The sequence below is a fragment of the Haliotis cracherodii genome, unplaced genomic scaffold (assembly GCF_022045235.1).
Source record: "Haliotis cracherodii isolate W230 unplaced genomic scaffold, xgHalCrac1.p SCAF_15, whole genome shotgun sequence".
NCBI lineage: Eukaryota > Metazoa > Mollusca > Gastropoda > Lepetellida > Haliotidae > Haliotis > Haliotis cracherodii.
Genome location: NW_027266270.1, coordinates 33,364,760 through 33,652,005, shown reverse-complemented (window position 1 = coordinate 33,652,005; position 287,246 = coordinate 33,364,760). Strand labels below are relative to the sequence as shown.

General features: G+C 40.5%; 6 protein-coding genes and 1 pseudogene across 14 annotated transcripts; 2 read left to right on the top strand and 5 right to left on the bottom strand.

Annotated features, from left to right (window-relative positions):
- Positions 1-6,598: 6,598 nt before the first annotated feature.
- On the bottom strand, positions 6,599-37,060 carry LOC139462068 (voltage-gated potassium channel KCNC1-like). Its single transcript, XM_071243570.1, has 4 exons — positions 36,485-37,060; positions 17,271-18,225; positions 7,284-7,445; positions 6,599-6,675 (listed from the first exon to the last, which is right to left on the bottom strand). Exons 1-4 carry the CDS (start codon positions 37,058-37,060, stop codon positions 6,599-6,601), a joined length of 1,770 nt encoding a protein of 589 aa, XP_071099671.1.
- Positions 37,061-55,493: 18,433 nt separating this feature from the next.
- On the bottom strand, positions 55,494-56,571 carry LOC139462067 (mitochondrial import inner membrane translocase subunit Tim17-A-like). The gene has a single exon (XM_071243569.1). The coding sequence runs from the start codon at positions 56,507-56,509 to the stop codon at positions 55,997-55,999; it is 513 nt and encodes a 170-aa protein (XP_071099670.1). The 5' UTR covers positions 56,510-56,571; the 3' UTR covers positions 55,494-55,996.
- A 96-nt stretch (positions 56,572-56,667) lies between these two features.
- LOC139462535 (uncharacterized protein KIAA0930 homolog) lies at positions 56,668-71,903 on the top strand. 2 transcript variants are annotated; one of them, XM_071244332.1, is made up of 10 exons: positions 56,668-57,026; positions 57,655-57,815; positions 59,122-59,226; positions 60,128-60,205; positions 61,430-61,531; positions 63,926-64,066; positions 66,617-66,808; positions 67,921-68,080; positions 69,425-69,577; positions 70,247-71,903. In XM_071244332.1, exons 1-10 carry the CDS (start codon positions 56,894-56,896, stop codon positions 70,285-70,287), a joined length of 1,266 nt encoding a protein of 421 aa, XP_071100433.1. In that variant the 5' UTR covers positions 56,668-56,893; the 3' UTR covers positions 70,288-71,903. The 2 variants fall into 2 exon arrangements, with proteins under 2 accessions (XP_071100433.1, XP_071100432.1); XM_071244331.1 differs by having other exon boundaries at positions 67,921-68,095.
- An 11,224-nt stretch (positions 71,904-83,127) lies between these two features.
- On the bottom strand, positions 83,128-86,216 carry LOC139462066 (uncharacterized; annotated as a pseudogene).
- Positions 86,217-94,827: 8,611 nt separating this feature from the next.
- Positions 94,828-239,585, bottom strand: LOC139462534 (B-cell CLL/lymphoma 9 protein-like). 8 transcript variants are annotated; one of them, XM_071244326.1, is made up of 12 exons: positions 239,495-239,584; positions 225,181-225,204; positions 190,478-190,584; positions 161,530-161,624; positions 153,804-153,918; positions 153,005-153,100; positions 138,205-138,259; positions 110,845-111,032; positions 109,598-109,856; positions 107,676-107,756; positions 106,742-107,010; positions 94,828-103,954 (listed from the first exon to the last, which is right to left on the bottom strand). In XM_071244326.1, the coding sequence occupies exons 3-12, from the start codon at positions 190,553-190,555 to the stop codon at positions 100,559-100,561; spliced, it is 4,632 nt and encodes a 1,543-aa protein (XP_071100427.1). In that variant the 5' UTR covers positions 190,556-190,584; positions 225,181-225,204; positions 239,495-239,584; the 3' UTR covers positions 94,828-100,558. The 8 variants fall into 8 exon arrangements, with proteins under 8 accessions (XP_071100427.1, XP_071100429.1, XP_071100423.1 ...); XM_071244328.1 differs by lacking the exon at positions 239,495-239,584 and adding an exon at positions 227,632-227,675; XM_071244322.1 differs by lacking the exon at positions 225,181-225,204 and having other exon boundaries at positions 239,495-239,585.
- Positions 239,586-246,018: 6,433 nt separating this feature from the next.
- On the top strand, positions 246,019-254,514 carry LOC139462533 (microtubule-associated protein 1 light chain 3 beta-like). Its single transcript, XM_071244321.1, has 4 exons — positions 246,019-246,132; positions 249,650-249,705; positions 251,593-251,699; positions 252,962-254,514. Exons 1-4 carry the CDS (start codon positions 246,090-246,092, stop codon positions 253,125-253,127), a joined length of 372 nt encoding a protein of 123 aa, XP_071100422.1. The 5' UTR covers positions 246,019-246,089; the 3' UTR covers positions 253,128-254,514.
- Positions 254,515-265,944: 11,430 nt separating this feature from the next.
- Positions 265,945-273,621, bottom strand: LOC139462065 (di-N-acetylchitobiase-like). The gene is made up of 7 exons (XM_071243568.1): positions 273,448-273,621; positions 273,009-273,153; positions 272,202-272,413; positions 270,430-270,601; positions 269,014-269,114; positions 267,594-267,755; positions 265,945-266,246 (listed from the first exon to the last, which is right to left on the bottom strand). Exons 1-7 carry the CDS (start codon positions 273,565-273,567, stop codon positions 266,046-266,048), a joined length of 1,113 nt encoding a protein of 370 aa, XP_071099669.1. The 5' UTR covers positions 273,568-273,621; the 3' UTR covers positions 265,945-266,045.
- Positions 273,622-287,246: the final 13,625 nt, after the last annotated feature.

Below are 287,246 nucleotides of genomic sequence, written 5' to 3'. Positions count from 1 at the left end.
CGAACTAAATTGCTCCTACCAGAAGGTGAGCTTCAGAACCTATATATCCACGTTGCGCCTGTCCACGTGTGGTACCCTTAATCGTATAACCTCCCATGTGGTGATACTTGATATGTCGATGTAGTTGTTGAGTGTTTATATGAAACCGATATGTTCAATCAGCTTGATGAATCAATAAATGTGTTTTGATAACATGCTCTTTGGATTTCGTGGCGTTGCCTTGCTGGGATCAAATGACGTCCATCTTGTACATATTTAATAAGAAGGATATCCGCGATAAAGTTTTACTGCTGTTGAAACTACCCTGAAGGCTCAGGTACCTTAATATACTGAGGAGCAAAAGAAACTATACCTCTCAGATGGTATTATTATGTGTTTCATTTGTTAAAGTTAATATCTTTTATTATATACTTACGTGTGAAAGACTGAGTTTTCTGGAGTTGAGAAAAGTTATATTTCATTGCAGTGAACATGGCACTTGATATTTCACTGCAATGAAAATAACACTTAATATTTCACTGCAGTGAACTCAACACTTTGAAGGAACTATTATCTTACAAGAGTTACCTCCCCGAGAATTATCTCCCCCCTTATCGATGATGTCTAGCCCGTGCACAAAATGACAATGACAGAAAGCGATTTGTGGAGTTAATATCGCATCTTGCCGTTTGTTATTCCGGTGAAAATGTTTCGTTATAATCTGTAAATTTCTCTATTAAAGAAGTTGTTATCCATAAAAAATTGTGTCTATCTGGTCAATTGAGACTCTTCGTCGTCCATTTTTGTTACTTGACCAGTGTGTATTCTTTCGCTCCCAACAAATGTCTTGTTGATTTGAAGAAGAAAAAACTTAAGTGGATTTTGTATATAATCGTATCTAAATGTATGATAATATATTTATTAATCTCGAATATGTTTTGTTACTTTTGTTTATATTTTTAAATTTTTGCATACACAGAACTACTTTTTAAGTCGCAATTACAAGAGGTGAAGAAACGTCTCCGTGTGTTAGGTAGGGAGAATTTACGTTTCAAGGTTTTACATTTATAATGAATTAATTTCATTCTCCGCTAGACAAGTACACAAAAAGTATATAATATGTATGATATTCAACGTAGCCACTCGTGAAATATTTCCCTTCCCCCTTCACTCGATGAGAGAAAATATATTTCACTCGAAACATGGCATATACTCCACATATCCACAATAGGAAACTATACTGGAGCTTAGTCAGCACTCAAAGAATACTTCTACATGTTTTGGTTTTTTTTAGTATTAACTTTTACAAATTAAAAAAAATCATTTTGCATGATATACAACTACGCATGGGTATCTCAGACATGCTATCTTTCAAAATCAATAACTTTGGTCGGCGTTCATTTATAATATATCAAATATTGTAGGGGCCATGTGGTTGCAAATTCATTTCTTACGCCAGTTTTCTTTGAACCAATTTATTATTACTCAAAATTACCCAGACACATCTTACTTTTCACAAACTGTTGCAGGAATGAGTGATGGTTAAATAGACATAATCAACTTTAACAACAGTAACTTCAATTTTCAATTAAATAAAACAAATCGGTATACTTTCTTTTGCCTAGTACTGCACCATGACCGTGGAATATATTTATTTTATGAAAAAAACATAATCTAGAGATGCATACAAAAGCAAGTCTAGCCAGCTCAAGCTAGCTCTATTCCACAGCATAGGGAATTTTTTTTTTTTTTAGAGTCAAGAAGGATATTGTGTAATATAAGATTTCAGAGACTAAATGTTAGACTATCTTTTGCCCTGCAGTTTATATTCTGAGCCTCGTGCCAAGGATGATCGAGTGGCTTGTGGTGCAGCATCTTACTGTTAAGAATTAACATATTGCCCACGTCCCAAAACTCGTGGGAGGATCAGTCATTCACTTCAGTCTTTAAACGTCTAACAATAGGACATGTTACACTTTCCTGACGTGATGATGTTTCCACATTATAAGTGATCACGTCGCGCGTTCTTCATTGTGTGTATCAATAGCTTTTAAATGGATTCAGTTAAATTGTCTTATATATGTTGCTTTCTTATTGCTTGACATTTTAAAATCTATGTTATAAGGGGCATCCACACTGTACAGAAAGTATGCTTTACAGAAACAACATTTGTCTGAAACTTGATCGAAATAAAATATATAGCTATCATAAATGGATGGTCAGGCTCGCTGAGAGAGAGAGAGAGAGAGAGAGAGAGAGAGAGAGAGAGAGAGAGAGCAGTAAGGTTCTAACTCTTAGGCACAATATAGACTAAGTAATAATTAAATAATGTGATAAGTGGAGTAAGATTGAACACAGTCTTGATTGGGTAGTGCTTTCAACTCGTGCCACGTACGAGTCTCATCGGGCCATAACTGAATAACGGACATTATTGAAAGCGCTAGCCAATAAAGACTGTGTTCAATCTTACAATATAGATAGATAGATAGATAGATAGATAGATAGATAGATAGATAGATAGATTCTACACTCACATTCAACACAGAGTAGCGCAGTAACGACATGTGATTGAATTCGGAAATATTTGATTCACGAGTAAAGCGAGTAAATACCATCTATGCGAAGAATGTGTTCTGTAATGATGTCACTCCTCATTCAGCCTAAATATGGTTGGTGTAATGCAGTCAACGGTGTTAAAGGCATGATGACGTACCAGCCTCAGTATCTTATTGATGACGAACTGTGTAATGACGCCACAGTCCATGTTGACGTCACAGTCGTTCATTGTTGACACTGGTATTCCATCGACATCGCTTCTATAATTAACTACACATTTCCGAAGGTAATTCTATTTTCTATTACTAACGTGTATGACAACTCGTGTGTATAGTACCGTAGGGAACCTGGGTCACAGGTGGCAGAATCGTCTGAGGTGCTGGAATTTGGTGTGCCAAAGACCAGTGATCCTGCCCCGGTTCGCCCACATTATGTTTCTAGGATTGTCAGCACTATACCCGTGCTCTTGGGTTTCCCCCGAGTGGTAAACGTCTAAGACCTGGGCCCACTTGCACAAAACGATCTTAGCGCTAAGACTATTGTAAGCCTATGTTAAAGTATGGGAGTTTAGATCATCTTAGCGCTAAGATCACTTTGTGCAAATGGGCCCTGCCTCACTTCGGGCTGTCCTTCAGTATCATGCTAACACATCGTGATATAACTGGCATTCTGTTCAAGTATACAAGCTCACTCACTCTTACCGATTCTACTCATTTCAGATTTTAAGATTCCCCTTGTTCTCGTTCAGAAAAATACGAAAGGTCATGCACGTCTTAAAATCAATATCTCCGTTTACAAGCGAAAGGTTAACTGTGGATGTTTGCTTATTAATGTCGATAACGTGGATTGTGTAATCAGAAACACGTTTTACAACCCTGATCTTTTCCTCATTTAGTTGATCCAATTTTAACGAATGTAATTCTTCGTAATTGTCTAATAGTGATAGCAGGTAGGTTGAAGGGAAACGTATTGTTTGGACCCCTTTTATACCTAAAATAATAAAAAATACTTAAAGGGGCAAATATATACCTTAACAAATGGTCTCTTGTGTATACAGTCGCATCAATGACTTGACTTACATATCAAATATCTTTACTTTCAAGTTATTATTAAAGTCATATGTTAAGTGGTCAGCTCATCTTTCGAACACACACACACACACACACTCTCTCTCTCTCTCTCTCTCTCTCTCTCTCTCTCTCTCTCTCTCTCTCTCTCTCTCTCTCTCTCTCTAAAATAATACACAAACACATGATAGAACTTACGGCTCAGCACTTTTCAAAATACCGATCATAATTATTTCCTTGCTACGGAAAAAACTTTCTTCATATCAATTGAAATACATATCTCTTAACTACCCACTCACGTCAAATCAAATTGATTTCCAACCATGCATACGCATTCCATACAAATGCGGTTGTAGAGATCATAATAAATATTAAATAACTCAATAAATCTGTTCAAGTTTCAAACCCTCCTAGTAGAATATGTTTCTTCCAGAAATATCAATGGATGCCAATGGAAATCCTTGGACGACACCTGAAACGTATACAGCGCATACTTGATGCGATCGAAGACAAACCACAAACAAGGGGATGTATAGACTAAATAATGTTCATATAATATATTGTTCAATATCAGATATATACATAAACACAGTGTAACAATTACATCATTTACGTCAATAATCTTCTTGAAATAGCTAAGTAATTCAAAGAAATCGTTTAATGGAAACAACCTCATTCGTTCCTCATTTTTTCCTTTTTGCCTGTTTTCGCGCTCAAATCACCGATACTCACAGCAAGACAAGTGTGTGAATTTCCACAGGTGGTCCGCAATCTGATTAATGGCGCCATCGATTCCACGAGCGTGACGTCATAAACCAGCGCCATTTTGAAAACAAAGCAGACGATAATGTAATGTGGGATCGATGACCAGCAGGGATTCATTTAGAAAAATCACAAGTTTTGCTGCTCGAGATTTTCATGGCTCTTGATAAATTGCTTTTATGTTGAATCTCGGTTTGAGTCAATATTTCGTGTAGAAGTTCCCGTATTTAATATCGTGGTTGGAATGCGGGACCATCGCTTGGAGCTCCTTCAGAAACAACCCCGTAATGAATTATCGATAAGAAAAGTGTTCTAAATGTTATCCTTGAAAACAATCTATTGTGTTTTTATGCATTTCCTTTTTGTAAATCAAAATAGTCAAATGAACTGGTAGAGGCGGTAGAGTGAGTGAGTGAGTATGGTTTTACGCCGCTTTTAGCAATATTCCAGCAATATCACGGCGGGGGACACATGAAATGGGCTTCACACATTGTACCCATGTCGGGAATTGAACCCGGGTCTTCGGCGTGACGAGCGAACGCTTTAACCACTAGGCTACCCGACCGCCCCTCGAGGCGGTAGAGTCTGAGAATGTAGATGACTCGTGACTCGGGATAAGGGGAGACAGTGAGTGGGGGTCGAAAGAATAATAATGTGGTTTGTATGGAATACTAAAAGGGACACTGTCGCCTTGTCGCCCTTACACTACGTGTATGTGGTTTGTATGGTACATCAAAAGGGACACTATCGCCTTGTCGCAAAATGACAAAATGTATCAAAGCGCGACAACACAACATTTTGACCAATTCAAGTTTGGCTTTGAATTGTAAGGGCGAGGAGGCAATACTGGGATTCCATGTTATTGTACTCCATTTTTGTCTCAAATTTTGGACCACCCCTCAACTCAGCTCCCATCCCACACTAACCCTTTAAAAATTCCAGTTTTCTTTGTAGAGTCGACTGCTTTTTAATTATCTAGTGTTTGCAGTGGTTCCTATTGACAACATGCTTCCTCGTAGACTCGGGAAGCAGTGGTTCGGTATATACTGTAATTCCAATATATCGGTTGTTTCAATAAACGTGAGTGAATATGGTTTTACGCCGCTTTTAGCAATATTCCAGAAATATCACAGCAGGGGACACCAGAAATAGGCTTCACACATTGTACCATGTGTGCAATCGAAAACGCGTCTTCTGCGTAACGAGCAAACGCTTAAATCACTTGGATACCCAACCACCCCATTTTATAAACGTAATGTGTATAAAAAAAAAATATCACATGATAATTATCACTTCGATTATATCCTGGTGAATTATTTTAACAGCCACCCCACGACCCCCAACCCCAAACCATTTCGACCGAAGCAACGAACCACACTCATAAAAATACAAATTTGTCAATCTTAAAATAGAAACGTTCTTTTACGAAACCAGTAAGCTGAACCAGTTTTACAACTGGTGTTACCTACTATCGTCATACGGCTTGACCATAGTATGTTGTCCAGTTAACATCTATCCTGTGCTATTCCGTGCCCCATAACCGCTGAAATATGGCTAGTTAATTACACCAAACCATGTCCATTTTTTCACCGGGTAGTGTTGAATGCACCTGGCTATCCAATATCTTCGTAATACATCACAGATATGGTTGTGTACGTCACCATGTGACGTCATGTCAGAAGGTTATCATGATCTGATGTCATAACACATGACGTCACAATACGTCGATGTCAAAATTAGAACTGGGCTGCGTTGCAAAGCGTCAATCGCGATTCGCCTTACAACGGGGCGCTAACTTTCAGCCGCTTGCAATCATTCCTTTCGCTGGCTCAAACCAAAATGGCGGCTGAGTTCGACAACGGAACAAGAAATTCTTGACTGGATCAACTGGTAAATGAGCAAAGACAGCTTACACCCCATCATCCTCAGTCTGCTCCACATCTTCAAAGTAGTCATAAATTTCATCAGTTCGTCACCGAGCCTCTTCTTTCACGTTCTTCATTAGGGCAAGGTAACCAAGCGGTAGTTGCGCCGCCATTTTGGAAGGGTGCGTAAGCGCTTCGAACTGTTGCAGACCCCGGGGTGAGCGATTAATTTGCTTACTCTAAGCGATTCTTGGCTTGCAGCGCGCCCCAGGTAAATGTTGGGGGGAAGCAAAGCAGTCCAGTATTGCGACGTCATGCGCGTTCTTGCTACTAATTGTCGACGTCAACACCGTGGCAGTATGCCGCCGCTCACACGTCGACATCCGCCATTGTGGGGAACAGAGACCTTCTTCTTGACGTCCCGTTATTTTTCAAGGTCATTGAACCTGAAACACATATGACATTAATGTTATTGATATATTTCTTGGTATAGTTTAGTCATTCTATTTGCCAAATATCAAACGTCAAATTATCTAGGCGCATACACCAAACACTTATAAGATTTGTTTGTTGTTTAACGCCACACTCGGCAATATTACAGCTATACGACAGCGATCTGTAAATGATAGAGTCTGGACCAGCAACCCAGTGATTGACATCATGAGCATCTTGAGCGTCGATTGTAATGAATAATGTGTTCAGAAATATGACCAAAGTAAATTCTTTGTTGGCAGTGGTAAAAAATGAATAGTTTGTTTGAATTTTCAATTTTAGTTAAGAACAGATTCTTTTAATCGAATTCTTAATAAAATAAGGAAAAATACCCAAACGTCAAAATTGTGGTGTTTATAGTGTAAATGAATATATTGTTTGATGGTGGTAATTAAAAAATAGTTTGTAGGATATAGATGTGTAAAAAATAGATTGTTCTCAAAATAATCCCCTCCCCGTCCTTACAAATCAGACTAATATTCCCTAACAAAATATATATTTTTCAATGAATCTTAAATGCATCTTGACAATGAAGGTGTGGCTAACAGGATGATAACACTACCTCGTCTGGTGCTGCCACCGCCGTTTGTAGTAGGGCTCTGTCGTCGGGGCTGACTTTTCTTCCGCTTGACGGAGGGCGGGGTTCGAACCCGGGAAAGCTGCGGATACGTCATCTCGTCTGTGAAGATGACGCTGATGCCGCACATCTCCCCGCTGTTGCTCACTACAGACAGAATACAGAGGTCACGTGAATCGTCAGTGCCAAAATGGCAATCTGAATCATGTCTGTTATAACTAAAATGCATTCCTTGGAAGTCTTATCGTCATGTCTTAACGTATTTGGGAAAAATAATTTAGCCTTTGTCATTTGAAACCGTGGAAAAAAATCATTCTTGAACACAAAATAACCTGCCAGAAGCAAGAGACGTAAATAATTAATTAGACAAACAAATCGAAGAAACAAATATAAAAATCGCATTCATGACTAAAGTGGACATGGAAATATGAGTGAAATTTCGGTTTCTCAAGGTGATAGGGACAATCGGATATTTGTCGAGCTATAAGTAGTTCGAGACAAGTGGAGTACCATTATTACACAATATTACATAAAGAACCATTGACTTATATCGCCTTTTAAACCTGTCATGATCATGGGCTTCGAATGAAAGTGGTTTTACATTACGTTCCCGTTACCACATGCGTCTACAGGGAGTGCGGGAGGTAGGGCGTTCGATCCCGGTCGCGTCATACCAAAGGACATTAAAAGATGGTTCTCCATGTTACCCTGCCTGCCTCGGTCTGCTCGGAGTCAGTATACTGTTCCTGAGTGGGATATTCGTGTTAAAATTGCCGCATGGTATCTCAGTGCGACATCTGCATCTTGTGCGATTTGATCATTGTAACAAGTATATTTTTAATGTACAGTAAACTTCGTTTATAATGAACACGCTTATGACGAACTGCCGGATATAACGAAATGTTTTTAGGTTCGGCCATTTGCTGTATATATGCTGTATATATGCTTAGAACGAACTACGGTTATAACGAGCTACAATTTGTGGTCCCTTTGAGTTCGTTATAACCGTAGTTCGTTATAACCGTAGTTTACCGTACGTGCTTAGAATTCATGCCTGAGCTTAGACTTTGGATTGCTGAAAGTATGTCAGTAAACTATCACTTCGTTACAGATCTTCTACAGTTGAAACGATGTAGTGATGTCATAGCTGTTAATTAAATCGCGCCTATACCTATGGAGTAGTGATACTGCAGGAATTCATCGTAAACCGCATATCAACAGATCCTTTCGCATATACTTCGTACAAAATGATTTTGAGAATAACCGTTTCATGATAAACTGGGTATACTTTGGGTATAATTATATATATTGAGCAACGTTTACATAAGGGTCGCCAAATTGTGTTGTATAATGTGCCAGTCACGTGAACTTGTAAAGCAGCTGATCAAGTTTCAATATGGATTCGTCTCAATGCCGTCCGAGATAACCTATTGGATGAGTGTGAGCCGAGTGTAGTCAGTTAGCGTCTGTCTTCACATTGATGTTTATGTGTAAAAACGAGGATAAACTCATAATATATGTTTGAGTATGTTGACGAAGTAGTTTGTGTGATGTACTGGTTTCTTAATAAGTCTTTCCCTATTTTGACTTGTACCAAATGTTCTCGTGTGTTTTACGGGAATAGTTGACTTGCCTTTGCGCGTGTTTGTGACGGGTGATCATCATTATTTTATGATGTAAACACTTGCTTATGATAAAGTCGGAATCCTATAATGGACTCTGCTTTCAGTAAAGACCTCCATGGTTATGAAAATGATTTGGGGCGCTGTTTTTTATACGCGGTAAATATATGCACGAGTCACCTCCCAGTGTTAGGTCGCATTATTCATACCTCAAGCAGTCAAGTTTCTTGGAAAGGTCTTCGAGCTGATGAGGTGAAAATGTTCTTATTACACTGATAATGAAACGAACTTGAATACATAATTTCAAACGTGAGATAGATTAAACTTCGCAGTGTTTCAGTTATATCACTATGTGTCATAAAATATATTATTCTTTGCATTATCGTATTATTATTTTTTTCAGATATCACTCCCTAGTCACAATTTCATCTCAACATCCAAACCCACACCCAAAGACTCCGCACCAAGAGATCCCTTTCTCTCGAACGATCACACAAGTAGAGTTTTATTAAGAAGCATGGACTGTTTGCATGAAGTTGACTGTTTCCCTCAAGCATTTAATTATTCATGTCACCGATTTAACTCAGTATGCGCCGTCGTGTAACATGTCACGGAAACAGGCTTGTTCATCCTTCGTCATACTACAGCTTCAGCAGAACGACTATCAGTAACCTTGCCAAGGTCAGCCACACCGGATGTCGATAGGAGAACAAGGGCACGAGGCAGTACGAAGTCCAAGGTCAACAGCTGAGAGATTATATTCCCTGATGGTTACAAAACCACACAATTACAACAGACTGAAAAAACACTTCGGCGCCTATTAAATACACAACGACTGGGATTCGGGACTGTTATTTCATCAAGAAAAACATCAAAAGAAACATCTATTTAAACTGACTCGATGAGTATCTCATTGTTAATCCTAAAAATATGTTTCATGTAAAATTGACACTTATGAAAATATTAATTAATTTGTCAAAATGATATGTCATCGAATGTACATCTGAGTTTCAATAACGTTGAAAACAGCCAATTCCCTTCCACTGATTTACCAATCTGAACTAGAAATAAAGGAGACCAGTGAGACCGCTTTATCTGTTTCATATTTAGATACATAAAGATCTCCACAAGACTGTATGACATAAAAGTGACTTCAACTTTCCAATGGTCAACTTTAATTTCCCTTCATTTGGAGCAAAATTGCTGCAGCCCCAGTCCTTGGTGTCTACATTTCACAACTTTTGAGGTACGTTCGAGCATGCTCTTTCTTCAAAGACTTCAAAGAGACGCATACAACTCTTGCTCAGAAGTCTTTTGACCATGTTACAGCATTCAAGGCCTCAGGCCTCAAGTTTTATGGTATGGTAGACATGTGGAGGACATTTCCAAATTTGACGCATCAGTGACAAAACGATGTCAGATGCAATTCCCTATACCATATGTTACCGTGTGTTTTTTTAGGTGAATAATTGGCTTGCCTTTGCATGTGTTTGTGACGGTGCCACCGATTGGGCAAGATTCGCTCACCTTTTTCGCGAACACCTGGTATGATCACTATTTGATAGTGAGTCATAAACCCATGCCCATTATATAGTCGGAATCGTACTATCGTTTATGCTTTATGCAGAGATTTCTATTGGATATGGAAAGGAATTTGTTTGTTTTAGGATTATTTGTGAAGCAGACATTTATCCCTGAGACGCCGACAGTTCAGTTTTATCCATATGACTTAAAATAGATGAAGAGGTCATTAAAGATAGCATTGTTGCTGTTATTTGTGATGACGTCACAATAGGTATGGCGTCATCTGAGGTCATTGTTGAAGTCATGTTGATTCAAACGTTTCGACAAGATATTTTACAATATTACAGTATTAAGGAGATAAACATTGTGTGTTTTCAAATTTGTAATCACTCAGTGTTAGTAGTGAGTCAGTGAATCTGAGAAATGGGCTTCACATATTGTACCAATGTCGGGAATCGAACCCGGGTCTTCGGCGTGACGAGCGAACACTTTAACCACTAGGCTACCCGACCGCCCCCTCAATGTTGTGAGACAGGCATTACTAAGACGCCACGTTGGGATGTCATGATACAACATATAACATATGTGATAACTGAACCTGGTTAGGAGAATGTGGGAAAAACAATAACGCAATCCAAATTGTTCTAATAAAATATTGATAAAACTTACTACTTATTTAATTAGGTATATCTCCAAGCTGAATGATCCGGGGTTTTTTTCTAAAAATCGAGAATTCGAAAAAAAGTATTTATCACGGAAAGTATACTTAGCAATGACAAGTCTGTATGATTTATGGGATACAAAGTTTTTCAACCAGTCAGATAGTAGCACACAGTCACATATATTTTAAAGTATTAATATTATTATTACATGTACGCAAGTGCGAATGTACTTTGCGACATGCTGATTTTACGAAACACGTGTAAGAATTCAAGTAGCATGTCAAATCAACAAGATATCGACACAGCCTTTTCCAAATTCATAAGAAATATCATTGTAGGATTCCCAGTTTATCAGGAGAAGATGAATCAGTTTTAATGTTTTGGAGTCTTCACATTCTCCGAACAGTTCTGTTAGGGTTCGATCAGGTAGCCCTTATTGGGAGAAATCCCATTCGCTGTGTGGGCTGCGTGTAGAGGGGGCAAGGGCCCTGAGCTGATAATGAGCCTCACCAGGCTGACGCAGTTAATAGCGTGTTTGACCACAGCCTACAACAAGTCACGCAATAACTCTCCGGAGCACACGAAAACTAAAACTCAGTCGTCCTATGACCTCACATGGGACACGTCGCCATTCTTCTTGAAGGGCCTGAATCAGTTCTTGTCGGTAGTCTGGTCGCTGTGGTCGCTGTGGTCGCTGTCGAGCATGACGACCCATGACGCCCCAGAAGTGTTCTATGGGTGATACAGTCCAATAGATAGCACGGAATTTATTTACCCCAGAGGTCCAAAAGGTTTGAAATGTGGATCATGAAGAAGATTGAGTATAGTTTCGAAAAATCAATTTCTTACAAATTGTATTTTGAACATTTCCTCACAGTATGCCATTAAAGGCATGACTCCATGTGATTAAGGAAAATGCGATAAGTTTAATAAAAATTGGGAATGACTAAAGTTGTTTTGGGTATTGAAGTGAAGGTATGAGCATATACTTTATAAAAGAATATAATATTGCAAAATGTCTTATCTGTGATAGGAAATATCATAATATTTATGAATTTGTTTTCAAAGTACCATCTTTTGTTTCTTCTTACTCCTGTATTATTAGGTTTTAATTTTCTCAGTGATTTTGCTTTACAAGCCCAACATTATTGAAATAATATTATTCATTTTCAATACTTTCAAATGATTATTCATAAAGATTCAGAGTTTTATTCAAAGGAGTCAGAATGATTTATTTTTAGTAAAGGGAGATAACTCCATCCTAAAATCATAAACTGTAATATGTCTGGGGAGCATGCAGACCAGGGACGTTCTGTACGGTTCGTGCTGTATGGGGCCTGGCGTTGTCATGCTGATAAAGGACACCATGTGCTCTCGACAAAATTAACATTAACAGAGCAGTTTGTTGTAATTATTTTCACTCAAAACAAACTTTTGAAGGGAGCGCATGTCTCCATGTTTATTTGCTTTCTTAATTGATAAACCCCTTGACTCTGGAAGCCAGGGTCTCCTTGAACCCTCACTATGTCTTTGAAGTTGAGTAAACTCAAAATACACCACGGACTCTAATCCTGATACAGATTCTACGTGACAATCTCTGTTCTGTGGTATCATGCACAGACATTCTACGCAAAACAAAACACTGAAATTCTGAAACACCGCCTGTACCCTTAAGACTCGTGTCTATAGTGAATATATTTTGGTATCACGTTTCGCGTATGCCGGTTGCAAATATTTCACTCAGTTGCAATACACACATCCCTGAATTCCTCATATATTTTCAGATTCGGATGAAATCAAACGAAATAAAACAGGTGTACAAAAGGAAAGAAGTGCTCCGAAAATGTAAATCTAGTTGGTTTGAAAATGTAAACAAAACCAAATCCAGATTTTAGATTGTGCAGCATTTATTTACTATTTAGAACCACTCCTCTATTCGTCACATAATTGGATCATATTGAGAATACGCATGGATAGATAATAAGTAGAAAAATTAGTCCTTAAAAATAGATTCATTAGAGTTATTTTGGAAATACAAATGCAAGTGTTAATAAAGTTTCTCGTGACGCCATCACTTACGCAGACTCGCGTACGTTGACAATATTTAGAATCTATCTGCATTTTCCACCCAGTCTTTGGGGCGTAATGAAAAGCATAAAACACAAAACAGATTGTCAAATTCATCCTGATCACTGACAGGATTCATTTATGTATATACGAACTTTGAATCCGAGAAAATCCTCCTGAATATCTGACGTTCCCCTTTCATTGAACACATCATTTTGTGAAAGGGGGTCACCGATGTCAAACGTAAGTTAACATTGTTGTACATATTTGGTAGTTGAGGTGAAGGTCGAAAGATAATTCACACAATCATTCAGTTTACACTTTCAGTCATGATGTAAAACCTGATCACATTTTAAATGTTTCTTTTCACTCACAAATGTACATTTTTGATAAATAACAGATCTACTGTTCAATATCATATTAAAGGCCACAAAAGAAATAAACGACCAGTGGGAGTTGTTTATCGTATAATAAAACACTGGAGTCAGAATAATTGAGTGAGTGAGTTGGGTTTAACGCCGCTTTTAACAGTATTCCAGTTATATCACGGCGTGTCAGCTTAATGTGGGAGGAAAGCCCGAAGTGATGCAGGTCTCAGACGTTTACCACTTCGGTGAAACCCACGAGCACGGGTATGGTGCTGACAAACCTAGAAACATAATCGGGACGAATCGGGATTCGAACCCACAATCCTAGGTTTCGTGCGTGCCCAAGGGACGCAACTCTGCACAGCGAATCGCGGCACCTTAGACGACTGGGCCACCCGTGCCCCCGAGTCAGAATAAACCATGAGGGGTGTCTTATAATGTCTGTTTAAACGTTGTTTACATAAAACAATGACAAATATCGTGTCGTTTTCTTTCTTACTTTCAAGAAATGAAATGTAAAATGTTTAAAACTGCAGCCTGCAAGTGTTTCCTGTGGAGTGAAATTCGTATAAACAGGCTGTGAACACTCGCATCATTTCATCTTGTTACTAAAACTGAATATGTCATTTTAACAAACTGATACTATTATTTATTAATTATATGCACAGAATATTAGAAGGAAACCGTTTTAGAAATTGATTTTGTTCGTTTGATTGAGAGAATATTCATGTTGTCTGCGACATCAATCACAACTGTCCTCTAGTTTGTATACATTGATCACGTTTCGCTAGTTTTTAAATATTGACTTCACACTATATAAGGTAAGATGTATATTAATTAAAGTACTAATGTATTTCCCCGAGGTCGTCAAAGACATAAAACAAACCATGTCGTCAAGCAAAGCGCTGTGTAGTTCTGGATATTGGATGATAAGGCCTGTAATCCATTAATAATGATGCAACAAGAGTCACATTACATGTACACAATCAGATGAACTTGGGAATCTGATAATATCAAATAGGACCACCCATATCGCTAAATATTACTGTATTTTTACATAGTTAGGTGCCATAATTTCTGATGATACCTAAAAAGTATATGGTTTCAATATCGAAATTTGTGTTGAAACAGTTTTTATAAACGTAAGCAAAACAATTACGAGAATATGTTATCGTGACCCAAAGCAAATTATCATCAAGACAGCCGAGTTACAATGGCCAAGTTCTACACACTACGGAGCTATGTCACTTTTTTCCTCTGTGTGTGTGTATGTCGCTCACTCGTCTTTTGACGTCATAGTGGAAAATCGATTTTCGTCTTTTTGGACAAACAATTTTGCTATCGAAGAAAATCCATTTTGCTATCGAAGAAAATCCATTTAATATACTGAGTCAAATTAAAAACTTCACATTTTTAAAAGTAATCCCATATATGATATACAACGGACAAATGTATCAGAGAAGGTAATTTTTCATCATTAATGTCCAAAGAAGGATTTTAATCAACGGTGGTAACCATAATTTGTTCCAAGCACCTACGGTATTCGGTAATAACATCAACAGTTTAAATCATAAGTCCCCAGCACGAGAATCTGATGGCACACAAGTTCAGTAGCGTGTATGGCCACCATGTGCGTTGACAACTGCCACACAACGCCTCCGCATGGACCTTGTGATGCTTGTGAACACATGATTGGGAAGACGACGCCATTGTTGCTGCAAAATGGTGCCACAATCTTGTAAATTCTGTGGTTTGTTCTGGAGTGTGCGCAGACTTCTGCCAAGACGTGTTCGATGGGATTGAGGTCGGGAGACCTTGAAGGCCAGTCCATGACGTTGACTCCCGCATTCTGAAGGTAATTCCTTCTCAAAATTGCTGTGTGGGGTCAGGCATTGTCGTGTTGGAAGATCAAACTGGGTCCATGTGCAGTCATAAAAGGCAGAAGTTCTGGTGCCAGTACCTGGTCGCGGTAAGCAGCAGCGTTGAGGTTGCCACGGATAACAAGAAGCCTGGAACGTGCATTGCAAAAGAAAGCACCCCACACCATGACACTTCCGCCTCGAAATCTGTCAACTTCCTGTACACAACACTGGGCGTAACGTTCATGACGGCGCCTCCACACCCTCGCCCTCCAATTCCTCTGAGTCCATAGTAAGTGTCGCTGTGCCCACAATTGACGTTGACGTCTGTGTAATTGAGTCAGAATCGGCCCGCAGTATGGCCGTCGTGCTTGAAGCTGAGCAGTTCACAGACGGTTTCGAACAGTTTGCGCACTCAGTCTACCCCTAAACAGTTCATTTCTGGTTGATGTAGCCGTCAAAAATCGGTTACGGAGGTGACGTAAGACAATCTGACCATCCTCTGCATGTGACGTCACACGAGGGCGATCAGCGGTGGTACCCGTTTGCTGTAGACGCGTCTGTAAATCATAAACAGTCCGTCGACTACAACCCATCGTCCTTGCGACTTCGTGCCGATGGCACCTTCACGTTGCCCATTTGAAAGGCGTCGCATGACAAATGGCCGTAAAGACTTTTGTTTTCTTCTGTTTTTCTTTTTTTTGCTAATGACTGCTAACAAGTATGGCTGAAAACACGTGCAGTATTATGGCCACATGACCAGTTGCACGTGAAAAAACACTTTTGCCACTGAAGTGCTGTGCACATGATTTTGATCGATTATCTGAAGACAATACGTGGCCATTACTGTTTAAATACACAATAAGGGCCCACAATGATAACTGGTCAAAATGTTAAAATTTTAGGATTGTGAAGTTTTTAATTAGGTTCAGTATATATCATTATGTCGTTCTGATATATGTTTGTTCGCTTAAGGTTTATCTAAAGCTGTCAAATATATAAAAAAAATCGTCGCATGGTTATTCTAGCGGTCTACGAGAAAAAGAGGCAAAATTTTAGCCATAGCAAAATCTCGGACAACACTTCGTATTGTCCGTTGTTCAAACACATCTTATCTCTGCAATTAATTTTACATTCTCAGATAAGAAATATAATATGCTAAATCGCTGCGTAATGTTATAGTCAGAGGTAGAGCAAGTGCCGCGCGATTGGAATTCTTGCTCAACATTCACTTTTCAGAACGAGAAAAAATGTGCGTCCAAAAATAATTCTGCATCGGTAATCAGGACGATACGCATGCGCACTCATAACTGGAAGGGTACAGATTTGTACCACTTTTTTGTCGCCGCCTGTTGGCTAAATCGCTTTAAGCTTACGTCGCGTACCAACAGTGGAATAAGTTTATTTCTGTTGTGTTTGGACGATGTATTATGCATTGATTTAGTTTAGACGTGTGTGTTTTGTTTAGCCAAACATTAGTCAATTAACTGTTTATCCATCAAATGATCTAGTTAAATGGTTACATGTCAGCGTGGTGAGGATACTTCAAAAAGGAGGGGGTGAGCACTCGTTTTAAAGCCGCTATGAACTGTATTACAGTTACATCACGGAGTGTCAGCTTAATGTGGGAGGAAAGCGCGAAGTGATGCAGGTCTTAGACGTTTACCACTTCGGTGAAACCCACGAGCACGGGTATGGTGCTGACAAACCTAGAAACATAATCAGGGCGAACCGAGATTCGAACCGACAATCATAAGTTTCTGGCGTGCCCAAGGGGCATAACTCTGCGAGTTGCGGCTCCTTAGACAACTGGGCCACCCGTTCTCTTCTAAGAATAACTTATTGTGAACTGAATAAAATAAATATTTACCTGTTTTTATCCCGCTGTCAGTGCTCTCCTCACTGTTATCGCTGCCCTTCCGGTCCACCTTATCGTGGAGGTTCTTGAGAATATCCGAACTTGAAGATCGCTCCGGGTTGCTCTCGCCGCTCTCGAGACTAACGCGAGAGTCATGTTGTTTGAGGGCGTCTGCCGCTCCGACTAGAAAGTTCTTGGTCTTCTTCGGGAGCTTCATTCTGGCTTGAGCGTGAGAATAGTATAGGGTGAAGTTGTTCACAATCACCGGAACCGGAAGTGCCAACATGAGCAGACCACAAAGTGCGCATATAGCACCGACGATGTAACCAAGCCCTGTCCTGGGGTACATATCACCGTATCCAAGTGTCGTCATGGTTACCACAGCCCACCAGAACGCTATTGGTATATCCCGGAAGTCATTTTTCGAAGACTCCTCAACTTGCTCGGCGTAGAATATTAAACAGGAAAATATCAACACTCCGATACTCAGAACTAGAATTAACAGTAGCAACTCCTTCGCACTGGCTTTGATTGTTTGAGCTAAGATTTTCAGGCCACTCACATGTCGAGTCAATTTTAAAATTCTAAAAATTCGAATTAATCGTAACGAATTAAGAAAATACAACCCGGTTGAATCTTCTAAAGATGGATCTATGGCCACCACGATAATTTTGGTATAAAAGGGTATAACAGATGTGAAGTCAACCCAGTTTAAAACGTGTTTTAAATGGGAAATCTTGCTGGGACAAAACAAAAAGCGGATAATGATTTCTATAGTAAAGTACGTGATGCAGGTATATTCAATAACACTCAAAAACAGCAATGGTTGTGTTAAGCGTTGAATCTCTCGCACAGTTGTCCCTCCCTCGACCGAACTGTTCCTTGGGTGTCGGAATATGATATGAGTCTCCATGCAGAAAACTGAGATGGACAGAAGCACGAACACGACGGAGATGAGTGCAATGACCTGAAAGAAGGAAGGAAGAATACAGTCAATCATCATTTGAATATATATTGATGTTATAAATTTATACATATTGGTAAATATCACAAAAAGGATTATTTTTTACTATAAACGAAGAGGGGTAATTGAATGGGCTACACCAAGAGTGAGTGAGTTTTGGTTTTACGCCGCTTTTAGGAATATTCCAGAAATATCACGGCGGGGGACACCACAAACGGGCTTCACACATTGTACCTATGGGGAATCGAACGCTTTAAATACTTGGCTACCCGATCGCTACATAATAACAGTACGATAGTATAAGAATCGATCTACGTCGCCGGTGTGTGTGTGTGTGTGTGTGTGTGTGTGTGTGTGTGTGTGTGTGTGTGTGTGTGTGTGTGTGTGTGTGTGTGTGTGTGTGTGTGTGTGTGTGTGTGTGTGTGTGTGTGTGTGTGTGTGTGTGTGTGTGTGTGTGTGAAAATGCAAAAAGTGTACTTTGTTGTTGCCAGGCACACGGCACACTGTATACTGACACCGACCCAACCAGCCCTTGTTTTAGCCCCTTCATGCCGAATGTCTTCGGGCGGACGCGGTACCAATAAACCACACATACTGTCAACCACAATGTTAAGTTTGTGTATAAAATAATAACGACACTGTTAGATCTCAGGGAGCAAGGTGGCCCAAATGTTGGGGTTGAGTATAGAATTATAACGACACTGTTATATCTCAGGGAGCAAGGTGGCCCAAAGGTTGGGGTTGTTTATAGAATAATAACGACACTGTTAGATCTCAGGGAGCAAGGTGGCCCAAATGTTGGGGTTGTTTATAGAATAATAACGACACTGTAAGATTTCAGGGAGCAAGGTGGCCCGAAGGTTGGGGATGTTTATAGAATAATAACGACACTGTTATATCTCAGGGAGCAAGGTGGCCAAAAGGTTGGGGTTGTTTATAGAATAATAACGACACTGTTCGATCTCGGGGAGCAGATGCCCCAAATGGCTTTCCTATCTGGTCAAGCTGATGAAATATGGTTAGCGGCGTTCAATCTGAGTTTTCGAATCACCCACGGTGTAAATAGTTTATAATACATGTAGAGAAACGACTCTGTATATTGATTTACAGATGCCGCTGACGATGGTTTGTAAAGTACACATGAAGCGTGTTTCTTCCTCCTCCTATTAATATTTCAGCCTTCACACATATATTAAATCGGAGCCCTTCGCACGGCTTGTTTACTTACTCAAAGATTGCATGTGTGCGTGTTCTATCACCACAGAGCAAACGCTTAACATTTCCACTTCTATTCAAATCGGCCTGAAGGAAGAACTTCACTCTCCTATATAATGCCAACTACAAACACTATTCCACTCGTAGTACATAAAACTAAGGGTTGAGATTCTAAACCCCAAACACTAACTACACTAGATGTTTATCACGCATCTGCTTGATTCACATCAAAGGAGCTCCGGGGTAAATTATAATCTTCATCTAATTTTTTTTCAAAAATGCTATCGTAGTTTTCATTTCGTATGTTTCAGTTAATCAATCGAGATTGGTTTGGTAAATTCAGTCATTCTTGTCTAAAACTGAGGATAGTATGAAGTTAAAAAGTGTGGGTCATGTTAAATTCTTTTGGTTATCACAAAAACACTTTTTGGGAACACTAAAGGAACGGATTAATAAATATGACTATTTCTCAAAACGAATATAACGCTAGGCAAACATGTAAGTAAAGTAGAAGTTATCGCAATATAAAATATTCAAACCAGTGACTGATATCATGAGCACCGACCCACGCCGTAATGCTAAGATGACAACAAAGTCAACTATGTCATATATTGTAACTATCTTGAATCCCACGGTAGCCCAAGGTTGGAAATACACGGGTTTGTGTTGTACAAATAGGGCGGGTGTCAGAATCGAACCTCACATCCCCAACATCACCATAGATACACGATGGTATACTAGCACAGCCAGGGTTGGGGGTTGGGAGGGGGGTATATACTGTGTACTGCTCCCCAACATCACCATAGATACACGATGGCATACTAGCACAGCCGGGATTGGGGGTTGGGAGGGGGGTTATATACTTTGTACTGCTCCCCAAATTCATCATAGAGGCACGATGGTATGCTAGCACAGCCGGGCTTGGGGGTTGGAGGTTGGGAGGGGGGTTATTATACTATGTGCTGCTCCCCAACTTCATCATAGAGGCACGATGGCATACTAGCACAGCCGGGGTTGGGGGTTGGGAGGGGGTTATTATACTATGTGCTGCTCCCCAACTTCATCATAGAGGCACGATGGTATGCTAGCACAGACGGGGTTGGGGGTTGGGGGTTGGGAGGGGGGTATATACTGTGTACTGCTCCCCAAATTCATCATAGAGGCACGATGGCATACTAGCACAGCCGGGATTGTGGGTTGGGAGGGGGGTATATACTGTGTACTGCTCCCCAACTTCACCATAGATACACGATGGCATACTAGCACAGCCAGGGTTGGGGGTTGGGAGGGGGGTATATACTGTGTACTGCTCCCCAACTTCACCATAGATACACGATGGTATGCATTCACAGACAAGTACATAAAGAAATAAGAGCAGTCTATGTTACAAAGTCTTTTGTGTAAAAATATTCATATTACATTTCACAGTTTAATGGTCCTCGGTCGATGGCCACAGAACTATCGCAGCGATTTCAAAACGGAATTTCAGATAAATATGGTTTTACACCGCCTTTCGCAATATCCCAGGAATATCACGGCGGGGGACATGAGATATGGGCTTTCAACCTTGCAACCAGGGAATCGAACCAGGACCTTCGGCGAGACGAGCGAACACAACTACCAGGATACCCCATCGCACAAATTACAGATGACAACAAGCTAGATTTTGAAATTCTGATTTTGAAACTTTATGAACATGTGTATCTTCGTATTCAATATGAGAATGGCTTCTGGCTGTTTTAATTATAAGAACACATTTCCTGTCAGATTAGCAGTAAAAATGGCACCGACGTAAAAACACGGATTTGCCTTTTGTCTTTATTAATACATTCAACCCAATAACAGTTTGAATGTAAACGCCAACTAAAACCATTTTCTCTAGAAATCATGGTTTGGTAAAATGATAATTCGAAACAGTTAACCATGGAACCACCTCCAACAAAATACACCCACCACACTAAATATTCATTTTATTTTTTAAATTGTTTTGTCACAGCAGGGGGCAAAGGGGGAATATCGCCGTGCATGCATATAAGCCTTTGCTCAGTTTAGTTTGAGATCCACTGTGTACATCATTAACGTAAATCTCATTTACAAAGACGAATCTTTTTTATCGCTTGTCTTCCTTTATTGGTTATCAATTATTCAAACCTCCGCAATCTTAGTCCCAGCAGTGAGCGTGATAGACTTAAAGGCGATTTGGGTCGGGCTAACTGACAGTCACAGCAGTGAGCGTGATAGACTTAAAGGCGATCTGGGTCGGGCTAACTGACAGTCACAGCAGTGAGCGTGATAGACTTAAAGGCGATCTGGGTCGGGCTAACTGACAGTCCCAGCAGTGAGCGTGATAGACTTAAAGGCGATCTGGGTCGGGCTAACTGACAGTCACAGCAGTGAGCGTGATAGACTTAAAGGCGATCTGGGTCGGGCTAACTGACAGTCACAGCAGTGAGCGTGATAGACTTAAAGGCGATCTGGGTCGGGCTAACTGACAGTCCCAGCAGTGAGCGTGATAGACTTAAAGGCGATCTGGGTCGGGCTAACTGACAGACCCAGCAGTGAGCGGGATAGACTTAAAGGCGATCTGGGTCGGGCTAACTGACAGTCACAGCAGTGAGCGTGATAGACTTAAAGGCGATCTGGGTCGGACTAACTGACAGTCCCAGCAGTGAGCGTGATAGACTTAAAGGCGATCTGGGTCGGGCTAACTAACAATCACAGCAGTGAGCGTGATAGACTTAAAGGCGATCTGGGTCGGGCTAACTGACAGTCCCAGCAGTGAGCGTGATAGACTTAAAGGCGATCTGGGTCGGGCTAACTGACAGACCCAGCAGTGAGCGTGATAGACTTAAAGGCGATCTGGGTCGGGCTAACTGACAGTCCCAGCAGTGAGCGTGATAGACTTAAAGGCGATTTGGGTCGGGCTAACTGACAGTCACAGCAGTGAGCGTGATAGACTTAAAGGCGATCTGGGTCGGGCTAACTGACAGTCACAGCAGTGAGCGTGATAGACTTAAAGGCGATCTGGGTCGGGCTAACTGACAGTCACAGCAGTGAGCGTGATAGACTTAAAGGCGATCTGGGTCGGGCTAACTGACAGTCCCAGCAGTGAGCGTGATAGACTTAAAGGCGATCTGGGTCGGGCTAACTGACAGTCCCAGCAGTGAGCGTGATAGACTTAAAGGCGATCTGGGTCGGGCTAACTGACAGTCCCAGCAGTGAGCGTGATAGACTTAAAGGCGATCTGGGTCGGGCTAACTGACAGACCCAGCAGTGAGCGTGATAGACTTAAAGGCGATCTGGGTCGGGGTAACTGACAGACCCAGCAGTGAGCGTGATAGACTTAAAGGCGATCTGGGTCGGGCTAACTGACAGTCACAGCAGTGAGCGTGATAGACTTAAAGGCGATCTGGGTCGGGCTAACTGACAGTCACAGCAGTGAGCGTGATAGACTTAAAGGCGATCTGGGTCGGGCTAACTGACAGTCCCAGCAGTGAGCGTGATAGACTTAAAGGCGATCTGGGTCGGGCTAACTAACAGTCCCAGCACATTTGAGTCAAGTCGTTACAAAACATGTATCTGCTAAATCCATTTTTATGATTCTCAATAGTTAATTATTACCATTAAGACGCAGAGGGACACGGGAGCTCTAGTCGTCTAAGGTGCTGCACTTCGCTGTGCGGAGTTGCGTGTCGGAATCCAAGGATCTTGTGTTTGAATTCCGGTTCGCTTGAAGAACGGGACTTTTGTTTACATGGAATTGATTGAAACTACGTGTTTATGTGTTTCTATGAATGTTTACAATATACGATCAGTCAAATGTACAGAAGTATGGTGTCGAGATAATCGTTTGGCGGAGACAACTGAAATAACTCGGTCAGGTCTACGTGTACAAGTCTCCATACATAGGTCTCCAGCTCCGGTGTTGACAACGTCGAGTCGGGTCTTACAAACCAGCCAGCAAAAATATGCTCGATATTATATGTTTTCTACCTCAAATATTCGAGGTGTGACATCACACGTTTGTGTCCTTGGTCGATGTCATGTTCAGATGATCAATGGACTTCAGATATTGAATGCTCAAATCACACGCTTTCTTCATTCAGATATGCACTGCTCAAATCACACGTTTTCTTCCTTCAGATATGCACTGCTCAAATCACACGCTTTATTCCTTCAGATATGCAATGTTCAAATCACATGCTTTCTTCCTTCCAGATATTCAAAGCACAAAGCACATGGTTCTTTCCTACAGACATTCAAGGCCCAAATCACATGCTTCCATCCTACAAACATTCAAAGCACAAATCACATGCTTCCTTCCTACAGGCATTCAAGGCCCAAATCACATGCTTCCTTCCTAAAGACATTCAAGGCCCAAATCACATGCTTCCATCCTACAAACATTCAAAGCACAAATCACATGCTTCCTTCCTACAAACATTCAAGGCCCAAATCACATGCTTCCTTCCTAAAGACATTCAAGGCCCAAATCACATGCTTCCTTCCTGCGGACATTCAAGGCACAAAGCACAAGCGTCATGCTTTCATCCTTCAGATATGCTTTGCTCAAATCAGATGCTTTCTTCCTTCGGATATGCACTGCTCAAATCACACGCTGTCTTCCTTCAGATATGCAATGTTCAAATCACACACTTTCTTCCTTCAGATATGCAATGTTCAAATCACACACTTTCTTCCTTCAGACATGCAATGTTCAAATCACACACTTTCTTCCTTCAGACATGCAATGTTCAAATCACACACTTCCTTCCTTCAGATATGCAATGTTTAAATCACACGCTTTCTTCCTTCAGACATGCAATGTTCAAATCACACACTTTCTTCCTTCAGATATGCAATGTTCAAATCACATGCTTCCTTCCTTCAGAAATGCAATGTTCAAATCACACGCTTTCTTCCTTCAGACATGCAATGTTCAAATCACACACTTTCTTCCTTCAGACACGCAATGTTCAAATCACACACTTTCTTCCTTCAGACATGCAATGTTCAAATCACACGCTTTCTTCCTTCAGACATGCAATGTTCAAATCACACACTTTCTTCCTTCAGATATGCAATGTTCAAATCACACGCTTTCTTCCTTCAGATATGCAATGTTCAAATCATACGCTTTCTTCCTTCTGATATGCAATGTTCAAATCACACACTTTCTTCCTTCAGATATGCAATGTTCAAATCATACGCTTTCTTCCTTCAGATTTGCAATGTTCAAATCATACGCTTTCTTCCTTCAGATATGCACTGCTCAAATCACACACTTTCTTTCTTCAGATAGTCAAGGCACAAAACACATGCTTCCTTCCTACAGACATTCAAGGCACAAATCACATGCTTTCCTCCTTTAGATAAAGGTTTATAATTTACTTCAAATATTCAACCCTCAAATCACATGCTTTTCTCCTTCAGACATGCATTACATTTCAGATATTCTCACATCGCGTGCACTCTTGCATTATATATTCTCACAACCCTTCCTTGATTTTTAAACTTTGTAAACCACTATCTGGAAAATAAACTTCATTCAATGTCAAAATATGTCGCGTCGCGCGTTGTCGCGCTTTGGTATATTTTGATTCTTTTTGCTTGTTTTTGTAAGGCTGACATCAATCAATGCAATGTCGCCATCTGAGACGACCGAATATAAATAATGCATATATCCAAGTTGAGCATCTTATCCACTGTGTGCCATTAGGTTCGTGGGGAAGCAGGGATCAGGTTGCCACAGTGTGTATTATCTGGTGATTGTGTCATCGAACGACCGATGGTTTGCCTTATCCCAAAAATATCATTTATAGGCCGCCGTGATACAGCTGGAATATAACGGTGGTGTAAAACAACTTTCGCTCGGTCAAAGTTCGACTACTATAAACAGTGAACACCGAGTTGACACCTGGGCTTCTTTTATTACTTCAATGTGATGTTTAGGTACCGTTTTCAAGAACAAAAATACCATTGCTTGATAAATATACCGAAATCAAGAAGTCAACTGTGTCTTCATTCTAAAATGCCACTTAAAGATAAATGATCCTTTTGCAGCTGTTCATGACAAAGTCAATTTTTCATAACTTTATATTTCAGATATCCGAATTAACCTATGTACAAACAGTCACAGTTTATGTATAATAATCATATGCTTCAAGAATCAAATCAGTTTCAGTCTTAAACAAGAATAGGCATTTAATTATATATCGAGATGCAAAAAAACTATTAACCTATGTACAAACAGTCACAGTTTATGTACAATAATCATATACTTCAAGAATTAAATCAGATTCAGTCTTAAACAAGAATAGGCATACAATAATATATCGAGTGCAAAAAAAAATTCTGAAACTAACTTGATTCAGTTTCATGTTTGTGTAATAATTTATCGTTTTTTACAGGTGGTTTCGTTACGAAAAGAGAAACTGAATTTACATCTGCCTGTAATGAATGGTTCGCACACCCCTTTACCAAGCGCTGTAACAATGTATTTCTATTGGGCGCTATACTTCCAGAATACACGTGAATTCTGACAAATCCTTTACGTGTAATCATCAGGCCAAGACACCGAACGACATAGAGCGTTGCACCGAAATATGTTCTAATGCAGTTACTCAATTATGTCAGAATGAAATTACCAAATTGGCATCCACGAAATATTACTGAGTGTGTTTAGCATGGTATCAGCTCCATTCCAAGAGAGACCTGTGCTTGAAAAAGACAAAATGGTCACGACATTGGAAATCAATACGAAGGCCACCTTTGCATTTGGTGAGACAGTCTGGCTTTGTTATCAGTCAGTGCCAGGTTACATCGTCAGGTCACTGATTGGCAACAAATAGCCCAGCCCGAGGAGTTTCATAACAGTTTTAACCATGGGATTAACAGTCAGAAACGTGCTTTCAAAACGTTTTATGGTAGACATGCGCAGGACATTTCCAAATTTGACGCATCAGTGACAAGAATGATGTCCGTTGCAAGTCCTTATTTTGACTTGCACCATATGTTCCCTGATTTTCACTTGAACCTCCGACTTGCCTTTGCATGTGTTTGTGACGGGTGCCACCGGTGGGTCAGGATACACTCAACTTTTCGCGAATCCCCGGTATCATTACTATTTGGTAGTAATTCATAAACACATACTCATGATATAGTCGGAATTATACAATGGTCTCTGCTTTATGCAGATATTTCTATTGGATATGGCAAAGGTTGTGTCGCTTTATCTAGCATCGTGTGGTGATCATCAGAGATACATGTACTTTCGTGTTGATTTAAAGCCATTGTTTTCTTTAATTTTCATCACAAAACTATTCGGCTATAGTGTTACTTTTCTACAAGAGAGTGTATGAGCGAGCATGGTTTTACGCCGCTTTTAGCGACGCGGGACACCAATTATTGTCTTCACACAGTGTGCCCATGTGGGGAAACGAACCGGACCTTCGGCGTAACGAGCGAACGTATTAACCACTAAGCTACCCTTTCAACACCAACACACACACCCTACGATGATCACAATGCATGCGATAAAGAACTTCCTCAAAATGAGGGGCACTACAACTACAGTCTGTCTTAATTTAGTGCATTAATCCTTAGACCGTCCAGGTTCTGTCCGAGGGGTTGGAACAACGTTTGTTGTAATCGGGGACCAGGTGGATACAATAGCAGGGGTCATAGGGGTCATTCACTGTTCGCTGAGAGGGGAGGGGAAATGAGGTTTCGCTAAGGGACCAGTCATTTATTACGAGGGGGTTGAGGTGGGGGGTTCAGAGGTTTTGGATGCACTAACGTACTGAAAATAATGATGATTATCATATTTTGAATGACCCTCTCCATGCCCTTAAATATCCATTTTGACATGACCCCCTCCTGATATGTGTATTATTTGTTTATGAGTTTCCTCTTGAGACTGTCATAATTTTTGGTGACCGTCCCCTGATACCCTCTGACCCCCAGCGGGCCGGATGTTAAATATGCTAGGTTACCCCGCAACGAGCCATCTGTAAACACTTGACAACATCCTGTCCATCATCAAGAATTGTTCCTCTGCTTCCTCCATCATCAGCCCGAGTGGTACTGTTACCCCGTCGACACATCTTATCTTAACTATGTTCATTTTATTGATGAACTGTTGCCATGGACAAATGTCGGAACATATTCACGAACCAACCATGAATATTTAATCCACCCAGACTGAAGACATTAATCACAGTTGAAGCATCCGACCTTTAAAGCACCATCCTCAGCAAAGCTTTCAATAAGGTTTATTTGTAGTCATGTGAGGACATTTCCAAATTTAACGCCTCAGTGTCTGGTGCAATTCGTTATTTTCACTTGTACCATATGTTTCCGCGTTTTTGTAGATGGACAGTTGACTTGCCTTTGCATGTGTTTGTGACGATGTCGCCGGTTGGACAGGATACGCTCACCTTCTCGCGAACACCTATCATCACTATTCGATAGTGATTCATAAACACAATCGATTCGTACAATCAACTTTTAGCTTTTAGCTTTTAGCATAGATTTCTTTTAATGACTATAGAAAGGTTTTGTGGCTTTCATTTACACAATGACTCCTTGAAACAGGAATGATAATGTATTTTTTTTAATCAATTGATATTGATCGCTAGTTTGTTACATTATGCATGTAATGCGTGGGTGTTCCTATTGCAAGCCGGGAGGGTGCATTTATGTTGGTATATCAGTTGCACGTGTATACATATTTTATGTTTCGTGAAACTGTTATCTGACAGTATCCAAATATGATCAAGGGGCCGTTATAAGTAGCCTTTGAGAATGAGAATCCGGACCACGGTGCCCAGTTGGGATGTAGGTTTTTCTTGAAGCTTAATAACGTTTATACTAATACATAATTGAATATTGATTAAATTCAAACGATTCACATGGTTCCTGCCACAGGGAAATCTGGGATTTTCTTGTTCAACCTTCCGTGAAAGGGATGGGTATTAAGGGTTAGGGGAAAGGAATTAATTTCACTTTTCGAGTTATTTTATTTATCTTTATATAATAAAATATTTTTATAATTATTGTGTACAAATAAAGCTATTATGCAGATGGTCCATAGAGACAAAACTGCTTTTGATTTTCAGGGGGTTTTTGTTTTCAAATGAACTGTTTTTGTAATGTGCCGGGCGAAGAATATTTTACAATTGAAAATTGGATTTTAGCAAAACCTCACAAACGCTATCAAAACGTTACTAGAATGTAAATAGTCGTCGAATCACAACTAATATACACGTAAATAAAAGCAACAAAACCCTTTCCATATTTATAAGAAATCTCAGCTAAAAGCAGAGTCCATTGTGCGATTCCGACTCTATGATGAGCCTGTGTTTATGAAGCACTATCCAATAGTGATGATACCAGGTGTTCGCGTAAAGGTGACACCCGTCAGTAACACATGCAAGCCAATTGTTCAATATGTTATCCATAAAATTGTGTCTACCTTGTCATCCGTCAAATTCTAAGTAATGCCTATCAAACAAGTTAACCTTCCTGAGATTCAACACGCATGTATGTGTTGCGCAAATATCTTTATTTGGATTCGTATAGCTGGGAAAATATCTTGGTATTTATAGCATAATTAATAACTTCAACCACGAAGGACATATCACATCGTTTCTCTAGAAAATATATTTATAATTAATTAGGAAAGCGGTATAGATTCCAGGAGATACAATGATTTTCTGACACAAGTAAAATCACTCTCGTCGCGTGAAAAGATAAAACGTCAACGCAAGAGAATAATATCGATTATCCGCCGGAACAGATTCCACTGAGCAAAAGGGACAAACTAACGGTAAAAATTAAATTAATTGACCACTGAAAATAAAATATAAATAATGCTAAAAAAAACTTTCAATACTGATAGGAAATCTTTGCTAAAAGCAGTCCATTGAACGACTCCGCTAATAAGCATGTGTTTATGAATCACTATCAAATAGTGATGGTAGGTGTTCGCGAAAAGGTGAGTGTATCCTGTCCCACCGGCGGCACCCGTCACAGACACATGCAAAGGCAAGTCAATAGTTCACCTGTGAAAAAAAACACGGGAACATATGGTACAAGTCAAAGTAGGGAATTGCATCGGGCATCATTTTTGCCACTGAGGCGTCAAATTTGGAAAGGTCCTCCACATGTCTGTTCTGAGGCCTTGACTGATGTTGACTTTTGGAAAGTTTAAGTTGTCTCTCTTGTTATACAGTGGAGAGCGTTTTGTCACTCTGTTTATTCATGCATATATATGTGAAACAGATGCGACGCTTCCAGGTTTCTTTTATTTCTAGTTCAGGCGGGTAAATCGAGTGGGGAATTGACTGTTATTGAACGAAATCAGATCATCGATATACTCGAAGCTTTTGTTTTGCCCCTTTTTTGATTATCCAATCCGATTTTCCGAGCAGAAATTCCTATTCACATGCATGAAGAAATCGATCAGCAAGGAGGGGCAGAACAATTGGTGCCTACTTCTTGTATAACGTCTTACCAAAAATGTCCAACAAGTCCAGCATTCCAGGGCCCACTTGCACAAAGCGATCTTAGCGCTAAGACTACCGTAAGCCTATGTTAAAGTACGGGAGTTACGATCATCTTAGCGCTAAGATATCTTTGTGCAAGTGGGCCTAGATATTGTTTTTTCAGTAAACTTCAGACGACATTTGTTTTATTTTTTCAGAAACTGTCCTAAAGTTCTGAAGATATAATATGCTACAATACCTATGATCGCCACGTTTGGTAACAAAGGAACAAATCCAGACTTCTTCAACTTGTTTTGAGTAGTGTAAAGGTGTTAACATAGATAACCAAATATTATCCAAGAATATATTATGAATCAGAACAAAACACGTCTTCACTCACGGAAACAAATGGAACATTATTATATCAGGACAGAATTACTCTTACAGAGGGGGCTGATAATTTATTAGCGGGGAGTGTGTGTGTGTGTGTTGGGGGGGGGGGGGGGGGGGGGGGGGGTGATTGGTCTTATGACTGTATCTTATTTATTTGCCCCCACCCCGGACCACCCCCTACACCTCCCCCCACCCTCTAATAAATGACCAGTCCGTAACCCACATGATGCATCAAAAAGTCATTTTGAGATGATACGTTGTATTCAGTAGAGATGGAACTTTGAGTTGTAGCAACTACCTCGGTATTTCCCGTTTCTTACTCCCAAGGGTTTATTCTACCCCTAAGGCTATGACACACTTTCATCATTCGCCTGTTGACGATATTAACATTCCTGGTGTTGCTACAGATGTGTCTGCGGTTGCTACTACACTGCCCAAGGTTGCCACAACATGCCCGTGGTTGTTAGAAACTTGCCAATGGCGGCAATAAACCTGCCGGTATTCCATTAGCCTACCTGTTGCGGATGTACCTGCCTGTGATAGATGCTGCATGCCTGTTGTTGATATATACATGCTGATCTATAGAAAATGTATAAGGTTAAAAAAAATGACTGTGAGTGATGTAACTTGCTCGTTATTACCACAAATCTGCCTCAAGTTGATATATCCTATATATGATGTGTTCAAAACGTATCTGTGGTTCATATGAGTGGGTTGGGTTTAATGGCGCTTTGATAAGTACTTAAGGTATGTAAATCCAAAGTGGTAGAGGCCCTCCACGTTTAGTGGTTAGTTGGTGTCTTGTTTAACGCTACACTCAGCAATATTCCAGCTGTATCACGGCGTTCTGTAAAAAAATCGAGTCTGGACCAGTGACTGACATGGGCATCGATCTACGCAAGAATATTCGTACCCCTAATTAATTTTTGTTACTTTTGTTTATATGTTTAAAGATTATTCAAACACAGAACTACTTTTTAAGTCGCAATTACAAGGGGCGATGAAACGTCGTTGCGTGTTAAGTATGGACAATTTGCGTTTGTAGGATTCACATTTCCGTGTGAAGCAGACCCGTGAAGATCTGGGGTAGAATAGGTCTTCAGCAACCCATGCTTGCCATAAAAGGCGACTATGCTTGTCGTAAAAGGCGACTGACGGGATCAGGTGGTCAGGCTCGCTGACTTGGTTGATGCAGGTCATCGATCCCAATTGCGTGGATCGATGCTCATGATATCAATCACTGGATTGTCTGGTCCAGACTCGATTATTTACAGACCGCCGTCATATAAGTGATATATTGCTGAGTGCGGCGTAAAACAACAAACCAACCAACCGTGTGAAGCAGCCCGTGATATTGCTTGAATATTGCTAAAAGAACGTAAACACATACTCACTCACTCATGTGAGTGCGAACTCTATGTATATTTTAGCTTATTTCGAAAGCAACTGTACACAGAACTACACATTTCTCTCTCTTATAACACATCTGAGATTGTGTCATTGGTTGGCCTGCTATAGTAGATACTGCATACATATATATATCATCTGTAATGCATTGTATGTGTACACGGGTATAGTCTCCGTATATGTCGCAATACAAAATTCTGGAACTCACACGAAGTACTCTACCGTTGGTGGTGGCGATCGGGCAGCCTAGTGGTTAAAGCGTTCGGGTTCGATTCCCGACATGGGTACAATGTGTGAAGCCCATTTCTGGTGTCCCCCGCCGTGTTAATGCTGGAATATTGCTAAAAGCGGCATTGATGACATGTCGTAATATGTCGTAATATACCTTCAATAGTCATAATGCAAATCAAAGTCATGGTTCAGGGCCCCACAAAACCACCCTAGCGCTAAGGTGATCGTATATTTAAACATAGGTTGCTTTTTGTTTGTTTTTGTTGTTTTTTTGTTGATGTTTAACGCCGCACCGTCAGCTATATGACGGCTTTTAACATAGTTTCATGATTCTAAGAGACTGACAGGTTCTCAAGTGGATTTGGCAGGTGTATCAGTGGCCCTTCTGTCATCTATCAGTAATGAAGAATGTAATTGGATTTTGTGTACGGTGCAGGTTCTGTTGTAATAAAAATTTAAGCATAAACAAAACAAAAAAATAAAAATATGATTAAAAGTAACGAGTGGCTCAGTCTTCTGAGGCGCCGCAATTCGCTGTGCAGAGTTGCGTCCCTTTGACACGCCAGAAGCCTATGATCGGTTGGCCCCGAGTGTGTTTCTAGGTTCGTCAGCACCATACCCCTGCTTTGGGGTTTCACCAATCTGGTAAACGTCTAATAAATTTACCCGTGGGATAAACACAAATTTACCACTCGGGGTATTAATGCCCAAATATACCCCTAATAGGGCAGATATACCCACGAGGGTAAAAATACCCCTCGGGTAAATGGATGCATATAAACAGGGATTAAGACCACTTCGGGCTTTCCTCTAACATCAAGCTGACACGCCGTGATATAACTGGAATACTGTTAAAAGCGGCGTTAATCCCAACTCACTCACTCACTCTTAATGTAACTTCCACACATTTGTTTCCCTCTGTAGCACGTGATGCCTTGATATGTGTGCCTATATGGATGCATCTTACGACAAGTATGGGTTGCTGAAGACCAATTCTAATCCAGATCTTCAGGGGAGGATACATCAGGTACACGTGTCCTGACTTAGCTTCCAGACTTGAAATATCAATACAGATGCGTAAGGAAAATTTTAACACGTACATTTGACATTTCAAAAGCGGGTCAAGGAGAGCTTGTAAAACGGAGTATCAGTGAATCTCTTGATATGCATAGAAATCGCATGTCAAATCCTCAAAGAACGGTGAAAGAACGCAGAAATTAATTTTGTTAATTTAACAATGGTACCTACCCGGTTCAAGCCCTCGCTGTATCATTAAACATAGAAATAAACTATATCATGGTTAAAAAAAAAGGACGAACTAAAGTCAAAAAAAAAAAACCAACATACACAATTTAAACAGTTTGAGCTCCTGGTGTAATATTAAGACGAGAAATATCCATGGTAAAATAGGTATGGGTCCCTGGGGACCTGCCTCAGGACACTCACGAGGTGACAAGCGTGGGGTACTGGGGACCTATACAGACCTAAAATACTCACGAGGTGACAAGTGTGGGGTACTGGGGACCTATTCTCCTCGGGACACTCACGAGGTGACAAGCGTTGGGTACTGGGGACCTATTCTCCTCGGGACACTCACGAGGTGACAAGCGTTGGGTACTGGGGACTTATACAGACCTAAATTACTTACGAGGTGACAAGCGTGGGGCACTGGGAACCTATACAGACATAAAATACTAAGGAGGTGAAAAGCGTTGGGTACTGGGGACCTATTCTCCTCGGGACACTCACGAGGTGACAAGCGTGGGGTACTGGGGACCTATTCTCCTCGGGACACTCACGAGGTGACAAGCGTGGGGTACTGGGGACCTATTCTCCTCGGGACACTCACGAGGTGACAAGCGTTGGGTACTGGGGACCTATTCTCCTCAGGACACTCACGAGGTGACAAGCGTTGGGTACTGGGTACCTATACAGACCTAAAATACTCACGAGGTGACAAGCGTTGGGTACTGGGGACCTATTCTCCTCGGGACACTCACGAGGTGACAAGCGTGGGGTACTGGGGACCTATTCTCCTCGGGACACTCACGAGGTGACAAGCGTTGGGCACTGGGAACCTATACAGACATAAAATACTAAGGAGGTGAAAAGCGTTGGGTACTGGGGACCTATACTCCTCGGGACACTCACGAGGTGACAAGCGTTGGGTACTGGGGACCTATTCTCCTCGGGACACTCACGAGGTGACAAGCGTTGGGTACTGGGGACCTATTCTCCTCAGGACACTCACGAGGTGACAAGCGTTGGGCACTGGGAACCTATACAGACATAAAATACTAAGGAGGTGAAAAGCGTTGGGTACTGGGGACCTATTCTCCTCGGGACACTCACGAGGTGACAAGCGTGGGGTACTGGGGACCTATTCTCCTCGAGACACTCACGAGGTGACAAGCGTTGGGTACTGGGGACCTATTCTCCTCAGGACACTCACGAGGTGACAAGCGTTGGGTACTGGGTACCTATACAGACCTAAAATACTCACGAGGTGACAAGCGTTGGGTACTGGGGACCTATTCTCCTCGGGACACTCACGAGGTGACAAGCGTGGGGTACTGGGGACCTATTCTCCTCGGGACACTCACGAGGTGACAAGCGTTGGGTACTGGGGACCTATTCTCCTCGGGACACTCACGAGGTGACAAGCGTGGGGTACTGGGAACCTATACAGACCTAAAATACTCACGAGGTGACAAGCGTGGGGTACTGGGGACCTATTCTGCCTCAGGACACTCACGAGGTGACAAGCGTTGGGTACTGGGAACCTATTCTCCTCAGGACACTCACGAGGTGACAAGCGTGGGGTACTGGGAATCTATACAGACCTTAAATACTCACGAGGTGACAAGCGTGGGGTACTGGGGACCTATTCTGCCTCAGGACACTCACGAGGTGACAAGCGTTGGGTACTGGGAACCTATTCTCCTCAGGACACTCACGAGGTGACAAGCGTGGGGTACTGGGAATCTATACAGACCTAAAATACTCACGAGGTGACAAGCGTGGTGTACTGGGGACCTATTCTGCCTCAGGACACCCACGAGGTGACAAGCGTGGGGTACTGGGGACCTATTCTCCTCAGGACACTCACGAGGTGACAAGCGTGGGGTACTGGGAATCTATACAGACCTAAAATACTCACGAGGTGACAAGCGTGGGGTACTGGGGACCTATTCTGCCTCAGGACACTCACGAGGTGACAAGCGTGGGGTACTGGGAACCTATTCTCCTCAGGACACTCACGAGGTGACAAGCGTGGGGTACTGGGAATCTATACAGACCTAAAATACTCACGAGGTGACAAGCGTGGTGTACTGGGGACCTATTCTGCCTCAGGACACCCACGAGGTGACAAGCGTGGGGTACTGGGGACCTATTCTCCTCAGGACACTCACGAGGTGACAAGCGTGGGGTACTGGGGACCTATACAGACCTAAAATACTCACGAGGTGACAAGTGTGGGGTACTGGGAACCTATACAGACCTAAAATACTCACGAGGTGACAAGCGTGGGGTACTGGGGACCTATTCTCCTCAGGACACTCACGAGGTGACAAGCGTGGGGTACTGGGGACCTATTCTCCTCAGGACACTCACGAGGTGACAAGCGTGGGGTACTGGGTACCTATACAGACCTAAAATACTCACGAGGTGACAAGCGTGGGGTACTGGGTACCTATACAGACCTAAAATACTCACGAGGTGACAAGCGTGGGGTACTGGGTACCTATACAGACCTAAAATACTCACGAGGTGACAAGCGTGGGGTACTGGGTACCTATACAGTCCTAAAATACTCACGAGGTGACAAGCGTGGGGTACTGGGTACCTATACAGACCTAAAATACTCACGAGGTGACAAGCGTGGGGTACTGAGGACTTGTACTGACCAAGAATACTCACGAGGTGACGAACATGGGGTACTGTATTAGGGACCGACCATTTGATATTCTGGAGGGGACTGGGATGTTGTATGGAGACTAGTTATATTATGACCTACAGCGGCAAAACCAGATTTGTTTTCAATTAAAACTATGATCCCAAATATTTTTTTTCTAAAAAACACTTTGCAACAATCTAATTTTTGTGAAACATCCTCAATGGATGATGAGGAGTACAGTAAACTACGTTTATAACGAACACGCGTATAACGAACTGACGGATATAACGAACTTATTTTTTAGACCAGGCCATTTGCTGTATATATGTTGTATATATGCTTATAACGAACTACGGTTATTACGAACTAAACTTAGTGGTCCCTTTGAGTTCGTTTTAACCGTAGTTTACTGTACTGTACACTTTCTCTGCTTCCCGAATACCCACTTTTACACAATCATTGGAAATATGTAACCTTTTCTGACACGCAATACCGACTGTTTGACAAGCATAGATTTCCTTTTCTCGCAAGAATCGTCACAGGGAGACTACGAATCTATTTTCTCCCTGAAAACCAACAGATTTAAACACAACAAAAATATATAAAAAACACAATGAAAACCAGTGCCTACCTTAGCCCCAGTGGAAGATTTCGGATCTTCTAACAAACTCCAAATCCGTGGTTGCCACCGTTCCCAAAACGGTTTATCAATTTTCTTTTCCACTATCCCGAACCTTTTGGCAATCTCATCCTCATCCTCTACATCCATTTCCCCATCGTCCCCAACACCATCATCAAATTCCGCCAATGTTTCCTGAGCATCTCTATGCGCTCTGTAGTTGCTCCAGCAACAGGGCTCGATCTGCTTCTCGTCGATGCCCCAAAACGCAAGTTCCTCCTCAAAGAGGGGTCCACACACGTCTGTGGGCGCATGAAGTCGCCCTGTACGGTAATAGTTTAATATCATGTTAAACACACCAGGGTGGCGATCAAAGAAATATTCCCCAGACGCCTTGTCGTAGTCTGGGTTTTGGGCTGTCGTCTCCGTCAGCCATGACAGTCGTGTATCGGGAATACTTTTTAAGGTTGTTTTATACGTTTCGTACCTTATTCCCCCCACATTGATCACAACACGGTTATTTCCAGAACGTCCAGGGGCTAAAGATAATTTTGGTGCCAAAGACTGGCTCCGTGAGCCAGGCTCCATTCTTTCTCAGTTGTCGTCTGCGTTGATATATTCAGGTCATGTTGGTAAATAATGGAAATAAACTCAGTTAACAATCCAGCTTGTAGTTTGACACAGGAAACGTTACCACAGCCGCAAACGAAACCTGCCACACCGTACCAAGATTGTGCAATTGCGGTCGTATTGGTCCGGTTGCTAAGGCAACTCTTTCCAAGACACCCAACCTTGTAGACTCCTGAAACTTTAGACGGGATCCATTTAGTCCAATGAATATTTCAATACATTTTTCCCTCCGCTTGAGCCGAAAGGTCGTTTTCCGCCAACAGCTCAATATGTGTAGACAATTTCTTTTTCCATGAGGGGGTGTTTAACATGTTGCCCTGGAACAGAAACGGTTCTTTTGCCCAAATGCATGTACACGGGTGTATTCAATCTGATTCCTCGTTTTGGAATAAATAAATATTTCTCATGTAGGGTATTAAGACCACATACGTCAGAAATATCCCCCGCAAATACCGATGCAGCAGTTTTACGTTGGATGAAATCACAATATTTTTTATCAGTTATAATCCGTACCAGTAAGTTGTTCAACTTCATATGGTTCCACACTGGAGTAAATTCACCAATGAGTCCATCATGAGACACCAGTGCTCACTGACACAATAACAAACCACAATGAAAAAGTTTGAAAAAAGCAATCAACTGGAATTCAAGATGGCGGAAGGTTGAGTTGGACCGACGCGTACCCGTGAAGAGGGTATCACCATGGTGACGGATCTACAAGAAGCAACTGTTTGGAATGACGGAAATAACAATAGGCTGATGAGGGACGGTGCGTAGAGCGTTGTCCTTCCACCTGCGTGAGTACGGACAGGTGTGCGGCATGTTTAATCACTAATATTGATCTGTACAGGTAAATGGTTTCTGAGAGTGCCGGAGATTTGGCAGATTTCGGTTTGGGCAAATATGGCGCGTTGAAATTCGATACTGATTAATATAGACACTGGTCTCTTGTATTAAGACTTTCGAAAGAAACATGTGGGGTTGTGTCTCCACGTTTGATATAGATTTAATAAGTTGTAAGACAATAATGATTTGTTTTACACGTGTCTTTGAAGACAATGGCATCAAAGATGGTACTCCCAGTTTATAGAACATCGATGCAGGGTAAGACTGTTTATGTAAGTTGTGTTTTATATTTATGACGATAACACATTGTCGTTGTCGTGTGTGAAACAAGTCAAAGAGACAGATATATGGCTACATGTTCTGTACTTCCTCAAAATAATCCGTATAATTGTTGCTATGCCAACATTCGTTCCATTAGTGGTTGTTTTGTAGCAAACTTTAAATTCATAAAGATAATTTATATATCAACAGGCAATAATTCGTAATTGTTGTAGTTCGTATTTACTTTGGAATCTTGAACAACGTCGGTGGGTTTTGGGTTGAATTGTTGGGAATTCGGTGTAGCCTTGTGGTTAAAGCGTTCGCCCGTCTTGTCGTGGTCTCGGGTTCGGTTCCTCACATGAGTACATGGTAGCCTTGGATTCTCCAAGCCTTGAGTTTAGCAGTGGAATAGATACTATTTCCATTTCTCAGGGAACATACGTATTGAAGCAGGACGTCGGCTATTGAAGTATCAGGACAGATACACAACAGAACTTAGATCAGCATTCATGGATCCGCTGATCACCGGTTCAAATCCAAGGTTCGCTCCAACATGTGATCCTTGACTTGTAATCACCACCCCGCGATAGACGGTTCCACAAGAATGGTAAACGCCTGAGACCTGCACCAGGTTTGACTTTCCACCAAAATCTAGCTGACCCGCCTTGATATGGCTGAAATAATGTTCAAGCGGCTTTATAATCAACTGACATACTCTCTATCTGTCACATAAACTCGACAGAAAAGGAAGGGCGCAATGTTTTTATTATGGAAGAACCATCCTATTTTTAACCTTGCAGAGATATGAACCATATAAGCGACGATATACATTCAAACAAACTCCTATTAAACAAGCCATATTAGATCACTTCCTGTTATCAAGAGACTTTGAAAAATCGGTAGATAAAGTACGTATTGACCCTGCTTACAGATCATAGTACTCTATACGTTAGATTTCGTTTAACCTTAATAGTATCGAGAGAGGAAGGGGCTATTGAAAGTTCGATAACTCCCAACTAAACGACAAAACTTTTTTTGAAAAAAACTGAAGAAGTAATTAAAAGTACAAAAGAACAATTAGGAGATAAATCTACTGTGCTTTGAAATTTGATGTAGGCCCACTGTAAAGTAGATAGCTCTTATTTTTGTTTGGAATCGAGCCCTTTAGCGTGGTCCCATTAAGTAGAATTACAGAACTAAAAGTATTATTTTACCAAAACATACCTTTTCTCAGCCCTACTAAATCCATGCGAAAAAGTCATGAAAGAACTAGAAACACAGTGCTTTCGTTTTATATGGAAAAATACATCAGACAAAATCAGTAGAAATATTATCATAAAACCTTCGGAATTAAAAGATATAAATAGCACCTGATATAAAAATACAATCACTGCTCAAAAGATTTAACATTTGTTCCATTCACACCAAAACCCTAAACTTACCACTCTTTTTATTGATAATATAATTCCTACACAAATTGATTTTCTGCTAAAGTGACAACTTGACATTTCAGAAAAGGTTATCAGTGTTAGGACCAATATTTTTTTGAAAGATGTACTATATGCACGAGAAGCTTAATAGAAAAATGGAACTTCGGTAAAAGAGAAAAAAGATATGTTATCACCACTGTGACAAGGAAACATCCCGGTGAATTATTAACACCGCTCGGGAAAAGGTATTAATCTCATAAATAATTTAAAATGTGAGAGTGAAAAGTTTCAGATCTTTTAGTCATAAAAACAATATATGACCATGATTAAAATTCAATGAATACTCCAGTCTTATACAAGCAATCAAACAATATTCCAAGCGTAAGAATATATCACAAATGTCTTCATTGTATCAGCTATTAACGGCGTATTTCCTTGACAACATGGTGGGGGTGGGGATGGGGTGGGAGGGGTAGAATACTATATGACATTTTAAATAAGGTAACAATATAATATTCCAAAAATAAAGATTGGAACTAGCACTTGCCTTTAGATATGACTGAAAATATTGGGAAATGATTAATCGTAGCCCTACAGAGATCATGTGTCCACAAAACAAAAATGGTTCGAGAACGAGATCCCGAGAAAAAGCAACCTTCGTGAACATGTTCTTTGATTGTGCAATTTTAAAAGATATCTGGGACAACCGTGCAAAATGGATTAAGAACAAAACTGGAATAGAACTAGAATTTTCAAAATTGACAATTTTATTAGGATATTAAGAACAAAGATATGATGTTTTTAATCACACTATAACAATAACTAAACAAAACATATTCAGACCAAACATTCCGAATCGTTCAAAATTTCCAACACATCAAACAAGAAATAACCAACTCATATTACATCGACAGGAATATATCATATTCGTATGTGAGTGCACGGGGTTCGAGACATTTTGGTTTCCATGTCACTTTCTATTCGAGTAACACACCAACTTATACAATTCCAGCAAGTTCCTGCCATCCATACACTGGAATAGTTTTGTTTGTTATCCACAGAAATACTTTATAACTTTTATGTATTTAAGATTGACTTGTTGTTACCCTGTCTGGCCCTGGCATTAAGGGGCTAAAACAAGGACTGGTCGTCTCGGAGTCAGTATACTGTGTCTGAGTGGGGTATTCATGTTAAACTGTGGTATGGTATCTCAGTGGGCTAGCACTATAAATCGGCATCAGTCTGGACTAGTACAAGCAGCACACACACACACGTGCATGCACGTCGCTATATAAGTGCAATAATCTTGGACGCGACGTTAAACCCAATTTCACCTCACCTATTTAAGATTGTATGTGAACTATACGTAGAAACATATTGTTTGTGTACTCTTAAAAGAGATAAAATGATTAAAAAAATAAATGGATCCTCTGATCACGGGTTCAAATCCAAGGTTAGCCCCCAATTATGACCCTTGGTTTGTCAGCACCATCCTCGTGATTAAGGGTTTCTCAAGAACGGTTAACGTCTGAGACCTGTACCACATTGGGCTCTCCTCCCACATCTAGCTACAAGCCATGATATTACTGGAATACTGTTAAAAGCGGCATTAAACCCAACTCAACTCACTCACTCACTGTTCAAATGGCGTCATATCATTTGACTTGCTTACTATCCGTCACATAAACTCAGGAATTATCGACCGAAAAATTGGCTCTGGGTGTATATTCTACATGTTAGGAAGAAAGGGTTGAATTTCAAATAGTAGAGGATATCGAGACAAATAGGCTTTCGTTATATTTTCTACCCCTTGAAGAGCGACAGTATTTTTAGTTGACACCCACAACAAATTGACACCACTGCTTACTTCACACAATGTAGCTGCTTGTGTAATGGTAGGGGAGGTGGGGTAGTCTAGTGGTCAAAGCGTTCGGAGACCCTAGTTCGAATCCCATTATGGTTACAATGTATGAATCCCTTTCAATATTGTTGGAATATTGCTAAATAGTGGTTGATGGCATGTTGATGGCATTTTACGGTAATTTAACAATTCAAAATATCAGTGTAGGGTGCCGACAAGACCTAAATGTTGTAGACTAATATACGACCCTGCGTTTTATCATAACAAGTTTTTATTCAAGGATTTACGGTAAGACGTGTTTGGTCATTGATATCTACATTGCCGCCATATGCAGCGTTAGGTCCAGGTATAGTTAATACGTGTGAGCGGGTGAACATTGTTTTACGCCGCTTTTAGCAATATTCCAGCAATATCAATATCCTTGTCGACTACTTTATAAATGTTAATATGGCCACTCATGTATTACATGTAGGTGTCATGTTCAAGTTGGCATTCGTGTTCTTATTCGTTGTCTTATCTTGTCGGCCTCGTCTTCTTCAATCAAATACATTGGATCAATACATGTCTCGTTTTACTCACTGTTTTAAAAACAGGATACGAATTAGTCTATACGTATAATACTTATATCACAGCAAAATTACATCGGGACATGAATGTGTGAAAGTGTGTGTGAATGGTGTGCACGTGTGTGTCTTGTGGTTCTATATTAAGAAATGTCGATTTCTTTTATCTAATATCTTAATATTTCTCTCTGCACTTAATCTTTCCATTTATCTCAAATTTATCATTAAAAACCTTTTCACTACCACTATGCTACTTGTACATGTTTTTTAAACTTTTAGAACAGTGGATACATAGATAACAATGTGATTTTTGTTTTTAAATTATATTACAACAACGCTTACTGCGTTCGAAGTGATAGGGCACGGTAGACACAGTTCTCTCAGGCGCCAGAATTACCGCCCCTTTTTGGCTTGCCAGAAACACATGATCGTGGGTTCGAACCCAAGATTTGCCTTGATTATTATTCTTGGTCTGTCAGCACCAGACAGTGCTCGTGTGTTTCACCAAAGTGGTTACGTCCAAAACCTGCATCACTTCGGGGTTTCCTCCCACATTAAGTTGACACGCTGTGATATAACTGGAGCACTGTTCACAGCGACAGTAAAACAAAGTCACTTTCACTGGTGGACTGGGGACTATGTTGGACTAACATCATATTAATCTAGATAAATAGTATTAATTATGTTCTTCGCGCATATTCATTCATACACGTAGTACTTACCGGGTTTTAATAAAAATCAAACAACCGGAAAGAAAAAATCTTTACAGCGACTGCCACGCAAAAGTTGTTGAAAAATGGAATGTATTTAAATAAAACAGAAGTGTAAATTATCAATTAATATAATGACATTATAATTAATTATCAATAGGAAATGATATATAAAAACATTAACAATTTCACTTACAAAGATTCTAAATACAATTTAACCCTAAATTAGACGCATAATTATGTCTATATTCCAATGAAAACTGTTCCCTCAGAAAAGATAACAACACAATTCGATTCAATTCAGCGTTTCAATTTATGAATTCCTTGGCGCAGCCACAAGTGAGTTAAATAGACTTACAATTATATTAACAAAAACGGTATTATACTGAAAACTGATGTTACATAAATGCATGATGACTATATAAAGATACTTGTATTTGTCAGCTGTATGGTTTGTTTGAGAGCTGACACACAAAAGTTATAAGTAGATATACATGCAAATGAGGCGGGTAAATATTCCAGTCTTATTTTGCTACAAACAGGGCAAATAAACATAAATCAAATTTGTCTTCAACATAAAGGTTATAGAAGAGGTAAATTATTTTAAAAAATCAAAATGTAACATCATTTCACATCACATCAGGGGGCACGGGTGGCCCAGTCGTCTAAGGCGCCGCGATTCACTGCGCAGAGTTGTGTCCCCTGGACACGCCAGAAACCTATGATTGTGGGTTCGAATCCCGGTTCACCCCGATTATGTTTCTAGGTTTGTCAGTACCATACCCGTGCTCGTGGGTTTCACCGAAGTGGTAAACGTCTGAGACCTTCGGGCTTTCCTCCCACGTTAAGCTGACACGCCGCGATGTGACTGGAATAATGTTAAAAGCGGCGTTAAACCCAACTCACTCATTCACATTGCATCACTACGCAAGACACCACGGCGTTAAAAATGACGACAGAAGAATGTGTCGATTGACATTTAGAGAAAAGTAGATTTCTACACAAGTATAACTCGAGTATTTCAAAACATATACACGTCACGTGCGTTTGTCAGATACGTTTTGAAACGCACTCGTTGTAATGCAACGTTATATAACGGCGAAACGTGAAGTGATATCGATATAGCTACAGGTGGTATAGTTCTATTATTCAGGAACTCCATCTGATTCAAACAAACACAAATCTTTCACTCTTATGAAACAGACTCTGCTGGTATGTTTTCAATTGTAGCTTCCATACGGGAAGATATCCGAAGATCAAAGAATTACTTTAGAGAAGTATTTCCAGTTATTTTTTACTTCTTAAAAAAGGAAATAGTATTGCAGAAGTCATCGTCAATGAAACAGCTGTTTTAAGTGAATACTCGTACTATCATCTGGACGCTTGAATCCAGAGTGAGAGTGTTAGTGGCTGGGTGGGTGACTGTGTGGGTCGGTGGTTGGTTGGTCTGGTAGGTGAATGAGTGAGTGAGTAAGTGAGTGAGAGAGTAGATATTTACAAAACCTTAAGTATAAATAAGCATTACAAATGCCGGAAACGCCAAGGATTGGCTCTACGTTGTAACCATGTAACGAATAAACGTTTCGGACCCTCATTCGGCCTTGCGGTGGCTTGCTTATCAGGCAGGGCGCCAACATCTACGTGGGACATAAATCTGACAGTCTCTGACAGAGGAGCGTGCGCCAGCCCCTGTGACGCTCCCGGTGAACAAACACGACGACATGGCCGTTGCTGTTCAAACAGGCTTCATCGACAGATTCCGCAGCGATAATGTCACGCCGGTCGCAGTGACGTTGGTGCGGTCAAATGTCAGTGGTCGTTATGAAATCATGACGAATTACAACACTGAGATGTCTCCTTCAGAATATTCTAGATATTCATCGACGTGGTGATGCCTAGTGTACATACGGGCTCTCGACGTCCTATGACGTCATTAATGTCTCGTTATTCAGTTCTCAGTTCCATTACATCATCGTACCAAAACAAAAACAAAATCTTGCCTGAAGCAAGACACGTAAACTGAAAACGTTGAGGTCTCCACACCACCGTTATGGCGATCATATGAAAATCGATCATCTTAATTCTGACATGTTTCACTAGCAAAAAAATGGACGTTAGGACAAGGTTCGAGGGTGACTGACCGCCTCCGTGGTCTAGTGGTAGAGCGTCCGCACAGAGAGCGAAAGGTCCGGTTCGATCTCTGGCCGCGTCATACCAAAAGACGTTAAAAGATTGTATTTGTTGTTACCCTGTCTGGGGCGCGACATTAACGGGCTAAAACAAGGACTGGTCGGCTGGAAGTCAGTACACTGTGTCTGAGTGGGGTATTAATGTTAAACTGCGGTATGGTATCTCAGTGTGCTAGCACTTTAAATCGGCATCAGTCCGGACATGTACAAGCAGACACACACAGACTGACAGACGCATACACGTCACTATATAAGTGCAATAATCTCGAACGCGACGTTAAACCCCATCTCACCTCACCTCACCTCACCTCACCTCACCTCACCTCATCCCTAAAAAAGGCTAGCACTATAAAATCGGTCCGGACTAGTTCAAACAACCAGAAACCCCAGAACACGCACTCATCCACTGCACACACTACCTAACACATCGAACCGCATTACAAACCACCCTCAATCTAAACAAGGCTCTCACTCTAGAAGCAATACTAAACCCACAAAATAAACTAGAAAACTTCAAGGCCTTAGGCGTATTCTTAATAAAAACGGAACTAATAAAACGCATCTAAAACCATAATAACCTACCAAATCAAAATCACATAAACAAACAATCATCCACCATACCCAGCTCCCTTAGTTCTCCTCCCCAACCCCATCAGCATCTATTCCAAATCTCAAAATTCCCAAATTCTATATAAGCAACCCCTAAAGCCCCCTCTTGGGTTGCACAGACCACCCTCGCCCCTTTCGGAAACACATTAAATGGCCTGGCCGGGCCCGTGTGCGAAATACGCATCAGTCGGAAAGCGCACGTTAAATCTCCAAAGTAAGTAAGTAAGTAAGTTCAAACAGACACGCACGCAAGCACGCGCGCGCGTGCACGTCGTTATAATAGTGGAATCATCTTGGACGCGATTTCACTGCACCTCGGAGGTGACTCTTATCCAATAAAAGTTTCATCTGGGAGCAAATGAGTGAGATGGACACTGAACATATTAACAGTTCAGTTCTATCAGGGCGTATCAGCTCACGTTTGAGGAAACCCGAAGATGTGCAGGTCTTACACGTTTACCACTGAAATAAACAAGTATGAGTAGATGGTTGTAAAACATTGGATTCGAACCAGCGATCACCAGAATCAGTGGTAACCCGACATGGTGACTGAGCCCTTGGGAGCTGGTGACAATAGTTAAGACGGGTAGTCTACAAGATGCCTTGGCTAAGACTGATTAAGTTATTATTTCATGTTTCGAGTAATGTTGGTCGCACAGAACAAGCATAATTTAACAAGAAATTATTTCAAAGGTGAAATAGCACTGAAATATTTATGAATGATATTTTCACAACGTTTGTTCCTGGAAATCTGATATCTGAACTATCACAAAGACATTTACATAGTGAAGGCATGGTGGCTATCGAGGTCTGTACAGTAGCACTCAAAGCAATTTAAGGACCATGACATGTAAACTATAGTCGTAGGAAAAAAAGGTAGTTCTTAACTTCTTTTGTAGTAGTAGTATATAAGAGGAATGGGGTATTCAACAGTTTATCAGGGTTAGAAATTGGCACTAGTCCTATAGTCCTTACCAAACTGCCCAATAGTAAAGGTATCCTAAGAACTAGTAGAAATTTGCCATTTTTAAAGGTTTTTCTATATGTTATCATTGTAAGGACTAGTGGAGTGAAACTGTTAGTTTCTACCGTTGTTTATCATGCTTTTCACAATTTCTAATAGAAGTGGGTTCTTTTCAAAAGGTGAAATGCAACTGAATCAAACACCAAAGGCAGTCTTCAAGAAGTAATTCTTCAGATAGGTCTTAAAGTACATAACTGTTTCTGTGATCTGGAGTGAAAGTGTATGATATGATTTCATCGAATAAAGATTTTTAAAAATGTCATACGGATCCAACGACTTTCACAAATGAAAATCAGATTGTTATATTATTTCAAGAGAATAACTATGAAAGATTATTGGGGTCAAAATTGAAATATTGAAAAGACACGAAAATAAATTCGTTAAATTATTTCCGTAATTACAAATCTTTTTTCCGTTATAACGAATTTATTTTCGTAATAACGTATTTCTTCCGTTAAAACGATATTATTTCCTTAATAACGAATCTATTTTCCGTCTTTTCCATATTTCAATTTTGACCCCAATAGGCTTTCGTAAAAAACAAGTACTTGTGCAGTTACAATGAGTTTCTAAACAAAAAATTGTAAACATCGAAATAATTTATTTCATGCCATTAATTGTCTTCAAAGAAAGCACGAGAATCAGGAAATGAAATATAGGCATTCCTAACAGGATAAACACACGGCCGATGCCGCTCCCTCCTTGGCACTGGAGCGTTCTGTACCACGCCTCGAGACAGGGAGTGGTGTGACGACACGGCATCCATATCGACAGTGACTGTATTAGCGTCGTGGGCGACGAACTACAGCAAGCCCTCATTTACCTGATAGTGTGTACGACGACGCGATGTACTCACTCGATGCTTCTACATCTCAAGTCTGAGGATAATGGTTAGTCCTGCGCCATGGCTGTGGAATTTATTTTTTTAGGTGCTTTTTGTACTAAAAGCCTTGGCAAGTGTAGTTTGCTTCATTCAACATGAAAACAGCAGAAGCGGAAAGGTTCTTTCGAAGAAAGAAAAAATATTTGAAAGAAATGCTTTCATTGGCTAAGTGTTTGTTTCGATAATTGTCTGTTTATACCAAAACTATTTCTTGATTATATCATTTGATGAAGATGGTTTGGGTTACATTGAGATATGTTGGATTATGCCATGTGCAATGTCTCCTAATCAGTTTTGAGTTTAGAGAGAGTAATTATTTTAGATTGAAAATCAATTTTCTTCGAGATAACAAATTAATTGTTTGTTTAACGCCGCACTCGGCATGATTCCAGCTATATGAGGGCCGTCTCTAAATAATCGAGTCTAAACCTGACAATCCAGTGATTGGCATCATGAGCATCGATCTGGGCAACTGGGATACGAAGACATGCATCATCCAAGTCAACGAGCCTGACCACCCGATCCCGTTAGTCGCCTCTTACGACAAGCATGGTCGTCGCTTACGGCAAGCATGGGTTGCCTATTCTCTACCCGTATCTTCACGGGTCCGAAAGAGGGGTACTTTTATCAAATATCATTTCTTTGAAATGTCTAAAGTAAAAGACTTGTGGAGATATTTTGAAAATGTCTTTTTTAAGCAGATGGTAAAATATAAATTGATGGGAAACTACAAAATTATTGACCGCCTCCGTGGTCTAGTGGTAGAGCGTCCGCCCAGAGAGCGGAAGGTCCGGGACTCGATCCCCGATCGCGTCATACCAAAAGACGTTAAAAGATGGTACTTGTTGTTACCCTGTCTGGCGCTCGGCATTAAGGGGCTAAAACAAGGACTGGTCGGCTCGGAGTCAGTGTACTGTGTCTGAGTGGGGTATTCATGTTAAACTGCGGCATGGTATCTCAGTGAGCTAGCACTATAAATCGGCATCAGTCCGGACTAGTACAAGCAGTCACACAAACACACACACGAACATGCACGTCGCTATATAAGTGCAATAATATTGGACGCGACGATAAACCCCACTTCACCTCAAAATTATAAGTATGATCGAGATAGTACTTATTTTAGATTTAATTACATATTTCTGTCTGATAGTTGGTTATTTTGGCCTCGAACTATTATCAAATACTTTTAGGCAACGTAAGTAATTTAGAAGATACACACAGCTATATTGATTTTCAAAATAAGGTGAGTGTAAAAGACCTTGATTATTGGCTTTCTATTTCCCGGGAACAGGATGACCAGTTGCCAAAGGCGTAGACTGGTTCCCGTTCCCGCAGAGCAAGAGCAGCGACACCAAGCGGAGGATCCGGGAACCAGTCTACAAAGGGCGCCGCAATTCGCTCTGCAGTTGCGTCACTCAGGTGCACAAGAACCCTTTTAATCACCGGTTCGAATACCAGGTTCGTATTTCAGTCAAGAAATCTTCAATTTCTTCACTTTTGATGCTTGTACGGAATAAATTGCCTTTGTTCGTATATATGTATGACCATTGCCAGGAATAAATGTCATGTTCACTGTACGTTTCCCCCTCAACACCAGACTCAAAGAACATCAGACCTCTGTTAACAAACTCGACCTGAAATCCGCTTTTTCCGACACATCCTGAAGAACCAAAACCATAACATCACGAGGGAAGCCACCAAAGTCCTGTCTACGAACAACAACTGGCGACAAAGAAAACTACAAGAAGCCATTGACATCAGGAGACTACAGCCAGCCATGAACCGTGACCAGGGAACCTGTCTGCCTAGTCCTTGGGACTGATTGATCTTTGTCGGTGCTAATTATCTAGCTGACTTCCATTTGCCCATTGCTATGTCCATTCTTTCACCTATCAGTGCTAATTACCCCCGGCCTCCCGTTTGCCCATTGCCTATATTATCTATGTATGGTCTAGCATCGCCCCGATTAGGTTTCTAGAATAGTCAGCACTATACCCGTGCTCATGGGTTTCAACGAATTGATAAACGCCGAAGACCAGCATCACTGGGGCCCTCCTCCCACATTAAGCTCACACGCCGTAATATAACTGAAAGTCGGTCCAAGGGTCATTAAATCAAACAGACACACTCACTACCTTCGAATTGACTGGTCCCAGTAACTTAGAGTGGAAGGTAAATATGAAAATTCAAATCTGGAGCGGAACGAAAATAAATGCTACACACCACCAAACGAACAAATCGACACTCAAACAAATTGCTGGGCAAAAGAAAGTATACACCCATGTTTGATAGTGGCTACAAGTGAAACAAGCAACAAATAGCTTTTCGATGGTGACGTATTTGATACGGTTATCAACAAAAATACATCACCGCAGAATTAGCATTTCTTGTTTGTTTCAGTTTTGGCAAACATCAAACAAACATGGGTGTTTTCCTTCTTTTGCCCGGCGGTTTAGCTGTGTTTGGACCTTAAGACCTCCTGTAGCCTAACATGTTCACATTGTCCAAAAGAGCTAATATCTCGCTATACGGAAACTGGGTCAACCTTTCCCGCATATGCTGTAGGCCTGTCTCTAACCCTCTCGATAGACTGACCCGCTTCACGGAAATAGGGGAGAGAGAGAGGGAAAGAATAATGTTTATTATAGTGTCACATGTTATATACACTTCATACTAAAACATGTACACGAACAATACAATATAACATCCGACCAGGTGTGGCCTACGAGACACTTAGACACAAATGCAAATTATGATCTGGATAAGGTAAAATAAAACATATACTAACACAATGTTTAAAGGTTGGTTTATGAACACGCACGCACGCATGCACACACACAAACACACACACGCCAAATTACTTATAAAGTCACGCACGCAATCATACACAAACACGTAGATACCCACCCCACCCCACACCGCACACACACACGTACACACACACGCACACACACACACACACACACACACACACACACCCAACACAGAGGTGTATTTATCCTCACCGACACTCAACATAAACATAAGTAAACATTGATCACAAGTAGAAATACTACTATTCGCAAGCATAATGACATACATGCAGAAAAGCGCACACAGAATCAAATGAGTGACAAGCGTAAAAGGCGACTGTGCTTGTCGTAAAAGGCGACTAACGGGATCGGGTGGTCAGGCTCGCTGACTTGGTTGAAGCATGTCATCGATCCCAATTGCGTGGGTCGGTGCTCATGATATCAATCACTGGATTGTTTGGTCCAGACTCGATTATTTACAGACCGCCTTCATAGAGCTGGAATATTGCTGAGTGCTGCGTTAAACAACAAACCGACCAACAACAACTATAGTGCTTTACAAGCTCTGTGCTTGTCCTTATGCAGAGAGGACTGGGAATAGTTTATCTTGAAGACAGATAACGGAGATCATATTACAAAGCAAAAAGCACTGCGTGACAAAGTATATGGTCATTTTGGTGAGGTGATGTAAAATCTGGTTAACGTCGCGTTCAGGATTATTGCAGTTACAGCGACGTGCGCGCGTGCGTGTTTGTTCGTCCGGACTTTCGTCTGTGTAATAGTGCACGCCCACTGAGATTTCATGCCAGTCCATGTGTTAAACCCTTATTGCCGAGAGCAAGGCAGGGTAACAACAAGTACAATATTTTAACGTCTTTTGGTTCTGACGCGGCCAGGGGGTCGAACTGCCGACCTTCCGCTCTCCGGGTAGACGCTCAGTCGGGGCAGTGCCGTAGCCAGCCGGGGGGTTGGGGTAGGGGGCAGTTGCCCCCACTGTTTTTTTTACAGAAAACATTTTTCCTTGTGAAAGTAACTTGAACAGATAATGAATAATCCTATTTGTCCCACCCCAACCCCAACCCCAAAATCTGGTGTATTCTGCTGCAGGCACTGTGAGTCCACTAGACAAGGGATGCGGTCCTCGAGCGTCATTCGCGTGTGCCTGTGTAAAAAAACAACATAGTGAGTGAGTATGGTTTTACGCCACTTTTAGGAATATTCCAGAAATACCACGACGGGGGACTTCAGAAATGCGCTTCACACATTGTACCCATGTGTGGAATTGAACCCCGGTCTTCTGCGTAACGAGCTGACGTTTTAACCACTAGGCTACCCCACCACCCCTATCATGGCACTCGATAAATATATACTACTCAAAAGGAGTTAAAGAACACCCGATTCTTTTACATAACAATAGTTAATATGTGATGGATGGCAGATTAACGATAGTAATAAGAAAACATAGGGCAGTTTTTTTGTTAAATGTGGTGTTGGAAAGAGCAGAATTGCATTTCAAGTCATGTCTGCGATAAAGAATTAGACTTCGGGTAATATTGTAACTGCGCTTCTATCACACTAAACGATCTTTAAAGCGTCATAAAATCCCCAGAGCGGCTACATAACTTTCGTTTGTTGTCTAACGATGTAAATAATCGAGTATGGACCTCACAATCCAGTGATTGATGTCATGAGCACCGTTCCACGCAATTGGCACGTGATGACATGCATCAAACAAGTCAGCGAGCCTGACCACCCGATCCCGTTAGTCGCCTCTTACGACAAGTATAGTCGCCTTTTAGGGCAAGAACGGGTTGCTGAAGACCTATTCTAACCCAGGATCTTCACAGGTGTATTTCCAGGTGAGAGAAAGCAGCAAGTTCATCATTAGTACTTGACAATGGTCCATTATCAATACATTCCGTTAAAGCCCACTACATTAATTTCGGAGATTATGACATTTAATGCTTTTCTTTGAGAGAGAAGTGAACAAAATGCTGTTTTCAGAATGTGTTGTGTAGATCAATGAGATGATCAGTATTCCTCTGTTTAGAGTATTTAATGTTCAAGGAGATAACGTGACTCCAGTGATCATCAAGTACAAGGCACCAAGCTGACCTGTACAATTCGGACAAGTTAATTTTAACAGCGAGTTGAGAAAATAACATTGGACCTGAATCCTTTCTCACTTACTGACACACATATCCCAAATTTGGTCCGTTAGTTTGTTTGTCTGTATGTTTGTTTTTTAATCTGCATTTAGCAATATTCCAGCTATATGACGGCGGTCTGTAACTAATCGAGTCTGAACCAGACAATTCAGTGATTAACATCATGAGCATCAATCCACGCAATTGGGATCGATGACATGCATCAACCAAGTCGGCGAGCCTGGTCACCCGATCCCGTTAGTCGCCTCTTACAAGCATAGTCGCCTTTTACAGCAAGCCTGGGTTGCTGAGGACCTATTCTACCCCGAATCTTCACGGGTCCATGACTTCCGTGTACAAGGAAAACGGTCAATGTTCAAAATACCCCTTTAAACTCAATATATGTCCTTGGGCCCGTGTAAGAGGTCGGTACGGTCTAAGCAGGGAAACGTCTTCGCGTGTGCTGGACCCCGTGGAGATGCCGGTTAAAATTGGTCTTTTGCAACCTAATACTTGTAAGAGGCGTCTTACGGGATCGGGTGGTCATGCTCACGGACTTGGCTGATGCATGTCATCGTATACGAATTGAATAGATCGACGCTCATGATGTCATTTACTGGACTCAAACACATGCTACCCGACTTTCCGTTCTCCGGGTGTTTGCTCTACCAGTAGACCACGGAGGCAGTCTATTTGGACATGAAATATTACAAACATGGCATTTCTAGTTAGGTCAAATATTATTATTCGGTAACTAACTTTCGTTGCACTATTGTGTGCTTAATGGGAAATAATTGTAAAAAAACGGGTGCCAAAATTATGGTTGACGGACTATAGCATCAGTTACTCTTCAAATACCAAATAACTATCACAAATATTGCAGAACAAGGTATCTCGCATCATTCATGTACTATAAACACGATCGTAGTCCTTCTTGTGAAAGCTGCCAGAGCTCTCACTGCCTCTTACGGTTGGTTGGTTGGTTGGTTGTTTTACACTGCCCTCAGCAATATTCCACCTATATGACGGCGGTCTGACTGCCTCTTATGACTCGATGAGATAACACTATATCATGTCATCCTAGGTGTTACAGAATCATGACTCAATCATCCTTCCCTTGAAAACGTGATAAGTTAGTCCTTCATACTGTCCTGCAAAACACCATGCTTATTAGTCACTCACCATGAACACTCAACATTACTCAATTTTGTGTGTGTAGGAGGAAAGCTGGAAGTGATGCAGGTCTCGAAGGGTTTACCACTTTGGTGAAACCCAAAGTAGTGCTGACAAAGCTAGAAACATAATTGAGGCTAACCAGATTCAAACAAACAATCATAGGTTTTTTGCTTGTCCAAGGGACGCAACTCTGTACAGTGAATAGTGGTGACCTTAGAGAACAGGGCCACACTTGAACCACACAATATCATAAGACTTCAACATGATCAATAGGATGAGATAATTGGTACTTTGCAAGAAAGTAGAAAAAGCCTCTACATCATTATTCAGGGATGAGAATGGATATTTTCCTTTTCAGATGAAACTTCTTTGCAATGGAGCATGGTCCATAATTTGGGGGTATTTAGGGGGAAGCCATGTCATTTTAACAAATTTGTGGTCATTAAAATTTGCAGATCCATGGGAAGATTCTCACCCCTGATTATTACATCCAAGCAATTATCAATAATTTCATTCACAATATTAAGATTATTTTCAAAAAATGTCTTTACACTCACAACTTGACTTTAAATGAAGAGAATATACCAATTGTCCTCTATAGGAACCGACAGTGTACCTTCTGGATCTGTCTTCTGAATGTCAAGCCATTGACATTTCTCCTCTGCCACAAAGGCAGAGTAGTGAGAGAAACACACACAAGCCTTTAATGTTATAAATAAAGTTTTGTGTGAACATGGTGAAAACTCGTATTTATGCAGTGAGTTAGGTTTAAATGCTGCTTCGAAGAGTACTCCAGCCACATGAGGCACAGGGTCAGCTTCATGTGGGGGGGGGGGGGAGCCTGAAGTGATGCAGATCTCAAGACATTTACCACTTCAGTAAAACCCACAAGTATGGGTAAGGTGCTGACAAACCTAGATATATATGATCGAGCGAACCAGGATTTGAAACCACAGTCATGGGTTTCTGATGTGTCCAAGGGACACAACGCTGCACAGTGACTTCCGCACTGTAGACTGGACCACCCGTGACCCGTTTATGCAGAGTTGATAATATATCTATTTGGATTTGAATGTTGTTTATGCATATTTGTACACGAGCAGGTGGAACATGTTGAAGGCACCTAACATTAATTTGGACAATGTAATATATATTGTGCAGCCTGCGCCTTTTAGCCACTAGTCAGAAGTCAGAGACTAGTAAAATTATGTTCTACCTAGTGAGATCAGTTAAAAAAATACCATAACACCAAAATGTACCATATTCAACATAATAAGCGGGATAAGCTTTCACCTCAGTCAAACATCACCGATTTCATCTGTCGAAAACGGCACCTTTTAGTTTTTTATACAATGTTTACATGGTGTAGGTCTTTGAAACCACGACATCATCACAGTGCTGCAATGAGCAGGATACAAAGCTAGCCGACCACCAGGCACCATAAGGGTTTAAGATAATTAACATTTCATAATTACTTGTTTGCATGAGAGTTTAATTTTATTCATTTGCTTGGTTTTTATTAAAAAACAAAGTAAAAGAAATATGGTGTGTTTTTTGCCCTGCAATTGTAGTTATTTTAGATTTGAGAGTGGTTCCATTTTTGAGAATCGCTGCTGTTTTGCGGAGGTGATGTTTTAGCTACAGCGAGTGAGTATGGTTTTACGCCACTTTAAGCAATATCACGGCAAGGTACACCAGAAGTGGGCTTCACACATTGTACCCATATCGGGAATCGAACCCCTGTCTTCGGCGTGACGAACGAAAGCGTTAACCACCAGGCTACCCGACCGCCCCTGTTTAAGCTACAACCCGTATCTGCCAATACACAAAAGCTTTGTAAGTGAAATCTCCTTGGGTATCAGTACCAGATACACATAGTATAACAAGAATAAAACAATGTCAATTACATATTTTAATTTTCAGTGTCTCTTTCTGCTTTCTATGTATCACTTTACAACATGTATGTCACATACATAAACAAGTCAATTTAAGAAATAGTGAGTCATCAGAAAAATCAGCCTCGAGTCATCAGAAAAATCAGTTTCTTGATTAAAATTTGAAACAAATACACAGACACTTGCACATTTTACATGTCAATGTTGACATTTTTAACACACTTCAGATAAGGTGGAAAACATGGGAGTGTAGGAATATATCAAACCCATCACTTCAACATTACAGTTTTAATGTAACTCTTCACAGTTCCCATCATTAGTGACAGTCTAAACGTGAGTTTCAACACGACAGCACAAGTTTTATCCAACTGATCTGTTTCAGGCTTGAAACACATCAAAAATGTTTTCATAAAAGTCCCCCATTTCACTCTGCAAGACCAGATATAAGAAAATAAGTAGTCTCTAAAATGCTATGAATGCGTTCATGGTCTAATAAATATATTCATTATTGATAATTTGATGTTGAGGATCCAAATATATTACTCTGGGCTTGTGGGGGCTGTGATTCGTCCATGACTGTTCTGTTTGCTGGGTTGAACTGTTCGGCTGAGAATCGTGTAAACATAATGCCCATTCCCTCGATGAGTGCCAACAGAACACCACCAATAATGGCCGAACCCACCATCGCTCCTGCTCCATTTCTCACAGAAAGAATGGCCCCTGTGAGGGCACCACTTGTTATAGAATTCCAGGGATCTTCTTTCTTTCTGATATACACCATTGAACAGTCAATTGCTGAGAAAAGTCCACCCCACACTGCGAAGTTGCCCCCTGTAATGGGCGCTTTCTCTTTCATGGACACGAGGCTGCCAATAAGTCGTCTGTAGTTTCCACTAGGAGCGTTTCTGTATCCTTTGATTCCATGGAATAACGAGCCACCGATAGCTCCCATCGAAAAAGCGCCACCACAATCGTCAACTATACGCCATGGACACGGATCACGAGCGTATTCTTCCATGATTCGGACCCGTTTAACTTACGAAATCCAAGGACGAAAGGAAAGAACGTGCTCGAAGCCCCCTAGCGACCGAATGGAAACTACCGGGGAGATAACTCTTATGTTGTTAGAGTAACCTCCCTTCCTTGTCATTAATAGTTTGGACACGCCCACTTGGTTCAGCCTTACATTACAACATTCAACGATGTGAAGCCGTTTTTGTGTTTTGTCTTTGCAAAGCTTCCAAGATATAAGATGCCGAAGAGATAAGAAAAAGAATGTTTGATCGGTTATCAAGTAGCAATAGGAACACCAGTTTATTTGCGAAAGCGCAAGTTAGATTTATTTTGAGATCGTTTACAAAAACGCTCTTCGCCGGAAGTTGATTATCGTAGTTGACAAAATATGGCGGAAGACGAAGAAGCAGCGTCGCCAAGTGAACCATCCTCCCCGGTGAAGAAGGAATCGCTTCTGCAGCGAATGCTCAACTCTATAGTCGAGGAGAGGAATAGAGTTCATCCTACGATCGGGGACGATGGTAAGGGAACCTTCTACAGGGCGCTGTTTGTCCCTACGTTGGGCACAGCATCATGACCATGATCTCATGACATGATGGTACCAGTTCTATAAATCATATGAGGATGGATATATGTTTAACATGACTGTCGTGATCACTACATTGGAGTCGTATTACAGTTCAGAAATCGAGATGTGTGTTGATATTTGATGTTTGCTTTGATGGTGTACATGTGTTATGTTCATATAAACATTTGTCATCGACTGTCATCTGGGGAATATATTTAAAATAGGATTCAAATGGCAATATGGTTAACTATACACAAATACCAGGATGAGTCACTGCTACTTGTGACTCTGGAAATACAAGTCCCCTCCACAAAGTCAATATTAGTTGTTACTATATTAACATAGATAGTGAAAATCTGAATTCCAAGTTAATTTTTACTGACATTTAGTGGAGACTTGGGGCTGAATATGGGCCCTGAGTAGATTAAGATAAATCCCTAAGACCATTCAGTTATATCTGAGTGATTTGGCAAGTCAAACCTGTGATGTATTTATGCGGTGGATGTGTGGTACGGAATTCTGAAGATGAACCCATTATTGTGGACAGGTAATCCTTGTAATGTACTGTGTTGTGTTGACAGATTCAGGCTTCGAACTGGTCAATGTCAGTGACTTTTGGACCAAGCTGTTCTCCCAGTACTTCTTAGATGGCAGCACGTCACCGGATGAAAGTCGAGATGACATGCTGTTTTATGTGAGAAGAAATAAACTTGGTGCCAAAGGGAAACCTGCTTCTTTACAAGTACGTGTGTTTGTGATTCAACTTTCATTCCGTAATCCTTTAATGCTTTTGATGGATTCACATATATTTACCTTGGAGTTAGTCATCATGATTTGGCTCGTTTGAAATTTACTTCCACAGATATATTTCTACTGTATCATATCAAAGAAATATTCATGATATTAGTCGCAAAATATTGATCATTTTAAAAAAGGGTTGTTGTTTTTTACTTTTCCAATATTGCATTTACGGCATACCACTCTGACTGACTGATTATAAATCACACTGATTGACTCATGTATTATACTACATTGACTGATTGTATACCACACTGATTGATTGTAGACCATACTGATGTATACCATACTGGTTGACTTATTGTATTCAACTCTGATTGACTGATTGTATACCACACTGATTGACTGATTGAATGTAGACCACACTGATGTATACCATTCAGGTTGACTTATTGTATTCCACTCTGATTGTATACCACACTGATTGACTGATTGATTGTATACCACACTGATTGACTGATTGATTGTATACCACACTGGTTGACTTATTGTATTCCGCTCTGATTGACTGATTGTGTACCACACTGATTGACTGATTGATTGTATACCACACTGATTGACTGATTGATTGTATACCACACTGATTGACTGATTGATTGTATACCACACTGGTTGACTTATTGTATTCCGCTCTGATTGACTGATTGTATACCACACTATTTGACTGATTGATTGTATACCACACTGGTTGACTTATTGTATTCCACACTGATTGACTGATTATATACTACACTGATTGACTGATGTATACCACATTGATTGATTGTATACCACACTGATTGACTGATTGATTGTATACCACACTGATTGACTTATTGTATACCACACTGATTGATTGTATACCACACTGATTGACTGATTCTATACCACACTGATTGACTGATTGTATACCACACTGATTGACTGATTGTATACCACACTGATGTATACCACATTGATTGATTGTATACCACACTGTTTGACCTGTTGACTGTTTGTATACCACACTGATTGACTGATTGATTGTATACCACACTGATTGACTGATTGATTGTATACCACACTGATTGACTGATTGTATACCACACTGATTGACTGATTGTATACCACACTGATGTACACCACATTGATTGATTGTATACCACACTGTTTGACCTGTTGACTGATTGTATACCACACTGGTTGACTGATTCTATACCACTCTGATTGATTGTATACCACACTGATTGACTGATTGTATTCCTCACTGTTGTTGATTTCTTCTGTTACAGGCAGAAATAGAAGTCTACCGTCGTGACTCAAAGAAGCTTCCGTCTCTTGATGATAGAACAGTTGACTGGGAAGAGACTGTCTATCTCAACATTATTTTACATCAGGTAAATGTCGTGACATGCCTATGTCAATGTTACGTCAGATGGAATGTCTTTCTCAGCATGATTTTACAACAGGCAAATATCATTGAATATCAAGAGCTACATGCGGTGCAGTTTGAAGAACGTCACTGCTGGACTAGAGAGGAATCAAGGACAGGTTCTCTCTGGCTTCCAGGGGAGGTTACAAGTCATGGCCGAACGGGTTTGTCCTTGTTCCGTGCTATGCAACCGTTCCTTAGAACTGTGTCCTGTGCGAAGACACAAAATGCATGAGTTACCTGAACTCATGATAGTTGTCTTAGTAGCACAAAGGTTTTCTTTAGAAACAACCCATGCACAATACCTCATCAGAACGAGCCTACATATTGTGACAGTCTTTGATTGGATCATAGTTCCCATGGTTCTAGGACCAGCTCCCTCGTGTACGGTTGAGGTCTGTTTCAGGCTAGGGTTTCTGTGCCCCACCTTCCAACCATGGGATAAATGCAAAGTGCGAGAAAGGGTAAGTTTTAAAAATTCATAAATGTTACAATAATTTGCATATTTATAATACTTATCCTATCTCACATGAAAAACTCCCACCCAGTCATCCCTGCATCACAGTTACGCAACCCTTTAGACACTCCATGAAAGTGAAAGAGTGGCACGGCAGGTCACGTGGTCAGGCAGCACAAGGTCCATGCGTTGTAACAGCTAATGATGATAGTGGTGACCATGGTGATGGCTAGGATATGTTGGGTGTTTTTTTAATCTGGAAACAGGTTCAAGGAGCGTGCACACTCTAGGTTTGGCTGAGAACAGAGAAATGCAAAGTGTGAGATAGAATAAGTGTTATATATATATACAAGTTGTTGTAAAATATAAACTATTATTCCACTCATTCCTCCTTTGTTTGCCCCTGCAGTTTGTGTACAGGGTCACATGTGCTGTGTGTACCAGGACTGATGAGAAGAACCTGCAGATACTCAGGAAGTTCACACAGGTTAGAAGTACACGCTGACTTCCTTGTTTAATGACCTTGTTGAGTGACCTTGCTTTATGACCTTGAGTGGCAATTTTGGTGACCTTGTTGAGTGACCTTGCTTAATGACCTTGTTGAGTTGTTGAGTGGCAATTTTGGTGACCTTGTTGAATGACCTTGTTGAGTGGCCATTTTTAGTGACCTTGTTTAATGACCTTGTCCTTTAGTACAGCCATGAGCCCTAGTCATGGTTCCAGGAACCTATTTTCCTAACTATGATGCTAGCTTTGTTTTTGGTACCTATGATTCCCAAGTTGAAACGCGAAGGTTAACCCAGAAATCAGACAATACAGAACTAAATTGTAAAATCAGTAAATAACCATACAATATCAACGAACAATCAACAAATTACTTTGAAGCACACAGAATAAAGTTTACAATCATCCATTTTTTGTCACAGTTGAATGTCTCACATGAGGCACATGCTCCAGTCTTGAATTCAAGTCATTACCATGACATCTCTGGTCTCTGTCACTAAAGCTGGCTAGCTGTACCTTTTATACTGAAGACACTGGTTATGACTGTTAAAAAAAGTGGAACATTTGAAGAATGATTGTAAATATTAAATAGAATTTCACCCTCATGTTTTGATATCATCATCACAAACTGATAAACGTTTAAAACTCTGGGGCTTTGCGGGGAGTTTTAAACTTTTGTTGACCTGTGTTGATTATATTTGATATCAACTGACACTTGAATAAAATCTTTTATATATCACCAGGGTGATTGTCATCAATCCTGTTGCCATTTAAGGGAGACTAGACTCAAGTCGTTTGGCAGTCCTAGCAAAGTTATTTTAAGTCATTACAGATGTAAAACCGACAATGCAATTTTAAAGGAAGACTACGCTCGAGTTATTTGGCAGCCCTAGCAAACTGTTAATTCCCAAGACACTTGAATTGCCTGTGAACTGAAACTTTGTGTTGTACAAGGTACAAGAATTCTCAATGTCTCAATTTGACACAAGTCTGTTCTTACAATGTCTAGACCTTGAGCACTGGATCGTGGAGAGTAGTCTCCCTTTGAGTCCTGACAGCATGGAACGCCGATCATGCTTTGAACTACTGGTGTCCATGACCCAGATTCATAAGACAATATTCATTGACTCATATCCTCTTGACTTTCCTCTGTTGTCAGTCAAGATATCGTGTCTAAATAAACATATGGCATTATTGTGTGTTGCAGCGCGTCTACCCTTCTCCGAGTCGGCGTAGAATGGATAGTAAGGGAACAGAAGAAGAAATCACATATCCAAATATATTCTTTACAGTCGATAATTTTGAAGAGGTAAGAACAGGGACTGTATCATATTTTTAATTTCTATGATGTCATTAACTGACCATCCTCGTCTATCTGGTGTGTCTTATCCCTATTTTTATGTTAGAACCCATGAAGATTCCGGGGTAGAATAGGTCTTCAGCAGCCCTTGCTTCTCATAAAAGGCGACGATGCATGTTGTAAAAGGCGAAGAACGGGATCGGGTGGTCAGGCTTGCTGACTTGGTTGATGCATGTCATCGGTCCCAATTGCGTGGATCGATGCTCATGATGTTAATCAATGGATTTTCTGGCCCAGACTCGATTATTAACAGACCGCCGTAATATAGCTGGACTATTGCTGAGTGCGGCGTTAAACAACAAACAAACCAAACCAAACCATTTTTATGTTACATACCCTTTGCCCTTTTCACTGACCTTCCATGACTGACACAATATATCACCAGTGTGGCCTCCTGGTGTGCATAGGTCACAAATCAGGTCAAGTTAAGCAACATCGGTTGTGGAGAGTCCTTGGATGGGTGACCACACTTCCGCAGCTTGGCTCCTGAGAGTTTCTAGGGCTTCGGTCCTGCCCCACACTGAAGCACATGTACCACATGTGGTGTCTTCTTGGGCAAATGACTTTGTTGAAATGTGCCTCTGTTCAACCAGCAGTGAATGGGTACCCGGTAGGATGAGATGGCCATGTGGTTGTTAACCTTCTAGCGCCTAGCAGGCAGCTTGTGTTGTATATTCCCCAGAGAGCTAAGAATGATTCCTGAGTGAACACTGACTGATCCAGTGAGCGGGGTAATAATAGTGCTTTGAGCATGCCCCTGAGTGGTGTGGAAAAATGTCCATAGATTGGAGATTTATTTACTGGATAACAGCCTGCTGTAGATGGCATGTTATCTGTCTTTGCAGCCATTAGGCAATCATGAAAACAGAACATGATTTTCTCACATTTTCTCACAGAGTTCTATAACCTCTTAAAGATCCAGGTTAGAATTGGTCTTCAGCAACCTATGCTTGTCGTAAAAGGTGGATAAAAGCACTTTGCTTGTTGTAAGAGGAGACTAACGGGATCGGGTGGTCAGGCTCTCTGACTTGGTTGACACTTGTCATCATATGTCAATTAGTTAGATTGATGCTTGTGATGTCACAGTCCAGACTTGGTTATTTACAGACCGCTGTCATATAGCTGGAATATTGCTAAATGCAGATTAAAAAACAAACATACAGACAAACAAACTAGCGGACCAAATTTGGGATATTGGTGTCAGTAAGTGAGAAATGATCCAGGTCAAATGTTACTTTCACAACTCCCCGTTAAAATTAACTTGTCTGAATTGTACAAATCAGGTTGGTTCCAAGCAACTAACAGGATCGGGTGGTCAGACTCACTGATTTGGTTGATGCATGTCATCGTATCCCAATTGCTTGGACCGATGCACATGATATCAATAGCTAGATTGTCTGGTCCATACTCGATTATTTACAGACCGCAGTCATATAATACTGCTGAGTGCTGCGTTAAACAGCAAACAAACAAACAAACCTGGAAATATTATTCATTCTGAGCATGTAAGCTTACCTGGACTGACCAGTTACACTAATCTGATATGTGACTCCTGATGGATCTTCAAATCAGACCAATTAAAATATTAAATCGAATTTTTGTATAATTTTTGAAAATTGAATCAGAATTAGAACATAAATCAATAGATGGGTGTTTGTATCATATTGTGAGGTGTCAGTGATTCACGGCATCACTGTTATGTATTATACCCATAGCACAGTTTTTTTTGTTTTTTTTACATATATTGATGCCTCTTTGGTGTGATCATTTGTTCTCTGATTCCTTTGGGGACAGACCCGTGAAGATTCCGGGGTAGAATAGGTCTTCAGCAACCCTTGCTTGCCGTAAAGGGGACTCTGCTTGTGTGGATCGATGCTCATGATATTAATCACTGGATTGTCTGGTCAAGACTCAATTATTTAAAGACCACCGTCATATAGCTGGAATATTGCTGAGTGCGGCGTTAAACAATAAACAAACCTTTGGGGACAATGGTGGCCAATCGTCTAAGCCATGCAATTTGCTGTGCAGAGTTGTGTCCCTTGCCAACACCAGGAACCTATGATCATTGGTTTGGATCCCGGTTTGGGCCAATTATGTTTCGAGGTTTGTCAGCACCATACCCATGTTTGATGGTATCGCTAAAGTGGTAAACGTCTGAGACCTGCATCATTTCGGGATTTCCTCCCACAGTAAGCTGACATGCCCTGATATAACTTGAATACTGTTCAAAGCAACATTGAACCCAACTCACTCACTCGCTGATTCATTTGTGAAAGTTTATACAGATTTGCTAGGACCAGGTGAGCTGATGAATATGATGTTTTCAATGTTTTGCTCCAGGCCTTTCAAGACATCATTATTCGGGACAGTGAGAACATAGCTGTGGAGTTGCTGGCAACAGACAAGGACGGGTCCTTCCAGGGACTTATATTCCAGGGCTCTGTCAAGTACGAGTCACTCAAGAGGGTGTACGATGCACGGGTAGGTAGACTGTCAAGTACGAGTCACTCAAGAGGGTGTACGATGCACAGGTAGGTAGACTGTCAAGTACGAGTCACTCAAGAGGGTGTACGATGCACGGGTAGGTAGACTGTCAAGTACGAGTCACTCAAGAGGGTGTACGATGCTCGGGTAGGTAGACTGTCAAGTACGAGTCACTCAAGAGGGTGTACGATGCACAGATAGGTAGACTGTCAAGTACGAGTCACTCAAGAGGGTGTACGATGCTCGGGTAGGTAGACTGTCAAGTACGAGTCACTCAAGAGGGTGTACGATGCACGGGTAGGTAGACTGTCAAGTACGAGTCACTCAAGAGGGTGTACGATGCACGGGTAGGTAGACTGTCAAGTACGAGTCACTCAAGAGGGTGTACGATGCACGGGTAGGTAGACTGTCAAGTACGAGACACGCAAGAGGGTGTACGATGCACAGGTAGGTAGACTGTCAAGTACGAGTCACTCAAGAGGGTGTACGATGCACGGGTAGGTAGACTGTCAAATACGAGTCACTCAAGAGAGTGTTCGATGCACGGGTAGGTAGACTGTCAAGTACGTGTCACTCAAGAGGGTGTACGATGCACGGGTAGGTAGACTGTCAAGTACGAGTCACGCAAGAGGGTGTACGATGCACGGGTAGGTAGACTGTCAAGTACGAGTCACTCAAGAGAGTGTTCGATGCACGGGTAGTTAGACTGTCAAGTACGTGTCACTCAAGAGGGTGTACGATGCACGGGTAGGTAGACTGTTAAATACGAGTCACTCAAGAGAGTGTTCGATGCACGGGTAGTTAGACTGTCAAATACGTGTCACTCAAGAGGGTGTACGATGCACGGGTAGGTAGACTGTCAAATACGAGTCACTCAAGAGGGTGTACGATGCACGGGTAGGTAGACTGTCAAGTACGTGTCACTCAAGAGGGTGTACGATGCACGGGTAGGTAGACTGTCAAATACGAGTCACTCAAGAGAGTGTTCGATGCACGGGTAGTTAGACTGTCAAGTACGTGTCACTCAAGAGGGTGTACGATGCACGGGTAGGTAGACTGTCAAGTACGAGTCACTCAAGAGGGTGTACGATGCACGGGTAGGTAGACTGTCAAGTACGAGTCACTCAAGAGGGTGTACGATGCACGGGTAGGTAGACTGTCAAGTACGAGTCACTCAAGAGGGTGTACGATGCACGGGTAGGTAGACTGTCAAGTACGAGTCACTCAAGAGGGTGTACGATGCACGGGTAGGTAGACTGTCAAGTACGAGTCACTCAAGAGGGTGTACGATGCACGGGTAGGTAGACTGTCAAGTACGAGTCACTCAAGAGGGTGTACGATGCACGGGTAGGTAGACTGTCAAGTACGAGTCACTCAAGAGGGTGTACGATGCACGGGTAAGTAGAATGTCAAGTACGAGTCACTCAAGAGGGTGTACGATGCACGGATAGGTAGACTGTCAAGTACGAGTCACTCAAGAGGGTGTACGATGCACGGGTAGGTAGACTGTCAAGAACGAGTCACTCAAGAGGGTGTACGATGCACGGGTAGGTAGACTGTCAAGTACGAGTCACTCAAGAGGGTGTACGATGCACGGGTAGGTAGACTGTCAAGAACGAGTCACTCAAGAGGGTGTACGATGCACGGGTAGGTGGACGGATATTGCCCATTCAGTTTATGTCCATACTAAACCTTACTTATTCATTTCTCATTCTTTGCCGAAGGCCCGGGTTCGATACCTCACATGGATCAGCGTTAGAAATTGGCACTAGTCCTGTAGTCCTTACCAAACTGCCCAATAGTAAAGGTATCCTAAGGACTAGTAGAAATTGGCCCATTTTAAGGGTTTTGCTATATGTTATCATTATAAGGACTAGTGGACAAAAACTGTTAGTTTCTAACACTGTCCAGGATACAGTGTGTGAATCCCGTTTCTGGTTTCACCTGTCATGATATCGCTGGAAAGCAATAAATACTGTAAATCTTGAAATTAACGCAAGCGAGAATTAAATGCGAAAAATGCAAGTGGTCTCTTCTCGCATTATTAAACATCGCATTTATATCAACAATAAGACATTTTGGATAGCAGAAATACCAACTTAGACATACGCTGAAAACAAACAACTATGTATTCCACATCACTGTTTATTGTTTCCACTTGTAACAAGTATGTAAACAATGTCATTCAGACACTAATTACATACTGTGAATTGTCACTGCTGCATCAAGACAAGAGTTCTACTCACTTATGTCATCACTGATCACAACTAGATGTCCAGACAGACGCCACACACACGACACAGTGTTCTCTGCGACATGATCCAGCGTGCATGTATTGTTTTAGCGGTAGTACTCTATTCAGCGCTAATAAGCGGTGCTTTTTGGTGTGTGATAGGATTAATGTAAGGTTAGATTAAGGTGAGGATTCTCATTAACACCTGACAGAGGACATTTCTTTAGATATACATCCACTGATGCTTGAGAAAGGGGGTGTCGCATTCATATTGAGTCTGATTGGTTTGATGATATTCTTGGCTGTCATTTCAGATAAGTTTGACGTCAAAGATGGTCCAGCGAATGTCATTAGGATGGTTCAAAGGTCACAAGCGTGTGGAGTACATGCGCATGAGGGGTCCACAGGGCAAAGGTCACGCCGAGATGGCTGTGAGTCGGGTAAAGGGTTCAGGACCAGAAACACCAGACATGGAAAATTTTCCTGTAGATGATTTTGATGATCAGGTGAGCTCACTTTGTCATTTTGTGTTAATAGACAAAACACCTAGTTTCACATGATTAACATAACCTCTCTCAGTTAAAATTGTCTAGGGCGGTCGGGTAGCCTAGTGGTTAAAGAGATAGCTCGTCACACCGTAGACCCAGGTTCGATTCCCGATTCGGGTACAATGTGTGAGTCCCATTTCTGGTGTCCCCGCCATGATACTGCTGGAATATTGCTAAAAGCAGCATAAAATCAGATCTATCTATCTATCTTCATGCTATTTGTGACACTGTTTGGGACATGTACGAGGCCTCTGTGGCCCAGTTGAAAGAGTGTCTGCTCAGAGAGCAGAAAGTCGGTGGTTCAATCCCCAGTCACACATACCCACATGAATGCACATCGCTATAAAAGTGCAATAGTCTTCAATGCAACGTTACCCCCTATTTCACCTCACCTATTCCCCTGTGAAATACAAAGATAACAGGTTTAAAGAATAGGGACATCTGTAATGGAGGTCACTGTTAGCTAAAACTTCTTCAAACTAGATCACAACCAGCAGCCTTCCAAACACATACCGTATACGACGTAATATGCACCCAGGGCGCTCTCAAAATTAGAAATATTCCTTATTAGAATAAATTTTGATAAAAAAAAAAGTTGAAAGATTGTAAGTTTCGTGGTTTATGCTGACAGCCTGAAATGATACAAGAGAAAAGTATGTGCGTTTTATGCACAACAGATATATTTTTCCAGAATTTAATTGCCCATAATTAAGGGTGCATATAACACACAAGTGCGTATTATGCACAAATATATAAGTCTTGTGTACATTGATCAATCGGAAGGAGCAGGCTGCTTATTACGTTAAATACGGTAATAAATGCACTGAATTAAACACATTGAAAGCTGATTACGAAATTGAATCTAGGGAGATCTGACATGGATGTCACTGTCAGCAGAAAATTCATTGAACTAGATCACAACCAGCAGCCTTCCAAACACATAATAAATGCACTGAATTAAACACATTAAAAGCTGATACAGAAATCAAATCTTTTTCATTCAAACATGCAAGAACATCTAGGGCAGAATTTGATCTACCTGTAATGTGGAATGAATTGTGTTCCCCCAGCAAAACCAGTATGCACAGAGGAGGATGAGTGACCCCAGCTCAGGGTTCAGTTCGCTGATGCGCGGCGGGTTTCGACGAGCAGTTGGGATGAAGAAGTCGCAATCAGAAACAGAAAATGTAGAAACCATCGCTGACGATGGATGCCATGAAGTGGAGGCAGGTACACTACAAGAGGGTAGGCCAACATTGCTTCTCTTACTGGGTAGTGGTAGCCAACATTGCTTCTCTTACTGGGTAGTGGTAGCCAACATTGCTTCTCTTACTGGGTAGTGGTAGCCAACATTGCTTCTCTTACTGGGTAGTGGTAGCCAACATTGCTTCTCTTACTGGGTAGTGCCAGCCAACATTGTTTCTCTTACTGGGTAGTGGTAGCCAACATTGCTTCTCTTACTGGGTAGTGGTAGCCAACATTGCTTCTCTTACTGGGTAGTGCCAGCCAACATTGCTTCTCTTACTGGGTAGTGGTAGCCAACATTGCTTCTCTTACTGGGTAGTGGTAGCCAACATTGCTTCTCTTACTGGGTAGTGGTAGCCAACATTGCTTCTCTTACTGGGTAGTGCCAGCCAACATTGCTTCTCTTACTGGGTAGTGGTAGCCAACATTGCTTCTCTTACTGGGTAGTGGTAGCCAACATTGCTTCTCTTACTGGGTAGTGGGTAGCCAACATTGCTTCTCTTACTGGGTAGTGGGTAGGCCAACATTGCTTCTCTTACTGGGTAGTGGTAGCCAACATTGCTTCTCTTACTGGGTAGCCAACATTGCTTCTCTTACTGGGTAGTGCCAGCCAAAATTGCCTCTCTTACTGGGTAGTGGTAGCCAACATTGCTTCTCTTACTGGGTAGTGGGTAGCCAACATTGCTTCTCTTACTGGGTAGTGGGTAGGCCAACATTGCTTCTCTTACTGGGTAGTGGGTAGCCAACATTGCTTCTCTTACTGGGTAGTGGGTAGCCAACATTGCTTCTCTTACTGGGTAGTGGGTAGGCCAACATTGCTTCTCTTACTGGGTAGTGGTAGCCAACATAGCTTCACTTACTGGGTTGTGGGTAGCCAACATTGCTTCTCTTACTGGGTAGTGGTAGCCAACATGGCTTCTCTTACTGGGTAGTGGGTAGGCCAACATTGCTTCTCTTACTGGGTAGTGGGTAGCCAACATTGCTTCTCTTACTGGAGTAGTGGGTAGGCCAACATTGCTTCTCTTACTGGGTAGTGGTAGCCAACATGGCTTCACTTTCTTGCTTGTCTGATGTGGGAGACAGTGATGTCCAGATTAACGCATGTCTTATGTTGCATGATCTTTGTGTCGTCTGTAGCACGAGACTGGTGACCTGTACACACTGCTGGGATGCTCGACGAGAATAAAGATCCCAGCATCCGAGAGCTGCTGTGTAAGAGGAGATTGGGTGTTTACAGTGTGTGCATCACTCATGTCCTGACTCACTTGTACCATGTTGTACCCCTCCGTATGTTAGTGTACCAGTCACAACACCAGTGTTTCTTTGCAGAGTTAAACACCAACTTGGATCAGTACAATGGCTTCTGGGGCAAGTCCTTTGGTCAGGCGTGGCACTGGTTCAAGGAACAGAAGCGAGCTAGTAGTGTGGCCCTCAACGCTTACCTTACATACATCACCCTACCATGGCATAGAATCATTGCAGGTTGGTACAGGCTTGTTTGTTACCATGGTTACGGGTGCCACCACTAGGGCAGGAAGCACTTACCCTTTTTCAGCAGTGAGGTGAGGTGAGGTGAGGTGGGTCTTTAACGTCGCGTTCAAGATTATTGCACTTATATAGCGACTTGTGTGTCTGTGTGTGGCTGCTTGTACTAGTACAGACTGCCGAATTTTATAGTGCTAGCCCACTGAGATGCCATGCCGCAGTTTAACATGAATGCCTCACTCAGACACATTATAGTACTGACGCCAAGCCACCCAGTCCTTGTTTTAGCCCCTTAATGTCGAGGGCCAGGCAGGGAAACAACAAGAACCATCTTTTTTTTATGACGCAGGCAGGGATCAAAACCTCTGCCAAGCAGATGCTCTACCGCTAGACCCCGGAGGCAGTCTCTTTTTTAGCGAACATGTGCATGTACAATATACATAACATAACAATTAACCATATGCTTATGATACAGTTTTAATCGTGTAATGTAATGTAAAAAAAATTCTTGTGATTATGGAAAGTGTTTTGTCGCTTTTATTTACTGTTGAATCATCATCATCACTTAATCGTCATTAATCACATTAAATATATAACCACTCACCTTACTTGATTGACATTTAGTATTCACGCAGAGAGAATGATTGATTGTATCCTTCATTCCAGACATGATTGACGCCCGTCATCAGCCAGCTCTAACACACTGATGTCCCTACTCTTCAGTGATAGAGGCTCCCTCTGGTGCTCGAATCCAGCATTTAGGCTTGCAGAGTTATTTCCCTTAGAAACGCCACATCTGAGTCACACACACATCCACAGCTATAGATGTAGAACCAGTATATATATCAAATGTGTTTCACTTGAACAGGTGTTCTGTTCAGTTGGGATATGTTTCAAAGTATGGTTTTTTTAATGTAATTGAAAACATGCATGGTTTAAATGTTATGTACCACATTCCAGTATGTTGATTTTGTTCAATTTAAACCTATTTTCAGTGTGTGCTTACAAAATGGCATCCTACAAATAGGTACCAAGTTTACCAATATTTAAGGTGTTTTATTGGGCTAGAATCAGTTATTATTTTACAATGCTGGTTAATGAGTCCTGCTGTAATTTGATATCTTTATACAAACTATAAAAATGTATAAATACCAAAAATGACCACCAATTATGTTTGGCATATTGTTTTCTTATTCCTGATAAAACCAAAACTAGTAGAAACCTTGTTAATTTTCTTCTTCTTTTTCCAGACTTCTTTTAAAATAAGCAGTACATCTATCCTTGTTTAAGAAAAAAGCAGGCAAATGTGGCTGTTTCAACTGAAAGACCAACCTGTAACCATGGTAACCGTTATGAAACAAAGAAAATAGCATTCCTAGATGTTTAAACCATAAACAACTCAGGAAGAGATTTTTTTGGATATGTTCCATATTTGTCAACAATGTTTGCATTTTGCAAATTCTAGTCTTGAATTATACATTTAGCTGTAATAGTTGTAGAATTTGGCTACTTTTGTAATTGTTATGTAGTGTAAACGACACACTATATGGTTAAGCAGGACCAATGTCTGGTACAGGTGATGGCAGTGTATTAAATGTCAGGTACCCTTACACCGTTTAACCTCTTGATTTGAAAGTCTCTTGTTCAATTCCCCACATGGGTACAATGTGTGAAGCCCGTTCTGGTGGCCCCAAACCCTGATGTTGGAATATTGCCAAAAGCGGCATCAAACCCAACTCACTCAGTCACTCTTAGTTTGACTGTTCATTGCAGGTCTATGGGAGGGTACATGGGTGCAATGTGTGAAGCCTATTTCTGGTGTCCCCTGTCGTGATATTGCTGGAATATTGCTAAAAGCTGCATAAAACCATACTCACTCAATCACTCACTATGGGAGTGTGGTCAGTCAGGTTTCAAGGCTTACTTAAGGATGGTGGTGTGGCCTAGTGGTTAAAGTGTTCGCTGATCACACCGAAGGCCTTGTTTCTATCTCACTTGGGTACAATGTGTGAAGCCTATTTCTGGTGTCCCTTGCTGTGATGTTGGAATATTATAATATTATAATATAAAAGGTGTAATACCAAATCCTCACTCATGGCTTTTTATGTAAAAAACACCAAAGGTAATATACATGTATGTATGACTTTATTGTGACACGACAGGGTGTTATATGTTCTGGTGAAGACGTTCCGACAATATAACACGACAGTCGACTAACTGATTCAACCCACACCACACTGCCACTGGAGCATCATGCAATGAAATATTTATTTATAGTTGTATGGGGTTGTGATTCACTTCAAAAAACATTCATCGTCACTTTCAGCAAGTGTTCATCCTGATCATTAAAATCATCACACAAAAAACATCAACTGCATCCAGCTTACGACAGTAGCCCAGTGCTATCATGGATTTCAGATTTGACTCAATAAAATCAATAAGTTGCCCCTCAATTGTGTAACATTGTGTCATCACTTCTTTAAAAGTAGGAACCAAAAAGATACATGTGATATTTAGGAGTAAAATATCCTTACTCATTGTGAACACAAGTATTGAATATCATCACCTATTAATACAAAACCTAAACCCATAATAAATAAATGTTATACAATATTTTTCAAGAGCGCAACATGGGAGCAATGTGTGAAGTCTATTTCTGGTGTCTCCTGTCGTGATATTGCTGGAATATTGCTCAAAGCTGCGTGCAACCATACTTATTCAATATCCCTTCTCAGACTATCCAAGTCTGTGTTCAGTGTTAGGGCTTTGACAGCTTCCCAAGCACAAGCTTGGTTTAGAGGGACTCACAACCAGGGGGGATAACTCACATCCTCACTTCTCTGACAAGCATGTTGCAGACATGGATGGGAAGTGGCTTCAATGTCTGAGCAGAGTTAACTTAGATGATGCTAAGATAAAACAACATCATGTCGATCATCTGGCATGTTACTGTTGAAACTTGTTTCTCCAGTCCAGGTCAGGTTTTGAGACACAGTCCTTGAGTCCACATCTCCCTTCCGAGTCCCAATGAGTGCAGAGAGTTCCGACATTCATGTTACCCTACGGTTGCTTTGTTGAACATGCCTTAGGTCATCTTCCCGAGGCAAGAAAGTTTACTGACTATGAAAGTCCAGTTTCCACCCTTGCCAAACTCAGCTGGAATTCCTGGGCTCGATCGTAGAGCCAACAGTGGCTATTATGAGTTATGTACTTTCCAGCCTCTCCTATGGACCAATCAGATTCCACCTCTCGTATCACTTGCATTTGCTTGAAATAAAATGGCGGCACCCAGTCAAGACGATCTAATCGATAATCAAGATCTATATTGTGATAAAACGGGTCTTACGTCACGAAATGCATCAAATCACGCAAGCACCTGCATTAAAAACATGAAAAGATTTGAAAAATATCTCTTGACAACGAGTTGGCGGTGCACATGCTTTGCAAATCCTGCATTCGATCGAAATCTGCACGACAGTTTATTAACTGTATTTGATTCTGTTGCACGATTTTGATTGGACTATGCATAGACTCGTCAGTCCAGCCCAAATGTAATCTATAATACCAGCCTAGTTCGGCAAGGGTGGAAACTGGACTTTCTTATAAAATCAGTTAACACCTTTGCCGCGGGAAGATGCCTCTAGGTCTGAGCTTTGAATCTCTTCCTGTGAGAAGTTAACTGCCATTGAGTTTAGCTGCTTCTTTTCCTTGGCAAATATACCGAACAAAAAAGCTTATGGATTATGACTATATTTGTTATGATGTTAAAAGTTTTTGAATGAAATTGATGTTTCAAAAAAGATTTATTTCATGATCCCTAACTTTTTTGGTTAAGTATATATCATCTCAGTACCACAAAGCTACACCAATGTGTCCTGAATACTCTTTGTTTTTTTGTAAGACATATTGTATTGTTGTCCAAAGATATTATGATTTTAACCCCTGCTGCTGGTGATTTCATGATCGTCCAGTCCATAATTTCAATCTAGCATATGTATATATGATTTGCCAGATGTTTTCATTTTTGCCAATGTGATAGAATTCCATATGTTGAGATAGCATGACACACATATGTTAAAGATGTATATATGTATTACACAGTTGTACATAGCACTCATTATGTTTTGTTTATTTGTAATTTTTTTAATTTTGTTTTTGAGAATTTATGCGAAGCGAAGTTTTCAATGGTGCAAGCTGCAATGTGCTTACGTAAGTGAGTATAATGGTGATGCTGTATTTGTGACATAGTCGTATGAATGTTATGAATGACTGCCTGAACTTTGTTTCTTAATATTTGGTGAATTACAGTAACCATGGTAACAGATGTGGTCATTAAGATGCATACCATAATTCTCCATGAGAGGTAGGACCGCCTCCGTGGTCTAGTGGTAGAGCATCCACCCGGAGAGCTTAGGTTTGAGGATGACTGACCGCTCCATGGTCTAGTGGTAGAGCGTCCGCCCAGAGAGCAAAGGTTCGAGGTTTGATCCCCGGCCGCGTCATACCAAAAGAAGTTAAAAAATGGTACTTGTTACCCTGTCTGACGCTTGGAAATAAGGGGCTAAAACAAGGACTGGTCGGCTCGGAGTCTGAGTGGGGTATTCATGTTAAATTGCAGTGTGCTAGCACTATAAATCGGCATCAGTCCGGACTGGTACAAGCAGCCACACACACACACAGATGTGTGCACGTCGCTATATAAGTGCAATAATCTTGAACGTGACGTTAAACCCCATTTCACCTCACCTCACCATGAGAGGTAATTTCCATGAGACGTACATTCTCCATGAGCAAGTTGAGCACTACAGCTGATTGGCACAAAATTCTAAGCATGATTCGAATTGTGTCCGAGTAATGATGATTTTTTTCTGAGAACAATGCAACAATTATGAAGAATGTAAAACTTCCATTATGGTGCAGTGTTAAAGAGAGGTTCCACTCTCTGGGGACAATCTTCTGTCTAGGTCTAGATTGATATTACTAAAAAATATTCAATTTACAGACAAAGAAAGTGGCTTTGAAGTTTGCAAGGACTGCCTGTTAAACTCCAAAGTTGTCTCCCTTTATATTCCATTGGGGTTTCGAGGTATTTATTGGAATACAATGTACCACAATCAGTAAATAAAAACCACGAAACCCTGTCCAAAACTATAGGAAAGCTGTACAAAAGCAGAGCATGTCATCTTCCCGAGGCAAGGGAGTTAACTGACTTTAAAAGTCCAGTTTCCACCCTAGCCAAACTAGGCTGGAATAACTGGGCTCGATCGTAGCGCCACCAGTGGCTATTACCAGTTATGTCCCTTCTAAGCCTCTCCTATGGACCAATCAGATCCCACCTCTCATATCACTTGCGTTTGCTTCACACAAAATGGTGGCGCCCGGTCAGGACGATCTGATCGATAATCAAGATCTATATTGTGATAAAACAGGTCTTACATCGCGAAATGCATCAAATGCACCTTAATCAAAAACATGAAAGGATTTGGAAAATATCAGCTGACAACGAATTGACAATGCACATGCTTTGCAAATCCTGCAATCGATCGAAATCTGCATGACAGTTTACAAACCGGATTTTGATTTCGGTGCGCGATTTTGATTGGACTATGCATCGACTCGTTAGTCCAGACAAAACGTAACTCCACAATACCAGCCTAGTTTGGCAAGGGTGGAAACTGGACTTTTATAGTCAGTTATCTCCTCTGCCTCGGGAAGATGGAGCAGTGTATGTTCCGAGCTGTCCTATAGCGTCTGGTATGTACAGTAGTCCACCTAGCTTGTCATGAGGTCTCCTGTGCCTTATCTGACTTAACAGTAGCAGTGGACATCCACGTCTGTTACACTTTCAAGATTTGACAGTTCACGCCTGACCATATCAATCTTTATTAAAAGCCATGTTGCCATATTAGAAGTGAAAATTGTATGAATGGATCATTAAAAATCAGTTATGACACCAGGTGTTCTCGAAAAGGGTAAGCATGTCCTGCCCTACCGGTACCACCCATATAGCCATGGAATTGTTACAATATTGTATAAAACATCAACGCTAGGAATAATCAGTCTTTATCCACCGAAATAGATCTCATCAGGGACAAAAGAGAAGTGAAAATTGTATGAACGGGTCATTAAAAATCAGTTATGACACCAGGTGTTTGCGAAAAGGGTAAGCATGTCCTGCCCTACCGGTACCACCCATATAGCCATGGAATTGTTACAATATTGTATAAAACATCAACGCTAGGAATAATCAGTCTTTATCCACCGAAATAGATCTCATCAGGGACAAAAGAGAAGTGAAAATTGTATGAACGGGTCATTAAAAATCAGTTATGACACCAGGTGTTTGCGAAAAGGGTAAGCATGTCATGCCCTACCGGTACCACCCATATTGCCATGGAATTGTTACAATATTGTATAAAACATCAACGCTAGGAATAATCAGTTTTTATCCACCGAAATAGATCTCATCAGGGACAAAATAGAAGTGAAAATTGTATGAATGGATCACTAAAAATCAGTTATGACACCAGGTGTTTGCGAAAAGGGTAAGCATGTCCTGCCCTACCGGAAGCACCCACATGCCACCAATTTGCATAAACATGTGTTTGTTACCTGACGCCACACAGCAGTAATCTTGCCATTGGAACAAATGCAATTGGATAATAAATGTTATAGTTCAATACGAGTATGTCATTTTGTAAACAAAAACAAATGTATTTCGTCAGGTAATAAATTTAGGATATGATGTTTAGAAATGGCTATTTTAATGTAGATTTATGCAGAAGATGGTGCTTAATTTTATTCCTGGTATATATTATAGAAACAAGAAAGCATCTTATTGCCAGATGAAGGTTGTTGTTTTCTTAACTTAAAAATGGCAGGTGAAAAACAAATAAAAAATCATTCAGTGAAAAAGATGGGAGGCTGTGTGATAACGACAAAGGTTGAAGCAGGTCACCTACCCAAGGTCACAGCAGGGATACTGGCATGTAGGAATAGTTGACTTAAACTGAACATAATGATATTTTTATATCTATGAACTCATGCACCTGTGACTATTTACATGAATAAATTTCAATAGGGTATGACTGAGAGGACTTGCAATGACAATGGGATTGAGTTGAGCTGAATGGATGTACGAGACTAAGTAAACAAGGGCAGATAATCAGTGATGATTTAGGATTGTAATGATTGAGGGAGAAACTTAGACAAAATGTATAGAATGAAGAATTTCTGTGGAGACCGTTACAACTGTTAACAGTAAGGGACTTGGGTGGCTTAGTCCTCTAAGGCACTGCAATTCTCTGTGCAGAGTTGTGTCCCTTGGGCAGACCGGAAGCCTTTGATTGTGGGTTTGAATCTTGGTTTGCCCCGATTATGTTTCTAGGGTTATCAGCACCATACCAGTACTTGTGGGTGTCACCAAAGTGATAAACATCTGAGACCTGCATTACTTCAGGCTTTCCTCCCACATTAACATGACATGCTGTGACTGGAATACTGTACAAAGCAGTATCATACTATACTCACTCACTCACTTGTTAACAGTGTGATGGGGGGCACAGGTGGCCCAGTCATCTAAGGCGCCGCGATTCGCTGTGCAGAGTTGCGTCCCTTGGACACGCCAGAAACCTATGATTGTGGGTTCGAATCCCAGTTCGCCCTGATTATGTTTCCAGGTTTGTCAGCACCATACCCGTGCTCGTGGGTTTCAACAAAGTGGTAAACGTCTGAGACCTGCATCACTTCGTGCTTTCCTCCCACATTAAACTGACATGCTGCGATATGACTGGAATACTGTTGAAATAGGCGTTAAACCCAACTCACTCACTCACTAACAGTGTGATGAACAACTGATAAAGATGAGAATTCTGTTGGAGGTTTGTTCCATTACTCCATCCATTGTATTATGAATATTCATACACCATGTAGCATGAGATTACCCCATGGGGATTGTGAGTTAGAATTGGTCTCCAGCATTCTATGCTTGTTTTAACAGCCGACTTAATGGATCGAGTGGTCAGATATGGTTAATGGCGTTTCAGCGAACCACGAAGGTGTGGATCGTTGTTCATAATATCAACCACTGGATTGTCTAGTCCAGACTCGATTATTTACAGGCTGCCATCGTATTGCTGGAATAATGCTGATTGTGGCACTAAACAACAAACAAACAAAGCATGAGATTATAGTGTCTTAGAGTTGTTTCTATAGGCTGATATGGATGTTTAAAAACAATCTCTTGCCATCTACAGTGAAGACCCAGGTACCCTGAAACTATACCACTCAAAGAAAGTTAAGGAATCGATTCTTTCATATGACTTTCATGACAGATTAACTATGGTCATATAAAAGAAAGAATCGGGTGTTCTTTAACCTCATTTTAGTAGTAAATATCAGTGATTGTGCATAGATCATTTATAAGTCACTCAGAAATCGTTTTGTGTAGTATATCATGTATTAATATTTTAATAACACTTTGTGATTGGCTGAGGGTATATCAGAACACTGTGATTGGCCAACCTATTTCAAAGATGGCCAATCACAGCCATCTAGTCAACTATTATTTATTCCCCACATTGAACTAATGATAATCAGTTATGATTATAGAACAGTCTTAACATATGATAATAGAAGAACAAATTCAGAATTGTTAAAGTTTGATATTATTTTTTAGTCGTTCAGCGTTGTTGAGTTTTCTTGTTACTTTTTGGGGTGTTTTCTGTTCTTTGAGGTTTACTTTTCATGCTGCAAGGTATGGGCATTGTGTGAATGTGGTAGATAATGCTGAGTAGAGTAGAATGAGTGCTTCAGTAACTGATGAATATTTTATGGAGAACTTTTCATACATATATCACTCGCTTTATCAGCTTGATTTCTGTGGAGTATTGTCCGTCCGTATATGGTCAATAACTGCTTGTAACTAGAACCAAGATATCAAATTTCTGTTTTTTAACAACAAAGATATATGTTAAGATTCCTTGATACACAGGTTGTCAGGACTATATCCGGGGATATTAAACAAGATGATTTACTTCTAGGTTTTCAATAGGACTATATCTCCTTTTCTTTTTTTGAGAAAAGAATTATGTAATTTCAGGTTCTGCTTTATTAGTTTCTATCCTTGGCATCAGGTTGTTCCTGAATCTAACGCATGACAAGGGCATGTTTAAGCAACATGGATGAAATGTACACTCAGACCCAAACTATTAGATTGAGAATCCACTTGCTCCCTTTTCAAAAATGGATTGTTTTCTTCAAAAATTGGCATTTTGGGGGTGTTTGCTGCAAGACAAAAACAAATCTATTTCTACATGCCACTGTATATTACATTTGCAATTCTTACTGACAGTTTAAGTGTAGGACAAAAACAGAAAGGAAAGAAGTTTTGAGGAAAATTGTTTGAATAAGTTTTGGTCTAGTAAATTGTAACAAAGGTAATTTTTCTTTAAACCTAGAACCTATGTAACTTTGGCTCATATTTTGATTAAATTTTAACAATAAATAAATTTTTCTCTCACAATATGCTAACAGAGGTCCTACAGTAAACCTTAAGTTTCATTCGCTATACCTTTTGTAAGAAGAAATTAAGTGGCATCAGTTTTGTAGTAGGATAGAAACAAATATTTTTTGCTTTATTAACTACTTATTGTAATAAAATCATAATATGATATGATCGCGTCTCAGGTAGATATTCTGTAAGAATTAAATTTCTATGATATTTCTATGTCCTTTAATATATTTCTTTCCTATATGATCTATCACTGTTTACATATTGTCTCTGCATAGACTGACCATTCAATACTATATTTACCATTGTTTGGCAATAGTGGCCATTATAGGACTTAACTTCAAATCTGAATTAATTATGAAATTTAACAAAAGTTTTAAAAGTTGTTAATTTTGATACAAGATAAATATGGAGACCCCTCAGCATGCTCAGGGCTCTGTCATGTTGATACAGAGAAATAGAACCTTTATTCTTTCAGGACTTTTCTTCAAACTGTCATTACATCATGTTGACATATGAATAAATGACTATGTACACAATGAATAAATGTGTTCAACGAGTGTGTTTTTTTTCTCTTTTTTTATTATCATCATCATCATCATCATTATTATTATCATAATTATTTTTTTTTTATTTTTTTTTTTTTATTTTTTTGTAGAGCATCAACTCTATCAATAAGTATTATCAACAATATTACGCAGATCGAGGGATCAGTGTGCACTCAATTTTTATTCCTATCCCCCTGGGGAGGATACGAAAAGCTGCCTTTGAGGGGCAAGAATGTTAACAGGCACATTACCATCACATCCTCCCGGGTACCCATTCACTGAGGCATATTTCGAACAAAGTCACTTGCTGGAGGAGACATCACATGTGCTACCTGTGCTTCTGTGTCAGACAGGATCCAAGCCCTCGAAACTCTCAGGAGCCAAGCTGCCGAATGCTGTCACCCATCCAAGGAATTGTTTTTTGTTAAAGGCTGCACTCAGCAATATTCCAGCTATGTGATGGCAGCCTGTAACTAATCAAATCTGGACCAGACAATCCAGTGATTGATAATGACCAATGATCCATCTCATTGAGGGTTGATGACTGAATCAACAGAATTAACGGAATCACCAAGCCAGACCAACTGATCCAGTGTCCTCTTTAGACCAAATTGCTTGGGACTCATTCTAACCCAGAATCCCAATGGAGGTTACAGAACAGTTACTCATCTGATCACCCAAAGTGGGGAAGGAGGGGGGGGGGGGGGGGGGGGGGGGGGGATAACTTAAGGATAACTTCCTTTTCACCCAAGGGCAGTCGGGTAGCCTAGTGGTTAAAGCATCCGCTCGTCACGCTGAAGACCCGGGTTCGATTCCCGACATGGGTACAATGTGTGAAGCCCATTTCACCAATGGGGGTCCTACCACTGATCTAGGTGCTATTATCTTTGTTACCAGGTGATTTCCAAATCTAGCAAAGGCTAACCCAGAAATTGTTATGTACAGAAAGAAATTGTGAAATAAGCAAATGACCACGCAAGATAATAATGAACAAATTACATTCAAACACACAGTTTTAAATTTACAATCACAACACACAATACAATGGGTCAACCAAGGGACAGGGGCAATGAGTAACAGGCCTTAGGATATACGTATTGTGCACTCACGGACGTCCATAGTATTGTCAGAGTCGAATGCCTTGGAACAGGGCTGTCTCCGTTCTTGATTCTGGTGATTTGTGTAAGAAGCTTGCCGCAATTGGGAGCTTTGAGATACCAGTATGTATCCCATCGGTACTTGGCGAGTAGATAAGACGCTCGTAATGGGCCTCAAAACGCCCTCTTAAAGAGGTACAGCCAGACTAACATATAGTCTCTGAAATGAACATATCGTACAGAAAAAAACAGTTGTTCAGTTATCTTAATAAAAATCTAATAAAAAGGGAGCCCAGTGATTCTCTTCATTTTCAGATACTGCAGTAATCTAGACTTGCCAAACATTATAGACTTGCATGGGCTGTAGTTGATATAAATGTATCAGGGTCTGTAAGACAGACTAAGGTACAGCCAGCCTTCCAGAAACTGTCACATCGCGAAACTCATTGAACGTTATGCTGCACATCCTTTCTGTTTGCGTGTGTGTGTGTGAGTGTGCGTGCGTGCGTGCATGCGTGCGTGCGTGCGTACGTGCGTGCGCGCGCTCAAGAACAACTAACACTTCCTTTTCAACGTAGACATTTTACGAGCGCTTCAGTCATTCGATGCCCCTCCTCGCCAATCACCACAAAGAAGCTAACGCTTTCTTCTGCCACATCACATGATGCCAGTCACTTGATTGCCTGGCCCAGACTCGATTATTTACAGACTGCCATCATATTGCTAGGAACATGGTATGGTTTTATTCTGTGCTTGTCGTAAGAGGCGACTAACGGGAACGGGTGGTCAGGCTCGCTGACTTGGTTGATGCATGTCATCGCATCCCAAATGGGTAGGTCGATGCTCATTATATATATCACTTGATTGCCTGGCCCAGACTCGATTATTTACAGACCACCGTCATATAGCTGGATTATTACTGTGAAACAACTGACAAACAAACAATGGTTGGTACTCTGACATTGTACATTGAGTCTAGTTAGTGTTGTATTTCTTAACTGAGCCCATTGGTGGCCCCCGTCGTGATATTGCTAGAACACTCACTCACTCACTCACTCACTCACTCACTCACTCACTCACTCACTCACTCACACTCCAGCATGTTGATGAGGTGTTGAAGTGACCTTGAACTTATAAGTTGTACTGATGTTAAGTTGGTTTCCCTGTAATCATCACCAATTTATTGTGTTGAAAGAGGCCCAGCTGTCACAGTTGTCATAAGAAAAAGTCAAGTTTATGATTATCCTTTTGCAAGAAAGATATTGTTGTTTTTTGTTAGCTCTCTGACTGGAAGGCGTTAGTTGTTGCATATTTGGCAACTCCTTCAAACAAGCAGATACTTTGCATGAATGATCCAAGAGATGGTGTCACTGCTCTCGGAATTCTGATCCCATATTAATCATGGCCACCAAGACAGCCATGTGTATTTGTTCTTTTTGTCCATTACAGCATTTGACATGAAGCAAATATATGTTATGTGGAATAACGTCTTCATGTTTTGGTCAGATGTTGTAGCAGGATCACGAGGGCTTGTGGTATAAAACCTTATGATGGGACGCATCAAACCCCATATACCCCGAGTGATCCTGCTGCAACACTCACTCACTCACTCACTCACTCACTCACACCCACCCACCCACCCACCCACTCACTCACTCACCCACCCACCCACCCACTCACTCACTCTCACACTCACTCACACTCACTCACTCACTCACTCACGTCTTGGTGTTTGAGTGTACACGAGTCCGCAGTTGTGCTTGGCCGAAAAACTAAAAATCGTGGTTTAATGTTTGACCTGGTTGATTGTGTGTCATCGTCCCCCTTCGGCTCGGATGTTGCTCGTGCTGTCAACCACTATTATAGTTTAGATGACATTATTTATACATTTCCGTGATACGGCCGATATATTGCCAACTACAGCATAAAATTACATATCTTTCAGTTGATTGTTTCAGCATAACATGTTGTGTTTAAAAAATAACACAAAGTAGTTATATGTACATTGCCTTACCACACAATATTTTATATTCTTCATTCACAAGCCTAACAAAATCATTATACTATATCAGTGAGACAACAAAACACATACGACATGGAGGTGTCAGGTTTCACTATAGACATTGGGCATTTGTAATACCCCCAAAGAATAAAAGGAGAAAACAATCAACAATTTTTAAAAAAAAACACACTATGACATGTGTGAACTGATTCATTGGCATAGAATTTAGAATGTTCATTAGAAGTGAATTTGTGTACACTATTTCACTTCCAACGAGGCATTATATAAATGTTCCTCGAAAAATGGGTATTTCTCCATCTCAGCTATCAACACACACACACACACACACACACACACACACACACACACACACACACACACACACACGCTCATTCCTTGACTCCTTTGTGTCGCACGGAATCAAAAAACGGATGTGCCAAGGCCTCTTTGGCCGTCACTCTATCCAGCGGATCCACCTGCATACACTGTCTGACCAGCGACAGAACCTGCGCATCCTCCTTCACCCCCGACGGCAGGTCAACCACCCCCGTGAACAGCTTAGCAGGGAGGTACAGTCTCCCCTCTGGCAGCGTGTAGGGGAGCCTCCCAGTGTACAAGTGATACAACATCACCCCGACGCTCCACATGTCATAACGCTTGTAGTGAACCACACACAACTCCCCACTCTCGCGCTGCCACTGCTTCTCAGGAGGCGCGAAGTCGGGCGTGAAGAAGTTCACCACGTGGCGCTTTGAGAAGAATCTGTTGAATTTCACCGCTCCTCCAAAGTCTGTTATCTTGGCAAACCCTTTGCTGTCGACGAGCATGTTATTGGTCTTGATATCCATGTGGGAGATACGATGTTTGTGGATGTATCTCAAGGCGCTGAGAATGCCCCACAGAATTTTCTTAAGGATCGGTAGGGACATTGCCCAATTTGATTTGTCGAAGAATGTCCACAGTTCTGAGGTTTCTACGTATTCCATGACGATAACTCCATGAAGGCGAAACGCAAAATAATCGTAAACTTTAACAATGTGTGGATGGTTCAACTTCTTCATAATCTTGTATTCACGCTTAGAGATGTTGAGAAGCCTTTCCTCGTAGGGATGAATTCGTTTGAAAACTTTAGCCGCATATGTGTTGCCTCCCTTTGTAACTTTAAAGATGACAGAAGACGCACCGCCAGAAAAGATCTTCCCAAAATCATATCCATTGATGCTCTTTCCGGTAAAGCTGTTTTCAGGTGTAGAGCTTTGAAACAGTGAACTTTCCCTAGAGACATCTGAAGAGTCTTGCAGCTGTGGTTCGACTTCCTGTCTATCATCTATGGCACCGTGACGTACCAACCCGGATGTACGAGAACACAGCTGGGAATTGCCGTGACCTGTGTCCGCGGAGATGAACACTGCCCGAGACACCTCGCAACCGTTTCTTGCGGCAGCATGCTGTGTCTCTTGTGACGAGAGTTTGGTCGCTGTTGGTTCTTTGTGCCTTACCAAATCCTCCTCAGACTCACTGGGTGATATATCAGCCAGCTCGGACTCGTGTAAAGAGATGTTTGAGAGCGATAGAAGGGTCAGGTAGGCTTTCGTCCTTCTCAGTGGATGCAAAGCAGGGTCTTGTGACACAGTTTCTGGTACAAGTGGTGAATGGCGTTCTTGACCCTGACCTTGACCTCGATCCTGAACTTGACCCTGACCTCTTTCCAAATCCTGGTTCTCGATACATTTGTCCTGATGGTGGTCTTGACTCTGCTTTGTCTTGGTCTTCATTTCAGGTCCTCCATTATCCCGAGTTTGCGACTGACCTTGATTTTGATGCTGGCGTTTTTCGCAAACCGTGTCATGTTCTTCGTTGTTTGCAAGACACACTTGTTTCGTGGTGTTTCGGCTGGAGTGTCTCCGATGATTTGGGGCAGGCTTCTTAACATGTCGATTCTGTTTTCCCTTAAACATTCTGACCGTGACACACTTTGAATATCCCTGGTGAAGATCCGGCTCTTCATGGCGCTGCTCACTATGGTCAGACTGACGCTGACACCGATCAAGCCAGTGTTTTATATCCTGCCCGTGTCCCATTCGATCATGACGCAGCTTACCTACCTGGCTTTGTTTAGCATTTCGGTTCCGACGACCTTTCTTTAGATCTTTCAGAGGAACATTTAAGAGATCGAAAATCAGAAAATGATTTGCTTGTAGTTTGTATTCCTCCACTCGGATGTCCTGACCATCTTTGATGGCCCCTTTCACGAGCCCCGTGTCCTCAAACTCTGCAACCCCCCGACCCTCCCCAAGTATGTTTCCTCTATGCTCACCGCTTTCCGCAGCAGCAGCACAGGCAAATGGACTATCATCATAATCTTCATCAACCCTCGCAAGGAGGTGTTTTCTTCCATCGGGATGCAGCCTCGCTTCTGACTGATTTCAGCTGCAGTTTAAGGCAGAGTTTTGTATCACCAAGGGTTCCCAACTGTGACTGACCTTCCCTGTCCTTGAAGAAGCTAGGGACTGTCCCTTCATACTCATTCAACGGGCGTCTCTCATGTTGTTTACTGCTAGCTCTTGAGTCCTTGTCCGACACGGGGACCAGGATCTTGGTGTGATCTGTGTGTAAATAAGGTTATAATGTTTCCCAGCGTATTCAAACGCATATGAGGTGAGATGAATGGTGTTTAATGGTTTAATGTAGCGTTCAGGATTATATCACCTATCGTGCATCCGGTGTGTGTGTGTGTGTGTGTGTGTGTGTGAGAGAGAGAGAGAGAGAGAGAGAGAGAGAGAGAGAGAGAGAGAGAGAGAGAGGAGAGAGAGAGAGAGAGATAGCTTCAGTCCTTGTGTTATCCCCTTAACGTCGAGCGCCAGGCAGTTTAACAACAAGTACCATCTTTTAAAGCTCTTTTGGTTTGACGCGGACGGGGATCGAACCACCGACCTTCCGCTCTCCGAGCACGGGACCACGGAGGTGATCCAACTCAACATGACCATGGAATCAATGTTTATGTTTGGAACTGTCAAATCGTCAAAGCAGCAATGTCAAATTACTACCACTTGCAAAGAAAATCGATCACTCCGGTATTCTATTTTTATCACCATTCACCATTCAATTATTCTAGAGTGACATGTTTGCACGATCTGATTACACCGCTATACGCCAGCCTCCGAATTTGCAGAGTTGATCCGTCACCAGAACATCATGCACGGCAGTTGTAGTGACTGAGTGAGTGAGTATGGTTTTACGCCGCTTTTAGCAATATTCCAGCAATATCACGGCGGGGGACACCAGGAATTCACACATTGTACCCATGTCGGGAATCGAACCCGGGTCTTCGGCGTGACGAGCGAACGCTTTAACCACTAGGCTACCCGACCGCCTCTGGCCTTTGTGGAGTGCAGATGATTGGTTCTGGTGGTGGACACAAAGTAAAGAAAGAAGATAAGCTGGTACCTGTGGACCTCTCCTCGGCCGGCGGTTTCATGGTGTCTCTTCTGTGGGTGAGTCCGCCGCAGTCGATGATGTAGTATCTGTTGACGTCATTGAAAGAGGATTCACATTGATGCGAACATAAATACAACAAACATGAAACGATCGCCAGAAGGTTGTGTGGTAACAATGTGACTTAGATCGATGCTCATGATTTCAGTCACTGGTTCCTCTTGCCTAGGAACGTTTATTTACAGACCGACCTGATACATCTTACAACCGACCATGATCTACCATCACCCCAACACACAAATAACCTTCCAGATCCAGCTTTACTGCACGTTCCTCAAGTTTCTACATCTTACAAAGATCACAGACACCACCTGCCTATTGTCCTGAATTGTCAGAGCGTAACAGTTTGCTTAAATGACAGTTTTTGTGTGTGGATATACCTCTATGACATCAGGGGGCTCGGGTGGCCCAGTCATCTAAGACGCTCCGATTGGCTGTGCAGAGTTGCGTCCCCTTGGGCACGCCAGAAACCTATGATTGTGGGTTCGAATCCCGTTTGCCCCGATTTTGTTTCTAGGTTTGTCAGCACCATACCCGTCTTCGTGGGTTTCGCCGAAGTGTTAAATTTCTGAGACCTGCATCACTTTGGGCTTTCCTCCCACATTAAGCTGACACGGCGCGATATAACTGGGATACTGTTAAAAGCGGCGTTAAACCAAACTTACTCACTCACTCTATGGCATCACGTAATGTCAACAACAAAGGATTTCACAATGACGCAATCCCTACTATTCGAGGCTTATGACATATCAGTGAACCCTCCGGGCTCGCTTGAGAAGGTATTAACTTTCTGAAGAATACTGTGAGGTGAATCATCAAATTTTGATGCTGTCCTCTTGAGCCTTTTAGGGCCATTTGTGTTGCTTTTTTTGTTTTTTCGATTCTATGTTGAATTTTCAAGATATTAAGTTGAAATTTAAAGTTATTATCTTGAAATCTTAAGATAATTATCTTGAAAATTCAACTTAGTATCATTATCTTGAAATTTCAGCTGAGTATCTTGAAGAAAAAGAAAAATGCAACAAATAAATGGCCCTAAAAGGCTTCCGTATTTTACGGCGGGATGTTTATCACCATCTGCTTGTATGCTGTCCCAAATAAATGTCTAATCGTTTGTGGGTTTATGTTTAGCTCGCATATCTGTTCGAAATACATTGGGACAGACACCCTCGTTAACGTCACATCAGTTGTGGGGGCACGGATGGTCCAGACGTCTCAGGCTCCGCAATCCGCTTGGCAGAGTTGTGTCCTTTGGGCTCGCCATGATCGTGGGTTCGAATCCCGGTTCGCGCCGATTGTTTCTAGATTTGTCAGCACCATACCTGCGCTCGTGGTGACACCAAAGGCAATGTCATTCAATTGAAATAGAAGTTCCACCCAGTAAAGTTGAAATTGGAAAGAAACTCAGACTCGGTTGATGCTAAAATGTTTCAATGTGAACTGTGTGTGTAGTAAGATGAGCTGCTGATGTTTACCGCAAGAGGCGACGCGGTTGGATTTCCCGATGCAATACACGACATTGTGGAGCTTAGTGCTTTATTTTGGTAAATAGTGCATTCTCTGTTGTAATTTCGAATGGACGTTTTTGTCTTGAAGAAATTGTCGCATGACGACACCGACCCTATTTGACCTACTTTTAGACATTGAGGAATTCCCCTAAAGTAGTTCTATATCTCTCCGCTCACTTGATGATGTAATCACGCAACATATTCTGACGTCCGTCCGCTCTGACGGCATGATGGACTACTGCCACATTCCTGGGGAAAACCCCGGGAATTCTCCTGTATGAGTGAAAAGAGTAACGTTGTTTCTGATCATGTAGACCCTTCGCTCTTGAACTTAGCGTTTTAGCATACACTGGGATAAATGAGGGTCAAACACTGTATGATCAACGTCACAAGCTCCGACATTCATACAATTAGGCCCTCACTCCACTGCCAACATATTCCAGTGAACTCACACAAAGTGAAAGTTAGCTTGGTTGTGTTCGTCGAGGCGAGGTCCTCCCCTGCTGTCAACATTTTAACTGCATATGAAAGGAGGCTGTTACCAAATGTGTGTTCTTTTAGTTGTGGAAAGTAAGAAAATGGAATGTTGTTATACTAATGTCATAGCGACTGATTTATGACTACCACTGTCTGAAGTACATTTGACACCAAGGGCAAATTACCCTGTAGCCATATGCATGTCTCCATAACTTAATTGTCATTACGTTTTAGGCGCTAATCCCCGTTGTTAATCCTCACCAACATTTCATTGTATATTGACTGACAGCCAAACTGGGCTACTTTATCATTTCCCGTTAATTACTGTTATTTATAGTATGGCATTTATTGCCCTAATTGTTCATCCCCTGAGTTGTGTCGGTACGTCACCCCCGGAAGTCCCATTCCGGAGCAACGTCATTGTATTTCCATTGTTCAGTACTATATATATGCTACCAGTACACAGTTACTACGGTGTTAGTCAGGCTTGGTATTCCAAGTGCTGGCATAGGGACGATCCCGAGCAGGATGTGCCGCTCGAAGGAAACGCCCTGAGGTGAGCTGGAGCTGCGCTCACCTCTTGTACGCCTGAGCTGGAAGGTCCGCTCATTGCTGTGTTTGTGTTGTCAGAGCAGGTATTCCGCTCATTGTGCAATTGTTTATTGTTTACATGTTGTGCATAAAGCGTTCCGGGACATTGATGTCGATTTTGTTCTTATTGCCCCAAGAGCTAATTCCCCGTCAACGTGCACGTTGACACTAATGTTAATTATGAATGTTCTGAATGGAATTAGGTTATAATAATATAAATATGAATTGTTTTAATACTGTAAGGTTTGTTATGTTTCTCTCTTAAAGAATGCTTATATTTAATATACTAATAAAATTTTGACGATTGGGCCAAAATACAATGTAGTGCTTTTGACCAAAGATGATCTCGGTATGTTGGTAAACACAGTAAAACATATGGCGAATAACTCATCTTTGGTCACAGATTTGCCCACAGTGACATTTTTCTTTCGAAAATCGGCATCTCGGATATACATTCTTTTGTACTTTAATCAAAGGTGGTCTGAGTTATTAATATGAACGTGTGTCATAATTTTCATGACGATATTTGAACACTTTCCGTAATGGACATTTATTTATTACTATAGACACATAGAGTGTCATATCATGACAGATTAACTAAAGTTATTTGAAAAATACCGGGTGTTCTTTGACTTCTTTAGAATAGTATTCAGACCATGCACGAATACCAGTGATTGAACCGATGAGCGTAATCCTCGCCATCGCGACACGATGGTACGCAATCAGAACATGTCTGTGTTGTTTTTGTGAAGAATATAACTGTTCTGATCAACAAAATCATTTCACCTACCTTTTTTACGGCATGGTGACGGTATGAACGGCGCCGCCCCTCCCTCGCCTGCAACTTCGAGACGAGTATGACCGACAAATGACAATTGTGACGTCGCGTGTCTATGACGTCATACGCATTGCCAGCTCTATATCCGGAGTTCGGCCCTGTCACGGGCTAATTTGCATGTCACGTGTCCTGACTTTTCTCTTGTTTGTAAACAATAGCGTTTATTCTGAATTAAGAAAAAACTGGCCTCATCTGCAAGCCTTTCGTTGTGCTTTTCATATTCTTTTGCATAATTATATGGATGGCGACTACAACTACGCAAATGAAAAGTTTCTCAATGAAAGTTAACCATTCTATGACATATCTAAATGTATAAAAATGAGTCGTAAAAAATTAAACAGATGAAAAACATATATTGAATGGACTGTGTAAAATCTGACGAATCGTCAATGGCGCGGTCGTGTGGCAGAGGTACTATGCTGGCCGCATGGAACTCTGGGTAGGAGAGTGGGAGCCCGGCCAGCCTTGTACCTCTGCCACATGCAGAATAGTCACATCTTGCACTACGTAACCAGTTTGCCTATCTTCAGGTTCACACTCCACTAAACACACTCACTCTTAACATGACCCGTGGTCTAGTGGTAGAGCCTCTGCTCGGAGAGCGGGAGGTCCGGGGTTTGATCCCCGGCCGCGTCAGACCACAAAAACGATGGTACTTGTTGTTACCCAGCCTGGCGCTTGGCATTAAGGGGCTAAAACAAGGACTGGTCGGCTTGCAGTCAGTATACTGTTTCTGAGGGGGGTATTCATGTTAAACTGCGGCATGGTATCTCAGTGGGCTAGCACAATGAATGGGCATCAGTCCGGACTAGTACAAGCACACACACACACACACACACACACACACACACACGTCGCTATGTAAGTACGATAATCTTGGACGCGAAGTTAAACCCAATTTCTAAATACCTAAAGACGTTATAAGATGGTACTTGTTGTTACCCTGTCTTCCGCTCGGCATTAAGGGGCTAAAACAAGGACTGGTTGGCTCGGAGTCAGTAAACTGTGTCTGAGTGGGGTATTCATGTTCAACTGCGGCATGGTATCTCAGTGAGGTAGCACTATAAATCGGCATCAGTACAAACACACATACACGTGCATGCACGTCGCTATATAAATGCAATAATCTTGGACGCGTCGTTAAACCCCATTTCACCCCACCGCCTAAAAATAAACGTCATGATGTGATTATTATCCTCGTGTGTTTTCGTATAATATATATCAAACATTAGCAGGGACAAACTAGTACATGAGCTTAAAAATATCATATTATATGTATTGCCATTCTTACAATAGTCGATGTTTAAGTTATTTATTTAGTAACACATGTATGGATATAGTGCTTGACTGAACTGTCCTATTGATGAAATAGTGCCAAATGATTTACATAAGAAAACGTACAACCTTATGGATAACAACTTCTGTTTATTGCATAAAGAAACGTTTCTATGTAAATTCTTACATTGTAATCACGACAGCTTGAAAATTAAGTAAGAATCTCCATCGAAACGTTGTTAAGTGCAATACACCAGAATTTGTTATCCATAAAGTTGTTTTTTTATTTACTCACCAATTTCTGGTAGCCTAGCGGTTAAAGCGTTCGTTGGTCACGCCGAAGACCCGGGTTCGATTCCCGACATGGGTACAATGTGTGAAGCCCATTTCTGTTGTCCCCCGCCGTGACATTGCTGGAATACTGCAAAAAGCGGCGTAAAACATCACTCACTTACTCACTCACCAATTTCTAGAATACCAGCCAAGCAGTTAAATTATTTACAGCCATGTTTGTCTACATAATCCCACACACATCGAAAAGCACCTGATTCCTTTGACCTGAATCAAAAATAATGTTCGCAATTTGAATTTTGAAATATATTGCTACATTGTTTACAACCACATGTCAACGTTGCCACAGCTGTTGAGCCCAGATGAGTTGCAGATGTTGAATAATTGTTGACAGAACGACGCCATGTTTGCAGTCGTGATGGTATAGTGGTGAAATGGGGTTTAACGTCGCATTCAAGGCCGTTGCTGTTAGACGTGTTTTATACCAGCGCTTGTGTGAGTGCGGTGGTTTTACATGGTTAGACGACCCGTGAAGATCCGGGGTAGAAAAGGTCTTCAGCAAGCCATGCTTGCCTTAAAAGGCGACTATGCTTGTCGTAAAAGGCGACTAACGGGATCGACTGGTCAGGCTCGCTCACTTGGTTGATACATGTCATCGTATCCCAATTGTGTGGATCGATGCTCATGATATCGATCACTGGATTGTCTGGCCCAGAATTCATTATTTACAGACCGCCGTCATATTGATGGAATATTGCTGAGTGCGGCGTTCTCGCTCATTCATTTCAAATTTAATTGTGGTTTGCGTGACCTGCATCCATGCAGTAAAGACAAGATGACAACTTCTTTATTCAACCGTAAAATATCCTGTCTTTACTGTTACTTCTAAAAAAAAGTTCGTGACTTATCAGTAAATGTTTTTAAAAGCAGTCGGATTTCTTTTGCTATGTTTGATGAAAGTTCGTTTTCATAGAACAGCATATAGAAAAGCTTCTTGTATTGACTGTGGAGTAGAGCAGTCACCACACGCTTCCTGTCGTTATCTTCATCAGCTATCCCTGCCCCTATTTTGACGTTCCCTAGCGGTTTTTGTTCAAGAAAAAGGACATTCTGTGAAGCCAATATAAAGTAAGGGATCGATTTGGTCAATCCAATCAGTCTAACAATATCGTGGCAAAAGATCATTTGAGATGACCCTCGTCCAGCACTTACGGTTGACCATAAGTCAACAGATCTGGGCCCCGTTCATCATATAGCCTTCGTAGAGATACGACTGTCGTAAGCTTTTGTTAAACTTGCTAGGACAGTCATGCAACTGAGCCAAACACAGTCCCACATCTTCAACCTCTTTTTAATAGAAAGTTCGAAATATACTTGGATTCCTGGTAGCTAATCTGTCTTACAGACCCTGATACAAATATATCAACTACAGCCCATGCAAGTCTATAATGTTTGGCAAGTCTAGATTACTGCAGTATCAGTATCTGAAAATGAGGAGAATCACTGGGCTCTCTTTTTATTATATTTTTATTAAGATAACTGAACATCTGTTTTTTTCTGTACGATATGTTCATTTCAGAGACTATATGTTAGTCTACCTGTAGCCTGTAAACACAAGAGTGTGTTCGCGAGCGAGTATGGTTTTACGCCGCTTTTAGCAATATTCCAGCAATATCACCACTGGGGACACCAGAAATGGGCTTCACACATAGAACCCATGTCGGGAATCGAACCCGGGTATTCGGCGTGACGAGCGAACGCTTTAAGCACTAGGCTACCCGATCGCCCCTATAAACACATTAACTAATGTTACAACAAAAGTTAATTTGTCCTATATTCTTTTTTGAATTTGGTCTATCTGGCGACATAATCTGGTCCCATGCTGACATCTTCTGGATCCTATTGTACCGAGTGGGCTGGAGATATTTCCAATTTTTCGTCCTCGTCTAATGGTGTGGTTCAAATCCATACAAATATCTGGGCCCGCTGCACAGTGATCTTATAGGCTACAGCGCTGCGACTATCGTAAAGTTATGTTCAAGTATGCGAGTTCATGTTAAAGTATTCCGACCGTCTTAGCGCTAAGAGCGTTTTGTGGAACGGGTCCCTGGAAACTTGTTTAATTAAAACATGTTATGAATCACTGATATCTCGCTCTCCGGACAGACAGAGTGAGTGAGTGAGTGAGTATGGTTTTACGCCGCTTTTAGCAATATTAAGACGGCGTTCAAGATTAGTGTGCGTGCGTTTTAATGGAGCACCAAGCAGGGAAACAAGTACCATCTTAAACGGGGGTCGGGGATCCAACCCCCGACCTTCCGCTCTCTGGAAAGACCCTCTACCCCATGACCGTATGAAGGCGACCATGAGCATCAGAAATTAGTGTTACATGGAGTTTGGAAGAAAACTGCTTTAAATATAGACATTTGATTCCATGTCCAGGTGTACCTTTCCCAGTTTGCAGAGTACAGGTGTGTTTCACCATCACACAGTTATAATAAACTGGAGACAGCTGCAATCAAGGTACTTCAAGGATGTTTCCCTCTCTATCTGATCCTGACAGCTACACAATATACTATTTCCTCCCTGCATCATTGCTACAGTGCTGCTCAGAGGCAACTCCCCCTTCACTTAGGGATTCACTGGAGGGAACTGTCTGTGTATATGTTGTGAGGGAGTATGGTATTCAGGCTTTTACCAATATTCCAGCAATATCACAGGGAACACAGAATGGGTTTCACACATTGTCGTCATGTGAGGAATCAAACCCAGCCTTGGGAAGGACACTTTAACCAATTGGCTACTCCACCGCCTTGTGTATATGTAGATTGAATATAATAGGAAAGTTAAGGTGTATCCATTTTGTAACAAGCATAAAGTTTGGTTTGTGAGGTGGGTTGTTGTAGCTGGGGCTTTTTTACCATAAATTAAACAACATTGATTTAGGGACAGACCATATTTTATCCAAAAAAAACCCCCAAAATATTGTCCCTGAAAATGCTTGAAAAAAATATATAACTATGTTCCAGACCTTTGAAAAGAAGAAGAAAAGAATTGACTGCAGTTTCATTGTTGCCAGGTGTTTTTCTTTAAAAGGAATTCAGGCTCAAAGTTGAATTTAAAAAAAGTAATATCTGGTTTTGCAGCTGAAGCTAAAAAAGATCTAATCTGGAAACAATGATCGGTCCCTTATCTGACTCATATTCATGGTAAATCAGCAGCATATGTTACCCTACTGAAACGAAGTGTCCTCCACCTTTGTGTGTAAAATCCTGACCTCATCATCTTCAATATTGTAGTTGTAGATCTTCAGTCCTCAATGCTCCAATGTAGATCCAGGTTAGAAACAGCCTTCAGCAACTCTTGCTGGTCATAGAGATTCATAACGGGATCGGGTGGTCAGATTGACCTTTGATGCATGTCATCGTCTCCCAATATAGTGGATTGATGCTCATGTGAATCACTGGATTGTCAGGCCCAGATCTGATTATTTACAGACTGCCCTCATATACATGGAATATTGCTGAGAGCGGCATAAAACAAACAAACAATGGTCCAATAACAACACAAGGACAAAACAATTTTAAACAATTTTACTAGTCAGAATTTCTACGTTCTGCAGACGTCAGTCCCCTGACTATCCGCCAGTTGACATACGAAAACACCCGATTAGTAAGGCATTCATTTTATAAAAGTTCTGTACAGGCATCATCATAACATCATCATCTCCCTGCATGGGAGACAGCGGTCGACAATATAGAAAATTTATCAAAAATAGAATCGTTAGAACCAGCTGTTAAAACAAGAACAGAGCAGACACTGACTACCATCATCAGCCATTTTCAATGTGGGAACAACATAGGGATCTATGGTTGGTAACTATTTAGCACAGCTACAAGTAATCTCCGGCAACATTCTCAAGAGATTCTGTCATCAACTATCTAAGCTTGTTTTTACAACTGTACACAACTCTATGTACATATAATATATGGATGTAATATGTATATATATATATTTTATACGTAGTACATGATTAACAATTTCGCCCCTTTGAACACAACAGATGGGGACCATTAGTCAACACTGACTCCTAGCTCAGGTATGATGAAGACCGCAAGGTCATTTGTACACGAGTAATATTTGGTTATTTAACAATATTCCATTATGACGAGCAGAAACGGGCCATTCAACAGATTGGATAACTCTACATCTATCCAGATTTGAGCAGGATGAAGTTAAAAGGAGATTTTCATCAAAATATTTCTAATGACAATGAATAATTCTTAAATATTACAAATTAAATTATAAATATTTCTAAAATAGTTTCTATGAAAAATGATTTAGAAGATAAAGTAAATTTATCCAAAATGTTTGAACCATGTTTCTCATGAAAGATCACCAAAGAAAAGTAGTTTTACCCATTGTAAGCAGCAGTATATAGTTCAAGGTCAACACTGAATCCAGCATGCATAAATAGCTACTTGGCCATTGGTAGAGAACCATCAGATTACACCAAAAAAAAGAAGGTAGTTCCTTAAAACATAATCCCAAATAAAATCATGATGTGGACACACATTAATCAAAACAATCTTTTCGTTGTCCTTTTGGTGATATTTGGTCTCACTTCAACAGACAAAATACCAATTTGTCAAGATAAGTCTGAATGAGTATTTTACCAAGGGCCAGATTTCTAACAAGGTCATGCAAATGTCCATAGCACACTAGATCTAAGTGGAACAACTTGGCACTTCATGACAGATAATAACTCCAGACAATATCACATGTCATGTTACTCTGAGATGCCATTGGGAAGAAGTGTAAACTTGTGTAGCTAGAGTCTACCGTAATTAATGGGTGTATTTAGTTGTTAGAACAGTACAAGTGATGGAGTCTTCACAGGCATGTAGAAGTTGGAGAGGGACACCGAAGATGGACAACTTTTGCCCAATCCAAATGACCATTAATGTCAAGATAATGTTTAAAACAAAAACAAGTTGGAAGCAGTCACGACATGAAGTATTATGGGTAAACCTCTTTATTATACAAGATGACAACTGTTTTATTATACATACACAACGATGAAGGGGCAAGAAATAGACCTGAAACATTGTGTATGTATAATAAAGAAGCTGTTATCCATAATTCTCCATATCGTGGTTGGAGATTTTGATGGCATATTCTGTAAGTAAAACTAACTCCAATCTGCTGAACTTGATGAAAAAAAAAAGGTCGATTCTTAGAACTAATATTTTAGAAATTATTTACATATGTTTTAGTACTTAATAAACATTTGTACTTCATCAATAAACTTAATCAAATCCCTTTTCAATGTGGTAGAGTATTCATATACAACTCAAAAGAAGTTAAGGACCACATTATTCTTTCATATTACTATAGGTACTCTGTCATATCATGACAGACCAACTATAGTAACATAAAAGAATAATGGGGTCCTTAACTTCTTTCGAGTAGTACATATAAAAAGCACGAGAGTTGATTACCCCAATGACCAAACAACTATTTAACATTAACCTATTGGTTGAAGTCAATTTGATTTATATTGCACCAAATATTATACCATTATAATACAAAACATGATCTCTCCTTTCAATATCTCACCAGGTGTAAAAGCTCAAATGGATTTGTCAAACATTGTCACATGTACAAGAGACTGTAACTGGTTTCTGTTATGCTGGGATTGAACAGCTGCTTAGTGACGTTGGAAGGTTGACCTCAACACTACTCCTAGAATGAATGTCAACTAGATACAAGTACTGTATGTCTCCAAAACGATAAGTGCTCACACATCACATTCTTCTTACCCCCCCATTCTTTTTCTCTATATCAATAGTAGTTAAATTACCCATATAATCTAGCCACTTAAGCGGAAATATTGGTAGCCACGAAATTAACCTTATGACGCTTTAGCTGCTATCATGATAACCCTTCTCTATATATACTACTTTAAAAAAGTTAAACAGCACCCGATTCTTTAACATTACTGCAGAAACATGACAGACTAACTATGGTAAAATGAAAGAATCAGGTGTTCCTTAACATCTTTTGATCAGTATAGTTCAGGTACACCTCTTGTAATTACTTCATTTATAACGATTAATACCAACTTCAAAATCTGCCCTGACACAAGGTCAATATTGAGACAAGGATTGTCGTAACACAAGCTAGGTCTGTATTCACCAGTTAGCATCAACAGCGTCTCGTAAATCAGAATACTTGAAGACAAGGGCCTGGTCAAGAAAGCGATCTTGGTGCTACGACTATCATAAGTCCGTGTTGAAGCATACTAATAATGATAATCATAGCCCCAAGATGACTTTGTTTTACAGGGCTTGTCCCGTATCGACAAGTCATTTGTAATGATATGACCATCACAACTAGACTTCACTGTCTCAGCACTCTAAAACATTTGTGGATCAGGACAAGCACTCAACCCAGAAAATGTTCAATTCTTTTAGAAAACAGCTGATATGAAGGAAAATCTTTAAAACGTCTACAGCTTAGTGAGGGTGAGGTGAAATTGGGTTTAATGTCGCATTTAAGATTATTGCACTTGTATAGCGATGTTGCAAATGGAAGTGCAACGCTTATAGTACAGTCTGTAATTATGTGGTAAAACGACTAAAATATTGTGAACACATGTTGGTATGTATAACTATGGACAATTTGGTTGACACTCAGTATTGAAAGATGTTCTACCGAAAGTGCTTATATTGATTACCTCCCCTGAACACAGCCAATGGTTTAGAAAAGTGACATAAGGCGTATGTTTGAATTTTGTGTTTTCCAAAGCCTGTGAAGAGATGGGTGGTCTAAAAAACAAGAAATTAATTTAAAAATGAACCCATCAAGTTTATCATACGAGTCCTAAAAGGTTTTGTTAGGGCTATGATCCTATTCAAAACACAGAAATGTATCCAAGTGTTACACTTCGTATCTGGAATTGTAACATTTCTCAAGGTATGGTTAGCTAATATTCTCAATCTAAAGTGCTAATATTCTCAATCTGAAATGCTTGTTCTGCTATGAAAGAAGAGACCATTTGTAAAAGATGAAAACCAAATCGACCAATTTCCATCATTGAAAATATATCTTCACCGGCATTCAAATATGATCTGGGAAAATACTAAAATAAATATCTTCATTGTAAACTTGTGAATATTTCCCTATTTTTTCCAAGGCCACACATTTTTTTATTTTTCCATTTCATGGGCCCTCTGCCCCTTCCTAAAAGTAGCCGGTCCAAAAATAATTATTCACAAAAATATTTATTTTTATTATGTCTCCTAGTCATATAGACCCCCTCATACAATAAAAATTGTTATACATATATTCCATGCCCACTGTCAGTGATTCAAAAAGGCTGCAGTCTTAACTCAACGGCAGAATGACAAATAAATAATTAAATGATAGACATCCATATTTATGTTATTTTTATTTTGACCGATCTTGTGTAGAAAAGCTGGAATTAATCCATGAAACACAAAATAAAAAAAGTGTGGCCTTACCATGAAAATGGTGAACTATCTGATACATGAGATTGCATGGAGAGTGCTGTATCTCATAATGCACAGGACCAGAGGACAATATGAGACACTCAACATTTGCAGATAAACCAACGAAAAAACAAGTGATGCAGTTGGGTTAACAGGGACACAAAAGATTTGGAATACCGGTACACTGGTTTTGAGATAAGTGAGTTCGAGACAATCTTGTTTTGAGATAAGCAGGTTTGAGACAAATCATTTTGAGAGGTGGTTCAAGTGAATGAGAGTCAATAGCAAGTACATAAATGATCCAACATCGAAAACGAAAAACAGGATAGTTCTGATATTGCAAGATACACACAAGTCCTTGTCTTATCACCATCCAAGCTGAATCTAACGCCGCTCCTGTCAATAACACCTGCATGCAGTAAGAACACAAAGTCACTGGCTGAAACATCTCTAGACAGCAGTTTCAAATGCCAAAGAAAAAAGATATTAATTTTATTACCCATTTCCCAGAATATTGCAAATGAAAGAAATGGAAGTCACGTCCTACCACTCCAGCTGATTTGTTTTAGACATACCAACCCCCAACAGAAACAAAACATACTTGAAAAATAAATAATCAAAACGTTTTTCAGGTCTTACTTAATATCAGCACACACAAAGCTAAGCAGTTTAATTCTTGCTTAAAAATATGTCAAAACCAGTACTTCTTTTAAAGAATTTCATGCTCATTAAAATACAAATTAAATAAGGAGTACTTCACATTTCCACATGTTTTCTTTGACAAGAGTATTCCTAGAAATATACCCCAGCTGTTTATTCTTGATAAGATTCGATTTGTTGATGTCACGACATACAATACATGTTTGACAACACTAAATATCTAAATTACTCTGATATTATTGAACCGTTTGTACATTTCTTTCCATCCATGATATGTTAATAGTGTTAGTTCCAATAAACATACGATTATGCAATTCCAATACCTCCTGGAAAAAATAATAATGCAAAAATAATCACATTGCACTTTGAGATCCAGCAAGATTTGGTACAATCTAAATCCTAATTCTTTGATACAAATCCATTAAAGCGAATGGTTTATGTTGGCCCTGAGATAGGCTAGAGTTTGTTATTATTCTGAATCCACATTCAGCATGTTAGCATACAGACAGAAAACAAAATGGCGGACATTGGCATTGAGGTATGTCAAACATTAAGCAGATATGCATGGTAGAACGCAAAAACACAAGTCACAGCCATCTTGTCAAATTGCTGTCAACAACAAATTTCACTATGTTTTACAAAAATATTATCTCAAGCTCATAATTGTTCCATTATGGGGCGATTCAGCAAAATATGGCCAGGTTACATACTCCTACAAACTATGAAGGGCATCATCATTGCACTGTCAAAGATTTCATTGGTGTAGGAATATCACACGCTTGGGAGTCGGTCAAACAAAACAAGGAGAGATAACTCTTCCCCACTATCTTCCTCCGTAGGTATCCCACACAGGTCCTGGTAAAATCCAGCACATATTGGCAAATATGTGTAATACTTTTCTCGAGAAGCAAGACGTTTGAAGTCGCACAATAGTTGAGCAAAACTTAGTCCATCACACACAATCACTGTATCTTTTGAGTTTTAAGGTGAACACACACAAACATAAGCTTGGCTTCACTGCTAAGTAGACAGGCTATAATGGGACACTCATGAGATCACATGGATAACGACACCTCCAAACACCTCCATTGATCTACATGTATAGCACTGGTGAGGTATCCAGCCCAGCCCAGCCACACGTTGACCCACACATTCTCACAACACTCACTTATCATGTCGGCCCATGCATATTTGGCATCATGCCCATATATGGCTGTCCCGGACTCCCCATCATCGCTCCCATTGGAGACATCTGTCGCTGTCTGCTCTGAGAATATAACTGTTGCTGAAACTGCTGATATTGTGCGTTATAGCCCGGCCCGCCAGGACCACCTGGTCCACCGGGGCATCCGGGACCACCTGGCATGGATGGATTTCCCTGACCTGGCATTCCCATTGGTTGATTGGACTGTCTCGGCATGCCAGGCCCCGGACCCTGCATAGGCATGTTAGGCATTCCCCCAGGTCCGGGTCCAGGCCCCTGCATCTGCATATGACTTTGCATCATACTCTGGCTCATCATCGATTGTCCGTTGGGCATGTAGGCAGGATTTGGACCATTGCCCATGTGACTGCGTGGATCCATAGGCGACATAGGTCCCATGGGACCCTGAGGTCCGGGGTTCATTCCAGGCATCGGCCCCGGCCCTCCGGGGCCCATTCCCGGTCCCCCCATGCTCATCATGGCCTCTGGCGGCATGTTCCCACCGGGACCCATCGGGCCCATCGGCCCCATTGGACCTTGGGGTCCGTCCATGCCTGACATCCCTGCTGATGGATGGTGCATGCCAGGTCCTGGTCGAGACCCAGGCATGCCAGGGAACTCTGGATTTGGTTCTCGCATCATCATTGATTGCTGCATGGCCATGTGCTGTTGGTGTGAGAAAGGGGAAGAAATTCCTGGTCGGCCACTGTGTGTTGGAGAATTGTTTGGAAAGTATTGCAAAGTCGATGTTGGAGCTTTCGCTTCTATGTTTGTGAGTGGTGGTGAGAAGTTTTGCATAAAGTCCAAATCAGGTCTCTTCTGACCACCCATGTTGGGTTGTGAAGCTGGTGGATTTGCTGGTAGATATTGGATAGTATTGGGTGCTTTGGGTTGGATCTGGACATTTGCATTGCCCACGGAGCTGGCGGGGAAATTCGATGGGCTCATTCTCCCTGGGCCCCCAGGACCCATCATTGGATTGCTGGGACCTCCACCCGCGGAGGGATGATTGGGACTTGAGAAATGAGGTGCCTTACCCCCCATTGATGGAGGACACTGGCTAGTCGTCATCATCTGTGACTGTGACATGGACGGCCCTGAGGACATAGGGGGACAGTGAGGTTGCATGGGCCCTCCGGGACCCTGCGGTCCCCCGGGAACGTTCATCTGAGACGTTTCACTGTTCATCTGCTGAACCTGCATGGAAGGGTTATAATTGCCCACACCAGGATTGTTGGGCGCGTTCACACTCTGAATGTTCAATTGCTGAATGGACATGGTTGCATTGACATATGTATTGTTCACACTTGGAGTAGTTGTTGTTTGCGCAATACTGGAAGTGTTAGTTGAATGCTGCTGGTGCTGTTGAATGGGATGGGGAGGTTGAGGTTGTCCTTGAGGATGCAGATGTGGTGGATGTTGATGCGGATGTTGTTGATGTTGCGGATGTTGTTGATGAGGAGGACCATGTGGAGGAAGGGGTAGTTGCTGTTGTTGCTGCTGTTGTTGTTGTTGCTGCTGCTGCTGCTGCTGAGGAGGTCCCCCTTGAGAGGCATTACCACCATTGCCATTGTTCATTTGTCCTTGTACCTGAATACTGTGAAACGGACCACCTTGCATCATATTTTGTTGCATTTGGTTTGACAAATGTTCCACGCCTTTTGCCAAATTGGCAAGACTTGCTGATGTGATATTCGACATGGACGATTTAGCTGTAGGAGTGGTTGGAGCACTAGATATGCTGTTGTTGGATGGCGGATCATAATGTGATAATCTCATGTTAGCACCAGACATGGGAGAGGGGCCAGACAGGGGGGACGGACCTGATATAGGCCCTGGGCTTGATAATGGCCCAGCACTAGAGTTCTGGCTAGAGTTTGACATGGGTCCTTTGTTTGAGCCTGGTCCATGCATAGGCGAATGCACTTGATTTTGTTGGAAGTGATTTGGTAAGTGTGGGGGCTGCGATTCATTGGGTATGCCTGAATCACGATATGCAGAGTTCAACTGTTTTGTAATAGTCAATTCCTGCCCTTCAAACTGATTCAGATAATTTATTTGCTGAGGTGAAGGTGTGGGTTGTAAGTTTTTATATAGATCCTCGAGATGATCGTCTCTTTTTCGTTTTTGAGCTTGGGCATAACTGGGCGGAGGTTTGTTATTTTTCTGAGGCCCTGGTGGACCAGACGGTGCCAATTCCGGCTGAAATTGTTCAGGATTGCCCGCTCGATGTAATGAAATCTGAGAATTTTTCATCTGAGACACTGATGGTGGAATCATACCTGGCCCACCCCTACCAGGCATCATGCCAGAGTCAAAAGCTGCCCCTTGAGGGGGCATTGGTGGGCTGAACCCGGGGCCCCCCATCATTGGGCCGGGATCCATCTGTGGATGTGATGGCCTCCGTGGCCTCGGAAACATACCCATCTCCTGTTCAGTGCCCATACCATGCATTTGAGGTCCATTCATATTAGGCGAGGTAGATGCACTCATCCCCATAGCTCCTTGTCGTTTATGAGCAATCGAACTGTAATATGGTGGGGGTGGGCCATTATGATCAATGTTTGGATTCATTGTTATACGACGCTTTTCATTATAAAATTCTTGCTGCAATCGCAGCCACTCTCTTTGAGCAGGGCTTAAATTGTTCTGAGGTGGGGGCCCACCTGGCCCGAACTGAGACATTCCTTGCGACATCATGAACTGTTGTTGAGACGTCATCATTCCATGCTGAGAGCCCATCATTCCCTGGTTGGGGGACATCATGCCCTGATGTGACGACATCATCCCGTGCGGCGACATCATGCTCTGCTGGAACATGCCACCCTGCATCCCCATCCCCTCCTGCATCATCCCCGGCCCCGGTCCTGGCCCCGGACCGGGCGGGAACTGCTGATGCTGCTGAGGCCCCCCGGGACCTCGAGGCTGATCAGGGAACAACATCTGCTGAATTTTACGCAAACTTGCCAAATGTTCTTCTCGTCGTTGCAGCTGTTGTGGCGTTAAGCTTTCGTCTGGCACTTTGTTTTGCAATAGGTTCATGTGGTTAACTGCATTGAATTCATCGAATTCGGAGAACATGGGATAGTTGGGGCCCATCCCTCCCTGGTTGGGTTGCCAGCCCATCATACGTGGGTTATTTGTTGGGAAAGGCGGCCCATTCACACTGTTCATTGGCATCCCCATGCCCTGTTCCTTGAGGTTTGCGTTTTGCTGCTGCACCCACTGTTCAATGCTGGAGGCAGGATTGGGGCCGAATCCTCCCATGCCCTGCGCCTTCATCATGTTGGGGTTGGGGTTCCGCATGTTGCCCATGGGCATGACAGAGCCTCGGCCAAACTGACTTGGCTTCAACGGGTGCTTCTTGAACAAATGGAAAAAAACAGTTTAGGTACTTGAGATATGATTTGTTTTGTTTATTTGTTGTTGTGTAACGCTGCACTCTGCAATATTCCAGCTATATGGCGGCGGTCTGTAAATAATCAAGTCTGGACCAGACAATCCAGTGATTGACATCATGAGCATGGATCTACACAAATGAGATATGATGACATGCATCAACCAAGTCAGGGAGCCGGATTCTGCTAGTCGCCTCTTAAGACAAGCATGGGTTGCTGAAGACCTATTTTAACCGGGATCTTAACAACATGACATATGAAACAAGATGAAATATATAATGACTGAAATATATTTTTTAAATATATATTTTTTTAAATCTTTAAGATGAGAGGATAAAATAATCTTTAAGACTTCTTGACAATTACCTTGGAATCATTGATCACTGACAAAGAGTTACTTCCCTTGTGTTGGATTTGATTCCAAGAAATAGTTGGATGAATATTACGGATGTATGTCACCCATCCCCTAAGATTCCAACACCTCCTATTCCGTGTCACCCATCGCCTAAGATTCCAACACCTCCTATTCCGTGTCACCCATCCCCTAAGATTCCAACACCTCCTATTCCGTGTCACCCATCCCCTAAGATTCCAACACCTCCTATTCCATGTCACCCATCCCCTTAGATTCCAACACCTCCTATTCCGTGTCACCCATCCCCTTAGATTCCAACACCTCCTATTCCGTGTCACCCATCCCCTAAGATTCCAACACCTCCTATTCCATGTCACCCATCGCCTAAGATTCCAACACCTCCTATTCCGTGTCACCCATCACCCTAAGATTCCAACACATCCTATTCCGTGTCACCCATCCCCTTAGATTCCAACACCTCCTATTCCGTGTCACCCATCCCCTTAGATTCCAACACCTCCTATTCCGTGTCACCCATCCCCTTAGATTCCTACACCTCCTATTCCGTGTCACCCATCCTCTTAGATTCCTACATCTCCTATTCCGTGTCACCCATCGCCTAAGATTCTAACACCTCCTATTCAGTGTCACCCATCCCCTAAGATTCCAACACCTCCTATTCCGTGTCACCCATCCCCTTAGATTCCAACACCTCCTATTCCGTGTCACCCATCCCCTAAGATTCTAACACCTCCTATTCAGTGTCACCCATCCCCTAAGATTCCAACACCTCCTATTCCGTGTCACCCATCCCCTTAGATTCCAACACCTCCTATTCCGTGTCACCCATCCCCTTAGATTCCAACACCACCTATTCCATGTCACCCATCCCCTTAGATTCCAATACCACCTATTCCATGTCACCCATCCCCTTAGATTCCAACACCACCTATTCAGTGTCACCCATCGCCTAAGATTCCAACACCACCTATTCCATGTCACCCATTCCCTAAGATTCCAACACATCCTATTCCGTGTCACCCATCCCCTAAGATTCCAACACATCCTATTCCGTGTCACCCATCCCCTAAGATTCCAACACCTCCTATTCAGTGTCACCCATTCCCTTAGATTCCAACACCACCTATTCCATGTCACCCATCGCCTAAGATTCCAACACCACCTATTCCGTGTCACCCATCCCCTTAGATTCCAACACCTCCTATTCCGTGTCACCCATCCCCTTAGATTCCAACACCTCCTATTCCGTGTCACCCATCCCCTTAGATTCCAACACCACCTATTCAGTGTCACCCATCCCCTTAGATTCCAACACCTCCTATTCGGTGTCACCCATCGCCTAAGATTCCAACACCTCCTATTGAGTGTCACCCATTCCCTTAGATTCCTACGCCTCCTATTCCGTGTCACCCATCGCCTTAGATTCCAACACCACCTATTCAGTGTCACCCAGTCCCTAAGATTCCAACACCATCTTTTCCGTGTCACCCATCCCCTAAGATTCCTACACCACCTATTCAGTGTCACCCATTCCCTTAAATTCCAACACCATCTATTCAGTGTCACCCATCCCCTTAAATTCCAACACCATCTATTCCATGTCACCCATTCCCTAAGATTCCAACACATCCTATTCAGTGTCACCCATAACCTTAGATTCCAACACCTCCTATTCCGTGTCACCCATCCCCTTAGATTCCAACACCACCTATTCAGTGTCACCCATCCCCTTAGATTCCAACACCTCCTATTCCGTGTCACCCATCCCCTTAGATTCCAACACCACCTATTCAGTGTCACCCATCCCCTTAGATTCCAACACCTCCTATTCGGTGTCACCCATCGCCTAAGATTCCAACACCTCCTATTGAGTGTCACCCATTCCCTTAGATTCCTACGCCTCCTATTCCGTGTCACCCATCGCCTTAGATTCCAACACCACCTATTCAGTGTCACCCAGTCCCTAAGATTCCAACACCATCTTTTCCGTGTCACCCATCCCCTAAGATTCCTACACCACCTATTCAGTGTCACCCATTCCCTTAAATTCCAACACCATCTATTCAGTGTCACCCATCCCCTTAAATTCCAACACCATCTATTCCATGTCACCCATCCCCTAAGATTCCTACACCTCCAATTGAGTGTCACCCATCGCCTAAGATTCCTACACCTCCAATTGAGTGTCACCCATCCCCTAAGATTCCAACACCATCTATTCCGTGTCACCCATCCCCTAAGATTCCAACACCTCCTATTCCGTGTCACCCATCCCCTTAGATTCCAAAACGACCTTTTCAGTGTCCCCCATCCCCTTAGATTCTAACACCTCCTATTCCGTGTCACCGAACCCCTTAGATTCCAACACCTCCTTACCTGAAGGAACTTCTTTGTGTTGGCCTGGTCCAGGTGGAAGTCTAGCATGCTCTTGTACTGCCCCTGGACCACAGACTCAGCTGCCTTGTTGGCCATATTGGTGGAGAAAACGAAGATCTGGCTCTGCTGCTGCATGAACGGCGGCTCCATCGACATCTGGATCTGCTGAGCCTTCGTCTGCCCACCAGGGGGCATGGGTGGCGGATGCTGGGACCCGGGAGACTTGTGAGGCCCATCATTAGTTGGCGTATTCCCTTTCTCTATCTTGGCTGTGGAGGACACACAACAAAAGATGTTATTAGAATATTTATAATAATTTATATTTTTTTTTATTTCCTCAGCTAATGGCACTTAAGGCAAGACCAAGTGTTTGTTGGTTGTTTGTCTTTTTATTTATTTATTTATTTTTTAAAAATTGGGGGGAGGAGGGGGAAGAAGGAAGAAAGGAGGGTAAAGCATAATAACCAAATTCATTGAAGTTGACACAATAAGTAGAATTCAAGATGGTATTTTAAAGACATTCATGGCCACTAACTTGTCAAATAAAATTCCCGATGATGTAGTTTGTGTATCTCTGATCCCCAGAACCTTCACATTTAGCTTTTGGGTTACGACTACCCCTGATTTCAATTCAGCCTACACTGCCAAAACATTAAGATATCAGATTCTTTGTGTGTCTGTTGTTTAACGCAACATGCAATATTCCATCTGTATGATGACGGCCTGTTAATAATCTAGTCTGGATCAGACAATCCAGTGATCGATATTGTTAGCAATGATCCAAACTGTCGGGGTGCAATATTGCGCACTCAACCAAGTCACTGAGCCTGACCACCTGATCCATTGAGGTGCTTTTTATGACCCCACAGGTTGCATTGTCATGAGGTGAGTATATATGGGAAAGAAAAAAGAAAATAATGAAGTCTGATAGTACCTTTCTTACCTTTCTTATTCGGACCCGTGCTCACCGGCTGTGTTTTGTTTGTTGGGCTGTCTTCATGCTTTATTTGTGAATCTGTGAAAACAATCCACAGGCGAACTGATTGACGTCAACATAATCCATGTACATGACAAATGCAGAAAACACGTAAGATGATCAGGACTTGAAGAGAATGTCTTCCACAAGGATGATCAAGGGAGTTAACTCTTCCATTGTTATTGTCAGGGATTTATCCAAACCTGCTCAGAGGCTGATATTCAGCCCCAACTCTTTTGCAAATATCAGTACAAATGTTAAAATAAAGTTACAACAAACCTATGGCTTTTCAGGTTATATTCACTGATAACAGGACCAATAAAGAGGTGAGGTGAGGTGAAATTGGGTTTAACGTCACGTCCAAGATTATTGCACTTATATAGTGCATGCACGTGTGTGTGTGTGGCTGCTTGTACTTGTCCGAATTGATGCTGATTTATAGTGCTAGCCCACTGAGATACCATGCTGCAGTTTAACATGAATACCCCACTCAGACACAGTATACTGACTCCAAGACGACCAGTACTTGTTTTAGCCACTTAATGCCGAGTGCCAGACAGGGTAACATTAAGAACCATCTTTTAACATCATTAGGTATGATGCGGCCAGGGATCGAACCCCAGACCTTCCGCTGTCCGGGCGGCCCCATAAAAAGTAAAGGCACTATTGTATTTAATGCAATGTTAAAATACCTCTATTTCAAAACAAAAATCCCAATTTAGTTCAACATGATGATCCCACACCAATTTACCTGCAAAGGAAGGGGACATGGTTTGGAATACTACGTATTTTCCTGACAGGCTTATTAATACTTTTCAGGGAGGGAATTTAGTTCTCCAACACTCTCAGATACATCACAGCATGAGAGTCACCCTGGACCAGACCAATCCATGGTGAAGATACAGACAAAACAGTGAGCACAGCCATGTCTTCTGTGGTTGCCGCCCATCTACACTCAACATCATTGTGACCATCCCATTCACTCCCGCTCAGTAACAAGCTACTGGAGGCCTTGTCACCAGTATTCAAGCACATTGTTTCTTGATGCCAGTATTCAAGCACATTGTGTCTTGATGCAAGTATTCAAGTACATTGTGTCTTGATGCCAGTATTCAAGCACATTGTGTCTTGATGCCAGTATTCAAGTACATTGTGTCTTAGTGCCAGTATTCAAGTACATTGTGTCTTGATGCAAGTATTCAAGTACATAGTGTCTTGATGCCAGTATTCAAGTACAATGTGTCTTAGTGCCAGTATTCAAGTACATTGTGTCTTGATGCCAGTATTCAAGTACATTGTGTCTTAGTGCCAGTATTCAAGTACATTGTGTCTTTGCACCAGTATTCAAGCACATTGTGTCTTGATGCCAGTATTCAAGTACATTGTGTCTTTGCACCAGCATTCAAGCACATTGTGTCTTGGTGACAGTATTCAAGCACATTGTGTCTTGGCGCCAGTATTCAATCACAAGTTGTCTTGGTGCCAGTATTCAAGCACATTGTGTCTTGGCACCAGTATTCAAGTACATTGTGTCTTTGCACCAGTATTCAATCACAATGTGTCTTGGTGCTAGTATTCAAGTACATTGTGTCTTGGTGCCAGTATTTAAGTACATTTCATCTTGGCGCCAGTATTCAAGCACATTGTGTCTTGGCACCAGTATTCAAGTATATGAGTCTTTGCACCAGTATTCAAGCACATTGTGTCTTGGTGCTAGTATTCAGCGATAGTGTGTCTTGGCACAAGTATTCAAGCACATCTAATCTTGGTGCCAGTATTCAAGCACATTTAGTCTTGGCACCAGTATTTAAGCTAATTGAGTCAGAACTTACACCCAGCACAGATGGACATAGGGAGAAAATTGTATAAATCTTCCACACCTTTTCCCATGTCTCCGTTAGCCATTTTGTTCGAATTGGGAGCCGAACCGCAGTTTTCCAGATTTTTCTGAGCTGAATCTTCTGCGTTCTCTTCCTTAATGTCCATTCCGTTCTCACTCTTGATTGCAGAGCCATTCACGTCATGGTTCATGCTGTCAGAGTCTTTCAACATTGCGTTCACTTCTTCCCGCTCACGTTTCATCAAGAAATCTGGATCCAACTCCAAATTTTCACAACTAGATTTGTTTAAGATTCGGTTCTGGAAAAGAATAGTAGATAGTATAAATACTGTGAGCAAGTGTAATTCCACACATCTTTAAGCAATAATTTGGTTATTGTGTGAATGATGCATGAAAATGTAAATTCGATATATTCATGTGACAATATATTTGTTGTAGTGAGCATGGTTTTACACAGCTTTTAGCAATATTCCAGCAATATCTGGCGGGGGACACATGGGGTAGGCTTCGCACATTGTGCCCATGTGGGGAATCAAGTCTGGGTCTTCGTTGTGATGAGCAAACGCTTGAATCGCTAGGCTAACCCTCCGCCCCTAATCTGTTGTAGAATCAATTGTACTTTAGAACATAGGGTTCATAAAACTGAATAAACCAGTGAGTGAGTGAGTGGAGTGAGTGAGTGAGTGAGTGAGTGAGTGAGTGAGTGAGTGAGTGAGTGAGTGAGTGAGTGAGTGAGTGAGTGAGTGGAGCGGAGTGAGTGAGTGTGTGAGTGAGCGAGCGAGCGAGCATGGCTTTATGCCGCTTTGAACACTCTTTTCAAAGTGATGGAGTGAGTGAGTGAGTATGGATTTACGCCGCTTTTAGCAATATTCCAGCAATATCACGGCGGGGGACACCAGAAATGGGCTTCACACATTGTACCCATGTCGGGAATCGAACCCGGGTCTTCGGCGTGACGAGCGAACGCTTTAACCACTAGGCTACCCGACCGCCCCTTCAAAGTGATGGAAGTCTCAGACGTTTCCGACTTTGGTGAAACTCACGAGTACGTATTGGTGCCAACTAACCAAGAAATGTAAATGTACTACTCTAAGATCAACTTTGCACATCTTGGGGGATGGACTACCATCGCATTAATCAATGTACTGACAACAATGATAAATTTTCAAGAATAAGTTTAATTTTAACTTGCCAAATAAAAGGATGATATTTGCTAAAAATATGACAGTGAACTTCATTATAATATAAATTACAAATTAGCACTGATCTTTGATCAATGTACTGTACCTCAAGAGAAACTTCCACAAGGGGGAATAACTCCTCCCTCAGGTAGTGATATAGTAGTATTTCCTGAGGGTTGGTGGTTTTCCGGAAATGCCTGAGGAAGAGCTTCCAGTCTGCGAGAGTCACACAAACCGTCTCCCAGTCCTTGCGTGTGCCCTTCGTGCCGCTTGTCTCTTTGTACAGTCGCAGATCTGAAACCAAACACCAATATACAAACTACATTCTCAAGAAACCATCCTGTTTTAACTGCATATTGCTAGCAAGATATTGCAGCATTTATCTCTTGCACTTGATGTTGTGTTTGGGAAATCTGTAAAATGATGACACGAATGACACAACTTATACCTGTTTATGAATATTTATCAAACAAGCTAACACTCCAACCATGGTAACCTGTATGACATCTTCTTACACAGCCAATATAAATTTCAATTCCACATTAAGGCCACACAAAACTTCAGTTATGAAAACCAAGGTCCACAAAGTGGCAGAGGTATGAACAGTTACAGCAACAGTAATGAAGGCGGTGTTTATCATGGTAGGCGCTGACAATGGAATATGGAAGGTACGCAAGCCGACCGCCGATTCTTATTGCTCTATGTCATGAAGATGAAGATGCGAATGCCATAGTTGAGGCTTCATTAATAATGCACTATTGACATATGATAAGTTACTGCTAAATGACTTCCACACAGTCCAGGAAGAATTTTTAGGAGTGAATACGACGACGCTGACTTCTGGGAGACTCATGCATTATTACACAGTAAATTAACCTGCTCGGGTGTCTTCTTCACCAAGCAAAGTGAAGCAATGCTATATTTACATCTAATACTTTGGGGATAGATTACACTCGAAAGATAAAATAAAGTTGGAATATTTTGAATAATAAATGTATATTGAATATGTTGAATATTAAATGTATGTTGAATATTTTGAATTTTAAATGCATTTTGAATATTCTGCATTTGAATAAAACAATTATTATCTATCATGTAAATAATCTTCATACAACAATACAAGCATCGAAACTCCAAGATTTTGTCCCGATTCTAGGTACGGCAACCTTGTGTATCCTACTAGTACGTACAATGTTACACATCATCACAATCGTTTGGCAATAACAAAGAATTAACGTTTAAGACTTCAAAACCAGCAGACTAAGATATGCATGCCCTTGTCGACAGGTCTGCAAGAAATTAAGATAGAGCTATAGAAATTGTTTGACGTCACGCAAGATTCTTCTAGCCATGAACTGTAAACCATGGTAAATGTCAGACAGCAAGCAAGTACGTTTTATGAGCTCTTCATATTAACTTGCAAAATATGTAACCATGGTGAGAATAATATATGCTGTCTAGCACTCACCAACAGATAGACATCAGCATCAATGAGTGAGTGAGTGAGTGAGTGAGTGAGTGACTAAGTTCAAATTTAAAGTCACTTCAGCATTATTTCAGCCAAATAGTGACTACAACACAGTATACTATGATAATTAATAAATTTAAACTGTATAAAGCATGTCGACAAAGGACAGCAAAACAAATAGATTTACACAGATTTAAAATTAGTATTGAAACCAAAAAACCAACAGGCAAAAGATATTCGACCTTGTATTTGTTTTCAACTCAAGTCAGTGAATACAAGTCCATAATGTTTTGGTTTGGAAACAAGAAAAAATGTACACCTGTATTGTCAGCTGAAAGATTGCCATTGTGATATGAAGTGAGTGAGTGAGTTGGGTTTAATGCCATTTCACAGGACTTCAGGCATATCAAGGCTAAAAAGCGGAGAGCCCAAAGTGTTGCAGGTCTTAGATGTGGTATTGATGATGAACCCACCCCGAAGAAATCAAACTGATGTTACATACTGTTATAATAATATTTAAAAGATTAATAATAATAACGTGCATTTTTGTAGAGCATCAAATATTTCCATAAATATACTCAACACGCTAACGTAATTACCCCGGTCAATGGATCAGCGTGCATTCAATTTTATTCGCGGCTCCCTGGAAAGCATAAATCCCAAGCTGCCTTGTAAGGTGCTAACAGGTGAACGGTCACAATCAATTCTCATCCTACCAGGTACCCATTTACTGCTGGGTGAACACGAGCAAATTTCAAACAAAGTCACAAGCCTAAGGTAACACTACATGTGCTTCAGTGTACAGCAGAACCAAAGCTCCAGAAACTCAGGAATCAATCTGCTGAACTTTCGTGTGGCAGCAGGGTGTATAGCACAACAAGCCAGTAGGGCCGTGTTCATTGTGCTAGGGCTATCTTGTGTTAGAGCAAGCAAGTCTGAGTATTATGATCCTAATGTGGAGCTCGGCCCAGGCGGTACTGGGTGTATAGCACAACAAGCCAGTAGGGCCGTGTTCATTGTCCTAGGACTATCTTGTGTTAGAGCAAGCAAGTCTGAGCATTATGATCCTAATGTGGAGCTCGGGCCAGGCGGTACCGGGTGTATAGCACAACAAGCCAGTAGGGCCGTGTTCATTGTGCTAGGGCTATCTTGTGTTAGAGCAAGCAAGTCTGAGCATTATGATACTAATGTGGAGCTCGGCCCAGGCAGTACAGGGTGTATAGCACAACAAGCCAGTAGGGCCGTGTTCATTGTGCTAGGGCTATCTTGTGTTAGAGCAAGCAAGTCTGAGCATTACGATCCTAATGTGGAGCTCGGCCCAGGCGGTACAATAGTCACCATCAATGTTGTCTCTTACGACAAGCATGGCATAGTGGGCACAAACAAACGTTGAACAAACGTAAAAAAAGCAAAACATCTTTGGCCATTGAAACAAAAATGCCACACTATCTAATGTAATTACTATTAACAAATGTCTGTAAACAGCTAAATTATCCTGCTCTTGACTGCAGCACGTTGACATAACAGAAGAGGATGCAGGCGTGTATGATACAAAGATCACTGTTTACTCTGTAATCAACAATTATGAAAATTGAATTTGCTATTGAATAATTTCCCAAGAGATGTAGCACAGATATAGTATGTCATTTATCTGTGTGCTTAGGGGGTTGCATGACATCATGTGTGAGGGGCCAAAACGAAGCACTACAAGTCGTAGCTCACAGTAGCTTCCTTTCTTCCTGTTAGGCTTCACCCGGCACAGAGTAAAATCTCCTAAAACATATGTTGAAGGAAATTCAGGCTGGTAGGCAAGTTTCTGGACTAACACAATCTTCAATATCTGAGTTGGGTTTAACACTGCTTTTAACTGTATTCCACATATATCATGTCAGCTTCATGTGGAATTAAAACCTGAAATGATGCAGGTCTCAGATGTTTACCACTTCAGTGAAACCCACGAGCACGGGTATGGCGCTCAAACCTAGAAACATAATTGGGGAGAACTGGTATTCGCACCCATTCGCAGGTTTCTTGTGTGCCCAAGGGAGGCATCTCTGCACATCAAATTGTTGCGCCTTAGATGAATGGACCCCCTTCAAACTGAGTGAGTGAGTGAGTGAGTGAGTGAGTGAGTGAGTGACAGTTTTTACGGGGTGAGAAAAAAACACTGCACCCATGAGGGGAATCGAATCCGCCTATTGACACCATCATCACTTGCAGTGAGTGAAACAATAGGCACCAATTTAAAAAAGTCAAGGAGTTCATACTCATGTCAAAAGATAAATATTTAGGTTGTCTCTGGATTCAAATACCTGGTAACATGGTATGTGCAGTGGAGTAAGGCCACAACAAGCAGACTATTTGAGGAACACAGTAGGTTAAGTATGGATGAGTGAGTGAGTGAGTGTTAATGCTGATTTTAGCAATATTCCATCAATATCACGGTGGTAGCCACAAATTAAAATTGAATCATAAAAATATGTTGTTATTTTTTTTTTTTTTTTTTTTTTTTTACAATTTATTTTGTGCTTTGTTTGATTAGTTTTGTTGTCAAAACATGATAACTTTATGCAAACTTGAACTTTATTTACCAAGATAAAAAACTTTTAGCATGATCACATCAATAAAGAGTCGACTGACAATAACACCTGAAGTCTTGGTAGTCTTGACCATCTAACATACATAAACAAACAAGCCTGCGCCAAAAAAATATGTTTTCGGACATATTTTCCTCAAAAGTGAGGAGGGCATTAGGACTTTTATTTCTTTGTTTTAGATCTTTTTATTTATTTCTTTACTGGATCATAGTATAGTTATTTACCAACAAACACATTGAAGTGAGCTCTCTAATACAATGTTTATGCAAAGAGCTTTTATATGACTCAAATTTTGTTTGTTTGTTTAACACCACTCTCAGCAATATTCCAACCATATGACGTCTGTCTGTAAATAAGTGAGTCTGGACCAGACAATCAGTGATTGATATAATGAGCATCGATCCACGCAATTGGGATACGATGACATGCATCAACCAAGTCAGCGAGCCTTATCACCCGATCCCATCAGTCGTCTCCTACGAAAAGCATTGTCACCACTTATGACAAGCATGGGTTGCTGAAGACCTATTCAAACCCGGATCTTCATAGGTATATATGACTGAGAAATTTCATGTTCTTTTTCAATATTGGCAATGAAAATAACTGACGTGCACAGTTTAAGTGACACACCAATGCCCAAGAAACATGTCCCTTTATTTTTCAAGCCTAATACTCTGTTGAATTTAACATTCCTTGGGTTCTCTCTTTGGACAAACAATGTAATTGAAAAGGACACAAAACCTTGCGTATTGATCCAGTGGAAGATAATAGCTTCATGAATACAGCCCCAATCATATAGTTACTACGACCCTAGTTACTGCCACACAGAATAAACAAGATGTCTTCAAACAAACCTCAACAACATCAAATTTCTAATTCCAGCATATTTTCTCAAACATAATGAGAACATCGTGTATGAAATAGACCACACTAAACTGTCAGTTATTGGGAAAACAAAATATTTATTTCAAAATTGGGCACGGAGGACAAAACTATCAGAACCTAACTATGGTTGCTTGTGTGGTTTATGACAAAGTTGACATTTCTCTGGTCGCGTATAGAAAATGGAAAGTAATTTGCGCTAATGCCGGCATCCCTCGCCAGGATCGCAATCCGATCCAAACACAATCCCACGTCAAGTGGCATCTTCGAGTTCGCTGCGGCATCACAGTCCACTTTTTAGATGCTAGAAACGAGATGCTCCCCATCTATTTAGCGTCAATTTCTCCGGCACAGAGAAGCCTCCATTTCGCAATGAAATCAATTTCAGAAGGCTAGGCACACCGTCAGAAGAAAGGAGTCCTCATCACTGGACTATTGTTAATTAAAGCTGATATTCGCCTACCAGGAAGTGAAGATGGGTGTATGTATTCCTCTAGTCATTCCACCCAGGCTGAAGACATCGGGAAGTCACATTACTCTCTACTTAGCAAAATTGCACCTAAAATTGGCGAAGATAGCTTTCACAATGGATGGTTTTAACAACATGGGGTTTGCCATCACAAAAGATGTCTGATTTAGGCCTGTACAGGTATGACGTACCAAAGTCCGATTCTCCGGCAACATTCTGGTGGAAATATGACACGAGATCAACAGGAAACCACATCATGCTATCGATCGCAGTGCTTGTAATGACAAGACACTGCCGATTTGAGATTTTGCAGTAAAAGCAAATATCTCAGTGAGTGCAAAATGACAGCTTTTTATGTTAATAAGACACTCAATGGCTGAAAGATATCTATTCATCGCTAATCAAATAGAAATTTGTAAATTTTACCAACTACAGCTCAGCAACCATGGCAGTTCAACCGTTGTAGCAAGATGAAGTTTAAACCATAATGGCTGACTGGATTTCCCTAACTTATTACGCATAATTTAGAATTTTGGGTGTGATTATGTGATTATGACTTAAAATGTCTCTGATCAAGGCTTGGCTGTGCAAACCAAACCTCACCCAATGAGAGCTTGTGGAGGCACCACTAGAATCACATGGAAAGACAAACCTCATGATAAGTTTTATTGAAAAATTAACATTTCTGAAAAAATGTGTTTTTTTTAAATTGAGTATTATAAAGTTTACTGTTGAGAAACTTGATAATGCAAGATGGAGTCTCATGAAATGTTATTTCGGAATGTAACATTTGTGTGACAACATGACCAGTAATTTATTGTCCCCGAGTCTCTACAGACAAAGTAAGTTGCGATGTGTGTTGCCTTGATGCACAACATACACAACGTTCTACATTCATCGACAGGTGACGTACATAGATGGCATGTACAATTTGCTTTGATTACATACATACCTACGTGCGTGCGTGCATTACTTTTTTATCTCTTAAATTTGGATAAAATTAAAATATACACCTCAACCTAGCGGGGGGTGGGGGTGGGGTGGGGTGGGGTGGGGTGGGGTGGGGTGGGGTGTGTGTATTATTCTGAGTGGGGGACCTGAATGTGTGTGATTGGCTGCTGGGAGATGGTGTCACACAAATAGTATCTCATATTGCCATACAACTGGAGCATGTCCAGAGCCATGTTTTGTTGGTTTTTGTTTAACGCCGCACTCAGCAATATTCATATTCCAGCCATATGATGGCGGTCTGTAAATAATCTAGTTTGGACCAGACAATCCAGTGATTGATGTCATGAGCATTGATCCATGCAATTGGGATACAATGGCATGCAGTAAGCGAGCCTGACCACCCAATCCTGTTAGTTGCCTCTTGTGTGGATCGATGCTCATGATGTCAATCACTAGATTGTCTGCTCCAGACTCGATTATTACAGCAAGCATGGGTTGCTTAAGACCTATTCTACCCCGGATCTTCGCGGGCTTCATGTAAGGTAAATAACAGTAAGTACACAATTCAAGTATCTGTTCTCTAGTTATGTAACAGTATGAAATATTCCAGTATCCCTCTCAAATGTTGAGCTGTATGATTAATTTATTGAGGAAGTTGTGGATTCCGTGGCCACGTCATATCAACAAATGTTAAAAGATGGTACCTCTTGTTACCCTGCCTGCATGATGATCAATGTGCGAAGTTTCCTGTCACAGCTGGGTAGACAACAATTTGATTATGTTTCTCTTGTGGGAATCAAACCAGGATCTTTGGGTTGCAGAGCAACCACCTTAACCACTAAACTTCCCTAACATCTCCCGCACAGAAAAGAAATTGCATCTAAAACGTCAGGTACAAGATGTATGCATCTTGTAAAATAAAATGTCATGTCAATGGTATGTTATGCATAAAACTGCTGGAGTGAGTGAGTGAGTGAGTGAGCGAGCAAGCGAGCGAGCCATTCAACGGCTTAGGGTTAGATGACATACAATTATTAAAAATCCCACGTTCCTCAAACCATAAATTCCTCATTTTTCTGAGTTTGCACCAGGCAAACAATGAGCAATGATCAACACCATCAGGATTTAATGACACACACATCCTCATTCCACAACATGTATATAACTAGCTAGGAGAGAACAACTTGGATTTTATGCAATATTACAGCAATGTCACCAGATTGTGAGAAATCGAACCCGGGCCTTTGACATAAGCAAAAGCTTTACCTACTAGGCTACCCCACTGCCCATTTTGGCCAGGAATAACAACAGGACTCACAGGGCTTGACTACCCATCCCATCATCCATGCCCTTACAACAAGCATGAAGTACCCTGTCCAAATCTGATCCAGAATCCACACTTTCAAAGCAGTATCTAAAACTGTTCAAATGGTAAATACATCTCTGACATGCTAGTCTTCCCTGCCTGGTGACTGGTGCACATGGTATGGATTTTCTCGTCTTGTATATTCTCAAGTATGGAGCTCGGAGTTGAGAGAGTGTTGCACAGGTAACAACCGCCTGCGTGCTGTCAGACAGCAAACATACACAGCAAGCACCTGTTGGTGTTAGGTATCCCCTAGACTTACCACCAGTCTCTCTTCTACCAACACCTACACCACGCCTATCTGTAACCCTGCTGGTAGACATGGGAGCTACATAAACAAACATGGAAAGGCACATCTTGCCGATGAGCTAGATATGATGAGGAGAAAAATGTGCGATGTGATGGCATCTTGAGGGTGGAGTGTGTTGGAATCTTTCAGCAAGTCTAGGAACAGCCACAATCTTGTTCTCGGTGTGTGTTTACAGAGGTTGTCTGTTGGCACTTATCTAACAATGCAGTCAGCAGTTGAACTGAGGTTTGTTATGTAATGTATAGAAACACCCAGCCCACTGTCTTACAGTGCTTGAAGGAACCTGCTAGGCTTATATGTTCCGAAAAGAAATTTATTTTGCAAATTTAATATTACAGAGTACTAAGTACAACAACAAAAATCATCTCAATTGAGTTTAATGTGTAAAAACAGGTGAAAAAACTTTTGGAGACGAACGAAATGAACATCACATCTTAACCAAAAAGGCATTAGTATCACCAGTATTTTAGGCTTAGAACCCAAAAGGTGTGGTTCAAAATACTTGGGATTTCAAAAACACCCTTCACCACTTACAACCTCTCATTGAGTGCGTATGTTTTTACGCCGCTCTTAGCAATATTCCAGCAATATGCCAGCAATATCACAGCGGGGGACACCAGAAATGGGCTTCACAAATCGAACCCGGATCTTCGGCATGACTAGCGAACGCTTTAACCCTAGGCTACCCGAACACCCCTAACCTCACATTGAAGCATATTGCACATTGTAGTAAACCCACAAAAATTATTACCCATATACTGTACTATAAGGTAAAGAAAAATGTAGAAACTTATCAATACAAATTTTGAAAAGCTACTGCCCATGAATCAATTTGTTGTATTTCTTAAGTTTAAGAGTTTTAGAGTGAGTGAGTGAATGAGTGAAAGGGTTTAATACCACTATTTATATCACAGTAAGTCAGCAAAAGCCTGGTTATGGTGCAGACAAACCAAGAATCATAATCAGATCAGACAAGATCTGGGTTAGAATAGGTCCAATCTCATCAAAATCAGACCTAAGTTTTCACTACCGCTAACTAAAGATCTGAGGACATCCCAGTAGAGGTCACGTAAGAACAACCTTTCATCCAACCAATCAGAGCATTGCTTACCAGATCATGAAAGTGACAGTCGGAATGTGATTTCTAATCATGCATCCTCGAAAACTTCAACACAGGGTATTCCGAACGATAGACCATCTATTAGCGATTCCAGAATGTTCTTTTGTTCAGGTTTCAAATTCATAATCGAGAATTTGTCAAAATATGTTTCAGGGCAATGTCGCCAAATTGAAAATAGTGCCAAAAGCTGCCTTCTGATTGGTCATACCTTTGGACGGTCAAAGTTCGCACAAGGTCGGTCAGATGTGACCCGTAATGGGATGTCCTCAGATCTTTGTTTAGCGGTAATGAGAACTAAGATATGATTTTAATGAGATTGGAATAGCTCCAGCAACCCCTGCCCGGCGTAAGAGTAGACTATGGGGATCGGTTGGTCAGGCTGTGACTTGGTTGCTGCATGTCATCAAATCCTAATGCGTAGGTTGATGCTCATGATGCCCGGATTGTCCGTTGCAGACTCAAATTATTAGACCGCTGTCATAGCGCTGGAGTATTGCTGAGCGTGGCTTTAAACAACAAAATATTTTTGTTTAAAACTGATATTACGACAGTCTGGAGAGAAAAAGGTGGTGTTTGGACAACTTGACTGAAACTGGCTGGGGCTGCCAATCTACCCAAGCCCAGACCCCCTTTTAAACATAATCTCAGGATCCGATTACAAAACAGCCTCACGTGTCAAGGTGCCCCAAAATATAACCTAAAACCTTTTAGCAACCTCTGACTTCATCACACAATCTCTTGTCCACCAAACTCTTCACTTTTCATAACTTGTTTACGTTATATATCATCAGCAGCGATATACATTCTTCGATCTGCACAACATTTTGTCTACCAAACCCTTCAATTCTCAAAACCTGCTGAAACCATATATCATCAGATGCGATACAAATTCTGCCAAACATTTCACTTTTTATAACTTGTTTATGTTAAAAATCATCAGCCGTGATATACATTCTTCGATCTGCACAATGTTTTGTCTACCAAACCCTTCAATTCTCAAAACCTGCTTATACCATATATCATCAGATGCGATACAAATTCTGCCAAACATTTCCCTTTTTATAACTTGTTATGTTATAAATCATCAGCAGGGATATACATTCTTCGATCTGAACAACGTTTTGTCTACCAAACCCTTCAATTCTCAAAACCTGCTTATACCATATATCAGATGCGATACAAATTCTGCCAAACATTTCCCTTTTTATAACTTGTTATGCTATAAATCATCAGCAGGGATATACATTCTTCGATCTGCACAACGTTTTGTCTACCAAACCCTTCAATTCTCAAAACCTGCTTATACCATATATCAGATGTGATACAAATTCTGCCAAACATTTCCCTTTTCATAACTTGTTTATGCTATACATCATTAGCATACATTATTACTATACCCTATACATTCTTCCTTCTGCCGAAGCAGCCTGAAGGTCTTGATACTGGTTACCTAATACTCTACCCAACCTATGCAAACTTTCACTTCTTATTTGCCATCCCCGCTGAAGAACCTACGTCACAGTACTTATGTTTGTCCTGCGACAGCATGTGTGTAGCAATAGATTTCCGCAGACCTGTTCAACAGAAGACGACAGAAAGAGAACACATGTTCGGTGAAATGTCGATGAATTATTGATTTTAACTGTAACGCCTGATAGGGTAATCTATATGGTTCTGTATTCATACTTAGGGTACGACTTCATGAAGCTTATCAAAGAAATGATTCGGTGTCAAATACCACAAGTCAGTTAGCTTTCATATTTTATAAAGGAACAAAGGATTGGTGTAGCCGATTTGTAGAAATTCATAATACATGGAGTAATATCTATCACCAGTGAGTACATCATTTCTAACTGATCATTAAATGTCAATAATGTTAAATTCATGGATAGCTTTTAATGACATTTGTTGCACAAATTAAATTGTTGGTTTTTTTTGTTATAGTCGAAATAATGTTGGTTTCACTCTTTGTTTTCATGTGGTCATATCTTACACATTAATTTTGTATGGCTGTGTAATCGTATAACAGCTAATTAATTTGATACGGCAGTTATTTTTAGCATTGCGTAATGCAAATCTTTGTTCATGTATCTAGTCATTTATTTATGCTCGCGCCTGGTTTGAAAGTCATTAAAGAAACACAAAGCTGTGGAATTAATCCAGGTTTTTCTTCCTTCACAACAGAGACATAACACCCACAGCGGATGTGGACCAATTTCGTAATCTTACTACTCCAAAGATGCTTTCATATTAATATAGTTAAGCTGCCAAGTAAGTTACTTTCAATTCGGACAATAAGCTCACCTAACAATCATCCATGCAAAATATAAATCTACTAAACATTATCACGAATCAAGTTCGGTCTGGTGGAACCAAAAGCTTTTAGCCTTTACAGTAATTAAAGAAGTTGTTATCCATAAATTGTGTCTACTTTGCCAGATTTTTGGTAGACTGGTAACATTAATTCTAGCCATAGAAATTACTTTACATCATGACATGTTAACCAAACATCGAGTCAGCTAATACTCAACACTGAACAAACTAATTTTATTCTCTTATCTATAAAAGTAATTTAAAGTGTGGCATTTATAGGGTTAGTTTTGTCCGTCACTAGCCTTTATTACCAGTCGATAAAATATATCAGATGGCTGAATAGGTTTTGCAATCAGATCTTAAAAACAAGACAATGCTTCTTCACCTGAGACCAGAGTTACACACTAGCTTCCATCTACAAGTTGACCATGATGAATCCTAACAAGCTATAATCAATATCAACCTCCTTCGTGGCGTTACAGCTGATGAATTGGAAGTGATGATGATGATGATGATCTACAATAATCATCAGTCAGGGAGAACGAGGGAAGCAATACAAGGGACATCTGTCACACATTTACACAGTTAAAAGTGACACTAATGACAAACCTAACACCTCGTCCATTGCCTGTAGGATTCATTATCACACTCCAGCTGTCTACACCAGCTATATATTCACACTACAAATCCATACAGGGATTGTTTTTATTAACATTGTTATACGCTGGGTGATAGTTTTCATATGCATTTTCTATCCAATACTCACTATGTTGGATATAAATGGTCGTATCGTCTGAGTCTTCATAATCAAATGATTCAAGAGTCCAGCTGACACACATATCTGATGTTTGTCTTATTTAAAACAAAAATGGCTACACTGGTGCACTAGATCTGAATGGCAAGAGTGAAATACATGCAGTTATCTCCCAATATCTGATACACTTCATAGTACTACAAAATGCTACAACAGCCCTAACCAAAAGTACATTGGTTATTTTGTTTATTGTATAATGCCAAAGTGACCAAGACTTCAGCTTTATGAGACCCGTGAAGATCCGGGGTAGAAGGAGTCTTCAGCAACCCATGCTTGCCATAAAAGGCGACTATACTTGTCATAAGAGTCGACTAACGGGATCGGATGGACCGGCTCACTGACTTGGTTGTTGTATGTCATCGGTCATAATTGCGTGGAAGGATGCTCGTAATGTCAATCACTGGATTGTCTGGTCCAGACGCAATTATTTTCAGACCGCTGTCATATAGCTGGAATATTGCTGAGTGCGTCGTTAAACCAACCAACCAACCAACCAACCAACCAACCAACCAGGTTAATGCAATACTATAATGAAGTATTAAAGCCTCTTTTTTCTTTATGGTCCAGTAATCAGTGTCAATCAACAACGCCTACCTTCAGTCATAACTATGTGAACATGAATTAGGAAGTATAATTCCATTTGCTGCAGACAAGGGGCCATATTATGATCCTATGATCAAGTCATGACAAATCACTGATTAGTATTGTATTGGTTGTTGTTTAACCCAGCAGTATTACAGCCATATGACTGTGCTCAGGGGGCATAGCATGGGTATCAGCCATGGAGTGAGTGAGTGAGTGAGTGAGTGAGTGAGTGAGTGAGTGTGAGTGAGAGAGAGAGAGAATGTGTGTGTGTGTGTGTGTGTGTGTGCGCGTGTGTGCGTGTGCGCGTGTGCGTGTGCGTGTGCGTGTGCGTGTGCGTGTGATTTAACACAGATTTTGACAATATTCCAGCAATATCACGACGGGGGCACCAGAAATCGGGTTGACACATTGTACCATTGTCGGGAATCAAACCCGGGTCTTCGGCGTGACGAGCGAACGCTCTAACAAGGCAACTCGACCGCCCCGTATCAGCCATGTAACAGAAATGGGTAGGATACTACTGTTGTTATCATTATCACAGAGACAGATCAAGGACATTGAAACAGGGGTGAATGAGTGGTGTGGCACACACTACACTCAAGTCTCAAAATGAACAAAATCTCCTGATTGGTTGACACGTAAGGTGAAGAAAGGGAAGGTGTGCACCAGTAGCAGGATAATACACCCATGCATCAGTGGATCAGATTGTTTACTTCTCGATCACAATAGTAAAAAGTACTGAGTAAAAAGTATCGATTCTAACCTTAAATGTATTCCTTAATAAATGTTACACCAAACACTAATTACTAGTGATAAAGTAAATGATTTCATCCATTGCACCATACTTGACACCACCAACAGTAAATTGTTCGTGTGCCAGGTATTTGGCCTTCCTGCCTATGAAAAAAATGGCTTACGCACCACCAAAACAGAGCATGTGAAAGTATCAAGATACATATTGGGTAGTGAGCAAGGTATTGTCCTACGTATCGGATGGCACAGTTGGTGTATCGTCCCAGGTCTAGTGTGCACCCTGCACCCCATCTCTGGATCTGCTATTGACAATCACAAGTTGCCTATTTACACTGTGAATGAACGGATTTGGGTATACACCTGAGTACTTAATGTCTGGAAATGTAACCATTTGAAACCTCCAACTAATGCCACTGGTCTCAAATGAAATTGGAATATCAATTACTCACAGCACCCACAAATCTGAAAACACATAAAGTTATCGCCTAATACAAATACTACAGGCAAAATATGCCCCCGGGTGAACTTCCCTGCATGACATGTCAATCAATCAAAAGAAGTATTTGCTGTGTAACACTGTAACAGTTTTTACATCTGGCAAAGAAAAACTGGATGTGGCATTTTTAATCTGCAATAAAAGAACATGGCCATACATGCCTAAAATCCATAGTTTTTGAACACCCACTTCCCAATTACATATTCCTATCTTTTTCCAGTCAAAATATGCTGCCATTGTCAATCCGTTCGTCACTAATGACATATCTATTCCTAGGATGTCTTTACATTGTGGCTTTGAACATTCTAATGTTTACCTCACGACTTATCAGATAACTGACAGTGAAGAGCATCTGTTGAAAATCTAAAGGCTTTAAAGCGTGATGACTGCCAAAATACAGGAATTATGCTATAATGTAATAGAGGTAATGTATCATAAGGAACTATATCTATTCCACAGGATGTCTTTACAGTGCGTCTTTGAACAATCCAATTTTTACCATCCTGCTACAAATGTTAAATCATCCTGAGGGAGATTGATTTTTCTTCAGTACATGCAACCAATACAGCAATTTTCATAAAGCAAACACCACAAGCGATGCAGGCAGCCTTGGCCAAAGACTTCTTTACTTTCCTGGATTAATTGTGTCATCTTTACAAGCTCATCATTAGCATCAATGGCTGCTAGTTGTCGTGATCCAGCCGAGCAAACAGCTGGCACAACATCTTCCACAATTTGGGCTACTGACAACACTCTCCAAGCAATCAGGAGCAAGATGAATTAGACAGCCATTCCCTTCCACAAACTCCAATTTTTGATAATCAAAGATAATAGGTCTATTAGTGAGAGCTTGATACGAGTCCGCTGGACTAATTGTCATCCCAGAATGTTGGTGAAGACAGCCAGGCAGTCGGACTCACTTTCAAATTCACCCATGATATTACTTCAAAGGTAATGTTCTAATTCAAATGCAACAGTTCCAAGTGGGGAAGAGGCTCCTGCATAACAATACACAGTTTATATGTCCCTTTGTAGTGTTGAATGAATCTCTTTAACTTGTCTTAGCAGGGTTCCACAAGTCGACTTTTTCAAGGCAGTGACACGACAAAAATGTAGCAATGTTACTATACGACTAAAATAGTTATGGATCACTCCATTCTTTCATATTATGATAGTTAATCTGTCCTGCCACGACAGATTAACTACAGTAATATGAAAGAACTGTGCGATACTTACATTTTTTTAAGCAGTATATGATGGTACCAATGAATTGTGAATCATTTGGGAGTTACCTCACTATGAGTGAGTGAGTGAGCGAGGTCTAACGCCGCTTTTAGCAATATTCCAGCAATATCATGGCAGGGGACACCAGAAGTGGGCTTCATACATTGTAGCCATGTGGGGCTTTGAACCCGGGCCTTCAGCGTGATGAGCAACGCTTTAACCACCAGGCTACCCCACCAACCCGAAACCCTGTGGAATATTGAATAACTAAGGTAGGAACCATAATCCACTCTCATATATAATAATCATATACATGAAAAACATAACGTCCAACTAGATCTTAAAGAAAGTCAAATAATCTCCTACAAAACAAACCTAGAAAAGGGGCCATGAAATGGGATCAACATCAATTGTTTTCAAGTATTATTGTCTTGAAATTGAGAAATGTCATGCATACCAGAGGGTGTAAGCCTGTTTTATAGCCACATTGGTCTCTTGCTTTGTGCTAAGATACAACACCCAATAGAAGATGAAAGTCCCTTGGTCATTAAAAGATTTACTGAACACATTATCAGAATTCCTAATTTCCATGCACAAAGGTAATTGTCAAGACTCAATACGGACCTGTGCTTCGAAATATTACTATCAGCAAACCTTAATGCATTCTTTAATAAAATTCATATTTTTCTCACATACTGCATAAAATATTCTCATAAACAACCTCCCATAATCCCCATCAGCAAATTCCTGGGAAATAAAGACCCTATTCTGACCCCTATTCTAGTCCCCCAAACTATTCACTAAGGCCTGTCTCCTCCCAAGGCCTCTTGTCTGAGAAAACCCAAGCCTCTACAAGGGCTGTGGTCAGCCCATGTCCCAAGGCTTGCCTGGATCAGCCTGTCCCCTGTAACCCCTGAGCACAAGCTCATAAATTGTCAGGCCCTTCTTATCAGACAGCCTGGGTATGTGACCCTTTCTACACAAATTACCACCCTCTTAACCCCTGAATGCTCTACACCAGCAGTTGAACGACAGGGAGAGTACCCTTGTAACATGCTCCTTTACTTCCGTCCCCATAGGCCAGATGTTTTATTTACTTCGTTTAAGAACACAACCGACAAAAACATACAGAAACTAGTTTTTAAAAAAATCCAAACTTTTGACAAATTGGGAGGGCTGATTGTTCTAGTTTGTTGTTTAACGCCACACTCAGCAATATTCCAGCCATGTGACGGCGGTCTGTAAATAATCAAGTCTGAACCAGACAATCCACTGATTGACATCATGTGTATCGATCCAAGCAGTTGGAATACGATGGCATGCATCAACCAAGTCAGCGAGCCTGACCACCTGATCCCATTAGTCGCTTCTTACGACAAACATAGTCGCCTTTTACGGCAAGAATGGGTTGCTGAAGACCTATTCTACCCCAGATCTTCATGGGTTGCTGAAGACCTATTCTACCCCGGATCTTCATGGGTTGTTGAAGACCTACTATACCCCGGATCTTCAGTGTTTTACAAAAAGCTGTTGAAATGTAAGAAATGTAAGAAATGGTGAATAATATGTATAAAAATCTTTATACCAAAAAAAACACAATCAGTTATATTTTGGGACAATATTTCCATGATGTCGTGATCTATGAGTTGTTTTTTATTCATTAGTAGCAGTACTAATCAGGAAGTTGAAAATGTATTCTTCTTTTTCCTCCAACGCCTACACTGAATTTTCGTCAAAAATATTTGTCAACCAACTAAAAATATAAGGACTTACAGACGTATACAACACATACACTATAGGTACAATAACATGGACATAAAAAGTCATTTAACCATGACTGATAGCCAAATTGTAACATCAAAAACAGGTACCATACATCACCATGAAAATTAAAATCATGTAACTATCACTGATGGCCAAATTGCAACATTAATACAAAATGTTGAAGAAACATGTAAATTAACCATTGTTCTATATCCCCTGGAACAAACATTGTATTTATCCTTTCTGTGATGATATTCAAGCTATTTTCTTGACAACTGAGATACGAGTTATATCATGTTGTCATAAACCAGTAGCACTTATTCACCTTCCAACATACATATGACACAGATTTATGACAGATAAACACGCCAATAAACTAGTACAAGAAGCATAGGGTGCCCATGCAGGCCAAATTCACCCACTAGCTCTTTATATGCCTCAACATAGCACTTGTGACCTCCACACTCTCAACATAGTTGAGGGCAATGTGTTAACCTAAATCTACAATTACATATAACACATTTGGCGAGCGCAATAAATCTCGTAATGCACCTTTTGCTCTTGGAGTGCCAACTATCTCATGAAAAAGTGCCTCCCAGCATAACACATCCTAACTTTCTCTCCGATCAATATTTTTTACTTTGGACTGTAGTTTGATTTTGTTGTATCAAGCTTAAAACATATCCTGTGCACTGGGGACAATTTCCTTAATGAAACTTCTTTGTCTCTGATGACACAGATGATTAATCGGTAAGCGTGGAACACATTAAGTGATGCATTTATCACACCAATCTTAAATGTTACGACTGTATGGGGCCAGCCACTGCTTATGTATAGAATTGCATGGAAAACATACACGTACAAAAAACATTGACATTTTCGCTAAATGGACTCCGTTCTGAACTGATGTCAAAGACAAACAATACTTAGTATGATATGTAGGTTATCTAATTATATCTGTTTATCAAATCCCGGACACATATATTCTTCAGTTATCTAATGGTTCATAAACAATTCTTAGGAGATACATTTTAATTCAGCTGATGTAAGTCAAATTGCTAAACACTCAAATATTCAATTCTTGAAATTTAATTTTTTATTTATTTAAAAAAAAAATCGATCTGATTTTACGTGCCTTAATCAATTAACTTCATTGTACTAAGCAAACATCACTAATTCTCAAAACAGACACCAGTTAAATTCAAAACTACAATAAAAAAACAAACACTTTTTAAATTTAAAAATGAAAGTTATAAAGGGTCTATTTCATGATCCCAACATTGAAGTTAACAGATTAAGGATACCCTTTGATTAAAATACTATACCAAAATTCCTCAAGAAACACAAAACCTGATTTTAAAAACAGAAAATCTCTTATATCCCCAAGAGTTACAACAAATGAGAAAATTGGGATCGGTATTCTTGAAATATTCCTCTCTCCCTAGTATCTTCCTCCTCTGCTATTCATCCCGTTGACCTACTTCCCCCAGTGTTATCAACACCTGTCATTTGCTATTCACATTGTCACTCCATTCCATCCTGATAACTCCTCACAGAAACCATGTCACTACACTAACAGCGAGTCTATTCCACCTTCAGCTCCACAACCCCCTTCCAAGTCACATTTCATCACATCCAGTACCGATGTCAAACTGTTCCTTTCCTCGGCTTCTAAATGTGAGCCCATTATTTGAACCCCCCCATATGCCCCTTCCTCCGGGAACTGCACTCAGCTACCCCCTGTAAACACCTGCACCACACATGACCTACAATATCAATGTCAAATTATCACATCTACTTGGGCACACTTAGTCATAACACCATATGACCACAATGAACTGTCACACTGTCCAACCGGCTTCCTCCCGAAGACCAAGGGGAACTCACCTGCCCCGTATGCCGACTGCACACACAAAATTATCCCCGCCTCATCTCGACTCCATCCCTGGCTGCCGTAACACTTTTAATCTGTCGGGTGGCAAAAAGTCTGTTGGGAAATAAGTACCAGGAGTCCTTTACGACATCGAGTGATCACATGGTCCACCTTTTGTCAATAAACAAAGGAACGAGGGAGAGGACACAGGTTACACCAATAGCCCGACTTGCAAGCAACAAAACCAAGCCAGCATAAATCACACCAGCAACAGATTGGTACACTTCTGTACAGTTGTATTCTACTCATATCAATAAACACCACTATCTCAACACACGAACCCAGGCTATTTATAGAACCTTGTTCCATTGACTCTCTGGATAGGGTTTGTGAGCTTGAGGTCACAGAGATGACCCCAGCAAGCGAGGAATATACTCGCTCCCCCTCCTAATAGGCTGGGTGCTTTCACAGGGGCAGGTCACCAGTTTATACAGATATACGCTGTCTTTGAAAAGCCAGGCAGACGGCATATACCTTGCCTTTCAAAGGGTCTATTCACCACGAACATAAAGCTGGGCCAGGCTTAGTGTTGGGACGACACTCCGAATTCCTCTACTGTATTTTACAGGTTAAAAACACAGTCAGTGAAGAGTGGAGTGGTTTGTGGAAGATGAATAAATTTAATGGGGTGGAGGTATGAGAGACGACAGGCCATGTTACAACAGTTTACATGCTTCAACGACCTCTGTAGGAGCTCAATGCAACTTTGGGTGCTATCGTCAGTAATGATGGCTTATTTGGATCAAGATCATAAAGACACAATTTGTGCTTAGCTGCCTGTACGTCCGCACACATACTTACCTATTCATTCCTCCACGCTGCTATTACCCTAATGTATGTATTAATATCATGCATTGCTAATTTCTGCCTCCACATACACTCGATCTTACAACCGTTAAACCTGGCTAGGCACTCCATTGTTAGGTCAGGTGCTTACCAACAACTTGTGATAAGACACCACAGATAGAAAGAGGGATTTTTGTATGAGCATTCATTCCCTGCAACAAACAAGGTGCCTTCTTGAAAACTAATGATACTTGTTGTTGAGCATACAATATCTTATAGAAAATACAAAATTAAATCATAATATAGTTTCATATTCAGTTTTTTAGCTCTGTTATGTACAATGAGAAAAAGAAATATTGGTAACTTTTCTCTGTCCAAAAATTAGTACATGACAAGGGCAGGTAACTCTAGTTACATTTCAAGGATGGTTAAAGTATTTTGATGGTGGTATTTTAAATGGCGGAAAAGAAAAGTAAAAGAAATTTAACATCTTATCAGGGTTTTATCAATTAATGAAATGGTTAATAATTTTTCTAATAAGATGGTATGCAAATAATTGAAATTTACATTAAGACACTTTCGCTTATGTTTGATCATACTTGTTAAATGATAAACCACAAATAACGATATGTGCTGAATAGATACTGTTTGACCAAAGAAGACCAAATACACTGAACAAAATGGGCTGGTCCATCTCAGGACCAAATGGGTGGATACCCTACTCAGAAACAGTATCCTGACCAAGAGCCGACCAGTCCTTGGTTTATACCCATGATGCCGAGCGCCAGGCAGGGTGACAACAAGTACCATTTTATCGTATGACGGGGCAGGGGTTCAACCACTGACCTACTGCTCTCCGGGCAGATGCTCTATGCACTAGAACACAGAGGCAGCCTTGGAAATAAACCAGAATGGTTGTATGCCTTCCAGACTTGCATCTAACATATTTTACAGAGAAAACAGTTGTTAAATTATAGTTAAAGAATATAATAAAAAGGAGCCCAGAGACTTTCTTCATTTTCAGATGATACAGCAGTAATCTAGACTTGACAAACATTATAGACTTGCATGGGCTGTATTGGATCATTTGATTCAGGGTCTGTGTGACAGACTATATGCCTTCCCACCACTGATACAAACTGGCCTGCACAGGAGACTGTGAGTAGATGAAGGTCTGAATGGCCAGACCGATGGCATTACTGGTTGTCTAAACAGGCAACAGAAAGTTCAATAACACCAATAATTACTGGACAGAAATAGTTGCTGAAGACCAGTTATTAAACACAGAATCAATTTGATGAATTAACTCCACATCACTGGACATTGATGGATTTGGAATTGTCATGTTCTGTATTGATGTTTGTGTTTTCATCATTGTTCTAAATGGGAGAAAATCTGATAAAAGTGACTTTTTCTTTTAAAACATAGATACATTTTACCTTTCCAGTTAGATAGCCAGATATGACAAAATTGGTAGGAATTTCTTTATAAGAAAAAGAAAAGAGAAAAAAAGGACTTAAATTGTCAGACCAATACTAAACTCTCCCAATGACCATTTTAGCAATAAATGAGGAAATAAGGATATGGACAAGATAATACTACTGTGTAGAAATCCCAGTTCTTGGACAATTACACAAATCTTTTAAAAATTCACTAATGGTGACTATAGGCCAATATTCAAGTGAGCACTGAAACTTAATCTGGTACACATCCGCAATAGACCATAATTGACAGGCGGCAGAACGCTGCCATGCCAGCTCGCTGGGAGCCTGCCTCACTCTCCCCCAGGCGTTCTTCGCTGTGGAGGAGTGGATATTGGCGACACCAAGGAAATGAACGAGGATCGGGGAGGAGAATGACAGTGGATTGCGTGTCGCTAATCAATATCACAATGAGTGACGCACATAGCGTCAATGTCAAACAGTAATATCTATGGCTAGTCCTTCAAGCCAAGATGCAAAAACAATCAGTGTTGGTCCCCGTACAGACAATTAGCCTATATCTATGCTTGCATTGACCTGATTGGTCCATCGCTGTGGGTCAGAGGCCAGACAGGTCTTCATAAAAGGATCCATGTTATTTCGATTGGAACCGAAATCCACTATCTTTATGGAAGGAATATGTGACATTAGTGAGCAGACTATTAGTCGCTTGAAATTACTGTTTAGTTTAGGAAAGCAAATGTCGCATGAAGACTGTGAAGTGGTCCTAAGCGTACAATCAAGTCCTCCGTATGGAGAGTTTTTCAATTTCAGGGAGCCAACGTTACCTTCGGAACAGTTACGGGAGTACTAAAGGATGGCTTTCGGAGAGTAAAACGTAATTGCTCTTAGCACTGCATACCAAATTAGACTGTGTGTCACTGGGGGGCTAGGTAATACCTCAATGGAGTAATACTTTTTTTTTAATCCAGAGAATGAGTAATAGACAAAATTACAATTCTTGATTTGACCAAATGATTAGAATGAAATGAGAGTGATTGAGTGAGAGAGGGGAAGTGAGAATTCATAGAGGAAGGAGAAATGAATGAGTGAAAGAGGGAGGCTGTAAAGTGAGGAAGTGAATGTGCAAAAGTGTGAGTCAAGAGTGATTGAGTGAATGAGGGAGGGAGTGAAAGAAAAGGATGAGCGAGTGGTAATGAGTGAATGAGTGAAGGAGGGGAAGAGAACAGTGAGAAAAGGGAAGGCAAGAGTGGGAGGGGGAGAGGGAGGGAGAGAAAGAGAGTGGGGTAGAAGGTAGGGGAGAGGGAGGGGTTAGGGAGTAGGAGAAGGAGGGGGAGAGGGAGGGAGAGAAAGAGTGAGGGGTAGAAGGTAGGGGAGAGGGAGGGGTTAGGGAGTAGGAGAAGGAGGGGGAGAGGGAGGGAGAGAAAGAGTGTGGGGTAGAAGGTAGGGGAGAGGGAGGGGTTAGGGAGTAGGAGAAGGAGGGGGAGAGGGAGGGAGAGAAAGAGTGTGGGGTAGAAGGTAGGGGAGAGGGAGGGGTTAGGGAGTAGGAGAAGGAGGGGGGAGGGAGGGAGAGAGCAAGAGGGAGGGAGTTAGAGAAGGGGAGGGAGTGAAGGTGGGACAGAGGGATGGGAAGAGTGAGGAGAGGGAGGGGTGAGGGAGAAGGAGTGGGAGTGAGGGAGAGTGTGGGGGAGATGGGGGGTGGTGGTGGTGTTGGAGTAAAGGAGTGAGTTAGAAAAGGAGAGGGAGGGAATCCAATCCAAAATGTCTTTGCAATATTAACTACAGCTATTGACGCCGTCAAGCTAAACACTCTCGACCTACTGAGCAATACTGACAGGCAAGTACAATTATGCAGTCTTGATGTCCATGAAGAGTTAAAAATCCTCCAGAAATTGAAAACAACCTTTGAAACATAATTACCTGGACCTGATACACAATATTTCGTAAGTTCATTTCCTCCGCCATTTTGGTTGGATGTTAAAACACAGACTGGTTGTCAGGTAGGGATTACCAATGAGTGTGACAACATGCATGAATAATTCATTGACATTCAAGGTTCTCAATTTATTAGGAAAAAGCATTTGTGATGAAAAAGTCAAGACAGTCTTCAAGCAAGGCTATGGCTTCTTGTAAAGGAGGAGTGCATTATTGGATGCACATTGAGATCCAACGGCAGATGAATGCAAATAAGTTGTCAAGAACTTTCTGTTAGTTGTCAATTCATCTTCATGGAGAACATGTCACCAAGTTACTTAGCTTTGCAATTTTTTTACACTTTGCCTCCACGATCACATCCAAATGTACAATGTGAAAATGTTGAGGATACGTCAAACATGGTGCATGACCACCCTCTTCTGGGTCCTAATATACTACTCCAACAGGTTAAAAAACACCACAGTTCTTTCATGACAGATTAACAATAGTCATATGAAAAACACACACCAGGTGTTCTTTACTTCTTTTGTTTGTTGTTTAAACCCACACAGCAATATTCCAGCTATATGACGGATGTTCGAAAATAATCAAGCCTGGACCAAACAATCTTGTGAATGACAGAGAATCGATCAAGATATTTGGGAAATTATCATGACATAACCTTTATACTAACTTTTCACATAATAATTACATCCACAGCAAGTGCTTTTAAAAGTTATCATGGTGTAACATTTATACAAAATTTCATATAATCATAGAACAGCAAGTAATACATATTACGATCCAGGAAAAATGCAGATACAAAATATTAGTAGCTTCTATAAGAGCTTTTTAGATAGATACTAGCCTAAGGTTACGAGAACCCATCTCCTAGACAATAAGATAAAAGTTATGTCAACATAGTTTTATAGATTGCCTTGAACTATCTTATTTTATAGATTGCCTTGAACTATCTTATTTAAGTAAATCTGCCATCACCTATATTAGAATCGCATTGAGCAAATACTTCAATTTTAGACTAATTAAGGATTAGCCCCATACAAGCCTGTCTATTGGGTACCGTCTATTGTGATACCATAATCTGTTTCCAAGCACCCAATAAATATGTCAACAAGATTAGTGCCAGTCCATCAGGATTAAGTATTCCCCTCTGTCCAGCTATTCATTAACTGTAGGGCACATCCCATTGTGTATCAACAACCAATCATACTCCTTTTTATTGTTCTAAATTTTAGTTAAATACACAGAGAAGCAAGATGTTAGGCTGAAGAAGTTTGGGGCCCGAACCAAGCAGACCTCTCACACTGGGCCCAGAGGGTTGAACCGACTCTGCAGCATCCACAGCTATAGTTAAGAAATTGTTTGTTGTTCTTGTCAATATAATCATAATGTCTCTTGTGACACAAGCAGTAATTCCCCAAGAAAACTAGCACACTATTCAGGAGGTTCTGAACATCAGAACAGAACCATAATAATTTCATGACATGCATCAACCATGTCATCAAGCCTCACCACCAGATCCCATGAAGTCCCCTCATGACAAGCATGGGTTGATGACGATCAATTCTAGCCCGGACATTCACAGAAGTAGCACATGTCCTTCAGTACAAACCTAGGAATATCAGAGTTCATCCTCACGCAGCAAAACACTGGTGTTGAGATATTGTGTCCAAGTTATTCCAGACCAGTTGCCATCCTATTGGGACAAGCATATTTGACAGTGTTCTTGCCCTAAGACACATTAACATTTCTCCTACTTACACCCCCTGAGCATTGTCTAAGACACACTATGGAAGTTAGAGTGGCTCTTCACTGTGCTCAAAGATGGAGATAGTGTTGGTACATATTTCAGGCACTAGGCCACAAGATGCCTACTTTTAGCCTCTTCTGTCGACACTCATGGAAGGTAGGACATATTTATCCTTGAAGCTCTAAACTGGAACACAAGATCTTTTTTATGGAGGATCCTAACAGAAGAAGATTCCTGGAAATGTCACCACATAAGAATAACTGTATTCAGTGATGAATATGGTTGCTGCTACAGGCTGTGCTCCTTGTGGGCATGTTTGGCAATACTGCTTCAACAGGTGAACTATCTCCCCACACTGGACGAGCACACCATAAGGAACATCAATATCGCTTGATGTTCCTGTCAACAATGTACTCTGGGCATCACCGAACACAACCATGATAGGCAGTGTGTAAAGTGAGTGAGGGAGTTGTGTTTAACGCCGCTTTTAACAATATTCCAGTTATATCGCGGCTTGTCAGCTTAATGTGGGAGGAAAGCCCGATGTGATGCAGGTTTCAGACGTTTACCACTTCAGTGAAACCCACGAGCACGGGTATGGTAATGACAAACCTAGAAACATAATTGGGGCGAACCGGCATTTGAACCCACAATCATAGGTTTCTGGCATGCCCAAGGGACGCAACTCTGCAAAGCGAATTGCTGCGCCTTAGACGACTGGGCCACCCCTGCCCCCTTGTAGGAAAAGGGGGAGATGGGGTGGGATGAGTGGACTAGAATACCAACATCTAGAACACTGTTTGTTCGTTGTTTAAAGCACTCAGCAATATTCCAGCTATACAACAGCAATCTGTAAATAATTGAGTCTGGACCAGACAATCCAGTGATTGACATCATGAGCATCGATCCATGCAATTGGGATACGATGACATGCATCAACCAAGTCAGCAAGTCTGACCACCTGATCCTGATCGTTGCCTCAAGCACAGTCACCTTTTACGGCAAGCATGGGTTGCTGCAGACCTATTCTACCCTGATCTCAAGAACACTGTCCTTGCCATCTTGGAACATGACTATCGTCGGCTGTATGGCGGCCACAATACTAGCAACATCAAGAATATCAATATAGCTGTTTTAACCTTCTCAGAGTGTAATTGATCATTTTAGTAAGGGCCTCTTGAAAGTGTATGATCAACAAGTTCTGTCTATAACATGCAATGGTTCCAATGCCATCAGCTTCAGTAGGAATGCACCAATGTGTCCCATGAACCTACGATTCACACCGACTTGAAAAGTGTGTATTGTGCAGTGACTTACAGGAGCCCCTCCGTCCAGAGGGGGCAACAGCATGCATGTATCAACAACAAACAGAACTAAATTATAGGTGAAAATCAAGAATGGTGCAGAAAGACCAAGGATCATGATAGGGGCTCATCCAGTATTCAAATATATGATGAGCAAATCCTGGCACAAACAGGGGAGGCAACTCTGCAGAGCGACTTGTAGCACCTTATTTCATTGGGTCACCCAGGTTCCTGTCTGACAAAGTGATAGTAGCAATGCAACTATCATAACTACCATATCTAAACATAGCCTTACTGTGGTCGTAGGGCTATCATCACTGTGACTTTTAAGAATGGCACAACAATTTATTTCTTTAATCTAAACTGAAAATACATGTACTGTAAGCCTTACATGATATCTTTAACTCGTTTTGTCATCATTCAGAGTGGAGGCGGGAAGACACAGTAGAATGTTTATGTAAATATTGTGTAAATTTTGGATTGGATTTTGTCGAAAATGAATACCATTTCTTGTTAGTATGCCAACAATATTCAGAATCACAAACTCGCTATCTTGATACCCATCGTTTCACTAATCCATCTAGCAATTTTGTAAATTTAATGTCTTCAAATCGTAAACTTTCAATTAATCAATTGTCTCTATATAATTATATATCATGCTATGAAACTCAAATGTTTACTTAGTTATATGTATATATTCATTGATATGCCAAATATCATGATTTTGTATGACTATGGGCCTGTTGCCTTGGAACCTCTGAAAAAACTCTCGATATCGCTTTAGGAAACAGACCCCATACCTCTAGCAGCAACAAAGAAGGAATTGTACGCCATGTTATCGAAGTCCTATCAGCTTTTGAAAATTTGATACACAACATCAATAGTCTATACACAAATCATCCCATGCAAATAATTAACATGTCTGAATAGCTATTTTAAATGGCCATTCACACATTTGAATATTAATTAATAATGACCATAAAAGGAAAAGCAAATACCAACACTATTCCATGTCAGCCATTAATCTCAGAATTCAAAATACGACCATGACATCTCTGCTTATCAGTTTGTTTTTCAAACTGTTCAATACCATGAAACAGAAGAGTACTGCAATCAGAGTACATGCACCTCTGCTTCCATATGCCACCTGTAATAGAGACACACATGCCCTGTATATAAAACTTTAAAGGAATGCTGAACCTACCATCGAAGTACCAGTAGTTGTTGTTGAGTGCATCCTGCCCCACTTCAACTGGCCTCTGCAACAGATGGAGACAATGGGAATGTAGAACACTGTATAACACTGATGTCTAATATCAATATTCATATCAATGGAGGATTAAAGCCACTAAGAACATCTCGGAAGGCCATGCATACACATTCAGTTTAAATGTGTCAAAATGTAGTCAGTGTGGAGGATCTATCATATTTATACACCACTGATCCAGGACAGTTGAGGATATTTCCTTGCATATGACTGAGACAAGTGGCACAGCTTATATCCATGCATTAGATTCACTTAAGGAGCATTAAATCTGAGTTCATATCAATTGACATCGCTTTAGTAATATTTTTAAAGCTCTATTTTATAAAAGGGTATTGATTCTATGAATGTCTGTGTTAAAGGAACACTACATGTTTCTTGTATAAATATACTTGTTTTTAACAAGATCTTAATTCATTTTTGGTTTCATAAATAGAAAAAAGTAGCGATTGATGAAAAGTTTGTGTTGCGATACTTTTTCCCATGAGTATACTGTCATGTGATGCATCCATACAAAGATATGGACTTGTGACATGGCATGAAAATGAACTACTGCCATTAACATTGACATATTTTTGGTGGGCCTCTAATATCCCCTTTGGAGGAATTCATCCCCTTATAATGAGGTATCAATTTTAGCATCAGGTTTACAGATCGTATTACATACTTGTCACGACCTTACTTTCAAGATACATATCTTATCCCAATGTATATCGTTACAGCTCTATAAACAGAGTCAGGTCCCGATCATATCCATGTTCCAGCACAGGTATACCTCAAACAATTATCGAAGACATTTTAAAAATTCATAAATTGATTTGGTTGGTTGGTTTGTTGTTTAACGCCGCACTCAGCAATATTCCAGCTATATGATGGCGGTCTGTAAATAATCGAGTCTGGACCAGACAAACCAGTGATTAATATCATGAGCATCGATCAACGCAATGACATGCATCAACCAAGTCAGCAAAACCTGACCACCCGATCCCATTAGTCGCCTTTTACCACAAGCATAGTCGCCTTTTACGGCAAGCATGGGTTGCTGAAGATCTATTCTACTCCGGATCTTCACCGGTCTCATAAATTGAACATAAATGTACTATATACATACAGTGACACAAAAATGACAGCATTGCCATTTCTTAACACCTGGTGTCCCGTGATTGAAACTCTGCAGTATAACATACAGGTGCACACCAGAAGATTCACAAGTCTGTAGCTCATGGCCAGCAGTGGATGAATATAGGAACAAATACATATATGTCAGGACTAGCAAACGTATCCTGACATTTAAGGAAAATCAGAGCTATTTCAGGGTATGTGATAACACCATTTCAGAATATATGGTTCCACTATTTCCGTTTCGGTATAAATAAGCACAATTCTGGAATCAGGCATGCTATTTCGGAATCATCTGTTATAAATTCTTCACTATTTACACACAAGGTCTACGAGGGTCTGGTGACAGTTTCCATAATTGAGCTCTAACCCAGTATATATATTTAGAAAAGGAAATGCCATTTCTCCTGTACTTATACAGTGATATACAACAGGATCTGACCTGTACCGGCGACTGATATCACAGCCTGTCATTGGTGAGGAAACACAATCCCAACATTTTGTTTGTTTGTTGTTTATGACACATTCAGCAATATTCCAGTTATATGACGCTGGTCTGTAAATAATCTGGACCAGACAATCCAGTGATTGATATTATGAGCTTCGATCCAAGGAATACAATGACATCAACCAGGTCAGCGAGACTGACCACCCAACCCTGTAAGTCGCCTATTCTGACCCAGATCTGTACGATCCCAACAGAATGTTTCTAGATTTGTGAGCCTCACACCAGTGGGTTTCACCAAAGCGGGAATCGTACAGAACCTGCCTTAAATTGAGCTTTCCTTTCATTTCAAGATGACACACCGGGACATAAAGCAACTCAAGGTGATGTGGATGTCTTAACATTTTGGGGGGAATGGTTGGGCCAGTCGTCTAAGGCGCAGCGACTCGCTGTGCACAGTTGCGTCCCTTGGGCATGCCAGAAACCTATGATTGTGTGTTCCAATCCCATTTCGCACCGATTATGTTTCTAGGTTTGTCATTACCATACCCGTGCTCGTGGGTTTCACCTGCATCGCTCCCACATTAAGCTGACACGCCGTGATATAACTGGAATACTGTTAAAAGCGGCGTTAAACCCAACTCACTCACTCACTTAACATTTTGGTAAAACAGCATATTCTACTCCTGCAGTACTCTACTGAACATGGGATGCACATGAACCTTCAAACGCTTGCTGTACACAAATGGGATACGATAACATGCATCAACAAAGTCAGTGAGCCTGACCACCCGAAACCGTCAGTCGCCTCTTACGACAAGCATGGGTTGCTGAACACCTTTTCTACCCTAGATCTTCACAGGTCTATTTAAACATTGAATTTGAACATTGCATTGAATGCAATAATGTTAAACTAGGCAAAAAAGTCTGTTCTTCCATATTGGTCCTGTTCTCAGTGAAACACAAGCAACCTCTACCAAAGCTATCATTAGTTTTAACAATAATAGCGTGACTTGGGAAATGTTTAATTCTAATTTGGAAATGTTTTACTGACATTTGCTGCAGACTTTCACTGAGCAGGTCTAATCACTTAGTGAGTATTATTTTATGCCGCTTTTAGCAATATTCCAGCAAATATCACGGCAGGAACACCAGAAATAAGCTTCACACATTGAACCCCATGTGGGAAATCGAACCCAGGTATTCGGCGTGACAAGCGAACACTTTAACCACTGGGCTACCCCACCGCCCCTGAGCAGGCCCAGACACATCCATGTATCAGCATCGTACTCTCAGGGTATGATGGCACACAGTGAACCACATCACAGAGCCCGAACTCACTTCAAACTCGTAACTCCTTACAACATGTAATACAGTGCTGGGAACCATGTCCAACCTGGCTCCCTTTGCGTGGCAAACAAAACAATAGAAATTACTGCATATTTCATGATGCAGTTTGTCTACCGACTCCACAAATTTATCTGTACATAACTGTGCATATGCTTTTTTGCAGTTATTGATGTTACAAACATTTATGCTGTTTCCAGAATTAATCAGTTATGCTCTAATTCTGTCATTTTCCTGCCAATATATTCAATATTAATTTATATGCATAATGGTAAATAGGCAGAGCAAAGCAAAGTTATGTACATCCCCATATCCCAATATATTTCTTAATGACAACACCATAAATGACTTTTCATTTTGTTCCAGAAGTAAGCCCAGTTTCCAGTCTTAGTTGACCACCCTTTTTACCATCTACCAATGAAAAAAGGGGAAATTATAGAAATAAATTTATCTTCATAAATGCCAAGACACAAGTAGACTAAGTATCCAAAATTAAGATATTTGAACAGTTAGTCAGTTGAATTGTGATAGCTGCACAGAAAATAGGAGAAAGTTTGTTAATACTAGCCAGTTTGGTTCTAAAAGTGAGTGAGTATGGTTTACTGTCACTTTAAGCAGTATTCCACCAATATCACTGTGGGGGACACCACAAATTGGCTGCACACATTGTACCCATGAATCAAACCCGGGTCTTCGGCGTGACGAGTGATCGCTTTTACCACTACGCTACCCCATCACAGATGGATTTAAGAGAGAGTACATGTTAATAGTTCTGTTCCATGAGTGAGTACCAAGTTTTCAAACAACCTCTTCTGACACACGCTACCTAACAAAATTGTGGAATTCAGAAAAGTATACAGTCAGGAAAAAAACTTTCTTGGTTTACTGAAATACTCAGATGTTCCTGATTCCTAGAAATAATAGTTTAGATCCATCACAACTAATGTTCAATGCAATATATATGACACATCACCACCAGAAAATAATCAGTCTTGATTATCTGCCCAAACAGATTTCATTTTGGGTGCAAAAGGCAAAATAGTGGTGAAAATATATGTATGGATCACTGACAGTGAATGATGACACCAGGTGCCCGCCAACTCAGCCACACTAGCCATCCAATCCCCATCTTTACAGCATCCTGTTGTGTTAGCCCCACTCATGGTCTCGCTCGTTCACTCACTTTCCCCAGTACCACGGTCCAAATCTCCCAACAATCTATCGGTTTCACTCCAAGCAGACGGCAACGATTCGAACAAAAAATGACTCTCTCACAGTCTCATCAGTTGCAAAAACCAAACAATCTCAACAGGTTTCCCTCAGTCGGCCAAAAATTGTAAACAATATCACTCACTTACTTTCACCAGTCACATAGGCCAAATCTCCCAACAATCTCAATAGGTTTCCCTCAGACGGCCAAAAATTTTAAACAATATCACTCACTTACTTTCACCAGTCACATAGGCCAAATCTCCCAACAATCTCAATAGGTTTCACTACAAGCAGACGGCCAAGATTCGAAAAAACAACATTGCTCCAATGGCATTAAATGTCCTCAACCCAAAAGACCCTGACAAAGAGGAGGTGTGCTAATTATTGATGGATCTTGTGTAGAATTACATGAGGGTTCTTTTGCCCGCATCACTCCCTTGATAATTGTCCCTAACAATGCTTTTGCACCTGCCTGGCCAAGCTAAAGCTGATATTATCAAATATTATACGAATAATTTTTTCAGGTTTGCCATGATACTGTTCAAATAAAAGACAATGTTATACTGCTCCCTGGTCAAATGTTTTACGAATCATGGTAGTTATTAAGACAAAAATTCTAAAACTTGGTTCTGATATAAACAGTGTTAACTCAGGCCTCAAAGTTGCGACTAAACAACCGCCAATTCGACCTAAATTGTCTACTCTCTAAAATTCAGAGGTGGCAAAATGACTACCTTGAAAATATCTTGTGGCGACTAAATTCTATTACTTCACATTTGAAGACACAAAAATAAATAACAGCTGAACGTGGAAAACATGTCTGCTTATGATTGTACTTGCCTATAAGTCCTCCTGAAGTCAACAATGAACAGAAATACATAAATATTAATGTAATTATTATTTTATTTTGTTGACAATGCTCATTGGATTAGTAAGGATATATCTTAATAATCTAGTAGCATAAATTGCATCATTGTTTAAGTCACAAACAACAATAATCAAGAACAGTTTCCACAAATATACAATTTCAAGACAAGTGCTATGACTTGTACATATTATGATAGATATTTGATAAAAGATAATTTCAAATGCTTTTGGCTACCTACAATATTGGCATGACTTCTTGATTTTACCACTGGCCACCTGGAAACAAATGCTTGTAGCCATATATGGCTACTTCGTAAAAATTTAAATTTTGAGGCCTGTTAACACCAAATAATAAATTAATCATAATACTATAATAATATTAATATTTTGTTATTTAATCCACAATTTTCTCATGACAAAAGGGCTGTATACAAAATTTAACAAGCTTCAAAACAATGGACGCTTTCAGACTGACAGGTGTGACTGTCGTAAGTATACATTAAATGGTCTTGGCACTATGATAGAGCATGGCCATGTAACAGAAGAACTGAAGAGAGATGGCAATATGACATAAACAATATTTTGAAATATCTACGTTGGAGATATTACTTGAGTCAAAGTGATTCAGTAATATTTCATACAATATCTTGACTTTGTCCCACGAAGCGACCTTAGCGCTAAGTGAGTGAGTATGGTTTTACGCCGCTTTTAGCAATATTACGGAGGGGGAAAACAAGAAATGGGCTTCACACATTGTATCCATGTTGGGAATCGAACCAGGGTCTTTGGCGTGACGAGCGAATTCTTTAACCACAAACCTTAGTGTTAAGATGTACGTAACACCCATATTTTATCATAGGCTTACGATAGTCGTACTGCTACGATTGCTTAGGGGAACGGGACACGGTGACAATGTAAAAATGTATGGCTTTATATTCTGGACACATAAACACATAAACAAGCATCCATTATGTTTTCACAAATAATGCTTTTAAGGGATTAACTTGTATTACAAATAAAGCAGGCAAAGCTGAACATTAAGATATTGCAATTTACAGCTTGTACTTGTATTTAGCCAATGTCCTTGATAAATCAATACAATGTCAGAATCACAAAATTAATAGAAAATGACAATGCAGGTCCAACTTTCTCCCTCGGTCAATATCTCATTATACCAGTGATAAAGGATGTGTGACCACTTCAGTATGACTTAACAATAGTGCCCCTATAACTGAACACATAGGACATCGAAATATTTTACTAATGATTAAAAAATCAATCTAAAATATCAACACTGAAAAATATCACGACACGCAATGATACTGTGTAAAAATGACCAATAAAATTAATACTGCATAATTAAAAAGCAAGAATTAATCTGATTTTCCTGGAAAGGGAAGCCAAATCGATACAAACAGATTAACAAGATAATCCTGTCAAACAAACATATCACCTGTAAATGAATAGACTACTTATCTCCTTAAAATCAATTAAGCTGTGATAGATCATGACAGATAACACTAGTCAGGAATTCCTAATGACCCAAATTGCACCCCAAGGATGTTACTTCTGTAATGTAAAAAGGCCTCTGGCAAGGGGTAAACTTACAATGACAAGGCCTTGAACACTTAATCTAGAGCACGCTGACTGCCTTGTCAACAAGAGCCTACTCAATGAAGTCAACTGTGACGGTCAACCAAAACGACTGCACACAATGACAACACTCGACGCAGGCTCTAAACTTCTTAAGTGCACCTGACAAAAGCTCCAACCTGTGTTCACCCAACCTGAGAGCATTCACCTTGGTGTGTATGGTAACAAAGCGACGACTAAAAACCACCAAACTATCAATTCTAAGAACATGGTCCAGCAGTCAGTGATGCGTATCGGGATTTAACTCCGCGGCTGTTTCCAGTGCCAGAATCCGGTGTGTGTCTTGTATGGTGCTTGAACCAGCTAGTTAAGCACTTCCGACTAACATGCTGCAATACAATGGGAGACATGTAGGCTTGTCATCCCTCCCAGAGAAGAATTTTACCGAATATGTTCCTTACGTTCTGCTCATGGTCGTAGTGGTCCTAACAATGATTTGGTGGCAGACGCTGAGACAGGATGTGTCTTTTCAGTCGCGCTCAGTGAGGCGAGGCTGGATTACATTTGACTGGTAGGAGGGAAAGGAGTCGCCACCAGTAATGAGCCCTTCGCCTCAATTGATTTTGAAAAGCTGGAAGTGAGCACCTTACCTCCTATGCCGTTGTGATGATCTCTATCAGCAGGAGGTCAGATCCTTCTGGGGTCCCGTCAGTACAAGCACCAGGGCTGGGCAGGGTATAGGACAAGACCACACTGTTTACTATAAACAGCCACAGAGGGAGATTGAGAGCAAATAGTATTATTTAGCCGAGGCGAGCAAGCGGCCGGCGGCGGTTGTGAGAATACAGGCTGACAGAGCGTAATGGTTGGATCAATATTGCAATAAAGCCCTATCTTTTCTTGATATGCTGATCACTTGACGGGAACCCGCACCACACATCTTCACTTCCAACTCCTGTCAGACTAGCACCGACTGCGTTTGCCCGTCTGCTTACACTTCAAGGGGAGGTAATTCATGCGGGTGGCTAGGGCAGTCAACCACCATTCATCCAGGTATGAGGGTGATTCGTGGCATTAATGATCCTCAGCCAGCCGAAACAATAGCCCAGCCTTCATAACGAATGTAAAAACACAGCACAGACAGAGAAGCTGTCCATGATTGTCGCAGGTAGCTTCACACAAAACTTAACCTCTTACAATCACACGGTCACACCTCTTTTCAACTTCGCTTTTGACAAGGCAATGTTTACTTATCCTAACGGAGTGCATCGTTATCTTATCAAGCCCTGACACACATGAAGTGAGGTGACCACAACGCAGCACACGTAGGGATGGCAGTGTCGCACTCCACAAAGACAGGCTAAACCTCTCAACTGCATGCAATCACTGCCTTGTAAATGCACACCTACAGTACAAGCGCCATAAACTGTCATTTCAAACTAAATCCTGGCTCTCCTCAGTGAGGTGGTGTCTCCTTGATGCAAAATGATGTCATCACAAATTGGTGTTCATTTTGTGTGTGTGGCCTGAAAAAGTTGAGTCCGTAGACAATCCAGTGATTGATATTGTGAGTAACAATCCATGCAATTGGGGTACCATGACATGCCATCAACCAAGTGAGTGAGTGAGTATGGTTTTACGCCGCTTTTAGCAATATTCAAGCAATATCACGGCGGGGGACATCAGAAATGGGCTTCACACATTGTACCCATGTCAGGAATCGAACCCGGGTCTTCGGCGTGACGAGCGAATGCTTTAACCACTTGGCTATACGACAGCCCCCATCAACCAAGTGACAGAGTCTGTTCACACGATTCATCTTGTCGCCTATTACAACCAGCACAGGTAGCTCGGGACCAGATCAAACCCAGAATGACCATGGGGGTATCATGGTAAGAAGCAACAAGTATGGAACCAAGGCTATGACATGACAACTTTAACCACTAGGCTAACCAACCATTCCAGATCAAAGTAAGAATCATTCACTGCATAACCTGCTGATCTGCCTGAACTGACATCAGTTGTTCTACAACAATATCAACCAATGAAGCTATGAATAAAATTAAGCATTATGTTTTAATATAATATAATAAATATACTACAATACAATAATAATAATAATAATAATAATAATAATAATAATAATTTCTAAAAAGGCACGATTCTGATGCACCAATCCCATGCACTGGAACATGCTGATAGCACTACAAAGACAAGACATTACGAAGAACACAAACTGCAACTTAGGCATAGTAGGTGGTGAAAAGATGTGTTTTCAGTTTCGATAGAAAAGTGATAAGACTGCTGGATGATTTGATGTCAAGGGATAGAGTGTTCCACAAGACTGGCACGCAGTTGTTTCCATAACAGGAGCTTGTAGCCAGGGACTGTCAGGAGATTTTAATTTTGATAGACATAGTTCACGTACAGGACCGTAAGGCATGAGAAAATCAGAGAGACTGGTACCATGACGACATCTATAGGCGAGGCAAAGGAGTTTGATGTCAATTCCAAGACCACAGTCCCGTTCCACAAAGCGATTGTCATAAGTCTTGTCTTCCTTATTAAAAAGCTGTTTTACATAAACATATTTCAGAAATAAAATAAAATAAAATAAAATAAAATAAAATAAAATAAAATAAAATAAAATAAAATAAAATAAAATAAAATAAAATAAAATAAAATAAAATAAAATCCCCCCCCCCCCCCCCGATCCATTCTAGGACAAGGGCATGTAGTCAAAAATTATTTTTTCAGACCCTTAACATTCAGACTCTTAATTCAAAGTCTACGCAACATCAAATATTTTTTTTAAATCTCCACAATAAATCAGAATCCTATGAAAGAAGCATTTGGACATGACGCATGTCATGGACGGGAAAGAGAAACAAACTTCAACGGCTCCACTTACCTGGATGCATGTTGAAGGTGAGTTATTGTTCGATACACATTCTCAAATTGAATTTCTCTATTTGCTCAGCTCATTTAACAGCAAATAGACTGGAGTATCTCCCTACAATAACATTTCTAGAAGGCACACCCTGTCTGGTTGTAAGTTTATTTGAATTTCTATTATATCAGGCAATACCGTGCTGAACAACTGCAGTTTTTGTATTAAACCCCAGCAATTTCATAACAGTAGATCTTCAGTAATCTCTATGGTTTAGCGTCAAGAAAGAGAGTGATTATTGCTTTGGCAGCTGTTGGTGGTGAGTGTGTACGTTTCACACCGTTTAAAGTGATACTGTATGAAGGTATCAGAAACCAAGTACACACATATTATATATTAAATATACTACTAAAAAAATGTTAAGGACCACCCGATTCTTTCATGTTAACCTGCAAATGTCTAGCCTTCACTACAGCCACTGTATAAAGGACAAATTAGTGAAAGAGTGAGGTTTTGCAACCCTCTTGCAATATTCTAGCAACAACATCATCAGGGATACTAAAATTGGCCTTCAAACATTGTACCATCGTTGGCAGTACATAATGTAGCAATTTGACGGCAATCTGTAAATAATGAAAATTGGACCAGACAATTCAGTGACTGACATCTTGAGCATCTATCTACGCAATTGGGATACAATGACATGCATCAACCAAGTCAGCGAGTCTGACCACCTGATCCCATTAGTCACATCTTACGGCAAGTATGGGTAGTTGAAGACCAAATCTAATCTGGATATTCACGGGTGTTTGAGAGTGAAGAGTGAACAGTTTGACACTTCAACACTTGACCACCACCCCCCTACCCTCAAGGATTTGTGCATCAGACAGTCTTTGAATTCCATGTTTTTTTAGCTGAAACCTGATTTCACTGGTCCTAGAGTATGCAGGTAGTCCTGCTAGAACAAGCCAAAATGTTAACTGTTTAGGTTTTCAGTTTTATTCAGCCCCAGTTTGTCGCACAATTGATGCATTGAGAACTGTTTGGATTGATCGCCTCCAAATGGTAGTAGTCAATGAGAACGCCATCACTGGATTTTTGCTCGTCCTCAGCACAATTTAGTAGTCAGCAGGCAGCATGTATTTCAAAGGCTGTCCGTGGGATCTTGGAGACCCTATGCCTGCTGCTTCCTCTGCTTCATGGCAACAATGACTGTCTGTCCTGGCTCCTCTATATCCATAGCAGCATCATATAGCTGGATTATTGCCGAGAGGGACGTTAATCAACACACAAAACATAATGACAACAATAATAAATATGATGGGTACATTAGGTCACAATTAATTATTAGATTTTCATCCAAAATTTACATAAATATGATGTGAAAGTATCGACAGTTTTGTACATAATTTTTTTTTCATACAATCTAATTACGACATTGGGTGTACAGTAGTGTCAATAGTGATTTTCTCAGGTCTGAAAAAATAACATGTGGGGCTGGGTAATAACTTCTAATTCATTATGTCCGTACTCTTGAAATTTTAGGATTATAGATAAGAGAATGAACAGCCTGGGATCAAGCCATGAGTCCACCGGCGATTCAAGGCTTCACCGATGCCATTCATCTGGCTTTCAAACACATGGATCTGAGGACTATTGTCATCCAAAGTAGGTGATTTGTTCTCAACTGTAAACATTCTACAGGCCAGGTTTCCATGGTAACTGAATGTAGATAAATGAGGTTTCACTGTATATCACAAAGGAGTCAAGGATCATGCATATGTGGTTTCAAACTATCCTTTCTTTCAAATATCTTCATTATACTGTAAATGGGACTCAGAGGTGTTATAAAATGTCAGAATATGAAATAGAGCTAGATGGCCGATTGTTGTGCAGTATGTCCCTTGGGTCCATATTTGTATTTCCTCAAGCAAGAGTAACCACTCATTGAGCGGCAGGATTGCAGTTGTCCACAGTTGTCCACAGTTGTACATCAGTACCAGTAGAGGTGTAACGATACAGTGGGTTGCAATTTGATATGATACGATACTTATCCCAATACTACAGGTACAATATGATACATATCCCAATACTATAGGTACGATACAATACATATCCTAATACTATAGGTACGATACAATTAATAGGTTGACAGTCTCTCTCCTTGAGGTAAATCATTTGTTTTTGAATTTCAGAGATCGAAGAAGGGATACTATGGATCACCAACATATTGCTTAAAGGGCATTGCAAATGTTATGCCATTTATGGCCAACCGTTTCGCTCATCATTTAAATTCTTTCATAATTCACATGTTTTGACACCAATATAACTTGTAATGCATTGTATGGTATGTATAGTGATATAGGGAATGTAAATCAATGTATTGTATCAAGGACCTTGTATCGGGATACAGTACTATATCTCCGTATTGTTACACAGTAATTACTAGGTGAGACTTTTGAAAAAATAATGATATTCAACACCTTAGCAAGCACATAACTATGAACTTTGTCCTCATTGATAAGACTTTTTAAACACTTCCTAAAGATATTTTACACAATAGTCTGAGGAAACGGGTGTTAATTACTGAAACAGTTTGTAAGTTCATATCTGTACTCTAGACAAGACATGTATCTGTACAAACGGCACAAAACAAATCCTTACCAAAAAATATTAAGTTACTTGCCTAAGTTACAAGTACTCAATGTAACCTATTATATAACACTGTAAGCAAGTACTCAATGTAACCTATTATATAACACTGTAAGCAAGTACTCAATGTAACCTATTGTATAAAACTGTGAGCAGGTAATCATTGTATCCTATTGTATACATTGTATCCTATCAATGCATCCTTCTCAACAGGCGTCTCTGTATTTCCTGACTGATCTGAAGTCCCTGATCCAATGCAGGCATCAGTAAAACATGAATTCAACTGCAATGAATAATGCACAAAAGTGCTGCTTCTTGACTTTTAACATAGACATATCTCACGATTGGGATGTTAAATGCAACATTAGACACCCGCATAATTTCATGAACAGATGCAAATTACATGTCACCAGAAACAGCATTATACCAAATCTTTTTGAAAAATGTCGACTCATTGGTTTAAAAATAATAAGACTGGGACCAAGAGACTATTTGTTTGTTTGTTGTTCAACGCCACACTCTGCAATATTCCAGCTATATGACAGCAGTCTGTAAATAATCAAGTCTGGACCAGACAATCCAGTGACTGATGTCATGAGCATCAATCTATGTAATTGGGATATGATGACAAGTCATCAACCAAGTCAGCGAGCCTGATCACCCATTTGTTGCCTATTATGACAAGCCTAGTCGCCTCTTTCGGCCAGCATGGGTAGCTGAAGACTTATTCTAACCTGGATCTTCACGGTCCCCCCCCCCCCCACACACACACACAAAATATCTTGAAGTCTGAAGCCCCCCCCCCCCCCCACTCCACTAGGCACAATATAGGGACTGAGTGAGTGAGTTGAGTTTAATACCCCTTTGAACAGTACTTCAGTTATTCCACAACATGACCACTTTACGTGGGAGGAAAGCCCGAAGAGATTCAGGTCTTAGAGATTTACCAGTTCGATGAAACTGAAAAGCACGGGCACGGTGCTGTCAAACCTAGAAACATAATAGGCCGAACCTGGATTCGAAGCCAAGATCATGGGTTTCTGGCATGCCCAAGGGATGCAACTCTGCACAGCGAATTGCAGAGCCTTAGACAACTTGGCCACCTAGGCCAACTAGGCCAGCCCACAGATAGGATGATGCTGAACACCCTATTCCAGCTGACCCAAATTGTAGCTTGTATATCAATACAGCAGTTGAATATTACTCATTCTTTATGTTTCAATTTTTGCTCCAATTACAAGATCTAGACCAAGCCTGGCAATAAGTACCAGACTGTGGAGTAGGCCCCCTTTAAGAGCATCTTTTCAGAGCGTACAGCCGGTGTCAATACTGTATCAGACAGATGCCCTGAAGATGGACACCCAACTCCGGGCCAGGCCTTACTAGATGCACCATTTTTTACAGAATCTGTTTTCATGTTACGACAAGTTTGATAGGAAATAAAACGATTACTGATGGAGCAATTGATCAAATGGTCAGACAATCATCAATAGGGACAGGAAAGAATAATCGATTAGACGTATGCCAGATCAGTTAAGACCAAATACTGACAATGAATATAAAGTTTATGTCCCAAGTTTGTGCAATTCTAAATACACATAATTATGGTTGCAGTGTTTCTAAACAACCTGTTTCTCATCAGGAAGTAGACACATTGTATTGTTTGATACATTATCCTATTAAGATACTCCGTCAGTGAGACAGGAGCTGGCTAAGTCGCTTCAGTTGTGTTCTGCAGGGCAATTATTTCATGACGAGGGACAATAGATTAAAACTCAATGCAAGTGTATATACTACTCCACTAAAATAGGGATATATTCATCTCTCCATCATACACAAAACTGATCCCCATGTGTCAAGAGTATATTTAAATAGAGTGACATATCTGATTCTCCCTATCAAATATTTAGTAGCATAATCATGCCATTAGATACTGAGTGTCTTTGCTTAAACGTTTGTGTCTACTGCCAGAACTTACACTTTAGTAATATTCTAGTTTTATCACGGCAAACTCTAAATAAATAAGTCTGGACAAGACAAACCAGGATATGATATCATGAGCAGCAATTCAAGCCACAGGGGTACAATGACACACTATCAACAAAGACCATATAGTCACCCTTAACAACCAACATAGGTTGCTGCTAGGGCTGGGAAGAGTCCAAATGTATTACACAGGTACCCGACCCCCTGTTACCCAACCCCGACCGGGTACCCGCTGTAGGTCTTAAGTTGGCTACAAAATGTCCAATTGAGAATTGTTTCACAGGAGCCCTGTAAAAAAACTACTCAGATACACGCCTAAAACGATCTGATCTTGCATACACTGAAGTCATACATGCACAATCAGAAAGAAATGAGAACATTAAGCGACTTGTAGTGTAACCATGGAGTTTGATCATTATTGTCATGAAACAATATATCATGTGACTAACCACGGTTCTGGGTAGTCCTGTGGGTACCCGGGTCCTATTCAGGACCACCGGACCCAGGAACCCGAGTTCCCCCTCCCAGCCCTGGTTCCTGTGGACCAACTGTAACCTGGAATCTCTTCGGGATCCCTCAGGATACAGACCGACTTGATTTCATTGCTTATAAAGAGGCAAATTACTTACCAGCTGATCTGGAGTGTAGTGATCATTCAGAAAGTCCTCTAAATCCTCCCCCTTCCTCCTAAAGGCCTCGTCCACCACCCACTTGACCACTCGAAGCTAGAGACAAACAAGACTACTGGGTTATCTCCCTTGACAAGATGGAGTTTGTACATCACCTGCATGTGGTATATTGGATGAGTGCACAAGTGCTTTTACGCTGCTGTCACAATATTTCAGCAATAAACGGCCAGGGACACCAGACATGGGGCTAAATCATTGTACACAACGTGGGAATCAAATAACAACTGTTATGTGTACACACACTGGTGCTAGAGACAGTGCCACACTCACAACACCACGTTTAAAAAAGGCTGGCTGATGTGTTAGTTGTTTATTTGTTGTCTTATGCCGCACTCAGCAATATTCCAGCTATATGACGGTGGTCTGTAAATAATCAGTTCTGGACCAGATAATCAAGTGATCGATATCACAAGCATCAATTCTGGCAATTGTGATACACAAGTCAGTATTGTAATGCTAGCCCATTAAGATATCATGCTGCATGGATTCCCCAATGAGACACAGAAAACTGACTCCGATCCAACCACCCTTTGTTTTATCCCTTATGAGGCAGGGAAACAACAAGTACCATCTTGTAATGTATTTTGGTATGACCTGGTCGGTATTCAAACCACCAACCTTCTGCTTTCTGGGCAGATGCTCTACCACTAGGCCTGTTGAAAGATGAATATATAGCCTAAACTGTAATATCATCCTCCCAATGAAGATCCCAGAAATACAGACTCAAGTCTTCTCTCACCTTTTCTTCTGGAGAGCTGTCAGAAAGACTTCCTGATTTCAGCAGGTTGTGATTTTCATCTTTTTCATCTTTCTCAGAGATCAACTTGGACAGGGAACTTTCAAAATTGGAAATCCTGAAATGGAAAATGAATGAAGTTGCATGGGCTGATTCAGTGTAAGAAATGGCATATCCTTGGCACGTTCTGGAAATGGCAGGAGGAAGTAAAGATGGAGTGAAGGAAGTAAAAGGAAGGTAGTAGAGACGGAAGAGGAAGAAAAGGGAAAGGAAGGAGAAATATTAGGTGGAAATTCACAACTACTTCGATGATTAATTCGTCATGATACACTGCGCACAGGGCTTGTTTCAGGCAACAATACTATGTAAATTCAGGTAGGAAGATAAAATATTTACCTATTTCAATATGTTTACCTTTAGTCTAAAGCATAAGGTCATCCAAAGTAATTAACAGGTGAACAGCAAAAACATCTTTGTCCCTCATGCGCCTGCTGTAATCCCAGAGTACCAACATGACACACAACAGTACAGCAACACTGACTAGGCAGCTTCTGCTAGGTGTTCTATCAGATCATAAAACAGTACAGCAACACTGACTAGGCAGCTACTGCTAGGAGTTCTATCAGATCATAAAACAGTACAGCAAAACTGACTAGGCAGCTTCTGCTAGGAGTTCTATCAGATCATAAAACAGTACAGCAACACTGACTAGGCAGCTTCTGCTAGGTGTTCTATCACATCATAAAACAGTACAGCAACACTGACTAGGCAGCTTCTGCTAGGTGTTCTATAACATCATAAAACAGTACATCAACACTGACTAGGCAGCTTCTGCTAGGTGTTCTATCACATCATAAAACAGTACATCAACACTGACTAGGCAGCTTTTGCTAGGTGTTCTATCAGATCATAAGCAGGAATAATTCTCGGAAAGGTTTACTGCACCCACATGTGTGTAAAGTGCCCACAACTGAAATTCACTTCGCCAAATTTCAGGATATCAGAATCCCACTGGTCCTTATCAAGCCAACCATAACTTCATCATGACTATCTGTGTATATTATAAAAATTAATATTAAATCAAGAGAGTAAACATTTATTTGCTATATGTAACTGTACCACCCATAGAGTGCTGAATGGTACTGTGTCACCTGGTGCTATGTGGTACTGTATCACCTGTGTAGTTCTATAGGGTACTGTAAAACCCATGTAGTTCTATATCATACTGTATCATCTAGTGCTATATGGTACTGTATCACCCATGTAGTGCTATATGGTACTGTATCACCTGTGTAGTTCTATAGGGTACTGTTAAACCCATGTAGTTCTATATCGTACTGTATCACCCATGTAGTGCTATATGGTACTATACCACCCATGTAGTTCTATAGGGTACTGCATCGCCTGTGTAGTGCTATATGGTACTGTACCACCCATGTAGTTCTATATCGTACTGTATCACCCATGTAGTGCTATATGGTACTGTACCACCCATGTAGTTCTATAGGGTACTGCATCGCCTGTGTAGTGCTATATGGTACTGTACCACCCATGTAGTTTTACATGATACTGGATCACCCATGTAGTGCTATATGGTACTGTATCACCCATGTAGTGCTATATGGTACTGTATCACCCATGTAGTGTTATATGGTACTGTATCACCCATGTAGTGCTATATGGTACTGCATCACCCATGTAGTGCTATATGGTACTGCATCACCTGAGTAGTGCTATATGGTACTGCATCACCTATGTAATGCTATATGGTACTGTATCACCCATGTAGGGCTATATTGTACTGTATCACCCATGTAGTGCTATATGGTACTGCATCACCTGTGTAGTGCTATATGGTACAGTATCACCCATGAAGTGCTATATGGTACTGCATCACCCATGCAGTGTTATATGGTACTGTATCACCCATGTAGTGCTTTATGGTACTGTATCACTCATGTAGTGCTATATGGTACTACATCACCTGTGTAGTGCTATATGGTACTGCATCACCCATGTAGTGCTATATGGCACTGTACCACCCATATAGTTCTATATGGTACTGTATGACCCATGAAGTGTTATATGGTACTGCATCACCTGTGTAGTGCTATATGGTACTGTAACCCCCATGTAGTGCTATATGGTACTGTATCACCCATGTAGTGCTATATTGTACTGTATGACACATGCAGTGCTATTTCGTACTGTCACAGATAACCTATGTATAAGAATCACATGTATGAAATAAACACTAGAATATTCAAAACACTTTGACATCAAATATCAATTCCATTAACAGTCTGTTAGTTAATTAAGCAAAATCAACAAGAATAACCACAGCTAATATTACATCCATACAGCACCTGTGACAGTTATCTATCATATTAGCATGCATATGCATAATGAAATAAAAGAGAATACAATGTCTAAAATTGCCTGACGGGCTCCAATTATTCTGCCTTATTCTCCAGTACATCCCACACACTTCTACTGCTTGAACAATGGTGACATTTCCACCCGCGCTCCAGCTCTCCAAGACTTAAGCAAATGAGACGCTGATTACGAAACCGTCCTCGCCATATTAAATACTTTTTGCTTGTGTGCCATCGATTCCCCCACAAATACGAACATGATTAGATTACCGGCAGTATAGCCAGCCTCCAGAGCCCTTCCTCGTCCATCAACACTGCTTGTCCTAACTTTGGGGAATAACGCTCCTATTTCTTTCAAATTCTGCAGATTCAAATCAGAATAATTTTGGAATCGGTCAGAATGATTCCTGGAATTTGTTGTAGACAAATCCTATGTGTCTTCTCTATACACTGCCGCTTTCAACCTTCGGGAATGTGCAGGCTAGAAATTTCAGATTTAAATCAGGGAGCGTTTTTTTTTCAACTGGTTGGAATCGAAATTCAGTAAAGGGATACTTCAAAACCATTTTATCACTGAGCCTCTGCTTGTGTCTATGTTTAAGAATAATGATCACGTTTTCACAGCATATAATTAACAAGCTGCATTCCAATTTACTTGCGGAATAAGAATTTGATTCACTCCCCTAAACTGGCATTGGTTCACAATCAACATTTCAATCCTCTTTTTCCGAAACTTTCTAAATGAGATTAATTACTATAATTTTAAGTTGAATTTTAATCTGCGGTGCATAACTGTATTCGGCAAGGCATTTTTTGGACATGACATATGGATCAAAACAATACGATTATACAAAATAAATCTTTTTTAAGCCACATCAGTTAGGCAATGAAAGGTGAGCTTCCTCCATGTTAAAGAAAGCCGATGAGCATTGTTGACGGAAAGAGAGAAACAGTGGGTTTCATAGGAATCTTCCATGCTACATCTCCCTGCTTCATTAAAGCCCTAACACGCCTTCAGAATTCTGTAACATTGGTGGCATTTTCATAACATTATAATGAATTCATAACAATACAATTTGTGCCAAATACCAGCCAGGAGTTTCCTCTTACAATCATTCTCAAATAATTATCTTAGATGAGCTTACTGGGGCCTAGAGCATTTCTAACATACTTGTGCTTTGGACTAGTGGCCAAAGTCACAGACGGACAATATTACTTCACCTAACTCAATTATTTTTCAAATCATTTAACTTTTGGGGAAATATGAGGCATTGGCTCATTCATCATCAATTGTCTGTCCAGTGTATCAAACCTCCATTCGGAAAGAAAGCAGATTACCAGACACCTTTTGCCATTTTGGTAAGGGATGTGCATGAGCTCATTTCTTAGTGACAGTTTCCATGTTTTTCTGACGCCATTTTTGTCGCCTTGCTAAAATAATAGATGGGATGGGGGGCTTGCCCCCCACCCAACGGCTTGAATTAAATGCTTTCGTAAGTAAATGCAATGTTTAATTACAAAAGTAGATACAAAATACATTTCGCTGAAATGTGTCTTCAAGGGATGTCAGTGATGAGCTTGTCGCGCACGAATTTGGAACTTCTATTTTCGATTACTTTTTTGATGTTGATGTCAAATTTTCTACGTTTATGCGTTGCTTTCAATTTCAACTTGTCATTATACTAAATCATACTAATACAAGTGGGGTAGTGTTTTGGCTTATTTTGAGCTTTATCGCCCTATTTTCAAAATAGTGATGCTTCATATGCGGCTCTATTAGTAACATTAAACAAAAATTGCAGATAGGTGTCGGGTATAATGCATGAGTAACTGAGCCGAAGTCCAATGACACAAATCTAAAACTAGTTATCCAATCACGTTCTCTGATGAGTGAAAGACATTCTGCACTAAGTAAAGATATGAACATTGAGGTTGTGATGTCACTTCCAAAACGAAGCTATGGTGGCGATTGGGTCCAGGTATGTATCAAAATAGATTGGAGATTTATACCGGATAATCTTGAAAGTGACTCTGAAGAACTTCCAATGTGGAAAGTCAGGTGAACATTTTCAACGTCAGCCTAAATATCTTATCAGCAGAACCTCATCGAACAATAGTTATTATTATTAATAATTCAAAGAATACCATCTCAATGACATCAGGAATAATCCCACCCACCTTCCCAATATTCTGCATCTGGGATGGCTGATGCAGCAAAGAAGTGAAGTTTTCCCTGCCTTACGCATGCGCAAGAGACCAAGGCAGCAAAATACTATTACTTGCATAACTTATTATGGATAGCTGACATTGAAGAGGACTTCTGTTGAAAAAATATCTAAGATTTTATAGTGTGATGACAGACGAAAAAAAGGTTTTAGGCATTGATATAATAGGGGTTTACGTTTTCGTAAGAAAAATGAGTTGTTTTCCTTATTGTAACAACAAAATATGACGGAACACAGAAAAATAATGCACATGTACTGATGAACCTGGATGATAAACTGAGTACCAAATGCAATTTGACAGCAGAAAATGTATGAGCGAAAATTGTTAACACAAATATTCTAAAATAGAGGCATCTTGTAAACAAGGCAAACACAGACCGATCCATCATTGTAATCCTGGCTTGTATCTGCAGTGTGATAACATCCTCTCTACAGGGGCTTCCTCATAAGTAAAGCACGTTCTGATTGGCTCCTGTCATTTTGATACCCAATGAAATACCTTACAATCTGCATATGTGTAATGCAGTATTATGAAATTTCAAATTCAAGGGAGATCATGAGAAGTTTGCAGCTACTTTCAATTTCAGGACACCTTAGATTATATAACATTAACTATGAAGTTAAAAGGACCCACTGACTTGTTTTTAACTTGAACATGGTGTGAGGAGGGGGGTGATGTGGATTTAAGATACTCTGTCTGACCTCGTTGCACTCTACCTTTCTGTACAAATACCCCAGTGGTAGATCCGGGAAATGTGAGAACCCATCCACTATCTCGAGCATCATGCATTGTCGGCAGTATTAGGCGTGTTAGTGAGTGAGTGAGTGAGTGAGTGAGTGAGTGAGTGAGTGAGTGGGCAAGTGAGTGGGCAAGTGAGTGGGCAAGTGAGTGAGTGGGTTTTGTTTGTTGTTTAATGCTGCACTCAGCAATATTCCATTAATATGACGGTGGTCTGTAAATAATAAAGTCTGGACCAGACAATCCAGTGATTGACACAACTGGGGATACGATGACATGGATCAACAAAGTCTGCGAGCTTGATCACCCAATCCGGTTAGGGTTGCTGAAGACCACCTAATTGATTGATTGATTGATTAATTGTGTGATTGAGTGTGGAGGGAGGGGGGGAGGGAGGGGGAAGAGGAGGAGAAGGGAAGGGGCAAATGAGAGAGTGGCCACCGACAGGGTGGTTGGTGAGGGTCTGCCGGGAAGGTGGTAGGGCAAGTCAGAGGGTGGGTGAGTGAGTGTCTGCCGGGAGAGTGGGTGGGTGAGTGAGTGACCAGGTGGTTGAGTGGTTGAGTGGGTGAGTGAGTGTCTGCCGGGAGAGTGGGTGAGTGAGTGAGTGACCAGGTGGTTGAGTGGTTGAGTGGGTGAGTGAGTGTCTGCCGGGAGAGTGGGTGAGTGAGTGAGTGACCAGGTGGTTGAGTGGTTGAGTGGGTGAGTGAGTGTCTGCCGGGAGAGTGGGTGGGTGAGTGAGTGACCAGGTGGTTGAGTGGTTGAGTGGGTGAGTGAGTGTCTGCCGGGAGAGTGGGTGAGTGAGTGAGTGAGTGGCCAGGCAGTGAGTGTGTGGGTGGGTGATTAAACACGGCTTTGTATCAGCATAATACGGGAGGAAAGCCTGAGGCGATGCATGTCTTTGCCCTTTGGCAAAAGAGTGAGGGAGTAAGACAGGAAGAGAGCCAAGAGGACTGATTGGTAAGTTCGGATCCTCACTGAGTAAGAGCACACCTTTTCTTAACTTCCAACATCTCTTTAGGGTCAATTTTATCCCGTAATTGCAGTAGAAATGCAGCAAAATAGGTTCTGTTTATTGTCTGGCCTTTTGAAGCTAGTCCACCATGATGTCTCCCTCCTCTGTCACGGAAGCCATACCCTTTCCAGCTCATAGAAATGTCTTTATTTTATTTGGTGTTGGAGATGGCAAATGCTTCCACTGTTTCAATTGTTGCTTGATGAACCCCTGGTTCATCCATCGTCACAAATCATTGCAAGAACCTTTCTGAATCAGCTTCAAACAGAGCAAGCTTATAACAAGACAGGTTGTGATGAGTATTTGATCAGATGTTAGAAGCTTCGGCACCAAACAAGCCAGTAAGTTTCAGTAATAATGGAATTTACTCTCTTCTGCGAAAAGTCAACTGAACTGGCAATATGATGTCCAGTCCACTGCCAGTCATCACCATATCATGGATTCTCTGCATCATTTCTGGTGTTGTTGAAACAGAGGCCTTACAGGCTCTCCCTGCCACGCTGTGTTGTACTCCTATGTTCATGAAAGGTGTTTGGTCTTTTGCAAGTACTTGTTCACTGCTCGTTCCTCAGGTTTGTCCATTTTCCAAAGATCGCACAAAGATCCTGCTTATTTTACTGACTAGTCACAGTGAAATTATTTGCTGAATTGACAAGTTTTTGTGGATATACCTCTATGACACGAGGAATGTTCGCAACAAAAGATGTTACTATTAAGCAGTTCCTTCTATGTGAGGCTCAGAACATATCAATCAACCTTCATAAGTAAGCTTGTGAATGAATACATGTTCGAGTGGGCATTCTACAGTCAGTTGCCACAGAAACCAGAATCTCTTCACAGTAACAAAGACATTGCTGACTAATTCTTGAAAAAATCTGTCACAGATTCGACTCTTCACACTATCGGTAACTATTACCTTGCAAATTTACTTGAAAAATAATTTTTACATCTGCACACAGCTCTTTCGTAAAGTCTTCCCTGAAATAACGGTGAGGTGAGGTGAGGTGAGGTGAGGTGAGGTGAGGTGAGGTGAGGTGAGGTGAAATGGGGTTTAAAGCCATGTTCAAGATAATTAACTTTATATAGCGACATACATGCATGTGTGTGTATGTGGCTGCTTGTATTAGTCTGGACTAATACCGACTTATAGTGCTAGCCCAATGAGAGAGCATGCCACAGTTTAACATAAATACCCATCTCAGACACTGTATACTGTGTTTTAACTTACCAGTCCTTGTTTTAACCCCTTTATGCCAAGCGCCAGGCAGGGTTACAACAAGTACCCCCCGACCTTCCACTCTCCCACTAGAACACGGAGGCGGTTTCCCTGAAATAATGACATCTGAATCACAAGTACGAATTCCTATTTTATACTTACAATATGTTGTTGTCATCGAGCGAGTACCTCAGAAGTCTGGTCAACACATCATCATACACAACGCTCGCCTTCTCAACCACCACCTCTTCTAAATCCTGAAATACCATCACAAAAACATCAATCATGTGGCAGAACTTAGCTATTTATACCATATTATGAGGAATAATTTGATATTTCAAGCTTTATATATCTGAAAATGTGTCTACGGATTTAAATATACAAAAACAATTTTTTTAAAGGCCACATACTTTGTCTTCCCCTGCTGACCTTTACTTTGAAAGTCATTTCAAGTGTATGTATTTCTGTATCTTTAACAGTAAGTAACTCATACCTATGAAATGGTAAAAAATATAGGCACTACTTTAAATTTGCAAATTACTGTCCAAATGTTCATTCAAATGCCGCTATGAGTGAGTGAGCGAGTTGTGTTAACACTGTTTTTAACAGTATTCCATTTGTATCACGGCATGTCAGCTCAATTTGGGAGGAAAGTCAAGTGATGCAGTTCTAAGAGGTTTACCACTTTGCCAAAACCCAGAGCATGGGTATGGTGATGACAAACCAAGAAACATAATCGGGGCGAACCGGGATTCGAACCCACAATCATGGGTTTCTGGCGTGCCCAAGGGAGGTGACTCTGCACATGGAATTGCGTTGTCTTAAACAACAACCCATCAGCCATGTCATGATCATCAGGAGTAAGATGTGATCCCATGGTGATCAACACAAGCATGCAGCAAGAGACGAAATGAAGGTACTTTTCACGGTGCTTTTACAAACATTCAAACCAAACCATGATGGGATACTGCAGATGTATACGACTCAAAAGCAGGAAAAGAACACCCAATTATCTCACATTACGATGGTTAATCTGTATGACAGGGCAGAATAACTACAGGACAGAGTAACTGTAGTTATATGAAAGAATTGGATGTTCTTTACCGTAATTCTTTTGAGAAGTATATATTAGGAGTCAAACCAAGGTCTTTTGTGCTACAGGTTCATACAGATATGAGGGTCGTGATGGGTTTTAATGCTTAACGTAACACACTATCGTAAACGTAAAATTCATCTTTTTTATCGTAAAATACCCAAAAATAACTGCTTAAAGTAAATAAATAATTTACTGCTTATCGTAAAATGATTAAAGTGGTAAAAAACAGTCTGTCTTCAAGACCTGCGCAACTGACGCAGGGGACCAGTCTAGAATGTTGAGCGATTTGAGATTTTACCATGTATTAAAAATATGAATTGTCAGGATGAAACGAAAGCAGAATTAAAAGTTCCATGTCCCTCCATGGCCGATTAAGGAATTTTTCGTGACGATTTTATAGAAAAAGAAGAAAATCTACTGCTTAATGAAAAAGTACCCTAAATTTTACTTCAGGACCCTCAGATAAGGAACACTAATATTCAAGGTGTACAAAATTTCTTTTAGTTGAATTATTAACCTTAGTCTGTTAATTTGTACAAATTCAAGGCTCCCAAGGCTATTTGGTGATTTTCAAGGCTTTTCAAGATTGACACTAAGAATCAACAGTGAATGGTGAGTGAGTGAGGTTTATCATCCCTCTATCCACTATTTCAGGTCTATCACGATGTGCCATGTTACAATAGGAGGAAATTCTAACGTGATGCAAATCAGATGTTCTGCTCTTTTGTGAAGCCCAGAAGCACTTAATCTCTCTGTTCCGAATCAGTGTCAAGACCTGCGGACAAAGATCTTTCACATACTGTGGTCCTTCACTGTGGAACTCTGTCCCAATTGGACTCAAGAACTCTCCCTCTCTTTCTGTATTCAATGAAAGAGAGGCCTAACAAATATACAAATGTCCTGAGACTTAATGGGGATGTAAATTGTGACTTGGGTCAAAATGACACCTCATATTTGTTTATTTTGGGTGAGGGAGCCACCATTTAGTTTCCTGAGGGCAGGGATTTTTGTTACATAGAGGATCATTTTTCAATCACTGCTTTAAATAACACAATTTTTTCTTGTAGACGCTGTAATCAAATAACTTAATGGTTTTTTTAAGGATGTCTAGAATGTTTTTTAAATAGTGGTCCTTACATACAACTGCAAGACTGATTATATACTACTCAAAAGAAGTTAAAGAACACCTGATTCTTTCAGGTTGTTGTAGTTAATTTGTGATGGCATGACACATTAACAATAATGATATGAAAGAATGGGTGTTCCTTAACTTTTTTCAAGTAGTATACATCATAGTTTAAGTTTACAGTCAAACAGTGAATGTTGAATGACCTGAATCAAATTTGCTAAGACTTCCAATTGGCCCTAGTCTAGTTTCCTGCAGAGTAACCCTAGTTCAACACCAAACATTAACCCCAACAGTGGTAAAACCAGGGCCGAATAGATTCAATCAGATCAAATCTGTTGCATTATTGTACATGGCTTCCAGTCCAGGCAGAACAGGACAGCCTATTACCCAAACAAACACCTGAAGACAAATAGTAAATAGACCTACAGTGTTTACGATAATGGCCGCACAGCATAAAGCTACAATATCAAATTTCCTGATTGAGATTTGATCTAGTTAGCCTGGTAACAACGGTTGTTTACATGCGGCGATACAATGGCACAAGTGATCTGTAACGGATTCAGGTGGAAATGTGGAGGTCAGTCAGGCGGAACAGGGGACATTTGTGCTCTGGATCTGTGATACAGTCTATAAAGTGGCATCAGTATCACACCAGAGCTGTATACAGCTGATACAATCTATACAGTGTTACATATAGGCACTAATCAGTGATGACACACTGTCAATATGTCACACAGGAGCTGTATACAGCTGACACACTCTATATAGTGTTACGTATAAGCACTAATCAGTGATGACACACTGTCAATGTGTCACACAGGAGCTGTATACAGCTGACACACTCTATACAGTGTTACGTATAAGCACTAATCAGTGGTGACACACTGTCAATGTGTCACACTGGAGCTGTATACAGCTGACACTCTATACAGTGTTACGTATAAGCACTAATCAGTGATGACACACTGTCAATGTGTCACACAGGAGCTGTATACAGCTGATACAATCTATACAGTGTTACGTATAGGCACTAATCGGTGATGACACACTGTCAATGTGTCACACAGGAGCTGTATACAGCTGATACAATCTATACAGTGTTACGTATATGCACTAATCAGTGATGACACACTGTCAATGTGTCACACAGGAGCTGTATACAGCTGATACAATCTATACAGTGTTACGTATATGCACTAATCAGTGATGACACACTGTCAATGTGTCACACAGGAGCTGTATACAGCTGATACAATCTATACAGTGTTACGTATATGCACTAATCAGTGATGACACACTGTCAATGTGTCACACAGGAGCTGTATACAGCTGATACAATCTATACAGTGTTACATATAAGCACTAATCAGTGATGACACACTGTCAATGTGTCACACAGGAGCTGTATACAGCTGATACAATCTATACAGTGTTACGTATATGCACTAATCAGTGATGACACACTGTCAATGTGTCACACAGGAGCTGTATACAGCTGATACAATCTATAAAGTGTTACGTATAAGCACGAATCAGTGATGACACACTGTCAATGTGTCACACAGGAGCTGTTTACAGATGATACAATCTATAAAGTGCCATCCATAACAGTGCTCGAAACATTTCTTAAACCCAACTTGTCCTATAGGGCAAGTAGATATTATTTTGTACTCGTCCTGCTAAATTTTCACTTGCCCTTTTAAATTTTATACAGTTTTATGTTCTCAGTTATTATCATATTCTGTAATCAACCTTTGAGTTGGGGATATTTACAACAGACAGTACAAAATAATTCACAGTCACTGCCATGTACGTTCATCTCTGCCCATGCAAACTATCTCAACCATGCGCCTTGCACTTGTTTTTGTTTCTTACAGTCATACTGCTTTTGACAAAATTTCCTTTTTTCAGCCTATTTGTTAATCAAATCATGTTGTTTCTCATCAACACCACCATCCCCAATTAAAAACTTTGTTAAAATCAACCACTTCCCTCACAAAATCATTCATTTTCGCTTTGACATTTGAGCCGTCAGTAACGCGTCACTTACAACAAAAATAACAAAATTAAATACCTCCCTTTAAAAACTAGTTTGAGCCCCGCTGCGCAAACTCACTTTCTATTCATTCCTTCAGCAGACAGACAGTTGCAAAGTATACCGTCTATGTATGGTATAAGCAATATGTAGTTCATTATTATTACTAAGAATTACGAGATGTGACAACATATTTCAGGTTGGAAGTTATCCTCCATATTGTTTTGAAAACGATTGGAGATGATTTTATAGGATTTAAATATGTACTCGCCCAGTAGGACGAGTGTTAGTTCACTTCTTTCTCATCCGACACATGCTGCCTCTCGTCAAGACGAGAGGATGAGTGGATATTTCGGGCTCTGCATACTCACCAATCAGTGACCACACACTGTCGATTAGCAGCATACAACAAACCTTTGATGATGCACAACGTACTGACACTTTCCTTATAACACTACATGCAAACGATCACATATCTGTTAAGTAAGGATAAGCAATTTATGGATGAACAACTTCTTTATTACAATTAAGAGCTATCTGTTGTTCATTTAAAACATTGGTTTGTTTGAGTAATAATAATAATAATAATAATAATAATAATAATAATAATAAATTTTTAAGACTGATTTTATTCCCCAGAGAACAGATGCACTGCAATGTTAAGACTCGATGGAGTGAGTGAGTGAATGAGTGAAGTTTTACTCCACTTTTAGCACTATTCCAGCCCTATCAGAGCATGTAACACAAGGATGGGCTTCATACATTAGAAGTGGGAATCAAACCCCTGTCATGAAACTAGCGAACACCTTCACCACCAGACTATCCGCAGCCCATTATATGTTTATGATATCCATACGACTTTACAAAGCATGAATGACACATATAGACAGGAAGGACATCTAATAAATCAAGTAATCAAGTAGTGTAGGATAACTTAAGCTTCATCCTCGTACTAAATCAAAGGTCAGGCCAACCCTTATCACTCCCAACAACGTTCATGGTTATTTTATATAAAATGTTATTTAATTTCGAATACAAACTTGAGTTACATAAAAAGACTGGTAAATTCCATATATATATATCTATATATATGTATATATATATTTTCCCTCTGTTATGCCATGAATCTGTTCTTTGACTTCTTTGATTGGAACGTTAAGTGTGAACAGTGGTCATAAAACATTTAAGATCTCCTGAAACATTTGTTCAATCTCAGCAGTGAACTCAAAATCATGCCAGCAGATTTCCAACATTGTGTTGGTTTGTCTGATCCAGACAAAATCACCACTCTCACTCACTCCACTGACCATCCCAATAGACCAATAATTCCACAGACACAGACATTTTCATGAGCACTTTCCAATTCCAGCCCCTAAATCTTGTCTTCAGTGACAGGTTCTCATAAATAAACTCTAAGAACTTGGCTGTCCCAGATGGCTCTCCCCATCTAAAGATGACGACAAAGACTGCACAAATACATGTGATACGGACACATCCCATGGCCCTCCTTTTAGACAGACAGCACTAAAATCACAGCTAAATTCAATACAGTCTTGAAAACGGCTGAAAAAACACAAATCGATCCATCATTCATTTCTTGCCATCGGAACCACCATCCATCATAAAACGGACAAAACATACCCATTGCTGCTAGTGGCGGTATTCACGATCGCAAGGCTTACAATCATTTGAAGATTAGGGTCCACACTTCCCATGTCTTAAACAAGTCAACTGTGTCATTTTCTTTGAGAACACCCAATACTATAATCTATCAATGTTAAGAACATCTCAGCCACAAATACTTGAAATACTAATGATGCCATATTTAACATAACTCATGTGCTCCGCCTGGAGGTACTGCTCCATTCAAATTTGTTCAATAAACTCTCAGAAAAACACACACACGATGTGTCCAGTGGATGTTGTTTTCTTCTCATGTGTTATTGATATGAATATTATCTTCCTTGGCCACACAACTGAGTAAGAGTAAGAGAGAGAGAGAGAGAGAGAGTAAGAGAGAGAGAGAGAGAGAGAGAGAGAGAGAGAGAGTAAGAGAGAGAGAGAGAGAGAGAGAGAGAGAGAGAGATTGATTGTAAGGAGGAAGAGGAAGAAGGAAGGAAATACAAGTAGAGAAATGGAAATTAGTAAATAGAAACTAAAATGCTATCAGATAGATAAAAGATAGAGACAGAGAGAGAGAGACAGGCAGACAGAGAGACAGAGAGAGATAATTCCACAGTGGGAAGTAAGTTGAGGACTGTCTTGCTTCCAAGAAAACCATCATCAATCAGTAATGTTGACACAACGGGAGTCAGTCATTGTTTGACATGTTTATTTTACACACCTATCTGCGTTAACCCGAGCACTGGGAAGCAAACATTAGGCAACGTGACAGTTTCATTACGTAAAGTAACACACTTGTGTTTTCTGTAATACACCTGAACCATCCTCTTACTTTCACCCCAAGAACATCCAGTTGTCAGGAAGCCTAATCTGAACTTGTCTGACTACAACCACATATCCTTAACCCCGGGTGGCATATTTCATGGTAAATATTGACAGTAAATTCGGATTTGACTGTAAATAAAAATACAACCTGAGCTAAAAAACAACAACTACGTCTGCCATAAAGTAACAATGAGTGTGTGATTTTGGCATGAATCAAGAATAGGGAATGTGGAGAATTGAACTCAGCCTTCGGCGTGATAAGCCAATGTTTTAATAAGTAGGATACCCCTCCACGTCTTCAAAATACAAATTGAACTCACAAAAAGGCATCTGTTTCTGCCTTCAATTATTCCATGGTCAAGGAACTGCAGGATCTCCAGTGTGGAATTAAACTCGGTTTAACCAGTAGCCTACCCCACTACCTCTACACAACACCACAACTTCAAATCATAGAAAGACCCATGTGTGGTTTTGAACCAGCCTTCGGCATGACAAACCGACACTTAGCCCAGGCAGCTACCTGACCCTCTCTACAAAATACAATTGGAACGAACCTTTGTTTGAAATCTGATGGTGAAGCCATGCAAGCACAATATTCCAAGTTGAACACATAACATGAAGATCATACCACACTTCCTCTCACCAAAACAAAAGGTCAATACGTAATAAACGCCCATACCAGTTCCTAAAGGACTAAATACCACATACGTTCGAAGATCTGAAGGGCAAAAAGTACTGAAACATTTACCCACTTTCAAATGTAGACCTCATACCACACAATCGTTAATAATGATGAACAAAAGAACCAATTGATCGTTCTACGTACTGAAGAAAACCAAATAATGAATAATTTATAGTATTTGATCCTTGCGGTTGATAAGCACAATTTGCGAGCTTTTAGGCTGGCTGAGTGTCAACTGACAACACGTCATCTTCCTGTCACAGATGCCATCAAATGTTGATCACTCGTCAATAGCAACAAGATCAACCACACCACAGAACACAGACGTTAATTAAATCTAACTGCGAGAATTGATCTCAGTGACAAACACCATCCTTACTTATTCTATGTCAGTGCCTCATGGGATATGTGTTTTCGAAATGATCAGAATATAGCATCATTTTGGATGGCTTGTTCGTTGTTTAACGCCGCACTCTGCACTATGACAGTATTTTTGGATGGTATTCATGATGGTAATTAAGATTAAGTACATGCTGATGAATAATTAAAAACATGTTTAGTTTAATATCCATAGTTCATCTCATTCGGTCAGGACAGCAGAACATGAAGATCAATGATGAAATATTTCATTGTTGTATTTTCCAATGAATATGAAATAATATAGTACTTTAAAGGGACAAAATAACATTTTTCAGAGCAGAGATATGGAAAATTATCTTCACATAGGTATTTCAGGACTTAAGACTCTTTCTTTCAACAATGACATAAAACATTGCCCAGCAACAAAGGTGAAACAGAAATCATTATCACAACGCAGCAGGGAATTACAGCTATGTCTAACTGAATTTGAAACAATAAAAAACACAAACAAAAACACTTCCTCAAGACATCGACATCCCATGACAATTGTTAACACCCACGGCCAAATCTTAACAGATAAAACTCTTCACAAATTAGATTAGCAATTTCATCAATTCACAGCTAAACTTAATTCAAACAATGCAGTTTAAGTCGAAATCAATCTGATCGATATCTCGGAACTATTTATGAAAATTCAATAGCCAAGCACACCACATATGAGGAAAGTTCGTAAATTTTGGAAAATGTCTTGTTTCTTCCTTAGATCCTTTCCAAAACAAATATTTTCCCCCGAAGTATGAACTTGACTCCCCCAACCGACACAATTTGTGTGAAAGCTGCAAGCTGGGCTAGACTGAAGTGTTTCTGGGAGCCAGATAATCCACTAGTTATTTATAGAGGCATTTCCAACAGCTCGCTGAGGCATACTCCCTTTATTTGCTAGCTTCTCTTTCTCCGAGCCCGCTGCCACAAACTGTGTTGCTAGCTCCCTCTGCCAACCAAACAACACCGTTTGTGTGGATGGCGTAACTGTCAGAATTCCCCGAAATAAAACCCTCCACTAAAGACATGTTGAAATCACATGGAGCATCATTACGCCCCCACTTCCCAGCTTTTTTCAATAAAGGATCACAATTTATCGTTTCAAAGACATAAAAAAACATCTCACGACCAGTAACCATTTAGCGAAATGTAAATAACAAAGAATATTCTGACATAACTGAATGACATATCAAATATTTTATACTGCTATCAAAAAGTGTCTAGAACGTGAATCAGATAGCATGAATACTGTTGGACATTACATGATTCTTGTCATTCCCCTTTAAACTGTCATGATAAATCCTATCATATAATATCGTCCAATGCCAGAGTGGGCCAACTTGCCTTGTTCTGCAGTAACATCCATGGTCACATAATCCATTAATTATTGTCCAGCTGTCCTGAAGAGAGTGAGGTTGACCCTTGTGACAGCCTGGGGTCTATCTGACCTACTAAGTAGCCCTGCTTCACTGACTTCGCTAGTCTGGGGACAATAGACACAAGAGTCTTATTGATCAACGCACCGCATGATAGCTGTGTCCACCATCGATTTCTCAAACTGAGGCTCTGAGAACTACACAGGCCCCGTGAAACAGGAGCTGATCATTCACAACACAACTTCCTTAACTAGATGCTCACAACCTCCTGTGACAAATGCTCCAGGTTGTCGTGGTACAACACTTTCAGAAGACACACACAGAATATGATCACCACAAACTCTCTGGCCTACTGATACACATGTTATCAGCTCCTGTCGGAGTTGCCTCCCCTTGGCTGTTCCTTTCCCCCAGCAAAGTGGGTTGGTTGAGTGCAAATAACTGGGACATGGACTTCGGTGTGTAAAAGGCACAGGGACACTGTAAACACTCCTCACATCATCCATGGCTTCAGCTGTTATATTATGCTCAGTTTAGTTCTTGCCGAAATGAGAGAAAAAGATTTTATCCCAAACAATTCTAAGATTAAGCTTGTCATTTTGTTGAATTTCCTTAAATGGTGACCAGTTTATGCATACTTGCTAATTACGTAAGGCTTTCCTTATAAGAGAGTTCTTAAACTTATCAAGTACAAAATGGTTTGTATTTTCCCAACAAACTGACTAATAAATTGATCTAATTATATTTTGCTATTTGTTACATATTGTTCTTTATATTATACATAAATGATGACTCATATTTTCTCATAACGTCATTTGGAAAATCTTTTTCGCAGACAACCAAAAATGATTATGATACATGTTGTAAACTTCACACAACTACATTAGACTGACTCAAATGTTTTAAAAATCCATGCAATCATAAGATTTGTTTTAAAAATAATATGCTCCACACAGTGCTCTATACACTACAGGCAGCAACAAGCAATGTCATCAATGTAAACTGGAATATTTTACACCATATGTAAATATAATACTATTAAGTAATATTTGGCCATATTTAGGCATATTTGGCAATATTAAACAATTGGGGATATATCTAGCAATGTTTAGTAATATTTCGCCGTATTTAGAAATATTTGGCCACACACATGTATTTATCTATATTTGGCTGTAATAATATTTGGCAATATTCAGTAATATTTGATGATATTTAGTAATATAAATCATATTTACTGGCAAACCCTGGACTTGTTTTTGATTAAAAGGAAACATGTTGAGAACTACACATTACTTCCTTCAAGGTTAAATGGATAAGATTTTAAGTTCTCATCAATTCACCCAAATTTGGCCATTAACTTTTTAAAGAGCTGTTTTTATTTTTGAAAAATATTTCCCAAGAATAATTTTCAGCTCCTTTAAATTTCAAATCCTTGACAAAGTATCAAAAGCAAGTTAACCTTATTGATTTCCAATGGTGAGGTGACTTGGAGGGAAGATCTATTATAAGGACTGACTGAGTGAGTGAGTGAGAGTGTTTTTTTTAGCAATAAAAAATATTTAATTTAAAAAAAAAGAAGAAGTTGATCTAGTGAATAATGAATGTAATGATACGAAACTAAATTGTTATGTCAGATCTTTCCCTAATGTTGTACATTACCTCGGCTAAATCTTCCCATTAATAATGTTACAAATAGCTAGGGACCCCCTTCAGAATCTGAAGATTTTTAGATCGAGATGTCAGACATCATATTTGACAAATTATGTTGTTTTGATATAATATACCTTATGATACAACAATAGCCTGAGAGTATTGAGCCATGAGTATTTCTTAGCATAATCACTGCATTTAACACTTCAGATACTTGCATATTATATGTGTTAAATAATATTTCAGTGCAACCTAGATGTGTTTGGAGGAAAAAATGAACCTTTCAATTTTGTGGAACAATATCTAAAATATTTGAAGATGAATATAAAGTTTACAAAAATATGAAAATATTAGAAATACATGGTACTTTTCCTGAAGAAATCCATGGGTGTGTGGTGGGGTTTGAGTACATGTTTGGAGACACGTGGCGGTATGACCACAGTGGATAAGAACTGGCCTAGGACCAGACAGAGCTGTTCTAGGTTGGAACGAACTGGCCTAGGACCAGACAGAGCTGTTCTAGGTTGGAACGAAGAGAGGGGAAGAACTGGCCTAGGACCAGACAGAGCTGTCCTAGGTTGGAACGAAGAGAGGGGAAGAACTGGCCTAGGACCAGACAGAACTGTTCTAGGTTGGAACGAAGAGAGGGGAAGAACTGGCCTAGGACCACACAGAGCTGTTCTAGGTTGGAACGAAGAGAGGGGAAGAACTGGCCTAAGACCAGACAGAGCTGTTCTAGGTTGGAACAAAGAGAGGGGAAGAACTGGCCTAGGACCAGACAGAGCTGTTCTAGGTTGGAACAAAGAGAGGGGAAGACCTGGCCTAGGACCAGACAGAGCTGTTCTAGGTTGGAACAAAGAGAGGGGAAGACCTGGCCTAGGACCAGACAGAGCTGTTCTAGGTTGGAATGAAGAGAGGGGAAGAACTGGCCTAGGACCAGACAGAGCTGTTCTAGGTTGGAACAAAAAGAGGGGAAGACCTGGCCTAGGACCAGACAGAGCTGTTCTAGGTTGGAACGAAGAGAGGGGAAGAACTGGCCTAGGACCAGACAGAGCTGTTCTAGGTTGGAACGAAGAGAGGGGAAGAACTGGCCTAGGACCAGACAGAGCTGTTCTAGGTTGGAACGAAGAGAGGGGAAGAACTGGCCTAGGACCAGACAGAGCTGTTCTAGGTTGGAACGAAGAGAGGGGAAGAACTGGCCTAGGACCAGACGGAGCTGTTCTAGGTTGGAACGAAGAGAGGGGAAGAACTGGCCTAGGATCAGACAGAGCTGTTCTAGGTTGGAACGAAGAGAGGGGAAGACCTGGCCTAGGACCACACAGAGCTGTTCTAGGTTGGAACGAAGAGAGGGGAAGACCTGGCTTAGTTTGAACCTCCCCCACCTCAATTCCAGGGGGGAAAGTCTGGCCAGGGGTGGGGAAGAACTGGCCAGGTGGATGCTTCGGGCAGTTAGTAAGTAGGCAGTCTTCGGCTTGATGACTGGCCCACCCATGGACCTTCAAATGTGGGAGGAAAATTGTGATGCAGATTGTAGAAGTTTTTCAATGAAAACAATAAGCACAACAGGTTTGGTGCTGATATCCCAAAGGTTCTCATCCGGGTGATAATGGGATTCAAACCCACAACAAGCTAATCAATCCCAATCTTCCATTGAACCAATCACAAACTTTCACCTGATGATTTTGTTCTTACAACTATTCACAAATTCATGAAAGACTTCGAAGATCTTTTAAAAAATGCTTGTTTTAGAGTGAGTATGGTTTGCATCGCTTTTGGCAAAATTCCAGCAATTGCTTTAACCATTAGGCTACCCCACGCCTGTTAGATTCAGAGAAAGTTGGACAACCAATAAGCATTATATTTAGTAGCATATGACTCTCTGGAGTTGATTAGTGACATTTACTTCTTCCTACACTATCATACGTCAAAGATATTTTATGACAGTCCTCCGACTTTCCAATAAAGGTTAGGACAGTACCTGGTATATTAACTGGACATAATCAGGAAATTAATTTCAGCAACAACTTTCCCATCTCTTTCTGTCCCTACTATCCAGGGTTTCCGATTGAAATACATCAGTTTCTTACTATAATGACCCATACTTATTGTTTTCTTATAATGTCAAAGCTTTCTTCTGTCACACAAGACAAATTGATGAACATTGTTTACATGGTGGAATTGTCATGTGAGAACTACTTTTATAACCAAATCAATTTGATCAGACTTCCATGGAAGGTTATACTCAACAACATATCATTTGATCACACATAACACAGTTATGATAGACTTATCATTGGATAAATGGAATTGTTTTTAAAAATGTATCTAGTTCTGTTGGGGGTGGTCGGGTAGCCTAGTGGTTAAAGCGAAGACCCAGGTTCGATTCCCGTCATGGGTACAATGTGTGAAGCCCATTTCTGGTGTCTCCCGCTGTGATTTTCCTAAAATATTGCTAAAAGCTCACTCACTCACTATATCTGTTGGTCCAACAATGCCATACATCTCAAAGAGCCCTACCAGTTTGAATCACTCTGTTATTTGTAGCTGCCAAACTACAGAGTGAGTGAGTGATTGAGTTTCACTGCTGCTTTCAGCAATATTCAAGCTATATCACAGTGCATGGTACTTTGAAGTGTATTGCAGTCATCAAACAGCATGTCATCAAACAAACACACAAACATTAATGTCAAAGGTGTAGTATTAGTACTCATTTGTCTCTATTCTGAATTTTAAATCTATAATTTGAAATTTTGTTTCCCTCAATATCTATATACTGTAGCTGTTGATAAATTTTTGGAGTAAAAACTAATTCTGAAGAGTTTGATATGTTCATATTTTTGACAGGCATGACACCACAATGTGCAGCCATGTGTTTGTCGTCTCTAGGGAACCACGGTGGCATGTGATCAATACTAACTGTCCTCTCTGCTATTTGTGCCTTAGTCAAATCAGGATGACAATTTGCTACAGAAAATCAAGGAAGAATAAAATCATGACTATTTCTATAAAATTGGCGTCGAGTTTCCTTAGTGTTTTATAACATTGCACAATTTCCTGATGCACCACATCAATTTAGCAAAACAGAGGTAAGGAGGTGTATAGCGTGTGCGTGCAAAGGTTTATATTGCTCACCCACTGAGATACCACATCTGAGTTTGAACACTGATATCCTACCCCGACAGCATACCAACTCCGAGCCCACCAGTCCCTTAATAATGCTGAGCGCCAGGCAGCGTAACAACAAGTACCATCTTTTCATGATGTTTGGTATGACATGGCCAGGTGGTTGAACCACCAACCTTCCGTAGAGTAGGTTGTTAAAAAACAAAAATAGTTCAATCAGTCGTTGAAAATATATGGGTTGCTCCAATGAGACAATGCAGTTTTAGAATTCAAAAAATCATTTCAGAAACTTACTACAAAACAGGTATCAACCTGTTCCAGAAAAGGTAAAACAATTTGAAACTACTTGTTCCAGAAAGAGATATATGTGTGACACAACCAGTTCCTAAATAGTGGTTTGACACCTGTTCCAGAATAGGCAAACCAGTTTGAAACAGTTGCCTCAGGTAGAAGGAAACCAGTTTGACATAACTGGTTTTGGCACAAGTAAACCCATGTTGGAAACTGATAAAACAAACATGTTACGTCTTCTTGATAACTACACCTTCAAGCATTCTTATCAAAAGGTATAACTTCCTCTTTGATACAAACATAGATTGAAGGAGTGGTCCAAACTGAGCAGCCATCTAGTGTATCAAAGTACACTTCCTGGACAAGAACAAGATACTGGTGATCTATACTGTCCCTGAATTTCCTGGACAAAAGTAAAGTAATGGGGACATATACTGTCCTGAAATTCCTGGCCAAGATTAATATACTGGGTACCTATTCTGCCTCTGAAATTCCTGGCCAAGATTAATATACTGGGTACCAATTCTGCTCCTGAAATTCCTGGACACAATTAAATACTTGGGACTTGTTCTGCCCTTGAACTTCCTGGCCAAGAACAAGATAACAGGGACCTATTCTGCCCCTGAAATTCCTGGCCAAGATTAATATACTGGGTACCTATTCTGCCCCTGAAATTCCTGGACACGATTAATATACTTGGGACTTGTTCTGCCCTTGAACTACCTGGCCAAGAACAAGATAACAGGGACCTATTCTGCCCCTGAAATTCCTGGCCAAGAACAAGATAACAGGAACCTATTCTGCCCCTGAAATTCCTGGCCAAGAACAAGATAACAGGGACCTATTCTGCCCCTGAACTTCCTGGCCAAGAACAAGATAACAGGAACCTATTCTGCCCCTGAAATTCCTGGCCAAGAACAAGATAACAGGAACCTATTCTGCCCTTGAACTTCCTGGACCAAACTAAAGTGCTGGGGAAGCCTGAATGCGTACACAGGGCACAGCTGTAGATGCCCATGAAACTGGTGCCAGTCTGCTCAAGTTGGTCGGTCCTCCATCTGACATTGAGATATATCTCATTGAGCCATACAGCATCCCCTGGCTTAGTGTAATGTTTTGACATTGGAAGTGACATTGCCACTAATCAGAGCACCCCAGACTAGGCCCTGCACATGCTGAAAGCCTGAAGAACACTTGAAAGTGATATCGGCAACACGTGGCGAGACTTGCTGGCAATAACACAGCACTCGACTACCTTTCTTACCACTGGAAAGATGCATTGAACAGTCCCATTTCTTTGTCTGGATAGATCTATTCAATAGATCAGTGCTGTACCAGTCTCTTTGCTTTGATACATGTTTTCAATAAAAAGGGTCACACTTTTGTAGTCATGGCAGATGAACTGAGTTAAAAAGTCACACTTGAGATGAAATTAATGAAAAGGTCCCAAGTCTTTATAGATGTCTTCAACAGACTAGTTCTATTGTTCTACTCTGGTTAGTTGTAATTTGATAGAACACTTTGCATAGTATTGACAGATGTATTCATGGACTGCTTTGTTTCTGTTTAACGCCACACTCTGAAATCTTCCTGCTATATTATAGTGACCTGTAAACAATCTGGACCAGTGACTTATATTATGAGCAGGGTATGAGGACACATAAACAAATCACGGAGTCTGACCACCCTTTCAATTTAGTCGCCTCTTTCAACAAGTAGAGATTGCTTGGCACCAATCCTAACCCAGAATCCCAGAATGTGTATTTGATGAGTGAGTGAGTGAGTGAGTGAGTGAGTGAGTGAGTGAGTGAGTGAGTGAGTTTTTACGCCGATTTCAGCAATATTCCAGCAATATCACGGTGGGGGACACCAGAAATAGGCTTTACACATTGCTCCCATGTCAGTAATCGAACCCAGATCATCGGCGTAACGAGCGAAAGCTTTAACCACTAGGCTAGACCGACGGCCCCATTTGATGAGGAAGTAACCCTTTGTCTTCTCAGTTCTGCATAGCAAGCACATGCTTTAACCACTTGGCTACCCAACTGCCACCCTGTTTTAAATGTTTTAGCACAACCCTGCACTACTTCCCGACTAGCTCCATGGTCCAGTGGATAGAGCATCTGCCCAGGGAGTGGTATGTCAGGGGTTCAATCCCCGGCCGCATCATACCAAAAGATGTTAAAAGATGGTACTTGTTATCCTACCTTTTGCTCTGAATTTAGGGGACAAAACAAGGTCTGGTCAGCGTAGAGTCTGTACACTGTGTCTGAGTGGGGTATTGATGTTGAACTCCGGCATGGAATCTCTGTGGGCTAGCACCATAAAACCAGCACAAACCAAGAGAAGTACAAGCAGTCCCATCAACCTACCCACCCACGCCCTTCCACACACACGTCCCTATATAAGTGCAAGAATCTGGAATGCATCATTCTACTCCATTTCACCTCAACTCCAAAACTTTTTCAACTTTAATGACCAAATCCCAATTTGCCTTCGTCATAAATCTGAACCTCTCTCAGCTTGCTGTTTTCCTGAAGTGATCAATCAGGAAATCACAAAATGTATGGCACACCTAAACCTTCATGTAGAATCAAACCCAACTTAGCTCTGCTCGTGTCATGCGAATTCTCCAGATTTTCGTTGGGTGAGTCCACAAGGTCATTAAAAATATGATTCCTTCAATTTTTTAAACTTCCTGAACATCTTCTCGTTCTCAAGCTTTCTTTATCAGGGTAGAAACTGGTGCTAGATTTGCCACAAAATCGGCACTTCATCAGGTTTAAGCATGATCAATTACCCTTCTCTCATAACACGGAGGATGCACATTTGGGAACACGTTATCGATTGAGTGACACGCTGCGATTACCCAGTGGGATGAGGGAGAGGATTTACTGATATTGTATGCTTAACATTTGAACAGGTCAACGAAGGTGTACCAGACTAGCAGCCAACACTCCACAGCAGTGAGAGAAAGTAGGATGGACCACAGAACAATTCTCCCTTAAATCGAGTGAGTGAGTGAGTGAGTGAGTGAGTGAGTGAGTGTGTGAGTTGGATTTAACGCCGCTTTTAACATTATTACAGTTATATATCACAGCGTGTCAGCTTGATGTGGGAGGAAAGCCCGAGGTGATGCAGGCCTCAGATGTTTACCACTTCTGTAAAACCCACGTGCACGGGTATGGTGCTGACAAACCTAGAAACATAATCGGGGTGAACCAGGATTCGAACCCCAAACCACAGGTTTCTGGCGTGTCCAAGGGACGCAACTCTGCACAGCGAATCGGGGCGCCTTAGACGAATGGGCCACCCGTGCCCCCGCCACAAAATGAAGACGCAACAACAGTTAAAATATAAAATATGTATCACCACATTCATTTCAAAGAAAATATCAACTGAACTATTTTCAAATTGATGAATTATTTAGACAAATTGTGACAGGGAATTTAAATAGGCTCACATATCCATCAGTTTGCTCAAATAACAGATGACCTTCGCATCCCGAAAAGTCATGACTAAAAGCGACACAATGCATTATGATACTCAACTTTTCTTCCGCAATTGAGAGAGAGAGTGAGTGAGTGAGTAAGTAAGTGAGCACTAAATTATGTCGCTTTTAGCCATATTCCAGCAATATCATGGTAGGGACACCAGAAATGAGCTTCACACATTGTACTCATGTGAGGGTGACGAGCGAACGCTTTAACCACTAGGCCAAAGGGCAGACTGACAGACGTACATTGTGGTCGCTATAAAGAAAGAGAGAAGATAACACACATGAAGGAGCTAGCAAACAAACTTTCTTTGGTCGAAAGTTAATTTTCCAAACAAATATAACTGAATAATACTTGAAAAACATGTTCAAAACAGCATCTTTTCAATTAAGCACATAATCTCAATGTTTATGATAACTTTGCAGTTTTGAGAGAAATTTTATTTGCAAAACCAACAAAAACAATCAACTAGATCAATAAAATGAAATGTACAGAGAGAAGTGACATATCCTATTTACAACTTTCTTGTCACATCATCACACAGACTATGGTTATCATTCTGGAACAGGAAATTACAAGCTATTTCAAATTAATTTTATCTGGCAATTAAATAATATCATCAAGGCCTAGACCAACAGAGCTACACAAACTATGACCTTAATAATACTGGATTGTAAAAAAGTAACAACCTTTGAAATTTTAGAAGCATGAACTTGGTAGATGTGTTATCAATTTTGACGTAGAAGGTCTGCCGAGGGAGTCAGTTCACCAGCATTAATACAAAAGGTTAAACATGATGAGATCATGTTTATTCTTGTCATACGTTGTCTGCAGAATTCTAGACTTTTTGTACTTGTTAAAATTTCATGGTGTCCTTTTCAAAACTGTTAGTTTTGTAGGTTAAGGTATTTGTCCTTTTGTATGTAAGAACAAATCTTCAGGTAACCAACAATTCTGAAAACTGAAATAATAAGGCAAAAAAACAAATCGGAAAGTTCCTTGGGGATCGGCATGTAACTACAAATCCTGCTCCTCAGCCATTTCTTCTGTCAATACTGAAAAATATATTTTGCAAATTTGTGTAACAATTGAAGCATAGTGTTATCAATAAAATAAAATGCTTGACTACTGACATCATGTTGGAGAGGTGACTTCAATGTGTACCCAGTTGTTTGTTGGGATTCTTAGTGGAAACATTTTTTTTATAAAAAAGTGTTCTTCGCGGATCATTTTTGTATCGAATCCAAAAAATGCGAACGCTTTAACCACTAGGCTACACGACCACCCCACTGTGGTTAAGATGAACAATGTGAAGACATTGGGCCTGGTTTATATTTAGTATATAAATGATGAATTGCAGGTCTACATAGGAAATGTTTATCTATACACATACAGAATAACAAATATTTGTAGACATCAGTATTTTGAAACTGCATCTACTTTAACTGTTTCCTTTGAGGACCACCGGTGTTAACCTCCAAGTCACAGTTCTGATCTCTGATCTCTCTGGACAATTACTGTCATATTACTTCTTTGAGTGCATGGCATTTAGAAGTTGGAGTGATGAAGTAAGACAAGTTCTATGGATGAACAACTTCTTTATTACAATTAGTGCGACGTTTCGGTGTAGATCCTAACACCTTTATCAAGCATCACTTGCTTGATAAAGGTGTTAGGATCTACACCGAAACGTCACTTGCTTGATAAAGGTGTTAGGATCTACACCGAAACGTCGCACTAATTGTAATAAAGAAGTTGTTCATCCATAGAACTTGTCTTACTACTGTCATATTCTAGGAAGATTTCACTGGGAACAGTGTGATTCAATCTAAGGGAGTTTACAATTCGGGCTATTTTTACAACTGCGATTGTATTGCATTAGTAGCCCACATTGCTGCAATGGTAGCCCATACTTCTGCAATAGTACTGCAATACTTGTTGAATATTGTAATAGCACGACAATAGTAAACCAACTTTAAGGCTTGATAACTATATTAATCAATGTAATGGTAATGAATATTGCTGACATCATAAAGTCAGCCATTTTTTTCCTTGTCTCTACTCAAATCAAAGGGACATAACTCTAATGTGCAGTTGTCAAAGTCCTTGCTGACCAACACACAAGAAGGTTTGCCAATAGCATCATTTATAGTTTAGTTACAACCAACTGCAACTATTGAAACTATCAATTGTAATGCATACTATCAACAATACTACTGGTGTTTAAAATTTCCTTTCTAAATAGTACTATCATAGGGCAAACAATTGTCACATATTGATGGTTCGACATATCGTTACACGCCTAGTCTTAGTCTACTGTCTTTCGAACTGTTGTACAACCTAAAGAGACCTTTACATTCCAACACTAGTTATGCTCATCCCAAATAATGTGAAATTATGAAATTATATCTAGCTCTGAAAAATTAATATCCAGTAAAGACAATTTTCTTTGCAGAAAAAGCATATTTCCAAAGTGTCAATGTCTGTCTGGCAGTTCAAAGTGAGCAAAAAATGATAGAAACTCTCTAGATTTGGTGAAGGCTTCATTTAATGTCCTATAGACCATGAAGGTAAACAACATGCAATTTTAATTCTGAGTGTAATATAATATTGAGCTCTCAATCAGTAGGTTTGTCAGTAGGAATGCCTATAAATTATTATAAAAACAATAATTACATTTTCAAAAGAAATCTGAATCCTTTGAAAAGCATAAAAGAAAAATAGTAAAAAGTTATTTGTGAAAATGTAAATGAATAGAGCACTAGTCCCATTCTCTCAAAACCTTTACAAGAAACTGCAAACATCCACTAAAAGTCTTAACTTCAATATCCCCTTTGAAAACCCACATGAATATAGGGGCATTGGCGGAGCAGCTTGTGAGACACGAAATATTTGAAGTCTAAACTTCAATATCCCCTTTGAAACCCCATGAATCGAGGGGCATTTGTGGTCCGGCTTGTCAGACACGAGATATAGCATCAGACCATGTAGGAAATGACCAAGCAGGATGGAAGTCGCTGATCAATGGGAGACCCTCACCAAACAGAGCAGAGAATTGGACAGCAGCCGATCAGGAGGCTCCTATACTTAATGTCTGCTAACCATCACTGTGACGTCATGATTACCATTTTATTCACCAGTCATGAGCCAACAAGTGCACCGTGCGGACTCATCATGATAGCTATTACCCAGGCCGGGAAAACAAGCTGGGCAACACTGGTCAGTGGATATCAATAGATACCATGCTGGCCAGACCAAAGGAGGTGAGGTGAGGTGAAATTGGGTTTAACGTCGCGTCCAAGATTATTGCACTTATATAGCGACGTGCATGCACGTGTATGTGTGTGTGTGGCTGCTTGTACTAGTCCGGACTGATGCCGATTTATAGTGCTAGCTCACTGAGATACCATGCCGCAGTTTAACATGAATACCCCACTCAGACACAGTATACTGACTCCGAGCCGACCAGTCCTTGTTTTAGCCCTTTAATGCCGAGCGCCAGACAGGGTAACAACAAGTACAATCTTTTAACGTCTTTTTGTATGACGCGGCCCGGGATCGAACCCTGGACCTTCCGCTCTCCGGGCGGACGCCCAGACCAAAGGAAAAATCGACGTCGACCTGGGAAATTGTCCTGGGAAATTATTGTGGTTACTTATGATGGTGAGATATAGGATGAGAGCCTGGAATGGTTGTGTTTTTTATTGTAGAAGTTAGTCGAGACATAAACTGTAGTAGAGTTGATGTCAGTGATGAGCGAGTGAGTGAGTGAGTGAGTGAGTGAGCAAATTTGGTTAAACTCTGCTTTAGATCAGTATTTCAGTTGTGTCACTGCAACATTGAGTAAGTGAATGAGTGAGTGAGTGAGAAATTTGGTTCAACACAGCTTTAGAACAATATTTCAGTTGTGTCACATCATGTCAGTGAATGAGTGAGGAAGTGAGTGAGTGAGCGAGCGAGTGTGGCTTAACGCTGCTTTAGAACAGAATTTCAGTTTTTTTCTTCATGTCAGTAAGTGAGTCAGTGAGTGAGTGGTTATTTCATTTGAGGAGGCACTATGAATGCGCTCAGTTGTGCCCATCTAATAAAAAAACACCAAGCCATCCATAAGGCTATCTCAAGCCCTTGTTGCTCTCAAGTGTATACCACACATACAGATCAATAATCAGACACACCTACAATTCAATCTCACTTAATGTCCTCATCCTGAATCCTAAAACTGAAGAAAACTTGCTCAGTAATTCCAATCTTCCCTTCTGACCGAGTTTTCAATTATCATATCGTCTTTCAGCCACAAAAAAAAAAATGCTGGGTATTTTCGTCCAAAGTGTGTATTTTCGTGCCACTAGGAATACCCTCCCCAACTGAGATGGTGTAGCATAGAGCCGGTGTTTGCGGAGTGATCATATAGCAACATGGTTCAACAACACCGTCTTAGTGTTCCCGACAATGTTTGTCAAGCAACGCGGGTATCTAAACTGACCTCTGAACTCCGTCTCCCCCCAACTCGGGATCTCCAGCGATGCACACCTATTTGTCATGTGTCGGCAGATATTAACTAATTTCTCTAAGCTACTTGGTCAACATCAAGCAATTTGTCATTTTTTGGGCAGAACAGATTGTAGGTCAGTGGTTTATTATCAAAGTAAAGAAAAGAAGAGATCCTCTTGTATACAAAGCAGTAAACCTTTCATCCGAGATATGTCGCTGCCTTGTCACTCCTACGTGTATTGATATCATGTGTACAATATTTTAATATTGTCGGCAAGGAATGTTTATCATTACCAGTACATTGTATAGACAGTGGGTGAGGGATTTGGGTTTCATCTTTTGGATTCACTGGTTGTACAGTTGAGGCAAGACCCTGATGGACTATCAAGTAAGTTGTCAACACAGGGAGGCCAGCAACCCAGCCCCAAAGGGACTACCAAGTCATTATGACAACAGAGACGGCCAGGCAGGTAGCACGACACACAGGGCCAGCATCCCAGCCCGTGGGACCACGGTGGAAGTCCGACAACACAGAAGGCCAGGCAGGTAGCACGACACACAGGGCCAGCATCCCAGTCTGAGGGACCACAGTGGAAGTCCGACAACACAGAAGGCCAGGCAGGTGGCACGACACACAGGGCCAGCATCTCAGTCTGAGGGACCACGGTGGAAGTCTGACAACACAGAAGGCCAGGCAGGTAGCTTGACACACAGGGCCAGCATCCCAGTCTGAGGGACCACGGTTGAAATCTGACAACACAGAAAGCCAGGCAGGTGGCACAACACACAGGGCCAGCATCCCAGCCTGAGGGACCACGGTGGAAGTCTGACAACACAGAAGGCCAGGCAGGAAGCTGGACACACAGAGCCAGCATCCCAGCCCCCAGGGCTCTTGTCAGACATGTTTGTGTGCAGAGACATGTTTACTCACGCTGGTACAGGTGTTGGAGGGAATGTAAAAGCCGGCAGAGACATTAGCTTGTAGCTCCTTCAGTGTCAACAGATCAACAACCCAAAAGCAAACACACAGCTACCTGTCTGTGGCAGCCATGGCCAAATCCCCGCAATCTCTGGGCACACAAGCCATCTATATACACACCTACAGACAGTTTCTCCCTCCAATATGGCTGACAACAACATTCAGATATGTGGACACTAATATCCCCACTCCCCTCTCCCAGCCACTCTAATTCAAAGGGCTCCACAAGTTGTTAATTCAAACAGAGCCAGGCGAAGCCATGGTCTATTCAGCCAGCTCTCTGGCCTTTGTCAGGGGCCATTATGAGGAGCTTGGAAGACAAACAGTGCAATGACTTGGGAGGTGCTGTTGATGGCATCAGGGAAGACATAATGTCAAGTCAACCTCGGGGGGGGGGGGGGGGGGGGGGGGGTGAACATGAGGGAGAGGGGTGGGGAGGCGAGTGATAGAAGAAGCGGGGGTGATGGAGAAAGGACAGTGGATGATGGGGGCGAGAGGGGGACTGACTCTAGGGTTGGGATGGAGTGTCAGGCCTTGAGATGAGATGAGGGAAAATCAAGTGATATCAGTTGGGAGTGAGTGAGTGAGTGAGTGAGTGAGTGAGTGAGTGATTGAGTGAGTGGAGCAGTGATTTATCTGAGATTGTCAGCTAAAGTGATCATGGCATGCAAGCTGAAAACAAACCTTATCTTGTTTCTTAAATTCGTTATTTTCATAAATATAGTTGTATTTGCAAAATGCATTGGTTTCATTTTAAATGTAAAACTAAGAATTGAAATCCTTCCGTAGTGTATGAAAACATTTTTTATTCATAAGAACCTTTCCTTTTCTGCTGTGGAGTCAAGGAAACTAGATTTGGTTTAGTTTGATCTAGACTTGCCTAGGCTTTTAGTACAAAATATATATATATATATATATATATATATATATATATATATATATATATATATATATACACACACACACATATATATATATATTACACAGACATGGCGCAGGACTAATCCTTTCCCTGTATTTGTCTTATTATCAATGACAAAACTGCAACATCGCCTGCATTCCAGATTATTACATAGAACATAGATTATTTACAGTTCTTGCCTACTGAGATACCATACCGCAGTTTAACATGAATACACCGGACTCCAAGCAGACCAGTCCTTGTTTTATCCCCTGAAAGACGAGCACCAACAACCATCTTTTAACGTCTTTTGGAAAGGCACAGCCGGGGATCGAACATGACCTTCCGCTCTCCGGGTAGACGCTCTGTCCACAACACCACAGAGTCGGTCCCAGCTGACAGCTAACTGTGCGACATCTGCTTCACTTCGGACATAGACCAAGTCATCTGGTATCGACTGGAGAAGAAGTCTACGACTAAGACGTCTTAGAGATTAGAGGCCAGATCACCCGAGGGTTGCGAAATATATTTTGACTGGTTAAGATAAGATGATTATTGCATTCGCAGAGACAGGTAAACAGAATTACATTTACATAGAAATCAGCGTCTAGAAAACACAGACCATTGAACCAAGCCAGGGAAGAGAGGTTTTTTTTAAACTATTTATAGTTCAAGATAACAAAAATAAGTCTGAAAGTAGAATCTCTAGCTTGAGGAAAGAAAGAGGGCTTTCTTCGTTTATTGACATTGAAAATACCTATCTTCTGCACAGTATAATGACACAAGGAGCACTGGGTGTACAGTGGCCGTCTGCCATGTCGGTGGCTAGAACAACATAGAAACCTAAAGACAATATTGTACATGGTTACTTGTACACGAGTGTGGTGTAATTAAAAAACCTGCATTAAAATCAAATAGCTGTGGACATGTAGTATCATGTTCAACCAAATGTGTATGTATTCAAGAGTAGAGTGGGAGGATATGTATACTGATCAAAATAAGTTAGGGATCATAAATATTTTTTTAAATATTCTTAAGTAGCTGCATGCTCAGTCTTCACTACAAAAAAATATCCCCCAAAATATTCATGATTTCTAACATTTTTTGTCCAGTATACTACTCAAAAGAAGTGAAAGAACACCAAATCCGTCCATATTCCTTCAGTTAATCTGACCACAGTAATAAGAATCGTTTGTTCTTTAACTTTGTTCAAGTAGTATATATGTACTATTTGACAGCACTTGATTGAACTCTTATACTTGATGTTAAGACAACTGATACCTGTGTTTGAAGTTTGGACAGTATTTCCAATGACATGGCGACAGGTCCTTTGTGTTGTGGGTACTGACAAACCAAGGATCAGTTTGGGAGAAAATCTCAGCAGATCATAGAAACTAAGGGATGCAACTCTGCACAGCAAGCTGAACCACCCATGCTCCTTTGAAGTATTGAAAATTCAACCATGACATTTTAGAATCCTGCATTCTGATTGGTCCATTGGTATCAAATTTACATAAGACCATGACTTTGTTGATTGACTTGTGTGTTTGGTTTCAAATATAATTACAAGCATCAAATCTACATTTGAAACCCCTGAATTGAAAACTGGGTGTTACCTTATACAGTGTGATGATGATCATGCAAAATCAACAATTTCAAATGAAGAATTTAGTGTTACCTTTGAAATCTTCATTGGAATACACAAAATACTGGGTGACTGATCATAGTCACTGATTGGTCGAGACAAGCTTATTCTAACCAATAGCAATTCAAGACAGCCCATCAGTTTACCATCAATAACCTCATTACATCTGATTATTGTTGTGCAACTAGCCAAAAAACAGAGCAGACGCCATAACAAATATTCTCCGAACAAGAAGTGACAGTTACCAAAATTCAATAACTGTATGCATAATGAAAAGACACAGATCCATGTGGGACATTCGGAAAGATAGCGTGATGAATTTTTGTACACTATTCAACTAACCTCGATCAGCGGAGATACTTAACAAAAGTACCGACATACAAACATCACGCAACGTTTCCACTCAATACAGTTTCACATTGTACACATACAACCTGCTCATCTTCTGTGCAATCAGCTTGCGCCAGGAAAGGAAATTAAAAATGGCAATGTGTTGAATTTCACACAATATGATTAGCTGCTAGTTATTATGCAGTGGAAACATCTGCATGGTCTCCAAACAAGACACGAGATTATGTAGTACAGGGGTACACAGATAGAGCAATGGCAATCAATAGCGTATTTGTTTTATGTATCATTGTACTGAATGATGTTCAGTGAAGTAAAATGGCGTTTTATGTCAAGTTCAAGATTATTGAACTTATATAGCGACATGTGTGCGTGCGTGCTTGCGTGCGTGCCTGTGTGCGTACATGCATGTGTGCATATGTATGTGTGAGTGTGTGTGGCCGCTTGCACTAGTCCGAACTAATGCCGAGTTTATAGTGCTAGCCAGTTGACATACCATGCCGCAGTAACACTCAGACAGCATACTAACTCCGAGCCTGCAAGTCCTTGTTTTCGACCATTAATGCCGAGCGCCAGGCAGGGAAACAACAAGTACTATCTGTAACTTCTTTTAGTATGACGTGGTCGGGTATCGAACCCCTACCTTCTGCTCTACCACTAGACCATGGAGTCGGTCTGAATGATGTTCAACTGAATAATCAAGCATAACTGCTTTGAAGAATGGTAGGCATATTCTGCATTCATTTCTGTACACATACTGCAAAACTTTGCAAAGTTAAATCAAATTAACCAAATTATTCTTACCTTGATTATGGCTACTATGTCAAGTCTAAGCAGAAAACTGTGAGTGAGTGAACTGGGTTTAGCATCACATCGAAATGTATTTTAGTAATACCAGCTTGATTTTAGAAGTCCAAAGTGCAATGGGGTGAAACCCATGAGAATTGATAATTGCTGACCAAGAATTGTGATCATGTGGGATTCAAGCCAACAACCAGCTCATCCTGGTGCAATGAAGGGAAACAACTCTGCACCTGGGGCCACCCATGCTCAAAATGATATGTGACTACCAACTGAATTATTCTCAATCATAGTTCTGATCATTCTTGATTCTGTAAGACACATTTGCCCAATCTTCATATATCATAGACAAGAAAATACGCCTCTGCTAAAATGATTGTCCCATTAATTGGCGCCTATCATACAAGGCATAACAAGATGGAACTCTTGAAACACAGGGGTAGACACTTTTGGTCTTATCTAACTAGTAGATTACATAAAATAATTAGTCCCTCGAAATATTCACTAGTGTCGGACTCTCAGACTAGTGGCTGTGTGTACACTGGCATCTGGAGTTGTAACTAATACACTAGCTTACAGAATCATATGTTTTTCAAATACATATATTCATATTTTCATATTTTTTACATACAGCCCTCTGCAAACATACTTTAGCTGTCACCATACGGTAGGTTTTCATCAACTTACACAGTTTTTAGTGAACTTAAAGAACTAAAACTAATTGCTGATTAAATCAACGTTACAAAACTCGGAAGAACTTGACATACTAAATCTTGGAGGCACACATGAGATTGTCCTTTCTTTCTTGGGATCAGTCTTTGCGTTTCTTGAGAGAATTTTGAAAATGATGGGGTTTAAAACTATAGATGGTGTGTATTTCCCCCGGAAACCTCACAGTGTGGTACCACTACTGACCTTATTTAGTAAATGAACACTACACGTTGGTTGGTCAAATTAACTTGATAAAATCAATTTCATTATTTCACAATTCCCACCCACAATTGTACCAAAATAACTTGCCACCAGAAATCCTATTTGACAGCTTGTCAACTTCAAACAAACATCTCTTCACGAAACCCTCGAACGCCATCATCAAACATGGTGTTTACAAGATCAAAATGGGACCTCATCTTATACAGGCAATATCGCAGAATAACCTCCGCAAAGTGCATCAGCAGATCACATGTCCTCAGTCCCACTCAAAAAAATGGGACAAACTAATTTCATTGTTAGTTTCTCATCTGCAAAAGATGCTGTTTTCCATAGCAACAAATCCATCACATCCTCGTTCTGAGTCAATGGCATTGCAGTAAAGCTGCCACAAGTCGCCCCTCGCGAGGCAGCTTCTCCGATTGTATTTCCAACCATATATCCGGAACACTAGCAGCAAAATACCTCGGAGATAAGAGGGATTAACACCTTCAACTCAGGCTCTGCTGTAGGCCGGCCTTGGCACCACCTTTTGTTTGGCCTATTTTTAATTTATATTCTGCAAGCTGAAAGTCTTTGAGATTTTTTTAATTTGAAGAGTGAAATATTTTTGCCTTTCTAATTAAGTTCCATTTTTGTGAAGAATTGCAAAGGAAGAAGTGTGTGTATGTCAGCATCTGTGTATTAACTTCGCTGGCAACTATCCAAGGAATTCAGATAGTTATAATAACTTATACTGATAAAAATTCAAGGTAAAACATTCAATAGCTTTCTCATGCATATCATCCTTCAATGGTAACAAAATGTGTACTGCCATCCAATATTGATAAAATCATATTAATATGGATATTTGTACTGTTAAAATACAAAATTATGCATGTATACTGAATGCATATCACTGATGGTTTTTACACAAATATATCAACTGCCTGGTATACATAATGATGTCTGATCCAATGAGGCCCTAGTTCCCGAGTGAGCTGGGTTCAATCCTGCTTCAAACATGTCAGTTCAAGGTGGACAGCCACAAGAGATGTTGTCATGAACACTTCTGACAAACCCAGTGTCATAATCTGGGTGAATCTGGGATTCAAACACATGGGCACAAAATTCTAGTTTGCCTAAGGGATGCAACTCTGTACGGCTAATTGTGGCACCAGAGGCGACAGTGCCCCCACCAATTGGTCGTGTATCACATCATTAGGTGTACATCCGCAATGCATCAAACCTCAAACACTTAGGTGTGTGTCCCGACTTTAAGGCACTAGGCTCTGCAGTTCACCTACCTGTATTGTGAGCTTGGAGAAGTGGAGTCTGGGTGTCAGTAATTTCAGTATCTGATGTGTGTAAGGCAACTCCCACATAGCACGTATATCCTCATAGGGATCTGTGTCTGCAAATACAACAACACTCGTCACATAGTTATCACATGTACATGAGGCTTAAAACAACATGAGCAGTGGCCTTCCAAGAGAAGCAGTACAATATACTAGGCTTTAACTAGAAGCAGTAGGATATACAAGGCCTTCGAACAGAAGCAGTATGATATACAAGGCTTCCCAACAGAATGATATACAAGGCCTCCCAACAGAAGCAGTATGATATATAAGGCTTCCCAACAGAATGATATACAAGGCCTCCGAACAGAAGCAGTAGGATATACAAGGGTTCCCAACAGAATGATATACAAGGCTTCCCAACAGAAGCAGTAGGATATACAAGGCTTCCCAACAGAAGCAGTAGGATATACAAGGCCTTCCAACAGAAGCAGTAGAATATACAAGGCTTCCCAACAGAAGCAGAATGATATACAAGGCTTCCCAACAGAAGCAGTAGGATATACAAGGCTTCCCAACAGAAGCAGTAGGATATACAAGGGTTCCCAACAGAATGATATACAAGGGTTCCCAACAGAAGCAGTAGGATATACAAGGCTTCCCAACAGAAGCAGTAGGATATACAAGGCCTTCCAACAGAAGCAGTAGAATATACAAGGCTTCCCAACAGAAGCAGAATGATATACAAGGCTTCCCAACAGAAGCAGTAGGATATACAAGGCTTCCCAACAGAAGCAGTAGGATATACAAGGCTTCCCTACAGAAGCAGAATGATATACAAGGCTTCCCAACAGAAGCAGTAGGATATAAAAGGCTTCCCAACAGAATAATATACAAGGCTTCCCAACAGTAGCAGAATGATATACAAGGCTTCCCAACAGAATGATATACAAGGCTTTCCAACAGTAGCAGAATGATATACAAGGCTTCCCAACAGAAGCAGAATGATATACAAGGCCTCCCAACAAAAGCAGAATGATATACAAGGCTTCCCAACAGAAGCAGTAGGATATAGAAAAAACATTGTCCTTCAACCATAATTTTGGCACCTGTTTTTCAAAATTAGTTTCTATTCAACACTCAATCACAAGACGAAAGTTGATTATCATGGAATGATAACAATTGACCTAACTATAAATACAAGTTTTGCAATAAAAAACAAATGAAAATATTTTCTTCATTGTTATCATGAATTTTGTGACCATCGTCATGATCCTGTCGTTGGGGGTAAGAACAGACGATTTAACGTCTCACAACAACAGAAACTTATTGTGAAAAACAGAGTGCCAAAATGATGAATGACGGCCTATAGAGGTCTATATCTTCAGCTTGGAGTTGTTACCCATGTCACAGTTCCACGACAGCCATGGATGTCACACCACTACACTGTACCTACGACACAGCTATTACAACAAACATGGTAGATTGGGGTCTCATTCTATTACGACCATATTGCACACATCACACAGCCATTCCTTCAACAAACAACCAATTGAATCTTTTGGGTTGAGGACCAAATAATAAGCCTAGATTGTGTAACTGAAACCGCAAGATAGCATACAGCTTGAGACATTGGGTGTTCAGTTCTCGGTGTAAGCATTATTTCTAAATTAGCGTCAGTCGTTGGCAGTTGCGCTTCTAAACAGAAACAGCAAGCTGATATGCATGCTGGCTGTCATGCTCCTAAATAATCTGAACAGAACAGGACTCCACATACATTACAAGCTGTGTATTGGCGTCAAATATGCAAAATATATATCACTATTACACGTTACTTTTGAGTTGCTTGTGTATAAATACGCATGACAATTTCATTAAAATAACAGTATAACAGTGTGTAATTGCTTAATGCATCTTTTTCTCCTTAACTATCTGCATTTTCTTAAAAGATCTTTATTTACTGATTGAATGCAGGCGTTACATGTATATGAACTCATTTCTTGTTAATCACTCATGTATGTTGCTCCTGGGATTACACTAAATGTCACACACTTCGGGCTGCACACAATCAGATACAAATTTGAAGTCACCTAAAACAGCATTTCAGCAGAATAAGTTCTAAAAATGTCAACTCACTGGTGTATAATTCCCCAACAGACTGAATTCAAGGCAGGAAAATAATACTGAATAGTATTCAGTGAATACCCAATGTGAATGATAACTTGTGAGTAAACATTCAATAGCTAAAAAATTTATGGAGATCTGCATCATCATTGAACTGGTGTGGGGATTCCTGCGCAGAATAAGCCTGCTGACAATGTAGTGTTAATTAAGCATGGGAGACAGTGGGTCATTGTCCCCATAAGAGTACCAAGATTCAAATACTAAACAATGAGTGAGAGTATGACTTTACGACGCTTTTAGCAATATTCCAGCAATATCTTGGCGGGGACACCAGAAATGGGCTTCACACATTTTACCCATGTCGGGAATCGAACCCGGGTCTCCGGTGTGTTGAGCGAACGCTTTAACCACAAGGCCCCAAATACAAAAGAGAGAACCCCTGCACAATTTCAAACACATTCTAGGATTTAGCCAGGATTTTAAACTAAGTGCCCCTGGCACACAAATTGGGCAAAATGGTTTCAGATAGGGATTTTATAAAAGTTTCTAAACTATTTTGAGATTGCATTTAATGCAATAATATAAAACAAAGCATTAAACCTGTTCCTATTGATTGGTTTGTTATGCGTGAATACAAGTTAGTTCTACAAAGCCATAAAATTTAGCTACTAGTTATATCTACTAATACATTGTCACAAGAATTGGGAAAAATTTAGTTCCAAATTGGGAATTTTTATTGACATTTGCTGCAGACTTCAGGCTAAATATCAACCTCTGAGCACATCTAGATAAATCACTGCACATTGCTATGCGAGTCAAACGCTGTAGTATGGGGATGGAGGTTACCCTAAGACACTCACTTATTTCCTAAGACATTCATGAAATATTAAAAAGCTTTACTGTTCCATATTGTCCACCAAGTGAGCATCCTGTACGAGAACCTTCTGCTGTCACAGGGTCAACGCTGGGAACATAGGTGTCACAATGTTTATATTGCCTTTAATCATTCATACAGGTTTTTTTGACGGATATAGCTAGTGCCTGCATTTTCTTTCATCCAGTTCCATAATCATCGGAAAAAGACAGACAGAAGTAGACTAGTAAAACTCAAGAATACAATTTTTTAATTATTTTACTTTCACAAAGGTAACGTGGCATCAAAATCCTTGCAAGGACCTGATAAGTGAGATTTATCTAGCAATGCTAATCGAAAACTGCATCCACTGACAAATATCGTCCCTGGAGGACGGAGACCTGATTATCAGCACTCGATTGGTCTGCCACCTTGTCATCCTAAAGTGATGGTACCCACCATACATCAATACTGAAATGTCCACCACAGTGGTCTCCCTTTACCGCAGGGCCACGTCGTGATACACTGATGCAGCCATCTCGAAGAGACACTGAATGTATCACGTTTTGACGACATACTTTTTACCAGCTGCTATTATCTTTTACACCTTAAAATTACATTAATGATCCTAACATCAAGTGCTTTTTGTGTCTGGTACGAAATGCAGTGGATGAGTGAGTGAGTGAGTGGGTCTGGGTGGGTGAGTGAGTGAGTGAGTGAGTGAGTGAGTGAGTGGGTGGGTGGGTGAGTGGGTGAGTGGGTGAGTGGTGATCGTGTAGGCTTAAAGGTGAGTTTCTATAGCTGATGCCTACCCCTTACACAAAACACCAGAATCCATACTCTTGCTATCCTATCTACCCAAGAGTAAATGAGTATGGTTTTATTTTATTTTTTAAACAATATTCCAGTCATATTACAGTGGGGGACACCAGAAATGGGCTTCACACATTGCAGGTAAACAACCCAGGCCTTTTGCATGACAGGCAAACGCTTTAACCACAAGGCTACCCCATCCCCGCTTCATTAAAGAAGTACACTGGCTCTATTTATCATTCCATTCAAAGCAGCCCCCTATATTCATGCTGGTCTGCTAGCCTGAGTTTACTTAATTGCGCCGAGGACAAGACTTAAATTTCAAAGGCTGTTACTTTTAATTTGTATGACTGGTACAGGGTTTTACCTTGACCTACAAAACCAATATCATAGGACCTCAAAGGAAATATGAGCGTCCTGTAAAGTAAAAAATATTTAATGATTACTTAAATTACAGGAACTTTATACATTTTGTCAAGAATATAGTACAATGAATATTACTGTGCATCCCTCAGGATGCAATACATATTTTTTTGGTGTCCATTCTATACATTTGTGTATACAGGGCACACATTTCTGCGTTGCATAAAACCCTGCAGGTACATTCTGGCTTGTTAGGTCAAAATTATGCAAGCAGGTTAAGCAATTTGTCAGCTACAAACTAGTGAAAAAAGGTTTATACTAGTCACCTGTGATTAGTCTTTTTAAAAAATGAATTTCTAAGACTGCAAAGTAGATCTAATGTTTACTGACGGCAACACAACAAAATTAATCAGTTACAGTAGGTCAAAGCTTGATCCTTAGAGCAACTATAACAGAGCCCGCATCTTAGCATCCAAGAACTGTCACACAGAAAACTCTTAATCAGAGCTACAGATAAGCTGTGTATTTGCGTTAAATATCCCCCCAAAATATTCAACTTTCAATTAACTTGCGTACAGAAACGCATACATTTAATGAAAAACTCAAATGCATAAAAACAGCATGCGTAAATACCCAATGAATCATTTTTAGCATGCGTACAATGGAGCTAATTTCCAAAACACAGTTATAAGCTAGTTTACTTTCTGAGTCTAGCCTATAGTTAGAACCCTTATATACATATGAAACATTATATTTTTTTTTTTTTAAATCTCCAAATCCTTACTCATTTTGGGGAAAACCCAATAGAGTGATGAATAAATGAGTGAAAAATATTGGTTACCCTATGAAAAATGTTAAAACCCAATTAAAATAGAAACCTTCGAGTAAAAACTGAAATTGCTCAAAAAGTTATCTTGAGCTCTGCTTAATATTACTCTAACAATGACAACAGTACTCATAACCTACAATCTTAAAACAAAACCACATACCAAAATAAAATTTCAATATTTGCTTACGTTATCTAACCCTGCCCGACCCCACACAACACATCCACCAGAGGCCCTCTCTATGACAATGTGTTATAATACAATCTTACACAAATTTTTCGCAAAGCCGAGTCAAAGTTGACCTTTGACCTATGACTGACTAACATGGGCAGGTCAAAGGTTAAGAATGCAGCCATAAACTACTAAGAGAAGAGCCGACTAGTTCTTGATAATGCAGGTAGAGGGAGCCTTTGGTATGAGAATAATTTCAACATGCTGGCGAGGTTCGTATTACCTCCCCGAGCTCCACAAAGGCACGACTACCTACTGACAACAATACCCAAGTCAACACCTTGTTGTTTTTTCTAAGAATATTACTATGACAAGCTATTAGACACGACTTTTATTTAAGGGCTTCTGGGTCAACATGGGACATAAATTTTCTGTCCCTGTTTAAACAGAAGATGTTTAACAAGCTCAAGAAGTTCATAGTCCATGGTTTATTAGAAGTCTACTTTGGGGGTAGAAAATCTCTTAAGGGTACCCTTCACATGAGGGTTCTTTAAGAACAGTTAGAATGGCCATCTTTATTGACCTATCATGAGAATGAAACACTCCAGTCGGCAGACATCATGATCTGATCTGAAGATGTATCATTAATCACTGACTGCTACTTTGTTCAATAATGCATGTTTGACATGTGAGGGCTGAGTGCTATATTCATCTGTTGCTATTCATGAAAGGTTAACACAGTCAAATATATAGAGTGAGTGAGTGAGTTGGGTTTAACGTCGCTTTTAACATTATTCCAGTTATATCACAGCGTGTAGGAGGAAAGCCCAAAGTGATGCAGGTCTTAGCTGTTTACCACTTCGGTGAAACCCACAAGCACAGGTATGGTGCTGACAAACCTAGAAACATAATCGGGGTGAACCGGGATTCGAACCCACAATCATAGGTTTTTGGCGTGTCCAGGGTACGCAACTCCGCACAGCGAAACCGTGGCGCCCTAGACGAATGGGCCACCCGTACCCCCTCAGTCAAATATAACATACATGAGTGAGTGAGTGAGTGAGTTTCTAACATGGGTGAGCTAGTGGTTTAACATGATTTCAATGTAGATGTTAAAGGTTAACCGTTTTTGGTGCTGACAAAACCTAAATTGGGGAAAATCTGGGATTCAAACCAAGGAACATGACTCTGACGCCTCAGAGACACAACTCAACTCACGGTCAATTTTGGCTACTACGGCTATTGACAATTGAGAGAGTGAGCGAGTTTTACTTAACATGATCGAACCCGGACCAGGCCAACCATGGAATCATTTGGACACGATGACAAATCACACATGGCAACCCATCTTCCAGAGAAGGCAAGCGTATCCACTATCCTATAACAAAACCTTGCCACATGGAGCCTCCTTTTATTGGCTCGATCCTGGCACCACCTCACGTAGATCACAAGTTATGCCCCTTGTAATGAAAACACGATATCCAATCAGATCACTGTTCTTATCTTGTATGGCTTCACAAAAATGGCGACTACACAACGATCAGGTCATGTATACACTGAAGTTGACTGAAAATTTATCTTTATCAGTCATACAGAAGTCAGAAGGAATTGATTGTTTTCTATCCATATCTTGTCATTTTTGAAAAAAATACCCAAACTGAGCTGTGGACTAAAAGAAACACTTGTTTTCTCACCTCATCACCATGTTTCAAACAAAAAACTCCAGAATTAGCTACGGAGTAGTCTGCCCCTCAACAACTTCCTACCCAGTAGCGCCCTCTCTAGCTACTGGTCATCTAGTCCTGCACCATGACCGTGGAATATATTTATTTTATGAAAAAAAATATTCTAGAAATGCATACAAAAGCAAGCTCCATATGGCTGCCAGCTCTAGCCAGCTCTATTCCACAATCAGCATAGGAATTTATTTTAAATTTTTAGAGTCAAGATGGATTTTGTGTAATAAAAGATTTCAGAGACTAAATGTTAGCCTACTGGTCATCCTCCCTTCCAGTAGTTCTACTCTGTGCACTCATGTTTGTGTGCCCTCTCATGGCTACGCAGAAAACTGTTTGTATCTTCCGCTTATCAAATCATTTTTCCAAAAACAACCTGTCCAAAATAAGCTGTGGACCAGTTTGCCCTCAGCAAGCAGCTCCTACCCAGTATCAGCCCTATCTAGCCACTAGTCATCCTCTCACCCTTGCACTCTGTGCACCCGCACCCATGTTTGTGTGGCCCTTTATGACTAACATCCCTGTTATTTAACACCTAGGAGACTGCCTGTCCCACAATGCCCAGCCTCTTTAAATGCTGCCAGCTTGAATAACTGACCATGCCTGGGGCCATTCTTGACCCCACTGGTCAGGGTTGGTTGTGAGGCAGATTAGGGCCTGTATTTACGCACATGAATAACTTGGGGGGTAATCTCCTTTTGAGTGATGACACTGTTTGACTTGGGGAAAGTTTGTGAATGAACGTGATTGGAGGTCACTTCATGAATAATTAGGAATAGTGGAACTTGGATACTTGTGAATGGATCATTGTGAAATGGGAAATTAAGATATTTGTGAACACAAAATCTTGGATAATGATGGATGCATTTGTCAGTCGTGAAGTGTGGTGCCTTAAAATTACTGAGTCTTGGATAATTATGAAATCATTAAATGTGAATCCTTGTAATTGGGAATATTGAAATCTCCAAATTGTCAAACATGAATTTGGATAAATGTGGTTAAACCAGTAACAAATGGTCATATCACCTAACACAGCCAGCCGTGTGTGTTAAGCCTCCAGGACCAATATTGCTGCTACATCACAATGGATAACACCAAGAATGGTATTAACTAAATGAGTGAGCTTTATTTTAGCCTGCCTTCAACATCATGATGGAGAAGCACCAAAACCAGGCTTCACACATTCTACCCATGAGGGAATCAAACTCAGGCCTTCGGCATTGCAAGCAAACGCTGTACGTACCGGGCTACCCACCCATTAACATATGGAACGCTGTGGGTCATCGAATCAAGGTGTATCAAAGATACTTTCTATAATTCTATATCTATCAACTGCACATAGATCTACTAATCATAGCTGATAATCCACACATCAACACTAAACTCGACTGAAAATGATGCCAGAAAATCAATTCAAGCGAGTGAACATTCGTAGCACACTTTACTTCACTAACAAACATCACTTCAATTCATCGCATGTATTGTTCGCTCAAACATCAAGATGGATGTTTTATGTTTAGTTAACTCCATTTTTCACAATTTGGAAACCACATCACAGCAGGTACCCTCACGAACAGGTTTCAGATGGCTGATTTGGGTGAACAAATCTCGAAACCAACAAAGGCTGAGTACTGGTATATAGCAATCGATGACAGCCTGTTGGCTTCCAGGTGATACATGCAGTATATAAACACACATTTACAGTGGCAACGGATGGTTTAACATCTTCACTTTAATTTGAGAATAAAATGTCATCTGGAATATCTACCATATCGACACGATAAACTAATCAATAGCTTCACCGACTGTACTGAGTACATTTTGTTTTGTACATACACAATGGCAAAAACTGTGTCAAAGAAATATATGAATATTTAATGGAAAGGCAGATGTAAACATGACAACCATAACACATGTCATCATCAAGGTTGGATTGGGTTGGGCTTAACACCTCTCTGAAAAGTACTCCATCAAGGTTTACATCCAGGACTGATGCCCACTTATAGTGCTATCTCAATGAGATACAGTTATCAAGTTTAACATGAATACCCCACTCTGCCACAGTATACTGACTCCAAGCCGACCTATCCTTGTTTTAGCCCGTTAATGCCAAGCATCAGACAGGGTAACAACAAGTACCATCTTTTAACGTCTTTTGGTATGACGCGGCCGGGGATCGAACCCCTGACCTTCGCTCTCCGGGTGGATGCTCTACCACTAGACCACGGAGGAGGTCCATGGGTAACAGTAATAGTGAGTTATTCCACTGCTCATGCAAGCCACTGTAAATATGTATATTCATTTTAATAATTGTCCACTTGTAAAATGCATAACTCCAAATGCAATGTGTGCTTGAAGCACCCCTTTATTATTACCCCGTCAGTGGACTAGTGTGCACTCAAATTTTCATTCTCTGCTCCATGGGGACCATACAACCGAAGCTGCCTGTGACATGCTAGGTTAACAGTCACACTGCCATCCCATCCTGCCTGGTACCCATTCACTGCCGGGTGAACAGTATGAGTGAGTATGGTTTTACGCCGCTTTTAGCAATATTCCAGCAATATCACGGTGGGGGACACCAGAAATGGGCTTCAAACCCCGGGTGAACAGAGGCATATTTTGAACAAAGTCACAATGCAAACAAAAATACATTATCATGACTCAAGTGTCAAGATTTGTATCAATACATGATGTAGGTGTATTGCGACACCCCTTCAAGGCAGATGACAATGCCATACAGTCACAGAAGCTAGAAGAGTGAGAAAGTGAGTTGGGTTTAACGCCGCTTTTAACAATATTCCAGTTATATCATGGCGTGTCAGCTTAAGGTGGGAGGAAAGCCCGAAGTGATGCAGGTCTCATACCTTTACCACTTTGGTGAAACCCACGGGCAAGGGTATGGTGCTGACAAACCTAGAAACATAATCAGAAAAGCTAGAAGAAGAATCAATTTGTCAAGCGCTGACCTCCATGCACTGCAACATGCTCGAAGCGCTGTTACTTTTTCCAACAAACTGGGTGGTGACCTGCATAATTCTGTGCTCTAGTTTACGAGTTGCAACACGACTGATAAACATCATCTCAAACAATAAACATAACAAACTCCTGTCCTAATAATCGAGTTATTGACTACTGAGCCGAACTGATCACAACCACATGATGCCAGTAAGTCTCTGCAGAACTTGCCCTAATGGCTCCATTCATGAGATTACTTACTATAAAGTTTGATCCTCACTGTTACCCCTAGGTGATAATAGCCTCATGATGGCTTTTCCTTGCTAAACGACAACATCAACTATCAGGCAGGTCTATGAATGTGGACCTGTCATGGTCATCTATGATTTTGTTTGCAGTTTAACGCTGCACTCAGCAATATTCTAGCCGTATGACAGGGGTCTGTAAATAATCGAGTCTGGACCTGACAATCCAGTGATTGACATCATGAGCATCAATCTACGCAATTGGGATACGATGACATGCATCAACCAAGTCAGCAAGCCTGACCACCTGATCACGTAAGTCACCTCTTATGACAAGCATAGTTGCTTCTTACGGCAACCATGGGTTGCTGAAGATTTTTTCTACCCCGGATCTATAAACTTGGATGTTTTGCTTGTTGGTTAATCCCATACTCGGACATATTCTAATTATATTCCAGCTATATGACAGCGGCCATCAAATAATCAAGTTGGGACCAGACAATCCAGTGACTGATATGAGCATCTTCAGGGTACACTGATCCATTAAGTCACCTCGTATGCCCGTGTAAGCAGGGGGACATATTCTAACCCAAAATCCACAGGGGTCATATAGATTGATGAGCTAAGTCTCCCTGACTTTACTTTAGTAAAATAGCTCCCCCACTACACTCATCCAATATAAACTATACAATGAACAAACCAGCTATCCCATCATGTCGTCCATGAATTTATCACCTTATTAATGGGTCGACCATTAATATTCAGTGAGAGGCCTGGGATTCACTTAATTTTTTAACTGATCTCATGGCTTGGGGGGAAAACCTTGTCCTCTTTTACAACAAATTTTTGTTCTCAGGACATGGTGGATAGTTCTGAAAAATACTGTGTTGTGGGTAAAAAAACCATTTGGGGCTCCTTTCAGAAAATTAAAAAAAATATGCTTTTTGAAGCACTGACTGAAAAGACATTCTACCCCTCCAACCCCCATCAGAGAGAGAGAGAGAGAGAGAGAGAGAGAGAAAGAGAGAGAGAGAGAGAGAGAGAGAGAGAGAATGGTGTTACGCCGCTTTTAGCAATATTCCAGCAATACCCCGGTGGAAGACTACAGAAATGGGCTTCACACATACATGGTTCTCATGTTGGGAATCGAACCTGGGTCTTCAGTGTGACAAGCGAAGGTTTCAACCACTGGATACCACACACGGCCCGCCCCACCATCAAAATGGCCATAATATACCAATCCAAATATGACAGCACCAAATACAGTCTGTTCAGATAAGAACATGGACATTCCTCCCATCACCAGCAGCATCACTCTCCCCCAGACCTGCCTAATAATCTTGCAGGAACAAACTTAAAACAAACGTCACAATATGTATAAACACACCAATGTCAGGAAACAGAGAAGACAATCTGTGAGTCATCCTCCTAACCTGGTGCAGCATCTTCTCCTACAGTCAGAGCTATAAATAGAGAACACTTCTATCATTTGATGTGGGTGACCTTGACTCATTGTAAACACTTGCTTGCAAACAAGGACAAATGGTACCAGTATGCTGCACTGTTAAAAACACTTTATTTATCAAGTTTTCAGTACCTTTGGGAGGCACGTGTTTAGTCAATTAAGTTGGAAACTCATTACGACACTCCTCTTTACTGTGGAAACTTCGACTTCAGTGAATGCAGCTGTGATGAAATCATTTAGTCGTTCATCATCATTCTTAACATAATCCTAACCGTTTTGCATGAACCATCTCAATAGCTCATTTTGAATGTGCCATTACAGAAGGTGAAACCTCCATTTAAAATTCTGGGGAATTAAAAAAATATATTGCATTATAAGCTTTTCCCAGAAGTGAACTATGGCATCCTATACACGTATAAGTGTGGACATAAACTATTGACCGAAAATATAGAAAAATACTCCCAAGTTCAGAGTAACAATGGTTGATTTGTCTTTAGTCTCAAATCAATGATCACTGTATTGCTTCTGAGCATATGCAATAAATATTATATACTACAACAATTCTGGTCTACATGGCACCAGCCTGGTTACCCTCTGCTTATGCCATGGGCGCTAAAAATTACTGAAAGTCTGACTTGGAAATAGAAGACCCAGATAATTCCTTGGTCCTGTGCTGGTTTAATGGATCAGGTGGTCAGGCTAACTGACTTGCTTGATGGTGCATCACTGTACCCCGATGGTGTGGATCATTGCTCACAAAATCAATCACTGGATTGTCTGATCCAGACTCAACTATTGTTCTGCAGGCCACTGTGATCTAGATGGACTTGATGAGTGTGACATTAACAAAGAGGACAGCAAGGAGGTGACAGTACATGAAGTCTGTCACTCATGTTGTAATCAGTTACAGGAAAATATCACAAAGAATTAAAGAAACTTGGTTACATCAGGGAATATTATGAAGACTGATTGTTGTCCAAAACATTCTTTTCAAAATTGGTAATACAGAAGAATTACCATTTGAAATCGATAAAATCATGACAAAGAATGTCCTAACACCATTTGTTTTCAAGAAAAATCACTGCATACTTCCAGCATATTTTGAACTTACTGATTCCTCAATGTCTTTCACCCATCAAATACTTCCACAGAACCTTATCCAAGCTCCCATCAGACCGCTTACTCAACCAACACCACAGTGGTGGTCATGTTGAACGCTGGTTCACTGATAGCGGTGGGGGGTGGGGATTTGACCTCTTGTTGGTGTTTGTGATACCTACTGTATACTTACTGGATAAATATTGATCGTGATACTTGTTATCTTATCCCAGCCCGCCCCATGTTGTTCATGTGGGATTAGCTGGGTACTGGGACCATGGGTCAACTGACCAGATAAAAGGTGCGATATATGCCTCATCACAGGGGCAAAATATCACTGATGGAAGACGACTTGAGCAGTCGACTGTCAGTTTGGACAAACAACACTATAAAAAAGAATATCTGATCATAACTGTTTTGCCCACATTGTGATCAATGTATAACAGCCTGCTCCAAAATGCATTCACAAAATGTTTTGAAAACATAATGTCCTTTATCAAGAAAATACAAAGTGATTTCCTGTCTGTCATTCTTAATAATCACTACGCCATATTGCTTGTTTAATAAGTAATATTTCACTGGTATTGGTAGAATTTTGTTAAAACTATTGTAATGATTTTGCCAAAATTGTAATGGTAGGCACATTTGGATCCCGGAACAAAAACACTTTCACCTAGCATCAATGTGACCATCATACCTATCTCATCCATCATAGGGCAGGGGGAACAATACTTCTAAAAAAAAGTTAAGGATCGCTTGATTCTTTCATATTACTATACTTACTCTGCCATGCAATATATTATCATACTACATCCAAACTAACATCACAGGAAATTATGCTACAAACATATATTTCAAACCAGGAAGGAACAAAACCTTGATGGCTGTCATATTTTTAGAAACATTTTGAAAATGAGTTTCACACCACTTCCGATTGCAAAAATGTTTGGAAAAGTAATATTTTAAAGAGTGAGTGAGTGAGTGAGTGAGTGAGTGAGTGAGTGAGCATGGTGAGAAATTTGAGCCATGGTCCAGCATCAACCCAGCCGGAAACACCAGAATTTGGTTTCACATATTGTACCTATGTGTGGACTTGAACTCAGGCCTTCAAGGCCACAAGGCCCACCCACTGTACCAACTAATGGAGTTCATGATGAAACCAGTCCAACATTGAATACTTGTGTTACCAATGCACTGACAGTGAGTGAGTGAGTTGGGTTAAACGCCGCTTTTAATAGTTTTCCAGTTATATCACTGCGTGTCAGCTTTATGTGGGAGGAAATGCACGGACAGTGTGAAGGCTTCAGAGATACATTCACGCCGTTTGCGTCTATTTGTTGTTCCCTAGCCGCGTGGTGCAGCATGGGAGGATTTGGCTTGGCTAGTCGGCACCACTAACCCTTTTTGAAAACCTGAGGTTGCTTTAGAACACATCCTTAAGCAGTACCATCCTTAACATCTCTTGGTGATGTCTACAGCATACATGTACTGATGGTCTTATTTCTTAACAAGTTTCAGAACCTTTTCAAATTTATCTTTTGAACATGCGACTCTGGTCAAAAGATGAACATAAGTAAAATTTGAAAAGACCTTAACAGAGTGAGTGAGTCAATGTGGTTTTACTTCGCATTTGCAAATATTCCAACAGACCGGGCAGAGGACACAACACTATTGTTCACAAAATGTACTCATGTAGGGAATCAAACCTGGGTTTACAGCCTGAGCAAATGCTTTAACCACTAGGCTAACCAACCTTGACTACTGATTGTGTTGAAAAGTGATATTAACTGGCAGCAATGCAACATGTGATAATGAGAATATTCCTCATGCAAAGGTTGGATATCCATTGATACAAACATGGCCCACATTTCACAGGATATCCAATTTATGGCATTAATACAAAATGTCAAGAAGTTATCACAGATCTTGATGGCTTCATTAGTGTCTAAAGGCAACAACAAGGTAAATTATGGTTCAGATGTTATTTACCTACATGGCAAGTTCATTTTACACTGCAATGTCTCCATCATATAATTTTGTTTCCGATATAATATTATGACTATCCTCACGATAAGCCCATATACGGCCCGTCACCAAGACTCCTAAATTTTGTAAGTTACGACAGAAAACCCTTGAAACATAACCTTTCTTTGAAACGTACACGTCATATACGCCTGTCGTCAGCTGGGCATTTGATGTTAAACAAAGAACAAATCACACACAATGTTGGATCAAAAACAGAGATAATTTGTTAAAATAAAACAAATTTTGACCATTTGATCACATCGGGCCCTTTCCCACCGCAAAGCGTGAACTTTGCAAAGACTGAACATTATGTAGAGATTATGGGCAGGTTACAGTATCGGTGTGGCTCCTAACGTCAGAATCACAAAGTGAAACATTCTTTGGCACTAGTTTTCCCCAGACACTGTGGCTGGCTGGCCCATGTGCCTGAAACAGGATAGGCAAGCATCTACACTCACACAGAGAGGAGACCCTAGTTTCGTGGCAAGCAACCAAAGACCCTATTTCTCCCGCACACAGCTTTGTTACATCAACATCACACAATTTGCTGCTCACAATGAGATAAATGGACGGTACAAATTGTAGAGGTGGCGGATATATAATGTCTAACCATTATATATCACAAAATTTGTGCCAAAACGAAAATACCTTTTTGACTTGTCCACTTTATCCTGCCTATAATCTCTGTGTTGACCAAGGGATCTACCTGGGTCTATTTTTGAGTCCATGGCAATTGTGTGTATATGTTTGTTGCTTAACGCAGCACTCAGCAATATTCCAGCTACATGACGGCAGTCTGTAAATAATCAAGTCTGGATCAGACAATACAGTGAGTGGCATTATAAGCAATGTTCCACACTGTTTCGTTACAATAATACGCCATCTACCAAATCACAGTCTGAACACCCGATCGCCTCTTACGACCACCATAGGTTTCTGGGGACCAATTCTAGGCCAGATCACCACTGGGACCAGGGCAATAGTCTCACAGCAATAAATTTGGGAGGTCAAGGCATGTGGAAGGTTTCACTTGAATTCCAAAATTCTTTCTGTCCCATCATTGCACATGTTCAGAAGCATAATGCTCATTGTAGACGGATAGCTAATAAAATCAGCCATCTACACTATGAGTATATTTCTTACCGGAAAAGTCTGCCATAGAAAACAGGTAACCTACAGTTTTGATTTAGCCATGTTTTTGTGTCCTCTAGGAATACAATGCTTGTTTATTTATTGTTTAATGCCACAATCAGGAATATTCGAGCTATATGACGGCGGTCTGTAAATAATCAAGTCAGGACCAGACAATCCAGTGATTTACATCATGAGCATAGATCTACGGAATGGGGATACGATGACATGCATCAACCAAGTCAGCAAGCCTGACCACCTGATCACGTAAGTCACCTCTTATGACAAGCATAGTTGCTTCTTACGGCAACCATGGGTTGCTGAAGATTTTTTCTACCCCGGATCTATAAACTTGGATGTTTTGCTTGTTGGTTAATCCCATACTCGGACATATTGATCCCGTTAGTTGCCTCTTACAAGCACAGTCACAGTCATCTCTTACAGCAAGGATGGGTTGCTGAAGACCTATTCTAACACAGATCTTCATGTGTCAACTTGCAATGTAAAGGATGTGTGTTTCTTTTACCAATTTGTATGCATACAGGACACAATCTTACTTTCTTCTGAAATCTTTGTTTGTTTTGTTTGTTGTTTAACGCCACACTCAGCAATATTCTAGCTATATGACAGCGGTCTGTAAATAATCAAGTCTGGACCAGACAATCCAGTGATTGACACCATGAGCATCGATCCACGTAATTGGGATCGATGACATGCATCAACCAAGTCAGCGAGCCTGACCACCCGATCCCGTTAGTTGCCTTTTACGGCAAGCATGGGTTATAGCACAGATATGATCAGAATACGCTGAGGACAGCCCAGAGTATATATACATCATGGCTGACAAATTAACACCACTTATATTGCATAAATTCTAAAGTTCATCCTTGCCATTAAATACCAATGATGGATTTGTTGGAAAAAACAAAATCATTGCAAAACCAAATGTCATACCCCACGATCACAACATTATTATGCATTTGTTTCAGTATAAATGAAATGTTACAAGTAATTCATGTTAAAACATGTACATCACGTGTGACAGTATTTGATTTGTTGTTTTATGACACACTCAGTAATATTCCAGTGAGTGAGTGAGTTAGTGATCGAGTGAGTGAGTGGATAAGGATAGTTTTAGGCCATATCACAACCATCCCAATAATCTGGTCATATACGAGTGGCTGAATAAATGGTATAAACAGCAGCAAATGTTTTATTCCAGCTATATATCAAAATCTGGACCAGACAAACCAGAAACTACCAGCATACACCATCAAATATTTTTCATCAAAATGTAACCAGCCATTTGCCCTTTCAATTAAAATCCCTATACAGTTCCATTTTTTTCAGATATTCAAGAAACAAATAATGTGAAAAAGATTCCAAGATGATCCAAATTTGAAGAGAAATGCAACTGGAACATTCAATAGAGCTTAATAGGATAGAATTTAGTGGAATATCAAATTGACTCACAGAAATGTCAAACTCAGAAAGATGATCACACATGCTCTTAAATATTAATCTAGAGATACCCAACTCCACAGGATAAAATGTGAATCAACGTTCAAACCAACACAAAATTCGAAGAATCACCTGTAAATAAAAATATTTAATTGATTTTATCTAAATTAAAGTCCTAAATTAACAATTATTACAAAACTGAAAAAAAAACCCGAAAAAACAATTTCACTGGAAAAAATTAATTATGGCAAATAAAATTAGATTCTAAATAAATTTTACTAGAATTAATCATGACCATTTCAACACGGTTTAATCAGGAACTTCTATGACGTACCATCTACACATGGAGGTCCCTCTACACACATTGAGATCCCTCTACACACACGAAGATCCCTCTACACACACGGAGACCCCTCTACACACACGGAGACCCCTCTACACACACGGAGATCCCTCTACACACACGGAGATCCCTCTACACACGGAGACCCCTCTACACACATGGAGATCCCTCTACACACGGAGATCCCTCTACACACACAGAGATCCCTCTACACACGGAGATCCCTCTACACACACGGAGATCCCTCTAAACACACGGAGACCCCTCTACACACATGGAGACCCCTCTACACACACGGAGACCCCTCTACACACATGGAGACCTTTCTACACACACGGAGACCCCTCTACACACACGGAGACCCCTCTACACACATGGAGACCTTTCTACACACACAGAGACCCCTCTACACACATGGAGACCCCTCTACACACGGAGATCCCTCTACACACACGGAGATCCCTCTACACACACGGAGACCCCTCTACACACATGGAGACCCCTCTACACACATGGAGACCCCTCTACACACACGGAGACCCCTCTACACACATGGAGACCTTTCTACACACACAGAGACCCCTCTACACACATGGAGACCTCTCTACACACACAGAGACCCCTCTACACACGGAGAGACCCCTCTACAAGACTCATTTCATGACATTTTGTTAAACTTCCAAATCAGATACTCAATTTATGTTGTTTAAATATTCATCCACATTTACAAGATAAGAAGGGCAATTATTTGACATTTATATATCAACATTCTTTCCAAAAACCAATACCATGTAAAACTAGAAATGAAAATGTGGAGGGAAGACGGAGAGCAAGAGAAACTAGTCGAGCAGTTTTTTTTCCAAAAGGCTAGTCAATATGTATTCCAAACTTACACAGTTTTTGCCAATTACCTCAGAAAATACTAAATCCCACCGGAAAAGTTTCAAGAGCAACATGTGACACAATTGCCATAGATGATGACGTTTAGTGAAAGGTTGGAAAGCCACACGTTTCTGTCCTAGTGTGTTGTTGTTAGTTGATAACAGTAGGAGACCTCCTCGCCACCCGCCACAATTGGCTGAAATAGGTCACAATCTCAGCTGCTAACACCATGATCCACACCTCACTGGAGGGCGAAACACTCAGTCCCCACCTCACCAGCTCACAAACAACAAAACACAGTTACCCCTTGTTTTTCCATGGCTGCAATCCCGAGTGAGTCTCCGCACTGAGTGTATCCTGGGTCAGTTGCCTCACTTCAAGGCAGAAACATGCTCACACTCCTCACCACATTCCTCCAGGATAAAAATGGCAACCCTGTAGACCACTAACACTGATACAGCTAGGCTATTGAGAGACTCTCTCACAAAGGGCCAATACTAGAAGACTTATTGTGTAAACAATCTTCCACCTCACAATTAGGTCTAGCTTGCCTCAGCTGAGAGGCTGGCTGGCCACGGTTCCGCTTGGTCGGTCTGACCTCCGACCCCTGACCCTTCACCAGACACTGGGCCAGACAGTGGTGGAAGTCAGTGGGCTGCAGCAACTCCTCTGCAACTCCATTGCTGTTGCAATGTTTACAGACACATGAAGGGCCTCTCTCACTCACTGCCCATTCACTTAAAAAGATTGGGGGCAACTGAGATTCTGGATGCTTGTATTTCTCTGCTGATTCTTTTATTTAATTTTTGCTGGTCACTTCGATTCGGGACTCTTCTTATATTATCTTTCTCTGATGATCATTTAAATTTAATACCTAATCATTTAATATTTGAAACATCCAAATCTGCTGGTCAAATTGCAATGGTAGTGAATATTGGCATTGTCAACTTTCTTTTCAATACTGTCAAAAATTAAATTCACTGAATTCCTCAATAAATACTAAGGTTACACTACTTGTTGGTGCATACTAATCCAGTATCAACCCAGGTCCCATACACTACAATCCAGCACCCAAACAATACAATCCAATATCCACCCGTACCCACCCATCCAGTTTCCCACCTCACTCAGCCAGTATAATCCTGTACCTATCCAGTTTCCCACTCCCTACCCATCCAGTTTCCCACTCCCTACCCATCCAGTACAATCCTGTACCCATCCAGTTTAATCCAATACCCACCCAGTAAATCCTGTACCCATCCATCCAGTTTCCGACCTCACTCATCCAGTACAATCCTGTACCCATCCAGTTTCCCACTCCCTATCCATCCAGTTTCCCACTCCCTACCCATCCAGTTTCCCACTCCCTACCCATCCAGTACAATCCAGTATCCATCCACCTATCAAGTACCCTACTCACACTGAATCCAAGCCAGCATGGCGAGAATCCAAACACCTATATTTTCTGGCAATACTGCTCACATATAACCTGATAATAGTTATCATCTGGGATGTATTACGAAAATCAGCTGTCCACATGATACATACATCATATGTATTAATCAAGTAATCTGTCACAGTTCAACATTTCTTGGATGTTGGTTCAGATGGTACGGTCAAATTTGTAATGGCACAGCTAAAATAATATTCCATTGCTGGCGGGCACAATTAAATAAAGTATTCCTGCAATTGTTTAATTCCAAACTGCACATGTAACATCTTTCCAAGTACCATATTGACTTGCATAAAGCGCAATTGATTGTAACCCATGGCCACTGGTAGCCATATTTGATTTCCAATCCTATGCCTTGAACAACTTGGAACTACATGTGGTGACCATCTCACCCACCAAGACAGACAATTAGCCCTTAAGTTTTCCAGAAAAAGATTTCTGAATATTTTACTTTTCAAATCAAAGATGGCAACCTGGTGGCCATTCTCGTGCCTTGCACAAATTTGGCCCTCCTCAAACATACACACACAAAATTTCAGTGAAATCCATCAAGCCATGTCAGAGAAGAAGTTGAATACATAAAAAGAAAATACTCGATGGCGAAAACAATTATCTTGAACCCCGTCCTATGAATTAATAGTTATAATCTGTATGAAACTGTCACCAACTGTCCTGATCTAAATTTTAAAATAATATTTTATTAAAAAATGTAAAAATATCTTAATTACTAAGACAAGAAAATATTCCAACTGATTTCAAAGCTAAAACATATTTATCAAATGCAAGTAGCCATGTGTTACATGTTATCAATTAATATAAACTACTAACCCATCTGAGGTTTCAAAGCAAAACCATGTTTATCAAATGCAAGTAACAATGTATTGTTTGTAATGAATTGATAGAAACTACCAACCCAGAGGTTTCAAAGCTAAACCATGTTTATCAAATGCAAGTAGCCATGTATTACCAGTTGATATGAATAACCCAACACCAGCCATTTCCAATCTATTTTGTTTCTGAAATTACGAGTACAAGTATTCATGCATTACATGTTTGAAACTGACCATACTCAGTGACATATCTGAAATTCCTTTGAATGTTTTCCCCAAGTGTTGGTTCAGTCATCTCCGGCTCCTCCGCAGGAAATACAACAGTATGATAATGTACCCCATTATTCGACTACAAGGAACAATTGCAGCCCGCAACAAACAAAGCTCTCCTGCTGTTGGTGGTAAGCCGGGGTCGCTGCTACCGCCATGTCTTTTAATATCCTACTTCAAAGGAATGGTTGTTGGTCATGAGCATGGTCAACGGGCCTAATCTCTACTGTATATCAGTGGCGGGGTAAATGAGCTGGACTATATGAGCTGCTCTAGTATTGTTTACAAACCATTGACATTTCCTAATCATCAGTTAGTTCAGTCATAAAGATTCAAGAGTGAAATGTTCAAACATGAGCATTCATGCTGTTTCTTTTATTTATTTAATTTATTATCCATTTATTTAATCATATTCATAATTTGATAAAGTTACTTTGAATCAAGGTAAATTGGTGAAATCTCATGTATCAAAACTGTCAACCAAATACATCCACAACCAAAATAAACGCTAAGTAGAATTTATTTTCATTTTCATTCACAGTCAGCCTATTATAAAATTAATTTGAACCATGACAAGTTTTGAAATTTCATTTTGTATCACAACCAACACCCAAACAAGTCCACAACCCATTTTTCATGACTCCATTCTCTACACTAACTTGTCATGCTGAATCTAATACACCTAAACCAAGCACATGGTACACCCAAAGTCCATAAAGCAAGTGGATCAAGACAGTCACCTGGTATTAAATATTTGAATTTAAAATATTTTTTTTCTCTAAATTCAAAACGCATATGCCGCTACAGCCTTCCCAACCCATGTCCATCACCTGGGTTGGCACAGCCAAGCCATCTTTGTGAGGTGCAACTGTAGGACATCCTCACTTGATCAAGGTATGCAGAGTGATCGTCGGAGTGTGGTTCTTTCATGTACGAGGCACGCGGAGCCGAAAGACAAGCCTTTTGTGCCATCCTGTCAGATGGTGGTGGGAGTGGTGTCCTGCTATTTCCCTTCAACTCATTCTTATGTTAATGCCCAATCCTTTCACATGACGGAGGAAAAAGATTATCGTCCAGTAACAGACAGTGTTATGACTTCATGTTGTCTGAACTGCAATTACAGTGTGTAGGAGACAAACGAATAAATCAATTGTTGTGGGCTTGTCAGATGTACTAGATGGCAGCACAGCTAAGAAACTTCAGGTTCTGATGTCAAGAAAACAGGTGACAATCAACCTGATCAACCCTCAATAGATGGCGATCTATTCACATGTTGTTTGTTTGTTGCTTAACGCCACACTCAGCAATATTCCAGCTATATGATGGTCGTCTGTAAAATAAAAGAGTCTGGACTAGACAATCCAGTGATGAAATGAGCTTCGATCTACATGATAGGTATACAATGACACTTAGCAACAAGTTCAGCGAGTCTGACCACCAGATCCCATTAGTCGCCTCTAATGACAAGCATATTTGCCTCTTACGGTAAGCATGGGTTGGTGAAGATTTGTGTGTTGATTAACACGGCACTCATATGACAGTAGTGTGATTATAACCAATTCTGTAACAGACAACCATTTTTTTAATGCTGCCCTCAGCAATATTCCTCCTTCATGACAGCGTAAATAATCAAGTCTAGATTAGACAATTCAGTGATTGATATTGTGTGCAATGATCCACGCCGTTAAAAAACAAGCATGGTAATTTTGTTAACTTATTTTGAAAATATTTTTTATAAATTCTGCTTCTAATATTTTAAATTCTACATCAAGCCCAGAATATTGCTTAAAAACATGTTACATTTTAACCTTTAACCAGTCTACAATCAATGATTACTTATTATCAGATCCAACAACACCTGTAAGATTGATTTTCAACTTTTTCTTCAATTACCCAAGCAATATCACAAATAATTCTCAAATAGCACCAAAGTACAAACATAACTTCGGGAAGCCTATCAACAATACAAATTTGTCTTTCCAAGTGCCATATCGACAAGAAGCTACCAAAACTTCCAACTATTTTTTAATCGAAAAAATGGCGCAAGACAGAATACAATGTGGCGATACTTTCGACCATCTCGATTAATTGGTCCAATTTCACATTTGTACAAGGAGTTCATATGTACAACATATCATCCTGACGTCAAACACACATATTGATTCACGCTACTTTGGACGTTAAAAAAAAAGAAGAAGAAGAAAATCCAAACCAAACATGACACCTCGAATGTTAAGAGCCATTGTAATCTCTAGCGGAGCTGATCCTTACACGATAACATGAGGAAGAGGAATACTTGCAACAATAAGCTATAATAAGCTCAACTTCTCCATTGGTTTCAGCAAATGATGCTTCCATAGCCTGCCTTCTAATTAAAGCAATACGTTCCTTTCAAATGTCTCAAAATGCTGAAAAATCATGACATGATTAAAAATGTTTGAGACCAAATATGGTCATGTCCCAATTTCTAAATAGCTTCCAGCAAATGATGATTTTATATACCTTCGATAGCCTGCCTTTTTCTTGATGCAACACATGTTTTCAAATGTCACAAAATGCTGCATAATTATTACGTGACTAAAATGTTTGAGACCTAATATGGTCATATCCCAATGTCTTAATTGGCTAACCAATATTTAAACTGAAGAAATTTGTAGTGCTCGGTCACAAATGTCTGGACTCCAAGGGGTATCGACATGACCGTCTCGATAAAGCTGACGGACTCCCAACCTCAAGCACTTGCAGTCCAATAAATAGCTGGATAGTGCTGGGAGGTTGTAAAATCATCCATCTTCCCAACCAATCGCCCATCGAAATTATCAGTTAGTGCCATTTTGCTGGTTTTCAATGCACATTTCAGTAAAACTAGATCACATCTGACAAAGAGAAACACAAATACTTACTTAAGAACTTTTTAATGCAAAATTTTACTAAGTATTAAGTTGTGAGTAGTGAATAAACCTCAGGAAAGAAAACTATCTCAGGACCTGCAAGACGGGTCCAAATGGGTTGTGTTCTATTAAAGAAATCTATTGCTTGGTCATTTGGACTTTCCAAACTTTGAATATTTCAATTAATGGGAATACCACTATAGCTGATGACTGATCTTATGTAAAACTATTCATTTTCTACCGTGGCCAGTATGCTGCCCATGTTGAACCGTAAACAATAATCTGAGGTGAGAAGAGGTGAAATTGGGTTTAATGTCGCGTCCAAGATTATTGCACTTATATAGTGACGTGCATGCACGTGTGTGTGTGTGTGGCTGCTTGTACTAGACCAGACTGATGCCGATTTAAAGTGCTAGCACACTAAGATACCATGCCGCAGTTTAACATGAATACCCCACTCAGACACAGTATACCGACTCCAAGCCGACCAGTCCTTGCTTTAACCCCTTAATGCCGAGCGCCAGACTGGGTAACAACAAGTACCATCTTTTAACGTCTTTTGGTATGATGCGGCCGGGGATTGAACCCCAGACCTTCCGCTCTCTGGGCGGACGCTCTTCCACTAGACCACGGAGGCGGTCCACATTAATCTGAAATGTTGCACTCACCAACTTGATGCAAATATGAACACACAATGCCATTTAGAAAGTGGTCAAATGTAACAACTGTTATATTTAGGATAACACTTTCTTAGTAAAGTACAGATTCTCATACTTTTTTGGGGTTGAGTCCCGTCCGGACTAACGTTGCAATTATTTCATCTGTTTCTACAGGCCAACTATAGTACTGTCTGACAAAAACGTATGAAATTTGAATAAGAGAATTTGTTAGACTCAGCATCAGTGGACTACTATACTCGATTTAGGAGCCTAGAGTTGAAAGGTCACTGGCCATTAAGCAATACAAATGCCATGTCCATGGTCCAGTAATTTAACACAGGTGTGACGGACACTGAACAACGAACCAATAAGGGCAGAAATATGTACAGGTTTCACAACCCCCTCACAAGTGATAATGAGCTAATCTTTTGTGTCACAAGTCAGCACTATTCCAGCTACCTTAGTCACCACAATAAGCATCTGGGCACACAGAGCTGCCTCTTAAAAGTATTCACAAGTCAAATTTGTTTTCAGATACAAAGCTGATGCGAACAAATTGCTTCAAATGCCAATAAATCTAAATTTGTTTCAATAATAGTTTATATACCACTTCTACACTGTTTTCAGTCAATAATCTGTAATATACACCAGAAAGTATTAGGAAGAGAATTAATGGATGTCAACTTCTTTATAATGATTTGGTTAGTTTGTTGTTTAACGCTGCACTCAGCAATATTCCAGCTATATGATGGCAGTCTGTTAATAATCAAATCTGGACCAGACAATCCTGTGACTGACGTTATGAGCATCAACCCACGCAATTGGGATACAATGCCATGCATCAATCAAATTAGCAAGCCTGGCCACCCGATCTTGTTAGTTACCTTTTACTCTTTATTATGAGGAACACAACGTTTCTGAGTACATGCTTACTCCTTCAACAGGGGGATGAACTTCTTTATTATGAGGAACACAACGTTTCTGACCATATGCTTACTCCTTCAACAGGGGGATGAACTTCTTAATTATGAGGAACACAACGTTTCTGACCATATGCTTACTCCTTCATCAGGGGGATGAACTTCTTTATTATGAGGAACACAACGTTTCGGACCATATGCTTACTCCTTCAACAGGGGGATGAACTTCTTTATTATGAGGAACACAACGTTTCTGACCATATGCTTACTCCTTCAACAGGGGGATGGACTTCTTTATTATGAGGAACACAATGTTTCTGACCATATGCTTACTCCTTCAACAGGGGGATGAACTTCTTTATTATGAGGAACACAACGTTTCTGACCATATGCTTACTCCTTCAACAGGGGGATGAACTAATTTATTTTGAGGAACACAACGTTTCTGAGTATATGCTTACTCCTTCAACAGGGGGATGGACTTCTTTATTATGAGGAACACAATGTTTCTGACCATATGCTTACTCCTTCAACAGGGGGATGAACTTCTTTATTATGAGGAACACAACGTTTCTGACCATATGCTTACTCCTTCAACAGGGGGATGAACTAATTTATTTTGAGGAACACAACGTTTCTGAGTATATGCTTACTCCTTCAACAAGGGGATGAAGGAGTAAGCATACATCCACTTTTTTATCATGAGGAACACAAAGTTTCGGAGTATACGCTTACTCCTTCATCAGGAGCATGATGGGGATGAAGGAGTAAGCATATACTCCAAAACATTGTGTTCCTCAAAATAAAGAAGTTGACATCCATAAATTTTCTTCCTTATGTGTATCACTTCTAAATGCCAATCAAAGACTTGATTCAAATATAACTTACAGATTGGTCTCGCAGTTGGTAATTGGGTGCTTCTTTGAGCAGAGTGCTTTATATGGTGAATGTGATTATATCCCAGCTGTACAAAGTGTCATAACTGGGCTAGGCAAACCAGTGGTTGATAGCATAAGCAATCATCCCTGCTTTAGGGTCATCATGACACGACCATCATGGCTAATGACTTGGGTCGAACACAACTTCATAAATTTCAGTCACATAAACATGATCACAATGTGTGAGGTTAATGTGGGAGAAAGTCCAATAGTGATGCAGGCATTACCACATTGGTCAAATCTACAAACCTATAAAACAATCAATATGTATCTCAAATTCAAACCCATGATCATTAGTTATCCCACGTCTGAGGGATGTATCTCTCCACAGCAAACTGCAGCATCTTAGTAGACCTGTATGCCCCCTCGAGTTTTCTAAAATCAACGAATATGTGTACGGTGCTGACAAACCAAGTGTGAATTTGGAATTTAAAGCCAAGATCATAGGATCATGGTATGCCCAAGGGGTGCAACTCTGCAGAAATTCCCTCAACTGTACATGTCTCCCCATGTGATATTGCTACAGTCCTGACAAAAGCAGGTTAAACCCAAACTCCCGGGCTAATAAATAAAACCTAGCTATATATAGTAATTAAATTATGAGCAGGAAGGGAATTTCAATTTCAGTACTTCCAATATTTCAGAACTCCCAGAGATGAAGTACTGGTTTCCAAGGAATATGTCTAGCCTCATGGACTTCCAGTGGTGAGCACACAGCACTTATAGCACATAAACAATGACCAGCTTAATGGAAAATTAAATCAGCTGACCACTGCCCAGGGTCCATGTCCAACTCAAACCCTGACCTGTTGGATGACCATTGCAAAAGTTGGTATGGCCCTGTAATCTACCAGCTATTGGCATCTCGGAAACCAAACCTTTATGATCTTGTTATGTGTTTTGTTTGTTTCATGTTTAATGATGCAATATTCCAGCAAAAAGACAGCGATGAGGAAATATATCACGTCTTGGCCATAATTGATATCATAAGCAATGATCCACGACATTGGGATATTACTACATGATATCACCAAGCCAGACTACCCAATCCAGTTAGTCACCTCACAAGACAGGGCTGTTGGGGAACTAGTCTAACCCAGAATTGCCATCTTGTCAAATGCTATGAGCAGAAAACAAGACCAACTTACTCCTAATGTAATATCAGCGAAACATATTTCATTTTTGTTTGTTGTTTAACACAGGTCAGCAATATTCCAGCTATATGACGCCGGTCTGTCCATAATAGAGTCTTGACCATACAATCCAGTGATTGATATCATGAGCATGGCTCCATGCAATTGGGATTGATTACATGCATCAATCAAGTCAGCGAGTCTGACCACCCGATCTCGTTAGTTGCCTCTTACGACAAGCATGGTCGCCTTTTACAGCAAGCATGGGTTGCAGAAGACCCCGGATCTTCATGGGTCTAACATATTTTAGGTGTATAGGATGAACTGCCAGTCAGAAACTATGTTTCACAAGACATAGTTCTAGGTGACTTGAAGACCACAACACCTTGTTTGACAAGACATAGCTCACAAGAGAATCTTGTGTTCAATTATGTTGGAGTGCATAGAGGTTTTTGTCCAGCAATGGAACAAAATATTCTGAACCTGATATCTTTGCTGGTTAATGACCATAGCGATATTTAGAATGTAAAAATCAATACTGTGCAAAATCATTAATTCAAGTAGCTGTTAGTCCAGCAGACTGTTGACAGCTGAGTGAGTGGGTTTGAGTTGACGCAGCTTCATACACTATTTCAGTGCTATCCGGGTGTGTCAACTTCATGTTGAAGGAAGTGATTAAGGTCAGAGACGTTTACCACTTTGGTGAAACCCAAAAGCATGTGAACTGTGCTGACAAAACTGATAACCATGCTCTAAATTAACTTTGAACCCACATACATAGGATCCTGGCACACCTAAGGGATGTAACTCTGCACAGCAAATTTGACAACTGGTCCATCTGTACCTCTTGTTGATGGCGACATGTTGGGCCTTCAATAGTTATAGTTTGTTAACATAATGTGAGACAACAGTCTTGTGTGCTATATCACTTTGATGAATCCAACAAGTGAGAATGGTGCAGACAGACCAAGGATGATAATCAAGGTGAATCTGGGATTCAAACCCAATCTTGGCACTTCAAAGGACCAAACTGTTCACAGAAAGTTGTGGCATGGTAAACATGATGGTAGCATCTGTACCATCACTAGTTTGAGGTAGTTGACAACCAAACATGAAGCTGAACTACCATCACTGGTTTGAGGTAGTTGACAACCAAACATGAAGCTGAACTACCATCACTGGTTTGAGGTAGTTGACAACCAAACATGAAGCTGAACTATCATCACTGGTTTGAGGTAGTTGACAACCAAACATGAAGCTGAACTGCCATCACTGGTTTGAGGTAGTTGACCACCAAACAGGAAGCTGAACTACCATCACTGGTTTGAGGTAGTTGACAACCAAACACGAAGCTGAACTACCATCACTGGTTTGAGGTAGTTGACAACCAAACATGAAGCTGAACTAGAGACAGTTCCTCACTGACATGGCAAACTTTTCACCGGTTGTTGGAAGTGGACAATATCTCTCAGCTAACAACTGGCTGCGAGTGCGGTGCTGCACATCAAGAGAGATAACTCCGCGTGAGACTGAGTGGTACAAGACAGCTGTGTGTTTATCACTGTGGTGAGGGAGTGGCCAGTGAAACATCTGGGGTTACACAGAGGTGAGACTGACCCAGGTCATCCACGCAGCCTCCCTGCTGCAGGCTAACCTACAGTCTTCAAAGATGTAAACAACATTCTTGCCTACTAGTGCTATTACAACTCAGTGATACACTACTTATATATTCCCACCTACTAGGGCTATAACAACTCACTGGTGTAATATCTTATGTATTCCCACCTGCCAGGGCTGTTACAACTCACTGGTGCAATATCGTATGTATTCCCACCCGCCAGGGCTGTTACAAATCACTGGTGTAATATCTTATGTATTCCCACCTACTAGGGCTATAACAACTCACTGGTGTAATATCTTATGTCTTCCCGACTACTAGGGCTATAACAACTCAATGATGCAATATCGTATGTATTCCCACCTGCCAGGGCTGTTACAACTCACTGGTGCAATATCGTATGTATTCCCACCTGCCAGGGCTATAACAACTTACTGGTGCAATATCTTATGTATTCTCACCTACCAGGGCTGTTACAACTCACTGGTGCAATATCGTATGTATTCCCACCTACTAGGGCTATTACAACTTACTGGTGCAATATCTTATGTATTCTCACCTACCAGGGCTGTTACAACTCACTGGTGCAATATCATGTATTCCCTTCTTCCAGGGCTATTACAACTCACAGGTGCAATATCTTATGCATTGCCTCCAACCAGGGCTATTACAACTCACTGGTGCAATATCATATATTCTCACCTGCCAGGGCTAATACATTTCACTTGTGCAATATCTTATGTCTTCTTACCTACTAGGGCTGTTACAAATCACTGGTGCAATACCTTATGTATTCTCACCTTCTAGGGCTGTTACAACTCACTTGTGCAGTATCGTATGTATTCTCACCTACTAGGGATGTTACAATTCACTGGAGCAATACCTTATGTGTTCTCACCTACTAGGGCTATTACAACTCACAGGTGCAATATCTTATGTATTCTCACCTGCCAGGGCCATAACAAATCACTGGTGCAATATCTTATGTATCCTCACCTACTAGGGCTGTTACAACTCACTGGTGCAATATCTTATGTGTTCTCTGAAAATTTAGATACAAACAAATAACTCCATATAAATTGAAAAGGAGCCCCAGTGAGACTTGAGGAAAATCTAGACTTGCTTCTTACATGGCTAGTGCATTACAGAAAGGGCGGAAAGGAAAAATAAGATGGTTCAGGGACTGTGAGACAGACTACGAGAACAAGTTCCCCATTGTTTGTAATGACATCAAGAAATAGCCCTGAAATGTCACAAAGAATAAAAAAAATGTTTTCCATAAACGTTTCTTGTATTCATGTTCTTTAGGCTTCTCTATGCCAAGCAAAGCCACACGACAGGAGGCACAGAAGCAACCTTATCCCTTTCTAGCAAGAGTGTATTCAAGTTCTGGTGGAAAGTAGGGCACCCGCGCATAAGACATAATCAACTGCTTTCCAAATGTTCAAACATGCAAGTAATCATATCAAATGATCCTACATAAACAAAAGCCTGTATACCTAAATAGCAGAAAACTATTATGCAAAATGTTGACATTCAAACCTATTATGAGTGCTTCATTAAATATTTACCTCATTTAACATTACTATTTTTTAAATTTCTGTCACAGCATGCTTTTTGGATTTAATTGAATTGAAAACATAACTTCACAAAAATCAATGCTTCAGACTAATGTGATTTCATATGATATGTCATGCATTTCCTAGGCAAACAATTCAAGTTTCAATGGTTCAAGAAATATATGATGAAAGGACCTTATTACTTAGACATGGAGGGTCAAATCTTCACGAGATAAACTAGGCTGGAATTCTGAGTCTAACGAGTCTGTGCATAGTCCAATCAAAATTGTGTAACAATCTAGACATCTGGTTCATAAACATGGATTTCAACGTGCAGATTTTGGTCGATTGCAGGATGTGCAAAGCATGTGTACCGTCAAATGGACGTTGACATATTTTCCAAATCTTTTCATGTTCATAATCATAGTGCTCAAATGATTTGATGTGCTTTGCAAGATAAGACCGATTTCCTTACAATATAGATTTTGATCATTGGTCAGACTGGCCCCCACGATTTAGCAATGGAATCTGATTAGTCAGTAGAAGAGACATAGAAGGGACATAACTTGTAATAGCAACTGGTGGCACTCATTCAAGCCACAAAATTCCAACATAGTTCGACAAGGGTGGAAAATGGACTTATATAGTCAGTTAACTCCCTTGCCTCAGGAAGATGAGAGTCATGGTTTTTCAGGAGTCAGCATGGTCAATGACACCAGCTCCTGTCAGTCTGAATGAGTGAGTGAGTACGGTTTTACGCCGCTTTTAGCAATATTCCAGAAATATCAGAAATGGGCCTCACACATGTGAGGAATCGAACCTGGGTCTTAGGTGTTTTGAGTGAACGCTTTACCAACCCCTGTCAGTTTGTAGCACGATTAGGTAAGGATCATATTACCTCCTCTGATAATCTCAAAGCTGTTTGTCCTGTGGTTATGGAGAAGTCTTATAACTGTATGTAACTACAGCTAATTCTCAAGTACTGCTAGTCTCTCTTACAGAACCCACAGCAGATAGTCCATAAAACAGTCACCTCCATTTCACTCTCATCCCTTCTCCATGTTCTCAGCTCTAGCACCGCCTCCGTGACCTAGAGGTAGAGCGTCCGCCCAGAGAGAGGAGGGTCCGGGGTTTGATCCCCAGCCGCGTCATACCAAAAGACGTTAAAAGATGTTGTTACCCTGTCTGGCGCTTGGCATTAAGGGGCTAAAACAAGGACTGCTAGGCTTGGAGTCAGTAAACTGTGTGTGAGTGGGGTATTCATGTTAAACTGCGACATGGTATCTCAGTGGGCTAGCACAATAAATCGGCATAAATCCGGACTAGTACAAACAGCCAAATTTTTTCAGCGGTCCAAAGGACCAGCACCAAGAGAAATCTGGTCCTGTTGGATCTCTACTCAATCTCATTGAAATCAGACCTTAGTTCTCAGAATCGCTAAACAAAGATCTGAAGACATCCCATTAGTGGTCACGTCAGAACGACCTTTCATCCAACCAATCAGAGCGTCGCTTACCAGATGATGAAAGTGACAGTCGGAATGTGATTCCTAATCATGCAACCTCGAAAATTTCAATGAGATTGGATCTCTACGAGACACAATAGTGCTTAGAGTTTAGACTCGATCTATCGCTGATTTCAAAACTTGTACAAACTTCAATTACTTTGTTCGTCCCCAAAATAACACTACAACCGGACCACAATTTGTTTTATTTTACTGGTCCTTAAGAACACATACCAGACTCTGACCAGCGGACCAGTGTTAGTGTCAAGCACAGTTACTTGACCTAAGAGGTAACTTTATTTCAGGGACTAAGCATGTTAGTTTAATGTACTGGTTGTGCAGATAGTTTGATTTGATCAAAACAAACCTACATTGCCACAACCAAAGGCATACATATGCTGTTTGAGTGAGCGAGTGAGTGAGCTTTAAGCAATATTCCGGCAATATCACAAGTAGGGGATAATGGGCTTAACACATTGTACCAATGAGAGGAATCGAACCCAGGCCGTTGGTGTGAAGAGCGAACACCTTACCCACTAACCTACCCAACTGCCCCATAAGCTGTTTGAATTATATTGATATACCCTCAAGTATTTGTTGCAAGGAAGGACAAATTACAGGAAAAAATGACATGTCATGGTGAGCCAGCATCAACAGCTGAATGTGCAGACAGGCTTGGTTATTGTAATGGTCTGTCATATAGACAGCATCACATCCATTCCTCTCCCTCTGGGTGGGATCTATGCCATTTGTGACCAACTCGTGTTATTCCAGGACAAGCCAAATAGCGAAGTCCTCCTGTCCCACTCATGGCCATCTTTTACACTGGATTCCGTCTAAGCACAGACGGGCATAGCTAAAAGAATTGTCAACTTGTTGTGTAATGATTCACATATATTCCCCCTCATATATTCCTGAGGTATTCTTTGACCAAAGTTCTTGAGTGAGTGAGGATGTATAATGACGTTTTAGCAATATTCCAGCAACATCATGGCGGAGGACACCAGAAATGGGCTCAAAGTACTTGAAGTCATACATACATGTCTGATTGGTTTGGTACATAACATTCATCGATAAGGGGACAAAAAAGTCTTCTTGCAGGTTACAGAAAGGGGCCTGGAGGAATGGTTGGGAGTCTCCAGCCATTATCCTTGTCATATTGCTGAAAGATGCCTAAAACTCACTCACTCACTCACCCACTTGTTGCAGCATGCAGACACACAACATATAAGACACAGATGACATATTTGCTCAACAACATCTCTTCTCATCATTGTGCAACCACAGAAAAGACAAATTTAACGTGTTTCAGAAATAGACAATTAAATGGTGCAATAACTGAACAATTGAAGCTGAAAATGCTAAAATTCACACTTTGAGTCTGTTATAAGACAAAATATTACTGTGACCCAGTAGCATCATTTACTCCAGATTATAGTCATTGACTGAAAATAAATGAAGGCATACAGTTAAGAAAATATATTCTTTTAGAAATTTTGCAACCAACATAAGCTTTAATTTATTTTAATTTAGTTTATTTGGGAAAAAAATTGGCAGCTTGAATCTTCATTTGCCAAGTCTAGGAGCAAAGAAGTTTCAAAGCATTCTTTAAGAGATCAGGTACAGGAAGAAATAATCAATAGTTTCAAATGCATTTTCATCTTCACTTTTCTTTTCAAAACGACATGGTGATCCAAGGGAGACAACTACATCTACTCTAAACACTGCATGCTGTGAAAATGGCTAAACTAGAACTACATAAAGTGTCATGATCATACCAACATTAATCCCTCAAAGTTCCAATGTTCAGGTCCAAACTAAAAACTCAGGAGTATATTCAGTCTTTTCAACAGTTTCAAAGCAAATTTGATCATTAATTGTACTTTCAAAAGTAACAAAAGTTTTCTTCATATAATATCTACAACGTAATTCATACGGAAAAACAAACTAACAGTGATATGAGTAACTGGGCAACAATATCAAATCAACCTCACAAAAACAATGTTTTTACTTTCTACTAGGAAATGTTCTTACCTTTGCACTAGAAAATATATGAAATGGGTATTTCTCAACACAGTAGGTGAACAGTCAACAAATACTCTTATATTTTAAAAAATAAAAAATATGTTCAAAATGCTTTCTGTCTCGTTCTTCATGTTCTTGATTAACGCCAAAAAGAAAAGTTGGTTTAAGATATGCACATGGAAATTCAAAAGCCTCGGCTATATTGTGTACTGGACAGTAGCCAAAATACAGGAATAGAAAAAGGACTTAAAACTGTTAAAGAAGACAATTAACATCAAATAAAAATATAAAAATAATCATAAATAAATAAACAAATAAATAAATAACTAAAAAATGAGGTTGATCTTTCCAGTGTTGCCAACAAATTAATCTAACATGTTAGTAATGTGTGCAAAATAAACTAGGATAGAACTTCACCTGTCACGCCAAGACATCACGCCACTGCAAAAACACAAGATGGATATGGGGATGAAATATACACAAAAAATGAAATTGACGATGAATTGACAAAAGGTGCAGACTAAACAATGATATGTGCAAACATCAAATGAAAATACTCTACTGTCAAACACGTGACACAAATTATCATAGACAGTCATCCAGCATCTTGAAAAATGGGGTGCACATAATACCCAAGTCACATTGGATACGGTGGAGGAGGCGAAGACGAGAATACTGTGCGAGGTATCTGAAAAACAGGAAGTGCTCACTCCTGCACCCCCTTTGGATCCGTCAGTGATAGACCCAGAGATCTAGATAACTTTTTGAGCAATTGAGTTTTTACTCGAAGGTTTCTATTTTGATTGGGTTATAACATTTTTCATTAGGTAACCAATATTTTTTCACTCATCTATTCATCACTCTATTGGGTTTTTCACAAAATGAGTAAACATTTTCAGATTTCAAAAAAAATAAAATAACATTTTAGATGTATATAAAGGTTCTAACTAGCTTGTAATTGTGTTTCGGACATCAGCTCAATTGTACGCATGCTGAAAAGCTTCATTAGGTATTTACACATGCTGTTTTTATACATTTGAGTTTTTCATTTAATGCATGTGTTTCTGTATGCAAGTTAATTGAAAGTAATTGGGTTTTGAATATTTTGGGGGGTACATTTCGCGAATACGCAGCTTATCTGTAGGTTTGGTTTGGTTTGGTTTGGTTTGGTTTGGTTTGTTTGTTGTTTAACGCCGCTCTCAGCAATATTCCAGCTATTAGACGGCGGTCTGTAAATAATCGAGTCTGGACCAGACAATCCAGTGATTGACATCATGAGCATCGATCCAGGCAATTGGGATGGATGACACGCATCAACAAAGTCAGCGAGCCTGACCACCCGAACCCGTTAGTCGATTTTTACGGCAAGCATGGGTTGCTGAAGACAGCTTATCTGCAGCTCTGTAGACCCTGTGAAATGTTTTGAATCAGTTGTTGCAGTACTCAGATCACCATAAAACATGCCCATTACAAGTCCTATGTATGTTTACTTTTCAATTTCCTGACCTTATACTTCTCAGGAAAGCATATCAGTACTACAAATACATGCATCAATGATTTGAAAAAAATCAATAACATAACAAATATTTAAGCTAATGAACATTGAGGAGATCAAATTTAAAGGTCGGTCATCGCTTATCACTGGTGAGCGCACATCAAGTTGAAATCGACATTACTCTCATTGGCCTAACAAAATCACTGTCGCAATTCAGATTGTATGGATTGAGAAACCATTTTGGTTGATCAACATATCCTTAAAAGCCACATACTGAGAAGCACGGACAAAGTCGTAACTATTAATTATGTCTCATGGTACTCCATTTGAGATTAACACTAATAAACATGACAAATGTGTCATGTCAGCAGAAAAAATTAAGGTTGTCCAGGCACTCTTCAGTCTAATTCCTTTACTTAACAATCATGCCAATACATAAATTAATTACTAAAAAACACATTTATTTGAATTTACATCAGTCCCATTACTTCTAAAAAAACTCAAATGGAGTATTATTCATCACCCGTTAACAGGGCTGTGTTCTGATCAAACAAAGTATACTGACACTTTGAAATCAAATATTCAAAATTTTGTTATATTTGGCAAATGGCCACAAAAATTAAATCAGTTCTGGGTATTTTGGTATGAGATAATCAAACACAATAATGCTGTCATATGGGTTTGAATCTCATTTGATATCTTCCGAGATGTACTGCCAAAATCATTTTCTCGTCTTTAGTTTTGACTTAAGCTGATTCTGTGTTTTCGGTGTTTCAGAATAGTACCATAGTTCAGATAATACAAGTGTTCTGTAGAACTCCCAAGTTGTCATGGTTATCAAAAACCCGAAATTTATTGGTAGGATCTACAGAATTTTCAAGATTACCAAAGATTAATCAAAACCCTTTTAGAGAGTTTAACCCTGCATTGTTATGATAATGTGCAAATGCTGCGAATGTCACCATTCTGACACAAAATAAACCATGGTAACTCCTGAAACTAGCCCCCAAGAGGAATATTCCTGAAAGTCTAGGGATTATGGTGAAACATTCAATGACACAAACAGTATGCTAAACTAGCACAAAGACACCACAATCAAAACAAGGCTTAAATCTACATCACAACTCAGCCTGACAAAGGACACACAAGAACCAGCTTCCCTCAACATAACCATTCAAATTAACAACTGTCATCTGTGCCCAACTGTACCCTAACTCACCAACCCCCATGATGTGGCATCACCCCCATTCTTCCTGACCCCCTTCCAACAGCCCTCCAAACCTACACCCCACCCCCTCCAAAACCCATTTAACACAGTCTCTTAAATTTACCCTCCTCAAATCTTAACTACCTTCTATAATCAAAGTATTTACCTTGGGGATGTAAAAAGCTTATTTTCGAGCCAGCAGCGTTGTGCTGTAAGTAGCATGGAGACTTCTCCCTGCCCCTGAAAGAATCCAGGGTATTTTCGATGGCTATGCTTGCCTGCTTGCCTACCTCTCGTCAGAAGGCAGACTAGCTTGGGGCTCGGGTTACATTCTGATTCAAGAAAATTACACACAGATGTGGCTTCTTGCCATGGCCAGCCAATGTTATATATCATGATACTGTTGTGGGGCCTAACTAGACTTACCAAGGCTCTGTCAGCATTGAAAACCAATATTCATGACACATCATAGAAAACAATGATACCGTTGTGGGGCCTAATTAGTCTTACCAAGGCTCTGTCAGCATTGAAAAGCAATGTTCATTATATCATGATACTGTTGTGAGGCCTAATTAGTCTTACAAGGCTCTGTCAGCATTGAAAAGCAATGTTAATTATATCATGATACTGTTGTGAGGCCTAACTAGAATTACCAAGGCTCTGTCAGCATTGAAAAGCAATGTTCATTATATCATGATACTGTTGTGAGGCCTAACTAGACTTACCAAGGCTCTGTCAGCATTGAAAAGCAATGTTCATTATATCATGATACTGTTGTGAGGCCTAACTAGAATTACCAAGGCTCTGTCAGCATTGAAAAGCAATGTTCATTATATCATGATACTGTTGTGAGGCCTAACTAGAATTACCAAGGCTCTGTCAGCATTGAAAAGCAATGTTCATTATATCATGATACTGTTGTGAGGCCTAACTAGACTTACAAGGCTCTGTCAGCATTGAAAAGCAATGTTCATTATATCATGATACTGTTGTGGGGCCTAACTAGACGTACCAAGGCTCTGTCAGCATTGAAAAGCAATGTTCATTATATCATGATACTGTTGTGGGGCCTAACTAGACGTACCAAGGCTCTGTCAGCATTGAAAAGCAATGTTCATTATATCATGATACTGTTGTGGGGCCTAACTAGACTTACCAAGGCTCTGTCAGCATTGAAAAGCAATGTTCATTATATCATGATACTGTTGTGAGGCCTAACTAGACGTACCAAGGCTCTGTCAGCATTGAAAAGCAATGTTCATTATATCATGATACCGTTGTGGGGCCTAACTAGACTTACAAGGCTCTGTCAGCATTGAAAAGCAATGTTCATTATATCATGATACTGTTGTGGGGCCTAACTAGACTTACCAAGGCTCTGTCAGCATTGAAAAGCAATGTTCATTATATCATGATACTGTTGTGAGGCCTAACTAGACGTACCAAGGCTCTGTCAGCATTGAAAAGCAATGTTCATTATATCATGATACTGTTGTGGGGCCTAATTAGTCTTACCAAGGCTCTGTCAGCATTGAAAAGCAATGTTCATTATATCATGATACTGTTGTGGGGCCTAACTAGACTTACCAAGGCTCTGTCAGCATTGAAAAGCAATGTTCATTATATCATGATACTGTTGTGAGGCCTAACTAGACGTACCAAGGCTCTGTCAGCATTGAAAAGCAATGTTCATTATATCATGATACTGTTGTGGGGCCTAATTAGTCTTACCAAGGCTCTGTCAGCATTGAAAACCAATATTCATGACACATCATGGAAAACAATGATACTGTTGTGGGGCCTAATTAGTCTTACCAAGGCTCTGTCAGCATTGAAAAGCAATGTTCATTATATCATGATACTGTTGTGAGGCCTAACTAGACGTACCAAGGCTCTGTCAGCATTGAAAAGCAATGTTCATTATATCATGATACTGTTGTGGGGCCTAACTAGACTTACCAAGGCTCTGTCAGCATTGAAAAGCAATGTTCATTATATCATGATACTGTTGTGGGGCCTAACTAGACTTACCAAGGCTCTGTCAGCATTGAAAAGCAATGTTCATTATATCATGATACTGTTGTGGGGCCTAATTAGTCTTACCAAGGCTCTGTCAGCATTGAAAAGCAATGTTCATTATATCATGATACTGTTGTGGGGCCTAACTAGACTTACCAAGGCTCTGTCAGCATTGAAAACCAATATTCATGACACATCATGGAAAACAATGATACCGTTGTGGGGCCTAATTAGTCTTACCAAGGCTCTGTCAGCATTGAAAAGCAATGTTCATTATATCATGATACTGTTGTGGGGCCTAACTAGACTTACCAAGGCTCTGTCAGCATTGAAAACCAATATTCATGACACATCATGGAAAACAATGATACTGTTGTGAGGCCTAATTAGTCTTACCAAGGCTCTGTCAGCATTGAAAAGCAATGTTCATTATATCATGATACTGTTGTGGGGCCTAACTAGACTTACCAAGGCTCTGTCAGCATTGAAAACCAATATTCATGACACATCATGGAAAACAATGATACCGTTGTGGGGCCTAATTAGTCTTACCAAGGCTCTGTCAGCATTGAAAAGCAATGTTCATTATATCATGATACTGTTGTGAGGCCTAACTAGACGTACCAAGGTTCTGTCAGCATTGAAAAGCAATGTTCATTATATCATGATACTGTTGTGAGGCCTAACTTGACGTACCAAGGTTCTGTCAGCTTTGAAAACCAATGTTCATTATATCATGATACTGTTGTGAGGCCTAACTAGACTTGCCAAAGCTCTATCAGCATTGAAAACCTATATTCATTGTACCATGATACTGAAAGCAAATTCATATCAATGTTGTGGTTGAGACCTAACTAGACTTGCTCATTCTGTTTGCATTGAAATATCATCATATTGTACATCATGATATTGCTATATTTAACTGCACCTTTTAAAGTTTGAAATCAAATAGAGGCTGGTGCAAGTCTACCTTGACTTGGGGCATTTGTCAAATTCCTGCAATGGAGAGCCTGACTAAGTATCATAATACTGATGTCAGTCCAGACACACTCTGAGCCTCTATGCAGGTTAAAAACACAACAGACATTTACAAAGTCTAAGTATTCTTAAGGATATCCCCATACACTTGGAAAGAATCTGCAAATAGGCAGGAAATCTTGCACCGATCAGCTGCTGAATACGTACATCATGAAACTAATGCAGTCTGCGACTTCGGCTAATAGTCCTGCACAGTCAAGTAGAATCTTGTATAGTCTAGTAGGCTCAGCTAATATTCATCCATATAATAACACTAACTTCTAGTGAAACTGAAGGTAGGGGCCATGTTCAGGCTAATCGTTGCAAAGTTTGGGCACAGATGTTTTGGTATTACACGGCCGGGAATCAAACCCCAGACTTGCCACTCCCTGGACGGACATTCTACCACTAGGCCATGGAGGCGGTCTAAAAAATAATGGAATTCACAAAACTAAAACTCAATCAAATTTAAAAATTCATAATACTACAGTCACTGCAGTTTTGCTACTTTACAAAGCAATCACCAGTCTTCAAGCCGAGTGGGCAAAGGCAGTGAAGTCTCATCAAGGGCAGCTTTCTTCGGTAATGCTGTAAGAGAATGCCGACACACCCATAGTTGGACAACTGGAAGATATATTTTATGCAGTCAACATCATTTGACAAATCCATGTTGTCTTCCATTTGTCTTACTTAGCCTAAGTGTTACCAGTCACTGTATACCCTTACAACTTGAAAGCTACCTAACTCCACCAACAGAAGTATTTCATTTTGACAGGTTGAAGTGTCACGATTACTTGCTTTCTAGCAAAGAGACATACTATGGTAAGTAATTAATATCCAAACAGCACATAGTTCCCAACATAGTTCCCAACTGAAAGGTCCATTCATAAATTGGGGTGTGTGCATTAAGATTTGTCCCTTTTAGTAATATTTCTGCAATGTCATGGCAACTTCACACGTGTACCCACGTGGAAAATCAAACACAGGCCTCGGCATGATGAGTGAACACAATTACCACAAGGCTACCCTCATTACCCCTCTTAGAATTGAATGTCCTTCCAAACGTCTGAAGAGATGCTAGATGATGTATTGTTTCTGCAGTAATTCATTGATCATCTCCCCGAGGCAAGAGAGTTAACTGACCTAGGCTGGAATTCCTGGGCTCCATCGTAGCGCCACCAGTGGCTATTACAACTTATGTCCCTTCTGTGCCTCTCCTATGAGCCAATCAGATTCCACCTCTTGTATCACTTGCATTTACTTCAAACAAAATGGAGGCGCTCAGTCGAGACGATCTGATCGATAAACGAGATCTATCGCGAAGTGCATCAAATCACGTGAGCCCCCTTATTAAAAACATGAATTGATTTGGAAAATATCTGTTGACAACAAGCTGGCGGTGCACATGCTTTGCAAATTCTGCAATCGACCGAAATCTGCACGACAGTTTACGAACCGGATTCCGATTTCGTTGCATGATTTTGATTGGACTAAGCATAGACACGTTAGTCCAGCCAAAATGTAACTCCATAATACCAGCCTAGTTCTACAAGGGTGGAAACTGGACTTTCATAGTCAATTAACTCACTTGCCTCGGGAAGATGATCATTGATCATTCCTACAACAGAGTTTTGACTGATTGGACGTTCCAGTATAATACTCATCAAGGTAAAGCATGAGTTAGAACTCACATTAGGAGAAGGATGAAGGGACAACTCTTCACAGCACATCTCGCTCAATAAATCTCATGTCAAACTTAACAACCACTTTCATTCAATGATCATTATTTGGTAGAAAAACATAAATTTGTCCAACAACATTGCCAAACCAAATTAATCCCCACTCTTAGAACTAAACCCATATTTCTACCATCAACATGATCAAAGCCAAAATAAAACGGCAATCTTACACAAGAATAACAAACCTCCAGATGTCTAGTTAGGAAATGATTAATTATTTTAGATACATTTATCTACTTTTACAGACTTAATACCAAAAAAGAAAGAAATTATTCTGAAAAAAAAATAATTACTCACCAACTTTGTAAAAAGCATGGAACAAACCTAGAACAATTTCCCCTGCCTATCACAAGATGCAGAAAGCCTGCCGTAACATGATACACAAGTGAGACTATATCACAGTACTGATTACTACCCGAGAAGTTACACTCCTTGGGGCATGGTATAACATACATATTAGCTTCGTTACAATGACTGATAGGGAATAATTGTCCATATCCTACACTAATAGACACTTACATTACAACTGATGGCTGAACTTGTTCACACCATAAATCTATCAACGTAAATTGACAGGAAAAAGTTATAAGACAAATCGCTTTACTATTTTTCATGTGCTTGAGACCCTTTATTGATTTTAACAATAACTAAAAGGTCAATGCCGTGGGTGTTTTTAATTTATTGCCTTAAGTCATATCTGAGTTGTATGAGTGTAGTTTTTGTGTGTGTGTGTGTGTGTGTGTGTGTGTGTGTGTGTGTGTGTGTGTGTGTGTGTGTGTGTGTGTGTGTGTGTGTCCTTCTTTTATCCCCTTACTGCCAAGCGCCAGACAGGATTACAACAAAAGACATCTATTATCTTCTTTTGGTTTCATGCAACCAGGGTGCAAACCACTGACCTTTCCAGGACACTCTATCCACTAGACCTCCGAGGTGCTCACTATAGTATCACCACAAAAGCAGGCATTTATCCACGTTCATGTGTTCAAAGGTCAAACAGTCCTGGCATCATGCTTAGCCTTTACAACTGGTTTTAAGAAGGGATCCACAGATAAGTTCCCATATCCCATAAATGATGTTTCGTAAATAAAGTATGTAGGTCAGAGATTTGTTTCCTAAATATGGTCGGTAGGTCAGTGTTTTGTTCCCTAAATATGGTAGGTAGATCAGTGTTTTGTTCCCTAAATATGGTAGGTAGGTCAGAGATTTGTTCCCTAAATATGGTAGGTAGGTCAGTGTTTTGTTCCCTAAATATGGTAGGTAGAAAAACAGTAGAGGTTTAGGGGCTCCAGGTCTGGCCATAGAAAACACATTTGGGAGGCTTTGTAATTTGTCATTCAATGACAGATCGTGCGTAATAATTTGAAAGAATCAGGTGGTCCTTAACTTCTTTTAAGTAGTATATTTTTAAGTAGTATATTTTTCAGATACAGCGATCCTGTTAACCAGGCTCCGTTTGACATGGCATCGTAGACAACAAGACGATACCTTTGGGTTCGGAGATCATGGCCATATTCCCTCGTAATGTATCATTATTTGATTCCTGATAACCAGAACTGAATAAGTAGCAATCTCCGAAACTCTGTCCCTTGGGTAACTGAAAAGTCCCAATGTCTAGACCATCATAGTTCTGTCTACCGTGTCTAGTAGTTCGGGGAATGGAATGACATTTCATCATGAATCGCGGCTTTTCATCATTGTGTACCAACCTATCAGTTGCTAGGTTTCCAGAGGTTACATGTCCATTACCTGCTTTGATTGATTAGAAGAATGTTTTATCAATATCTTAAACTGAAAACGTTTTTGTTGGTTGCAAACTTGCTTTATGAATGATGTGCGTTTCTAAGGCGATGATACATATATCATGTCTATAGAGAGAGATATTTATTCAATGCCTAAACATTTGAAATCAGAAAATAATATTGTTTCTCCGTAATCAGATATAGTGATGATCAGTGTTGAGATCTGACATTAAAGGTGCCTGTGTAAGTCTAAATTGGGTGGTGTTGTGACCTGAGGGTAAAGGAGCCTGTGTAAGTCTAGATCTGACATTGAAGGAGTCTGTGTACAGTCTAGATCAGGTAGTCTTGAGATCTGACATTGAAGGAATCTGTGTAAAGTCTAGATCAGGTAGTGTTGAGATCTGACGTTGAAGGAATCTGTGCACAGTCTAGATCAGGTAGTGTTGAGGTCTGTCACTGAAGGAGTCTGTGTACAGTCTAGATCGGGTAGTGTTGAGATCTGACATTGAAGGAGTCTGTGCACAGTCTAGATCAGGTAGTGTTGAGATCTGACATTAAAGGAGTCTGTGTACAGTCTAGATCAGGTAGTGTTGAGATCTGACATTGAAGGAGTCTGTGTACAGTCTAGATCAGGTAGTGTTGAGATCTGACACTGAATGAGTCTGTGTACAGTCTAGATCAGGTAGTGTTGAGATCTGACATTGAAGGAGTCTGTGTACAGTCTAGATCGGGTAGTGTTGAGATCTGACATTGAAGGAGTCTGTGTACAGTCTAGATTGGGTAGTGTTGAGATCTGACATTAAAGGAGTCTGTGTACAGTCTAGATCAGGTAGTGTTGAGATCTGACATTGAAGGAGTCTGTGTACAGTCTAGATCAGGTAGTGTTGAGATCTGACACTGAATGAGTCTGTGTACAGTCTAGATCAGGTAGTGTTGAGATCTGACATTGAAGGAGTCTGTGTACAGTCTAGATCGGGTAGTGTTGTGAGAACCAACTTGGGTCATCTCAGGGTCACACCTTCATAAGTCTAACTGATAAATGGGTCTACCTCCCCATGATGCCAGATAGTAGACATAATCTACCTACAAATATCTTTATCCTGTTTCGAACCAATGTAGTGTCAAACATGTTGTCTTGGATTGAACATAAATATTAACTGACATTTAATGCCTATTTCTCAGTGGAATCATGTCTTTTAGTTGTTCAAATCAATTATGCTGAAGTATAGGACTTGATTCAAATGTTTCCAAACTGATATATACTTAGAAAATCAAACAATAACAATGTTTCACATCATAACATTAATAAAGGCTGTGCAAGTATCCTATTTTCATAATAGTGAAATAATAGCATTAATAAATGCCATAATCCACTTCTTATTAACATAATATTGAAATTTATCTTGATGTGGAGTAAGGGAGGTAACTCTTTCCAGATCCCATCTCATATATTATGACAGCAGTGTACATTCCTGTGAAAGATCTTTTTAAAAAAAGGGCAATTCAAAATTGCAAATACTTCTGTTTTTGTGTTTTTATTTTGTGTATCAAGGTGCATTATGCCATTGTACAAATTCAACAACTGTTTTTGAAGCTAATTCATGATTTTTGTTCATCATCTGATAGTTTATTTTCATAATACACTAAATACATAAGTAAGCCATAACATCAATCTATTATGATTTCAAACACATCACACAACACACCTTAGTCAAAAATCTATTAACATGTTTACATACATACATTTTAACTTCAATCATATTTCAAGTAATTTCACTATAGAAAAAACAAACAAAATAAAAAAATATATTCCCATCCAGGAAGATAATACTAGAGTATTGACCACACAGAAAAAAACATCACAAGTTGGGATCAAATTCCCACACATCAAACTATCCCAATTTTTTTTCTCTATCTTTGATGCCACGTAACCACATGTCGAAATAAATCATTAACTTGTGGCAATCGATTGTGGGCATTTCTAGCCATTTCGATCAGCAGGCTACCAAACCCTGCAATAGACGATGTTGCAATATTTTTGGCTGCGTCGGCAATGTCTTGGCCGTCACTGGGGAGGTGTGCACAGCCTCATACCACACGGTGGCTGTGGATTAATAGACTGCTCTTCTACCGACTTAATCAATAAAGGGTGGCGTAGTTGACCCACATAGTCAAGGAGAGACAGTCATGTGGACCACAACATACCATTCCAACATGTCCAAAGGGAAATGTACCTACGTGGACATTTTTATCTACATCTATTCAGGTCAAAACATAATGATATTCTATTTCACCTCACATGTAACAATCTCTGTCTTCATCTCAACCATATTATCTACCATGTCTACCAAACCAAAGTCAAATTTAACTTGAAATTTTTATATCTTTCAAATTAATTTGTTTTCTTTCTTATTTTAGAAGCTGCGAATAACTGCAACAGTGTACAAGATTGCTGATGTTGCATAAGCAATACTTACTCACTCACATTCATATCTGAGACATGTTAGCTTTTGTGATTTTTATTCTGTGTATCTACTTGAAAGGTTTGTCAAAAGAAAAAATTGAAACCAGATGTTACATGTTTGTGAAATTTTAATTTTCATCCTCCACTGGGGAGTCAAACTGTTTTGAAGATTAAAAGGTTAAATAAAGGAGTGCTTATCTCTCAGAGTACATGATTCATTTGATTTTGTTAAATTTGATTTTGTTAAAGTGAGTGAGTTGGTTCACTGCTACTCTGAACAGTATATCAGTTTATATCAGTTTATATCAGTTGATATCAGTTTATCACTGCATGACCCTGCCAGATGAACGTTTAAGTTTGTTTGTTGTTTAGGAACTTTGGCTACTACCATGTAAAAGATGTTCAATTTGACGTGTTACCTGCATATTGGGATGAAATCTTAAGAAATAAAATCATAACCAGTTTTTTTTAATAACATAAATAGTAAATATTTACTTTGACAAAGGTATCTCAAGATTACAAAAAATCAGATCTATTCATAAGGAAGAACGAAATGTATGTGTGTTTGTTGTTTAAAGTAAGCAGTTTTCGAGTTGCCCCAGAAACTGTGATTTATATTATGAAGTTATATGAACAACCATCCATGCCATCAGGGTATGTTGACAGACCATCACCGATTCTGGGAAAGAACATAGGTCCGTAGCAACCCATGCTTGTCGAAAAAGGCAGCTGAATGAATTGTGTGGTCAGACTAGAAACATTATTTGTGTAATTTCTTTTTAAATTCATTTTCAGCATACAAAATTTCATTCCTGTATCATGCATGTATTGATGTATTGTTTAACATCAGTACAATAATCAGATGAGGACACGAAGTATCACCACCAATGATGTTTGTTTCTCAGACCTATGCCATGTTGTATGAGGTAAGGGGTCTAACGCTGTGTTACAGTCATATCCCCGTGCATCTCAATAAAGTAGTAGGAAAGGACGAGGTGATTCATTATCAGGGTGAGTCTGAGTTTTTAACCCATGATCATAGGATTCTGGCATGCCTAAGGGACACAACTCTGTCTGCACATCAAATCTCAGCATCTAGGACTACTGGGCCCCAATAACCTTAACGTGGTCACTCCTACAGATCCCAGAGCATATAAACAATCAGCCCAACTCCACCCCACACACCATCCCATTCTCAGCCTCGACACAACCCATTCAAGCTCTCAATATGAAATTAAGAGATTTGAAAGTTCCCCTTCAGAATTATTTTTATTTAACCTTATATATAACTATGCAAACAATATGTTAGGTTAACATGGACCCCACCCCATGATGTACATGAATGTAAGTGAGTGAGTATGGTTTTACGTTGCTTTTAGCAATATTACAGCAACATCGCGGCAGAGGACACCAGAAAAGGACTTCACCCATTGTACACATGTGGAGAATCAAACCCGGAGCTTTGGCGTGACAAGTGAACGCTTTAAAAGTTCGGCTACCCCACCGCCACCCCAATGTAAGGGATTTACTTCTGGGACAACTATTATCAACAGCATCACCATAATCCCTTACATCCGATTATTCACAGACAAGGAATAAAGTGTGGCTACTTCTCTTAGGAACATGATGTAAGGCCATTCCCAAACATACGCACAGATCTTCATCAATATGTTTAAGCATATCATATGAATACTGTCATAGTAACAATTTTTCACACATGACACATGATAATGACATGTGTTGCATAACTATCATGTTGGGCTTTCGCTATAATTACTCGCCTTTCAATGTCTAATGGTAGTTGTTTACCAATATGCACCAACACATACCTTATTACCTACATAGCAGTTACTAGGGCGGTACTATTTCCTGGCAGGGGTTACAGGATGTGACAGTTATATCCCAACACTGGATCCTCCCAAAAACAGTTGGTATGTGTATGGCTATGCACATGTGTGTACCAATGTCGACATGGTGCATTGTACGACATGAGTGCTTATGCTAATGAAAACTGTAACTCAGCAACACAATGTTGAGTACCAGAGACCCAAAACAAAACAGATAGCAAAGATGAAATGTTGCTGTTTGAATACATTTCAAAACATCGACCCTGGATACTATTTTGGTGTTAGCTAAAATACAGTTACAATGGGTTATCCATTACCGATCTTTTTTTCATATGCAACATTGTTAAGACTGGTTGAAACATGTGGAAAGGGTTGGTTTATTTTTCGTTATCATCCATGTAATCAACACTGGTGAATCTAAACATTTCAAAATGTCAAAATAAGGACCATCTATGATTGCAAAGTCAATTCATAGAAGCTGGTTTGGCCGAATTCATATGGTTATCCAGGCATGTGCCAATATTGTCAAGAGTGTGCAACACATTTTGCTTCAGAAATTTCTCCTATTATAATAATTCCTTAAAAAATCTTTGCAAAATTAAGTAGTATTTTGAATCAGTCTTGAATCATGGAATTCTGAAACTGTATGAGTCAAAATAAGAGTCACGACTGATTCATCTGTAATATATTGCGATTTGAAGACGTCGATGTAAACATTACTCCTATGCTTGAATGATGTACGATAAACAAAATAATTATTGCAATGATGACCGAGTTATATATTCTCACCCTGACGTTATATTTCCCAGTGTTATTTTAGCATTCATATCCGTTCACCTGATATCCTGTTGACAAACCGGGGATATCTTTAAATTGCTGAAATAAACACGCGAACAGCTCTTGTGCAAAACTAGGAAACGATCAGTGCTCACACACAGCATGGCAGCAAACAATCGATCTCCTGCAGCCAAACATGGGGTATAACATTATTTATCAAACAGACGCCATTGGTGTGTGGTATTTTGTATATATCACCCCACACGTGCGAACAGCGCCGAGAACAACATACTTCAAGCACGCTAGTCTTTGAGCTGTATATAGAGCGCGCTTCCGCGCATGTTTACACCATTGTATTTAAATAATCAACTGAGATCCGCGGGTCAGACTCACATGTCAGCAAAATAATTCTATTTTCTAACCCTACCTTGACTTTTACTCTTCCTGGGCATAACGCTTCGTAGTCTGTCGATTTTTTTGGTCACGTTCACCCTCCCAAAGACTGCGTGACCTCCATGTTGAACGATGGAGCAAACATAGTCACGTGACTAAATCTCTGAAGTGGATTGGCTGTAATCTTCAACGTGTAAATTGGCGGTAAAACAAAGCTGCACAAAAGTAGCAAGCAGTATAGCCCCCGGGGGCACTGTTATCAGCTAGTGGTTTGCATTTCATCGCTTTTGTTTGGCTAAGGCCACACTTACTCTGATTTCTTTAAAGGATTCCTACATGTTATTGATACTCTAACGCTGCCTTTATATTTATTTAAATTCTTGACTTGTGGAACAAACAAATTTTGATATCTTAAACGTATAAATGTCATATGAAACAATAGGATCAGTTGAAACACTAACATGAAACAGCTGTTGTGATACTATTGTAGCCAAGATGGAAAGATAAGTTCATATCAATATTTCACCATTTTCCGTTTAAATATGTCAATATATATACGATTTCAAATATGTATTTAAAGAACAGCCATTCGTAGCTACATTTCCACATATGAATGTGTTATAGGTGATGTTGCGTGTCACTGTGTGTTAACTTGTGACCGCAAAACGCACCCTTCCTTTTCCAAACAGATCTATCCGCGGATCTTGATATACCGTATACTTTTCCTGACGTTGCTGTGGCGTATTGGGTTACACTGTACAAGGTGTTTATAGGATCCGCGATCGGACAAGTATGCATATCCGCTCGCATACGAGGATATACTTGGGTTTATCTAAGGAATAAACGACTGGTGGGAGTTGTTTATCGTACAATAAAACACTGAGTGATATAAGGTAGCTACGCCAAGAAAACAATGCAGAACGAAGTGTGGTTTATTTCACGATAAAACATTGTTCTATCATGACGTCATTTCTGGCGATTTGAATATGCGCTCGCAACAAGTGTTGATGACACCCTTTATTGGACGATGCTATTTTTTAGAGGTAAGTGTTTAAGTTGTTCCCCATACATGGAGCTGGGCTACGCAGATAAACGCAGTGGCCGAACGTCTCGCATCCAAAGTGGGAGAAATATGACAATCGGTATTTGGAGAAAAGGTACAGTTAATTGACTTGAAAATTGTGAGAATATGTGGAAAATTCCAAACTTAACCTACCTGTTCGTAAAATGGACTTGTCCGACATTTCCGAGGTCGGATTCTATTCAGGGAGTCATCATTATATTAAAATTTGGGTAAGGTCGAAATGACGTCACACTAGAAACGACGTAATAGCTAAAGAATATTGACGTCAATCGACAATTGTAGTCTTCTATGACGGCGGTCGTGATCAGTGTATTTTTCTATTGGTTGGTTTGTTGTTTAACGCCGCACTCAGCAATATTCCAGCTATATGAAGGCGGTCTGTAAATAATCGAGTCTGGACCAGACAATCCAGTGATTGATATCATGAGCATCGATCCACGCAATTGGGATCGATGACATGCATCAACCAAGTCAGCGAGCCTGAACACCCGATCCCTTTAGTCGCCTTTTACGACAAGTATAGTCACCTTTTACGACAAGCATGGGTTGCTGAAGACCTATTCTACCCCGGAATCTTCACGGGTCTAAAGGGGAACTTAACAGTATTAAGAAATAATTGGTAACAAAGAAATCATTGCACTTCAATGTGTGTCACATTGATTTTACGAAACTCGTGTAAGAACCCTCGTTCTCGCTTGGGAAATACAAGAATTCTGACACTCGTTTCGAAAACCCAGTATGGCACCCATGCTCGTATAATAATCTATATACGTGTACACAAGGCGCACAAGGACATATATATTCACAAGGATGTGTGATAGGTGTATACTTGGAGAATAACCTACGAACAACGAAGAATTATTGATTATCTGCTCGGAGTGAATTAATTTTGTAAGTCGCCTTGGCGTTGAACTTTCAATTTATGAAGGTCAGTTAATCAATAAATCCGAGTTGCGAGGAGTTTCTTCTTTATATTAAAAATTTTCCTTTTTTCAGAAAATATGTGGGTTTCCTTATGTCAGATTGAGACATCAGCTCATTTCGTCTATATTGTAGGGACGACGTCACATAAAATCGTCAGTGACGACATCCTCAATTAGACGGCACGTTATTGTGGGGCTCTTCGCAAACAATGAAATAACTGGAACGAACCAGTCAGTCAGCTCGAAGCAACTAATACAATTCTCTGGGAGAATTGCTGTAAAAAATCCCCTATAATCCGTGCCCGGATATAAGGATACGTACAAGGGCGTACAAGGATATATTGTATATCAGTGTATGCAAGGATGGACACAAGGATGTGCAGGGATATGTAGAATGATATACAATGACACAAACAAATATGAAGCTATTTATTGGGATTATGTCATTGTTGAGTATATGTTATATTCAGGAATGGGACGAACCGTTCATTATTTATATAGACTTACTTCCTGCAGTCTCGCAGCGTAGATCACGTGAGTATATAAAGCGAGATGATTCTGCTTGTTTGTCATACTGCAACATGTACAAATACAGGATGTACTATACCCAGCGTCATTATTGAGGGAACGCGGATAATAAGAAATAAAACGTCGAATAAACCTTCCAAGAATATAATTCAGTTTTATCTTGAATTAACATTTTATACCCACATTGAGTGTTCCTGTAATATATTGCCATTGCATAGGCTAAACCACTCGTTGCGTTCAGGCGTGTGTTTTGGGTAGCATTTTTCCATCAAACCTTCAATCTTGCACTTTTCATTGTTATTAATAGTCGTTGTCCATGGGCGGATACAGAGGTGTGTGTGTGTGTGTGTGGGGGGGGGGGGGGGGGGGGGGGGGGGGTTATTTCGAAAAAAATCTTTATTTCTGTATAAATTACCACCAAAGACAATAAAGAGATCTTAATTGTGCACCCCCCCACCCCCACCCCCCTCCCCTTTTTAAAGGAGCTGTATCCGCCCATGGCATCCAATAAGTGTGACATAGGCATAAACAACACGTTCTTTAACTGTTAATCATATTGTCAACATACCCAGACCTATTGACGCTTGTTGGCATATATTCGTGTTTCGCACAATACAGTCTTTGGTGTCAGTAGATGAACTTTTAATAATGACGCTGATTACATTTGAAAACGGTAGGGGCTATGAAGGAATGACAACTGATCAGAAGATAAGTAGACCTGTTTGATGTTGGTAGTGAGTGGACCATAAAACTGAAGGAGTTCTTTAAGTGGCACTATAGAAGCTGTGTTGCCAATGAATACCGAGTTGATTTTGATGGACTTCAACTTCATTATTCTCTCATTGTGGCGTTGCTAGGACATGTATCATTAGACTGACATTTAGTCCTAGAAATAAATTTATCTTATTTAAAAACATATATCTACAAAATAAAAGAATAAAATCCAATTGGAGTCCAGATTAATCTTTAATTTCAGATCCAAGGCAATCTAGACTTGCTTAAGTGAGTGAGTGAGTTGAGTTTAACGCCGCTTTTAACAGTATTCCAGTTATATCGCGGCGTGTCAGCTTAATGTGGAGGGAAAGCCCTAAGTGAGGCAGGTCTCATATGTTTACCACTTCGGTGAAACCCACGAGCACGGGTATGGTGCTGACATACCTAGAAACAGAATCGGGGCGAACCGGGATTCGAACCCACAATTATAGGTTTCTGGCGTGCCCAAGGGACGCAACTCTGCACAGTGAATCGCGGCGCCTTAGACGACTGGGCCACCCGTGCCCCCAGACTTGCTTAAGCATTCCAGACGTGAGATGGAATTTTTTCAATAAAGATGTTGAAACCCATGTGACTTCGTCTTCATTGAAGAATTTACAAAGAGTTCGAATCCCAAGATACCCGGAATGAGTGAGTGAGTATGGCTTTACGCCGCTTTACATATTCCAGCATTATCACGTCGATGACACCATAAATGGGCTTCGTACATTGTACCCATGTTTGGAATCAAACTCGGGTCTTCGGCATGACGAGTGAACGCTTGAATCACTGGGGAACCCAGAGGCCCAGAGGATTGAAGGTCACATAATTCTTATGTCACCAAGGGCAATATATGAAAAGTGCACGTCATAAGACATCGTGTGTCTATTTGGCCTAAGTACATGCACCACGATCTAGCAAGTTTCGACATAACATGCTCCTGACTAGCCGTCCAATGATCACATGCATGTGTGGGGTGTCCTGTCCAACACCTCTTGAGTGCACGGCCTAGATTATCTAGTATGACTGCGGTGTGTTGACAACGACGTATCCAGCTAAACTACAGTGAGTGAGTATGTTTTTACGCCGCTTTTAGCAATATTTCAGCAATGTCACGGTGGGGGACACCGGAAAATAGGCCTCACACATTGTACCCACGTGGGGAATCGAACCCGGGACTTCAGCGTGACGAGCGAACGAATTAACCACTAGGCTACCTTACCGCCCTTAGCGAAACTACAGAGCAGTTCTCAGAAGATGTTCTCATCTGGAAGGATCTCGTTTTGTAATAAAACTGTCAGCAGGTCAAAAACGTGTGATCAGTCCATTGTCTGTTACTCACTGCATAGCTTGAAACAAGGCAGTATTATATTACTATAAACAAACACATTTTTGTCTGTGTAAGATGAACTAAGTTTGCACCACAAACATATTGTATTACCTTGACTGAAAACGTGGGGATTTCGGGTTAGAAAGGTCCCCAGTAACCTGTGCTGCTCGTGAGAGGCGACTAAATGGATCGGTTGGTCAGACTGGGTGACTTGTTTCAATTTGTGTCAATACGCCAATGGCGTGGGTCGTTGCTCACAATATCGACCACTGGATTGGCAGTCTAGACTCGATTAGGCTCTATTGATAGATGTTTCCGATTGTGTCCAATGCTTCCTCAATTGAGGAAATATATGTATTCATGCAGTGCTGGTCTTTGTAAGTATATAACGCTGTGATATTCTGCCGTTGTTGTTGCTGCTGCTACAAGTTTTGTTTGTTTGTTGTTTTACGCTGCACCCGGCTATATTCCAGCTATAGGACGGCGGTCTGTTAATAATACGTATCTGGAGTAGACCACCCGATGACTTTAGTCGCCTCTCACGACAAGCAAGACCTAGTCTAACCCCGATCTTCATGGGTGTGGAAAATTCCAAAAAAAGGTGGAATACGGTAAACTACGGTTAAAACGAACTCAAAGGGACTGCCAATATTAGTTCGTTATAACCGTAGTTCGTTATAAGCATATATACAGCAAGTGGCCGGGACAAAAAAAATCGTTATATCCGTCAGTTCGTTATAAGCGTGTTCGTTATAACCGTAGTTTACTGTTTTGCTAAAAGCAGAGACCATATAATAGATATAAAGGTCGTAAAACCATACTCCCTCCATCACTCTCTATTAACCAAGTACATATACAATGTTCGGCTGTTGGTATCGGCCCGCAATGTGGCGAAAAGAAACAAAGCCGTTCGATCGCGACAAGCAGGCGATATTGTACCCGGAATCCCACCGGAATCCCCATGTCTTGACGTCCGACCAATTGCAGCTTGGGGCTACATGAGGATGAACCAAGACTAATACTGGTCATATATTACAGGGGTATCCCCTAATGCTTGTTATGATTTGTGTCCTTGTACATGTGGTTCATGACCTTCCCGAAAAGAAAGACAAAAAGCAGGAGCACTCCATATATTATAATACAATGTCCATTTCCAACATGAACACGAAAAAAACAGTTGTTCGATTATCTTAATATAATAAAAAGGAGCCCAGAGACAAGTAATTTTCAAAAACTAGGCATATAGTGATCTTGACTATTATTTTAGACCTGTTTTGGATGCATTGGATATATTTATTTCATGCAGGGCCTGTAAGATTCAACTAACTGTATTTAAGCTTTCCGGAACTCACTTGTCAGAATTATTATTTATTAAAAAAAGTTCAACTGTAGCCATATCTAACAGAATTAGCTTGATGTTCACAAATGTGAAAATGAGTGATTTCATTTTTTATCGCCCTCAATCACGCCTTTGTCTGATATAGATCACGTCACGGCAAAACTCGGCGTTAAACTGAGTTCCGTCTCTCTGATCTTGCGCAGATGCCACTACCACGTTTCAATAAAGTACCAGTTTATTCTGACACTCGGGTCAAACTTCTATCTCACGTTGACATTTCGAAGCTCACGAGCGCTAGCTTTTCGGATCTGCAATCAAGGGGAGGTAATCGATGTTCACTACCAAATCCCCATTTGTCACAACGAACTTCTTTCTGTGACCGACAAAGAGGACTTGAACCGGAATAGCACGAGTTGGTCCCGAATGTAGTTCTTGTAGGTTACGGAAACATGCGAGTGGTGACGAATGGAATGTACTAATTCGTGACAGCTGGCATCTTTATGTAATGTATACAAAGCCATTCGGCAAGTCCCGGAATAACCTTCGTGATCATGTGCAATCTTACGGAAATTACCGAGTGGAATTTTCCGAAGACGTGTGACATAAACATCCGGTTTCGGTCAGCGAAAGACGAGAAGTGAATGTTTAAGCTGCGTCAATCATTTGACAACAATGGCTCATTTACCGAAAACATTTAAAGAAAGAAGGACCCAGGGTATGTCTGCTTCTTAATCTATGCCGTATGTTTGTCTAAATGTGAAACTGTTGCAGGAAATGTCAACAGAAATGTCTGTCAAAATAAGTATTACAAATGATGTCACCATGATTCTTGATTGTCTCGGTCGGGGCTATATGTCAAGGCTGTCATCGGCAGGATTGCCCATAGTTATTGTCGTAACTTGTTGCGTTTTGGTGTAGGCACAGTTTTGTTGTCTGTAAATACTATAATCAAATTAACACTAGTTCACGAATTTCACATGACGCGCAATGGTGGAAGTTTAGTGGGGGAAAACCCAGATAACTCCAGACAATAGTGTATATATTTACTATCCTATCATGATGAGAAGTCGGAAACGACATCTTTGATCCTTGGTGTTTTGTGTAGAAAACATTTCAAGGTGTGGAAAAATAACGTTTTAGTTCGTTTCGCTTGATTTTCATCATGGTTGAGATATCCAAAGTCGTATATATGTGTTTGTGGATGCCATTCTGTTTTTTAGTCAGGGTGGCCACTTGAAAATGGGGATTTTTAATTCCAACTACAAAACACATCTTTTGTGTACTTGAGCAAAGTCACTGAAAAACACATGATTTTGCTTGCCCTGTGTACTGGGGCTGAAGCGGTGGTTGTCGGCACAGGCACTACAGAAACATACCCCAGGTACGTTTCTGTATCCTTGTGTCATGAAAGTTTGATCACTTACGAAAAGTCGCTGAATATTCATAGTAACAAGTATATAATCTTTCTTTAATTATCTTACCTGTAAACTTGTTTATCTATGACAAACATTTCCGAAATCCAGGTATTTCCGCTGAAATTGAAACTCGCGGCATGGCTGCCCTCTCACTGTCAACAGAAGTGACCCTGAAAGCTACGTCACGCAAGTTCGATCATTTGATTGGTTGGCTTGTCAAATAACTGGGATGACATCTATATCAGAAGTGTACCCTAGCCAAATTCAACATACAGAAACATATCCCAGGATGAGTGCCTTCTGCTGCAGAAGGCACAATGCACATAACCAGTTCTTTAGGTATTCTTCACTTCCTGTGTGCCAAACCACAGTTACATTCAACATGACAGTACTGTCATACCGTTGTATGAGATGCAGTATAATATTTCGAGATGCATGAATGCACCCGTCATCAGACAAACCGGAACTACAACATGAACCAGTTTTGGTTTGTGGAATATAAAATCGTCCGCTGTTTAGGGTACCATGTACGTTTCTGTATTCCAATTTAGGCTAGGGTACATTTCTGTATACAGAAAAGTACCTTGAGTACATATCTGTGGTGCCCATGCCGACAACGACCTCTTCGGCTGTACTGGAGTATAGGACAAAAAACCCATAAGGCCATCTTCCCGAGGCAAGGAAGCTCACTGACTATAAAAGTCCAGTTACCACTCTTGCTGAACCAAGCTTGAATTTCTGGACTCGATTGTAGCGCCTGCACTGGCTATTACTAGTAATGTCCCTTCTATGTCACTCCTACTGACCAGTCAGATTCCACCTGTCATATCCCTTGCATTTGCTTCAAACAAAATGGTGGCGCCCAGTCAGAACGATATGATCGATAATCAAGATCTATATCGTGATAAGATGGGTCTTATTTCGCGAAGTGCATCAAATCATGTGAGCACATTGATTAAAAACATGAACAGGTTTGAAACATCTGTTGACGTTGAGTTGGCGGTACACATGCTTTGCAAACCCTGCAATCCACCGAAATGTTCACAGAATTTTCAAACCAGATGTAGATTTTGTTTCACGATTTTGAATAGACTAAGCATAGACTCATTAGTTCAGCCAAAATGTAACTCCATAATTCCAGCCTAGTTCGGCAAGGGTGGAAACTGGACTTTTATAGTCAGTTAATTCCCTTTGCCCCGGAAGATGATTAGGGCAAAAGCCCACCCAGGCAGAATCCCTATAGGATAAAAAGCCCTGCTACAATAGTGGCATCAGGCCAACCAAGAAGTCAAGAAAGCAGAGAGAACTGATAAAGAAGAGACTGCAAAACCTGTGTGCAGTGTACAGTGACAACAAACTCGCTGTTGAGGAATTTCTGTATGGTGTGGGGGCTCAGCATTGGCTTCTCTTAATGATTGATGGTGACACAACAACCGTGTGATGGTTGGATATAGAAAAAAAATATCTGTCTGATTTCAACTTATGTTTAATTTTTAATTTTTTGTCATAGTGGGGCTTTTATCCTGTGGTGATTATGTCCAGGTGGGCTTTGGGGCTTTCATCCACAGGGGCTTTTGTCGTAATAGAATCCGCTACTTAATCTGATTATATATATTGGCAGTTATTTTTCTTTACTTTACAACAGAAAATGATCCTGATTTCCATAATTTCAATAGTCACTGGATTGTCTGGGTCAGACTCAATTGTTTGCATAAAAATTCTGGAATATTGCTGAGTGTGGAATTAAACAAACAAGCAACATTACACTCCATGATACATGTGTACTGTACTATATCGAACAATCACTATATCGAACAATCACTATATTGAACATCTTTCGAAGGCAATGTTGTTTCCTGACTATAAAAGTCAAGTTTTCACCCTTGCCAAACTAGGCTGGAATTCCGGAGTTATATTTTGGATAGACAAACAAGTCTATGCATAGTCCAATCAAAATCGGGTAACGAACTAGACACTCGGTTTGAAAACAACATGGTTTTCAACATATAGATTCTGGTTTACTGCAGGAATTGCAACGCATATGTTCCATCAACTGGGCGTCAACAAATATTTTTCAAATCTGTTCATGTTTTTAATCAAGGTGTTCATGCGATTTGATGTACTTCACGATGTAAGACCTGTTTTATTACAATATAGATCTTGATTATCGATCAGATTGTCTTGACTGGGCGCCACAGTTTTGTTAGAAGCAAATGCAAGTGATATGATAGGAGGGACATAGAAGGGACGTAACTCACAATAGCCACTGGTGGCACTATGCTTGAGCCACGAAATTCCAGCCTAGTCCGACAAGGGTGGAAACTGGACTTTTATAGTCAGTTAATGCCCTTGCCTAGGGAAGATGGTATTGAATGATTGCACTCACTCACATCAAGCCCATTTTAAGCAACATGTGACCTCCTCCGTGGTGTAGTGGTAGAACGGAAGGTCCGGGGTTCGATCCCCGACCGCATCATACCAGTAGACGTTAATAGATGGTACTTGTTGTTACCCTGTCTGGCGCTCGGCATTAAGGGGCTAAAACAAGGACTGGTCGACTCGGAGTCAGTATACTGTGTCTGAGTGGGGTATTCATGTTAAACTGCGGCATGGTATCTCAGTGGGCTAGCACTATAAATCGGCATCAGTCCGGACTAGTACAAGCAGCCACACACACACACGTACATGCAGGATGCTATATAAGTGAAATAATCTTGGAAGCGACGTTAAACCCCATTTCACCTCACCTCAAGCAACACGTCATTGATAAACCATCAATAACCATGATAAAAGGCATTTATGTTCTTTGTTTTTCAGAGCAGAGAATCCAGGATGTTGAAGCCATAAGAAACCAGCATGTTGATAAAATCCCAGTAAGATGTTTGCTCAAATTTCTTTCTCGTTGCTGTTGAACATGTTAAACATGATTTCTTTTAACAAGTTTGTCAAGTCTGGAAGTATAACCACGATATGACATTTTTGTCATAGTTTTTGTTCTCAATGTTTGTCTATACATGTTCATGATGTTTGGAAGATATATCACATTGTTTAAGAAAGGCTGCAAAACAACAGTCATTGTCTTTTTATAATATTTGCTTTGTAGTCATGTTGAATCATATCTATAGGATCTTACACTTGTTGAAGGTTTTGTACCAATGTGTTGTCAGGAAAGGATAATAATAGTGTTATTCCCTGTGTGTTGGTGGATAACTGCCAAAAAACTATAGTCATACAAATTGATAATAATATTTTACCTATATATATTTAACATGCGATTTTCTTCGGCAAAAGATTACTCAACATACAGGTCTTTATCTTTGTGTTTTAGAAACTGTATTAAACACTGACTGTTATTTTAGTCTTTCCTTCCATCGCTGTTTGCAAACAAGACCACATACGCAAATGAGTGGTTAAAAAGGAGGAAAGCCTGGTCACTTTGCCAGTTTTGAAATCTGGAATTGATGAGAAATATTTGTGTGTGAGTGTGTGTGTGTGAGTGTGAGTGTGAGTGTGAGTGTGCGTGTGAGTGTGCGTGCGTGAGTGGGTGCGTGCGTACGTGCAGTGCATCCTTTGAATACAGACCCAAATGGAATCAGTTATATGTGTTCACTGCCATGCCGTCAAATCTTAAACATGATGATTTTCTCTGACAAGACCAATGAATGGAAATAAAAATCCTGCAGTCTTAATAATCAATAAATGATGTTATTTTAAAAGATGAGTAAAACTTTCCTTGTCCATCTATTAACGAGGCTCGAAACATTTCTGAAATCCAACTTGTCCTGCAGGGCAACATACTCACTTGGCCTTTAATATTTCATAAAGTTTTATGTTCTCAGTTATTATTACCATTTTCTGTATTTAACCTTGGGGGATTTTTACGACAGACAGTAATAAATAATTCACAGTCACTCTCATCTACATTCATCTCAGCCCATTAATGCCAATTTGCTGAACCAATGCGTCTTGCACTGTTCATTTTCCTTTTACAGTCATACTGTTTTTAAGAAACTCCTTTTTACTCGTCTGTTTGATAATCAAATCATGACTTTTCTTGTCAACCCCACCATCCCCACAATTAATAAATTATGTCAGCCATTTCTCTCACATCATCATTCACTCTAGCTTTGACATTTGAGTGTCTGTAATGAGTAACAAAAATAATCAAATTAATTACCTCCCTTTAAAATTTGTTTCGAGGCTTGCTGAGCAAACACGCTTTTCTATTTATTTCTTATGTATTTTGTTATCATTACTGAGAACGTACGAAAAATGATAACATATTTTAGGTTCAAAATTATCCTCTATGTTTTGATGTAAACGATTAGAGATGAACTTATACATGCGAGCGGCCAAGATTTTTCGAACCCTGTACTATACTCTCTGTGTGTGTGTGTGTGTGTGTGTGTGTGTGTGTGTGTGTGTGTGTGTGTGTGTGTTTCGAGCCCTGTACTCTGTGTGTGTGTGTGTGTGTGTGTGTGTGTGTGTGTGTGTGTGTGTGTGTGTGTGTGTGTGTGTGTGTGTGTGTGTGTGTATGTGTGTGTGTGTGTGCGTGTGTGTGTAACATATAAATGTCTGCTTCAAAATTGTCATGGTAGCAATGAAATACTCTACTAGACACACTGACTGTGACAGGCAAATTTCACCTATCCGACAGAAATATTACCAGCCACAAGATGGTAGTGGCTTCATGTTGATTCCTATTTAACACAACATGATCAATGTCAGGTAAATGTTGATACTATTGTGATTGTGTTCAGGTGATCATCGAGCGCTACAAGAACGAGAAGAATCTGCCGATGCTGGACAAAACCAAGTTCCTTGTCCCAGACAATGTCAACATGAGTGAACTCGTCAAAATCATCAGGTTGGTTGCCTTCTGTTGTTCTCCACCTGTTCTAGGGGTGGAAGGGTAGCCAAGTGGTTAAATCATTTGCTCATTGCTAGGTTTGCCAGGTTCACCAGGTTCAATTCCCCAGGTGGGTACAATGTGTCCCCTGCCATGATATTGCTGGAATATGACTCAGGCTTGGTCTGTTCTGTGTGGGCACTGCAACAGACAAGTGCAAGACCCATGGACTAGTGATGAGTATCAAAGGGGGCACTGGTGGCCCAGGACCAATAGGTACAAGAACACTAGGAGGTTCCAACAAACAGAGACAGCTGATTGGCTTAGGTTACAGGAATACCACTTCTGGGTGAATCCCATACAATTTAAGTATTACTTGGAGGTATTTTTTATGGCAGTTTTCATATCATAACCCATATCAGCCTGAGACTCCCAATTCTACCTGAAAGGTATATGAAATGTAAATTATAATATAGCTAACAGTGTTATGAAGTATTTTTCATTTTTTATAAAGCCAAAATAGAGACGGTCATATCACAGGGGGTGCAATAACCAGACCTGTATTACTAACAGCCTGATCATGCTGATATGGTTTGTTAATGAATTTTAAATGGGCAATCAATATCGTCCCAGGTGGTAAGAAATTGGAGTTATGTCCCTTAGTGTGTCGTCTGTTGGCTTGCTTTCCTGCGACAATGTCTTCCAAACAAGATGATAATGTATTGCATTTACTTTGTAAATAGATTTGATGGTATGTTATATGATAAAAAGGTTAAATCTGGGTCTCTGGTTGATGTGGGATATGATAGTCAATATGCATTTCTGTCAAATGACATGTGATCTTTTCTTGCCAATGAGGGGGTCACGGGTGGCCCAGTCGTCTAAGGCACCGCATTTCGCTGTGCAGAGTTGCGTCCCTTTGGGCATGCCAGAAACCTATGTTTGTTGGTTCGAGTTCCGGTTCGCCCCGATTATGTTTCTAGGTTTGTCAGCACCATACCCGTGCTCGTGGGTTTCACCGAAGTGGTAAACCTCTGAGACCTGCAGCACTTCGGGCTTTCCTCCCACATTCAGCTGACACGCCGTGATATAACTGGAATATTGTTAAAAGCGGCGTTAAACACAACTCACTCACTCTTGCCAATGAATATGGTGGCAGTCTTTGTATATTATATAAATTATTTACCAGCCAAAGTGATGTAGCTGACTATGTTGCTGACTGCACCATCACTCCCAAATGACAGAACCAATTGTAATCCCCCATTCTCTTTGTCCCCTAGACGGCGCTTACAGCTGCATCCCAGTCAGGCGTTCTACCTCCTCGTCAACGACCGCAGCATGGTCAGCAACACCACACCCATATCCGAGGTGTACCAGCGAGAGAAAGACCAAGACGGCTTCCTGTATGTCGTCTACGCGTCACAGGAAACGTTCGGTTCGGCATGAAGAGTCTTTTCCACAAACTGTAGTTCTATGAAGATTAATTGTTGAGTCTTTAACTGGCTGTGTGACAGTGACTGTCAGGCCGCCTTGGAGAGTGGTGTTCTGAAATTCACCAAGCTGATGAGGAAGTACTGAAATTCTAGTTAATTTGACTGTTGTGGTCAGCAAGTGGGAAAATATAATATTAAGGCTTTTTTTTAATCACATGGTTAAAAGATTTAAATTAAAAAAAAGATTGCAATTAGTGTAAGTGACAATCTGGTGAAACAAGTAAAAAATTAAAAAGCATTTTTTTAATGGAAAGTCAAAAACTTAATGCTTAATATTGATATGTTTTTTTTATTACTGAAATTGGACCTGGCAGGAAGAAAAAAGACTGCATTCAACATTTCTGTTTTTCTACATTTGTTTGAAGATTTTAGGTTGGTCGAAAAACAATGTCCAGGAGTATCAGTGTCCAAGATATCTTTTTTCACGTTTGTTGTAACATGGTTACTGGTATTATTTAATCATACCATGCTTCAGGGAGAGTCATAACTTCTTCAGTTTACAAGAGGAAAGTATCAAAACAATGAAGTTGAGTTCTCTAAGAAACTAGTCTTATATAATTGTTTGAAGAAAGAAAGATGTATTTAATTCATTTATTTTATTTCAATATCCTCCAAATTGCCACATGTTTTAGGAAATATAATATTAACATTTTGTTTGGTCAAAACAGTGTTTGCCATGTTTACCTGTTAACATTGAATAAGCCAAAAATGATGTATGCCAAATGATTTTTAAAATTTGGATATTAAGAATGTTTATATCATTAGCATAAATCATGATTATGAAAATATAAATATTGTCTGTATTTGGGTCCTGGTTGTCTCATTTTGCATTTTATATTTCTACATTGAAGTTTTCATGGTCATATACTACTTGTCCTTTGATTGCTTGTAATATTATTTTGAAAAAATTCTTATTTTTTTTCTGATATATTGGAAAGACTTGTGAAGTGGAGAGGATGTTTAAAGGATAAATCTGATGTTCATTGGGGTAAATGTTCCAGTGTGCATGGTGTGATATAAATACCCTGAACCCATTGACTACCATAGAGTCCTTTCCTTTTGTCCATAAATACTAAGAATAGCAGTCCAATCAGATTACACATTGGTTATTGGAACTCCATTTAAGGGGACATAATACTTGGATCACATTCTGAACAATCATCTTCACTGGTTGCTGATTTCAAATGAGAGATGGTGATATTATTTCCCACACAATCCTATGAGACTGGGCCCAGGGTATATATCATTATGGCATTAGTAGATAAATATTTGTTTGGAAATTAGAGGTAGTGTTACCATTAGTTTGATACCTCGTATTCTAATTCGGAACTGACAGGCAAGAATTTTGAAATGTCAAAGACAGAATTACCAGGAAGTGTTTCCAAAGCTAATCCTTCTTTGTTTGGTGAGAATAGTCACCTCTATCCTGAGTTTTCACAAACTGGGTGGATATTCTGGTATCAGAACTTTATCTTATGTCTCAAAGCTGAAGAAAATACAGTCGTGCCAGAGAGATCTATTATAAGCAGTTTGACCATTCTATGTAGCAAGAATATGAGACTGATCTTGAATTGTGTGTGTGTGTCAGATTAGACACACACATGGGGAAGCTACGCCAGCATTGTTAGGTGAGGATGACAAGTCATTAGAGTATGGTAAGCCAAACCAATTCTATCTTCCTTTTTTTTCAGATTCTTGACCAACCCAAAAGCATTTAGATTAGACAGGTCATGTTTAAGTTAAAGAAAAAAGTAACTATACAGTTGATAACCTATTACATGTAGTATGAAAAGGATTCATTTTTCTTTATAAAGATCTTAAGACCAGATGTTTTTAAAAATTGATTTACGGATCTGCCAACCCTTTAAAAAAATGGTACCGGGTAAATGATATAATTTGAAGTGCGATTCTTTATACTGCCTACTGAAAACTTACGTATAAACAGAAAAGAATTGTTTGTTCATTATGTTAAGTTGTAAGGCTGGATTTATTAAGACTGCACACAGAGCAACATGTTCAAATGTCTTGAAAAACAAGAACCAGAAGTGTTTTATGGTTGTTTTTTATCACCTACTAACCAGGACTTTTTCACAGAAATATACTTTAACCATAAAAAAGGAATAACCAAATGTAAAAAATATTACCGTACCTAAAATAACAAAAAGGATACTCTTTATCAAAAACATTTCAGGAAGAGAATATATGGATGTCAACTCTTTATAATGAGGTTGACATCCATATATTCTCTTCCTTATGTGTATAACTTCTAAATGCCTTTCAAAGACCAGAAAACATTTTCTTTCTTTCCTTGCAGTATTCCTGTCAGTTGTCACACATGTTTTTTACCTCCCACTCTGTTTCCTTGTTAGGCACTCAAGTAGACCTGGGGGGTGGTCGATGGCCTAATGGTTAGTGCCTCTCCTCATACAGTTGGTCCTGGGTTCACGTCCTGACATGGGTACAGTTTGTCCTCCATGGGCATGGCATAGTTGTATGGCAGCGTTATCTCACCCTCTCAACCTAGGCAGGTTTAACAATTTGATAGTATGTTTCTCACATTGTGTGACTATGACATTTTCAAAAGCAACGATGTTTTAGATCCTAATTTAACACTTTTCAACTGTACTATGTGTATCTCAGATTTCATTATGTTGAAGCACTGGATTAAATCCTGTGTGGTGTTTGTTTGCATATGTTTGGGTGATTTTCAGGAAATATTGACATTTTGGGACCAACGTTTAGAATATGCCAAAGTGTTGCTCCAGCACTGTTCACTAACACCTCACTCTGAAAGTGCTGATTCTGCACATATTTCCATCACTTACTCTCAGGCCCTAAAGCACAATTTACTGGCAGTGCTGAAAAATTACATTGGTTTCACAAACAGGGACACGAGTCAAGCAGGACCCATACAGTGTTAAAAGACTTTTTTTTATCAGAACCAAACTTCCTTCCCATCATTTGAAGTCTTTTGCATCCGGCAGGAAGATGTAAAGTATTGTGAAGAATATTTAGGAGATTGGCAAATGAACTATTGTCATCTTTATACACAAATCTTTTGTCCTCAATTATCCCAAACTTTCCTAAAATGGCAGTGAGAAAACAGTATTTTTTAGTATGAACATATCGTCTGTGTTCAAGTTAGTTCAAGCCAGTTACCTCTATAAAATCACCACAGCTAGTCAACACTGTACTGGGAGACCAGCTGGCCTGGTCATCAAGGCGCCACAATTTGCTGTGAGAGTGGCGTCCTTTTCAACTAGATTTCGATGGCCATGGGTTCAAATCCCAAATGAACCTGAATCTGATTCTTGTTGTGTCGGCCTCATACCTGTACTCCTGGTTTCCCTTGCACATAAAACATGCTGAAACTGAAATACTATTGGTTAAAGTGTTACACCACTTAAAACTATACTAAAAACATACTGATATTGCTTTGTAAAGTGGGAATATATTTGGTATCACATTGATTAATGTCTGTTTACCTCTCAGTTTGCTAACAAGCTTTATTCATACTGTACAATATCATACTCACCATGTCTGATGTTTCTTTGTATTATCTTGCTTATGTTCAGCTTTAAATGTCATGTGATGTGAGCTTTGAATAATGTTACATATGATCATTGCTCTTTTAAAGGTTGGGCCTGTTGAATTTTTCTCTGTAGGTAAGTTTGTCCCAAGACTGTTGCATTATGGTATAAGTGCTATAACTCTGGTGAAGGTTGTCATGACTACTATATCATCTCTGATTTGTTCATAAAATTTGAAGAATGTCATGTTGGCATAATTGAAATTTTTGTTTGTGAAACATTTTCTGTATAGCATGTGGTCCTTGTCTAATAAGTAAAATATTTTAGATATGTCTCACAATCTGTTCCTATCGACGCTAGTCAAACAATGGTCAAATAAGCCAGCAATACCATTTCACAAGATCAGGACAATCTGTTGCTTCCATTGCCAATTTTCATGACTGTCCGACAAATTACAATAACGATGCAAATAAAATGATGATAGTTTCATTGTGTGTAGAATAAACATCAAATGTTTGGTAATCATAAGTGTCTGATTATGTCTGATGTTATTGTGTGACAATATGTTTCATATTGTAAAGCCCTCGTTACACTATCAAAAACTTTGATAAAAACGTTTTTGATAGCGTAACATGCTGTCAAAAACTTTGACCAAGTTTTTGACAGACTTTGATGGAACAGAAACCGATACAATTTCTTGTCAAACTTTGATCAAACTTTGATGACGTTGATTTGATTTAGCCAATCAGAATGCAAGGAACATTTACCCCTTTTCAACCGGAGGTGGGTAGAGTCAAGTCAAAATGAGCCAACTATTTTGGACTGACGAGATGTTGGCAGAAATAATTGATTTGGTTCAGCCATTTTCGGGACCAAATATTCCTTTGCCTACCCTGACGCCGCTTTTTTTAACATGGCAATACACAAAATACATATCACAACAGCAAAACATTCTTCGTCAGTTGCATCCATCTTGGCAAGATAATTCCTGCCAAAACTTTGATGGCCTGTCAAGAACTTTGATGAGTGTAAACAGCCCAACTTGGACCATGAAACTTGGTCAAAGTTTTCTTTGACCAAGTTTTTTATCAAAGTTTTTGATAGTGTGACAGGGGCTTAAAGGGGGCTTAAGTCTTGTATGATGATTTGATAGCGTAACACCATAGCCCTCATTAGTATGATCTGTAAAGGTATGTTATCAATGCTTGTATCATCTTGTCAGTTTGAGGGTGGAAGACTTAAGCCTAGAATGTTCAACACACTTTCAGCAAATTCAAATTCAGATGTTGAGAAAACGACCCCTATATAGGAACTTTGATTCATAATAAACTGTTAGAAACAGTTACCATGGTTACAAATTTAAATGTACAAACTTTTTTCAACAATCGTTAGTCACATTAAATTCAGATTAACTGATTGTATGGTCGGGGCATGTGTGTATATATGATTTTCGCTTTGTTAATATTTCAGCCCATGTGTTTTCATCATGTTTTGCAGTTTCTCGACACTCTCCCAGTGAGCGTGATAAGTAGCAGCTGATAAGGAGATCATAGATATTGTCATACTGTCAGTGCTCATAATACAGCCAAAGTGTTATTCTAAGATTGGTGGCCAGCTTTAGTTATCTCTTTTGTAAATTCACCTTTTCCAAATGATTGATCTCAGGGCTCAGAGATTTATCTTGGCATTCTCTGAGGCCCCACGTCAACAGCAATTGTCAGTAATAATTCCCAAATAGAAATTAGAATTTTCTGAAATTCAGGTTATTAATATGATAACTTATGTTTTAGTTGGCTTGTATTTATTGATAACAAGTTCAGTGATGAGTAAGGGGCATGGGGGGCCCTGTTGTCTAAGGAGCCGTGATTCGCTGTGCAGAGTTGCGTCCCTTGAGCACGCCAGAAACCTATGATTGTGGGTTTCAATCCCGGTTCGCCGTGATTATGTTTCTAGGTTTGTCAGCACCATACCCGTGCTTGAGGGTTTCACTGAAGTGGGCTTTCCTCCCACATTAAGCTGACACGCTGTGATATAACTGGAATACTGTTAAAAACGGCGTTAAACCCAACTCACTCAATGATGAGAAACAAGCTTTGTGCTTACTTTTACAATACATCATTCAATACAACAATATTCCTGCATTTTTAGGAAATAAAGTCTGTTTGAACAAAAACAAATTTGGGCCAATTAACTTGCCAAGGGCACATTTGATGTCCTAGATAAAATCGCTGGCTGGCTGTAGTTTCAGATGAGTACTGTGGTTGAAGTATCTGCTCCACCGTTGAAGCCTTTAGGTCTTAGTGAGCACATAATGTCAATTATTCAACAAAGAAAAATTGTAGTTTGTGTTTGGTTTGATTTGGTTCAATATCTCGAGGGCCTCTAGGGTAGAATTGCAGGCAAATGTTCATCTGTGTTTACTGCTGCCACCACTCAGGGAGCAACCATTTCATTTTCAGAAAGGGAAAAAATAATCAAGCCCATTTTTCGGAAAATATATTAGAGATGCTTCACATTGTAGGAAAACAAATAATGGTCTCTTTTCTTGCAGACAAGTGTCCAAAGAATACAGTTGGTTATTGATATATATTTGATAAAATATATAATTGAGTACCTTATTCTGTTGGAAAAAATAATTTAGTTGTGACACATTAAACACAAGGTAATACTGATCTCAAACCAACCCCTCCCCGAAAAAAAAATGAAATGGTTGCCCCCTCATCCTTTGTGTTAGTTTAGTAGTCAGGGTAAACTGACTCCAGGGTCTAAGGCACTGCAGAGATGGGTCCCTTAGCTTCGATGATGCATCTTGTGGGTTTGAATCTGAAATGTTCCCAGTAATAAACCTTGGTCTGGGTTTTCACAAAAGGGGTAAATGTCCATGACCTGTACCTCTTTGGGCTTCCTCTCACATTTTTCTGCTGGTGTGATAAAACAGAATATTGTTCAGAGTGACGTTAAACTAGTCTCATTCAAAGCCAGTATGTCCTAGATCCCTTGAGGCTGTACTTAAGAATGTAGCCACGATTGGCTGCATTACTGCTGATATGGCTTTAACAATATTTATTCTCGCTCACCAATGTTCATGTACATTTATGAAATGTGTATATATTGTGTCCACACACAGGAATCCAGCTTACCATGTGCTGTGCAGAATTGTCTCCCTTAGCTTTGCCAGGATCAGCTGGATGCTGTTCAAATCCCAGATTATGATCCTTGGTTTTTCAGCGCCATAAACCTGGGTTACCATGGCTACCATGGTTACCTTAGAGTGGAAAGTGTCTGTGACATGCATCACTTTGGGCTGTGTCTGAATACATTTAGAATGGCGTAGAAAATCTAACTACGGTAACTCGCTTACTCCAACCTACGCAGTTTAATCAGATTACTGTATTTGACTTGATGGTTTGCTCAATGTATAGTCAACGGGGGACATGTTAAACTGATACCTTAATTAACCATCACTACAATATATTTCCAAATAAAATAGTCAGTTATAAAAATCATATCTTGTATTAATGGTTTAATGAAATACATTTGTTTTGCTTTTCAAAGTCAAGTGACATGTAACTGATTCATTAGCAAGCATTAGTAGCCCTTTTTCTGCATTTTTTCATATGACAATAGTTAATCTGTAATGGCTGGCGTGTGGTGCCCTCCACATATGGGTGTTCTTTAACTTGTTTCGAGTAGTATATGATCCTTGGTCTAACATTTCAGCAGGTGTTACAGGGTTCTTCAGTGAGGTCAAGGTCATATGTAGATATTTCCAAAAGACATGGAAGTTCAAAATATATGAAAATATAGAATGGATGGTGCTTAACTATTTTGCAGGTGTATGATTGTACTTCTTTAATCATAGCTGATGCTGAAAGGTTAACATTATTTCAAATAGCTTCATAGACAATGCACATGAACATTACAGTGTTCTCTATGAAAAGAAATGAATTGACACATCTCATTAAATGAGATCTTTGTTCTCTATTGCTGTACATAGTGGTAGCAAGCACTAAAATCCAATTTTAATATGTTTAATAATTGACTGGCAAGAAAAAATGTATGATCCAAACATTATTCTATTATGTTTTACTGCATGCTAAGTCTGATTCAGTTCTACATCTTTAAAAGTTTGTTTCCGTTCATTATTTGCATATTTTGATGCAGCCTGTCCCAAAACCCATCACCGCCATATAAATTGATTCAGGAAAGGCTGTCAGATTGTGAAGCCTTGGAGTGGCGTTTTAATTTCATTTAGTACAATTGTGAATTGGAGTGGCTGGGAAAGAAAATAACTGAAAATAAAATTTTGCCTATTGCTGTCATGCCTACTCACTTTGTACAACATAATATGGGTGCTGGTTGAGATGGAATTACTTGTAATTCATCATATAAAGAGTGTCCTGGGTTTTGGTCATGGGGAATTGACGTCTCAGTCTTTATCATGTTTTCTAAATCATATATTCAATTTATCCACTTCTCAATGGAAGATCAAATCTGCTTATTTCTTTTATGACTTTTAGCAGGTATTTCACACTTCAGAAAACTATCTTAAGAATACTTGTTTTGTACTGATGTTTTGCCAAAACAATATCTTTCTTTTATTATGTAAAAATATTCTACAATAATTGAAAGTGAAATTCTTTCTTTAATGTATTCTTTTTATATTTTTCCAGTATTTTGTTCTGACCAGGGTATTGATCATGTTGATCTTCAGAATCATTTCCTCCCAGCCTTGTTAGGTCTAAGTTATGTTCTGTTTTAAAGCAGTGTTAATGAAAATCAGATCTTTGCTCTGATATGATACTTCACTGTCAAGATCCCAGAACACCTCCATTGAAGGTCATGTAGGTGAAATTTCTAATGAGCCAATCAGTGTCGAGGCTTCTAAGTTCTCGTTACGAGTGAGGTAAGCATTCAGAACTGCATATCTAACTTCACTATCTCCAAAACCAATATGATCAAGGAAAAATTTCTGAATCAAGGCAGAAAGGAAGTAAAGCTGAATTGTTTTAGAAAGCTGACTCCCCATTGCCTCAAGAACTCACACACTTTGATTGGACAGTCAACATCCACTGAGGCTTCACCTGCTACACCTTCTATGATAGTGTCGTCAGATCGTGACGCAGGCAGGTATCATATCAGAGTAGACTATATATTTATAATGAGATTGTGTTTAAAGAAAAAGACTATAAAAGGCTTGGCTCTGACACGGATGTGTGGATCAGAGCGAGGAGGAGGATTAATTGTTTTCATTTTAGCTTTCAGTTGACCATTACATGTAAATAGGATTACTGTTGTATATTTGTTTCGCCCTATAGAATGTGTCCTCATCCTGTTTGGTGCATTAAAGAATATAATCAAAGATGGGAGTGTTGAGTTGCTTTTGTGAAGCGAGTGCTGGCAATATTGTGAGCGACTTTCTTCCATTGCAAAGTTTGGTGTTCACTGATCATTCTGATGTTTCCCATTCAAAGTCACTTTGAACCCTGTTCTCATACTACATGCAAGGTCTGCTGACCCTCAGATGCACCTGCAGCTACTTCGTAAGACAACATGGCCTCTTGCCGCTCTGGAGCAACGTCTTCAAAAATGGATGAACTCTCTCTTGGACCAACTTCTTCAGACATAGATCACCACTTGTGTCTCTCTGGGCACATCTTGAGATACAGATGCCCTGACTCGCAGCTTACTTATGGCCCCAGTGAGCAATCTGCCAGCTATATTACAGTAGCCTGTGCAAGGGACTAGGCTAGGACTATAACGGACTGAAAACATCAACAATGATCCGTTTCATCAGGATGCAATGACAAGCAATCAGTCCAGCCATTGTGACTGCAACCTTATATCCACTGTATTATATCTTCATTTTATTATAAAGGGCAGTTGGTTAGCCTAATGGTTAAAGCGTTCGCTCCTTGTGCCAAAGACCCGGGTTCGATTCCCGACATGGGTACAATGTGTGAAGCCCATTTGTGGTGTCCCCGCCATGATATTGCTGGAATACTGCTAAAAGCGGCGTAAAACCTCAATCAATTATTTTATCATAAATGCCACGGACCCAATCGCCATCATAACTTTGAAAGTTAGGTCATCAATGGACTTGCACAAGTCTCTAAGGCAACGATTATTATTTTAAATCATAATTCCTAGATTATGTAAATATAAAGTTGTCTCTATAAAAGACTGGCGACTGTCTACTTATCTAGACTTGCCTATTGTAAGGATAGAATTACTACACATCCATGGAGTTATCATTCAGTACAGACTTGAAGCAATCTAGGTCATCACCTCCATTGTTCCTATTTACGACTTGGCATAGAATTCCCCTCACTTGTGAGAGTGACTTGACTGGATGGCTATTTTTAGCATTGTGACATTCAAATGTGGCTCATCACAAACTTGGGCACGGATTGCGTCCATGGGTTCTTACTCGCTCAGCATGCTCACTTATTGAAGTAAAAGGCGACTAACGGGATCGGGTGGTCAGGCTCGCTGACTTGGTTGATGCATGTCATCGATTCCAATTGCGTAGATCGATGCTCATCATGTCAGTCACTGGATTGTCTGGTCCAGACTTGGTTATTTACAGACCGCCGTCATATAGTTGGAATATTGCTTAGTGCGGCGTTAGACAACAAACAAAACAAACAAACAAACACTTATTGAAGAACATGTCCAGGAGGCAATCAGTATTCAAAATAGAACATTTATTAAAAGATAAACAGTCCTTAAAAAATGGAATGTATTGAAAAGAACCTGAAGTACTTGCTGAAAACATTATTCTACATATACAGAGTCTCTATCATCAGGAAGTACAGATGAACCATGCTGTCTTGAAGTCTTGAGGACTATCTGGAGTTCGACACATCTGACCTCATTACATCTGACTGTGACATTTGACAGCAGAAAGAAATGTACCACATTGGTGTACAATTTGAATAAAGTGCACAGACGCTTCAATGTAGATATGACAAATGTTTCTGTTTCTAACTTGTATTAAGTTGTCCTTTCCAAAACTTTAACTCTGGACTTTAAATTGAGTTGGAGATAACCAGGAATTTAACACATTGGGGTTAAAATAGTGACAAATATAGTAAGCGTTTGCCAGGACCAGGGTGTGAGTTCGACACATCCCGGGATTCAACACACTTGAGTTCAAGACAACCAGGTTTGACTGTACTTGAATCCTGTTGTAAAAATATATATAGCTTCAATGTCATGAAACTATAATATAATATAATAAGATGCATCATGGGATATCTTACCCTGCATTATGACACATGATGATATCCAACCACCACGACATTCACTCACTCACTCACTATATGAACAGCATTATGTTCCACTCATTCAACATAAGATCAGCTCAACCACTCACCCATCCAACAAAGAGACATGAATACTAGAAACTGCTGTGTTGCAACAGAACAACTGATTTGTGAGTAACCTACTATGTGTTAAAGGTTGTCAGTAGTGTGGATGGATGCTCATGATGTCAATCACTGGATTGTCTGGTCCAGACTTGATTGTTAAAAGACCACTGTCACAAAAGAACACACCCAAAAAAGATGTCCGCGGGTCAGTAAGCTGAGTATTTAACATAGGTATTTTAAAATTCTAGATGAGCTTTCTTATTACGCAACTGAAGGATTTTAGAGTGCATTTTATTGTACAGGTCGCAATTACTTGGTATTAACTTTTTATTATTATTGACTTTATACAATAGTTCATAAAAAATGTTCATCAATAGGAAAAAAATAATATCCTTCATATTTTAGCATAACTGACTGATATAAAAGATTTAACGTGCGCTTTCGGACTGTAGCGTATTTCGTATTTAGCATAATAACGAGCACCTTTATGTACCTCCCTCAATTCTAATCTGAAGCCATATTCCATTGATGACATACAGTCCTATGACCTAACACAAGTTTGGGTGACAGCATCGTTTTGCTGTAAGCTGTACATGACCTGTCCAAAAATTTGAATTAATTTAATTTTTTGATTGGTATATATATATATAAGTGTTATATTTGACTTTAAGACTATGAATCATGTCTTCATTCCTTACTTCACGATAGGCTAACTTCAAACATGTCCAAAAATGACTCCTGATACACGGCAGTTCGAGCTTTGAACACAAAATCATACCAGCAGACACCCTTAATCATACACTCTGTATGCAACACAATCTCACACTTAAACATCTGAAAAACAAGCCTAGGTCTCCGTCCCCACTTCACTCAAGAGTTGCACACATCACATACCGGTAAAACAAAGTCTACTAGTGTGGGTATTAAGGAAGGGCCCCCACACCCCTCAAGAGTTGCACACATCATATAAAACATCACACCCCTCGCGAGGTCCACATCTCACATAAAACAAAGTCTACCAGCGTGGGGACCAAGGCAGGGCCCCAACACCCCTCAAGAGTTGCACACATCATAAAACATCACACTCCTCGTGAGGTCAACATCTCACATAAAACTAACCCTACCAGCGGGGGTACCAAGGCAGGGCCCCCACACCCCTCAAGAGTTGCACACATCATAAAACATCACACTCCTCGTGAGGTCAACATCTCACATAAAACTAACCCTACCAGCGCGGGTACCAAGGCAGGGCCCCCACACCCCTCAAGAGTTGCACACATCATATAAAACATCACACTCCTCGTGAGGTCAACATCTCACATAAAACTAACCCTACCAGCGCGGGTACCAAGGCAGGGCCCCCACACCCCTCAAGAGTTGCACACATCACATAAAACATCACACTCCTCGTGAGGTCAACATCTCACATAAAACTAACCCTACCAGCGCGGGTACCAAGGCAGGGCCCCCACACCCCTCAAGAGTTGCACACATCACATAAAACATCACACTCCTCGTGAGGTCAACATCTCACATAAAACAAAGTCTACCAGCGCGGGTACCAAGGCAGGGCCCCCACAACCCTCCAGCATTGCACACATCACATAAAACATCACACTCCTCAGGAGGTCCACATCTCACATAAAACAAACTCTACCAGCGTGGGTACCAAGGCAGGGCCCCCACACCCCTCCAGCATTGCACACATCACATAAAACATCACACCCCTCACGAGGTCCACATCACATAAAACAAAGTCTACCAACTTGGGTACCAAGAAAGGCCCCCACAACCCTCCAGCATTGCACACATCACATAAAACATCACACCCCCGCGACGTCCACATCTCACATAAAACAAAGTCTACCAACTTGGGTACCAAGAAAGGCCCCCACACCCCTCCAGCATTGCACACATCACATAAAACATCACACCCCCGCGACGTCCACATCTCACATAAAACAAACTCTACCAGCGTGGGTACTGAGGCAGAGCGCCCCACATCCACTGCCTGATCTTGTTCGCTTCTGTTGTGTTGCTGTAATCCACGGAGTCAGCATTCCATATCCCAACACCGCGTAGGCCAAGTGCCTCGGCCATGTGACTCTTGAAGGCGATACTCTCCGGGTCGTCATAGTGGTACTGGTACATGATCCCAGTGGACGGATCCTAGGGTAGAACATCACAGATGAAATTCAATGCTGACAATTGCACATGCACCATGACAAATGTAGTGATAGCTGCAGTAACCATATCTCTTTGTTGTTCCCCTTAACGATTTCAATTTTGACAATATATACTCATATTTCAAGGCAAGTGTCTTTGAATTGTTTGTTTGCATATTGTTTAGTGCCACACTCAGCAATATTCCAGCTATATGACGTCAGTCTGTAAGTAATCGAGACTGGACCTGACAATCCAGCAATAGACATCATGAGCAATTGGGATAGGATGACATGCATCAACAAAGTCAGTGAGCCTGACCACCCTATCCCGTTAGTTACCCCTTTATGGCAAGCATAGTCGCCTTTTAAATCAAGCATAGTCGCCTTTTACGGCAAGCATAGTCGCCTCTTAAGGCAAGCATAGTCGCCTCTTACAGCAAGCATAGTTGCCTCTTACGACAAGCATAGTCGCCTCTTACGACTAGCATAGTCGCCTCTGATGACAAACATAGTTGCCTCTTAGGACAAGCACAGATTTTTGTAAGTGCATCATGTTGCACTTGTCTTTAGACAGATGCATGCACTTCACTGAAGTATATAAAGTGCAAATTGTAGCAACTGAGGCAACTAGATGACCCATGTCCCCTCAACAATTATAGGGTGGTTGAGTGGTCAAGAGTTTAAGCGTTAGCTTGTCGAGCCAAGGTCCAGGTTTGATGCCCCACATGACTGTTGAGGCAAGGCGAGGTGGGGCAACGTTAATGTCAAGATTATTGAACTTATATAGCAATGTGCAATAATGAATTTGACCATGCGGGCGTGCGTGTCTGTGTCTATATCTGTGTGTGTCTGTGTCTGCTTGCACTAGTCCGGACTAATGCTGGTCAGTGACACATCCCTTGCTCAGTTTCGTGAGGAATTACTAAACACTCTTAGGACAAAATGGCCTTGAAATTAATCCTATGTCAAACTTATATCCATAAAAATAAACTAAACTAATTTATAAACAGTTGGAATCACCACCGAACTAGGTTGACACCTAACTTTGAAAAATAGTAATTATAGTTCTACTTCTTTTTGTCTGGAAGCACCTTTTACCTTTATATTAAATGCCTTTTCCTTTTGGAGGAAGACAATGCACATATAAATCCTACCAATAAAAAAACGTCGATAATATCATTGCCCAAACTCCTGAATTTTGGCTGTCATAACACTATAAAAAATCTTCACATTTAACTATCCGCAATTAGTTGTGCAAGTAATAGTATCTTGTTGCCCAAGACTGTACATTATAGGTGGAAAACGATGTATACATATCTAAACCATACCTGAGATAACTGTGTATATGTACCTTGTAATTGAAGTGTGGTGTTCGAGTTACATTGTCCCAGATCCTAATGGCCCCGGAGCTCTGTAGGAGGGGGTAGACTATGCTGAAGTCTCGCTGTGTGCCTGCAGCGTCACTACAGTTCACCCCTCGGAATGGAACATGCTTGATGAAACACTTGTCATCCTGAAGAAAAATATGTTGATGCTGTAAGTGAGTTATCTGCTTTTTTGGTTGGTTGGTCAGGTGGTCTCAGTTTCCCCGAAATATAATATAAACCGCTGGAAATACAACAAAAGAAGAACAAAATCTTCTACTAAATTTTTTTAGATCTGTTTCTTAACTTCAGCTTCATTGACGATTATTTGTTTGTTTTGCTTGTTTGCTCAGCAATATTCCATCTGTATGAAGGCAGTCTGAAAATAATCATGTCTCAACCAAACGCTTGAGAGTTTGATTTTAACTGACTATTAAAGTCCAGTTTCCACTCTTGCCGAACTAGGCCGGTAATAAGGAGTTACGTTTTGGCTGGGCTAACGAGTCTATGCATAGTCCAATCAAAATTGCGCACCGAAATCAAAATCCGGTTTGTAAAATGTCGTGCAGATTTCTGTCGATTGCAGGATTTGCAAAGCATGTGCACTGCTAACTCGTTGTTAACATATATTTTCGAAGTCTTTTCATGTTTTTAATCAAGGTGCTCACGTGATTTGATGCACTTCGCTATTTAAGACCCGTTTTATCACAATATAGATCTTGATTATCAATCAGATCATTTTGACTGGGCGCCACCATTTTGTTTGAAACAAATGCAAGTGATACGAGAGGTGGAATCTGATTGGTCCATAGGAGAGGCTTTGAAGGAACAACTCGTAATAACCACTGGTGGCGCTACGGTCGAGCCCAGGAATTCCAGCCTAGTTCGGCAAGGGTGGAAACTGGACTTTTATAGTCAGTTAACTCCCTTGCCTCGGGAAGATGGAGACCTTCATCACTTCAGGCTTTCCTCCCACATTAAGCTGACATGCCGTGATACAACTGTGATACTGTTAAAAGCGGTGTTAAACCCACCTCACTCACTCACTAACACTATCGGTGCCCTCGTCAACCAACAACAAGAAGACACACAGGAGATGAGAAAGTAGAAAACACTTTCAGGACAACACGATCTTGAAAACAATTCTATGTCAAATTTGTCTCCATAAAAATGATTAAAATCTTCACCTGTGCAAAACCGTGACAAACATCAGTTCTCATTCTTCTGCTTCAGAAACAAACCTCATTTAAGTTAAGTTAAACATGCTTCAAAGAAAATGACAACAAATTAAACCATCAAAATCTCCAAAGAATCGCATACAATGAAAGGACCTAAGAAAATAATGAATAGTTCAGTTCAATACATCCTTGTACTTTAAGTGCGTTGTTGTCTGGAAGCCCTGATTACCTGTGTAAGCTGAAGACACGGGTAGCGGTAGCCATACCATGGCATCCCGAGAACCAGGCGTGATGCAGGGATCTCCTCAAATTTCAGGAAACCCTGTAAACCTGAAACACAAGCAGTTGAAAATACAAACTGCAGGCACTAGTGGTGTAGGGGAGGTAACTCTGTTGGGTAACTCTTCACGTGGGAGATGCGAACATGAATGGAACTTCACGTGCGATGTAACACATGTGCTCGCCAAGGTCAGCCATCTTTTAATGCTATGCACAACCAACAACTGTCATACGACGGATACAACACAAACGATGTTTGTCATGGGTATGCATGCATTATTTTGAAAGTCTGTGACTACCCAATTTTACTCAAAGAGTCGGGTAGCATAGTGGTTAAAGAGTTTGCTTGTCATGTTGAAGACACGGAATCCATTCCCTATGTGTGAACCCCATTTCTGGTGTCCCCCCAGCCAACCCCACACCTCCCTATGTCCTACTGCTGGAATAATGTTAAAAGCGGGGTAAAACCATATTCACTCACTACTCAAGTCATAATAAGGCTTGCTGTCATTTGTGGTCAAGTAACTGACTCAAGCATATCGTGTCTCTTCTGCATCTGATATTAATCCAGCAGCCCTACATGATGTAAATCAATCCACCTCTCTGACCTGTGACCTTTGTCACCCTCCCGGCATCATTGCTGTCACCAATGGGCAAGCGGCCATTACAAAAATCTTAAAATTTGGCTTCTAATCCTAAATGTAGTGACATGTATGTTTTTGTGTATGTCTTTGGGATACCATTCTAATAAAATGAGAAATGGTTTATATTGTTATTACAAATTTACTTTTGTTTGTTTAATCAGACTGCAGACTAACGGAAAAGCAGCCATTTTCCCTTTGCCTTCTCACTTCTCATTAGTTGATAGTTGAAATAAAGTAGAAATTAAAAATGACAAACAAACAAATAATTCAGCTGGGGTAAGAGTATTCGGCATCATGGCAGTCATCATTTGATTGTAAACATATCAGTCAATCGGTTGCAAGTTCAACTCCGAGCATGGTTGTGGCCGACCAGCACAATTGGGTGTTGTGACTGGTGGTGACTGGTAGAATAGAGAACTATGCAAACAGACTATCACTGTGAGGAGCTTGGCCAAACCAGACAAAGGGAGATAACTCTAATAATCCCAAATTGCTGTCACCATCTTCATTTGTATCAATTTTTGCCATGATTATGATGCTTGGGCTCACTATCATCATAATACCCCTGTTAATGTTTCACCAGAGTGGAACACGTCTATGACCTTCATGGCTTTGGGCTTTCCTCACACATCAAGCTCACACACTGTGGCATAACAGAAATAATGTTTGAAGCAATGATAAATCCCAACTCACTCACTCATCTATCTTCACCTGCAGCTCACCTGTCAGTGTTTTCTGATAGCCGGAGTTGGCCTTGGCAATACATTCTCCCTGAATCTGGCTTTGTTCATCATAAGACATGACAAATAGAAAGTCGGTGTACTGGGCAAGGCCTTTGTAGTCATAGCAACGCTGGTCGATGCATGCCGGGCTCCATGCCACGTCCACTGTTACCTGGCAACAAAGCCTTCATCTTAATTATTTGACGAAGGCAGGTTGGTGAAGAGATGCTAATTATTCTTCTGTCAGTTACATATAGGGAATCTCACCTGAGTGTCTTCTCATATAAAATATATTAACACAAGTTGATAAAAGTTTAAAATAAAACATGGAGGCTTTTTGATATATTTGATGTCAAAAGACGAGAGTGTCATCCAAAATCATTCTTCAAACTTTTTCAGTTTGTAAACAGTAATAACCAGGGCCTTGTTCCACAAAGCCATTTTAGCGCTAAGGTGATTGTAACTCCCATGCTTTAACACTGGCTTACGGTAGTCGTAGCGCTACGATCACATTGTGGAACAGTGCCCCGTGTCTTGAGTGGAAAAAGTACAGCTAACCAGTTTCAGTGGCAGAGATTAGTGATGTCATTTGAATGTGATGTCATGGTAACTGATGATGTCACAATGGTCTGCAAAGCATTGTGATGTAATTTTATTCCACTGATATCTCCCAGAGCACTTGATCTCCCTCTCCTGTGGAAGCTAGTTTTGGATAAGTCTGACTAACTCAGCACCATGTTTCACAAAGAAATATTGAGATGAGTGTCAGAATGCGAATAATATAGTGGTTGGAAAGGTAAAATCATTCCAGCGTTAATTGTTCACAAGTGTTGTATACACCATGTTCCTCCATCGCCCATGAGTAAATTTGGGTTACCTTGAAGAGTGATCACTACATTTAACAAGGCTCCAGGACCTGTGAAGATCCGGGTTAGAATAGGTCTTCAGCAACCCACGCTTGTCATAAGAGGTGCTAACGGGACCGGGTGGTCAGGCTCACTGACTTGGTTGATGCATGTCAGCGCATACCAATTGTGTGGATAGATGTTCATGATGTCAATCACTGGATTGTCTGGTCCAGACTCGATTACCCGGGTATTTACAGACTTACAACTATCTTGCTGACTACGAAAGTCCAGTTTCCACCCTTGCCAAACTAGGCTGAAATTATGGAGTTCTAGTTTGGCTGGACAAACAAGTATATGCATAGTCCAATCAAAATCATGTAACAAAACAGATATCTGGTTCATAAACTATATGATTTCAGTCAATTGCAGGATTTTGCAGGATCATAACATGATTTGATGCACTATGCAAAATAAGACGATATAGATTTGGATTATTGATCAGATTGTCTTGACTGTGTGCCGCCATTTTGTTTGAAGCAAATGCAAGTGGTACAAGGTGGAATCTGATTGGTCACTAGGAGGGACACAGAAGGGACATAACTTGTAATAGCCACTGGTGGCACTACAATGGAACCCACATATTACAGCCTATTTCGGCAAGGGTGGAAACTGGATGTTTATAGTCAGTTAATGCCCTTGCCTCAGGAAGATGATCAACAAAAAGCAATAGCTCAATTTTATGCATCATTCACTACAGTAGAGTTCATGTATGTATGATGCCAGCACTTGATCTGTAAAGAAATAAATGTACACAAGCTGAAAAGGCTATGTTGGGTAAATCCTCTTATAACTAGCAGTAGACATGGTGTGCTGGGGACCTATGCCTGGGCCTCTACGGGTCTTGGACTGTTTAAGAAGCAATACCTGTGAGTATGGCAAGGCTGATTTGAAGGCTTGGTACGTCTCATTGACAAGGCTGGTGTAGCCATCACGGACGTCCACCTGGTCCTTGCGTATAGGACTCTCGAAGTCGATGTTGATGCCGTCTAGGTAGTTGTCTCGGACAGTGGCCAGCTGCTGACTGACCCATGCTTGTCTCTTGCTGGCGTTGGTCAGGTCTGCGGTTGGGTAGTTGGCTGTCAACATAACCAAACAAATCAATATCACAGTGATTTACTGTAAATTAATGCGTCTCAAAAAGAATGCGACCTCTGGTCCCATTACTAAAAATGTGACTCAACATGAATGAGACACCCCCCTCCTCAAGCATCAGTGGAATAATATAAAGGAAATGTCTTCTGTCAGGTTTACAGGAGAATCCTCACCTAAATACAACCTTAGGTCCTCAGATCTATGTGTGGCGTCAGCAAGAACCAACACCAGATTTCAACGAGCTTGACTCCTGCAACTTGGCATATGAACCAGGATTTGTTGGTTGTTTTACGCCGCACTCTGCACTATTCCAGCTATATGAAGGCGGTCTGTAAATAATGGATTCTGGACCACACAATCCAGTGATTGACATCATGAGCATCGATAAACGCAATTGGGATACGATGACATGTATCAACCAAGACAACCAGCCTGACCACCCGATCCTGTTAGTCACCTTTTACTGCAAGCATGGGTGGCTGAAGACCTATTCTATACCTGATCTTCACGGGTCTTTTAAATCATGAAATAATATGGTACTGGCCTCGCAAGTTAAACTTAAGAAGAGCAGCTACGAACCTATGATGACGACTCTGGCATTCCGCTGGTGGGCGAAGCACATGAGGTCTGGGCTGACATAGCCCACCATGACCACGGTGGTGGCCCTTGTCCAGTCGAACCTGCTCCAGCTGCCAGCCTTGTCATGCAGGGAAAACATGAACACCTGAAACAATGTTTGTTGTTGTTGTTTAACCGCACTCAGTGGGATGACAGCGGCCTGTCAGTAAGAAAGTCTGGACCAGACAATCCAGGGATTGACATAATGAGCATCGATCTATACGCAAGGAAAGCCTGCAACACAGCTGTCGCTTTATGAATTCAAAACATGACGAATCAAGAGGAAAAAGAGTTGAGCAAAAATTCCCTGAACGTTTCCGGAGGCCCCCTGGCGTTATTTAGTGGGACCGCCGAAGTTGCTGCAGACACACAGTAACAATTTAGAGTTGAATCAACTCACCTCTTTACGCGTGTTGTTAGTGATCGGTTTACACCATTTCTCGTCGCTGCATGGACACCTGCTGCTGACTGTCGACATCAACATGAACGACACCACGGCATAGATAACACGACGTCCCATCGTCTCAGATTCTAGTTCCTGAGTGAGAGCACTTTCCTTCCCGTACCGCTGAAAATATTGACACGTGATCTAGTGTAAACACTTGTCATGTGACTTGGGTCAGCTGACTGGATATGCAGGTATTATTTACACACATTAAGGTTGTGGCCTGTAATTTTAATCTCTCGCTATAACACACGAAGATAATTTTTTCAATTTACACTTTCTACAATTCAAATAAGAAAGACAATTTGAACGGGTCCTGGGCACAGGTCATGTTTTACTGACAATGTCAATAATACATGAGTTTTTCTCACGTGTGTAATAATTTAGCGTGTTCTTATCGTTTTTCACAGTTAACCGTTTTATTTTGAATAGGACAACGATCAACAGGCGTAGAATATCACCAGTAATCCACACAAATAGCATATTCTGTCTTCTTTATTTCATGTAATGAACACTTTTCGAAAGATGAATGGACAGTGTTTTAACGCTTTATATGACGTCAGGGCATCTGTTGAAACAGCCGAAACCGTAGCAGAAATGCCGTCTGGGTTTTTTTGTATAGAGAGGGGGTGGTTGGGTAGCCTTGTGGTTATAAGGTTCGCTCCTCACACTGGTTAAAGGTTCGAGTCCCCACATGGGTGGATACAGCTTTTTTGAAAAGGGGTGGTGGTTGTGTGTGTGTGTGTGTGCACACAATTAAGATCTATTTATTGTCAAAAAATAAAAAAAGATGGGGGGGGGGGGGGGAGATTGATGCGCATCCCCGCACCCCCATCTGTATCCGCCCATGGGTGTTGTGTTTAAAGACCATTTCTCGTGTCCTCCGCAGTGATATATAATGCTGGAATATTGCTAAAAGCGGCGTAAAACCATACTCACTCACTCTACACAGAGGGGTGTTTGACATATCGTCAAAAACATTGCATATATTCCTTGCTGTGTCAACATCCGACTTATTGAATGCGTGGGTTTCATGTGGTTAAAAGGTTCGCTCGTCATAAAGGCCAAGGTTCCAGTCCCCACATGGGCTCACGTACTCGGGTCTTATGTAATTAGTACCCACACACTCCTCAGCATAACCTGTCTCACAGTCCCTGAACAATATTATTTTCCCTTCCACCCAAACCTTACTGTAATGCAACAAATAGACCTAAAGCAAGTCTAGATTTTCCACGGGTTCAGAATAAATCTCATTATCTTATTAACTGTGTTTGCTCCATTTGTCCATTGCTAATCACCTATCAGCACCAATTATCTCTTGGCTTCCCTTTGTTCCCCCTTTGTTAACTTATTACTTTTCTGGTTCTTGCAGGAACATATATATGTTCTGTTGTATAGCATTTATTCACCCGATGAAGGAGTAAGTATTACTTCGAAACTTTGTGTTACGAGTACTAAGAATAAAGAAGTTGACATCCATAAATTCTCTTCCGTATGATTTGCGGTGTGTGGAAACTTCACAGACATATTGAATTTGTATTCTGAACTGAACTGGTAAAATAAACAGCTTTTGATTAACAATATATGCATTACTGACCGTGACAAACGGCATAATGTTAAAGTGTTGCCAGATCCGCCCTGGTCTTTGTATCATCCTCGATTATACTGTACATAATATCTCCGTTCTATAACGATAAATACCCTTGACCCATTCGCTACCATTGCTTTAAGCTCAATATCGACCCAATCAAATTGCACCACTCATTGGCGAGAGCATTTCTGTGCAACGTTAAATGGAGATGGTGACGTCACTTCCGAAACAAAGCCTCTTTGTCGAATGGGCCCGGGATATTATTTACGGTCAATTATATATGTTATGCTGCAATTTCATATCAAACTGTTGCCCAAGGTATATATAACACGGTATTCGTGTGATCGAAATATGTAGCGGAAGTAGTGACGTAAATGTCACGGTTCACAATCAGCCAATCCAGTGCCTAGAATGATTGAAAATCAGAAACACGTACACAGATAGGTTTTACCCCTGGGTAATAAAATAGAATATTACACTGGATAATCGAGGATGGTGTTGTGCGCCGACGTTATTTACCACTAGCGGCTCGAACATCTGTTGAACCTAGAATGAATGTGAGAGTATGGTTTTACACCGCTTTCAGCAATATTCAAGCAATATCAGGGCGGGGGACACCGGAAATTGGCTTCACACATTGTACCCATGTGGGGAATCAAACCCGACTCTTCAGCGTGACGAGCGAACGCTTTAACCACTAGGCTACCCCACCACCCCAGTTCAACCCAAAGATTTGGCATCTGAGAGAAGACTATTTCTCAGACTGTGCAGTGGATTCTATGGAGACAATAGTTTCGAGGTCCTTGTGCATAATGACGAACGAAATTAGAATTCCTTTGTTCAGCCTTAAACAGTTTTATTCAACATAATATAATTTTTACAAAATAAAACATAAACATCTTGAAAGCCTATAACGTGTAAATAAGCACCATTTTTAAATATGTATTTATAAATTTAATAATATAATATGTGTAATATTAAAAAAAACCCAGTGGTACCATATCAATAAGATGGACAATTCAAAACATAACGTTTAAAGTTTTTATTCATACATTTCTATCAAATATTCATAAACATTGACGCACACATGTGTTGAAAGTTGGAGGGTGGAGCACTTTAAGGATTACATGGAACGGTTATGTCGGTACCAGGGACAATATAAGCAGATGAAGCAGTCCTTTCTGCAAGTAAAACGATGTACTTCACACCAACCGCAATGGATATCATTTTGGATAAGCGTACTTCCTTGATCTTGGATGAAGGAAGAGGAACAATTTTAGCTGGCTATTGAAATTTGTTGTAGACAAAGACTGGTAACTGACAACGGGAGAACCTTTGCTTTCTTTCTGTACGGAGGGTGAGCTACACGTACGGAAGGACATGGCTATACTTGAAGGTTTGTGTGAAGCTAGACGACGGAGGGTGCTGGCGTTGTGGCCATCAGGGTATTGGAGGGTGGTTTTGAGGGATTGGAAGTTGTGGGAGTGATTTGTAATCCTCTTTATCCATGTCACACCCTGTCTGTCCATCCTCTTTATTCATGGCGCCTCCTATTGTTAACAGAGCTTCTTGATGTCCGCCCACTCTCCTGTTGGACCTGGTGATCGAGTGGGACACTGCCGACAGACGATGTTCCATGGATTGGCGGGAAAACAAGTGGAATCCTGCTGCGTCGTCTGCTGGGAGCACCTTCACGTGGGCCTGATGGTGGGGTGGGGCAGAAGTTCCCTAGGGAAGGCAAACGGGTTGGAGAGTTACCTCCCTTCTTCTCAGATGAAGCGGTCTGCTTGGAAGAGATGACTACCTTGTTGTTGTCTGTGATTGGCGGCAGAGCTGTGGTCTGCACATCTCTAGTTTTACCCGTGTACGGCCGTCTTCGCTTGTGACCTTCACCCGGAGAAGGTGGCATCTTAGGGGTCATTGCTGCCCTAGTCTCCTCGTTAACACGCATGTGTCCATCAGCATCTAAGTTTAGGGTCTTGAATTTGTGGTTTTCCCTCTCAAGGCGAGTAATTGTATCCTGCATCCGCTTCATCTGTCTCTGGTAGGTGTGCAGTGTCTGGAAGTGAGCCTTGAGATCGTTGATCTCAGCCTGGTCCATGGTCCAGCTGAGTTTGTAGTTGTTGTATTCAACCCGGCAGTGTTTCAGATCCTTCTCAATCTTAGCGTTCTTCTCTCTCTCCAGACGGAGTTCCTTCATCGTGGTCTCCAGCTGCTGCCTGTAGTCCTCGTTGAGGCTCATGAGATGCTCCACAAAGCTGCAACACGGAGAAGGAACGTCCGGATATAGTATGGAAATAGATGGATTTTCTGCTGTTTTCCCTTCACATAAATCATCAAAATAGGTTCATGTCTTTAAACAGAGAGTGTTTTGTTTGACTTGTGACAACCCACCTCTCTTCAACGTTGATTGTTTGGCTCTTTGGACTTTCCTCACTTTTCAGTGAATTGTTGACACCAGACTGAACCCTACTTTTCTCTGTGTCATTAATGGCTTGACTACCCGTGTCAGCATCTGAAAGGTTTACAATGGTACACATTCGTTAAACATTATATCATGTGTTTCCCTTTCTTTCTCGATGACCCTGTATTCAATCTGTCAGTATAATGTTAAAACAATTATCAAATTTTAATGTCCCTCACAGTTTCTCGCGTTAGACTTGGATGTGTCTGACAATGTACCATGGACTCACTCACCGTTGTCTGGGGTAGGGGACGTGGGTGGCGACTCCGGGATAGGGGACAGGACCTGTGTCCCTGCCCTCATGGCTAACCTGTGTAGATACCGACCCATCTGGGGAACATAAAATTATATAAATACAGCTAGCTGATACTAGGCTTCATGTGTAGTACCTGTTTATATTTTGTTTTGTTGGTTTATTGAAAAAATGAATTACAGCAAAAATCCCCGAATGATCCCGAAAGTTTTGTGGGCCAGGGAAAATAAAGAATAATAAAACACAGGTGATTTTATAACAAGGGTAACTCTCCTTCTTGTTCTTATTAGTTTTTCGAAGAAAAAGTGTTTTTTCAAATCCATATTTCATTTAAATTTGTGTAGAATTTCGGTCACGGACACGGAAAACAGTTTCAAAGTGACCTCCCTTTAATGGATGATGTTACGATGATAAGATATATCGGGAAATATACAGTAATCTATTTCGTCATTAAGCCATTCTAGCAATCAGCGGCTATTGACTTGCAATAGGGGCGCTAGTATTTCACAAGTAGAGTAAAGACACTTTACCCTATTATAGAAATAACACTAAGGCTAGAATATAAGAAATTAATAGTTTCTCGTCTAACCAAACAAATTCTAAACTAGCAATGGCCCTGCTGACGGATTCTTACATTTTACCATTTCCGTTCATTCAAACTCGTTTGCATATTACAAAATGCTATTGAACCTATGGATATGAGTTTTATAAGAAACTGAATATTTAGGCGCATAGCCGTTCTGTCACCTTACATGACATTACTTACCACTGTGGCGGCAATACACTGATGAACTCAAATTCTTTTTATATCAATTCCAGGTCTGTACTTTGTAAATATCCACTGTAACACTTCTGCTACACGCGTCGAGCTTGGACTACTAACCACGCCTCTGCTAGTGTGATTGTTATGACGTCATGTCACGTGACACATCGTTGTTGAGGAAGTAGAATACACAGCGCGTCCAAATCGTATTTCCCGCGCGCATAACTATGGACGCGCTCACCGGAAAATTATTTCATACTTTAAGGTTTACACTGTTTCTTTCATGCCGATTGGCTGAATGGGTAGTCACGTGATCTGATATTTGGAGTACACACTCCTGTGAACGGACAGAAAAGTTCACATGATGTGAACATTTTTTGTGTGAAATTGATGGTGTGAACTTTTGCCGGAACTACTTTCAAGGGTTTTCCCCGAATTCTCGATTGGTGTTAACAGTCAACTCGTTTTTCTATTTTCTTTTAAATCCCTGCATTTATCAGGAATATAATTAATTTACTATTTTTGCCTGGTCTTGTAACATTTCATCTGACTTAAAAATAAATAAATGCTTTGGTTCTGGTTTTTGTAATGCTGCTAGATGAAACAAAATGGATTGTCCTTACGGTGATTTGGATATGGAATTTCTATCTTTCAATACTAATAACGCAAGGGAAGAAAATGAATTCTGTAAAATTACTGAGGTGAACGAAATTGAATTATTGAGCGGTATTGACTTTGATGCATTGTTTTCGGAAATTACAGGAATCTAAAGCACCAAGATAATTGCAAATGAAAACAATGTGGCCGCCCACACAGATCAAAGCGACTGCTCCTAATCAATCCCAACCTAAAACCCGATTCACTATCGTATCGAAAAAAACTCCATGATTTTGAGAAACCATAAAACATGAAACGGTAAGGAAAGAAATTTTGATTTAACCCCATCCCCCAAAATAACAAAAAAAAAACCCAAAAAAACCCCAAAACACAACTTGCCTACCTGTTTAACCGGTTGGTCATTGGAGACGAGAAAATATCCGCAGACGGAATTAATTACTATTCAGGTTTCTGAGTTGGCCGACCTTCTCCGTGCATATTCCTGCATATTCTAGGCCGGGAAGCAGCGGCACATGAGGAATGTCGGGGCACAGAAATAAGAAGCTGGCATCAGGTCATACAGTAGGTTGCCCAGTCTTGTAGGTTCTTGTAGGTGACCAGAAACACCAGCTAAGGAAAGTATTACAGCACACACGACAAATCCCAAACTCCAAATATAACACACACTGACGTTGAAAATTAACACAAAACACACAATTAAGTTTCAGAGCACTCCGTTCAATCCCCACTCAGTCCATCCCACATCGGTCCGAATTGGTTTGCGATTATCCAAACACAGGCATCACATTCATAAATCAGTAATATTCCCAATTTGCTAGTGCCATGGGAGGGTTCAGGCGTCGGGGTGTTTTCCATTACTGTTCCACAAACTTCATTTTTAACAGCAGTAAGTATACATTTCATCCTCATGCTCCCGTTTGACTCGAAATGCACCTCTTTACAAACTTATGTGACGTCATATATAAATCCACGCTTGAAGGTTGACCTCACCTCGGTGCATCGAGGACATGTTTATGTTTATATTCAAAGTAACATTGTTGCAATGTTCTTCGGCGAAACCAGAGAACTTCAAAGTAAGCAATCATTGTGTTGCAAAGTATGAAATTATAAGAATTAAACGTCAGTTTGGTCGGGTTCATAGAAGTGTGAACGATTTATAAGCGCTTGTTAAACTTTCGTGTGAACACAGTTAAACCTGACGTTCAATTCTTAAGTAAACTTTATTTACAGCTAGCTTGACAGGGTCATCAACAGATATTTGGCGCTGGTGAACTGGCAGTCGTGTCGACTTATTGAAGTTAATTAAATCCAATATGTCTGTCTGCAGTCAATGGGACGGTCACCTTGTTCATACAGGTCGCAAAGAGTTGACTTCAGCATCTCAGTTTACAAGCAGTCTGCATGGTTTGTACAAAATAATGTCATTTGACGTAGTTAGCATACGAAAAGACTTTTCTGAATCTACAGTGTGAGTAGCCTAGTGGTTAAAGCTGTCGCTCGTCACGCCAAGGCCTATGGGTACAATGTGTGAAGACCGTTTCTGGTGTCCTGGTGTCCCCCGCCATGATATTGCTGTAATATTGCTAAAAACATACTCACTCACTCTACAGAGGCGGGTGTTTGATATGTTTGATATATCCTGTGCCAAGCGTTCACTTGTTATGGGTTCGAACCCAAGATTCGCTCCAGGCTGTACGTGTTCCTTGGTATGTCAACACCCGGCTTGGAAATCTATTTAATGTGTGAATTTTACCAGTGTTGTAAACATCTAGTGTTCACGTCTACTCGCGTCTCATATAATTTGTACCCTCACACTTCCTAAGCATAGTCTGTCTCACTGTCCCTGAACAGTATTATTTTCCTTCCCCACATATCTTGGTGTCATGCCCTAATTGAAGCAAGTCTAGATTTCCCACGCGTTCAGAATGAATCTATCATCCCACTGGGGCTTCTTTTCAATTTAAATGGATTTGTTAATTTATATTAAAAATATATATATTCAGAGACTAACGTTAGTCTAAGGAAGTATGAGCAAGTGTTTTGTGATGACTGGTCTAGGGGAGACAACTCTTCTGGGACAGATAGAAGCAAATTTGTCTTTAGTTTGATTTCAAGGTGAGAATTTTTTAAACTATATTCATCTAGAATTTACGGTATGTCCTCCGATAATAAGCACACAAGGACACTTCGAGACATTTTGAATTTGTATTCTGAACTGGGAAAATATACTGCTTCATGTTAAATATATATATATGCATTACTGACCGTGACAAACGTCAAATGTTGCCAGATCCTTCCTCGTCTTTGTGTCATCCTCGATTATACTGTGCATAATATCTCCATTCTATTACGATAAATATCCTTCACCCATTCGCTAACATTGCTTCAAGCTCAATATCGACCAAATCAAATTGCACTCATTGACGAGAGCATTTCTGTGCAACGTTAAATGGAGATGGTGACGTCACTTCCGAAACGAAGCATCTTCGGCGAATGGGCCTGGGATATTATTTACGGTTGATTATATATGTTATGCTTCAATTTCATATCAAGCTTTTGCCCGACGTTTATATTAAACAGGTATTCGTGAGATCGAAATATGAAGCGGAAGTAGTTACGTAAAAGTCACGGTTCACAATCAGTCAGAAACACGTGCACAGATATGTTCTACTTCTGGGTAATAAAATAGAATATTACACTGGATAATCGAGGATGGTGTTGTGCGCCAACGTTATCTCCGGTCACGTTATTTATCACTGGCGGCTCAAAGTCACACACATCTGTTGAACCTACAATGAATGTGTGAGCATGGATTTACACAGCTTTTAGCAACGTTCCAGCAACATCAGGGCGGGGAACACCAGAAATTGGCTTCACACATTGTACCCATGTGGGGAATCGAACCCGACTCTTCGGCGTGACGAGCGAACGCTTTAACCACGAGGCTACCCCACCACCCCAGTTCAACCCAAAGATTTTGCTTCTAAGAGAAGACAATTTCTCGGACTGTGCAGTAGACTCTATTGATATCTATGGAGACAATAATATAGAGGTCTTTGTGCAGGATGACGAATAAAATTAGAATTCCTTAACAGTTTTATTCAACATAATAAACATTTTACAAAATAAAACATAAACATCTTGAAAACCTATAACGTGTAAATAAGCACCATTTTTAAATATGTTATTATAAATTTGATAATATATACTATGTATAATATAACAGTGGTACCATATCAATAAGATGGGCAATTCAAAACATAACGTTTATTTTTGTTCATACATTTATATCAAATATTCGTAAACATTGACGCACAAATGTGTTGAAAGTTGGATGATGGAGCACTTTAAGGGTTATATGGAACGGTTATGCTCGAGTATTGTCAGTATCAGGGACAATATGAGTAGATGAAGCAGTCCTTTCTGCAAGTAAAATAATGTATTTCACACCAACCGCATTGGATATCATTTTGGATAAGGGTATTTCCTTCATGTTGGATGAAGGAAGAGGAACCATTTTAGCTGGCTATTGAAATTTGTTGTAGACAATGACTGGCTACTGACAACGGGAGAACCTTGGCTTTCTTTCTGTACGGAGGGTGAGCTACACGTACGGAAGGACAGGGCTATACTTGAAGGTTTGTGTGAAGCTAGACGACGGAGGGAGCTGGCGTTGTGGTCATCAGGGTATTGGAGGGTGGTTTGGGGGGAATTGGAAGATGTGGGAGTGACTGGTAAACCTCTTTATCCATGTCACACCCTGTCCACCCATCCTCTTTATTCATGGCGACTCCTACTGTTAACAGAGCTTCTTGACGTCCGCCCACTCACCTCTTTGGCCTGGTGATCGAGCGGGATGCTGCCGACAGACGATGTTTCATGGATTGGCGGGAAAACAAGTGGAATCCTGCTGCGTCGTCTGCTGGGAGCACCTTCACGTGGGCCTGATGGTTGGGTGGGGCAGAAGTTCCCTAGGGAAGGCAAACGGGTTGGAGAGTTACCTCCCTTCTTCTCAGATGAAGCGGTCTGCTTGGAAGAGATGACTACCTTGTTGTTGTCTGTGATTGGCGGCAGAGCTGTGGTCTGCACATCTCTAGTTTTACCCGTGTACGGCCGTCTTCGCTTGTGACCTTCACCCGGAGAAGGTGGCACCCTAGGGGTCATTGCTGCCCTAGTCTCCTCGTTTACAGGCATGTGTCCATCAGCATCTAAGTTTTGGGTCTTGAATTTGTGGTTTTCTCTCTCAAGGCGGGTAATTGTATCCTGCATCCGCCTCATCTGTCTCTGGTAGGTGTGCAGTGTCTGGACTTGAGCCTTGAGGTCGTTGATCTCAGCCTGGTCCATGGTCCAGCTGAGTTTGTAGTTGTTGTATTCAACCCGGCAGTGTTTCAGATCCTTCTCAATCTTAGCGTTCTTCTCTCTCTCCAGACGGAGTTCCTTCATCGTGGCTTCCAGCTGCTGTCTGTAGTCCTCGTTGAGGCTCATGAGATGCTCCACAAAGCTGCAACACGGAGAAGGAACGTCCGGATATAGTATGGAAATAGATGGATTTCCTGTTGTTTTCCCTTCACATAAATCATCAAAATGTGTTCATGTCTTTAAACAGAGAGTGTTTTGTTTGGCTTGTTACAACCCACCTTTCTTCAACGTTGATTGTTTGGCTCTTTGGACTTTCCTCACTATTCAGTGAGTTGTTGACACCAGACTGAACCCTACTTTTCTGTGTGTCATTTATGGCTTGACTACCCGTGTCAGCATCTGAAGGGTTTACAGTGGTACACATTCTTAAAAGGTCGAATAATATGTTTCCTTTTCTTTCTCGAGAATCGTGTATTCAATCTGTCAGTATAATGTTTTAACAATTATCAAATGTTAATGTCTCTCACAGTTTCTCACGTTAAACTTGGATGTGCCTGACAATGTACCATGGACTCACTCACCGTTGTCTGGGGTAGGAGACGTTGGTGGCGACTCCGGGATAGGGGACAGGACCTGTGTCCCTGCCCTCATGGCTAACCTGTGTAGATACCGACCCATCTGGGGAACATAGAAGTTATATAAATACACATGTTACTAGACTTCTTGTTTACCACCTGTTTTTGTTTTGTTGGTTTATTGAAAAAAGAATTACCGCAAGAATCCCCGAATGATCCCGAAAGTTTTGTGGGTCAGGGAAAATATAGAATAATAAAACACAGGTAATTTTGTAACACGGATTACACTCCTTCTTGTTCTTATTAGTTTTTCGAAGAAAAAATGTTTTTCAAATCCATTTTTCATTTACATTTGTGTAGAATTTCGGTTACGGACACGGAAAACAGTTTCAAAGCGACCTTCCTTTAATGGATGATGTTACGATGATAAGATATATCGGGAAATATACAATAATCTATTTCGTAATATATGACGTCATAAAGCCATTCTAGCAATCAGCGGCTATGGACTTGCAATAGGGGAGCTAGTATTTCACAAGTAAGGTAAGGACACTTTACCCTATTATAGAAATAACACTTAGGCTAGAATATAAGAAATTAATAGTTTCTCGTCTAATCATACAAATACATATAACTAGCAATAGCCCTGCTAACGGATTCTTACAACTCGTTTGCATATTAAAAAATGCTATTGAACCTATGGATATGAATCTGATAAGAAACTGAATATTTAGGCGCATAGCCGTTCTGTCATCTTACATGACATCACTTACCTCTGTGGCGGCAGTACACTGATGAACTCAAAATCTTCTTATATTAATTCTAGGTTTGTACTTTGAAAATATCCACTGTAATACTTCTGCTACACGCGTCGAGCTTGGACTACTAACCACGCCTCTGCTAGTGTGATTGTTATGACGTCATGTCACGTGACACATCGTTGTTGAGGAAGTAGAATACACAGCGCGTCCAAATAGTATTTCCCGCGCGCATAACTATAGACGCGCACCTTTAGAATACAGTAGTACAACTTCTCGTGAGGACGATCTCTGCCGTAGGTCACACGTCTCAAGACAAGCAACCAGTTTTTGTGAGAATCCGTCGGACGCGATCCCGCGACCTTCGGATTGTTAGCCTGACAGCTAACCGACTGAGCTACGTCCACACTCATTCGTGACCAACTCGTGTTATTCCGGGACAAGCCGAATAGCGACTTGTGCCCCCCTCATGGCCATTTTTGCGACCGCGTTCCGTCTTAGCGCAAACGGGCATACCTAAAATAATTGTCAACTCGTTGCGTAATTGTTCATATATATTTCCAGATATATTATATATATTTCAAATGCAATTTAAAGCACATCGGGATATGCGGAATTATACAGTATGATTGAACACAATTAACGGTTTCTTGGGTATATTTTTAGATGCAAGACATATGTAAAATCAAAAATTATTTCTGAGGGATTTTTTGACGAAGAACTTGAAAACATACGCGCATTCTGATTGGTTTGTCGTATTTTCGCACATAACAATCATCGATAGGGGGACGAGTCTTCTTGCAGGTTACGGAAAGGGGCGAGTGGTGACGAATGCGTCCACACTGTTTAACCTAGTGCAAATTTACCTAGTCATGCCTATGACGTCACGGAACTGAACGAAAAGGGTCGAATAAGTGACGGACACTTACGAAGGTTACGGGTAGGCATGGTGTCTCGTGACTTTAGTCTACGGACACTTACGAATGATCCCGATGCCATTTGGCACACTCGTCCCATTCTGTAATCTACAAGATACCGAGTGGTGAGGAATGAGCCGATATGGGGAGAACTGAAAAAGGCTCCAGACGTCAGACGTCGAACTCGGGAGTACGCATGAATGATATGGTGATTTTTGTGACAGAAAAGTGTGGTAGGGAACACTGTATGGATGATGTGGATAATAATAAGGAACGAGTGAGGAATAAGCATGACTAGTGACGACACAACGGTGAGTTCGCTTTTGAATCAGTACTGAAAAAATGTAGCCGGTGAAAGTGGCTTGTGTGAATGTTCCAGGACAGTTTCCAGTAGCCAAAGTATTCGACACTAAACCATTTCATACTTTTTACCCGAGGTTTTTGTGTGAAGAATATTAGGAGCCGCTATAGAATCTATAATAGCAACTAAACGGGTAGATTTACCTAACCCTAATGATCGTAAAGGGATGATTGATCGTAAAGGGGATCCAAGGGCTAAGGATAGAGTTCGGGGTAACCTACCCGAACACTAGCAATATTTGGATGTGTTCAGCGCCAATATAATATCCCTAATAAACTGCGTTCTTGTGCATAATAATGAAAATTGATGAACCGAAAAAATAATATATGTATATTAGTTCCCATTTATAACCATTTTAGAAAATAAAAAATAAATAAAAGTGCTTTCGTAAACTAGCGCTTGCTATAAAATGCGCCGCCGCAGGCTATATTTAGTAAATAAATATTCAAAACTCTCCACACTACTTGGCGTATTCAATTGCATTTCATGTAGAGATGATAGATCACTGGGAGGAGCTTATGCACACCCGATGACCCCTGACGTCACAGGGCATTGTTTCGCCGGTGTGACTGGCAACAAAATACTACAAATTACTTCATAGGGTGTGATCACGTGTTTGAAAAGTTTGTGGTACTGTATTCTAAAGGTAGGCCGACGCGCTCACCGGTAAGTCAACTAGACTTCATTTACAGCTAGCTTGACAGGGTCATCAATAGAGACTGGGATCTGGCGAACTGGCAGTCGTATCAAGATTGATTGAAGTCACTTAAAATCCAATATGTCTGTCTGCAGTCAATGAGACGACCAGCTTGTTCATGCACGGTATCAAAGAGTTGACTTCAGCATCTCAGTTTACAAGACATCTGCATGGTTTGTACAAAATAATGTTATCTGACGTTGTTAGCATACGAACTTTTCTGAATCTACATTTTGGGTAGCCTAGTGGTTAAAGCGGTAGCTCGTCACGCTAAGACCTGGGTTCGAGTCCCCACATGGCACAATATTATGTGTGAAGACCGTTTCTGGTGTCCCCAGATGTTGCTGTAATATTGCTAAAGGCGGTGTAAAACCATAATCATTCACTCTACACAGACG

Bases quoted from the DNA above. Each gene is read 5' to 3' on its own strand.
- LOC139462535 (XM_071244331.1), top strand. From the start codon at position 56,894: ATGGCGGAAGACGAAGAAGCAGCGTCGCCAAGTGAACCATCCTCCCCG. The intron at 57,027-57,654 runs GTAAGGGAACCT...TTGTGTTGACAG, and splicing joins TCCTACGATCGGGGACGATG to ATTCAGGCTTCGAACTGGTC. The intron at 57,816-59,121 runs GTACGTGTGTTT...CTTCTGTTACAG, and splicing joins GGAAACCTGCTTCTTTACAA to GCAGAAATAGAAGTCTACCG.
- LOC139462065 (XM_071243568.1), bottom strand. From the start codon at position 273,567: ATGGGACGTCGTGTTATCTATGCCGTGGTGTCGTTCATGTTGATGTCG. The intron at 267,756-269,013 runs GTAATCAGGGCT...ATTTTTCTTCAG, and splicing joins CGTGTCTTCAGCTTACACAG to GATGACAAGTGTTTCATCAA. The intron at 266,247-267,593 runs GTACATATACAC...GTTCTACCCTAG, and splicing joins CACCACACTTCAATTACAAG to GATCCGTCCACTGGGATCAT.
- LOC139462534 (XM_071244322.1), bottom strand. From the start codon at position 239,519: ATGCCCAGGAAGAGTAAAAGTCAAG. The intron at 107,011-107,675 runs GTACTATCAGAC...TGTCCTCCACAG, and splicing joins GAATAAGAAAGGTAAGAAAG to CCAAGATAGAGAAAGGGAAT. The intron at 103,955-106,741 runs GTAAGGAGGTGT...CATTTGTTCAAG, and splicing joins ACACAAAGAAGTTCCTTCAG to AAGCACCCGTTGAAGCCAAG.
- LOC139462067 (XM_071243569.1), bottom strand. From the start codon at position 56,509: ATGGAAGAATACGCTCGTGATCCGTGTCCATGGCGTATAGTTGACGAT.
- LOC139462533 (XM_071244321.1), top strand. From the start codon at position 246,090: ATGGCTCATTTACCGAAAACATTTAAAGAAAGAAGGACCCAGG. The intron at 246,133-249,649 runs GTATGTCTGCTT...TTTGTTTTTCAG, and splicing joins TAAAGAAAGAAGGACCCAGG to AGCAGAGAATCCAGGATGTT. The intron at 249,706-251,592 runs GTAAGATGTTTG...GATTGTGTTCAG, and splicing joins AGCATGTTGATAAAATCCCA to GTGATCATCGAGCGCTACAA.
- LOC139462068 (XM_071243570.1), bottom strand. From the start codon at position 37,060: ATGGAGCCTGGCTCACGGAGCCAGTCTTTGGCACCAAAATTATCTTTA. The intron at 7,446-17,270 runs GTAAATATTTAT...TTCTGTCTGTAG, and splicing joins TGACAGCGGGATAAAAACAG to TGAGCAACAGCGGGGAGATG. The intron at 6,676-7,283 runs GTAGTGTTATCA...TATGTGTTTCAG, and splicing joins CGGTGGCAGCACCAGACGAG to GTTCAATGACCTTGAAAAAT.